At 40.7% G+C, this 243247-nt stretch overlaps 6 protein-coding genes and 4 pseudogenes across 11 annotated transcripts; 7 read left to right on the forward strand and 3 right to left on the reverse strand.

Moving 5' to 3' along the window:
* Positions 1-5990: 5990 nt before the first annotated feature.
* KIF3C (kinesin family member 3C) lies at positions 5991-37501 on the reverse strand. 2 transcript variants are annotated; one of them, XM_016121782.2, is made up of 8 exons: positions 35398-37501; positions 20991-21092; positions 20190-20312; positions 18948-19066; positions 18353-18469; positions 8993-9101; positions 8641-8813; positions 5991-8442 (listed from the first exon to the last, which is right to left on the reverse strand). In XM_016121782.2, the coding sequence occupies exons 1-8, from the start codon at positions 36952-36954 to the stop codon at positions 8349-8351; spliced, it is 2394 nt and encodes a 797-aa protein (XP_015977268.2). In that variant the 5' UTR covers positions 36955-37501; the 3' UTR covers positions 5991-8348. The 2 variants fall into 2 exon arrangements, with proteins under 2 accessions (XP_015977268.2, XP_015977269.2); XM_016121783.2 differs by lacking the exons at positions 5991-8442; positions 8641-8813; positions 8993-9101 and adding an exon at positions 10261-17819 and having other exon boundaries at positions 35398-36980.
* LOC118606175 lies at positions 10178-10296 on the forward strand (annotated as a pseudogene).
* A 34756-nt stretch (positions 37502-72257) lies between the features above and the next one.
* Positions 72258-129005, forward strand: RAB10 (RAB10, member RAS oncogene family). The gene is made up of 6 exons (XM_016121755.2): positions 72258-72911; positions 108306-108366; positions 120323-120461; positions 123103-123192; positions 124114-124215; positions 126472-129005. The coding sequence occupies exons 1-6, from the start codon at positions 72785-72787 to the stop codon at positions 126553-126555; spliced, it is 603 nt and encodes a 200-aa protein (XP_015977241.1). The 5' UTR covers positions 72258-72784; the 3' UTR covers positions 126556-129005.
* A 14556-nt stretch (positions 129006-143561) lies between these two features.
* Positions 143562-143675, forward strand: LOC118606288 (annotated as a pseudogene).
* Positions 143676-146580: 2905 nt separating this feature from the next.
* GAREM2 (GRB2 associated regulator of MAPK1 subtype 2) lies at positions 146581-160674 on the forward strand. 3 transcript variants are annotated; one of them, XM_016121764.2, is made up of 6 exons: positions 146581-146812; positions 149754-149894; positions 154687-154817; positions 155554-156579; positions 157495-157664; positions 158215-160674. In XM_016121764.2, exons 1-6 carry the CDS (start codon positions 146701-146703, stop codon positions 159242-159244), a joined length of 2610 nt encoding a protein of 869 aa, XP_015977250.2. In that variant the 5' UTR covers positions 146581-146700; the 3' UTR covers positions 159245-160674. The 3 variants fall into 3 exon arrangements, with proteins under 3 accessions (XP_015977250.2, XP_036079957.1, XP_015977248.2); XM_036224064.1 differs by lacking the exon at positions 146581-146812 and adding an exon at positions 147197-147313; XM_016121762.2 differs by lacking the exon at positions 146581-146812 and adding an exon at positions 148146-148960.
* A 1091-nt stretch (positions 160675-161765) lies between these two features.
* On the reverse strand, positions 161766-201337 carry HADHA (hydroxyacyl-CoA dehydrogenase trifunctional multienzyme complex subunit alpha). The gene is made up of 20 exons (XM_036224065.1): positions 201192-201337; positions 194727-194768; positions 194563-194633; positions 192642-192775; positions 183963-184101; positions 182835-182954; positions 181511-181613; positions 177675-177797; positions 177092-177210; positions 176284-176340; positions 174815-174924; positions 171357-171491; positions 169334-169505; positions 166915-167001; positions 165226-165366; positions 164731-164799; positions 163965-164160; positions 163138-163252; positions 162478-162623; positions 161766-162390 (listed from the first exon to the last, which is right to left on the reverse strand). The coding sequence occupies exons 1-20, from the start codon at positions 201256-201258 to the stop codon at positions 162248-162250; spliced, it is 2289 nt and encodes a 762-aa protein (XP_036079958.1). The 5' UTR covers positions 201259-201337; the 3' UTR covers positions 161766-162247.
* On the forward strand, positions 193355-194271 carry LOC107505208 (60S ribosomal protein L9-like). The gene has a single exon (XM_036224067.1). The coding sequence runs from the start codon at positions 193551-193553 to the stop codon at positions 194070-194072; it is 522 nt and encodes a 173-aa protein (XP_036079960.1). The 5' UTR covers positions 193355-193550; the 3' UTR covers positions 194073-194271.
* On the forward strand, positions 196911-197032 carry LOC118605685 (annotated as a pseudogene).
* Positions 201338-201523: 186 nt separating the features above from the next.
* HADHB (hydroxyacyl-CoA dehydrogenase trifunctional multienzyme complex subunit beta) lies at positions 201524-228045 on the forward strand. Of its 3 annotated transcripts, none has more exons than XM_016135136.2 (16): positions 201524-201653; positions 207262-207336; positions 207436-207480; positions 209458-209557; positions 213282-213326; positions 214962-215061; positions 218126-218213; positions 219318-219505; positions 219814-219994; positions 220763-220884; positions 223222-223301; positions 223381-223428; positions 223975-224062; positions 224427-224501; positions 224911-225075; positions 227512-228045. In XM_016135136.2, the coding sequence occupies exons 2-16, from the start codon at positions 207270-207272 to the stop codon at positions 227545-227547; spliced, it is 1428 nt and encodes a 475-aa protein (XP_015990622.1). In that variant the 5' UTR covers positions 201524-201653; positions 207262-207269; the 3' UTR covers positions 227548-228045. The 3 variants fall into 3 exon arrangements, with proteins under 3 accessions (XP_015990622.1, XP_036079959.1, XP_015990624.1); XM_016135138.2 differs by lacking the exon at positions 201524-201653 and adding an exon at positions 204849-204936 and having other exon boundaries at positions 227512-227547; XM_036224066.1 differs by lacking the exon at positions 224911-225075.
* LOC118605935 lies at positions 222823-222940 on the reverse strand (annotated as a pseudogene).
* Positions 228046-243247: the final 15202 nt, after the last annotated feature.

Raw genomic sequence — 243247 nt, forward strand, 5'->3', positions numbered from 1 at the left:
AAAAATGCAGTCAACCACATTAAGAGGAAGACTGAATTATTTTTCTTTCTTTCTTTTTTTTTTCGTCTAGAAAATATTATGAAATTGTCATATGCAAGGCATCCAAAAAGTGCACAGTTAGAAAATGCAGAGCAAAAGTTTTAGAGAGGTTTGTCAGGTACTTGAAAAATAAAAATATTATATTATTTTTCTGAATTTCGTAATGTCACGGTATTTGTCAGCTTTTAAATTGTGTAATTTATTGGGATTTATTTTTTCACTCTAAACAAATATTCACTTTCATATCTAATTTTGTTTCTTAATTTGATTCTTTATCTTAATTAGAGTTTTCCTCCCTTTCCCCAAATTGTATAAGGTCCATGTCCTGCAACTTTGGCTCTGCTGTCCCTGACAGAGGCTCATCTAGACTTTGCAGAGGCCATTATGAAGAACCCAGAGAACACAGGGCCCACCTAGTGAACAGGTACAGGGAAGGCCAAGGCATACAATTTTACCATAATAAAACCCCTCTTTATTAGACACAGATTTCCACCTTGAAGGTATGTGTGACAAAGTTCTGGCCAATGGGAATATGCGACTTTCAGGTTTCTGTAAAGGAACAAGGCACATCTCTGCTTCCCCTTTCCTCCCTTTCTACTGCCTAGAATACAGATGTGGCGATGAGTTTCTTGGTCACATGGACAAGGATAATACCCTAGCGATGTTGAAACAACTGGGTGAGAGCGTAGGTCTCTAATCCTGTGGAACAGCTCTGGTCTACTTATACCCAAATTACTATGTGAAAGAGTAATAGAACTTCTATTTCTATTAAGCTCCAATTATTTTGGACCTCCAGTAGACAGTTGATCTTATATCCTAACTGACATTTATAATGCTCTTTACTCTTTGTAAAATTCTGTAGTGTCTCTCACCTTGACTAACTGCTGGTGAGGGGGTGGGGTGGGGAAAGTCGTCACTTTGACCTTTCCTATGCAGAACCTGAGTGAGGTCCAGGGATTTGAATGACTTGCCTGGGGGCATACAGGAGAGGGTCCGTAATGCAGCCAGCTCCTGGTGAGGCCAAGTGGCCGGTAGAAGCCAGATGTGTGTGCTGTGAGCAGCAGCGTGGGCAATGAGACTGCTGGGTTTTTTGCTTTTAGCATTCAGAAACAATTTCTCCCTGACCATTCCATTTGTCAACCCCCAGAGTAGAAACTGTTCACATTCTTTCTTTTCTCATGTTCTTATGCTTTTCTACATTTACCGAAGCACACACAGAGGAATATAAAATAGAGGTGAGTTCCTGCTTCACATGTAGTGCGTCTCCTCCCTCCCTCCTTCCCTCCCTTTCTTCCTCCCTTCCTTAATAATTCACTCAAAAAGCCATTAGGCATGGCTGTGCAGAGCAGGGTCCTGGCAGAGGTCAGTGCCCATGTGAGAAGGGCAACTGAGCAGGGTGGCAGCCCTGTGCGGGTCAAGAAATTGGCCATGTATGAGCAAATGGGGCAAATAAGTAACTACATTAAGATTAATGAGAGCCAGGTTTCTCACATGTCAGAGAAAGGAGTTGTAAATATGAAAACAGGAACAGCGAATAAACCCTGAGATGTGAGTTGGTATTGGAGGAAGTAGTGTGAACTCATAGTTTGACAGGTAAAGGTAAATATGCTTGTAAAGTGTGTGTGTGAAGGAGCAAGTATGTGCATACTCAGGGAGTCTGGGAGTAGCGCCAGCCATAGTGACAGGCACATCATTCTCTACTAAAAGGAATCAGGACTCTTTGGATGAATGTGGAACATCTTTTTGTGTCATAAAGTAAAAATGTGCTCAGAGAATAATGGAAAAACTTCAAAAGGTCACAAAAGCCAGCTTGAAAGCAGAGCCACTAACCAAATCTGGGATAACATGAGCATCAAAACAAATAATAATAGCAGATTATAGCCTGCTGAATAAAATAGAAATCCAGGAGTCCACAGTATTGATATAAACAAACAAAAATAAGAAGAGAAAGCAGTTTCTCCCAAGTTAGTGTCAACTAATAAATGTAGAAAAATAATAAAATTAAAAGCCACCATACATCAACCCTATAGCAACACTTAATTCAAACAGGAAGCATCGGTGAATGTTGAACTTAGTAGGTGAAATTTAGATGAAGGAGATATTTACATAGATTCACAGTACCTCCTTACGAAATGCTTATTAATTACAAAGGGATAAAGAGTAAACGACTTTACAGTGGAGAAGCCTGGCAGACACCACCTTAAATAAATGATCAAAGCTAACATCACTAGTAATAGGGCAAAGCGATGTCATCGTGTTCTACCTGATAGGATACAGTGAGAAGACCACAGCGTCACTTCTGCGCACCACCTGAATTTTAACCATGAGGAGACATCGGACAAACCTGAATCAAGAGACAGCCTACGAATTAACCGGCCTGTAGTATTAGAGAACATTAAGAACTAAGGAATTCTTCCAGGTAGGGGACTAGAGATAGGACAACCAAGTGCAACACATAATCCTGGATTGAATCCCTTCGCTATAAGGGTTATTCTTAGAACAGGTGGCAACACTCAGACAGGGTCTCTCGGAGGTCTTAGTATGATTATTGTAACTGGTCTGTGAGTTTTAAATTATTTAAAAATAAAAATAAACACACAGCAAAACACATAAATAGCATTTCTGACTAGGAAGTCTTTACGCCTTCCAGGCGTACCTCACCTGTTGACTATTCGTGTGACTTTGGGAAATCCCCTTCCTTTTCTGGGTCTTTTCCTTATTGCAAATGGGAGCTTTGGATGGGAACAAATAATCACTTTGGTTTTCCAGCACAAACGAGGTAGTACCCCGCCCCCTCCCTTCACCAAGTTGTGAAGAAGGGACACGTGGTCAAGTACAGAGGCTCCAGAGGCCCTGTGCCCTCAAGTGGCTTTGTGCCCTCTGCCCCTACCATCCTCGAGCGCAGTCTGGGTGTCCACACTGGCAGGTGGCCCCAGTGCTGGTGCTTGTTGAAGGGTAGGCTCACTGTGAGCATGACTCAGAACCACAAGTCTGAGGTTCTCAGACTTCAGTCAGCGTTCATTGGAATTACCGGGAAGAGCTCATTTCAAAAGCAGATTCCTGGCAAATCTCCCCACTACTGGCTTAAAGAGGTCTGTCTGGCAACCATCATGCATCCGGAAGTGGGCAGACAGAGGCTGGAGCAGAAGCACAAATCTCATCAGGAACTTTGGTTCCCTTGTGTCTCCACCAAATCAACCTTTACATGCTGTGCTTGTTGCCTCAGGGTTGCAGTGTGGCTGCTGTTCCTTGAAGAAGCCTGACACACTCTCGTTCACGAAGTCCACATTTGCTTTCCCTCTTCTGGAGTCCTCTTCCTCCAGATATCTGCATGGTCCACTTCCTTATCTCCTTCAGGGGCTTAAAACTGCAACACCCCCTCCTCCTCCTGCCCCTGCCAATAGTAGTACCCGGAACTCCCTATCTCCCTTCTCTGCTCTATTTTTCTAGATTGCACTTATCAACATCTGATATGCAATATGATTTTCTTATTTGATGGCTTTATCCTCACCATAGAACAAAGGTGCTATGAGGACAGGGACTTCCGTCTGTTCTGTTCACTGCTGCATTTCCAGCACTTAAAACAATACTTGGAAGGGCAACAGGTGCTCAATAAATATTTATCCAATGAAATAATGCACTTTCGGAAGGTGCATTTGAGTTCTAGGCAGGAGGAAGAAAGAGGAAGCAGGGAGATGGGTGATGTCTAAATCAGAAAATGAAAAACATTTCCAGAACTCCGTTATATTTCCTTAGCCAAAACTGTCATACGCCACCATTGCTGCAAGGGAGTCTGGGAATATGAGTATTTTTAGTTGGGTGCACTGCCAAAATTATTTTATAAGTAAAGAAGAGGGGAAGAATAGATATTGGAAAGGCAACCTACAGTGTTTACCATATGGATCTATCCTGGACCTAATGAAACAGAACCTCTGAGGGTCGTAATTTTGGCACAGGTGATCTGTGATAAGAAAAATGGCCAGAATAATAGAATGGGTCATCCTGGGTGATGGACACACTGGTAGTGGACATCTGTGTTGTTGATTACCCAGAGCACACTTCACCCTCACTGCTGGCTCCACCATCTTTTTTGAGAAATGTCTTTATTTCCACCCCTGCCCCCATACACATGGTTCCAGCAGAACCCTTGGAGGTCTTATTCGCATATCATGTTCCCACCCACCTGACCCAAACCACTGAGTCGGAATCACATTACCATGAACTTGGCACTGGGACTGATATTCTAAGTCTCTCTGGATGACTGGATCATGTAAACAGAGAGCTGTTGGCAGATGTATCTTCTACGTCATGACCTAGAGCAGCTGAGCATGAACTCCACGCAGAAATAAGGATGGTGGTGTTTAAGTCCCTGGTAGTAGGTCATTCCTGAGGCCTGGTTCTGTTCTTGCCCGTGGAGTCCACTGCACGCTTCTGTGTCCTGATTTTGTTCAGGCCAGTTTAAGCAAATCTTGAGTCATGGCCAAGAGTTCTAACTCACACACACCCCAGCCCTAGGCATCTGGAAACAGAAGGAAGTAACTCTGGAGATCAGGTGCCTCGTCTCAGAGGAAGAAGTGAAACATGTTATTTTTTTTTGTCAGCAGTCAATAAAAGACCCCGGCCAAGGGAGAGTTCCTCTGGCTGTTTTGTGGGGCTCCAGAAAACCACCCTTGTCAGCTACACAAGTGACCCACTATTAATGGAAGGAATGAGTGGTTTTAAAACAGGGTCTCATGATCAAGGGTCTGGAGATTTGGTTTTATTTCCAACCATCCTTCCCTGCTGTCCCTGGTTTCTACTACTTGTAAAACATGTAGGATGCCTATCGGTTTTCCTGAGGGACAGATGGGCCACAGAGGTAGAGTGGCATGGAAGAAAAAAATCTGGGCTTTCGAGTCTGGCAGTCCAGCTTCATTACTAACCTTTAGCCAAAGCACAGGCATGCCTCCTTTCATTGTACTTTGCTTTATTGTGCTTCATAGCGTAGACGTTGTGTTTTTTCACAAATGGAAGGCAAGACCCTCCACCAGCAAAAAGATTACAACTCACTTAATTGCAATACTTGCTTTATTGCAGTGGTCTGGTACTAAATCTGCAGTAGCTCTGAGGTATGCCTATAGCTAATTTCCCCAAATCTCATCTATAAACCAGTGACAACAGAACTCCTACCCTGGAGGATTAAATGAAGTTGTGTGTGTCAAGCGGCTCACACAACACCTGGCAAACCCCTCTAAAGTGGCAGAGCTGCTCCAGCCACGGTACCCTGTGACTCGGGGGAGAGACTGGTGCAGAGGCGGGGAGCCCCTGCAGGATGGTCAGTGCCACGCAACGGGCTCACTGCTGTTTTGTGTACCAGGCTAAGCTCCATGCTCTCCTGGGAGTCGGGGGCTTAGTGTTCTTTAAGCATCTACTTTTCATTTTGTGTGAGGCCTCCATGCTACAGGGAGCTGGAACCTGGAGGGAGGGAAGGATGCCCTGCGAAGAGAGGATAAGGAGAAGCCAGTCTTTATTTTAATTCAGCACCCACTAGGTGCCAGGCACATCTACGCACTTTAGACTCATTACTGGCTTTTAAAAGTCTCTCTTGGCTTATAAATGGAGGTACAGACAGGGAAGAGCTGTCAAGCGATATTGGCAGCTAATCTGAACAGCAGCTATAGGCAGTTCTGAAATCTGCTAATAGCTCAGAATTAACCGGGCGGGGACTGCTACCTAGAACATGAACAGCTGCTGTCATAGCTCTGGCATAGACTTCACATTAGAGCCTGGGACCTTATCAGGCAGACAGGTCCCCTGTTATTAAGCAGCCAAGGTGCTGATAACTGCAGCGGGGCTCCAAACGCTACTGGACCCCTATTAGGAAAACAAGGACAAGAAGGAAGGAAGAAAATGAAAATAAAAAAGGAGTAAAAGTAGGAAGAAACGAAGGGAAGAGAAGGCAGGCAACCAACTCTGTGACGATACTCATTCCTTTATTATCGACTGTGTTCATTTGAACAGGGCTGGGACCTGCAGGCTGCTGGCAGCACTGAGCAGCAGGTGCATTTCAGCTCGACAGAGAGGCCTCATCCTAAGCCAAGGAGACAGAGGGTAATTTTCTTATATATATATTTATATATTACATATGTAATATATGGGCCACTGCATTGTTAGCTGTTGTCCTAAATAAAGACCATAGCAACAGACATGGAAATTTGGTCCTAATCAAGGCCCTTACTTTGTCAACCAAATGTCCGATACATCAAAAGGAAAAGAAGAGAGAGAGAGAGAGAGAGAGAGAGACAGAGAGACTGAGATCTAACCACCCCAGTGGCCCTGTTCCCAGCATATCTTACACTAAGTGTAGAGTGTCCCCTGTGGAGTTAAACACACACACACACAAACACACACACATACACACGTACACAAAACCGCAGGCAGGAGCTCTCCTCCGAGCACGCCTCAGGCCCAGCCCTCGGACCAGGGGGTGAAGGGGGTGAAGTTGGGTAGATTGTGCTATTAAGACTGTGAGGGTCAAGTGCCTAGACAATGCAGAGTCGATGTGTCCAAGGAGTGAGTGGGGAGACACGTGACGCTTCGTCCACAAAGAAGAAAGAGGTCACTGAGAGAGGCTGCTCAGCGCAGGCCTGGAGGTCCCCCTGTGCCCAGGCCGCCTGGGGGATTTCTACACACGACTCCTGCCCCAGTCCCAGCCGGACTTCTGGTGTGAATTCTGAGTCTCAAATAATCTCTTGGGCTCTGATGAAAAATGTTATTTCCTCGACATACAGGAGCAAACGGCAACCGAGTTGCCCAACCGTCTAGTCCAGTAATTACAGCAGAAAGGACAGCATCATTGAGTTAAACCAAACCGTAGCTTGGTCCTTACAGCAGAACTTGAACTGCGTAAGAAGGGTTAATTACCTGATGGAAAGAATAACCAGGTAATAAGCCCTCAACGCCACCTCTCGCGCATCAAATTTCAGGCAGATCAGTCAGTTTTATGCTTTTATCCCAATGACTGTAATCCTTATCTTCTAGGAACTGGAGACTCCCACCATTAGGGAATTTTAAAATACTAAACCACTGGTTTTCTGTCATGATTACCTCTTCACTCCTCCACCACAATATACACTTAAAAAGTCAGTCAGTGAAAATTAATATCTTTTTTTTTTTTTTGGTAGAAATTTACTTATCACTTGAGATACCTGGAGACATCCAGGGATGTCACAAAGGGAAGTAAGGAGTACTTCCCTAGGGACCAATTTGCACAATGCTGAAGAAAGGGTCAGTTTTCAACAAAATAGTGCCCAACAAATGTGATTCAGACATGGGGAACAGGCAAAGCTGGCAGAGTGAGCCCGGGTCTCCATCTCCCGTGCTAAATGGAGGAGGAAGCAACAGATTCTGACACCTCCGTTTAGCCGGGAGAGAACGGCATCACTCCCTTCCACTGTGAACTGGTGTCCAAGCAGCTGCAGGGAAAATGATCAAAGCGGGAAGGAGCGACATCTCAGAAATGGGGAGCTGGCTCCATCGCTTGCTGACCGAAGTTACTTCTCGGAGGGGGACAGAAACAAAGGGCCCTGCTGGAGGGACTTCCCTTGATGACTGTCTACATTGTCTCTGTTTACTGTTCCATTTCCTGCAGGTCCTGAGGAGGCAGCGACTGGCTTATTCACAATTCCCACCTGAGGCTTGGAGAGATGGGCAGGAAGCAGAGACTGGGAAGCCACGAATTCTTGCCAAAGCTGAAGAGCGTGGGCTGTATCGGTGAGGTCTTTTAAGTCCTTGCAAAAGAGCCCAAGAAGCCGAACAAGGTTGTCTGAGGCCCAGAGAGTGCTGGGAGCACTATCAGAAAGTCTCTTATCCTCAGGAGACACCTAGCATTTTTCTAGTCCCAGAAAGTGCTTAGGAGCTGCTCACCATCAAGCAGCGTAGGAGGAAATGGAGATTATGGAGTGAGACAGGTAGAAACAGTCCTCTCTTCTCAGGCACTGGCCACCTTTCCTTCTGGGGACAGCTGACAGGGAGGAGCTTGAGGTCTGACTGGTGGGTCTAAAGTCAGCAGGAAAGGAGGCTACGCAGTGACCATGGCAGGCTCAGGTGAGGGCCTCTCTCTCACACTAACTGAGCTCCATGAATAAATAACATTAATTAAATAAAGGAGGCTAAGAAGAGCAGGCAGAGGCCTGGTCTGCCAGATTCTCACCCCCACACACATACGCACACGCACATGCACACACACGCACACTAAGCGGCAGATGAGATGATCCAGGGCTGGCTGCCCCATCCCAGGAGTCTGTCGGGTGGGCAGGCTGACTGAAGTTTCACTCATGGTCCAACACTGTCGCAGGGCGCAGAGCAGCAGAGGCCAGCGAGGCATGTGTGGTGGAGGGTGGAGGCCGCTGAGGACTCTGGCACCTACAGGGGGTGGGGAGGAAGTGGGTAAAAGGGGAGGTTGGGGAAGTGCAGGAAACAGAAAGGTGAGGATTGGTCGCTGCAGTCTCCTCCCCACAGCCCCAGCCATCACCCTCTCTTCACACCCTCTGGGTGCACCCATGCAGGTCCCCTGCCTCCTGTGCTAAGTCCGCTGCCCACTCTGACCGTGACGGTACTGACCAGGATCTGGACTTTCGGACTTTAGAAGTGGAAGGTCTTTCCAGAAAGCTGTCCAACCGCATGAGCCTCTCCATGTGTAGTGCACGGGGATCTTGTTCTTGGTCATGAGAGAATTCTATCTCGAAGACAGCTGGAGGGGACACATCCAGCTCCAAAAACATTATGTTTTCAGCCTGTGGTAGGAGGATCATGCCAGACATGAGCAGCGGCCCTGATGACTACTATACCTTCTAGGCGCCCAATAACTAGGTGGTGTACCAAGGGCGATGAGGGAGGCAGAGGAAGCAGAGGCTATGAGCATCGCCTCCTTTGGGCTCCCTCCCCCCACCCCTTCTATTTTTCAGCTTCTTACCCTGTACCTGGGGTGGGACCCCATTGCCATGGCAACCCGAGCATACTGGCTGATAGGCCTCTTGTAGCCCACTGCAGACGTTGGCCGCTTCTTCATTTGGCTGTTATTGCTGTAGGGAAGAGGCTATGTTAGAACAGATTTCCTTCAAACACGAAGGGGAAATGATACCATGAGGAATTAAGTATCATTCAGGGAGACAGGACACCCCGCAGACTGCAGGTTCTAGAATTTTCTTCTCTTTGCTCTAATACAACCTTACCACTAAAATTATTATAACACAAGGAGGCATATATTTCTTCACTCTTTTTGCTTCGGTTTTTTTCCACAGTAAAAAAAGTTGACTGAGGGCTGGAATGAAAAAAGGAAATTCAATCTTATTTTAGCTTTCAGATTCATGTACGGATTTCACATACTACACAAAAAACACTTATGGTTTAGTGGTTCTGCTTTTCACTTTCCTTCATAAGAGTTAGCACAACAAAATGACTAAAAACTCAGGATTGCAGTGCAGGGGTCTCAGAAGAACCAAAACAATCTTGGAAAAGAACAAAACTGGAGGACTCACATTTCCTAGTTTCAAAACACATTACAAAGCTATAATACTGTAGGCTGGGTGGTACTAGCATAAAGGTAGATATATAGCTTAGTGGAACAGAATTGAGTCTAGAAATGAACTCTCATATTTACCATAATTGATTTTCTATAAGGGTACCAGGACCATTTAATGGAGAAAGAATAGTCGCTTCAAAAAACGGTACTGGGACAACTGGATATCCACAGGCAAAAAAAAAAAAAAAATGAAGTTGAACCATTACCTTGCACCATGTATAAAAATCAACTCAAAATGGATCATAGACTTAAATGTAAGAGCTCAAACTATAAAATTTTTGAGATAAAAACATAGGAGTAAATATTTATGACCTTATATTATGCAATGGTTTCTTAGATATATCAAAAGCTCAAGCAATCAAAGGGAAAAAATAGATAAATGGGATTTTATCAAAGCTAAAAACTTTTGTGCTTCAAAGGACACCATAAAATGAAAGACAATTTACAAAATGGGGAAAAAAATATTTGCAAATCATATATCTAATAAAGGACTTTTATCCAGAATATATAAATAACTTTTACAAATCAACAACAACAACAACAACAACAAAAACAATTTAAAAAATGGACAAAGGAGTCTACAGCCATACCACCTAGAATGCATCCCATCTTGTCTGATCTCGGAAGCTAAGCGGGGTTGGGTCTGGTTAGTACTTGGATGGGAGACCACCTAGAAATACCAGGTGCTGGAGGCGTTAAAAAATAAAATAAAATAAAATAAAAATAAATAAAAGCGGACAAAGGATGTGAAAAGCCATTTTTCTAAAAAACAGACAAATGGCTGATAAGCACATGAAAAGATACTCAACATCATTAGTCATTAGAGAAATGCAAATCAAAACCTCAATGAGATACCACTTCTCACATCCACTAAAATGACCATAATCAAACAAGACATACAATAACATACGTTGCTGAGAATATAGAGAAACTGGAACCCTCATACACTGTTGGTGAGGATGTAAAACGGTGTAGCTGCTTTAGAAAAATAGTTTGGCAGTTCTTCAAAAAGTTAAACACAGTTACCATATAACCCAGCACATCCGCTGCTAGGTATATACTTAAGAGAGTTGAAAACACATCTCCACACAAAAACTTGTATACAAGCAGCATTAATCATAATACCTAAAATGTGGAAATAACCTAAATGCCCATCAACTGAGCAATGAATAAGCAACACGTGACATACCCATAGAGTGGAATATTATTCGGCTATAAAAAGGGGTCAAGCACCGACACACCCTGCAATACAGATGAACCTTGGAAAGATTTTGCTAAGTGGTAGAAGCCAGAGACAAAAGACCACACCTTGTATGATTCCATTTATATGGAATGTCCATAATAGGCAAATCCATAGAGACAGAAAGTGTGCTGGTGGTGGCCTGGGGCTGGTACATGGGGGAGAACGGGGAGTGGCTGCGAATGGAGATGGGGTTTCTTTTTGAGGTGATGAAAATGTTCTAGAATTAGATGGTGGTAATGATCGTACAACTCTGAATATACTAAAATTCACTGAATTGTACACTTAAATGGTGAATTTTATGATATGTGAGCTATTTCGATAAAGCTGTTATTTAAAAAACAGAACAAAACAAAACAGGCTTGGCTTTGAAAAAGTGTGTATTTTTTGACCCAAATTCCTACTCCTAGGAACTTCTCTAAGGAAATAGTCATAGGTGGGGACAAAAAGGTGCATGTAGGGGTGTTTGCTGCGGTATTATTTAAAATTGCAAGGAATATTGTATAGTCATTAAAATCATTGTGTGGCTCTATGTATTCATGTAAAGATTTCCACAACATATTAAAATAAAAAAGCAAATAAAAAGATGGTATTTTTTTTGTTTTGTTTTAAAAGAAATGTGTGTGTCCTTAGAAAAAAGTCTGGATAGTCAAAAAAATGTTAACAGTTACTGTCTTTGAACTGTGTGATTATGGGTGATTTTTAAAATGATCTTCGTACATTTCTGCAATATTTGAATTATTTCAAACATTCAGAAAAGTATAGAAAATAATATATATCTGTATACCTAGTATTCGGCTTTATTAAATCTTAACATTTTGTTATACTTACTCCAAATCCTATTTTAAGACATAAAATGTAGACCTAGCTTTTAAGACTCACATTTGTTTCCTTCCCCAGAGTTAACCACTCCCTCGAGTTTGGTGCTTATCAATGTTATGTGTGTTTTTATATTTACTTATACGTATATTCATAACCTCTCTATAAATGGTGTTTGTATGCCTATTTCCAAATTTTGAACTGTACAGTATACATAATACAGGTTTTTGTGCTCAACGAACATGTTTTTTAGATTTATCCATGCACCTCTAGATTAGATTATTAAAGTTTAACTATATATTGAGTATTTTAAAGTTTTAATATAGCAACGTATATACATGTATATATGTAATCTGTATATATTCTCCTGTTGATGGATATCTAGGTTGATTCCCCACCCCTGCCATTAGACACAGTGCTGTTGTGAACATTTATATACAGATATCTTCACGTGCATATTCAACAGTTTCTCTGTGGTATATATATATATCCAGGAATGGAATGGTCGTGTTGTAGGGTATGTGCATTTCGACTTTGCTAGATATGGTCAATTGCTTTTCAAAGTGGATATACCTATGAAAGGTTACACGGCCCTGCATCCTAGCCAACTCACGGTATGCCAGACTTTTTACTTTCCGAAATTTGATGAGTGAGATGTATTACTTTTATTATTCAAAACAAACAAACAAACAAAAAATAGGAAAGAAAGCAAGAAAGTCATTTCCATTAAAAAAAATAGTAACACGGGTTTTGGAGTGAGACCCAGGTTTGAATGCTGGCACTGCCCCTGAAAGCTCTGTGACCTTGGGAACTGGCTTCACGTCTGAGAGCCTGAGCTGTCTCAGCCCCGTCCTCTGGAACCACTGAGATGAAACAAGATAGGCACTGAGCACCGTACATGCAAGGCCTCCCCCACATGGCCACTGCCATGATTATTTATTCCCAACGCCACCTGCTAATTTCAAGCAGGGATACAAATGAGCAATGAAAGAAGCCAAAAGGCAGGCAGTTAGAAGGCAGGAGACGAAACAGGCTGAGTAATTCACAGATAGGACGTTCTGTCCTTGAATAGGAGAACAAGCCGTGCAGGAGCCGACAGAACAATGTTTTCCTTCTGCAGCAAAGGGTAATAAAAACATTCTTGTGGTTCATTTTGTCAAGGGTAAAAAAGCATGCTGGACCCCACTTGGGGTCCCTGCTGACTCCTCTTAACAGAAGAAAACACAAAAAGATAAGGCTATAGAAGCCCGCCTCGATGGCTCTGCCGCGGTGGAGCCTGGGAGGCTGTCACATGGAGAGGGCAGCATGAGTGACAGCTCTGAGGGGAGTGAGAAAATCAGTACAATAACAACTTATCATTTATAAGGTGTGCCTACGTATCACCTCTGAACTTTACAACGGCATCCTGAGGTATAGACAGAGCAGACACCACGATGTCTTTTGTGTTCAAGGTCATACAATTAGAAAGAGACTTGGAATTGAATCTCTTCAAATACTTTTTTTATGTTGCTGTACTCTTTCTCAGGAGTACACGTGGAGCGGTCTGGGGCTGAAGGGCGCCTTGAAGGCTGCAGGCTCGGGGGACAGGACAGAGGGACAGGGCTGGGCGAGCAGAGCAGTAGGTCAGCGTAAACTGGCAGCCCGACCCAATAATGATGCCAGGGCTATTCTGGGTGGCATGTGGGAAGAAGGGGCTGGGGGAGGGGAGTCTGTAACTGGGACACCAAACTCACCATCTACTCCCTCTTCTGTCCCAGGCCTACTTTCCATGACTGACCTTTGTGCACTAAGCCAGTTGTGGCACACGTCCTAGGGTGTATACCTGGCTCTGCTGTGCCCACTCCTCCCGACAGAGACCTGTGGCAACAGTCCGCCTGTGCGCAGTAGATCCTAAGAGTTCTCTAGGGACCCGCCCTTCACATGGCAGCTCTCTCAATCCTTTTTTCCTCTTAATATTAAAAAGTCACCTCTTCATTCCATCTCAAGGGTTGACCCCATTCTCATCAGCAGCTCTGTCTTATCACCCCGTTTCCTTTCTTGTTCTGAAAACAGGCATCCAATATCATAGGGTGTGTTCTCCTCCCAGGTCCTTCACAGGCATCTGCCACAGCAAATCTGACTTTTCTCCGTGATCTGGTCCCTCTGTCCCTTGTAGGCCAGCTGTCTCTACCTTGCAGCACTCCCCTGCATGTGCGAATTCTCATCCTTCCCATTTCCCTCCTCACTGCCCCACACTCTGCCTGGGAAGGCTGACATGTCTCCTTGCTTCAGATTCTCTTCACTTCTCACAGGCTTGTGAATAAATCTACGGATGCAACCCAGAGCTGAGAACATTCTTCCTGAGGTAAACTTTGCCTCTGTAACAAAACCAGTTTAACTTTCTATCCTGATTCTATTTAGAGCGAAGAGTGCTCTCTCTTTAAACCTGGAAGTAGCCTAAATATTAAAACGTAAAACACAAACACAAACCAAACCGCCCTGCTATGGCACCTCTAAGGGATAAAGGCAGACTGGTTTCTCTGGCTTCCCCCTGACTGTAATATTGGCTTACTGGGATGACTGCAACTATTTATTGATCATCTCTGTGCCAGCTACTGGCCTGGAGCCTCACATACATTAATTATCTCACTACAACTATGACAATCATGCAGGGTACATTTATTTATTATCCTGCATTTACAGGTGAAGAAACTTGGGTTCAGAGAGGTTAAAAACAAAACCTTCTCAAGGCCACAGGTAAGTGGCAGGGCAGGGACTAGAATTCAGAATGTTATATATGTAAAGTCCAGTCTCTTTCTACTGCACCATGATGCCTTTGAAAAGAATCTAAGGTGGCTGGGGTTGCAAAGGCCAAAGGGCTAGAGTGACAAAGAGAATTTTGTGAACTGTAAACCATGGGCTACAGACAATGCCAAATATTCGATCCTTAGAAGATAATTTAATATAAACACAATAAAAAATAAAAGGTCATACTTGTAAAATAGTGATAGCTAGAGTTATGTTAAGACAAAACTGTGATGGTCAAAGTCACCTCACCTGAAGTTACTGTGTATCAACTAGCGGCCACATAGGGATAGTGGAGAAAAAAGGAAAAGGAATTGACTTCCAAAATAAGCTGATATGGGCGCGGTTCAAGAGTTGCCTGACAATAACCCCTTGTTTAACAGAGAGGCCGGGAGAAGAGTGTGTGGAGTAGATGCTTGTTGCTAGACTAGGAGAAACAACGTTTGTCTGACAAAGGCTTTCTAAAGGAACAGCATGATTTTAGGTAAGTTTTTTTTTTTTTTCCCAACAATGCTTTTATCTTCTCCCTTTGAACAGCCTTTAATGTTTTCATCCCCAGAATACCACAGGCCAAAGTAAAACAAAGTATTCCACACTTGAATTGAGCAAACAGGACCATGTCCTGATTAGTTAAATATGCTTTGGGGAAAAAAAAGAGTTTTTCAGCCTTGATTAAGTCATATTGCAAATGGTGGAACCCAGTGCCAACGGAAGCATCTTCTCTCCCAGGCAGGCATCTTGAGCCACAGCCTCGGGTGCCATGGCTCCCTGAAATGCGGGGGCTTCGTTCAAGGACCTCCCACTCTCAGCTTCTCGCTGTGAAATCAGGCAGTGTGGGTAGATGGTTTCAGAGATCAAGGCTATCCTCCAGCTCTTTGTGGTGAGTCAGAATCACAATGGGGATTCCAATTATGAGATGTGTTTTTAAAAATGGGGGGCGGGATTTTAAAAATTTGTTTCATATAAAAACTTCCTAGATCCATTTTTACTTTCCTTTTGTATTTTTAAAAGAGTTCTGAGATAAATATTATTTATCGCAGTTATCAGACATAGCAAAATGAACAGTGACATTAAAGAAAGAAAAAAATCTATAGCAGTAATTCAGGATCACACGTAGTTGATTACCTGGTACTTATTAATAAGTTTCTTTTAAGTAACTTATTTATTGGAGTTTTTTCTTCGAGGAATCAAAACCTGTTGTTTATAACATTTGTATTTAAATATAGTAGAGAACACTGATATGTCATAATTGCCTTAATACCTTTTACTCTTACCCAGACATAATTTGATATTTTCTATGGAAAACATATACTCTGTATGTAAAATAGCATGGTTAAGTTGTGAATATACTTAGCAATAATTTTGAAAAAACTTTAAATATATTTATATCTTTGTATTTTTAATATAAAATGTTTAGGAAATGCAGTCCTACCGGGGTCCAGCTAGGAGTGCTGCTGACATAGACCTGCAGATGCAGACTGGGGAGCAATCCTGTGCAGAATGACGTCAAAGGGGTACACGTGTCAGGGTGGAGCCTTCCCAAAGAGTTACAGAAAACACTACAGAGTAAGCTAAAGCAAGAAGCTTTCCAGGAATGATCAAAGTTTTCTGGTTTTCCCATGGGCACACAAAACAGCATAAATTCACATTTAAAACTAAATTCACATTTAAAACAGAAGAGAGGGATAAAAGAGACAATGGGCTGGAAAAAGCAATGGTTAGACAGTAAACAAAGCTACCTATCTATATGTTGGAGCGCTTCTGTCTTTTTTATTTTTTAAGTTATTGCTGATATCTATTCTAAAAATTACTTAAAATGTGCTATTTTAAGATAGCTATTTTAATTTCAAAAAATCAGTTAATGGTGTTTCAGTGTATGCAAACCATTTTATTTTTGCAAAAAAGAGCAGTTATTTAAAAGGTCATTTAGCTTAAAAGTCATTTGAGTTATTGAAAAGAAAGTAAACTTAAAAAAAAAAACAGAAATAAAGAATGGAAATGCATAATCATTAAGCAGAAAGCTCAGCTTCAGGCAAAGCACCCACCACCTTTCAAGTCTGGACTGTGTGCTCGAGGCGCTTGAGCCAAAATTGCAGGGACAATGTTTTGAGAAATGAATAAACTCCCCTGAAGTGTGAAACTACAGGAATCAATTCAAGATCCCTTCTGAGTTCCAGATTAAATGAGACTAAAGAGGCGATGACTAATGCAAGGTATCATCTCAGGTGGTGGTGGTGGCAGGGGGGCTGGAGCTACCATAAAGGATATTACTGGGATAACCGGCTAAAATTAAACATTGCCTATATAATAACAATTTGTCAATATAAAATTTCCTGAGTTTGATCATTGTACTGTGGTTATGTAAGAGAATGCCCTCCTTAGGAAATACAGATAAAAGGTCAGGATGTCTGCAACTTAATCTCAGATGGTTGGGGGGTGGGGAATTCATAAAGCAAGAGGTGGAAAAAATACTAATTGGTGTATTTTGGTGACGGGTATGTGGGAATTATTTGTATTATTCCTTTTGTTTAATATATGTACTACCAAAGTGAGCACGCATGGTTATTCTTGAAATTCTCATTTTTAAAAATATGACGTTAAAAAACACATGCCGTCTCAGATACTCTCTCTCATCACATCTCTGTCCAATGTAAAGAAATTCCTCCACCTGCAAACTATTTCAACTGAGGAACTTTTCTAAGCACAAGATGACCCTACAGAGCAGAAACCTGACCAGCATCTCCTTCCAGCAGAGGGCGCTAGAGCAGTGGTCTCCAAGTCTGGCTTCCTTGCTGGAAGCCTTACCTGGAAGCTTTGGGTGAAAAAATTATGTCCTGGGATCCACCCAAAGTCCTTAAAACAGACTCTCTGGAGCTCAACTTACAGATAACACTAGCTGTGGCCAGGGTAGAGAATCTGCATTAGATGCTGTACTACTGTGGGTCTCTACCTAGATTGGAAAGGTAGATTTTAAGTCCAAAGTGACAGCACTGAAAAGTCTTCTACTCATGAACTTATAAACTTGCATAGTGTCATCTTGGGTACGATCAGCTTTTCAGAATGTAGTCAGATGAATCAGGCATCTGACGCTCCAGGGAGAATCTGTAGACTTATACAGCTAGCCTCCTGCCCCAGCTTTGAGGAGAGTCCTGCCCTACCCTGCATTGATATTCTTAGGATAAAGAGAGCAAAGAATCTCCAGGTATGCCCATTGGTATCTGGTCTCCTACACACCACTGTATACAGACTTTCCATTAAGGGACCGTGGTCCAGCTGAGGCAGGCAGTCACTCTGTTGGGTTTGAATATCAGGTCTTGTTCTTCATAGCCACCAGCAGAGGGAGGTGCATACCCAGGCAACGGACGCAAACCGTACCTAAGGGTTAGGATGTGGAAACAGGTGGAAATGCTGACTCAGGGAGCTGAGTGAGCTTATAAAGACTGGATCACACCTCTGTCATTTTCTAATCTGGTTACTTCTCTGTGTTTCTCATTGGACTGCGAGCTCTGATCGTATCTGACTTACCTTCTGTCTGCAATCTCACACAGTGCCCTATACACAGTAAGGCAAACAGTAACTATTGATGTTCTTGGCACCAAATCTTCACCAGACCTGCCAAATGTTAGCACTTGCTGGGACCGCCAGGAGGCTGAAATCCTCTCCCTTCCCTCCGTAGGCCCCACACAGGGTATTTTCTACACTCCAAGCCAATGAGACACTTTGGTTTTGTCACAACACACTTCCTTCATGGAGACCCCTACATTAGGTCCTGAGAAATCCACTCTCCATCTGTATCTGCCCCACCCCTCCCCAATCCATAAAATCCTCTGGCTCCCTGCAGGGCCCTGGCCACCCCCAACCTGGGTGGGCTTGCAAGTCCCTAGGCCCAGACTGGGTGAGAGACTCACACTCCAGCTGGCACGAGTGGCTGGAACTTCCACTGCTCCTCCTCACAGTCCAGGAAAAGCCGGTTCATGATCTTGTTCTTCTCCTCAGGGGGGATGAAGTTCTCAATAATCAGGTACCTGGGAGCAGGAATGATGTAGAGATGGGGGTTTAGGGAGTGAGAAACCACACCAGTATGTGAAGATTGAAGGATCAGAAGCAAGAAGCAAAGAGGCAGAGGGAACAGAGGAATTGGAGAAACCCAAAAGTTGGGGGGCAGGGATCCCTATAGAAATAATAGACCTTAAAATCACTTTCTAATGCAAAGCGCGTAGGCGCAGGGCCGTAGGGGTTCCTTTCGGCCTGCACTCAGCGTGTTCGTTGGCGGGTTCGTCCAAAGCAGGCCGAAGAGGGAAGTAAATAGAGACAGGAGGTGAAGAAACTCCAGAACCTAGGCCTCTCCCTCGTCCCTCAGGCACGTTCTATTCCCAAGACACCTAGTCTCATGGGTGAGCACACAATTAGAACAGGGCCTTCGGGAAGGAGAAGAGCCTGTCGAGGAGAGGCCTGGGGACTGAGGGATGGCTGTGAGGACGAGGAATAGGAAGAGGGGCCTACTTGAGCTTAAGTTCCCGGGTCTGCTCATTCTGTGCCTCCTCCAGGTCTTGCCGCACACGGATGTACTCATCATGCTGGTCCTGGATCTCCGCCTTCACCGCCTGCAGCTTGGCGTAGAGCTGGGAGAGACAGGTGCAGCTCAGAGGTTGCACCATTAGGCCAGGAGGCTCCGGCCACCCAGCTTGGGCCCCGACAGCTGCAGGCTCAGGGTCCACCAGCTCAGCACAGGATGAGGCCAGGGCCTAGTCTGAATCTCGTTTCTGCTGCCCCATCATGAATCAGGACAGGATATTCAAAGGGCTACCCCATCCCTCCAACGCTATAACCTGCTACCTGCTCTCTCTTAGCTGCTGTCAGCATCACGGACTGTTCAAACTGGAAGGCTTCCAGGGGATCTTTTGGTCTAACATATTTTTTTCATAGATGAGGAAACTCAGACATAGATTTGCTCAAGGCCACACAAATAATTGACAGAACCAGAATCTGGACTTAAGTATAGGACTTCTGGTTCAGGGCTTGTGGAGAAGAGGGGACCTAAGCCAGTTTGGAACGTGATCCATCCTACCCCTGCCTCTCCAGGGGCTCTCAAAAGCGGGAGTGTGGAGGGCAGCACCGACTCGGCTCTCCCATCCTAACCCACTGAGAGGTGTATCCCTGGAAACTGCCTTTGTGGCTGAGCCTCTGCCTGGCCTATTCCAGAGCAGCCACAGCAGCAATACTAAGAGCTCTCCAGGATCTTCTCAGAATCCAGGCAGGAACTTGCTGCTTCCTGCCCTTGACCCTCGTCTTATGCACACACCTTTTCCTGTCCATGGACTTTACAGGGTCTTAGTGTCTAGGTATTCTCATCCCTTCAGGTGTCCTCTAGGGCCCTGTGTTTCCTCCCAAGAGCTCCCTCAGGCTCAAGTCTTCTCAGGCCCAGCTACCCAAACAATGACTCACAGGTGATCCCGTAGAGGGGGAAGTTACCCAGGATCATGAAGACAGCAACCCCGAGACTGGAAGCGATGGCATTCCCAGTCCGGCCCAGGGAAAAAGACTCTATTCATCCCCAAGACCAGACCCCAGCCTTTGCTGCTCCTCACCCCATCTGGGTAGCCCAGGCAGTGTAACTGGAGTTCAGCAGTTAAAACAAAGTAGGAGGAGGCCCTAAAGCAAACACCCCTTGGACAGGTGACTGTCTTGGGGCAGAGGCTGCCAGGCCATCACACACCTTGACCCCGTTCCGCTGTGGCACCTCACCTTCTTGAGTTTCTTGGTTTTGACTTCCACCTCTTGCTGCAGGGACGTGTAGGTGCCTCGGAGCTCCATGGTCTCCTCATCTCGGAGCATCATCTCCTGCTGCATTTCCCGCTCGCGGCGTTTCTAGGCCATAGCAGGGCACAGGGGCACAGAGAAGCAGCACGTACTGGGGAGGGCCAAGGGAGCTTGGGGACAGGCTCACTCTGCCTACCCTGGGGCCTGGCTTCACTGTGGCCGCCGATGCCAGGGGGAAGAAGGGAGCGTCCCGCGGCCTACGTCCACTGCTCCCACCCCATCCTCAGTGGAGCCTCTCTGAAGCTTCTTCTCAACTCCGATGGCTATGCCTTTGCCAGGCACTGCCCATGAGGATGGAGAGCCCAGCCCTAATCACTGGCGCATTCCGGAGGCGTCAACCACATAGACAGATGCCTGTCATACTGGATTTCCAGCTGCTTTGCCCTCTCCCCATGTAGTATTAAAGTCGACTGGTAAGACCAATAAATTGTAGTTCTTGATGATTTAGAATATGGTCATTTGGTTGGCAAAGAACATTCACCCTTGTGGAAGGCCCCAGAATTAGTGCTAGGAGCCCTGTGGAGGCTGACCATGGAGAGCCGTCACTCTCTCTCACCTACCAGCTAGCAGGCCCTGTGCTGGCGGGCTAATGGGACCCAGGGAGGCATGTCTTAGGGTCTCGGCACTGTTCCAGGGATCCTGAGGCCACCATGGCTTACTGCCCAGAGCCCCCCAGATAAGACCTCAAGGCCACGTGCTCCTAGGGACCTGAAGCCCCAGCCCTACCTGCTCAGCGATCTCCTGCCTCTTCAGCTCCAACATCTTTTGCTGCTCGTTGGTGTGATCCATGATGTTCCTGCCCCCAATGAGCAGCTTACTCTCCATGGCCTGGGGACACAGAGGAGTTTGGAGACAGGCTTTTCAAAGGGCCACAGAATCCCCAAGTTGAGAGGCTTTGCTTCCCTGGTCTCTGTGATCCTTCCAGGAAGGGACACGAGATGTGCCCCAGATGAATCCTTGTGGCTCTCAACAAGAATGAAGTTTTTTCCTCTAGTTTTTTCCTAGTACAAGGCTCCCATTGTCGGCTGGACCATTGGGTGAGAAAGAGAGGGAATACCCTGGGGAATATATGACCCCTGACCTGTTTGTTTTGAATCCAGAGGGAAGGTGGTTCACCATGCCTGGGATGGGGGTGCAGGTGATGAGCGCCCAGTTGGGATTCAGGAGGGAGAGACAGAAGACAGAGCCACTGGGTAGTCCAGCCTTTAGCCCACTGGCTCCAGACTCAGGAAGAGGGCCTCAACAGGGCAAGAGAAGAGTCTAACCTTAGTCTGATGTGGAATGCAGAAGAAAAGCCAAAAGGAGAGGACTGCAACACAAAGAGGCATTTGGGGCCCCAGAAGCACATGAGCTTTGGAGGTGACTAGAAAAAGACCTGGGTTCTACCTACTAACTGCAAAGCCTTGGCCAAGTTACCCGCTTAAGTTCTCACCTCTATAATATGGGAACCGCCCATGATCTAGGATGGATAGAAAACATTTGCTGAGTACTATCCTCTAGGGACTGAACTAAGTCCTTAACGGACATCATCTCCATCTCTACCCTAAGACTGAGGTACTCCTATTGTCCCCGATTAACAAATGAAGAAACAGAGTAACTAACCTAAGGTCATGCAGCTAGTCAACAAAGAGGTGACATTCAAACCCACCATCTCTAGTCTCACTCGTGAGCCCTGACCTGGTGGCAGCCCCTAGCCCAGGGCTTGGCACGGACATTCTGCAGGTACCTGTTGAATCTAAAGCTTAAATGATAACAGATTAGTATCAGCTGTGTATATTGTCACTCCATAAAATGCATTTTCACTACTGCTAATCAGAAGGTGCTGCACCCCAGGGCGCCCTAGCTGTCCTCTGATTTCATCCCAGGCCTCCTGGAAGGTTGAAATCACCTTGAGCTACCAGAAGAAAGTGGCTGCCTCCCCACTGGAATTTTTCTCAGTGGAACGAGTTGACCTGCTTTGTGGAGTCTCAAAGCAGGGGCTGCTGTCAGGGACAGGGACCCCCTGCCGCCTGCGAGAACCCCACAAAGGGGTCAGAGCAGGACAGGGGTTAAGGGTTGCTTTTGGGAGTTCGGAGGTTGGACCACAGGAAGGTACTAGAGGTCACTGAGCAAAGCCGGGCCAGTCAGAGAAGCGCCACGCAGCTTCAGAGGCCAAGGAGAGCTGCTGTGGGGAAAGGTGTCCTCCAGCGGCTGCCTATCCTCACTGCCACACCGCAGCCACCTCTGCTCTTATACCTCCCCAGGCCTTACACCCAGTTACCGCCTCACCATCCACCCGGCCATTCATCACAGACCTGAACTCATCCTAGACTCTTCCTTCTCACTCAAGGCTGGTACTTGCACCACCCTTTGAGTGAGCAACTCCTTAAATTTTGTGCCCTAGGCACCTCACCTACTTCACCCCAAACTCCCTCCCTCTCGCCCCCTCACAGCAGCCCGGTGTTTCACACACTCCCTATATCTGGCCAGTTGTTAAATACTATCAAGTCTGTCTTCTTGGTATGGCTCACATCATTCCCTCCTTTTCATCCTCATGATGCCTGCTGCCTTCACTGCGATCCTCATCTGGATCGCTGCCACGAGCCTCCCCTTCCATCCATCTCCACGTTACGCCCAGGGGAGACACCGAAAATGCAAGTCCTGCAAACTATTTAATGGGCCTCCACTCCTTGCAGGATAAACCCCAAAGTCTGCTCTACTGTGTTGAGTGCTTTAGGAAGCAGAACCTGCTAAAAGAAAAGCAACACATTTTCAGCAAGAGGAAAGAAGTCATGTCTGACTAATCTCCAAGGTTATTACATTACATGCGGAAGCTGGTGGCCAGGACTTCAGAGGTCAAAATGCTGCTGGCAAGGCTCCACATCAGAGGTTATTCAAAGTTACATGGGGAGTGGGTAGTAAAGAGATGAAGAAAATGGATGTACCTTCTCATAACAGATTAGGAAAAGGAAATAAATAAACAGGCATCCCTCCAGATGGAAAAATGGTCAAATGTTAAATGCTGGGACTAGTCTCTGTTAGAAAGTGTGCACTGGTGAAATACCCAGCTTCACAGATGCTCCTATATCCTTCCAGGTAGTAAAGCACCAGAAAGAATTTCTAGGCCATGTAAGCCAACAAAAAATGGTAGATGATCTTCAATAACAGTTTTACATGTTGGGAAAAAGTACTCCTAGCTCTATTCATTAAATGATAGCTGTGAGCCATCAGTTATAAGCCAAAAAAAAAAAAAAAAAAAAGGGAAGGGAAAGTCAATCTCTATTGTTCCCAGAAGACACTGATGCTTAATATGCTGCCACAGCTAAAAAAGCCAATAGCATCTGGCCAGGCACCTTCACGAAGGCTTTTTGGAAACAAAATAAAAGTCATTGTATCCTTATATAAAACCATGATGCAGCTGAATCTGGAGTACTGTGCACAGTTCCCTCCCTGCATCTCGGGGGACACAAAGGAGAGAGAAGATCCAAAGAAAGGCGGCTAAATCCATCAAAGGGAGGGCTATTCTAAGAAACTTCAAAAAATAGACCTTTTTAGTCTGCAAAGACAAAAGAAGGTTAAGAGGATAGGCCCAAAACTATACAATCGAAACAGGTGCGAAAAGCAAAGATCTAGACTTTTCCAATCAATCCTGGTACATAGAATAAAAAGGCTTATACCTTGAATCTTTAGGACAAATAAAGGGAAGTCCTACTATTTATGGAAAGTTAATAAATTTATGGAATTTGATATCTCAGGAGCATGGAATTAAATATTCATTTATTAAGGGACTCTGGGAACACATTTTTAAGGTTTTATTGTCTTTCTCTCCTTTCAGGAAAAAAAAATTGCACTAACATCAAAATAGTCATAGAAATAAAACAAAATGAGAAAAGACTTCACATTTCCCTCACCTTAGCTAATCAGCTTCTTTTATTTTTCAGTTTTCCATATGCACGCACAATTTCTTCATATTTATAGATATGGTATAAATCTGAGCTTAAGTCCTGCTATTTCCACTTTATCAAATATCTCAAGTATTGTCTATTACTTCCATAATATTTATGGTTATAAGTTTAATAATTGCATACTATTTAGAGTGGATAAATCATAATATATTTAATCGCCACTATAAAACTATTATTGGTTGCTTACAATTTTGTAATAAACACCAACGTGCATATAATTTATTGTTTTAGATGATTTTCTTTGAAGGAAATTTGAGGAGGGGATAAGAGGTTATAAACATTTTGTGCATCTTAGAACATATAGTCAAGTTACCTTTCTAATGGTTGATACCACTTAAACTACTGCTGACAATACATAATAAACCACTTTTATTAGAACGTCATATGCATGAAGTATTACCATTATTTTTTAAAATCTGCTATAATAATAGATATCAAATTGAGCCTCCTCATTTATTTTATATTCTCTCTGCCTTTAAGGTGGTCTCATGGAGGTCTGATCTCCCCTTTCACAGTATACCCTTTTATGCTTGTGTTGGTGATTTGTAAATGAGGGAGACCTCTAATTTAAAATAATTCTTTGTTTATTTACCCTCCACCTTCACCAGCTACCCGCACCTGGTCCCCATGTTCTCATTCAAAATTCTGTCTGACAACATCCAAATGGGTTCAAAAACTGGGTAACCCATTTGGACGTTGTCAGGCAGGAATTGAGCTGCCAAGCAGGGCTGGAATCTGATGCATCATCAGCCAAGACCACCAGGCCCCCAAATCCCAACCCTCTTCCCACCCCCATCCCCATGACATGATTCCCAGGACCGGGTTCTGTGTTGGTTCTTGCTAAATCTGCATTCGTCTTGGGCCTCTTCCATGGACCTGGAACTTTCCTTCAGGATCTCTCCTTCTGGCTAAGCCCTGGGGTTCCACGAAAAGAATTCCTGGATTATGCCTTTCTAACTGTCCATTGTCACCCGCATTCCATTTGCCCATTGCCCCTGTGTTTCTCGGCCTGCCCCGCCGGAATCAAGCACAGATGTGGTCTGAATGACAACTGGCTTTGCCTTATCAGTTACTTGCCAAGTCTTGCACACTTGGCCAACCCGCACTATCAGCCGAGCCTGCCTGACAGAACCTGTATTGTGCTAGAAGAAGGGGTTGGTCCTGGCACGAAATCTGTGGGTGGGCCTCAATCCAGGTGCAAGGTCTCAGCCTCCTTCTTCTCCCAGATCTCGACTCAGGTTGTCCGCTTCACCCCCATACTCTGAAGTATGTCATGTGTGAGCTTCCATTCTTTTCTCAGAAACAAGTTTTTGTTTGTTGCTTTTACTTTTAATTTTCCCCATTTCTCTAGGATACTAGTGTCCGTCTCCTCTTTTTCTTTAGAGATCTTTGTCCTTAACTATCACCCGTGGAGGGAGAAGAGGGACAGAAATGCCTCAGATGCTTACGCCTAATTCAGGCTGGGGGGTACTAAGCAGAGAGGCTGGGAATACAGGTTCCTAGTCCCCAGAGGTTCCCTGGAGCTCTGAACTGCGCAAGTTAATGCTGCCTTTGTGATCTCTCGGAGCAAAGGAATACAGGTGGGTGGAGCCCATAGACAGGACTGGGTTTGGTTCTACTGATCCAATGCAACTAAAAGGCCAGAAGATGCTATGGGGGCAGAACAGACAGGGCTGTGAACTCCAGAATACCACGATCTGACTCTGGGGAGAAGGATGCAAATCACAGGGAACTAAGGTGACCTCAGAGAATCATTAGCACCAACCTCCTTGGCTTTAAAGATGAAGAAACTGAGGCCCAGAGATAGAATCCTCTAAGCCTCGAATCTTTATGTGTATCTGCTCCTATAATGACTATGCATTTTCCAGATAATTTCCTAATTTGGACATGGTCTTGATTCCAGGTATCAGAGGCGGGTCAGCTGTTACAACAATTAACAGCCAAATCACCACAGGGACCATGTCCGTTTGCAGCACAGCTTGGGATATTCAGAGGCTCACTTTTTCCTACTCCAAGAGCAACTGGAATATAAAACCAGAAAGCAAAGAAAGGAGGCCCCAGGACTCATTAAGTGTTGATCTGGAAAGCCAGAATGGAGACAGCCAGGCCCAGCCAGCCACTCCCCTGAGAAGATACTATCAGGTATAATTTTACAAGGACAGAGAAGTCAAACAGGCTCTGCTCTGCCACTGCCAGTGAATCTATGGCATTTTGTAGGAGAAAGGCGTCTCTGATGCAACATGCCATGTGCCTGCATCGAGGATAGGTTCTTTTTACACTAATCGTCCTATTTAATTATCACAAGAACCTTATGAGATAATAAAGACATAAAATAAAATTAAGGCTCAGACAGGTGAAGTGACTTGCTCAAAGTTACGGTGCCAGTAAATGACCAAAGTGATACTTGAACACCAGCCTCTTAATTCTAAGTCCAGTGTCCTTTTCCCTCTTCTCCACTATTCGCCAAGGTTCTGGCAGGAAAGCACCTTGAAAAGAAGCAACATTCGGTATTTGTACCTTTACCAACTCAGGAACCATCAGGAAAGCTCAGAGCACCATTTCTTTCTCCTCCAGCTGAAACAGGCAGAGAGGGCTCTGCTGAGGATGCTTCTGCCTGTGTGAGGCTCTTACAGGGCCTCTGAGATGAGCAGGCTAGAGCTCCTAACCGTGTGCTTGGGGGAGGCTGTCAGTATCGTTACCATCCCTACGAGAAGTTAAAACCTGGAATGCTCATGGGAAACGCCACCTCACATGTTCCAGGGCAGAATGACACAAAGAGTGTTGGGCAAAACAGCCTGAGTCCTGGAACACACTCTGCCACCTTGTTTGCTATGAAATCTAGGGCCTCAGTCCCTAGATGTCAGTTTTCTCATCTGTAATATGGGGTGAGGATGGCGAGTTGAATAATAGATGCAAAAGTACTTGGTAAAAGACAACGTACAATCAAACATCAGCGGTTACTTGCTGTTTCGGTACCTGATTAACATTTACCCACCACTCAACACAAAGAGCAAAAATGAAAACAATTAGTGCAGCAGTCTCTTGGGAAATAGAGCCGCTCCGTCACGGACCTATTTCTCCTTTTGTGGCTCCCGAGTTGTAGATCTCAAGGAGCCAGCAGCAAGGGAAGGAAAAATGAAAGACAATGGCGAAGGGATGAACAGTGCTGTTTTCAGTGATTTTCTGCTTTGAGGAGGCATGCTGGTGGGGGGGGGGGGCGTTGCAAATCAGGAGACTGAGTCTGAGTTTCCTGCCTTAAGTCTCCTTGGATGGCTCAAAAGACACCAGTGATTGGTCTTTCAGATGCTAGGAATTCTCTCCTCAAGAAGAAGGAACAATTAGAGAAACATATGGGCTGAGGAGTGAGGTGCGCTGTACTCTACTCCAGCCTCGTACTGGACAGGCAGGGTGTGGATGCCCAGAGCACTTCAGTCCACCTTGAAGAAAAGCGGCAAGAACAACGTTGACCCATTTACTCCAGTGAGAAAACCATGAGCACCTCAGATCTGATCCTGACCTTTGTCTTTCTCTCCTATTTCCCTCTAGAATACTTAGTTGTAGTATTCTAGAGGGTTTCTCTTCAGCACCAGGGATGCAAATCCAGCCAGACAATAAAATGTTACAATGTCAGAACTAGATGAGACCCAAGGATGGACAAGGCGCAGACTCAGCATTTTACAGAGCCCAGAGGACCTAGGCGGGTCATACTGGGTCATGCAGCCTCTAGTTCCCAGGCAATGCGTGGTCATGCCTCTCCAGCCCTCACTGTCCCTCATTCAGGTCAATCTCAAATCCCGGGCTCCTGACCCACTGCTTCCAAGGTGAATCAGCAAATGGTGCAGAAAGCAAAGAAACATCTATTGATCATTTTTTACAGTCCCTGGGCAGGGACATGACTTGTGCAAGGTCACAGGATTATCATTATAATATTATTATTATCATCATATTATTATTGATCCAGAATTTCCCTCAATTATTTATTACTTGTAAACCAACCTTCCAAATAGGTGTCAACACTTTTCTGTTATAATTTTTCCCCCTCAAAAAATTTAGATTAATTTTTGTTTAATTAACAAAGTAATATATGCTTGCCAAAAAAAAAAAAAAAAGATGAAAGTAAAAAAAAAGGCATAAAATACTTAGAGCTAATCACTATTAGGGAGTTCTCATGATTCCTTCCAGAAACTTAAATAATTTAAAAACAAAGTCAACTATAATAGCTGATGTATGTTCTTGGCTGTAGGTACTCAAAAAAGGTTTGTTGATTATGGGAATGAATGGCGCTCGGCTGAGGTCAGCAGCTGGGGGTTTGCATCACACGGAAGGACAGAGATGAGTTAAGCATCTCAGCAGACAAGAGCTCCCGCTGGGGCCTATTAGCCAGGGATCTGGCATAAACCATTCCTTTCTGAGTTGGTATTACAGCATACAGGTGAAGATCATGAGCTTTGGAGTCAGGCAGACATACGCTTACATTCTGATCCTAACACTTCCCAGGAATTATATGACTGCGGGTTTTTCTTCCTTAATGTACCTCTGTGTCCTCATTTGTCACATGGAGATTAAAACTGTACTATACTTCATGGTGCTAGTGTGAGGACTGAATAAACAATGCACATAACAAATAGAGCAGAGTGCTTGGCATTGAACACACATTAAAGAAATGGTAGCTACCATTATTATTACTACTGTTGTTATTATTACTCTGCTGGCCCACCTCAAGAAAGAAGAGAGCCTGCAGGTCCATTACCTAGTGCTGCAGGAACAGTTCAGCCCGGGGCCTGGTACTCCCGGCTTGGGCACATCTGGGAGGAAAGGAAGACAACTAGAAAGTAACTCTTCAGTCTGACCAGGAGTTAATGACCAGGAATGTCAGAGGATATTAAAAATTCTAGATACACCGAACCACAAGTGCAGGTGCCCCATAAGCTCTGAGCATAGGGGTCTGCCTTGCACAGACCCCACTATGGGAAGAGGAGCCATTTTCTCATCCACTCAGACAGGCCACCTGGTTTAGCAGCTCTCAGGAGTGCCCCAGACTGGCCAGGCGCAGCAGGCTGGTGGGGCACAGGCAGGAGAAGGGTGCCCTTCTCTAGCTAAATTCCAGGCCCTTCCTCAGAGCACAATGAGAACATTATCACAGCCACTTCATCCAATCTTGTGCTCCCTAGGGGTTGAAAATGACGAGGGGCAATATGATAACATACCCCCTCAGACAACATACATCAGGGAAAACCCAACACTGTACCAAAAGGCCTGCTAAGCCTCCACATAACTTGATGTATTAGTCCTGTATACTTCTTGCTGGCCAAATCTTTACAAAATTCCCCCGGGTGCACACAATCCCTTGATTATCTAGGCCCATAAATATCAGAGTGTTTGGCATGGGGCTGGTGTCCTTGGTGAAATCAGACTAGCTTTGGGAAAGTAGACACTCCCTATATTATTGTGGAGTCTCTGGAAACTGAGTGCAGCCCTATTTGGAGACTAATATCAAGATCAGGGCAGTGGAATGAAACAGAGTATTTTAACTCCTCTACAATACGTTCTCTCTCAATTGGAGTTTCTTCTCCCCAGAAACCCTGCTGCGTACCTTTACCCACTTTCTTTCTCCCTCATTCTATGACTCTACTTCTCTTTCCCCTCTATTCTGTTCCCCTCTATTTTATTTTTTCCATTTTCTTCTTTCTTCTCTTCTTCACATTGTCTATCTCTAACTGGCCATAATAGAGAGCTGAAAAATATCTCTGATTATTGGTTGAATTCATACATTAAATTTAAACCCTTTGATGTTAATTTTTAAAAGGATGAAACCTTTTGGGAAAAAAAGATGAAACATTTTATATTTTGCTCTAGAAGATGCTATCTTAACAATTAAGAACCTGTAAGAGGAGGTGATTGTGATGATCATCTGGTTCAATGGCTTTTCTGATACAGGAATCCCTTTAGAGGAATTTCTGACATTTGGTTTCTCCTTAAACACTTCCAGGGATTGGAGCCCATTATACCTCTTGAAACGGCCCAATTCTAAGTAAAAAGTTCTTTTATATTGAGCTTAACCTGCTCCCATAATTCCCACTTCCTGATTCCCAGGACAATCTAGGATACAAAAACAGTACAACCAGGTTAAGGGCAGTGAGGCACATATTAAGATCAAAGGATAAAGGTGGACCAGCTGGCTGTGAAGTTCTGCTGTTGGAGTGGCTCGTTAGGGTAGGAAAACTGAATATTGCAACCAGACTCTGGTAGGCCTTGAATGCCAATCTAAAACATGATGTGTTTTGACATATGTTTTGACATATCAGGTAGGTGGCCAAGTGAAAACATCTATTAGGCAGTTAGAGGTAACAGTAATAGAGTTATAATTTACTGAACTCTTATATGCAAGGAACCGTGCAAAGTGCTTTAACATTGATTATCTCATTTCATGCTCTCCACAGGATGACATAGGTACTATTATTATTCTATTTTGTAAAGAAACTGAGGTCTCAGAACTAGTAAGTAACTAAACCCAGGCCTGCCTGACACTCATGCCTGTGCTCTGAAGACAGCACTCTACAAAATAAGGTTAGCAGAGAGACCAGGAAATGAGATCTTGACTTGGGAGTCACAGACATAGAGGGAGAAAGTGTCAAGAACAGAGGGCTATAGGTCTCGTTTGAGCCCTCTTCTTCTAAAGATGAGCCCCCAATTTTCATTTCTAGTCTTGTGTTTGCTTCTAAATTCTACCGATCATCGCCGGCTGTCCATTGGGTTTCGTCACCTCGAATTCAACATGTCTACAGCAGCTTCTGTCATTTTTCATCACCTTCCCAACAACCAGTTCCCGACCTGATAATTCCTAGTTTTTAAGCATAAAAGAGGATCAAACTTTGTGTCAAACCAACCTGGATTCACCTAGATTTGCCATATGCAAACCACGTGGTCTTGGGCAAGTTATCGATCCTTTAGGGGGGTCTCATTTTCTCATTTCTAAAATGGGAATCAAGACCTTTCTTGGAAGGAGCAGTGGGTATTACATGAGATACTTTGTATATAATACATAGCATAGTACTTGGCACCTACCAAGTGTTAGGTGAATGGAATTATTATCGCTATTACTGCTGTTTCTCAGGTTTAAAACTCCCTCTCTTGCATATCCATTTGTGGTTAATCTTCATGTTGAGAGGTAAGAGGACGAGGGACCCACGAAGGGGATGGTAAAAAGTCGATGCAGTTTGTGCTCCCTGCGGTAACCTCATCCCTATGGCTTGAGGGGCTGCGTGGTCTCTTTTTCACACCCACCGCAGAGAGAGTTGGGCTCTAATCAAGACCCCCCTGCTCTTCTCCCTCCAGACTTACTTGGGGATCAATGAGCAGTGCTGTTTTCTACCTCTTCCATCCCTCAGTTGGAGTTTGCATTTTGTGCCATCTGCAGCCCTTGCCTCTTCTAAATACCCTCCTTCCCTTCTAAGTATCTAGAATCAAAGTTTTAGAAATGACTAGTCCAATCCCTCAAAAAATGAAGTTTACAATTAAAGCAGTCATTTAAAAACGTTTTCTTGCACAATTAAATTTGAGTAAAGTAAGCCTTCTCCCAAGCAATCAGCATGCATTCACCACTTTTCATCACAGAATGTTGCATTGTGCACAAACATTTGAGTTTTCCCTATATAGAGCCGACCTCGGTGTGGGTCAGTCTGGGACTTGACCTGCTCTCCTCCCTCACAGGCCTAGTTCGCTATCTGGCCCCCGAGAGATATACATAGTATGGATCGCTAATGACTGATGATAAACAGGGCACTGATCACAATCACAAACCTCACACATTTATTTGGATACCCTAACATCCCCTGATGCCCAATACGGAAGGAGAGACGAAAGGAGACTCCAAGGAGACAGCCATGGTGTTTGTACACGGTGACAGTGAGGGGAGAACAAAGGGAATGGGGAGCCTAGAGGTGGCAGGCAGGGAAAGCAGGCGAGACAGACTGTTAGATGAGTCGGAAAGTGAATGAGGGCACTGGGTCACATCAGCTACTGCTCAGCTGCCCCGAGGGGCTGGTATGAACTGGAAGAAGGGAGTGGGGGGAGGTGAGAAGCGGAGTTGATGCCATAACTCAGAAAGTAGGAACCAGAGTGAGTTACAGATGGGGAACAAGAGCTCAGCTTATTTGCAGGAGAGACCCAAGCTCTCGCCTTCTGATCTGGTCTTGCTTCTGTTCTCCTCGATCTTTCTTGCCTGGCTCTGCCTGCAGGGCTGCAGGATTCTGGCAAGGCGTTTGGGTTGGCAGGAAAAGGAAGAAGTTAAGCTAATAGCAAAGATGTCCGTCCTGGAGATCGCTGGACCCCCGCTTGGCAGACAGAAGCCACCTGGTGGCTGCTAATGTCCTCCATTTATTTGGTGTTTGCAACATATTTCAAATGCCCTCACACTGATGGTCTCATTCAGTCTTCAGCATCACCCTGTGAAATAGGCAGGCCTGGGATTATCTCTAACATGTTCCTCCCCTCTTTATCCTGAAGATCCCTCAAAAGCTCTCAAACTGTTTCCTCTAAATAGAAACACCCAATAGTGAACCAGGAGTGCTGTAGGGGCCATTGGGAGGTTGGGGTTCTCTGTCTAGGCTCCATACTGGGCTTGTTCCTGCTGTCCGTCCGGGGCTGGGCCTGATGAGAAGTCACAGGATATGGAATCATTCCCCTCTTGGAATTTCCCAGGCACTCCTCCCCCTTTGCTTATTCTTAAAGCCTGGCACACAATAACCATTTCACCCACTCCCTGGAGAGCTATGTCAGACTTCTCATTAGGCGAATGGAAACCTGAGGCCTAGAGAGGCAAAGGCCTTTGCCCTGAGTCACACAGTGAGCGAACACGGAGGACTCTGTGATAACTTAGAAAGAACACATGTCTGGGGCCACAAAAAGCCTGGGTTCCAGTCCTGGCTTCAAAACTTATCAGCCAGGGTCACCAAAATAGTCACTCAACCTCTACAGCCTTGGTTTTCATTAACTGTAAGACAGAAATAATACTCATCTCTTGGAGTTGCTAGGAGGATTCTGAGAGATCAAGATGTCAAAGTGTCATAAAAAAATAAAGTACTCTGATTATCAAGTAGGACTATGGTGTAATAGAAAGAGGCTGGGCCAAATATAGAGTCTGGGATCTCCTTAAATTTCCTATGTGGCCTCGGGCACGTCCCGGCCTCCGTTTTCCAAAGTCCCTGCCAGCTCTAAGATGGAGTTCTGAGGGCTATGCCTTTGGTGCAAGAATTCTGGCATGAGCTGCCCTGATCTCTTGACTGTTCTATTATCTGTGCCTCACATTGCCTTAGATCCAAGAGTCTTACTGAGGGAGCCAGTCAGTCACCAACAGCGGGAGATCCCATTGTTCCCAATGGAAAGAACCCCACTGGAGTCTTTTCTTCATCCCCTCCACCCATTCCTCAGCACTGAAGTATGCTTCTGCACTCTCTAAGCTTCCTTCACCTCCCAGACTTAAGGCGAAAAGGGATGGGGAGCAAGAGGCATACCGGTGGGTGGGAGGGTGCTCTTGGCAGTGAAAGCAATAAGAGACCATGTAAGATTTCCCAGTGGCGAGCACCAGGCTGGCTGGATTCCCTTCCTCTTAGGGAGAGCTGAGTCCTGCCTTTCACATCCTGCTTCTCCTAGGGTGGCCTGAAATGTGCCAGCCCGTCATCCTTCCTTTGAGGAAATGGCTTAGCATAACCCTTGCTGGGCTCAGGGAAGTGAATTAAATATTAAATATGCAAGACCAGGGCCCCTGGTGCAGCAGCACATTCTCATAACACAGACAATGGCATCCAGCTCATCTGTCATCCTTCCAGCGGCTACTGCTCTCCCTCTCCAGGCTGGCCTTCCCTGCTCCCAGCCCACACTTCCGAGAAGGAGTAAGAAATGGTAATATTCTGCTCTCCCCAGGAAGTGATCAGCTCATGATTCTCTGTGTCCTTCCTCCAACCCCCAGTGTTGAAGGCTCTGAGGACCTAAAAATGCCAGGAACATTGAATTACAGCATCTCTAGCACTGAAATTTAGCAAATCTCTGGCTGGTCAGCGGGGGCTTCTGTAGCTTAGTCTCACCTAAGGCCTGGAGGCTCCCATGCAGAGATATCAGCTCAGGAAGGACGCTGAGGCCCTGACATCTCTCAGGGCAATGGGGAATTAGACCTTACTGGGATGAGGCCTGGGTGTGGGGGCCAGTTGGTTTGCGTCTCAGATTAATAAAGGTCAAAGAATTAATAGATTGAAAGAGCCTCAGAAATCACCCAGGCCAACCTTCTATTTTAAAAATAGAGAAATTGAGCCTCAAAGGAAAAAAAGCAACTTATACAAGGTCTATCAATAAAATGTAGGATAGCTAGGCCTAGATTCCAGATCTTCAGTGTAGAGCTCAGGGCTCTTTCTACCCTCTGTGTGATCCCCCAAATCTCCTAATGATACCATGCAATGGGGCCTACCCGACATGGACTGCTTTCACTGGGAGCAGAACCCACTCATGGTCCTGCCTTTTCATCCAAGAACTGAAAGAGCTCAAGGCCCATGGGTTCCTGCTCAGCTTTGCCACTTTGTAGCATAGAACCTTGATCATGTCACTTCTCTGAGTCTTAGTTCCTGACTTGTAAAAGGGAGATTTAAGAACCACTACCCCAGATGGCTACTGTAAGGATCAAATAAGATCATGTACGTGCAGCATTTTGTAAACTATTAAATGTTATCCAAATGTCAGATATTATTAAAATGGTATGAGGTTTGAAGGTGCTGCAGAGGACAGAGGTCACAGGGAAGAGGCTATATGAGAGTGAGAACCCACACCCAAATGAGGCTGAGGCCCTGCCTGCCAGCCTGTGGACCTGACTGCCACTAGGGGCCATCAGCAGAGACTGACATGCAGCAGGTCAGACCAGCCCAAGCTCATTGGCTTGAGAGTCAGCCTGCCTGCTTTGCAGTGTGTGTGTGTGTGTGTGTGTGTGTGTGTGTGTGTGTGTGTGTGTGTGTGTGTCCCCATCCATCCTCCTAGGGGTTCCTGGGGGACTCTGCCTGGGATTCACCTGGCTGCTCCAGGGGAGCATTTGGCAGGAGGGCAGTGTATGATGCTTCAGGCCAGGTCACAGACATGCAAAGAAAAGCCTTCCAGCCCAGATCCCTCTGGGGACCTCTGGACGCCCCTGCTCCCTCGAGGGCCCTTACCTTGTACTTGGCTGCAAGCAGCTCTGTGGCCTGCTGCTCACGCCGCAGGTCTTCTAGCATCTTCTCCTTCTCTTCCAGCAGCTTCTGCTTCTCCTCCAGTAGCTTCTGCTTCTCCTCACTCACCAGGCTGCGGTCATCCTGGATGGCCGCCTTCTCCTCCTCTAGCCGCTCCTTCTGCTCCTGCAGGTAATTCTCCATGTTCTTGTCCAAGGCCGACTCCAGGATGGGCTGGGGCGGACGGTGGTTGTTGTTGTTGTCATCCTCCTCTTCGGCCACCCAGGCCTCGATCACAGGCCCCTCAGGGTACCCGGCCGGGGCTGACACGGCCTTCTTCCTGCGGCTGCTCTTCCTCCGGAGCCGCTTCCCCAGCATCCCCTTCTTCTCCAGCTGGGCCTTCAAGCGGGCAATCTCTTCCTGGAATTCCCGTAGCAGTGTGTCTTTGGGGTCCTCATTCACCCGGGGCTTATTCTTGATGTTCTTGGCCCGGTTGGCAAAGCGCAGGGTAGAGAGGCTCTCGTCGTAGCTGTGAGAAGCTGGCCCCAGAGTGGCCACCATGATGGTCTTGGCATTGCCCCCTAGAGAGTCCTGGAGCAGCCGGGTCAGCTTGGAGTCCCGGTAGGGGATATGGGTGCTCCTGTTGCCCGCCAGAGCAGCGATCACATTGCCCAGGGCAGACAGTGAGAGGTTGATTTTGGAGGCTTCCTTTGGCCTCTCTCCACCACCACTGCCCCCTCCAGTGCCACCACTACCGACTGGCTGTGTGGCTGTCCCTCCAGCTGTGTTGGGGCCCGCCTTGTTTTGCCTTTCACTGCCAGCCAGGTCCACCAAGTTGAGCTTGCCCACACGGATGTGGTCTTGGCCATCAGAGCCACGCTCGCTGCACTCCACAGTAATGACAAAGATGGCATGGGAGCGGGAACTGACTTCATTCATGTGTGTGGTGCCCACCGCCCGGGTCTGGTTCCCCAGGTTCATAACGTGCTCGATCTCCTTGACATTCTTGGTGACAAAGGAGGAGAGGTCCTTGATGTAGACGCCTGTCTCCGGGTTTTCCTTCAGCTCCAGCCTCTTGCCAGGCTCCTTGGAGAGCAGGTCTCGAATCTCCTCCTGGTAGATCTCCAGGTAGGAGGCCCGGACCAGGTACTGCTGGTTCTGGGAGCGCGAGATGTGGGTGAAGATGTGCTCAAAGGCATTGGGGATGACCCCGCGAAGCTCGGGCTCCACCCAGGTCCCCTGCATGGTGTAGGTCTTGCCAGTGCCCGTCTGGCCATAGGCAAACACTGTGCCATTAAAACCCTGAAGCACCGAGTCTACCAGGGGCCTCACGGTTTCATCATACAAGTCTGCCTGCTTGGAGCTGGCATCATACACGGCATCAAAGGTGAAGGTCTTGGGCAGCTCCCCTAGGGCAGCACGGGGGTTCCGCAGAGTCACCTGCCCCAATTTCACGTCCATGGTCAAGATCTGCTCGTGACCAGCAGCCTCCTCCTTTCGGCTAAGGGGGCGGCACCGGGCCACCACCTTCAGGGCCTCGCAGGCCTTGGCTTTACTGGCCATCTTGCTCCTCTGTTCTTCCCGCCCCGTGGCCGGCTCTGCAGCCCGGGCGGTCCTGCGGTCCTTCCTAGGTAGGTATCAGCAGGGCCGGCCCAGCCCCCAGGCGCCACTCTTCAATCCGCATGCAGCCTCCGAGGGTGGGGATGCTGGGAGGTGGCCCCGCCGCTGCTGCAGTCCGGGCCTCCTCCGCTCTCGGGTCCCCGCTGCACCAGCTGGGCAGGGAGAATTAAGCAGAATCCCCGAGCAGCCGCGGGAGCTGCGCCGGCCGAATGGCAGTGCCCAGAGCCCGCCCCATGCTGGGGCAGAGGAGCGCTGCCGTAAACAGCTACGGCAACAATGAGATAAAGGAAGAGGAAAATGGGATGGGGCGGGGGGTGGGCAGCAGGGCTGTCTTTTTCTCCTCTTCTAGGGATCCATGGTGGGGGCTGCAGGTCCCGGGCGGCCAGGGGTCCCGGCCCTCCTGAGAGCAGAGGCTCACCTGGAGTCTTCCCCCGGAGCTGGGGGATCATTCATTGCAGCCAGCGCTGCTGCTGCTGCTTCTGCCTCCGCCTTCCCTGCCGCCACCGGAGAATGAGAGAAAAACAGAAGGGGATGGGGCGGAGCAGCGGCGGCGAGAATGATGTTGCCGCCGCGCTGCGGCCCCAGCTAAGCTGTCCGGCTGGGGTGGGGTAAAGGGCGGGGCCGTGGGGCGGGAGACACGAGCCGGGCGCTGCCGGTGCGTTGGAGACAGGGGTGCATCGCCGACCCACACCCCCGCAGACCCCTCCGTAATGACAGGCTCCGGTGCCGACCCAGGTCCCGCGCCCACCAGGCGGGTGCAGCGCAGCCACCGCCCGCCGTCACCCCACTGGGCCCGAGCATGCTGGGAGTTGTAGTCCTGCCTTTGTTAACCCGGATCTGGCAGGTTGCTGCTGCTTTCGCCAGTCCGGGAGGACCCTCCCTCTCTGGCATGTAACCTCCTCCTCCTTCCCCGCCCCGGAGTGACTGCTGAGGTTGCAGCCTACCTGGTGGGGGAAAGGGAGTCACCCGCCACCACCCAACATTGTTCCCTCCACAGCCATCATCCTCCGTCTCTTCAGTGCTTCTGCCTTTCTGCCTGCAGACTAGTACGTGTAACCCCTCCCCTTCAGGGTATTGCCGGGTACCCTAACTCCTAAATGTTTTTCGACTCTGTCCTCTTTACTCCCTGCCCTGGTTTACGTCTGGCTTCCTCTTTTCTCTCCTGGACGACCTTCCAGCTAATGCTCTCCTTACCCTTACGTCTTCTCAGCACATGCACCCTGGTCCCCACCCCTCTTCCTCCACCAGCCTTCCATGTTGCATAAAAGGCTCTCCATCTTCTGATTCCTGCCTAACTTCCCAGACTCCCCTACGGCTACTCTCCTGTACAGAATCTGTACAGAACCTGTGTTCTAGACATTAATTCCTTCAAAGAGTTATCAAGCACCTGCTAAACCCCAGGCCCCATTCAAGCAGCTGAACCTTCCTGTCTTCAAGGAACTCACATTTTGGGAACCACGTTTTGTTTCCTTAACCAGCTGCGCTGTGCTGCATCTTTGTGCCTTTGCCCAGAGGATCCTGTCACCCTTCTGAACTTGGTGCCCTACCACTTGGGCAGTTCCAGCATCTCATCTGTGAAGCCTTCCCTGACCAATGTCTTTTACATAGCAGAAAGAGACACAGAATTTGCATAAAACAAAATTCGTATTCCAGTTTCAGTTCTGATCTCCAACCAGGTGACTCTAAGCAGTCATTTACCTTGCTCCAGCCCTAGTTTCCTCATCTGTTTAAAAAAAAAAAAATTGGATAAGGGGAGAAAAATAATACCTACATCAGGGAGTGGTTGTGAGGCTCAAATGAAACAATCCATCATGAAGTATATAAGCGAGAAGACTTATTTTTAAGCAAGCCCTTAATAATGCCCATGGCCTTGGATTGCCTGCTAGTTCCTGCTTCTTTGAGCATCCTAGATAGGCCAGATCTGCACTTGGTGTTTCTCTTTGGGGTCTTCATATTTTTTCCTGTAGGATACAAATCAAGTATAATTCCTCAAGTACAAGAGCCAAGCCAGTGTCCTACCCATGTTCCACTCTGCAGAGAAGAGCTGAATCTGGGTCCCAGTTGCCTTTAGCTGCCATATGAGATCCAGATCAAGGAGATGCTATGATCTGAAATCTTGAGGTCCTTTTCATAGAGGCACCAGAAGAATCTGTCCACAAAACATTTCCAATCATGTTATTCTCTGCAGAGCCTAATCATTTCATTCTTCAACTCTACAGAAACTATCTCCTCACCTCTTCCCCATCTTCAAATCCCTAGGGCCTGAATGCCAGCTCAAATGAAAGCTTGAGGCTTAGCTGGTGGCTGGCCCACTTCTGAAGTTTTCTGGCCTTCCTCAGTTCTCTCTTTGATCAAGCTTAACTGCTTGTGATTAACTTGCCTTTTAGACCAATTACTGGGTGGAGTTTTGGCTTTGCAGATTAACCTCTCTTGGCTCTGGCAACCTGACTCTTGACCATTTGGCTCTTGAACTATTTTCTTTTTGTATTTGGCTTTGGTTTTTGGACCACCCTTTCTCTGTTTTGGCTAACTCGCCTGACACTACAGCACTGGGTAAAAGAGATCCTGGCCCTGTTCTCCTGGGAGGATGCTTGCCCAGATCCTCCTATGTGAGAAGGAGACTGGATTCCCATTGCCTGCAAAATTTGTGACTCTGAGTAAATTATTCAACTTCTCTGAAAAGCTAGTTTCTCAGTGGGAAAAGTGAAAATAAGAATGCTGTCACTCGTGAGGATTATGTGAGATACTGTATGTAAAAACTTCCAGGACATAGAAGACATTCAAAAAGCAACAGTTTTCCTTCCTTTTGTCCTTTACATTCAGGTCATTCACATTCTTTGTCTTCTTTTCGGCGTTGTCCTCAGCCATCCTTCCTCCTTTCACCCTCTTCCACGCTGAGGTCTCTCGTCCCTCGGGTTTGCTTAAGGTCCTCCAAAACACATCATAGTTTTTCACGTCTCCATGCTTTTACTCACGCTGCTCCTCAGCCGGACATGTCCTCCTAACTTTGTCCTGTCTACAGAACCTCACCTTCTATTCTATAATTGGATCTTATATGGCTTCTACTCCTACTGCTCAACAGTAGGTAAGAGATTTCCCTTACCAAGGACGTCAGTGAACTCTATGGCCAATTCTAGTGGGCCCCTCTCAATAATCCACTTCCTTCGTTGTCATACTCTCACTACTTATGGTTTGGATGACCCTGCACTTTTCTGGTTTTCCTCCTATAGCTCGTAGGGGTTCTGGTTGCTCAATTTCAGTCTCCTTAACTGGTTGATCTCATTCAATCCCAATCAAACGAATGAATGTTCCAAGACCTTCAAGGCAGGAAAATGGCGAGGCAAAATAAAGATGTAACAGTAAGAAACTTACAGAATTATTACAGTTAATAAAGTATCATCACATATTTCACTCACTTGATCCTCACATCAACCACAGGAAAGAGGGAAATATTAATATCCCTGTTATCGTGAGGACTCTAACCTGCAACCCTTGAGGTCTTTCCCCTATGCCACAGGAAGAGCTTACCATGGAGAGGGCAGAACAGTTGCTTCTCAGTCCTAGTATGAATGACAGTTCCATTGTAGTTTAGACCCATCATCCTTGGCTTGGTAGGAAGAAGCTTCTTTCACTGCTCTTCCTTTGACAATGAAAGTTCTTTTTTCCCATGAAATTCCCATACCAGGCTCTTCTTCCAGTACGGTCCCAGTAACAGCCAGGGTGAGATTATGCCACGAAGACAGAATTAGCTCTTTAGTAATCCTGGGCCTACAAATTTTCAGATACAAGTAATTCAGGATTGGGGTTTATGCTGTAAAACCATGGTCTGCCAGCAGAGGGAGATATGAGTATGTGACAGAATCACGGGATGAGATCCAACTTTCTGGGCTCTCGATCACTTGACACTATCTAATTCAAGAGACTTCCAACTGTGTCCAAGTCTATATTACTAATAGTTCCTCTTTCCTTTCTCTGTAATTTCCTTTCTCTGAAATTTCTGGTGAATAGAATTTGAGTCCACTCCCCCGCCCCTCCCCAAAAAGAATAGAAAAAATTGAAATTTTTAAAAAGTCTGAATATTAAAAAAGCACTGTCCTTAGTAGCTACCCTGTATTAAGCACCTAATTAGGTGGGTTACAGATGCTTTAGTTGACATACTTGGCAATATTGGGACCGGAGTCTAATTTTGCCAACTCCAAAGCCTGTGTTCTTCCCACCACCATATATTGGGCCAAGGGGCTCAGCTCTCAACCCACCCCCTTCCTAAACTAACTCACCCTTCTTTCATCACCCGTTTCAACTCCTGCCTCCTCGGTAGAAATTTCCTTGCCTCCTCCAGCTTCAGGGGTCTCTTCCTGTCTTTATCTCCCGTGACAATTAGTGTCTGCTTTTTTCATGGTGTTATCCATCCATCTATGAAAATATCCTGTCTCTCCAACTGGATTTCTTCTGTCTAGGTTCTGCCTACAACATATACCAATTCTGACTCCCAAACACTGCCTGGTGTCACCACTGCCACCCTAGTCCATGCTATCTTCATCTCTCACCTGGACGCCAAGGTCACACTTTAACAAGAATGCCTGCTTCCGCCTCCCCGCCATCCCTCCTCCACAGAACAGCCAAAGTTGTCTTTCTAAACTGTAAATCACATCATATCACTTCCTGCTCTCAAACATCCATTGGCCTCTTATTACTCTCAGAATTAAACCCCAAATCGCTTAGCAGGGCACATAGGCCTTCCGTGATCGGGTCCCTGGTTCCATCTCCCATTTCATGTCTTCATACTCTCCTCTTGCCTCACTCTGATCCAATAACACTGGCATCCTGGTTCTTCGATCCTGCAAGCACATTCCGGTCATAGGGACTCTGCACTTGCTCTTTCCTCTGCCTGTGGGCTTTTTCTCCCGTGGCTGCACATGGTTTCTCCTCCCTCGCTTCATTCAGTTGTTTTCAAATGTCATCTCAGAGAACCCTTTTTTGACCGTTCTTCCTAAAATAGCTCTTCATAACTCTCTTACTCTTACTATCCTTATTCTGCTGTGTTTATTCATAGCACTTGTCACAATATGACATTCTAGATGTTTCTATATCTGTTTATGAATTATCTTTTCATTAGAATGCATGCACCATGGCAGAATTTTATTCTGTCTTCCAGTGCCTGGAAACATGATCGGTTCCTCATAAGCCCCCAGGAAACATTTGTTTAATGAATAAATGAATGAATGAAGGTATTAATAGCCTTCATGATCATCATTTTGAATGGCTGCTTAACTTAATGTAAATTATTTTTTTATTGTGGAATATTAGGTTGAACCATATGAAATCACCATTTTGTAAGTTAAAAATGGTTGAATATTGGCAATTCACATAGTTTAGTTGAATAAAACACTCAGGAAGTTGCATTACATAAATATACTGCATAAAGAGTTATTATAAAACAACATCCCTGTATTGACCACCCTGGCCAAAAATAGGACATTGACAGCATCCCAGAAGTCCCCCGCAGTCCCCTCTGCAGTCACAATTCCTTCCTTCCTCTCTAAGGCAACCGCTCTCCTGCCTGTTATGATCATCACTCCCCTGCTTTTCTTCGTTCTTGTGCCATCTAAAGAATACAGTTTTGTTTTGCCCATTTTGGGCTTTCCATAAACTCATCCAGTGTATATTATTTTGTACCTGACCGCTTGCTGGTTTATTTGAGAGATTCGTCCATGCTGTCTGTTGTGTGAAATGTTACTATTATGTAATATTTTGTTGTATGACTATACCACCTGTTGTCTGCCCTTGATGGACATTTGGGTTGTTTACAGTTTGGGGGTTTACAAGTTTGCTGCGATGGGCATTCTTGTTCATGTCTCCTATGCACATTGAACACATTTCTGCTGCAGATATACCTAAGGGTGGAATTGCTGGGTCATAGGGAACACATATCTTCAACTTCAGCTAATGATGTCAAACAGTTTTCCAAAGCGGGTGTGACACTTTGCACTGCCAGCAGAGCATGAGTTCCAGGTGCTTCACATCGGGACCAACACTTACTATTGCCATTCTTAGTTTTAGATATTTGGTATCTTGTTGTATTTTTAATTTGGGTTTCTCTGATGATAAAGTGGAGCATATTTTCATATGCTTATTGGCACTTCAATGTCCATCTTTTGAAAATTGCCCCTTCAAGTCCCTTGGGTATCTTTTCATGGAGTTGCCTGCCTTTTTCTTATGGTTTTATAAGAGTTTTTTTGTATTTTGGCTTTGAGCCTTTTGTTGCTTATATTCATTGCAAACATCTCTGTGGTTTGCCATTTCATTCTTTTCATGGTGCCTTTTTATAATCAAGATTCCTTTATTTTAATGCAGATACACTTATCAATCTTTTTCTTTGATTGGCATTTTTTGTGCTTTAAAGGACTCTTCCTCTATCTCAGAGTCCCAAAGATATTCTATATTGTTTTCTAAAAGCTTTGTAATTTTGAATGGATACTTAACTTTGTAATTTATTTCAGTTCCTTCTTCCTTTTGTTGCACATTTAGGGTGTCTCTTTTTTATGTGTTTTAAACTATTATAAATGTCGTGGGAACAACTCCCATTACTCTTCTTAGTCTCATTCAACCCCTCTGGGACTGGGAAAAGGAAATAGAGGGTGAGGTAGGGTGGATAGTAATTGTCAACTTGGCCTACGGATATTCTGGATTTGCTCTTCCTTGAATTCCAGATTGCATCTCACTGCCCGCCTGGCCATCCTTAAGGAATGCTTGCCATCATCACCAACTGAGGAGAGCCTCTTACAGCCCAAAGTCAGGAGACATGGGCTGAGGCCTAACTCTGGCCACCCAGGCATTTGACCTTGACAGGCAGAGCACCTGGATGGATCTTTCTGCCTCATCTGGCTCAAATGGAGATCAAGTCCTGCAACTCCAGACTGCCGGTCTAGTGCCCTTTCCCTGACTCACCACCGCTGATCAGTGGGCAGACCAAGGTCTTGGCTTTTGCATCCTGGAATGTTGCAAGGGTTGTTTCCTGGTGTGATTCATCTACAGCAAGAATGTTTCAGGCTGACATGCAGACCGACTTGGGGAAGGGGATGCCAGTGTCCTCAGCCAGGAAGCTCCCTCAGAGCCTCCTAGTCCCCAGAGATCTCTGCCTTTCTGAGCTCACAGTCTCTCTCATCCCAGAGGGTCTTGTGTCCTGCCTTGAGAGGGCGGGCACTCGCTTTATCCTCTTTCCTGTTATTTTCTCGTAGGGTGCTGTTTCTCCAGTTATGAGCAGCTCCAGGTCAAGGATATGTGTGTATTCCTCTGCCTGACCATAACCCAGTGGCTGGATGTGGATAACACTCAGAAGTTGTGAGAATGAGCCAGCAGATGAGGTCTGTGGAGTGCTTAGGCATTAGCACACTTTGCGATTAGCGTCACACCTGGAGAAAAGATTCTAAAATGGTCCAAACTACACATATCTGGCCTGTTGGCTGACCACTGTCACAGAGGAATAACAAAGAAGCTTGGGCAAACTCCCACAGGCCTGGCAAGTAGATTTTCAAAAACCAAGGCTATCTCACTGACAAAGGCTTAAGTGTCCTCTGAAATAGCTCCACCTAAAGGTCATGCTAACTGATGGGGAAGTTAATCCCCTGAGAAGATCCTGTCTGTACCCTCTGAAGGTTTAGAATCTAAAGAGAACAACAGCTGGTATGTGCTGGGAGCAGAGTGGCTCCAGGAGCTGGGACCAGGTCCCAAGCTGGAGTCAGGAAACCTGAGCTCAGGCCTGGCTCAGCCACAGAGCGCCCCGTGACACAGCCTCCTTGGTGACTTCATCCCCTGAGCCTGTGCCCTTCTATACCCAGCAAGGGGGAGCCCTGCCCAGGCACTGCATAGAGGCAGTGTCAGAACAAATAACATATTATATATAAAAGTACTTTGAAAAGCTTAAGCTGTTATTATGACATGAAAGGTTATTAGAAAGAAAAGGGCTGAGAGATGAAAGGGGCAGGCTTCTGACACTTCCAATATAATTTACTGGGTATAAGGAACAATCCTTTATTTGTTCAGTATTTGATAATTCGGAAGGGATTTCCAAATTTTTTATCTCACCTGAGCTTCACAGTAACTTAGTGAGACATACAGAGTGGGAATTATTCTCCTTTACCACTGATCAAGTGAAGAAAAGGAGGCTTAGACATCACGATTTTCTCATAGTCCTATAGTTACAGACCTAGGACTAAAACCCCCTTTTTGTAGCAGTCTGTGCTCCTTATGATAGGCCCATTATGGTGTTCCCTCTGTTTCAGTTGCTGCAACCTATGAGGCAATTTCCCACAAGACCTATGTGAACACATCCTAGCAGGCCCCAGAATCCCCATGTGACTGGAATGGGTGGGGCAGGTGGGAGAGAAGCATGAAGAGGGGGTGTGGTTATCTCATAAACAATGAGAAGTTATTAAAAGGTTTTCAGCAGAGAAATACTATGATCAGGGCTACACACACACACACACACACACACACACACACACACACACGTGTATATTTTAAATGCTTTCCTTCTCCACTTCTTTTCCTATTCCTTCTTTTCTCCTTCTCCCCTCTTCTTTCTCATCGTTATTCTTTACTTACTTTGTATGATTCCCTGGAAAGAGAAAGAAAGGAAAATCTTGGGAACTTCCATCATAAAAAACCCTTAAGTGTTCAGCTGGCTGGAGCCCTAAATGGATGGCTCTTTGCGCTTATAGGATGCCCAGACACTCCCCTGTCCAGGGGGGCAGTTCTAGGGGCTTCGTGCTCCAGGAACAAGGCCACAGAGCCTTTAAGACCCCTAGCCAGGTCCTTCTCTCTCAACTATACTGTCTGTCATCATTACCAATAGCTGGAGTTACATTTTTGTTATGCCCTCATTTACCCAGGAATCTCCTCTTACCTTTCCATTCCCCTCCATTCTTATTCCCACTGCTCTACTGCAAATTTCCTTACCCTAAACCTCCATCTCAGCACCAGCTTCCTTCCTGCATCTCTGATTGCAGAACCTCTTTTCTATCCCATTCTGCAGACTTCCACATTATTCATTTTCTTTTTTGAAGTTATGCATTACATCATGTATTTATTCAGAAGAATATACAAAACGTATGTGCATAATTTAGAGTGAATTTATGTCGGGTGCTATAACCATCCACCATGTTAAGAAACAGAATGCTGCCGATACCCATTATTTTCCTTAAATGTCTCTTTTAAGTTGTTCAAGAATCTTCGAAGGCTCCCTATTCCTTGTCTAATTTCCCCAGCATGTCTTTAAGCCAGGCCTCATCAGGCTGGCCCCACCATGCTTAATAATCCTCTCCCATTCTACCTTCACTCTAATCATTATACTTGGTCTAAAAGCACAGGATCAGAAACAACCTAACTCTAGTCCTCTCTTTCACTGATTAGCTATCTGAACTTAAATATATTGTTTAGCTTTCTGAATCAGGACTGTTTTAGTAGCAAGTAAAAGGAACCAAATTAAAAATGGCTTAAATCGAGAAGGAAATGTAATGGCTCGCCTCTCTGAAAAATTCTGGGAAAAGTCTAGTTTCAGGCACAGCTGGATCTAAGGACCTAAATAATATCACCAGGAAATGGTCTCTTGGCTCTGCTTTCCTCTGCATTGGCTTTATTCTCTTCCTCAATTGTTCCAGCAAAGGTTCTAGATGTGAGTCTCATTGACCTGCTTGGATCACATGCTCATTCCTGAATCACTGTGGCCAGTGGTGGGTCAGGCCTGGTATGCCTACCCCTGGATTCAAGGGTGGAGCCAGAACCCTGGTTGGTCTGAGAGTAGAGAGAGATGCTTTCCCAAGGAAAACCAGGGTTCTAGTTGCTGAAGATGGGAGAGACAGATGCTGAGCAACCAAAATCAACAGATACTCTCCAGTTCTCACTTCCCTTATGAGTGGGAACCTGCTCTGTCAAATGCTCAAGGCTGTTGGGAAGATAAAAAAAAAATAAACAAATAAAAAAATAAAAAAAGACCACGGTTACGAAGATTCTTTGAAAATTTTAAAAGAAATAGAAATGGGTGTGATTTTGAAAATGATTTGTTTGCTTTTTCTCATACTGTTCACTTGTCCAGAATGCCCTTTGTTTATTCCCAGTTCGTTGATAACTGGACCTTTCTCAGCACCTAGAACCTCTTAGATGTCTGTGGACCCCCCTCAGCACTTCGCAATTAATTAGATACAGTCTTTCATTTTCTTGTTTGTTGTTTGGGAATAGCACAGTATCTTTGACAGTCCATGCATGGGTCATCAACACTTATGGATGAACTAGAAACAATTCTGAGACCCAGTATAGTTCCTCCTCTCCTTTTGAGATGCTTAATGCTCTCGCTGTTGCCCAGCTGGTGTCTGCTCAGGAAGTTCATGCTAAATTTTGGCTTAATATAGAAAGAAAAAAATTGTTATCAGCTGTACTGTTCCTTAGGAGTTACATGTCTTGTTCTCCTCTCTCTTGTTATTTAGTAGCTCCTTGAGGGGAGAACCTCTGTCTCTTGTCCTTTACTCCTTATAAGGTCCAAGCCACAGTGAATACATTTTAAGTGTGCGGTGTATTCTTTTTGGTTAATGTAAAAGTTGTCCTTGCAAAGAAGAAGAAAAATAAGCCAAAAGCTAGGCTAGAAAGGTTTCTACCATAGCTAATACCATAGTTAACTTAGTCGCAGGGCTTTCAAATCTCCAGTTTACATCTGGTCTCGTGATATATACTTAGTTCCAAAGTCCTGGTACAACTAAGGGCACCTTTCCCAGGTTCCTTGTCCTGGCTTTTGTCTCCTCCTTGGGGAGGTGCCATCTTACCACTTATATCTCCAGGGCTACTCCCTCTGTAACCAGAGCCAAAAGAGATTTTTGCTCTGCTATTTCCTGGAACTCTTCCACCAGTACTAGTTTTTACTTTAAAGGATACGTTTTTGTTTTTTTTTTTTTTGTCCAAGTAACTGGAAGGAAGGCAAAACTTGACCGTGAACCTCACCTGCCAGAAGAGACCCTGAGTCTGTCAGGAGAGACTCTGACAAACAGTGGACAAATAGCTCCTGATAGCCCAAAAGGAGGGCCCGACCTCAACCCTTTAATGCCCTGAACAAGCATATAAGACATGCATACAAAATGTAATGAGGGCTTAGAGACAAAGAGTGTCAACCCGAAGAGCCTCTGTCTTTCAGAGGGATACCCTTCACTTAGGCGGACCACGGGGAAGAAACATCGGGGCCCTGGGAATTTTCTTTCACTTTCTTCTGTCTCCAGAAGCCACCCGTCATGACTTGGTAACATAAACTTAGGGTTTAGATAGGTGGGGCACAGCTTCCCGTCTAGGTTTACCCAGTTTTCCCAGGCGGAGGAGTGTGCTGAGGCTGCAGGCAAGAGAGGAAGCCCAAGACAGAGGAAGGACAGGGCGTTGGTTCCTCAACTTGTTGAGACCAAAGTTGTGTAGCAAGAGAAGCTGGAACATGCTCAGCATTTCTCCTTCCTGACTTGGGTTTCACCTCTGCCCCAGTTTAATGGCAGCCTTCTTGGCTCAGAGGGCTGAGGGATCCAAGAGAAGGAAGCTTGTATAATCTTTCATCTAGTAGGGGTGAGGGTGGGGTGGAGTTTTAAAGTAGAAAAAGAAGAAATGAAAGACAATGGTGAAGGGAAAAACAGTGCTAGTTTCAGTGATTCTCTGTCATGGGATAGCGGGTGAGGTCGAAAATGAAGAGACCAAGTCTGAGTTTCCTGCCTTGAGTCTCCTTGGATGGCTCAAAAGACACCAGTGATTGGTCTTTCAGATGCTAGGAATTCTCTCCTCAAGAAGAAGGAACAATTAGAGAGCAGGACACATATGAGGTGAGGAGTGAGGTACACTGTACTCTATTTCAGCCTTGTACTGGACAGGCAGGGTGTGGACGCCCAGAGTGCTCCAGTCTACTTTTCAGAAAAGTGGCAAGAACAACGTCAGCCCATTTACTCCAGTGAGAAAACCGTGAACACTTCAGATCTGATATTGACCTTTGTCTTTCTCTCCTGTTTCCCTCACTTAGTTGTGGTATTCTAGAGGGTTTCTCTTCAGCACCAGGGATGCAAATCCAGCCAGAGAATAAAATGTTACAATAGCAGAACTAGATGAGACCCAAGGATGGACAAAGTGCAGACTCAGCATTTTACAAGGCCCAGAGGACCTAGGCGGGTCATACTGGGTCATGCAGCCTCTAGCTCCCAGGCAGTGGTTGTAGAATCCCTTATCTAGTAGGGGTGGGGGTGGGGTGGAGTTTTAAAGTAAGCCTCTAAGTCTACTGCCATGCCACCCCGAATGAGCCCAAACTCGACTGATCTCAGAAGCTAAGCAGGGTCAGGCCCGGTTAGGACTTGGAAGGAGACCACCTTGGAATACCAGGTGCTGTAGGCATGCATGCATACATGCATGCACAAATGAACAAACAAACAATAAAGTGAGCCTCTATCAAGGGCTGAGTCAGTTATATTGCCCCAACTCTGGTTCTGGCTTCTCTTGTTCCCCTACCCTACCCACCTTGCTCTCTAGTCACACCAAATTACCTATCACCCCTGACTGTGACAGGCATGACTACCGTGTGCAGCTTCATGGGTTGTGCACAGCACAATTCCTAGAGCTGTCATTCCCATAGACAAAAGAGTGAATAGCAATCCCAAGAATCAGGCACAACTGTACCAGGAAGCTCTGAGCCAAGACCTTTTATGACTTTCTTCCTTTCCATATATCACACCCTCTCTATCCTGAACTTGTGTGGCCCAGGAGTTATCAGAACTACAATAGTAAGTATGCTGAATACGAGAACATCCCTTTGATGTGCTGGATAAGTAGAACGGAGGGCCATTGCGTTACTTTCAGCAAGCTCCAAACGAAATCTATGGCCAAGGAGGAGGGAGAATCTCAGGAGTCATTGGATGTAATGAATTCCTGAGTTCCAGCTACAAAGAAGAGCTAAATGTTGCTTTATCGTGATGGACTGCAACATGTGATGTCTTGATTTGAACTAAATAAAACTATTACATCACCACCAACAAAAAAATCTAACATTTATTCTTTGTTTTTATTAAAAACTTCTACAGCACCTGGTACTAATGTCTACAGCACTCAAGTACTAACCAGGCCCGACCCTGCTTAGCTTCTGAGATCAGAGGAGATAGGGCACGTTCAGGGTAGCATGGCTGTAGACAAACCATTTAACATTTTGCTTTCAAATTAACATTTTATCAAATTCTTATTTAAAAAAAATGATGATGAACACAAATGTAACAACTGAATGCTTTTGGAAATGCTCAAAGCCGTTGGGAAGAAACACCTTACATACAAGAGTCTCAAACTGTCACTGTTAGCTCATTCTGCCTGGTAGTTTTATTATGCCTGTGAGGTGTTCTCAAGGCAATATAAGTAAAAACCATCAGAATAGCTAAAAAGAAAAAAACATAAAAGCAAGTGCTGGTGAGACTATAAGGCACCTGGACCTCTGATGCAATGCTAATGGTAATGTAAGTTGGATAACAACTTTGGAAAACTATTTGGTAACATCTAGTAAAACAGAAGAGATGCCTAGTCTGTGACTCAGTCGTTCTACTCCTAGAAATACATACATAAAACACACAAAAAAGTGAACAAACATGATCATAGCAGCACTCTTCATAATATCCCCAAACTGGAAACAACTCACACGTCATCGACAGTAAAAGCACATGAATTATGTGGCATATTTGTAAAATGGAATGTTACGTAGTGATGAAAATGAATTATTGCTTCACATAACATAGATGAATCTGTCAAACATAATGCTAAGTGAAAGCAGCCAGACATAAGAGTATACACTACATTATTTCATTCATATGAAGTTCAAAAATAGGCACTACGGTGTCATAAATTATAATAGCGGTTTCCCTGGGAGGACAGGTGATGACTGGAAAGGAACATGAAGTTTCTGGGGTGCTAGGGATAGTCTATTTATTAATATGGGAAGTGGTTATACATGTGTTTATTTTGTGAAAGTTTACTGACCCATACGCTTAGGATTTATACACTTTTATGCATGTATGCTGTGCTTCAATTAAGAAGATTACTTAAAAGAATGAAAGCAATATCTTCTTTTGGACCAATGAAGTAATAGGATCTAGATTTATCCTCTGCCTTAATCATCTCTTGAACAAAATACATGAAACAATGATTTTAAGACATTGAATAATAGGCAGCTCAGGACAGTGATCCCTGAGGGAAGGGGAACAAAATGAGATGAACCCTACAAGTGTCCCAGTTCACTGTCTGGAGAGAGTTTCCAGGCCATAGCACAGAGAGAGGGTTCTTAGAGATCTACCAAGGAGTCTCTTTGAATTTTTGCCTGAGTACCAACTAGTACATTTCTGTACAGAAACAACTGACATTGGGAAAGAAGCACACTGCAGAGCGGGAGGAGAAGAAACAGTCAGCAGAACTTACGCAAAGCTGGGAAGAGTAGTTGGTGTTCACACCGGCTGGAGTAGAAAGACCTCTCCACACGCTGGGTATAGAGCTCTCAGAAGGAAATTGCCTCAATAGCCTGACCAGTTTAGCCCCATTTCAAGAGTTGTTGTTCTGGACCCACATAACAAAGCTGAAAAGCAAGCCTTGAAAGGATCAAACTGTTTTCAAGTAACTTTAACTGTATCCCTTACTGAAATCTCCAAATATTTAAAAGTATATATATACATATATATATAAATAAAATTCTACTGCCCAACAGCATAACATCCAAATATCTGACTTTCAATGAAAAACTACTTGTCATTCAAAGAAGCAGAATAAAAATCAATCAGTAGGCACAGATCCAGAAATTATATAGTGAATAGCAGATAAGGACATCAATATAGCAATTATAAATATATTCCATATGTTCAAAAAGGCAGAGGAGAACATGAGCATCATGAGAGTGAAATAGAAGATATAAAAAAAGGCTTAAATCAAAATTCTAGAGATGAAAAATACACTGGATGGAATTAGTAGTGTTAGACATTAAATAAGAAGAGATGACTGGCCGAAAACATAGCAATAGAAAAAATCCAAAATAAAAGAGAAGAAAAGACGGACTTAACAATGAACAGAACATCAGTGACCTGATCCATTAAGCAGCTTTACATACATGTAACTGGAATCCTAGGAAGAGGGGACAGGGCGAAGGAGAGGTCAGTAAATATGTGAAGAAATAATGGCTGAAAAATATAAACTGATGAAAACTATAAACTCACAAATCACAGAAGCTCAACTTCAAGCATAAAAATCATAAAGAAAACCATACCAAGGCACCTCATAATCAAGTTGCTGAAAGCAAGGATAAAGAGAAAACGTTAAAAGCAGTCAGAAGAAAAAAACGGATAATGTGCAGAGGAACAAAGATAAGGATGGTAGCAAAAACGTTGTTGGACACAGTGCAAACCAGAAGATGGTGGAGAAACATCTTTGAAGCACTGAAAGAAAAATCTGCTAACCGAGAACAAAAATATATTGCAAAAACGAAGGTGAAATAGACTTTTTCAGAAATACAAAAGTGAAAGCTCATTTTTCGGCATGATAGATTAAGACTCTACCGCATGGCTCCTGCCTGCAGAAAATAAAACCTGCATTTAATACAAAAAGAAGCTACCTGAAGATACTAGAGAAGGAACAGAATCAGACAAACTGTCCACCCCCTCTCTGAATGACTTCACCGATTTATGAATGGAGCAGACACAAAGCAGCAAAGCCAAAGGCAAATTAAACTGAGACTGGTACCCTATAGGTATTGGAGAGTGAACAGGTGCAGCTATTCAAAGAATTTCTCAACTTTGAGACTTTTAGCATCCCATGTTGCTTCCAAGGGCAGACAGGTGTTCACAAGGGAAAATACACAGTTTTTCTGGTCTGGTAAATCAGAAAAAGCAGCTAGGAAATCAGTGAAGACTTAGGGGAGTAGAACCTCAGGAAGAAAAGAACCAGAGAGGAGATCTCCAAACTTTGTCTACCCATATCTCTGACTGAAGCTTAAACAACGCATACGTGGAATAGACTCAAAGCAGCTCAGTCTAAGACAGATGGTATGAACCCAGGATGAGGATGCTGCACGAGCAACAAGGTTTGCTATTCCAGCCTCGCCGAGAACATTACCTGCTAAACCAAAGGATATAATGCTCATTGGTGAAAAATAATTTTATTAGTTGAAGTTCTCCAGAGAAATAGAACTAACTCTGTATGTGGAAGGAAGGGAGAAAGGGAGGGGGAAAGAGAGGGAGAGAGAGAGATTTTAAGGAATTGATGATTCATACAATTGTAGAGCCTTAGTAAGTCTAAAATCTGCAGGGCAGGATGGCAGGCTGGAGACCTAGGAAAGAGTTGCGGTTTGATTCTCAAGGTAGTCTGCTGGCAGAATTTCTTCTTGCTCAGAAGAGGTCAGACTTTGTTTTATTAAGACCTTCAACTTATTGTATGAGGCCCACTCGCTTAATAGAGGGTAATCTGCTTTACTCAAAGTCCACCAATTTAAATGTTAATCCTTTCCAAAAAACATCTTCACAGAAACATCCAGAATAAGGTTTGGGCAAATATCGAGCCATTGTGATCCAGCCAAATTGACCAGCCAAAAGTGACCATTACAATAACAGTATCCAGAATCTCCATAAATTAACATTCATAACATCCATAAAATTAACAATCCTAAATTACCTACAAATGAAGGACTAAGGAAATAATACATATTCTCAAGAGAAAAATCAATTAAGTACAACCCAGAGCTGAATCAGATGTTGGAAATAACAAAGTAGGTATTATAATTAAGTTAAATAAGGTAAAACAAATCTCATTTTCAATGCATGCAAATTTCAGCAAAGAAACTAAAAGTTTCATCAGAGAAACAAAAATAAAAAGGAACTAAATAGCAATCCTGAAAATAGATGACACAATTTCTGAAATAAAGAATATGCTGGATGGACTTGATGGTTGAATGGACATGAGAGAGGAGAAAGCCAGTGGAGTTGGAGAGAGAGCAATCGAAATTATGTAATGCGAACAACTAAAAAAAATTAAACACATTTACCCAAGAGAAAAATGTGTCTTAAAGAAACATATACATGAAGGTTTATAGAAACTTCATTCAAAATAGCCAAAAACCAGAAACAATCCAAAATGTTCATTGATGACTACATAAACAATTTGTGCTATGCTCATCAATGAATACTGCTCAGCAATTAAAAGGAACAGGCTACTGATATATGCACAATATAAATGACTCTTACAAGCATTGTGCTAAGAGAAAGAAGCCAGGCACAAAAGTGTACATAATATATGATTCCATTCATATAAAGGTCTGGAAAAGGCAAAGTGACAGTGATAGAACATATATTAGTAGATGCTAGAGGCCAGAAATTGGAGAGAAAGGACTGACTGCTAAGGACCATGAGGAAACTTTTTGGTATAATAGAAATATTCTATATCATGACTGTGGTGATGGTTGCATTTGTCAAAACTCATTGAATTGTACACTTGAAGTTGGTAAATTTTCTGTGTACATTACACCTTAATAAAGCTGACCAAAATAATGATGATAATAATAATAATAATAATAATAATAAAGTCTCATTTAACACATGTAGATAAACTACTTGCCTCCTCTCTGCCTCCAGCATGCATAAGAGTTTATAATCCCTGAGTAGTAGTTTATGTTTTCAACACTTTTCATAGTTTTTATTTAATGTATTACGCGAGCTGATATTTGGACACATGAGAATTTCCTTTCATGATTTGTCTTCTTGGACCCCAAGATGAAGCAGAAGTTACACAAATTGTTAAGTTGTAAAAAGAGGGATGAGGGAATGTAGGGCAAGGTCAGGGCTGCCACCAGCTTCTGCAAATCAGGAAACATGTCTCCTTCTTCAAGTTAAAACGCTTTCAGTTTGTATATTTTTTTGCACAGCCTATACAGTGGCATGTGCTGGCTCAACTCCTCGGCTTAACTCAAGCAGCCTTCCGGGGTGCTAGCATGGAGCATCCCTGGCTGGGTTCAGGCATACTTACACCCTTGCTCTCTCACACAACCATTGCTACTATGAGTCAGCCATTTCACTCTTCCCCCAGCCTCCTAGGTGAATTTTGTCAAGTTTAGAGTGGGGGGAAGGGCGAGAGTGAGAAGTTGGGCCTCTGAAAGCAGCAAGTGGTAAGAGAAGAGACCTCAAGTAACCACTGTGCATTTGAGACAAGCATGGCTGTGCACTGGCTGTGACTGTGTATAAGAATTTGCTCTCAAGTCTGTGCGTGGCTGTGTATGCAAGTGAGGGTTTACGTAGATGGGTGCTGCTCCAGCCAGGAGGCCAAGAATATCTGCAACTGCTTACCTCCTCTCATTCAAGTTGGTATACGTGTGGCTGTGAATGCTGCCTCCTTCAATGTGGTACCTTCGTGCAGTGCACAATCTTAACCATTATACCTCATGGCCCTGGGTAAGGATCCCTAAAACCTCTCTACTTCCTAAGGAGAAACCCCTACCAGCCATCTGAGAAGAAGCCAGAGGTGGAGGTGTCAAACCTCTTTTCCTCTCACGCCTTCCCAAATGCCAGTTATATTCTGAACGTCTCAAGATCTCCATGCCAACTTTTCTACACAGTACCAGGAAGAGCTGGGGGTGGGGAGGAGGAGCTGGAGGTGGGGGTTAGATGAGCATTCCCTATTGGCTGCCTCCATCTCTTGGTCCCAAGACACATCATACAGCAGGTAGAGCTTTCTCTGTTCCTCATACCTGACCACCCAGAAGCCTCCTTCCCTCTGACATTTTCTCTCCCAGAAGAGCACCAATGTCAGTCTTTCTAGTTTACACTGGTGCGAAATGACAGAGACCTTGGTCTAGAATGGCCCTTTACTAGGACGCTCTCTCTTCAATCTCGCAGATGCTAGGCCTCAAAGAAGGAATTGCATTTCTTACACTTTAATAATCAAAGGCTCATCTTTCCAATACATCTTATTCCTTTTTCTTTTCAGCTAACAAATACATGTTGAGCAACAGCTATCTTCCGTGTACTGGCTACATGCCAGCAATATTTCAGTGAACAAAACAAATATATGCATACATATATTCGTGCCTTTATCTATTACATCAGTTTTTAAAGACAACTTAAGGGCAACTGCCTTTACCAAATGCTCTGTCTTTCCTGCCTTCACTGTCAAGGTAAATCTTGCCCTTTACATTTTAACTCAAATAGTGAAGAGAATGGAAGGTACACACAACCAAATTGTTATTGATGGTGCCATTATGGGTGCTTTAAATACCTTTGTTTCTTTATTTTCTACAGTTCCAACATTTGTTATTTTTGTAAACAAAAACCGATAGAAATTACTTAAAAAAACAAACAAACAAACCAAATCTCAGTTTAAATATCCCTTCCACAGGGATGCTTTCCCGGACTACCCTTTACTCCAGTGTGACTTAGGGGATCCCTCTTCTGTACACACAGCCCCCCAGACTTTTCTCTCTGCTAGCCCATAAGAAATTAGTGTGTGCCTCTTCCTTTGGACTGTGAACTGGAGACAGGGACCATGCCTCATTCATTTCTGAATCCCCAGCCCCACACAAACTGCTTGGTGCCCAGTAAGAGCTCAGAAAGTGTCTGTTGAATGAACACATGAATAAGGTTATCAAGTCATAGCCTAAGAAACAAGACTGAGGTCCTGAGGCTAGATCTATGGTGGTTAAGGGGGACAGTGGATTTTAAGTCTGAAACACATTTGTGCAGGGTCCAGGTCAGATTAAAGGAGAAATTTGATGGCGAATCCTCTGAGACTGGGCTAAAGCTTCTTAAGTCTTCCTGGTGAGGATGAGAGGGTTAGGTTCGTAGAACCTGAGGTATAGCTGAGCCTATAGAGAGGAATTCAGTAACTCTATGTGTGGAGTATCACAGTTTGAAATTATCTATGATTTGTTTGCGTTTTTGTTATGTGTCACCCTTTATTAGTGTGTGCAATCCATGAGGATAGGGATCTTATCTGACTTGTATCACAAGCACTTGGACCAATGCCTGGCACATGGATGATACTCAATAAATATTTGTTGAATTAATGTTGAATGAATAAACTTACTCTAAACCGAACCCATGAGAGAGAGACCAAATGCAGCATTATTCATTCATCCTGTAAAATATAATTGACAACAGGCCTGAACAAACCCGAGTCAGCACATTTTTCACTCTGTGGGAAGGCGTATTGCAGAAGCCACAAGTAGATCTGAGAGTTGCTTGGTAAATACGGAGTTGGACTAAGGGGACTTAGAAGATCTTAAGAGACTGTGTCACTGAGCTGTGGCACCCTGATGAGTCATGCTTTCCCACATGAGAACAGACATCCCTTGCCAAACAGGATCCTGCCTTGCCCAATGCTACCATCTCTTTCCTGTCACTGTAGAAGAAACGCCAACAACCTGTCCTCTCCCGTTCTCCCTTCTCAGTGCTCCTTATTGGTCATAATGATTCAGTTTTTTAGGCCTGACCTCACGATATAATATCCAGGGTTACATGGTGTTCCTTATTGGTTACATTTCTCATTGAGGCTTCCCAATGAGATTTCGGCTACAATTTTATACCTCCCACTAAAGGTAAACAATCCTAGACCCCAGATCAAAACCTTCCACCACCTGAGTTGAAGAGTCACTCATTGCCACCTACCTCAATTTCTCTGCCTTTAGAAGATGAAATAATATACCTTTTCCATGTATTCTGCAGGGTTGTTAAGCCAAAGAAACTTAAACTATGAAGATGAATGGTTCAGAAGTTGTGCTTTGACCCTTATAATTAAAGTTCTTCACTAGATTTGCCACTAATGAGTTACATGACATTAATTCATTTTGTGAGATACTTAGCCCAGTGTCTTGTTCTTAATACGCCATATCAAGAAGGAAATATTTATTAATCATATAGCTCTAGGACCACAAAATGAATTGTGAAATCTCTCTACTTTCCCAAGGAGCATGCCTGAGGAAAAACAGTTGGTTGCTTTTCGGGTAGCTATTATGCTTGCTTTAGACCATGGCTGAACAGTTGGAAAAAAAAGGAAATTTCAGAAGTGTAGTAGGAGGTAGGAAGAGAAGAGACCTGGCAACGTGGCAGTAAGGGAGAAAACTTCTGAAGACAGAACAGGTCTAGCTAGTCAAATGAAGGGATCTAATTAAGTTTTGTTTTGTGATATGTGATGTAATCCTTTTCTCCATCTTCCCATGAAGCCTTCAGTAAAATCTTATTAGTCATAAATGCTCAAAATTAGTCAAAATTAGTCATATTGCATTTGAATGTGTTCATTCTGGCCTTGATGGAGAGGTGAATTATGTGACCCGATGGGCTTTCTCAGCCCCACAGTGATTTATGATTCTGTGTATGGAAGGGATAGAATGTTACCAGGAAATTCTAATGCAGTAGGTTGGGGCGGGGCTTGAGAATCGCCATAAAAAAATTTCCTCAAATGATCATCATGCACACTAACATTTTGACATCATTGTACACATACTCGTCATACTCTATAGCCAAATGTTTGATCACCCACAGAAAAATCACCCTTCTCCCCAATTTCCAGCATGCAGCAGTTCTGACAAAAGCAAGTGGGGTGTGCTCAGAAAATGTAAATTCACATTAACATTCTTCTCAATAAAACATGTTCACAGAAATAATGTATCACTGGGGGAAAGAAGACAACAAATGGTGCCATGTGCGAAAGGATGAAATTGAACCTCTTCCTCACATCACATAAAAAAATTAACTCAAAATGGATTATAGACCTAAATGTAGGGGGAGCTAAAACCATAAAACTCTTAAAAGACAACACAGGAGTAAACCTTCTAGACCTTGAATCAGGCAGGGTTTTTTTGTTTGTTTGTTTTGTTTTGTTTTGTTTTTAGACATGCTGTCAAAACCACAAGTGAGAGAAAAAAGGTCAATTGGATTCATGTCAAAATTTAAAACTTTTGTGCTTCAGCATACACCATCAAGGATGTGAAAAGAAAACCCACAGAATGGGAGAAAATATTTGCAAATCATATATCTGATAAGGTACTTGTATTCAGAATATATAAATAACTCTTACAAATTAAAGACAACCCAATTCAAAACTGGCAAAGGATCTGAATATACATTTCTCTGAAGATATACAAGTGGCAATAGCACATGAAAAGATGCTCAACATTATTAATCATGAGGGAAACGCATATTAAAACCATGAAGATGGCTAAAATAAGGACAGACTATTACATGTGTTGCTGAAGATGTGGAGAAACTAAAAACGTTGTAAGTTGCTAGTAGGAATTTAAAATGTTGCAGCTGCTTTGGAAAATAGTTTGGCAGTTCCTCAAAACGTTAAACATAAAGTTACCATATGGCTCAGCAATTCCATTCTAGGTATGTACCTAAGAGAACTGAAACATATGTTCCCCCCAAAGTTGTACATAAGTGTTCATAGAAGCATGATTTATAATAATCGAAAAGCAGAAACAATCACAAATGTACACAAATGATGAATATATAAACAAAATGTGGTATATCCATAGGATGAAATATTATTTGTCTGTAAAAGGAATGAGTACTGTTCATGCTACAACATGCATAACCTTGAAAACATTATGCTAAGTGAAAGAAGCCAGTCACAAAAGGCTACATATTGTATGATTCCATTTATATAAAATGTCCAGAATAGGCAAATCCATAGAGACTGAAAGTAGAATAGTGATTGCTAGGGGTTAAAAGAATGTAGGGGTTGGGGGTCGGGGAGTGATGGCTAATGGATACAGTTTCTTTTGGGGGCATAAAAATGTTATAAGATGATGGTAATAGTTGCACAATTCTGCAACTATACTAAAAACCACTGGCTTGCATTCTTTAATAAGTGAATTTTATGATATATAAATTATGTCTCAATATGGTTGTCATAAAAATAATGTTGCATATACAATATGATCATACAAAAATTATTATATAAAATAGAACATTTTACATTATGCATTCCCTTGTTCAAGCAACAACACACACACACTGTAACAGTAAGGACTTCTTTTGCAAGTGATAGAAATCCAGCTTAAACTGGTTTAAGAAAAGAATAGATTGTATTGGGTCACATAGCCAAAATTAAAGGGGTTGTTGGCTTTAGGCATAGTTAAATCTAGAGGCTCCAATGATGTAATCCCCAAATCTCTTTCCTTCCATTCCTCAGCTCTGCTTTCCTCTGTGTTGGCATCATTCTCAAGCAAACTCTTCCCAAGTGATGGCATGATGGCCACCAGCGTCTATAGGATTTACAATGTAGCAACTTAGCAAGGAAAGGAAATGCCTTTCCCAATGAAAGTCCAGAAATAGACTCTGACAGTTGCGGCCTGCGTCATGTATGTGGCCGGGGGTGTGTGTGATTGGCCCGGCATTATGGTGGGGGACAAAATATAGTGAGTTATTGTTGATGCTATAAATCTCAAAACTGGATTATTTAAAGTTAGTGACCTTTGTGTGTTTTGGGAAAGAAAGATGGATACTTGGGACCAATATTAATTCACCTAGAACAAATGGATCAAAATTCTTAACTAAAAAAATAGATGGCAAAAGTAGCAACTAAGGATGATGCTTGCAATTTTGCGTTTTGATTTTTGCAAGGCACTAGACAAGTCTTTCATGATATCCTTCTAAACAAGGACTAGCTAATTGAAGCAGATGGAGTCATGGTTCATTGATTAACCATTTCCAAAGAGGACTCACTGATGGGTCATCCTAGCAGATCTTGGTAGGCCACAGAGATCTGCTATTAGTCCTGACCTGGTTGACCTGTTTATTGGCTACTTAGATACAGATACAGAAATCATACTTATTAGATGGGGGGTACAGGGATACAAACAGTTAATATATTAGAGACAAGATTCAAAATAATTTTCCTTTAATTTTTCTTTTGGATAATTTCAAATATTGACAATGTGGACATTATAGTGTAAGAAACCCCATGTACTAATTGATCATCCCACTCAATAATTTTCAACTCATGGCCAATCTTGTTTCTCCTATACCTCCATTAATTTCTGGTTCCTTGTTTTATTTTGAAGCAAATCCCAGACATCCTATTTGTTAAACACAAAACTCTAACACTATTATCACACCTAAAAATAAACTTCAATAATTCCTTAATATCATCAAATATCCACTGTTCAAATATCCAATTATCTCATAAATATAATCTTTTTACCGTTTGTTTAAATTAGGATCCAAACAAAACATACATATTGCAGTTGGTTGATATATCATTAAGTCTCATTTACTCTACAAATCTCCATTCTGCCATTTTTTCCCTTACAATTTATCTCATAAAGTACCAAAATAGTAATCTTGATAACAAAGTGATATTTAGTAAAGATAAATCGATGTAATATTAAAGTTAGATCTTATAAAATCAGCTGTCACAGTACAAATGACATCTGGGAGACACTTGCAGTTTGGGAATAAAGGTCTAGGATTTCTAGTTGGCCACAAACCTAAAAGAGCCAACACTATGACATAGTTGTTAAAGTCCTAATATATACTTAAGCTACATTAACCCTAGGATATAGGCGCACCAGAAGATGTGGTGATCCTTTATAACAGACTAGGTCAAACCATGCCTGGAGTATTGTCCAGATTGTGGCTCAAAAAACTGGTGTGCTTAGACAGAGCCCTGATCTTGGTAAGAGAGCTGTAACACCCTTCCCTTGTCCAGGGAGAAGTGGGGGGAAAAGGGAGGGGGGAGCTAGCTGTTTATTTGGATACAGGAGACCCAAGGCAGTGGGTCCTTAGACAATGCGTAAGCACAGAAGATAGTGGTGGGAGAAGGGGCCCTGGAACGTTCACATTCAGGAGTTTTGAAGCTTAAGAAAGGGGAGAATAAACTAATGAGTTAGTGAGAGACTACATAGAAATAATCAGGTGTGACTGCGTGGTGGTAGCCAAGGGGACAAATTCAGAGTATGTAGAATCATGAAATCAGGACAGTGGTATAATGTGGAATGGACCAGCAGATGATCAGAAAACTGGTCCCTGAGGGAGTAATGATGAGGGAAGTATGAAGGCCCAGAATCAGCATGCATGAGCGGAGGTAGGACTTGGTCTCAGACCAGAAAGCTTTGATATCAGTCCGATTTGAGCAGGAGTCAATCCCAAGGCAAGGTAAAGGAAGCTCATGGGTGTTGTACGCCTACTAAGTGCTATCCATACACTACTTTGTCTGACCTTCACAACAAATCTGTAAGGTAGGTATTTTATTTCTATGTTACAGATGATAAAAACTGAGATTCATAGAAGTTAGATATTGCTCCAAGGTCACACACACACCTAAGGGCAGGACCAGGATTCAGAGCAGGCTGGTAGAGGACTGAGAGACAGAGTTGACATTGGGGAAAAGGCTAACATTAGTGACTTAGCAATGGGATCAATGTCTGTATCCTCCAGTCCCAGTGTCAAGGTCAGCAGGCACCAACACCTGGGTAATATGTCAAGTTCACACTTGATGTGGTTTCATGTCTAGATCAAGAAAAAGGTGAGATAAGAGGACCCATGAGAGTTTCTCCACAGAAATACAGATGAATAATTGAGTCTCCAGATTGCCCCAATTATTGAGCCTAGGGGTAGAATTCTCCTGTACAGGAGAGGGAGAGAGGGAGAGAGTGAGAAAGGAAGAAAGAGAGAGAGGAAGAGAGGGAGAGAGAGAGAGAGAGAGAAAAAAAGAGAAAGTGTGTCTTCATATTCTCTTCTGCTCTTCTCCTAAAGCAAATCCCAGAGTCACCCAGAGAAGGAAGACTTTCCTTGGCAGATGGTAGGAGATGCTGGTGCCCAGCTCATCCTTTCTACCCAGGTACAGATTCCAGAGCCTTGTCTACATCCCTGACAGCTTGGAGGTCTTTCAGCTCCCTTCACAGCTAAAGTTTCAGGCATAAGGTGGCTGCTCAGGATGACAAAGACAGTGCAAGGGTGGGGACCCACCCAGGTGAGAGTAAGGGAACAAGAAGCTATCCACTAAGGAAGATGCTGGCACAGGGCAGGGCTGGACTGGCCCAACTGGTTCAGCCCAGCCAGGAAAGAGCAAGTCAGATCTGGCTGGTGGAGGAAGGGGGAGACGACTAGGGTGGCAGGGAGGGGGTGGGGTGGAGGAGTGGTGCTGACTCAGGGCCTGGCAAGTCAGGTGACAGCACAAGGACAGCTGTTGCCTGGGTGTTTTTAGAAAACTTTGGCTGCCAAAGACTCTCTTATGTGCTGCTTCTGCACCTACTCAGAAGCAGGCAGAGAAAACGAGGGCATCTTCGTAATAGGCTCTAGGCATGGGGAATTAATATCTGGCCATACTCTATTGATCTTTGCCATAATGTACTTAGAAAACAAGAGCAAAAATTGGTCAAGAGTCCTCTGAATTCCCTTTGAATCCTCTGAAAATCACTAATCTTTTCCTCAGGTCTTTTTGGGGTACCTTACCAGGAATCTAGTGTAGAGGTTAAGAGAGCAGGTGTTGAAGTCAGGAGGGCCTGGAACTCAGTCCAGTGTTATCATGTATTATTTGTATGACTTAGATCAACTTTCCCAACTTAAAAGAAAACAAAACATATTTTTAATGATGGAAAACTTCAAATATATACAAAGTAGACATAGTATAATGAGTTTCCATTTACCTAGTATTCAGTTTGAACAATTATCAATTCAGGGCCAATCTTGTTTCATCTATATCCTACTCATCTCCCCTCCCTCCAATCATTTTGAAGGAGATCCATGGCATCGACTAATTCAATCCCTCTTAACCTCCTTAAAATCTTGTTTCCTCATCTGAAAATGGGGATTATAGTAGCCCCTACCTCAAAGTATTAAAGCGAGGTCATGCATATAAAGGGTCAGCACAATGTAGGAACTTAGTAAATGACACTTGTACCATTAGATAAAATATAAAGATAGTAAAAGTCTTTGCTACCCGCCCATCTCTCTGCCTGTGCCCCTTTCCTCCTGGTCACCCTTCCTTCTAGCATCTGAGGAATCTCTCCCCTGTCAGCTCTAGGTCAGGTGTTGACATCGTGACAGGATTAGGATGACCGTCCAGCTGTCCAGGCCTCAGGACAGGCTGGCAGCACAGGATGTCTGAGCCCTAATGAGGGGGCTAGAGGGAGGTAGTGGAGACATGGGAAAGAGGGATTAAAGGTACAGCAGCCTTGGGAGAGAGATTGGCAGATGAGGCCAAGTTTGAGCAGGGGTGCAGTAGGTCCAAGTGGCAAGGGCAGCAGAAGACAGGAAAGAGAAAGTGGACATGGTGGGAGTATCAGGCAAAGTTGGAGTCGCCATAGGAGCTCTACAAGAAACAAGTACGTCAGTCAGGGATCTTGGCTGCAACACAAACCAATTTTGGCAAATAGAAGCAGAAAATAAATTTATCGAAAGGCTATTGGGAAGCTCTCAGAATTACTGGGAAGGGTGGAGAACCAGGCTAAGAAATTGGGAGCAGAAACACATCACAGATGTAGTCTGTTGAAGCCAGACAATGATGCTATCACTGTCCCTGCAAGACACCAAAGAAATCCTGCAGCACAACTGTGGCCGGCACTGAACCTGGGTGGGATACCATCTGGCTTTGGGAATGTTATTAAACATATTATATATTATGCTATATTATATTATATTTGTTATGTTATATGTTATATTATATTATACATAGGTGCCCTAGAAACCAAGTGCTGCTGCTGTACTCTACTGCCTTCTTAGTACATGCTCAGTCCATCCTTCGTTGTATCGTTAACCCCTGTGTCAAGGTTTTGGGCTGGTGCATCAGAATGGTAGAACCCAGCTCATGTCCCCACAGCCTAAATGTGTGTTTGGGTACAATTGGGGCCGGGTCCTGGGGAAGGAAATATAGTGGGAAGAGGGCTCTGCATACTGAAAACTCGTGGTGGAGAGTTTCCTAGTCAAAGGAAGGGGGTTCAATGCTGGGCAGCCAAAGACCTGATAAATGTCCATTACCCAAGGAAATGAGTGTGAATCTGGGTAAGGGGTGGGGGACTGGCACAGGAAGGAGAAAGGCAAAGAAACAGCATCTCCCTTTGGCTATCAAGACACCAGGACCCTGAAGCAGGGCGAAAGGCAGTGGAAACCTGGATGCACGAACTGCATGGGCAAGGGTCTAGCTTCCTCTTTGGGGTGTTTCGGACAATAGAGATGGCTGTACCCAGGTATTATTTTGTAAGTGTCTAACTCAATGGGTATGTAGCATGAGGACTTTTGATATCCTGTGCTTCTACTCTCTCTCCGGCTCCAGGAAAGGGGTGGGGCAGCCTGCAAATAACTGAGCGCTTAGTCCAAAGAGCTGGAATGAGACAGGGCTGGGCAAGGGCTGATAGGTGACAGCTTAGAGCTGAGCAACAAGCTTCATGAACAGACAATTCCTTTAAAGCCTGAGCCAGCTTCCATGATCAAATCAATGTGATCAAGCACATGTCGCAAATTTTAAAATCTGCATAACTATTGTCATGCTAAGTGGCAATTAGGCATAAAAGCAAACAGCCAGAATCTGTATTATTTTATCAAACCAAACCAAATAGTTTTTTTTTTCTCACTTGGCTGTTATTCTGGTATCTATAAGGAGGATCAATATCATTTTTTTCTACTTCCGTGTACTATTTAATCTCCTCACTTCTGCTTAAAAATTTAGATCTGGGAGGCAGAGCACTGAATAAATCATCCTCACTCCTAGTACACTGACCACTGACATTTTAAATCCGTGCAAGGTCCCACTCATTCTATTTTATTTCATATTTTTCCCTTCTTTCCTTCCCATTGGCCTCCTTTCCATAAGTTCCCTTTCTAATGTATTTGACGTACATTATTAAATATGTATAAAACCTCAAAATTGTTGTATGTTTTTAATTTACATGAATGGCATTGTACCATAAATCATTTTGTTTTCTTTGTTTCAATTCTCCATGTTGCTGAATGTGCAGTTTAGTACTAGCTTAATACTATTACACAATATTTTATAGCGAGATGGGGTAGGCAATGGATAGGCCTGCTTTAGGCCCAATTGTACAACAGAGAATTTTCTTACATGGCAGATGGTAGACCTTTGAATGCTGACCCAGCCCCTCCTCAAGTCTAATCCTATAAAAACTTAGTTTCTTTCCTCTAAATGGCATCGATCACCAGAATTTGGGCCTGTTTTTATGAGGAAATAGGAAGACATTGTTCTTTGCTTTATTTGCTAGTTTATTAGCAAACCGAAGTGATAACAACCTTGAAATGGGTCTGAGTTGTCCGTTTAGCCAATTTTCAAACCCAAGCCAATCCTTTGTGATCTGGCTGAGCTCAATATGCATTTACCACATTTTATTTATTCATTCTCCTAATAACAGACATTTAGATTGATTTCAACATCTAGTTGGCACAAACAAAGCCATAATGAACCTATGTGAGAATTTCTCTTGGACCCACCCAAGAGTTAGGTCACAGGCATGCACACTTTAACATTGGCCGACTGCTTTCCAGAATGGCTGGACCAGATTATACTCCCACCACCTGTGCAAGAGAATGCTCATCTCTCCACATCCTCATCAACATTTCGTATTATTCATCTTGCTAATTTTTGCCATTCTTATGGGCAGAAAATACTATTTTATTGTTTTAATTTTAATTTCTTGGATTACAAGTGATTTTGAACATTTCTTTATAATTTTTCTTATACTCACGTGACTTGTCGTTCCTTTCTTGTCTATTTTGAATTTGTAAATGTAAGATGCGATTTTTATCATAATTTATTAAACAGCTTTAGTAACTTAAAGAAGTTACAATGGAAGCTTGGTTTGGAAGGCAGTTTCTTCTCAACCGGGTACCAAACCACCTCAATATTAGGGAGTAATTCAATTGGCCCTTATATCTCTTACCTGCTAGTGTTAGCCTGATTTGGGTATTTCCATAGGGTTCTGTCCTCGACTCTAGCACAGTGTTAAATTATGAATTCCACATTCCAAGAGCAATACAAACAAACCAGAAGGGTAGTGCTGATAGTTATCTGAGAGTTGTCTTATGTGAAGAGTGTTAGTTTAGAACAATTTAGAGGAAAATTTCAATACTATCTTCAAATAGCTGAAGAGCTATCATGTGAATATGGGGGAAAGTTTATTCTGTGTTGCTCCAGAGGACAGAATTAAAGCAAATGGGTGATGTTATAGGGAGAGACTTAGAACCTAAATGGAACAGAAATTAATTTAGCCTTAGATCTCTGTCCAGAAAACTATATCCTCAAGTGTCCAGACCTAGAGAAAGACCTTTCAGACTTAAAAAGACAAGGACAAGAAGAAAAGGGCTTAACCTTATGCCAAGCCAAGAAAAATGAAGTTACATATATAACTTATGAATTAACAGGCTTGTGGCATGATATAGTGGAGTCACAGTGATCTGATCTTGAATCTCTGTTCTACCTCATTTTAGCTGGGTCATCTTAGCCAACCACTAATCATCCTGAACTTCAATTTCCTCACCTGGAAAGTGAGGTTATAAGTAACTACCAAAGCAAGCTATTGGGAAGGTTAAAATGCTTCATGCCAAGAACCTGGCAGTGAGACTAGCAGTTCCATAAACACTGAGTCTCTTCCCCCTGCAAGATATAAACCATCCGAGGAATTACTGTTGTAATTTTGCTGCTTTCTTTTCCCTTGTGATGCAATTCATCACTCTTACTCCTTAATAGTAGTAATCACTATATTTGCATAGTGTTTTATGTTATGTAAAACACATTTACTTCCATTATCTAATTTTTGAAACAATCTCATGGAGTACTATATCTTTTTGACATATGAGGAAAACGTGAGGTTAAATGGATCCTCCAATTGTCACAGAGCTAGTCAGTAGTAGAGCTGGTTTCTGAGTCTATGCTATCTGACTCCAAATTTAGTGTTCATTCCACTATATCACAGTTACTCTATTAGCCCTAACAGTATTTCTTGTTCACAGAAATAAACTCTAAGATGGAGTTTGGTAAGTTCTTCATGTATTTTCTAAAATAAATAAAATACTGCTCCAAAGTACTATCTTTTCATTCATTCCTTTTGAATTTTCAATTATTTTTCAACATTTAAAAAATTTCTCCAAGTTAGTATTGTTTTCCATGAAAAAAATGTAAATCTCTCTGAGTTTTATTTGCTTTTTCCTTCAATAAACATGTTTTGATTTTCTGATGTATTCAAGGCACTGTGCAAAGTGATATATCTATATCTATATCTATATCTATATCTATATCTATATCTATGTCTATATATACTCAACAGTCACATCGCTTGGATTCCAATTTGAGAAAATAATATGTGTATGAGAATTATTTGTAAAATGTAGAAGATGTGTCATAAGAAGTGTCTAAATAAATAAAGAACTACAGGAAGAATATCCATGGCCATTCACCGAAATGTTAACAGTGGTAATCTCTGGAGGTAAAAGTTTTATCTTTTCTTTTTTTAAAATTTACTTTTTAGTTTAAGTATAGTTGGTATACGGTCTTATATTGGTTATATTATTTTCAGGTGTACAATATAGTGATTCAATATTTTTATAACTTATAATGTGATCACCCCACTGATTCTAGGAATCATCTGTCACCATGCAAATTTGTCACAATATTTTCCATATACTTCCATACCCCCTCTCTTTTCATAACCATCTCTTTGGCTAGGGGTAGAAGTTTTAATAATTAAAATTTTTCATTTTGCTTATGGCAGGTTCTGAGTATCTAAAAATAAATATGTATTTCTTGTAAAATAGAAAGGGGAAACAACTGATTTTTAAAAGTGCTGTAGTACTATGGGAATTCAAAGGAGAAACAAGTTCCTTCTGGCAAGGTTGTTGGCAAAGACAGGCTCTGATGAGGACATTTAAGCTGAAGGCTGAAAGGATATAGGTTGCGTGAGTAGAGGATGCATTTCCCATAGAGAGAACTATATTAAACTAAGCATGAAATCAAGAAGATACATAGTAACTATAGGAAATAAGACTAATTCAGCTTGTCTGTAGAATAGTGTGTGGAAGCTGGGATAGCAATATAAAGCTCATTGACTAGGGCCTGGAGCTCCTTAAGTGACAACTGAAGCCAGCACTTCAGAACTGAGGCATTCCCACAGAAGACTAGAACAAACACAGCCAGTAAGCTGGGGAAGGCTCAGGGGCAATCATTCTTTAACAGGAGGTAGCACTAAACAAGATACGCAGGCAGAGCAAATATTGGCAGGCTATCGTGATAAGAAAAGTTGTAGCCTCTGGGCAATCAGAATTTAGCATGTCATGGAAGTCCCTGGGGGGATATTGGGAATGGGAACAGAGCAAATAGACAATATACAAATAGGCAAAATCTCAGAGACTGGATGAGTAGATTTTATAGCAAGGGGATGACATAGCAGTTGGGGCTGCCATTCAAGGGAAGACTCCATTCTTAAGAAGAACAGAGAGAACAAGGGGTGGAGGGATTAAAGAGAAAGAAATCGGGTATAGAGACTGGAAAACATACACAGAAGGAGAGATAAAGATGATCCTGAGTCAATACCTTTTGAGGCAGGGATTTCTTGTAAAGGCAAGTCTTGAGAGTTGAAGCTGAAGACTGGAACGATAAGCTGGCCAGCTGTGTGTTTTCTAGAAAAATACAGAAATAATACCTTAATATTATAAACATAAAAAAGACTTATTTTCTTTCTTGGCTTTGCAAATATTTGGGCTAGATTTTTTATAAAGCAATTTTGAAAAGGCCATAAGCCCTAAGGTGATACTAAATTGGCATTCTCTTTCACTATATAGTTCCCCATTTTATTCATTTTTTCTAGAGTCAGGGTTCTCCCATGCCTGATCACTCCAGCTGCCTTCAGTAGTAGATATAGTTCGATGCTTAGGTCTCACTCCAGCAAAACTTTTAATTAACTTTAGGGAAGGCAAATATCAAGTACTGGCTGAGCCTCCTAGGTCTCTCCTATAAGCAATATGATGTCCTGTGGAGGTTTTCTTCCTTTTTCCCTTGCCTTTATAGTGTTGGCTCTGCCACTAATGGTGTGACCTCTGGCAAGTCCCTAAACTCTCTGAGCCTTAGACTCATCTGTAAATTATGCTCAGGAGTTGAATTATTATTTAACCTATTTCCTGTTTAGAAAAAAAAGTGCAGCTCGCTGCCAGTGTTAATTTAACATCATGGGTAGGAATGCTACGTTTTCTAGGATTTGACATTTTTAGTGATCGAGAATTACTATATTTCGTAAGTGGAAATCCCACTACTAAAACCAGAAAGCTATCAATAAAATGATGTCATTTGTTTCCAAAGACTATCGATATACTAGAGTGATGCAAAAATAATAATAAAAGCGAGATATTTCCTGGGAAAATTTGGGGGTAGGGTTAGGGCTGTAACCTGTGAGTTATCGCAGGGTAAATGCTGTCACAGTGAGTATTCTTGGGGCAAAAGAGAAATGGGTTAAAAGATATGACAGCTTTAAAGTTCTATGATACTGACCCAATAATAAAATTGTTAACAAGTATAATTAATTCTTAAAGTTTCAGAATATGGAGTCTATAGAGAAAAGGTTCTAATTGATAAAACTGTTGGAAACAACCGGGATAAAGAATAAAGCTTTTTTTAAATTTAAAATTTTTAGTTGCTCATTATCCCCAAAATATATGTAGGGGAATTGATTATGCTGCCTATATTTAAAAATCATAACATTTCCAAAATGCTTACAACACTGTGGCTTGAGTTAATACAACGTACTTTGAAAAGAAGAATCAACCTAACACTGAAGATACTTCTGAGATGCTCAATGCTATAACTCTGAATTGATCACAAACCTGTGAAACATTGAGCATAGCTCATTTTGTGATTTCCGTAGCTACTGGTGTTATCTTAATAAGATATCCCCAACTGAAAGAAAGAATGTTTAAGTGACAAAACTTAAAAGAGTGATCACAGAAATAAACTGAAGAGTGAAGTGTATTAAAGACAAGACTCTTCAGTAATGAAGCTTTAAGGGTGGTTGGAAAGGAAGAATGTAAGACAAGTCTCCAAACAGGAGACTGAAATATGATTACCCTAACTGCCTGAAAGCCTGATTTTAATTACATATTAAATACACAAATATTTGAGTGGGGGAGGGGAGTAAAATGTAGTTTTTACTTATTTCTCAGTCCGTTTCTTGCTTTCCAGATGTCTCAGCATTTTCACCTGTTTCAGATTGATCTAGCCCACCAGGTTCAACTACTCTGTCATCCTAGGTGTGCTTTGGAGTGATGAATCAGTCATAATGGTAGGGCAGGAGTATGAATATTTAACCTCCAGAAAAGAAGAGGAAAAGTGAGGTATAAATAAGACTGATGGGGAGAGAGGGAAGGCGAATGAAAAAGTGTAAGGGGATGCAGCGTCAGTTGGCGTTGGCTTCACTATCCTTCAATTTTGGACACTGGTCGTTCGATTTTGGCGGGAAATGGGGGGGAGACCTGCCCCCTTCATACAGTGTTCCTAAAGGACCGCCGAGGCCTGGAGCGTGTTCTCCGCGTAGAGCACAGTACCGCAGCTTCCACTTGGTGGGGAGGTTCTCCCTGCGCCCAGGTGTTCCTTAGACTTCCTCTCCTCGCCCTGGAAGGCAGATTACATCATCCCGACCTGAGCAGCGTGGCCAGTTCCCTGGAACGCCAACTCTTGCTCCTTAAGTGAATCAGGATAGAACGCTACTGTTAAACCCCTGTCATAACTAGTCCACGACAGAGGGCACTCCAGGATGCGTCTCATTTTAGCAAAGAGGCTATCAAATGACTCAGGGAGCTATTTTATTCTCGGGTTTACAAGCTACAGCTACACAGGAACACACGGCCACTCAAGCTCGTCGCTGCGTCAAGGCCAGCTGCACACACACACACACACACGACACACGACACACGACACACAGGGCCCAGAGCATCCTCAATGCAGCCGGGAAGGCGAGACTGGGAGCGAAAAGGAGTGCGAACGGGGCTGCTCCAGCGCGCCGCGTCTGCGCAGTCACTAGGCAGTGCCTCCCTGCGGGGCGTGCTCGCATCGCCGCGCACCCTATCAGGCGGCCACAGGGAGCGCGCCCGCGGCCTCGCCCTCTCTCGTCTCCGTCCGGCCTTAGACTCCGGCTTGGAGACCTAGCGCTCCTGTCCCCGCCCCAGAATGCCCCATCCTCTGGCGCGCGTGCGCAGAGGCGGGCCGCAGGGCGAGAGGGAAGGGCGGGCGTACGTCCTTGCGTGCGTCTCAGGCAGCGCGCACGCCGGCGTGAGAGTGAACGGGGAAAAGGTGGCTCTGGCCCGGGCGGCTCGGCTTCCTGTGGCTATGTAGCTGAGCTCGGCGGCTCAGGGTCCTCCTTTGCTGCCATCGCTGCGACCTAGCGCACAGCTCCTGCTCGGGAGAGAGACTGTCCTCACGCCCGCCGCGCTCCCCCGACAGCAGAGCTTGTTCTCTCGCCCGTAGGAGCGTCCCGGCCGAGCAGCCCTGAGGGGGGAGGGGAGGCCATTTTGTCCCGACCGACTCCCCGGAACCGGGCGGAGCGGCTGGGAGAGGCGGTGGAGCCGCGGTCGCCGCCCTCGGAGGCACCAGACGCCGCCACCATCGGGGCTCCTTTGACGAAGCCGTTCGTAGGTCGCCCGCGCCCTCTCGAACCCTCTTTTTTTCCCACGCTTCCCCGGTCCTCCGGCCTGAGAACGCCCGAGTGAGGAGTTGGCCATAGTGAGAGGGACCGATCCCTTGGGGCCGCCGGCGGCGAGCGCCTGAGCCGCTCCTCCCAATGGCGAAGAAGACGTACGACCTGCTTTTCAAGCTGCTCCTGATCGGAGACTCGGGAGTGGGGAAGACATGCGTCCTTTTTCGTTTTTCGGATGATGCCTTCAATACCACCTTTATTTCCACCATAGGTAAGACCCGTGGGAGGATGGGGTACGAGCTCTAGCTGCACACCGTTTCTTGTACTCCCGACTTCTTGGCTTCCCGTAATATACGCCTTTGTTTCAGTGATTCCGATTCCAGGCGACCGACCCAAGTTGCTGTTTGAGTCGGCATCAGGCTTGCTGGGGCGGGGTCTTCCCATGCTTTCCATCCGGTCTTTTGCTCTCGGGTCTCCCACTCTGCTTAGTGCCTGCTGTTAAAAATATGCAGAATTAACAGTGTTCCAGAATCCCGTTTCTTTAAGCGACTGGACTGGCTTTTTCCATATTTGCGTGGCGTTACTAGATGTGCGATATTTGTGAGGGATTTTAGTGCTTGGGATTGAGGCAGTAGTGAACGTTTGGTAAGGGCCTGAATTTATACTTCAGGACAAAGAGAAGATTCCATATGGTCATAACTTGGAGTCAACTTGAGTGTTTGTGCGAGGAATAATTAAAGCAAATTAGAGGGGGGAAAGTGAGTTGCCCTGCGTTGACTGATCCATTGATGTGTCAAACAATTGGAGGCTCTTCGTGCTTGGGGTGGGACGCTGGCACGTTTGCCTCAACGTCGCTTTCTGAGACATCAACAAAAGCAGTAATCTAAGGGTGGTGATCAGTTTTTCTCCCCTTAAACCCGAAAGGTTGACGTTTTCCCTTCTACTTTATGCTGGAATTTACAGGAAAGTTTGCCATAGGACTTCTAATGTACTTTTACTTCATGTTTCAGAATTACTTAGCGTGGAGGTAAGAGCTAAAGATGACCTTTTTAATCGGTTTCCCGTTTAGGAAAAGAAAAGAGAAGGCTCTAGGAAAGTCCCTTTTGATTCTAGTTAGAAAATTTAGTGGCGTTAACACGAATTGTATAAAATGAATTAACTATATGAAACCTGTTTACCCCCAACACAGTAAATATCTTAAAAGACACATGGTTGCCTCTGTCACTTGAAGGCCAGCACTCAACCTTGAGACAGTGCAGTGAAACCCATTTTTAAGTGTAACTTTTGATATTTAGATGATTTAAAAAAGTAACTGCGAAAAAAAGTTAAAAAGTAACTACAATTTATTTTGAATTCTGAGAATTGTCAAAATTAAGCTGATTTCAAACGATGTGTACCATTAGCGAAATTGTTGAATGAGATTTCTTATGGCAGATATGTATCAGCTACTTAATTTATCCTTATAAAACAAATTGTACTGAAATTTAATTGGGCAAAAGTGATCATTTTAAGTGGATTTTGATTTTACTCCTTTGGGGGGGGGGGAGGATAGAAGGGACGTCATCGTAATCGTAATAATTATTTCCTGAGTATCATACTGTTCTTTTGACCTGTCATAAATTTAGTGAAACTTAGAACTTACCTCTGCCTGTGGGTTAGCACTTCCTATCATTAAGTTTGCTGTTTACTATTATACTTTTAGCTGTAGCTGGGTGGGTCAGGTGGTTAGATAGTAAAGCAAATATTTATTGAGCACCTAATGCTAGGCACTGTTTTTGGCACTGAGGATAAGCAGAGAATATAATGTACCCCTTTAGGAGCGTCTGGTGAGGACGTTAACAATGGAGTGTGGCAAGTGCTACAGTAGGGGTAAACATAAGGCGGAGGGGTGACTAGCCTAAATCGAGGAGTTTGAGTTGGCTTGCGTGGAGATGATATCTAAAATGAAGCATGAAGGACGAATAGGAATTGGACCAAAGGGGTGGGATAAGGCCTTTCTGGGAAAAGGAGCGTAGGATACGCCTGTAGTAAGATCAGGGATTTAATTCACGTGGTCATTTGTAATCTGCCATTGAAAGGGTAAGGCGGAGAGTAGGAAGCAAAGCATTAACTCCATCTACTTCACTCTTTCTGTAATGGACTCACCTAAAACCCAATCCTGTAAGATGATGACATAATCTTTTTGTGTAGTCCTTGGGAAAACATGTGGTGGTTTTGGATTAAACCTGATGGGTTGGAATCCTGGTTCTGCAGGTCACTAGTTGTGGGACTTTGGCAAGTTGCTTAACCTGTCTCCTTCAGTTTTTTCTTTAATAATAGTACCTACCACAGAGAGTAGTTGTGAGGATTTTAGGGGTCAGTGAGGGTAAATTAACTAGCATGGTGCCAAGCACACTGTAGGAGCACAGTGCATATTATCTTTATATAGAATATGTGGCCCTTCTGCTTAAGGGAGGCAGCACAGGTTACTCTGTGGATTGTATGTCCTGCACACAGTGGACAGCCAAAGATTTCAAAGTGCTCTGCTAAACAGTTCCACTTTAGATTCCAAAAAGTTTATATTTTGATATAAAAATGTTTGATGTTTGATTTTTGTTGTGTGTTGAACAGTTTGTAAACTGAGAAATGAATAAATACATAAAATTCCTGAGTATAGCTCCAACACATATATTAGCTTTGTGTGCAGTTTTAGAAGCCCGCTATTGTTTTAAACCAGTGTTGTCTGAAAGAATGTTAGCTACAAAGAATACTTTTTAGTAGCCACATTAAAAAAAAGTAAAATAATTTAATATATTTTTGCTCGTTTAATTCAAAATGTTCTGTTATGTAATCAAGGTTAAAAATCGTTGAGATATTTACATTGTTGTTCTCTAGTGTGTGTTATATTTGGAGCATATTTCAATTTAAGCACATTGCAAGTACTCAATCACGTGCGGCTTTTGGCTACCATATTGAACCGTAAGTGTCTAAATAGTCAAAACTAGCCAGTTAATTGGCTGTTGTGCAGGTGACTAGAAGTACTTCGAATGTATACTACATTTAGAACATTTAAAATTTTATCAGTTGTGTAGAGGTGTTTCTTTTTCTGTTTTGCTTTTTTTAAAAAATCTAAAACATTTTGTAATTATCAGTGATAGTGAAATTTGAGTTATTGTTATCTGATTGTTAAAACTTCCTGAGGTTTGAATAGAAGTAGGTACCTTGCAGGTGATCAAAAGGGCCCAACTGTCAATATAAGGAAAGCCCTCATTATTTCAGGCACAGTCATTTTAGTTACTTATTGATTATTGATTCTTGGAAGAAATAATTTCTGTGGACTTTTATTGCTTATATTGCTCACAGAGACTACTGTATTTAAATTTTTCTGCACATCTATATCGGAAATTATATTTATGGTCATTTATTGCAAACAGCTGCAAAACAAATGACTGGTTTGTCACACTCACTGATCTCAAAGTGAATCAAAGGGCCCTAGAATATAAGCTGCACAGGATCAGACATCTTTGTCTCTTTTCTCTTCTCTTCTCTTCTCTTCTCTTCTCTTCTCTTCTCTTCTCTTCTCTTCTCTTCTCTTCTCTTCTCTTCTCTTCTCTTCTCTTCTCTTCTCTTCTCTTTTTTGTGATAGAAGCTAAGCACCTCGAAGAGTCCCTACATTTTATGGGTGCACGACAATGATTGAAAGCAGACAGACAGGTAGTATAGTCAGGATCTTCTAATATAGAATTGGGGCTAGTTTTATTTTAATATTTTCCTTTCTACCTGCTTTCTGAGCATTATATATGTGATGTAAATTGGGATCAGATTTTACTTAAGAATATCAGCTGTTTGGCTCATAGAGTAATTTTAGGGTAAAACTGATCTTGGAAATTCAAAGATCGAGAAGTATTTGCTAAAGAGAGTTCCTGGTTTTGAATGAGCAGAATTCAGTGGTTGATTTGGCTATAACCTTGTTGTCAGTATGAGCTCAGAAAGCATTACGCTTTAGTGATATTGTAGTTACATGGATTTGTCCCAAAGCAGAAGTTTTTAGTGGGCTGTTTTACCGAATGTGCTACCTTTTGATGGTGTTAATCCTCCTTCCATCCCTAAACTTATTACTTTTTCCAAAGGCAATATTATATATATATATTTTTTGAGAAATAGCCTCTGAGCTCTGTGCAAAAAATTAAATTGGTAAAGGCTTTTTTTTTTTTTTTTTTTTTTGCCTCTAAGAGAAGTGTAATGAATGCATCCTTTTTGTTGTCTTTCTGAGTGTTTTTACCAAGCTTTTGAAGAGTAGGATGGTTCCACTAACCTGCATTTTAAAACTGGTTGATTAAGTCTAGGCCATGTCACCCTGAACGTGCCCGATTCTGTCTGATCTCAGAAGCTAAGCAGGGTCAGGCCTGGTTACTACTTGGATGGGAGACCACTGAGGAATACCAGTACTGTAGGCATTAAAAGTAAATAAAAAATAAAATAAATAAAAACTGGTTGATTAAATTGAACTGAACCCATTTTATATGGAGAGGAAATGAGCAAAACCTTGGTCATATTAAACGTGTTTGAACATTGTGGTGATGCTCAAGTAAGCTAGTGGCTCATGCTGCAGGAATGCCAGAATGCTTAAGGAATTTTTTCCATTCGACCACACATTTCTAGGATTGATTAAAAACTAGACATTTTCCCCAAGAAAATATACAGATGGCCAATAAGCATATGAAAAATGTTCGATATCACTAATCATAAGAGAAATACAAGTCAAAACCACCATGAGATGTCACTTCACACCCATCAGGATGACTGACATCAACATGAACTTTGTCATATAATTATCTGTTCAAGTCCCTGCTTTCAGTTCTTTTTGGTATATATCTAGAAGTGTAATTGCTGGATCATATGGTAATTCTATTTTTAATTTTCTGAGAAACCACCCACAGTGGCTGCATTGTTGTACATATGCACCAAGGTTTCAATATCTTCATATCATCACCAGCACTTGTTATCGCCTGTTCAGCAGCATTATTCACAATAGCCAGAAGGTGGAAACAACCCTGTCCAAGGGTTTAATGGATACACAAAATATAGCATTATTTAGCCTTAAAAAAGAAATGAAAATCTGATGTATGCTACCCACAGTGTTTGGAAACACCGTGCTAAGTGACACAGGCTAGACACAAAAGGACAAATATTGCATGAAGTCATTTATATGAGGTACCTAGAACAGACAAATTCATAAAGTAGAATAGTGGTTACCAGGGCCTGAGACTGGCACATGAGGTGTTACTGCTTAATGGGACAGATCTCATTTTGGGAAGATGAAAAGGTTGTGGAGATGGATAGTGGTGCTGGTTTCATAACGATAGGAACATAATCAGTGCCACTGAATTACACAGTTAAAAATGGTTAAAATGTACAAAAAGACAAATGTATGATTCTACTTACATGAGGTACCTGAGGTCAAAGTCATAGAAACAAAGAATGGTGGAGGGTAAAATGATAGTGACAGGAGGTGGGGTGGGGGTGGGGAGTAAGTTGTTTAATGGGTGTAGAGTTTGAATTTGGTGGGATGAAAAAATTCTGCAGAGCTGTTGCACAACAATGTTAACATACTTAACACTACTCTATACACTTAAAAATGGTGAAGGTGGTAAATTTTATGCTATGAGGTCCTTTTTTACAATATAAAAAATGGTTTAAATGGTAAATTTTGTCATGTATATCTAAAGGGAAACCCAACACCCAAATAAAAACTTTAACACTTAACCCAGCTCTCTAAAAGAGGATTTGAACACAGATTTGATCCCTATTTCACATGATGGGTATGGTTAACCAGAGATCATTGATTGAGTCAAGAGGATCCCTTATAGTACTTTCCCATGCTTTAGTATCACTATTCTGCACTTTTATATTGAAGGCAAGTTTGTCTTTTTGTTATGTATCTACATAGAACTTCTTGGAATGTTAGAATCACGGGGTTTTAATGCTGGAAAAATCCCTACAATGAATTTTAAGAGTCAGGAAACAGACCGGGAAGGGGAAGTAATTTGCAAAATATTATATGGCTAATTAGTGAAAGACTTTTGACTAGAATCCAGATCCAATCCTATTCATAGCTGTGTTTTCCATTCTAAGAATTTCATTGTTTTATTTGGGAAAAAAATGATGGAGTGATTATCCGCATCAATTTCAGTTTGAAAAGCGGAGTTGCAGTATTTTTCGTTGTTTTTATTTTGACAGAAGTAGTGAAATAACAAGTCAGCACCAAATATTAAGATGTTTGTTCAGGTTACCTGTTCTTTGTGTAATGTAGCAGAGCTGAGCTGATAATTTTAGGAATAATTACTTTTTTTCAAGAATTATGGTGTATGATATACAAGATGTGGCAAAGGAAATACTGATATTCCTGTTTGGTTTGTAAAAAGGAAAGTATTATAGGAAAATTAGTGGCAGTCTGCTTCAACTTTTAAAAGTACACGGTTGTCTAGTTAGTGCTGTGGTAGCATCTATGGTGAACAGAGAAGTAGGGACTTGTTGAGAGAGTTAATTTACAATCATTATGTAGCACAAATTAAATTGTGTTATTAGCTAAAGAGCTGCATGAGATAGCTGCTTATGGAGGTAGTTAAGTCAGTCATAAAGGGAAAGTTTAAAGTTGCTACACAAGATGTTGAGGTTAATAGAACATTGTCTGAACCCATTAAACTGATAAAAGTATTTGAATCCATAAAACTGATAATAAGCCTTGTACAAGTCATGGATTTGCTTCCTTCAAATAGAAGAATATGGGGGATTAAGGGAATAATTTGGATTGTAAGAAAATTTGAAAGATGACTAGGATAAAATTTTAGTGAAGGAAACTTGTCTGAAGGGAAATCTGAAATGAGAAAAAATTTTTTTTTGGTGACAGTGCCTTATAATTGGGGTTACAAGCAAAAATGATTACTTGATGTTTATCCTTCTTCCCAGTGGAAAAATAATAGATTTTTAAGGAAAATGGTAACTGGTAATGGAACATTAAGTTTCCAGTATGACCTATAAACAGAGCATCCAAGATTGTAAAACATTAGAAAATGGAAAAAGTATTATTCCAAAAAGTACAACGTATCAAAATCAGAACTGAGGACAATGTTCATTTGTTTTTTTCATATCAATAGCAATGCTTATGCAGACTTTTTTAATTGAAATTTTTATTAAGGCGATTGTAGATTCACATGCAGTTGTAAAAAAAATCATACAGAGGGATCCCTTGTACACTTTGCCTGGTTCCTCTCAATGGTAACATTTTGTGAAACTAATATAGTATCACAACTAGGATATTGATGTCTCTGGCAGTGTACCATTCTTACATTCAGATTTCCCCAGTTTTACTTAAACTCAGTGTGTGTGTGTGTGTGTATATTCAGTTCTCTACAGTTTTATCACAGGTGTATTCATGTACAGTCAAGATGCTGAACAGTTCCCTTATAACTATACCCCTTTCCTTCACTCCCCTCATTCTCCCCTCCAAAAATTTGTCCTCCATTTATAAAATGTGTCATTTTACAAATGTAAATGAAATCATACAGGATGTAATCTTTTGAGATCGGTTTTTACTCAGAGTAATTCCCTGGAGATTCATCCAAGTAGTTATTTTTTATTGTTGAGTAGTGTTCCATGATTTGCATTCACCTCAGTTTAACCATTCCCATGTTTAAGAACATCTGGACTGGTTCCAGTTTTTATAAAGCTGCTATGAATATTTGTGTATAGGTATTTCTGTGATTATAAGTTCATTTCTTTGGGTTCAATGCCCAGCAGTACAATTACTGGGTCATACTGTCATTGCATGTTTAATTTTATAAGAAACTCTCAAACAAACTGTTTCCAGAGTGGCTGTACTCTTTTACATTCCTGCCAGCAGCGTGTGAGTGATTTAATTTCTCTGCAGTCCTCACCAGCATTTGTTGGTATTCCTATTTTGTTTTTTAGCTGTTCTGGTAAATGTGTAGTGATAATCTCATTGTGGTTTTAATTTGCATTTCCCTGATGGCCAGAGGTGTTGAAAAATCTTTTTATGCCTTTATTTGCTATCTGTATATATTCTGGTGAAATGTCTGTCTGTTTGTGTTAGTTGCCCGTTTTTTAATTATATTTTAGTGTTGAGTATTGAGAGTTCTTCATTCACTTCAGATAAGAATTCTTCGTTGGATATGTGGTTTACACATATTTTCTCCCAGTCGATATCTTGTCTTTTTTTCTTCACATGGGCTTTTATGAAGCAAAAGTTTTAAATTTTGATGACGTCTTACTTATTTTTCTTTTTATGTATTATGCTTTTAGTATATAAGAACTCTGTGTAGTCCTGGATTCTGAAGATTTTTTTTTTCCCTAAAAGTTTTATACTTTTTATGTTTGACATCCAAGTCTATGGTCTATTTTGAGTTAATTTTTGTATATGGCAGGCTTTTAAAAAATAATTTGTACTGTGCTTTCTCAACCATTTAAAAAATGTTTATCAGTGATATATACACATACTTGAAATAGAATATTGCTAAAAGATTTATAATAACAAAAAAGCAGTCTCTTGTCATATCCCCTCCCCACCCCCAGTCCTGCTCTTCAGAGGCATCCTATAGCTCTTTGTTCTGTTACATACCTCTGTAGTTTCAAAGGATATGCTTATACAGCCAGCTCTTGTGTCATTAATATTAGATGAGAATTTTAACCTTTTATAATCTCATTCCACTATCCTAACTTTTTATTAAATTAATATCCAGTGGTTACATTAATATAATATACCCATGTAAATATTCTGTCAAGCCAAAATAGTCCAACTGTTTTCCTTTTCTCTGAAGTTAAAAATTCCATGTATTTGATTAACTTTTTTTTTTTTTTTTTTTACCTATTGTCAGATCTTTCTGCATCCTCTGACAAGCTCTCAGAATGATACTCTACACCATCAAACCTGTGTAGAAATCAGAGAGATGTCCCTGCTCCGGCCCCCACCTCCCCAATCTTTTCTCTGATGGATTGGTTATTACCTAGGCCAGTTGCACAGCTACTGCCTTGGGAATTCCCTTGGCCTTTCTCTTGTGTGTGATACTGTTTTTGGTTTACTGTCTTAGAACTTATCCTCTGATAGCTTCTTGCAAAAAGGGTGCATGGCAAAGGAAATTCTTTGAAATGTTCCATGTTTGGCGGTGTCTTAATTCTTCCCTTTCACTCATTTGAAAGCTTTACAGGGCGTAGGATTCTAGGCTGAAACAGTTTTCCCATAGGATTTCGAAAGAATTACTTTATTGTCTTCTAGCTCTTGATGTTACTGGCAAGTTCAATACTGTTCTCATTTCTCTTATCCATTTTTGTGGCACAGTTTGTCTCTGGAAGTTTTTAGATTTTTCAATTTATTTGAATTCCTAGTAACATTTTACAATGATGTACCTTAGTGAGTGGGTCTTTTATTCATTTATTTTTTTATAATTCCGTTATTCTGGATACTTGGTGGGCTTTTTCAGGTCCTTCTTGAAGCTTGTTTTTTACCCCTATAATTTTCTTCCGTATAGTTGCTTTTTTAAATTGAGTATTGGATATCCTGGAATGTTTGTGTAATTTTGTAATTTTCTATTTTCTAGCTTTGTTAATTTGTTGGCCTTTCTAGGATTGACTTTATATTTTCTATTGAAGGTTTCGTTTCAGCCGTCATGTTTTTAAAGTCGCTTTTTCTTGTTTATTACTTAAAATTCGTTTTTTAAAGCATTATCTTCCTGTTTCATGAATACACAGTATCTTTTCTTAGAAGATAGCTTGTTTGACTTTTTTTTCTATTTCGTGTCAAGTTTTTTATGGTGCCCCCACCTCCATTTGTTTATTCTGTATTTTAGAGGACTTCCTCAAATGATTGATGATTTCATGATGTGCATTCATAATTAAGAATAGGTCATTAAAAAGACATTTGCAAGCTCTGTAAGCATGGGCAGGGCTTTTAAATCTCCCTATTTTTAGTCATATCCCCAAACTCCATAGAGCCTCTTTTTCCTGAATTAAAAGTGTGTCTGTTTCAGATTTTCTAGAGAATAAACCTTTAGACTCCTGCTAGGTCGTGAGGCGTGGTACTATCTAGCTACATGAGATGGAATTTAGGTCTCATTATATAAACCTTTCATCAGGCCCTCACTTTCTGCTTGGTACCTGACACCTCCTATTGCTAAACATTTCCAGGGTTCTGAGAGACATGAATTGGCTTCCTCCTCATTGGTATCTTCAGTGGGCCCTGAAGTAACTGAGTTTCTTTATCTACAGCTGTTGTGGTTAGAGTTACAGTGTCTATTCATTCAAGTAAAGGTAGAATTTATTTACATTTTTTGTTTTCTGTATTGTTTTGGGATGACTTGGAGAGAAGGGGTCATTGGAGGTCTTTCTTCATTATCTTAATTGGAATTTGAAGTAACTTTTTTAATTCCACTTTTTAGTTCTTCACATCCAGTAGAATTAGGGATGAATGATATTTTGCAGCTGCTTTTATACATACCCAGTTCATCCTCAAAACATTGATGTGTTTTGATGTTTGGAGTACTCAAACGAATGTGGTAGGGAATCAGAGCAGTCCACTATTATTCAGAACAGTGTCATTTAAAGGAAACAGCTTTAATTTAGGCGGATAATTGGCTACTTTACTTGGGGGAAAAGGAGTATTTTTGCTTTTTGACAAAGTATGACTATAGTCTTAAGTTTCAGTCTTATGCTCTTAAATATATACTATTTTATAGGATACTGAACAGCACATGATTCAGCAAATTCATAATCTGTCAGGATTGCTATGAGTCCCATGTATTACAGCACTTGGCATTGAAGATAAGGTAATCTCACTGGACTGTTTTTACTAGTTTGAAACATAGTAAACATTTGTACTTATGAAGTGGGAGTATAAAGTTTGTCTACCTTTTTATATATTCTTAGTCTTACAAAATATCTTTGCCTTCCTTAAGTTAGATGTTAATGGATAAATGGGAATTTAAAAAAATACAGTAATGTCATTTTACATATTTTTGTGTGTGGGGATATACACACACACACACACATACATACATACATACACACATGCATACACACACACACTCAGCATAAACTGGTAAGAGTGCTATGGAAGGTAAATATATCAAAATAATTGTTCAAACATAAGCTCTTTGCCTAAGTGAATGAGAGTTCTAAAAATGTTTCTTTTGAAAAATTGCAAACATACAGAAAAAAATACTTATTACAATGAATCCCCTTGTATCCTTCCTCTAGATTCACCAGTTGTCAATATTTTGCTGTTTGCTTTTATGTCTCTTAATTTTGTGTATGATGATGCAGTGTCCGATTCAAAATAGATTAAAAATCTGTATTTTAAGGGGATCATAGTTATTTTAAAAAGCAAACTAGGAAATTAAGCTATAAGCCTTTACATTGTTATTTATTTTAAAAAATGAGCTTTTACAATGTGTGAGGCACTGTGATCACCAGGGATGCAGCGATGAGTAGTATAGACTTAGTTATTCTTTTAAGACACCTTATTTTTCTGTTTTATCTTGCACAGTTATGGTTGCTATACCTCAAAAAGGATGTCAAGTTTTAAACGACCATTTAGTAACACTACATTATCTAGAGAGTAGTTTTCCATCAGTCTCTAAATACAGTTTAGACCAAAACAAATCATATATTTACAAGTCCCCTAAATTAAAGCCACATATAATACTTGGTGTTTCCTTAGTGCCATACTGGCTTTTTTTTTTTCCCCATTAAAATTATTCTGGTTTCAAATGTGCAATTCTATAACACATCATTTGTATATTGCATTGTGTGTTCACCACTCAAAGTCAGATCTCCTTTTGTTACCATATGTTTGATCCCTTTACCCTTATCTACCTCCCCACCTTGCCAACTTTGATTTTTTAACCCATTTTTCTTAAGCCCAAAGCTGTTGAGAAACAGCAGACTTTTGCTGTTATCCAGGTAACATGTCCAGCCAGTGGAAAATGATACCAGATAGACATTTAGGGAGGAGACCTGAGAACTAAAATTAAAATTAAAGATTATATTACTATACCATACAGTTACAGGTTTATGAATTGGTGATTATATTATCAGCGATAATAAATTCTTTTGTCTTCAGTAGTCTCTGTTAAAGTAGAAAGTTTAATATATTTTGCAGACAAAAAATGACTTAGTGCCATATGTATAATCAGACTTTAACTTTAGTGAAATAGTTTTCCCACAAGATACTGGGTAAATTTTTTTTTAACCAAAATGACTTCTTACAGTCAAATATTTTTTAAATTGGGTTGCATCAATGGAAAAGTAAAGCCCGAGGATGAATATAGAAACAGAAAATGTGAGCCTGGATAAGGTAAACTTAAGACTTATTCGCCCATTCTCAAATACTATGATTGTTGGAGAGCTATCCTTTGATATTGCGAATGAACCAGTTTTTAGGATAAATAGAAGGATTTTTTCCATACTGAATAATACCTTTAAAGAAGTAATCTCTCTATTTTAAATGATCCAAAAAGGGTCTACACAGATGTGTAAATGTAAGAGCCTTTAATAGTATCTTAATAAAATTGGCTTTTACCTAAACTTTAAGGTGGACTTCCAGGAGGTCAGCCATGCTCTTAATATGCCTCCCTAAAGTATAGTGGGCTCTTCAGATCAGATAGGATTTGGCAATTTGTATTTCTCTATACAATAATAATCTAATAAAAATGTTCAATAGTAATATCTAACATAGGTAACTATAAATTAAGCAACATATGGACTGTTTATTTTGTGAGGCTGGTTGTGACTCATGGTTAATGTGTAATGGAATACAAATAATTTCATTGATAAATTCAAGTGTAAATAATTTTTTTTACTCTATACTTAATAGGACTTTCCCTCTTTAATTTCTCTGAAAAATTTTCCTTATTGAGATGTTTTTATCTGTAGGTGCCACAAATTAACAGAATTTTTCTTTTTAATACAAGTTATTTTAAACTTCTTTAATTTTCAACACGTTTCTCAAGCTGATTTTGATCTTTTTCTAGGTTATGCATTTTTAGCAGACACTGTTTGAGACATTGGCGATGAGACAGTATATGTATATATGAATACTTTTACCCTTTGCCTTAGGTTACAGTCTCTCCGCTTAATGATTTCCAGCTCCAGCAGTGATTTGAGTAACATCTCCATCTTTGACATTCTATCTACCCTTGAAAACTTTAGTCCCATGAAAATATTCCTGCCAAATGGACTATTTCTTCAAATATTTTGCCTTTTTCCTGATCTTCTACTGAATTTTAGTACATTTACTATGTTTAAAATTGTTAAGATGGGTGAGAATTTTTTAGGGAACTGTATTCTCAAGTAGTTTATTTTATCATATTTTAGGTGAATTCATTTCTTGATCGATGAGAATGCGACTGGAAAGAAAGAATTGTAAAAGTTTTAATATTAAAGAAAACATTATAGCTAATTTAATTCAAGAGTAAATCATTTAAAATTTTAAGTTCGTTCTTGACTTTTCTATAAAACACATCTTCCTAAAAGCAGTGGTGTGCCTCTTTGGTATTACATGATCATCTGTTTTGTAGATTTTGAAATGTGCCATAGAATAAATAGTTTTACAGCTCGACTTGTCTTCCTTGCTATTTGTCAGTTACATTTTCTCACACAACTGCCACAGGATGCTTAAGTGGATGATTTGCTTTTAGGCAGAGTTTGGCCTTTTCCAACCATTGTGAAATTTGGACAGTCTATGGTGGGTTGATTTTCTTTAAAGATTATAAAAAATGATCCATTTTTTGAAGTGTATACTGAAGACATTGGTTTCCAAAGTGTGGATCTCTTAACAGCAATACCAGCATTACCAGGAAATGATGGAAATGCAAGTTCTCATACTTCATCTCTGATCTGTTGAATCAGAAACTTTTTGGGTAGGGCTTAGCCATCTGTGTTTTGACAGAACCCTCCAATTGATTTTGATACAAGCTAAAATTTGAGAATCAAGACTGTATATTAAATAAATACATCGCAGAAATAGTTGTGCTTTGCTTTTTTTTCTTACTCCATAATGTATTTTGGAGATCATTCCTCATCAGTGTTAAATAGTTTCTTCATTTTTTAAAACTGCTTCATTGTGTTTCATCAGATGTATCACAATTTAGTCAACCAGTCCCCTGTTTATCGACATTTTTGGATCTGGACTGTCAAGTGTTTAGAAACTATGTGGTGCCAGCTGTGAAGGGCCTTATATACGTACTTGTACTTTATCCTATAGATGGAGTGGTGAATGGAATGTTCAGATCTGTGCCACGTTCGGAATGTTCTGATGCTGCTACTGGCTTGGTGAATTGGTGCCATTAATTTAGGGAATACGAGAGTAGGAGCGGGCATGATAGTAAGTTTCTGAGTTGGGATATGTGCCTGTAGGATATCTAGGCTAATGTGTCCAGTAGACATTTTTATCCCTCTGGGAGGTAAGGACTGGAATCTAGTCTGGAGAAATTAAAGCAGTTGAAGTCATAGTGGTTTCAGTGAGCATAGAGTGAAAAGAGAAGACCTCAAGAAACTAAGGAATACCAGTGTTTAAGTGTAGACAGGATAGGAATCCAGCAAAGAAATTAAGAAATAATGGCCAGAGTGAGGGTGGCGGTGGGGGTATAGTGAAAAGAACGTGGATTAATTAATAGCTGCGTTGCCACTGTTTGACTTCAGGCAGGTTTTAAAATCTGTCTGAACCTTTACACGGAGGCTGATGCCTACCTTGCAGAATTGATTAGGTTAAATGGAATAATGTGACAGCTAGTACAGGGCCAGGACCAGAATAGGCATTCACTCAGATATTTGTTAAAACCAAAATCCTTGGAGTTATCTTTGATGCCTGTCTCGCATCCCTCATCAGCAGATTCTTTTGGCTCTACTTTATGAATCTCCTACTATTTCTACTGCTACCCTTGTGGTCCATGACATCATCGTGTTGCCTAGATTATTACAGAAACTTTGTAAGTGGTTTTTCTGTTTCCTTTCTTCTACAGTTCCTTCTTGACAGGACACCTACAGTAACTCAATTATGATATAGCATTCTTCTGCTCAGGACCTTCCAGTGGCTTTTCATCTCAGGAATAGCAAAGAAGAAGAACAATATTACTTATTCTCCTGATACATATTTGCTCTTGTCTTCTGTTCCTAAGTCACATTACTTTGTCCACTTTTCAGTATTTTAGCTGTCTTACTGTTCTTTGAACTTGGCAAGCATACTCCTACATCAGGGCCTTTGCATTTATTCTCTGTCTTCAGCCACTTTCCTTAGGTAATGGCATGGTTTATTCTGTCACTTCTTCCAAGTGTGCCCAAGTATTTTATCAGTGACATCTTCCCTGTTCACATTACCTGCTTTCTGTACTTCTCCATAGTATTATATCTTTTGATACGCTCTATATTTACTTGTTTTGTTAATTATCTCACACCTTTAGAATGTGATCTGCATGAAGGTAGGGATGTCTGTTTGCTTCTGTGTCTCTGGCACCAGGAACAACGCCTGTAAGTTCTCACGTTATTTGAAAGAACAAAATAGTCATTTGTTTTTGGCATAGCTTTTTTTTTTTTAGTTTGGTAGGAGTATTGTTTTTACCATGACACTCTATTCCACTAGAATTTTGTTTTTACATTATCACTAAAAGAAAAAATTTGTTTTCAATGGTATATATATTTTTAACTGAATTTGCAGGAACATTCACAGTAATATCTATCAGATATTTCACCTTCAACAAAATAAACTTCCAAAGACTTTATTTTGATCCATGAATTAGATGAAAGAAACCGTGTTATAATTAATGGGGAGATCGTTTCTCTGTTTCATACGGTATCAACATGCTATTGATATACTTGCATCAGTTATCTCCTTGTGAAGTTCTGCTAATGAAATCAACAGATTAATTATCCAATTTTTTTTGAGTGCACAGGAAAACTGAATTGAAAAAATGAAAAATTAATTTAGGAGAGCACTCAGTTAATTAAAGTTATGCTTTACGGAATGTTTTGTAAGGGCATTTTTTTGCAGCCATGTGTGTTATTTTCATTTTTAAACACAGCTTTACAGTAACTATGTTTTGAATTAACTGCTGATGCTGCTTCAGATTTGTTTCTTCATATCAGTATTATCAGTTTAAACAAGCTTTCTGAGTGAATGGCCACCTCAAAGGCTTATTGCAAAATACATAGATTACAGATATACACTAAAGTGGTAAAATCACTGTAGCAAAAGCATTTATGTATTTCTGTATACTCTGAAAAGACTGCTCATACACATTTCATGTATACATATAATTTTTTGTGTTCCTGTTTATCCCACTAATTGGTAGCCTGATGGCTTCTTGCATCTTGTGGCTTCAACCTCAAGCATTCTCCTCTCTGCATGTTTTAAGGCCAGAGGAGTTGAAGAGGAGGTGTTTGCCAGATCATACAGAGTCTGGTAGTTAGTTCATGCTAAGGATTCGAATTCATCGAAGGTTTGTGCAAGGATGTGATGTATTTAAATTTTAAAAAGGTGATTGGCCCAGATAATGTGCAGAATGGATTAAAGTTGGAATTTTCTAGTTAAAGACTTAATCCAAAGATGTATTTAAATTATAATATGCATATTGAGTGATTGAATCTTTAAGGAACATGAAAGATTATATATGAAAGGACCTATTAGTGATTGTGACAATAAGCCTCTATTTTTTTCCTGGAAATGGTCTTTTAGTGCCAAATATAATAGAATATTGAGCCAGGGACAGGGTTCTAATCAGTCAGTTTGCTTTTTGAGCTTGAAGAAGTCATTTAACCTCTGAGCCTCTTTCTAATCTGCAAATTGGGCATGTTAGAGAAATGTGTGTTTAACCTAATTGTGTTAATCACTTTAGTTAATGTATGGGCTGCGTGAGTCTTGCTGAGTCATTTTCTCAGATGTGTGGGCAAGGCTTATTATTTTTAATAAAAGTTTTTTTTTTTTTGCAGAGCAGTTAGTATATCAGTTCATGCAGCTGCTTCATTGAGGAGGGAAATATTGCACTATAGCCAGAGAATGGGACTAATAATGTATCTCCCTGCATTTTAGTAGAAGTAGGAAATTGAAAATTTCTGATTTGCTTTATGCCTCTCTATGATGTCTTATATTTAATTTTTTTTTTCATCTGGTGATACATTCTGATTGCCTAATATAGCCTCTTTTCCTTCTAAACAGCACTGAGACGCTTTGGTATTTTTATGCCCCCAAAGCTGGCTTTAATAGAGGTGGTCTTAATTTCTGCGGTAGAACCCTGGTTGAAGCTAGTAGTCCTGCCACCGGATAGGACTACTAATAACTAGAGGCCCCTACCTCTAGTTATCAGTAAAACTACATCTTTGCTGCTGTAGTTGAAAAAAAGTAATCCTGATTGTCTCAGAAGTAATACTGGATTGCAGTGTTCCTGAGAATTTACATACCTATGTTTTTCTGTTAAGTTAAACTTTTTGAGGCATGTCTCAAAGATACTAATGTCTTAAATAGCTAGCAAGGCACTTAGAAAACAAATTTTTCAAATAGTTTTGATGGTAACAGTCTTGGTTTTGGGGCACTGTATGTACTGCTGTATGTCAGTTCTAGATTTATCTGTACTCTGCATTGTCTGTTACCTTGAGCTATAATGGATGTATAGCTGCAAGTATTGTATTAGAACTTGGTTTGAGGGATTGTGCTCCTTGGACTTGAAGTTATGCATCTTTGGCTTTATCGTGGGTGTTGGCTTTCTTGGCTTCAAGTTTCTCTTTTATGAGTTTGGCTTCCTGGCTTTTTTACAGAGTAGAGGACTTGCTTTTGGCTCTTCTGGGAAGTTCAGAAATTGGAGCTTGCTCCAGAGGGATAGGCTGTAGAGCTCAAAAGGAAATGATGAGAAAGACTAGATTAAATAAAATTGCAATTTGAGCAAAACAGTATTAAACCTGGTTTTATCATTTTTTTTTACCTGTTTTAAAACAGTTATTTAAATTTTCACAACCACTTAAATAAAGTGACCATCTTTTTGAACCTTGGGTTTTTTTTTTCTTCTTGAAATTGATATTTGTTTGTTTCATAATATAGTTTAGGAAAAATTTTATAGTACTTCTACTTCCTTAAGAGCCTTGTACAGTGGTGTGAAGAAGGCAAGGTAGGTAACTGTTATTACAGGTGAGGAAGGAAGCTTTGGAATTAGAATCAGTTGGGTTTATTGGCTCCACCTCAATTTTCTCATCTGTTTAAAAGAACTTCTTTAAGATTGTTGCAAGGAGCAGATGAAATACATATTGGAAGTGCCCCACACATTGTATGGCATGTGAGTTCTTAACATATGTTAAGTGTACCTCTGTGGGTCTCAAAATTTTTATCTCCACAGACCCACCTTGGGATCTTTTTTGACCAGAAAGTCAAAACTATTTTCATATTAATTCTTTGATGTTATTTGCCGTATTTTTCACCATGTTGACACTTAAACTGGTGGTACAGATGCAGTGCTGCATAAAATTGCTGACCTCAGGATGAATCAAGACAGTCGCACCGATCAAGACATTACTGTATTCTTCACCACCATGGACTCACAGGAAAAAAAACTTAATCTCATTTAAGAATGTCTTTAATGAAGCAGAAATAAAATTTAATTTTATTAAATCTTGAGCCCACATCTTTTTTCAGTGTGAAAAAAGAAGTAAATGTAAAATATTTCTGCCTCTTTCTGAGACAGTGATGGTTGTCTCAAGGAAAAGCACTTGTGCAATTGTTTGAATTGGCCATCTTTTTCGTGGAACACCGTTTATCTTTGAAAGAACAACTGGCACATAATGAGTATTCAAACTCAAGTATTTGGCAGACACTTACTCAAATGAATGGAATTTGTTGCCATTTATAAATTCATGCTTTCAAATGAAAATTAGGATTTTGGAAAACTTTGGTCTACCCCCATGAGCTTGACAACTTTCCAATACTTAGAGATTCTCCTGATGTTCATGGTGATATGAATGAAAATAATTTTTTTCATATTGTGTAATGAAATGTGTCAACATTTGAAAGGACTATGTAGTTTAGTGAACCAATATTTTCCAGATGACTAATAAATAATGTTAAAAAATTGTGCATGGATAAAAAGACCCACGTAAATGTAGAGTAACTGATGATTTTAATGTAATAGAGTATTGAAAAATTCACTGACGCAGTTTCAGATTCCACATTGCAACTAATCTTTAAGAAAGTATAACTTGTTGAGTTTTATAATGTCAGAAAGAGTAGAATTAGCTGAATAGGCTCTTAAAATGTTCTTCCCTTCCCAACTACCTCTCTATATGCAACTTGACTTTCTTAATATACTTCCTATTCTTCATGTTTCAAATAAAACAGCATATTGCAATAGACTGAATGCAGAAGCAGATATGAAAAACCAGTTGTCTGTTAAGTTGAATATTAAAGTTACAAAACTATAAAATCAATCCACTCTTCTCAGTAAGCTTATTTTTATTTTGGAAAATATAGTTATTTTTTATAAAATATTTTTATAGGCCTATTAATTTAAAATACATTAATGTTTTTAAATTTTCTTAGTTTTAATGTCTAGTATACTAAATATAAATTGACATGGCCCACATAAACAAAAGCTCGTTGGGATTCTCAGTAATTTTAGGAGTATAAAGGAGTCCTCAGAACAAAAAGTTTGAGAACTGGTAGTATACCTCTTTCATCGTTTCTATGGTCCCTACTAACTTAGTTTATAGTCTAGTATGAAAGACTCACACAAATGAAAAGTGAAATGTTAGGATCATATATGAAATAATGGTACTGAAGAAAAGTCATTTAAAGGGAATCCATTCAAAACAGTAAACAAATTTTCTTAGCAAATAATGGAAAACAGGTATGTCGAGGACTTGCCGAGAAGTGAAATTAAAATTTATGAAAACAAGTTTTATCTTGTATTTGACAAAGTTTGGATTATAGTTTTAATTCTTGGTTACTTTATAGCACTGAAAGAACCTTCTGTTGAGTTGGCATACTTTTTCTGACAAAATTGTATAAATAAGATCCTTTAATCTTACTTTTGACTTTTATAGTGTGAACATAAAAAAATCATTTAAAATATATTTAAAATCTTATTCATTTTTAAGGGACTCTTAATCTTAAGAGTAAGATATAATTTTAATTTTAAGCCCCCTTGTGCTGTGTCATCCTTATCAAAATTATTTGTTTCTCTAGTCATTCCTTATTTGTCAGTGGCTTAGCAGTTCTGTCATTTTTCACTGCATCTTTTGCTGGATTTTCAGTCTCTCTTTGTAGTTAAGTTTACCCTGTGTTATTGGAACTATTTGCTAAGAGACATACCAACAGCGTTCAAATTCCACTGCGTTGGAATGAGATGGTGTCGCGCTTTGGCTGGCAGTGTCCTAAGTGCAGCAGTGCAGCTTTAACTTGTTTAAACAGATATTCTGTCGTTTGGTAAATAAGATATAGAGTTGCTTGAAAGGAATTTTGAGTTTTGTTTTGTTTTGTTTTAAGATAAAAGGGAAAACAAAACCTGAGCTGAAAGCTAGAGGTGAGGAGGAAGTAAAGGTTTGTGGAAGTCAATTAAATTAGCAGGAATTTAAAGTGGTTGCGTTTTATTGAATACAGGATAAACTAATGCCATTGCAAAGTATTATTCTGATGTAAAAGTATTGTGACCAAATGACAGGTTGTCATGATATTATGTGGAGAGTAAGCATTATGTATGCATTAATAAATTTGAAACAGTTAATCAACAAATCCTTGATTCTGAAGATTTGGTGGCCTTTAGAGATAGTATAATGAACTCATTTTATGACTATTTAGAAAAACTTTTATTATGTGACAAGTTGTAAATATCCATAGAAGAGAAAGAGAGGTGGAAAGCAAACAAAGGGTTAGGAGGTAACTGAGCAAATTCTGGGAAAATTGAGTAGAGAGTTGCTGACCTGAGAGTCTTGCTGCCGCCTGGGATACATTTTGGGCTGGAACGAGGAGTAAAAGATAAGAGCAGGCCAAAAGGAGGATGGATAGTTTGACTCACTATTGGCAAAACATTAGACTGGCACAAGGCCGAAATTGAGTAACTAGAGTAGTATTCAGAACCAATTTAATAGCTTTATTGAGAGCTTTTTTATCCTAGGCTTTCCACACATGGTCTCATTTAATCCTCATAACATAAAGGAAATGGAAATGATAATTCCTACTGCTGATGGCGGAAACAGAGGTAAACCTAGAGAGGTTAAGATTTCACTCAAATGCAGCAGCTAGTGTGTGACAGAACCGGAGACCGTGTTTTTCTGCATCCTTTTAATTACTGTGTTCCACAGTGCCTTTCTTAATTCTTAAAGTAAATTCACTGTCAGTCAGCACTGTACTTATATTTGCCTGTTGATGTATAGCTTTGTAGGGATCAAGGTAGTTCTTTGAGGCAGGGTTACTTTTGATGCTATGGTGCCGAATAAGGATATAAGGAGATACTGCCTGTTCTGGAGACACCACCTTCTGGAAGACACCTCCAAAGTTTTGAGTAATGAAAGTGACAGCAACAGCAGCAAAATGGTGTTTTATCACAGAATCTACTTGCTTGATCCTTTGGCATGAAAAAGTTTCTCCTTTTTTTTTTTTTTTTTTCAATGCATTCTACAAAGCATATAAAGAGAGTTTGGGCATAGAAGAAATAGAGGAAATTCATTACAGACTCAAGGAATTAACTACACATGCAAATTTAAAATTACCTCTGGAAATATATGACTCCAACAAAATAATCTTATGACTTCTGTGAAATAAAGTAAATCTAATTAATTTCTACTACACTAATTTTGAATTCAAAATAGTTAAAACATAGTGTGATTGTGTTTTACATTTTCATCAGAGCTTTCGATTCCTCACATATCTCATGAGATGCAAATGTAAATTGGTTATATTTTTTCAGTTTCACAAAATTGAATAGGTGGCAAAAGGCAAATACCAAATAAATATTTATAATGCAATTACAAATATAGGTGTTAAAGAAAACTTTAAATTTTCAAAGAAGAAAATTTATTCTGTCAGGGTAAGAAAAGGCAATCACATCTTTTGTGCATAGAGAAACGTGTTAATTCTCTGTTTTTGTGGTGGTGGTTTTTTTGCTTTTATGCTCTTGTCTAGTAACTGGTATTGTGGAATTCATCAGATTTCCCAGCTGTCTTCTCTAACAGTATTACTTCTGAGAACCTTAATGATCTTAGGAATTAGAGGAGTGTCTGTAAAATCAGTGCAAAACAAATAAGACTTTCTTCATCTTGACTTATACCTATAGATTCAGCAGTTCTTGGGCTTTATTATATATTACTACTATGTGATGTCAGCTTCTTTTGTTTACTTAAATGAAATTATTTTTTGTTAGAGTGACTTGTCATTCGTAGTGTAATTTTAATGTAGTATAATACATAGGTACTTCAGAATAGAACAGTTACATTGCTTTTCAGAAGTCTACAAATGGGATACAGGAGCAATATACAATAATCAAATGTATTTCTAAGACTAGCAGTGAAACATCCAAAAATGAAATTAAAACAATAATTCCATTTACTATATCATAAAAAAAAAGACTTGATGTTTAGGAATAAATTTAACAAAAGAAGTGCAGGATTTACATACTGAAAACTTTGTTAAAGAGATTAAAGAAGATTTAAGTAAATGGAAAGCTATCCAGTGTTCATGGATCAAAAAGGAAGATAGAAGTACTACCCAAATTGATCTACAGATTCAGTGCAATTCCTATCAAAATCCGAGCTAGCTTATTTGCAGAAGTTGGTAAGTGGCTTCTAAGATTCATATGGAATTTAAGAGGACCCAGAATAGCCAAAATAATCTTGAAAAAGAAGCCCAAAGTTAGAAGACACACTACCTGATTTCAAAACTTACAGGAAAGCTACATTAATCAAGACAGTGTGATATTAGCATAAAAATAGATACACAGATCAGTAGAACAGACTTGAAAATCCAGAAATAAATCCTTAGAATTCTGGTCAATTGATTTTTGATAATTAAATATCAAGCACTCCAAAATGCTGTTTTTTCTATTTACTCTTCTGTCTCTATCCTCTCAACTTCAATGTATTATTTAATGAATAGGTATTTATTGCTAAGTATGTAGGACTAAGGTGATTTCTGAGGTGATATTTATTAACATACATCTGGCCTGACAGGGCTGGCTTGTACTATAAGAACCAGTAACCTAGGAAAATGCTAGTTTTTAATAGCAGTTAGAGACGAATGAGTAGGTATGTATGTGAAATCCAGTAGTCCCTCCTTATCCATGGTTTTGCTTTCTTCAGTTTTAGTTACCTGTAGTCAGCCTTGATCTGAAAACATTAAATGGAAAATTCAGAAATAAACAGTTCATAAGTTTTAAATCATGCGCCATTTTGAGTAGTATGACAAAATCTCACTATTTCCCATCCTGCCCCATCCTGCCAGGGCATTGAATCATCGTTTTGTTCAGAGATCAGCGCTGCCATTTAGTCACTTAGTAGCCATTGGTAGCCATCTCAGTTAGCAGATAGACTGCTGCTGTATCGCAGTGCTTGTGTTCAAGCAACCCATATTTTACTTAATTTCTCCAAAGTGCAAGAGTGTAGTGATGTTGGCCATTCTGATTTGGCAAAGAAAAGCTTCAAAGGGAAAGTACTCCTTTATTTTTCCTTTAAGTGAAAAAAGGAAAGTTGATTTAATAAGGAAACAAAAAAATCATATGCCGAGGTTTCTAATTTCTATAGTTAGAATGAATGAATCTTCTATCCTTGAAATTGTGAAGAAGGAAAAAGAAATTTGTGTTAGTTTTGCTTTTTGCCCCATAAATTCAAAGAAAGTTACAGCCACAGTGTGTGTGATAAATGCTTAGTTAATATGGAAAAGGCATTAAATTTGTGGGTGGAAGACATGAACAGAAAACATGTTCGAATTGATGGCAGCATGTTGCGCCAGGAAGATTTGAGCCTATACAAAGACTTCAGCAAGGGATCTGCTGAAATGAGTGATTACATTCACATAACTTTTATTATAGTATATTGTTATAATTGTTTATTGTTACTTCCTTACTGTGCTTAATTTATAACTTAAACTTTACCATAGGTATGTACATATAGGGAAAGACATAATATGTATGAGGCTTGATACAATCTGTGGTTTCTGGCATCAACTGGGAATGTTAGAATATGTCCCCAACAGGTAAAGGGGGGAACTATATATATATTTATAATTTAGTATCAATATTGCTGTTGCTGGGGGCTAGAGCTGGAATAGTAAAAAAACAATTTGCTTTTTAATAATTATATAATGAGAGAAAGAAAGTTAGGAAATCGGGTACAAAATCTAGATTACTTCAGCTTTCTTTAGTCTGTAGTATCAAATTACCAGTATACCATCCTGAAGATATGTGAGAGATATTATCTGTCACATGTGGAGAAAGAATAGTAGCTGGATTATTTCCGAACTTTGTACTACATGCTCTTTTGTAAGGAGACACTTACAAAAAAAAAGTTAAAAACTTCTTTGGCCCAAATACTTTAATTCCAGCCTTAGTCAGTTTTTACTGAATAAAAATTGGCCCTAAAACCTTGAAAGGACGATAGTACAGTACACCAGTATGATAAATCACAACACCGTAGACCAGTAGAAGGCAGGGGGACTGGGGCAGAGGCTGTGAACTCCCTAAAATTCTCTACATTTTGTAGGTATACACATTGGTGTAAGGGCATGAGCAAAGGATCCATGATTTTCATGGGGCTCTCAAATTATTTCAAACATATTCCAAAAGAGATTAAGGATTGCTTAATTTTTAGAAGACAGTAAAGCTATTGAGAACTTCTTCTAAACATTACAAAGTAACTGGTACCAGACTGGCCCTCTGGCCATAAACAGCTAGGTAACTGGACAAAACGTATGAAACAACTGGTTTTTAGATATTTAGTGACAGGCAGGGCAGGACTGCAGTCTGTGAGAAAAGGAAAACAGATTGAGCCCTGCGATCTCCCTGGCTTCCAGTCTGAAACTAGATTCCAGTGCAGGATCTAAACAGAGCAAGGTGATCCTTTTGGGCCTAGGAAATAGAAACCAATCTAGGGAGGCTGGAATTTGCAGGGTTAAGTACCACAGAGGATGGACTTATGCAAACATTAGATCTAGAAATCTGCAGAGTTTTTTTGATTTTTATGCTGGATGCTAAGCTGGGTGGGGTTCCATGGGCTGGCCAAAGAACAGCTAGCAGAAAAAGAACAACTACCAGAGAGCTGGTGAAAGTACTGGGACTTAAAATTAGTTGGGAGACATTCTAGTTCTGACCAGCTAGAATGAAGAGACTTCAGTAAATATCGGGGCCATTTGGAAGAGAACTCAGAAATGGCACTCCTTAGGAGTAGGGCTGAAGTAACTAGAGGAAGGCTACTCAAGTTCCACCCTAAAACTGTGATAAAAAACTACTTCAAAAGGATCAAGCTGATTCTCAAATAATTTAGAAAATTAGTTGAAGAGAACTTAACATTTAAAGAATCCATACATTGACAAAATATACAAAATGTTCATCTAATCCAAAATAACCAGACATACGATGAAATAAAAAAATGTTACCCCCTTTACCAGGAAAAAAATCGGTTGTTGGAAACAGATTCAGAAATGATAGAGATTTTGAAAACAAATATATATAAAGGGAAGTGTGAACATGAGAGAAATAAAAGACATAAAAAAGACCCATTGGAACTTCTGGAATTGAAAAAATAGAGTATCTGAAATGGAAAATTAAGTCGATGGGCTGAACAACAGATTAGATACTGCAGAAGAAAGGATTAGTGATAGAGTAATAGAAACTATCCAAAATGAAGCGCAGGAAGGAAAAAGGCAAGGGGAAAAAAGCCTCAGTGATATATGGGACATTATGAAGTAATATAACATACGTGCATTTGAAGCCCAGGACCTGGCGGAGCTGTGGTTGCAGAAGAAATATTTGAAGAAAAACGGTGACTGAAAATTTTCCAAGTGTGATAAAAGTTGTAATGTCATTGACCTAATGAACCTAGATGGGATATACTGAGGCGTCTCCTAATTCAGCTGCTGAAACTAGTTGTGAAATCTTAAGCCAAAGAGAAAAAAGACCACATTACATACACTGCAGAGGGACAAATATAAGAACAGCTTTTGACTTTTCATGAAAAACAATGTAAGCCAGCAAATGAACCTAACTCATACAAATGAATAATCACACTAAGGAGAAAGAAAGGAATAATCAAAATAACTTGGGAAAAGAATATTTTGACTAGATACTCTAAGACTAAAGATAAAAGGGACTGTATGCAAGTATTCTATTTAGCAAACTTTGGCATGGTTAGCAAGTCTGAGACTACCTTAGGTGTGTAGCAGGTCCTCAGATAACATTTCGTTCAATGTCATTTTGTTACAGTGTTGAGAAAAATCTATCTCTGGCCAGAGCCACTGTCTTATATGAAGTTTCCATATTCTCCCCATGTCTGTATGGGTTTTTTCCAGGTACTCTGCTTCCTCCCACATCCCAAAGTTGTACACGTTAGGTGAATTGGCGTGTTTGAATTGTCCCAATCTGGGTGAGCATGGCTGTGTGTTGAATGACCCTGTAATGGAATGGTGTCCTGTCAAAGTTGCGGTTTCCAAGAACATTGATGAAGTTAAGTGAGGACTTAACTGTATACTAGGATTAAATATATAAGTAAATATATTTTAGTTAATGAAAGCCAGGTTTCTAATTGTTGACAAGGCACTATAAGTAAGAAGAGGAAGAAGTATAGAATAAACTCAGTGGTATTGGATTGGAATCAGGTATCATTATGAACTCATGGTTTTATATGTTATAAAAACAGATAAGATAGATAGTTATATAATTGTAAATGTGTGTTTATATGCATGAGTTAGTATACATAAATATATGTTCTCACTCTGTCCTTTGGGAAGGCCTCAAAGCAGTGACATTCTAGTAGCAACAAGCATACGTACTGATCAGATCTTGAACTCTACAGTTCTTCAAAAAAAGGAACCAGGGCTCTTTGAAGAATTGGTCGATTCCATAGGTGGGATGGGAGAAATGCAAGATATCCCTGGAATATCTTTGGTGCCAGAAAACAAAGAACTCAGAAAAGGATGAGACATATCAGAAAGACATAGAAACCAACCTGAAGTCTCTTCTAATGGCCAAGGCTGGAATGAAATAATTATAGTATTGCATTATAACCAATAGAATAAAATATCCATGATTCCATATGGGTAAAAATAAATAATTGGCTACATAAATGACTGGGTAGAAGAGACAAATCATAAAATAAGGATTCTAATAAGTGTAAAGTAGTGACTGAAACAAAATCACCATTGGGCAAATACTACTGTAATAATTGTCACATGCACAGTCTAGTGATGGAAGGTAAAAACAGTGGATGAAGATACCATGAGAAACATTATTTCCATAGTCTTAAAGCATTTTCTTCAAGAAACTTATTCATTACAAAGGGAAAAACAGTAAATTTATAGTGGAGAGTAACTCTGTAAATGCCATCTTAACCAAGTCATCAAAGAATAATATCACCTAATATATTACCTATTCTCCCTGATATAATGAACTAACTGATAAAGGCAAAACATTCCATTTGTGGTGTTCTGTGGTATTCAGACAAACTCAAATTGAAGTATTCTTCAAAAGTATCATGAAAGACAAGACTGAGTCACTGCCACACACTGGAGGAGATTGAGGAGACATGACAACTAAATATAGTATGGGAACCTGGAACAGAAAAAGACATTAGTGGAAAAACTATCGATTAGGTCTGTATTTAAGTTAATTGCATTATACCATGGTTACTCTTGTTTCTGATAAATGGTTATATAAATGACATTAGGAGAAGGTAGATGAAAAGTATACGTGAACTCTGCTATTTTTGCAGCTTTTCTGTCAAGTCATTTCAAAATAATAAAAAGTTTAAATTTATACCTCCCAAAAGGCGAAGGGGAAAAAGAGAAAAAAAAAATACACTGCTAAGTCAGAAGACAATGGAATAACATATTTAAATTCTGAATAGAAAAAACTATTGAGTTAAAATTCAATCTTAACAAAAATATCTCTCAAAAAGGCAAAATTAAAGACATTATCCAGACAGACAAAAGCTGAGAGAATTTCTTGCCAGCAGTTTTGCGCTATTAAAAATGTTAAAGGAAGTTTGTCAGGCTGAAGAAAATCATTCCAGGTAGAAACTCAGATCTACAGAAAGAGAATGACGATAGAAATGGTAAAAATGTGGGGAAATATACTGTTGTTTTGTCTGTTGTGAGCATGTACATAAGAATTTTTATCTAAATAATTGCGAATCAATTCCAGGAACTTATAAAAAGAGTAATACATCATGATCAAGTGGGCTTTATTTCAGGAATCCAGTGTTGATTTTACATTCAAAATCTATTTTAATTAGCTGTCTTAATGGAATAAAGAAGAAAAATCATAATCTTAGTAGATATGGAAAAAGCATTTGACAAAATGCAACCTCATTTTGCGTCATAATACCTCAAGTATAGATGAGAAATAGAACACATTTCCTTAACATACTAATGGTGTATAGTTAACATGTTATTTTAATAGTGACACGTTCAGTTTCTCTTAAAGATCAAGTACAAAACAACATTGTATTAGAAGTACTAGCTAGTACAATAAAGCAGGAGAAGGAAATAAGTTATAGAAGTTCAAAAGGAAGATGATAGGAAAGTGCCTTTTTACAGACTGCCTGATTATATACATGGAATACCCTAAGCAACCTTTCACTTTCTTCCCCAGAAAAGAGCAACTAGAATTAATAAGTGATTGTAGGAGGGTTGCAGGATAGAAGGTCAATATACAATAATAAATTCTATATTTAGCAACAACTGGATAATTGAACTTTTAGTAAAAGTATCATTTATAATAGTATTAAAAAATGAAAATGAAATAAAGATAAGTTTGACAGAACGTGTGCAGGATCTACCTAGGCACTGAAAACTACAAAGTATTACTGAGAGAAGTGAAATAAGACCCAAATCAACAGAAAACTCTACAATGTTCATGGATTAGAAAGGCACATGTCATTAGAACCTCCTACCTGTGTTTCTTGAACACGCCAAACATTTCCGCCTCATACCTTTTGCATTCGCTGTTTCCTGTACCTGGAACACTCCCCAGATACTCATTCACATGGCTTGTTCTGTTCCCAGACCTCCTGAGGTCTTTGGTCAAAGGTCTTTCAGTGAGAGATTCCTTGGTTTTCTCATATAAAATAGCTCTACCTCCCATTCTTTATAGCATTTATCACTACTAACATTAAAATTTTTATTTATTTAGTCTCCCCTCTCTGGAATGGAAATTTCCTCAACTTTGTTTACTGCTTTCAGTGCTAAGTATACAGCAAGTGTGGTTTATTCTGCTGGGACACACATTACAATAATGTGAAATTGCTCATAGAGAATACATATATGGACATATACTAGAAATGTTTGTATTATTCCTGTTACATCATAGAATGTAGTTGGAGAAAGTTGAACTTAGCTTTAGCTTTAATTATGTCAGTTTTTCAATTCCCAGGAACCCTTTTCACACGGTTTAAAAATTTAAAATCAGTGGAGTCATGGCATACAGCGAAAGAAAAAATAATTTAATTGGACTTTTAAAAACTGATGTGCGTCAAAGCAAATTAAGAAAATAAAAAAACATAAAACATAAAAAGACATAACCATAAAAAGAAAGGAGGAAATTTCAGCAAATCATCTATCCGATAAGTGTCTGGTATTCAGAATATATAAAGAACTCTTACTAAACAACAAAAAGATAAAATGATTTAAAAATGGGCAAAAGACTTGAATAAGACACAAATGGCCAACAAGCTCAACATCATTAATCATTAGGGAAACGCAAATCAAAACCACAATGAGGTCCGACTTCACACCCACCCATTAGGATGGCTTAAAATAAAAAAGGAAAACATCAAGTGTTGGTGAGGATGTAGGAAAATCGTGAACTCTCATACATTGCTAGTGGGAGTATAAAATGGTGTATCTACTGTGGAAATAGTTATTATTCAAAAAGTTAACCATAGAATTACCATATAACCCAGCAATTCCATTTTTTGTGTATGCCCTAAAGAATTGAAAACAGGTATTCAAATAAATACATGTACATACATGTTCATAGCAGCACTTTACAAAAGCCAAAAGGTTTGAAAATAGCCCAAATATTTAACAAATAAATGAATAAACACATTATGGTGTATGCGATAGAATGTTATTCAGTCATAAAAAGGAATGAAGTACTACTGATACATGCTACACTGTGGAGGGACCTTGAAAACATGCTAAATGAAAGAAGTCAGGCACAAAAGGTCAAGTGTTGTATGCTTTCATTTATATGAAATGTCCAGAATAGGCAACTCTATAGAGACATTGCAGACTGGTGGTTTCCAGGGAGCTGAGGGAGGAGATAGGGAAAGCAATGGTTGTGGAATTTCCTTTTGAGGTGATAAAACATTTTGGAACTAGATAGAGGTGGTGATTGAACAACATTATGAATGTATTGAATTTTTCACTTGAAAAGGGTAAATTTTATGTGATTTTTAACTCAATAGAAAATAAAAATGGAATTGTAGAACTTAATGTAGATTAAGAGCATGGAGCATGCATGGTCTGAAATCAGGCAGACATGAAATTGAGTCTTGTTTCTGCCACTTATTATTTTGTAATCTTAAATTACCTTAAATTTTCTCTTTTGTGTATATTCGTATTTTCTCAGGTTTTTTTTGTGAGATGGTTTTTGTGAAATGAGATGGTTTATGTGAAATGGTTGGAACATTTAATAATTATCCAGTAAGTATTATTAGTGTTACTGGTTATTTTTTTTCCTGCTGCTATTGGTTTTTGTTTTATTCTTCATTTGTAAAATGGAAATAATAGTATGAGTAGGCTTCTTATGAGGACTTAATGAGTTAATAATCCATGCAAAGAGCTTAAAACAGTGCCAGCAGGCACATGGTAAATTCTCAGTGTTAGTAACTGCTATTCCTAATATATGAAAGGATCTTTAGAGAGAACTTTTTTGCACTCTGCAGTTTTACATCTGCATCCAGATAAACTAATGTTCTTTTGGGGAAAGGCCTTTTCAAAATTTGTACTGTTAATGACTTGATCTCTTAAATTCCAGACTATTTCGAGGATTGTAGTTATGTGGTTCTTTTCTTTTTTGGTATGGTGAGAAGTGATTTTTCATTTGTTAAAAACCACATATGTGATCATTTAGCTATAAGTTGTTAAATTTTGGTTGTATGAAGTTTATTAAGTAGATTGTTTCTGCCTGCATTAATTATTAGGTATTGATGTGTAATCAGAAGTCAAGCTTTGGAAAGTGATGTTTATAGTAGCTAGCAGTGGCAGTTACCCCTTTTGCCACCTGATGGCGCTTCTGCAACATCATTAAAGCAAATGTTTGGCTGATTTTCTCACTTTACTGAGCAACTGAAAATTGATAAATAAGGTAGGTAGACTGCATGCAGTAAATTGAAATACTCATTTGAGCTGGGTCTCAGAAATCTTTAAAAAAATGGAGATTTTCTCTATAGTGTTTTTATATAAGCAAAACCAAATAAAGAATTACTATTTGGATCAAACCCTATGATTGCTCTAGTCATTGGTAATTTAACAAATAATAGTGTTGCAGAAGAATCTGATTATTCTTCCTAGCAGAATCTTAAAGCGTATAGGTTTTCCTGGCTTCTCAACAGCTGAGCTATTGATTTTACTCTAACCTTTAAATTTTATCAAAAGCTTTTTTACTCTATCTTAAGTATAAATTTTTCCATACTTAAGTGTGTGTATGTTCGGAGGTGTGGAAAGTACATGATGAAGTGACAAAGATATTTACCTGGAAAAAGCGTGTGGCTGTAAAAGTTGTGCTTGAATGTGACTGACTATCGGAGGAAGGCTGGAGGGAATGAGTTTGCAGGGGTGGCTTGGGCCATGCAAGAAGTAGGATAGGATCGGTTGAAGTGTTTAGTAGGGAACATATTTGTAAACACGTCTTCTCTATTAACCTAATTTTTATTTCTATTAATGGGTACGAATTTTAGAAGTCACTACTTCAGTGCTTATGACAACCGCAGCAGCTGTGTTGCCCTAGTCACAGCTTTACATTTGCGGCGGGGGGCGGGGAGGGGGCTAGTTTTAGAAATTCTCTTGTTATTAGGAAGGATGAGAATTGAATACTCTTATACCACCAGGCGTTTGTGGTGCCTCTTCACCTTCTCAATAGTTATGTTTTTGTTAAGTGCTAAACCAAGTAGTATACTATAATTTCATTTCCTTTCTTGGACATCTTTTTGTTTTTACTGTAGTTTACAGTTCTTCATTGTTACATTTGCTTAGATTTCAAAGTAATCTTTATATTTAATCCCACACTCTACAACAGAATTGGTAAACGCTCTGAATTCTGCTTTTCATACAAATTCATTAATACCATTTCTGGCCCTCCCCCTCTTAGGAGGCATACCTCTTGGGACTTTCTTATTTAATTTCTGCCCTATTCTTTCCTGTCCTTATTCTCTTCTGAACTGGTTGCTCCTTAGGCCATTTTGAACTGTTCTTCATACTGCCCTTTACCTTACCCTCTTTGCAGTCTTTCTTAGCAGCTAGCTGTCTTATAAAAAATCATAGGAGATAAATATTTTTGAGATCTTTCATGTATGTAAATACCTTTATTTTACTCATTTGATTTCGACTGGATATAGGTTGAAAATACTAGTATTGCTATTGAGAATTTCATTCTTGATTGTTTAATATGGCCTAGTTTGTCTCTGCAAGCTTTTTATAATGTTATCTTTTTTCCTGGTGTCTTGAAGTTTCATCATAATATTACTTGGTATAGATCTTATTTTGTTCATTATGCTAAGCACTTGGTGGTTAGTCTTTCAGTCTAAAATAGATTCCTTTGGTCTTTTAAGTTTTCTTGCATAATTGTTAAATTGACATTTTCTATATGTTATTTTCTCTGTTCATTCTTAAACTTCTGTTGCTTAGATTTCAGACCTCCTGATTTGATCATCTAGCATCATATCTCACATATATTCCCTTCGTCATTTTGTTGTTTTTTTTTCTGTGAGAAATCAAATTTCTCTTACATTCTTTCTGTTGAATATATTATTATTTCCTGTTGAATATATTATTATTATTATTATTGCTTCTGGTCCTCCCCCCCCCCCCCTTTCTTGCTTAATCTATTTTGGTATCATTGGAACCTTTGTCCTTCAATTTTGGCCTCAGGGCTTTACAAAGCTGTTGGAAGCTCTAAGTGGACAAGTGTGGAGCCTGTCAGTTGATTGAATGTCATCCTAAGGGTGAAGTATCTGTGGCTTTTCTCAGGTACTCTTACTTTCTCTAGAAAAAATTATGTCTGTATTCAACAGATGTTTGAATGTTTGCTTATATGTTAGGCAGAGCTCTAGGTTCTGGGAATTTAACTGAATTAAACAGATAAAAATCTCTACCCTTGTGGATCTTCTATTTTGGCAAAGGGAGACAGTAAATAACAGGAACAAGTAATATGTACAATATATTTTAGAAATGTTATACACAAATAAGGAAGAGGGATAAGAGAGTATTAACACGCAATGGACATATGGTTCAGGGACTTTGCAGCCTAGGATAGAGGAGCTAGGGGAAGGGCGATGATGGAGGAGGAGAGTATTCTGGGTTGTGAGAACAGTATATGCAAAGGCCTTAAGGTGGAATCCGCCTGTTCTGTGTGTGAAACAAGGAAATCAGTACAACTAGCCAGATCAGAGTAAGATAGAAAATGATGAGGTCAGGGTGGAAAGAGGAAAGTGGGCAGAATATGTAGGGCCTTATGGACTGTTTTAAGGACTTTCGCTAGTCTTTTGGAAAGAAGATGTATTGGGAGATAGCCAATAAGCATTTGGGTATCTTAAGTTTGGAGTTCAGGGGAAAGGTTTGGGCTATGATATAAATTTGAGAGTTATCAGTGTGTGGAATTGAAAGCCATGAAATTTGGGAAAATCACCAAGGGAATGAGTGCAAATAGAAAAGAGATATTTACTCCAAAGTTTCGGAGAGATGAGGAGAAACCAATAATGAAGATTGTAGAGTGGCCAGTGAGGTAGAAACACCAGGAGAGGTTTTTATACAGAAAAGAATGAAGAACTGCTTCAACTACTGCTAATTAATTTGAGGATAGACGACGTGAGATCTAGAAGGAAACCCAAGGAGTCTAGGATGAGGTTTCTATTCTGAACAATTAGGGTAGCTGGCTTTAAAGCCGCCTATATATTCTTAGTTTTCTGATTGTACCTGGTTTCCATTCCAAAGGCTTTAGAGCTTTCAGACCATGTCCTAATTTCACCTTTCTTCAGAAAAGTTTTCTGAAATAATATTTATTGTCAGGTTTGCCATTAAATTTTAGTTAAATTAAATGCCTAAATTTTAATTAAATTAACTGCCTAAATGGAATAGCGTTCTTGTTCAGATTTGGTCTTGATCACCAGGCCATTTTATGGTGATTTTCTCAGTAATTCATAGAGAAACAAAAGTGTGGACCATCAACGTCAGAAATATCCAGCCATGTAAAGAATTTTTATAAGAGCTTATTTGGGCCACAACTTACGACAGAGGAATATCTCATGCTCCAGAGAAGAATAGTTTTCTAGTTTCTTTTATGCATTTGAGATTAAGAAGGGAATTTAAGGAGGATTGCATGAAGGTGGGAGAAAGCAAGGCAGGGATTGTATTATAGGGTAAAGATTTTTTGCTCTCTTTAAAGTAGTTACACTTTAGAAGGAAGGTGTCTGAAGAGGCATTTCAAAGTTGTGTTAAGCTAGATGCACTGAAACTATGGACAGGGCATCCTTAAGGCAACAATAAGCCTTTTACTAAAAAGTTACATACCTGGAGCATGACTACCTACCATGACCTGCCCGATTAGAAATGTATGATCAGCTCACCCTGTGAGGTTAATTTCCACAGAATACCTTTTTGTCCACAGACATAGTCTGATGTTTTTAAATGCCAGGCAAGTATAGACATACATAGTCTGAGGCAATGCAGGCATAATCTGAGGTTTTATCAGTCCCAAGCAAGTGGCCCTTTTTCTCTTTTGATTGGCCATGGGAAACAAAATGGGGTCAAGTTGAAGATTTGGGTCGATTAACAAGCAGACAGATTCTGAGGGATCTGCTTGATGTATTTTGAAGCTCTGTGTTATTAGATACATAAACATTTAGTATTTTTATGCCTTCTTAATTTATCCCTTTGTCATAACCCTTTTTATCCCTGGTAGTTTTCTTTTGCTCTGTAAGCTAGTGAAGGTTCTATATATTTTTTCCTACTAGGAAACATCTTTTCTTTTGAATTAGGTATTTTTAAATTTAGTTTTTTATTTCCTAATTGTAAGAACTCACTCTTTCAGTGAAGCTACATCTTGTATCTTAATATTACTCAGATTTAAAATTGGATCCATTTGCTCAGAATAGCGTACTTAGTGAATATCCAGAGCCAAACATACACAGATTTTCAAAGTATTTTTATTCCAATTAATTTTAGTATAGCCAAGCTCAGAGCCATAGATAAAATTTATCCTTTTTTTTTTCTATGTTGTAGGAATAGACTTTAAGATCAAAACAGTTGAATTACAAGGAAAGAAGATCAAGCTACAGATATGGTAAGTGATGCTAATTTACTCACTTTGTGTAGTAGAATGCCAAGTGTGAAGGTTTGGCAGTGAAAGCCTGTCTTGTTACCTGTTTAGATTCTATGAGGCTTTCCTTTCTAAAGCCAGCAATCAGAAGACCTCCTTTCAATGAAGTAAAAAAATTGTTGACATATACTTTGGAATCTTTGACTCCTGGCTGAGTGTTTTACCTTTTTCACTTACTGGATGAACTTGGGCAAATCTCATACCCACTGTGAGGAGGCTGTTATATCTTCATATGTAAAATGAAGATAATACCACCTATTTCAAAAGATTGTTGTAAGGATTTTATGAAATAATCTATGTAAATCTTTTAGCACAACATTTTGCTCATAAACAATATAAAAAGTTAATATTTTTTGTTGCTTTGATAGACTTAAGCTAAAATATTTTCTTTAATGTGTTTGTAACTTTTTATAGGCATTTTATTTTTATTAGTTTGTATAGGGTTTGCCCCATAGAAGTACAATAAACGTCATACTTATAGTCACGTATAAATCATAGACTTTATAATAGCAGTATTTTTCAGTGAATATTGTTTTGCATATGTTTTAACCCATTAAATATCCACAGTGAACCTGTTAGATATGTTGCTCCCTTTTTTTTTTTTACGCCTTACTAAGGTATAACAGACACAATAAACTGCATATATTTAAAGTGCACAGTTAGTAAGCTTTGACATATGTGTAAACCTGTGAATTCATCGCCACAGTCAAGATAATGAACCTGGCCATCACCTCAAAAATTTCCTCCATCCTCTTTGTAATCTCTTCTTCCTCCCTATCCCTGGTCCCTAAGCAGCCACTCTTCTGCTTTTTGTCACCATAGACTAGTTTCCATTTTCTGTGCTATATATCAATGCAATCATAGTGTTCTTTTTCTTCTTTTTTTTTTTTGCAGCAGAGGTGTCTGGTTTCTTTTACTCAGTATAATCATTTTGAAAAGTACCAATGACTTTTTGTATATTAATAAGTTCATTACTTTTTATTACTGAGTAGTATTCCATTATTGATATATCACAATTTGTTTATGTACTGTAAGGCTGCTACAAATCTTTGTATAAGCACATGCGTTCTTTTCTCTTGGATTATCCCTATTTTACAGAGGATGAAATGGAAGCATTTTGAAATAATTTAACCAAGGACTTACAGCCTGTACATGGCAGACCTGGGATGCATTACATGCTCAGAATGTAGGGTTGAGAGTAGCATTCTTAATTGCTATACTGCCACCTATAAATAGTGCAATTTGTCATTTGGTTTTGCTGCTCTTTCCAGTTACTGTCTTTTTACTTTCTTCATTGCTAGTCAACAGTTGTGTTAAATTGAATTCATGTTATCTTGGGTTTCACTGTAATAGGACTTGTCATAGAGTAGATATGAGGATGAGTGATAAGTGTAAAAGCACTTAGAGCAGGGTGTGATGCATAATCGATGTTCAATAAGCCATAACTGTTATTATTTGAGGAAGTTAGCAAAGGAGATTGCAAAGCCATAGTTGGAAAAGTTAGAAGGAGAATTAGGGAGAACAAAAGGAGAATTAGGAGTAGTGTCTCAGAATCCAAGAGATGGTTTCAAAAAAAAAGTTAGGACTACCCTTTTACAGGATGCTAATAATTAGAAGAAGTAGGGTATGTTTAACCAGAAGGTCTTCATTACCTGACCATGTAATTAGAAATATAATCTTTATGACATCTTTAAATTTTAATTCAAATTTAAACAAAATTTAGATGTTATAATAAACCATTTCCTAAATTTAACAATTCTCTTTGAAGCACAATCCACTTGAGGATCATTGTTTTTTCTTTACTTTAACTGAGAAATAACTCAGCAAATGAACTGTGTCTCATATTCTGTTTCATCGTAATTAAAGTTAATCTCAAGGGAAGAAAGGATGTTAATTATTCTGAATTTCAACCAGCTCTTCTCTGCCCTTTTATTTTTTTTTTTTAAAGCCCCTTGCCTTATGCCAGCCTTGGCCCTGCATAATGTTTTTTGTTCCAAGCCCCTCCTCAGCTCTTCCACACTGATTATCTCTCTTCTCAACTGCACCCCCTCTACACACTTGAAGCCCTTAATTTTTTAAACTTTTTTTGACAGAGATACATTTTACATTGTGGCTCTGTGACTCAATATACATGTATCTATGAGTATGTATATAACAGAAGCAAAAGTGCACAAAACAATGTTTTTTTTCAGGTATATTTTTCTGTATGTAATATATGAAACCTTTTCCCAGAAATTTGGCCTGTTCTTCCTTCTACACCCTGTCTTCCATAGACTTTCCTTCTGTTTCTTGACCTTGTGGATTTAAACATTTCCTTGCCTCTTATCATGGTAGTCTCTGTAGCTTTTAGAAGTAAACAGTAACAACTAACATTTGTTTATAAAAGGAGAGCCTTCCTGAGAAGACACTCTTTGGAACAGTTAGTTCTCCAGTGTGGCCTTCAAGATGAATCTAGAAAAGATTTCTACTATTTCTATACAACTTGAGTATAGCACAGAAATGGTAACATTTTTAATTTAGAGTTGTTTAATATTTAGGTATTTTTAATAGAACCTCTCTCGGATAAAACACTTCAGAAGGAAAATTTTATTTAGTCTAGATTTTCACATATACAACCGACTTCTTTTCATTTGAAATATCCATTTTTTTCCCACAAGGATTAGTAATGAGCGATTGGTTAAAATTTGTGATTAATAGTTTTTTAAGAGGTTAGCATTATGCCAGCTGATTTTGTTTCTTTGCTTGAGTCTATGTGCCAACATTCCAGGGACCAAAGAAGTCATGTACCTCCAAGTTAAGAGATCTAGGATATGCCACAATAATTCAAGAAGGTTTTTAATATGAAAAACCCATTACTCAACTTAGATACACTGAAATTTAAAACTTTGTCCTCAACTTAAATGCTTTGCTTCTGTTCACTGCTAAAAAGCACAGCGATATCTAGATATATATAAATTTGAGGTGTGTACTTTATTGAACTGGTCTCAAGTAAGTGAAAGCACAGTGATTTTATCTTTCTCTAGTTTAATATATTCAGATTTTTGCTTCAGCATGAAAAAAATTCCTGCTCTGTGATTGAATTTTAGTTTTGGAAACTTCAGTCTGTGCTAAAACTTTGTCATATTTTTCTTCACTGGATTGATCTTCCCTTCTTGTTTTATTTCCAGATGTCTTTTAGTCTATCTGTTGCATAAGGAGGGAGGTGGGTCTTACCCTGGCCAAGGCACATGCATGTAGGTCTAAAATTAGCTTCTTTGGCTGATAGAGAAGTATCTGGTTTTTAAATCCCAGACCTCTAGAAAGTTCCACCATAGTATCTTTTGCTGTCTGTCTTTTCCATAGGATAGTGGAAAATAACCATAGTGAGTTACTTTAAGTCAGCCTTTTCTTTATATTTTTAAGGGTTGGAGGTGGGGTCAGAAATGCTTGCCACTGTCAGCACATAAACACAGTCACCAAAAATTGTTAGTGTCCCATTGTAGAATTAACCATTTACCTCCAGGTAAAGTGCAGATACTTAGGAGTCATCCTTGATTCTGCCCATTCCTTTAACCCCAACATCCAGTTTAGCAAGCCCTGTTGATTCTATCCATATATAATTTATGTAGAATCCATATATAATTTGCCATCTCTAGTCGAAGCCACCAGTACCTCTTCTTTCAGTCGCTGCAATAGTCTCTTAATATCCTAACAGGTCCTTATTTCCCTTTTACCTTCTTCTAGTACTTTTCCATATAACAGCTAGAGTAACTTTCTTCAGTATAAATCTGGCCATGGTTGTCATTACTTCCCCTATTTATAACTGTTTTGACTTTCCATTGCACTTAGGATGAAAATCCAAATTCCAAATCCAGATTCCTTACCACAATTTACCGAGTGGGCCCTTGCCCACCTTTTGACTTCCTTTTATGCTCCCTTGTCTTCTTTCCAGGGATCTCCTTTCAACTCTGTGAAAATGGCAAATTCTTTTCCAATTTAGGACTTTTATATATGCCCTGTAGACCTCCCTCAACCCCCTAATCTCCCACTTCCCTCTGACTGTAGCTAGATGACATTCTGAAGTACCACTCCACTCCAGAGGCTTTCCATTTCAACAGAAATAGATTCTGAAAGCTCCAAGTTCTGGCTGCGGCCCTTTTTGACTTCATCTCTTACTAGCTTTGCTCCAGCCACTATGGCCATTTTTTTCCCCTCCCTTGAGTATGCCAAACATGTCCCCATCTTAGGGCCTTTGTATGTCAACTGTTCCTTCTGCTTGGAATGCTTTTCATCAGCTCTTTGCCCTGCTTGCCCTGCTGCCTTCTCATTCATATCTCAACCCAATTCAGTGTCACTCTCTGAGACCGGCCTTGTGTGATGACTAGCTAAGGCAGTCCAGTCCTCCAGACACTATCACATTTATCCTAGGTTATCTTTGTCATAGTATTTTTTAGTATCTAAACTTACTATATTTTAAAATGTATTTATTATTGTCCCCCACTAGAATATGCTGTCTGAATTGTGGTTATATAACCACCACCCTGTACAGAGCTCGACAAATATAGATGCTCAATAAATATTTGTTGACTGAATGACTTAAATTTTTGTTCATACTTCACTTCTCATCACCTTAAGCATTACCTCTACAGAGAGGACCTCCTTGAACATTCTATCTAGATTACTTCCTCCCTTTCCTTTACCCCATTCTTCATCACACCACCTTCTTTACCTTGTTAGCATTTATCACAATTTGAGATTGTATATTTATTTACTTGCTTTATTCCTGTCCCCGTAGTAGTGTAAGCTCTACAGGGCAGGTATCAACCAGGCTTTTGACTTTTGACCTTTTTTTTTTTTTTTTTGGATGAAGATAAGCATAATTTAAATTCATGGTATTTTGCATGTCTTTGAGGAAATCCATATCTTGTTAAAATAAAACTCGGTGAGAAATTTGACATTGTAATTTATAAACGAAAGACTCTTTATGTTACCAAAAACTCAAAGTTATGAAATTTAGCGTCTCTGACTTGCAGAGCAAGAGCAGATTGATGTTGTCTCTGGCCTGGTATAGTGCTGTCAGTGCCCAGACTAAAAATAACGATCGTAATAGTAGCTAGAATACACAGTTTCTCTGACCCTCCATGTGGGACTAACAATTAAGGAAATCGCTATTTTAGTTCCTAGGAACATATCACTTCTTTTATAATATGTCAGTGGGGAAAAAATAGGACTTCAGAACATTTTCTTAACTATGTGTCTGTTTTATGTAAGGAAAATTCAGTTGTCAGTGGTTTATAATTTAAGAAACCTGATCATTATGCATAGGCTTAGAAGAAAAGATTTAATAAAGGAAAATCGAGTAGTTTTATAAACAGTCTTAAAAACCTATATTGTGGTGACATAAAAAGATATTGTGAACATATACAGTGTTTAATTCCTCTTCAGATATTTAACATCTGCTTTTGTTTATTTTAATCAACTGCTGTCCTTAGACCTGGGTATACGTGTATAATGCACACCTAAAAATAGTTTGGCTGATGAATAAGCTTCTGTGGCTATTTTTAGCCCTGGGCAAAGGGTCACCAGTTAGCCTAGAAGTAGTGAGGCAAGGGCTGTGTTCCGGTTTGAAGTAAATTGTTGATGGCATTAACAGTTGGTAGGGGCTAGTAATGAGGATCCAGCAGGACACAGGAAAAGGATAATTTGAGATCAAGGAGTCAAAGAGCCAGATCACCTTGTGGAGCAGATACAGTCCTGTTGAAAAGTGTAAACATGTGGAATGTATAAATGAAAATAGGATATAGAAAGCTTTAAAAAATGTAGCAGGGAGAGCATATAAAAAGAGGAGAGATTTGGATATAAGAGATTTTGGAAGGTAGAGGAGAACAGATGAAAGTGGTATGCCATAGATCAAAACAGAAACTTTGACCCTAATAGTGATTGGGGGGAGGATTATTATTTCTGTATCATATATATATATATATATATATATATTTTTTTTTTTTTATAACTAACCAGCATTATAATATAAGACCTTTCTAGGTACTGTTGATTTAGATTTAGCTAAATAGTTGCTTTTGCAGTGTGTTCTTTCTGGGTGGAGAATTTAGTCATAGATATGACACCGAAGTGTGTATATAATTTGCTAATTATGTAAGGTGAATGAATGGGGAAGAAGGGAGCATATAATAGCTAGACAGTGCCGGGAGTGGTATTCATAGTGGAGTGCCGTGTTAGATCTTCTCCTTAAATTGTTGTTACTTCTGACAAAAATTGAAATGAAAGTTTTCTATCTCTCCGACACTATAACTCTTAGGCACTACCGGAAGTCCAAGCCCTGTACACCCTTTGTCTTGGATAAGTACATTTCCAGCCTGGATTTTAGGTAGGAAACTTTAACCCTTCTCTGGAGGGCTTGAATTATTAGGTAATTTATACTTTTTACCAGTTCTGAAAAGAAAGAAACTATTTTTACTGGGATGAGACAAATTTTTAATTTTTTCATGATAGAATTTATACCTGTTTAAAGCACTTTTTAACTAAATAGGTAAGATTAATAAAAGAAAACAATTTGGAATTGTGAAATATGGAAGATAGAAATACACAATCTCTAAAGGGCAACTCATTTATTATGCTTAATTTGTAAAATTTACCTATAAACTGCTTAGTGGCCAGTGCAACAAAAGGAGCAAGGAGGGAGGGTTACCCCCAATAATTACATTATTCTTTACAGAAATAATGTAAGGAAAGGGAAAAGACAGATTATGACAAATACAGAATAAGGTTTCATAAAGCTACTTTTTATAATGATTCTTAAGTTGACATGTTAAGAAATGGAGATAAAAATTGTGGTCTAAGAATTTAAATATACAAATAAGTGTGCGCGCGCACGTGGGTGTGTAGTTTCCTACTGTTTTAACTTGATTGAAGTATACAGCCTAGAGGAGTTGTTACCATGTCTTTTAGATGGTTTTTCTTAAATGGTGATTTCTTTTAGCAGTTTTTTCAATAGGTATTGCATTACCTCCTAACTCTGCTTCCGTACACACACGTATTTTCAACACAGTAAACAGAATGAGTCTTTCTAAACCCAGGTTGTTTCTTTTCACAGACACTCCAATAGACTTCCTATCTCACTCAGAGGAAAAGCTGAAGTCCTTGCACAGGCCTGTTAAGATCCTGCACAATCTTCACTTTACCTTGGCCCCCGCCTCCCTCCCCCGATCTTTCTCCATTCCAGCCACATCGACCTCCTTACTGTTTCTCAGCCTCAGGACCTTTGCACTTGCTCTTCTCTCTTCTTGGAACACTGTTCCCCCCAGATATTTTTATGTATGGTTCACTTTATTCTCTTCACTTTCTCACTGAGTCCCTCCCTCATCAGCCCATTCAAAATTTCACTTGTTTGCACCACTACCAACATCAGCCCCTAGTCTCTTTACTTTTTGTCTTCTTGGCACTTTTCACCTGTGAAGATGTGTAATTCCACAAGATGTATAATTTTAGAAGTCATTCGATTGATTGATTGATTGATCACCCTCAATAGAATATAAACTCCATTAATGGAGGAATTTTTGTTCTGTTTACAGTTTTTTTTTTCTCCAGTGCCTAGAATAGTGTTTGGCATATAGTATTTACTCAGTGAATACTTCTAAAATGAAAAATAGGATTTTGTGTTATTTTAAAGGGCAGATCTGCATACTTTAAGATGAGATGAGCAAGTGACAGTGCTGAGATTCTCTTTAAAAAATTGAAAAGTCCAGCCAGGTCTTTAACTTGGCTAAATAAAAAACCATTTTACCCTTATACAGAAATGGGCTGCAGGCAAAGGTAGGGTTTTCTCGTGAAGCACATTTGAGTACAGCTTAAACACAGATAATAACTTGACACAGCTCCAAATATTATAGCATATCTGCAGAAATGGCTTTGACTTAGAACATTTTGAAAACACAATTAAATTTTTAATCACACAATGACATTATTGCATCTTTGCATATTATAGTACAGATTGCTTTGGGGTTAACTATAACAAATAAATTATTGAATTATACTATATCCCTCCTAATTGTGAATGAAAAACAAACAAACAAACAAAGATTCAGGGAGATTAAATACCTTTAAGGTCATTTAGCTCAAAGGATTGGAGCCTGAGGATGAACCTGGATCTGATTCCAAACCCATGTTCTATGCGTGTTCTTATATAATGCCTAGCACACAATAGACAATACATATTTGAATTGATGGATAAATGGATAAATGGCAAATGTATGAATATCTTAATTGCATACCAGGATTGAATGTAAAGAATATCATTGTATTGGTAGTTCTGTTATATTCCTGACTACTTGTATTTCGTAACATAAGAATTATTTTTTAAAAATATATATGTTCTTAAGGATCATGTACCTGAATTGGAATGCCTTGATTCTAAAATTTAATAAAGAAACCTGCAAGGTAATATTCCTAAATACTAACTCATTAGCAAACATTTGAGTGCTTATTTACTCTGTAGATGTTGTGGATTCTGCAGTGGACAGACAGACCTTTGATAGAACTTATATTTTAGAGGGCATAGGAGACCCACTGTAAATAAATAAATTTGTAATAAATGCTATGCAGAGAAGTAAGGAGATGGAATGGAGAGCTACCTGATGACTACTTAAATTGAGTGATCAGCGAGGGCTTCATTGACAGGGTGATGGTTAAAATGTGAAAATGAGGGGGAGCCAATTATATACAGGCTGTGGGAAACTAGTATAGAGACTCTCAAGTGGGAACAAATTTGTGAATTTGAGAACATGTAAAAAATGTTATTGTAGCTGTTAGGAAAGCAAATGCTTCAAAATTTGGGGGAGCTGGAGAAAAGCCAAATCCTATAACACTTTGTGTAAACCTCAGGATAAGGATTTTGGAATTATTTCTGGTTATACTGTATTACCATTGGAAATTTTGTCTTTTAAGCCTAGTCATGTTTTTCATTTATTTATTTTTGTAATGGCTTTTTTGAGACATAATTCTTATTCCATGTAATTGACCCATTTAAAGTGTACAATTAAATAGTTTTTTTGTATATTTATGAGGTATATTCACCATCAACACAATTTTAGAACATTTTTATACTCCCCCCCCAAAAAAATTTTTTTTTTCCTTATTACAGTTGACATGATTATATTAGTTTCAGGTGTATAGCATAGTAATTAGACATTTATATAACTCATGAAGTGATCTCCTCGATCCCTGTATTCTTTAAGCAGCCGCCACTCATCTTGCCCAAACCCCACAGTCGGGGCAACCACTAAGCTGCTTTCTGTCTCTAGATTTTCCTATTCTGGATATTTCATATAAATGGAGTCATACAATGTAGTCATTTGTGTCTGGTTTCTTTTCACTTAATATTATCAAAGTTCACCAAGTTGTAGCATATATTAGTACTTCATTCCTTTTTATGGCTGAATAATATTCCATCGTATCTATACACCACATTTTATTTATCCATTTATGAGTTGGTGGATATTTAGGTGATTTCTGCTTTTTGGCTATTCTGAAAAATGTTATAAACATTCATCTGTAAGTTTTTGTGTGGGTGTATGCATTTCTTTTTGGCTATATTCTTAGGAGTAGAATTGCTGGATCATGTTAGCTGTATATTTAGCATTTCGAGGAACAGCCAGACTATTTTCCAAAGTGGCTGCATCTTTTTACACTCCCACCAACAATGTATGAGGGTTCCAGTTTATCTACAGTCTCACTAATGTGATAGTTTGCTTTTTTATTATAGTCATCCTAGTGCATATGAAGTGGTATCTCATTGTGGTTTTGATTTGCAATTCTCTAATGACTGTTAATGTTGAGCATTCACTCATGGGCTCATTGGCCATTTGTGCATCTTTGGAGAAATGTCAGATCCCTTGCCCATTTTTAATTGGGACATTTGTCCTTAATTGTTGAGTTGTAAGAGTTCTTTATATATTTTGGATACACAGGTTCTGTATCAAATGTGTCATTCGCAGATATTTTCCATTCTGAGGGTTTTCTTTTCACTTTCTTGATAGTGTCCATTGAAGGACAGCTCTAGTTTTGATGGAATCCAATTTATTTTTTTCTTTCATTGCTTGTGCTTTTAGTGACATCAAAGAAACAGTTGCCAAGTCGAAGATCATGAAGATGTTTTAAGAGTTTTATAGGTTTAGCTTACATTTAGGTCTTAGATCTGTCTTGAATTAGTATTTACATATGGTATGAAGTGGATGTCCGGCTTCATTCTTTTGCATGGAGATAACCAGTTGTTTCAGCACCATTTGTTGAAAACCCTGTTCTTTCCCCCATTGAAGCTATTGGAAGTTTTAATTAGAAAAATTACATGGTCAAACATATTTAAAGAAGTTCACTTAGGCTATTATGTAGAGAATGTCAGCTGCTACATCTTCGAATGTTAGAATGTCAACAAAAGATAATAAGGATGAGCAGCCAATGCCATAAAACTAAGAGCAGAAACAAATGGTATCCACAAAGTCATGAGAATATGTTTAAAGAAGAGAAAATGGTCAACTGTGTGAAATCCTGCTGAAAGATTAAAATATATAAAAAGAAAGTAGGTATTGGATTTGACAATCAAGAGGTTATTAGAGACCTTTTTTAAGAAGAACGATCTTGGTAAAGTAGTAGTAATTGCAGTCAGATTAGAATTGGTTGAGGAGTTAATTTGAGGAGACATACTAGAGATAACTCTTTAACAAGGTTTGTTGGGAAGGTTTTTTGTAGGTATAGACTAGCTTGCCCTAAAATTTACATGGAGAGGCTAGAATGGCTAAAACAATTCTTACAGAAGAATAAGTGGGAAGAATCAGTCTATCTGCTTTTAGATCTTTATTTAGCTACAGTAATCAAGACAGTATGGTTTTGGAGGGGAACATAGACACAGGTCATTGGTACAGAATAAAAAACCCTGAAATAGATTAAACCACAGCCTACTCATCTTTGCCAGAGGTGCAAAAGCAATTCAATGAAGAATTACTTTTAACGTGCACACTCAGCACGTGTTAAAAAGAGAACTTTAAGGTATGTAGATTGTACCAGTGTCAGTTTTCTGGTTTTGCTTTTGTACAGTGTTGTAAGATGTTACCATTGAAGAAAGCTGGGTGAGTGGTACTCAGGACTTCTTTGTACTGTTTTTATAACTTCCTGTGAGGCTATAATTATTTTGAAGTAAAAGTTTAAAAAAATTAATTTGCTGGGAAGAACAGAAATGCAGCGTTAGTTGGAGGGATGTGAGGTTGAGAGTAGAGTATTTTGTTTATTTTAATTTAGCTTTTATAGAAAAGATAGGGGACATAAAACATGTATATATGTTGATGAGAATGATCATAAAAGGAAGGAATTGGTGATAGAAATGAGGGAAAAATTACCAGAGCAAAATATGTCTTAAATCATTTTCTTAAAGTCATTAAAAATACTATTTAAATATGTCTATCTTACTATTTATAAATCAGATTATCTTTACAACTTTTTGTAAATTATTGTAAAGGTAAATGTGGTGGTTATATTATGATATACTCCTTTAATTTTCTAAAAATTCCATATGGTTTTGTATTATGAAACTAGATCACTAAAAAAATAAAATTCCAAGTGTTTTTATCATCCTTGTTGGTGTTCATTTTTAAATAACCGTAAGAGTTTTATATGTCACTTTTTAGGGTTTTCTCTTCCAGATTTTTATTCAGTATAGTTAGGTCATTAATTTCCTATGACTAAAAATCTTTACACATCTATTTTGGAATAACCATAATAGTTTACCATTTAATAATTAAGTGAGTCATGATTCTGTTTTGCATTATGGCATATAGTATATTTTAATCTCTGTATGTCTTACTAAACTGTTCTGTTTTGTCCAGAATATAGTAATATCCAAATGCTCAATACAAATTATTGCTCTTTATTTTAGGGATACGGCAGGCCAGGAGCGATTTCACACCATCACAACCTCCTACTACAGAGGAGCAATGGGTATCATGCTAGTATATGACATCACCAACGGTAAAAGTTTTGAAAACATCAGCAAATGGCTTAGAAATATAGATGAGGTAAGACCTAGAAATTGCATAAACCTTTCATAAACAAACATTTGTGTGCTTGGTTGAGAAGAAAAAGTATTGTAATTCAGTAGTCCCCAACCTTTTTGGCACCACAGACTGGTGGTCCTTCGAGAATCTAATGCCCAGTGATCTGAGGTGGGGCTGAGGTGGAGATGCTAACGCTGGGGAGCGGCTGCAAGTACAGATGAAGCTTTGCTTGCTGGCCTGCTGCTCACCTCCTGAAGTCATTATTATTGAGCATTTCTACTTCCAAAAATTTAATGTTTTTTTCCTCTACCTTTTCCTTGAATTTTGGGGCAGGTCTATCTAGAACCTCATCCAAGGCAGTTACTAAATTACCACAAAACTCCATACAGCCATCTTATAAGATGGCCCCAAATAGAAGCTACCAATGTTTTTGCACACCTCTCTAAATGAACTTTCATGGTAGATTTTTATTGAGTGAAAGGATTACATTTCAGCAGTAATTTTTAAACTTACTTTTAAGTTATAGAAATGTCAGATCACTTCTAGACATTTTGAAAGCTACAGAATACGAATTCAGTAAAAACTTAACCAAGAAAATAGTGCCATATCATTGTGTTTGAAGATGTCAATTTTTCTGAGGTAAAATTGTATGTCAAGCATGTCCATTTCTGTGTACAGCATAGGTAGTTTCTTGTTCGGATTATTTTTAATGTTCGATTGCTGACTTTTAGATTTTCAATTTCATTAAGACTAACTCCTTAAATAAGTTTTGGCTGGGTACACAAGACCAAGTCTTAAGCCAGTATTAGAGCCAAGTTAATGATATCATCAATGGTAGAAATCCTAAAGGCTTTAATAACTTTTCCAATGCTACATGAAATCTTCAAGGAGAAATCTGTTAGTATTTAATAAACAGCAATACACAGATTTTAAAACAAAAAAGGCTCCGTTTTGGATTTCCTTAGTCTTTATTTTAAAAGTGGTTTGGCCAAGTAGCATGTGTAATAAGAGCAATTGATGTAGAGACTCTGTGGTGTTGCTCCAGCAACATCCCATTTCCTGATTCTGTGACATCAACAGGATGTCCTAAATCTCATCCTATTCTGACACTAACTACCCAGAGGTTTAAGGACTCGGGTCCCACAATACTGCCCTTCCTTTAAATGCAAGACTTGGGTTTCCCAGGCTACCCACACGTCTGTTTGACTTGGCTACAAATTTGGGGGTTCCCATTACCCACTTGCAGGTTTAATAGTTTGCTAAAATGACTCACAGAACTCAGGAAAGCACTATACTTATAATTTTATTTATGAAAGATAAGACTCAGCTAAATGGAAGGGTTGCATAGGCAAGGTATGGGAGTTGGGGAAATCAGAGCTTCCATTGCCATCCCTAGACATGTCACACTCTTGGCACCTTGATATATTCACAAACCTCATTGTTTCCGTTTTAATTTAGGTTCCATTAAATAGGCATGGTTAATTAAATCATTGGCCTTTCGTGGCTGAACTTAATCTCCAGCCCCCTTCACCTCATGGAGAGGGGGCCTGAAAGTACCAACCCTTGATCACACGTTTGGTTCCTCTGGTGACCATCCTCCATTGTGAAGCTCTGTGGGAGCCTTGCCATGCATTCTTTATTAGGATAAACTTCAGTTAGAAAGGGGCCTGTAATGAATGACAAAAGACAATCCTGTCTCTAAGGAAATTTAGACTACTGTGCTTAGAATGGGGACAAACACCAAATACATGTTTTTTATATCATAATTTTATACACTTAACTTGGTAAGCTAGATGGCATGTTTCTCAGCATTAGAACTAAGATATGTAAAATCTAGCCATTGACAAAGAAAATCCATTTTTCTGACATAAGAGATTAGCTTTCCCTATCTTTGTTGTAGAAATTAAAACTTAAACTAAATGAAAGAAAAATTGATGCAGCAACTTTTTAAAAAGGATTATATGTCATTATCAAGAGGAATTTATCTAGAATGCAGAGGGGGTCCAGCATATAAAAACAATGTAATACACTAGAATAGTAAAAGACAAAAATCATATGACCATATCAGGAGACACAGATGAAAACATTTGACAAAATCCAACACCTTTTCTTGGTAAAAACAGTCAACACACTAGAAATAGGAGAGAACTTCCTTAGCTTAATAAGGACATCTGTGAACATTCTACAGCCAACATCATACCTGCCCCCTACAATCAAGAACATGACAAGGGTGCCTGCTCTGGCCACTGCTGTTCAGTGTGGTACTGGAGATTCTAGCTAGGGCAGTTAGACAAAGGAAAAAAACAATGTTACTGAGATTGCAAAGGGAAGCTCTTATTTATAAATGATGTAATCTTGTATATAGACAATCCTAAGGATTCCACACACGCACCAAAAAATGAACTATTAGAACCAGTAAGCACGTTCAATAAATCTAGAACTAGACAATCTTATATAGTGGGAAAATATCTGACAAGTCTTTGGAATTGTGTTTCTCTAGGTAATCTAAGAATTTGTGTTTTAGCATGAGATAGTTTCAGGGTGATCGTTTTAAAACTTTCAGACTATTGAAATGACACCATAAATTGAGAAAAAGGCATTTTAGGGACTATTAAGCCATAATTCATGGTAGTGTATTAATAAAATTCGTGTTCTGTTTTAGCACGCCAATGAAGATGTGGAAAGAATGTTACTAGGAAACAAGTGTGATATGGATGATAAAAGAGTTGTACCTAAAGGAAAAGGAGAACAGGTAAAAAGCTCTGAGTGAAGCTAATGTGCTGCCCTTTCCTTGTGAAGATGGTATTGCCTTTGGTTGTTTTTACAGTAGTGGTAATCGCGTGCGCTGGGCCGTTCACATTGTTAAGTACTGTTGGAAACAATTTTTTTTGGCCTATCCAACAGATAGGTATAAGAGAACTAAATCTTTAGAGAATTAAATTTTTAACCTTGTTTAAATTACGAAGAGGGGGAAATATAAATCAGTGATTCTCAGTTATCTTAATTTAAAACTTTAAAGAAATGTATTAGTTAATATGATTCCAGGATGTGGTTCCATAGTGTAGCGGTTAGTGTGTCTGCTTTCACACAGAAGGTTCTGGGTTTATGCCCCAGTGGAGCCACAAATGTCTGATCTTGGAAGCTAAGCAGAGTCGGGCCTGGGTAGTACTTGGATGGGAGACCCTAGGAAGACCAGGTGCTGTTGTAGGCATAAATAATAATAATAAATTTAAAAATATATGTATATATGATTCCATAGTTTGACAAGCAGCAGCCCGTGACAGCAGAAATTAGATACTGCTTTAGGTCATTTGGAACTTCTCTTAAGTTTGCGCATACAGCTGGCCTTCCACATCCATGGATACAAAACCCAGGGATATGAAAGGCCCAGTGTGTATTTACTGAAAAAATCCGCATTTAAGTGGGTCTGTGTTGTTCAAGTATCAGCTGTACCTCTTTTAAACGATCTGAGATAAACTCCTGAAGTGAAGGGAGGATTCTTTCATTTTGTTTGTTTGTTTTTGAAAGAACTTAACCAGTCTAATCTTGACCCATTGAAATGATGTTTGTTTTATATAACCTAGTTGAGACTTGCCTTTAGAATAATATTACTATTTCCTGTAAGATGGCAACCTATGTTTAATAATTTTATGATATTTTGTTTATATTTTAGATTGCAAGGGAGCATGGTATTAGATTTTTTGAGACTAGTGCGAAAGCAAATATAAACATCGAAAAGGCCTTTCTCACATTAGCTGAAGATATCCTTCGAAAGGTAAGTTCCTATTTTTACTTACTGCTAAGGTGCCTAATGTCTTAGTTATATGTTTAGTCTTTTCTAAAGTATTGGATTTACATAGAAAAACTGGGTGGCATTGTTTTAAATGGTTTACCCATTACCAATATATCTAATCCTCCAAGGTGAAGAAGGAACTCAGGGAATAGAAAGCCATCTAGAAACAGTGACAACATTATTCCAAACTCACATTCACCCTCTAATCCCCAACTTCCTGCTCTTTATTTTCCAGCTTTCTGCCTGGTCCATTGTGTTGTGGCTCTTCTGTTTACTTTTGGATTTGTTTCTGTTATACATCCTTTGCATTCCCATAGATAAATTTTTAAAATTTAAGATAAAAGGTGAATCTATTATGTAGTTATTGTTACATATATCACTATACATATAGTGATTTTGTAGCACTAACTTTTATGTAGTCATTCTCAGATGTCCAAGTAATGGTCATGAATATATTATACACTGAATAAATAGTCCACCCCCCAAATCTCATTTAGCCAATCATTTCAACCTGAGATGAAAAAAAAAAAAAATCTGAAAATGTCATCTTGGGGAATTCATTTTACCTCCAGGTTAGTTTCTGAGTTTGCAAATCCCCAAACCTGCCAGTACAAGTGACTTGTAGCAAAATTGGGAAATCTCATTTTCATATTTTTCTTCAAATGACTAGATATAATACACAGTTTGGTTATGAGTCCTGAATTCTCTATTCAACCTCTGATATATTTATATGGAAATAAAAATAGAGAAAATCTGACACAAATCCTAAAGGAGAAGCAGATATTATATAGGAGAAAATTTAATTGCTTCTGGTAACCTGTTTTTATGCTTGAAATAGTAATTTTTTCAAAAATCAAGCTGAAAATGTTAAAAATATATATATAAAACAAAGTAGAGGTGGTATATATCAAATAAAAATCTAGTGAAATTTCTGAGAAACCAAGCAACTTAATTTTTTAGAATAAAATGTTATCTGCGATTGAGTGTTCAAACTGGGTAAAACAGCCGTCAGTCATTGCTATTCAAAGTGACTACAGAAGTTGTGCTGTTCCACGTCTGCCACCATCCTGCATATTGAGCCTGAAAATCTATAATATACTAAGTAATAAAAAGCAAATTTAGATATAATACCTGCAGTGTGAGCTTATTTTTAAAAATTATTTGCGATACCAAACCACATGTGTATGTATGACATGTTTGATTATATTTAGCAAATAAAGATTTGGAAGGGTTTATGCCTAACTCTTAAGTAGTGGGCACTGCAAAGGGAGTGACAGTGGTAAGACAGGGTATGGGACAGACTGACTAATTGGTGGAAAGTACATTGTGTTTTAGAGATTGGTGAGTGACAAAGAAAAATTATTCCAGTATTTAACAGAAGTTAACACAAAACTTGTTGAAATATTCTTATCTTTGCGTTCTTTCTCTTTCTGCATTTTTTTGGTCTTCATTGTTTTTTATTTCTTTCTATCTGTATTGTGTCCCTTGATCCCACCGATGTTGGCATTATGTAGTCATTATATGACCTGCGCCCCAGTGAGGTAGATCTTCCTTGTTATCATATTAAAGGTTAAAAAATATGCACCAACAAGTAAAGATCAGTCCAGTGTCTTCCCCATGTAGGTGGTCCAAATATATGGCTACATTTTTTTCCCATACACATACACCATTCAGTGTAGTAATATGAGTTAAAACATCATATGTAAATTTGCTTAACATTAGATGTGAAATACAGTAATGATTTCTGTCTAGCAACTTTTTGTGCAGTGCTTTCTCTTCTGAGTTGATAAAAAGAAAAATTGTACTGAGCTTCAGTCTCAAAAGGCAAGTAACTAAACAGAAAAGGGCTGTTTGACTTTTCTGAAGTTAGACATGACCCCAAATTGGTTGGATGCATATACTTGATAATGCTTTTTAAGTACTAAATACTCAGGAGTCAGGGCTGGGAGATAACAAAACCTCTATGCAGAAGTGTTAGGGCAGAGAAGATTTCAAAGCAGCTTTACAGAGAAATGCCAGGAGGCCTCTAGACATTTCACATCTTGGAGAAAGCAGGCAAAATGAAGATCAAAAACAAAGCTTCCAAATCTTTTCTTTGCACGGGGAAGAAAACCTGTCTCTCGTGACTGATTGCATTTTGTTACATAAATTAACGTTTATAAGAATATTTCTGTTAAATCTTGATTTATCCATAGCAGTGTTTTTTCATGGGTTACTTTCCTTGTGTGTTTGTTCCAGACCCCTGTAAAAGAGCCCAACAGTGAAAATGTAGATATCAGCAGTGGAGGAGGCGTGACAGGCTGGAAGAGCAAATGTTGCTGAGCGGTCTCCTGTTCCATCAGTTGCCATCCACCACCCTGTTTTCTCCTCTTGCTGCAAAATTAACCACTCTGTCCATTTTTAACTCTAAACAGATATTTTTGTTCTTCATCTTAACTATCCAGTTCACCTATTTTATTTGTTCTTTCATCTGTGACTGCTTGCTGACTTTATAATTTTCTTCAAACAAAAAAAAATGTATAGAAAAATCATGTCCGTGACTTCATTTTTAAGTGTACTTGCTCAGCTTACCACTGCATTTCACTTGTATTATAGTCCAGTTCTTCTTATCAACATTAAAACTTATAGCAATCATTTCAATTCTATTCTGCAAATTGTATAAGAATAAAAGTTAGAATTAACAATTTTATTTTGTACAACAGTGGAATTTTCTGTCATGGATAATGTGCTTGAGTCCCTATATTCTATAGACGTGTAATAGCAAAAGAAACAAACAAAAGCCAGGAAAACACTCATTTTCGCCTTGAATATGTAAATGGGGTTAATTTTGTCCTGTGCCTTATGTGGAAAGGAATTTCTTTGGTTTTCCCTTTTTTTTGTTTTGGTGGAAGCATGTGCAGGAGACATATCATCCGAACATAAACCATTAAAATGTTTGTGGTTTGCTTGGCTGTAATTTTCAAAGTAGTTAATTGAGGACAAAGGATAATACAGAAATGATAGCTTTGGTTTGCTGAATCTCATTTTAAGTGGCCTTGATATTTAAAACTATTCCTGCCACAGGTTCCTCTCGGCCACTTTTTCCTTGTGTCTTGCCTTCCTGCATGCTGCTTTATTTGCTTCTTTCTCCCCACCACCCCATGGTATGAGCTATTTAAAAATGAAAGGGGCAAACTAGTAGGTTTGTCAAGTTTAACATAAAGCACTGATTTAACTTGCTAATAAGTAAACTTAAAGGAAATTCTAACTGCCTACTATCCAAATGTCAGTTAATTGTGTCTTCCCCTCAGTTCGTCTCTCCGGAAACTTCACTCCCAGGCCCCTTCATTTGCTGTTTTATTCATATTCTTCTCCTCTCTCTGTTCCCTTTCTGTCTCAACCATTGAGTTTATGAAATGGAAGAGTTAATTGCATGCACTAGTGTTTGGAGGGTGTTGTGGTTTGTCTTTCTAATTAGGTGTATAGCCTATTCACTTTCCTAGAATAAATCTCTTAACCTAAAATTGAGTAAGTAGTCTCCATTTTGGCAACTCCTCTAGCAGTTTGGTAGCCCAGTAAAGGTTGTTTTTAAAAAGGTGGGAAGGAGGAGTGAAATTTATTTACACGTTTGCCAAATATATTGAGATTTGGCCTTCCAGGAACACTTTTTCAGTGTTAAGTTATCTTTACCTTAAGATTTAGAAATACTTTAGTATATTATTAATTTTAAGTCCTCTCTTCACATCCCTTCAGAAAACTTGTATTACCATGGATTTGGGAAAAGGACATCAAAAGGCTTTTCATGTAAAGATAGGATCTCTAGATCTCTAACCCTATCCTTTTTTTCACTTCATTTCTCTTAGTTTTGCTTCATTGCTTATCATTAGGATAGGGTAAGTTAAGTTTGCTACGCTGCTAGCATCCTAAGATGATACCTTTGTTGAAATAATTGTGAATAGCATGATTCATTTCTAGCAGAGGCTGAGTTTAGGACAGCAGCTTCCATTGAAAAGTCTTTCTGTGTCGTGGATAGCATTTTAATGCCCTCTTGGCTCACATAAATAAACAACATAGGGACATATCTGCTATGAACATCCATGAATTTTTCAGATAGTGCCCTAAAAACAGTTTTATATGCCTCACTGGTGGTTCGTTCTTAGGTTTTTCCCTCACTCGACTCTATCATTGTTTACTACTAGTAAAAGCAGCATTGCCAAATAATCCCTAATTTTCCACTAAAAATAATAATGAAATGATGTTAAGCTTCTTGAAAAGTTTTAGGTTAAACCTACTGTTGTTAATTTTAATGTGTTTGTTGCTTTCCTTTATCTGGAATGTGGCAGTAGCATTTTTATTTTTAACCTTTAATCCTTATTCAATTCAGTCAGTGACTTAAGGTTTGAGAGCTAAACACTGGGATTTTTGGGTAACAGACTGACAATTTTGTTGTTTGCATAATTATAATCGGCATTGTACATAGAAAGGATATGGCTACCTTTTGTTAAATCTGCACTTTCTAAATATCAAAAAAAAAAAGGGAAATGGAGTGTAAATCAATTTTTGTATAACCTGTTTGAAACATGAGTTTTATTTGCTTAATATTAGGGCTTTGCCCCTTTTTCTGTAAGTCTCTTGGGATCCTCTGTAGAAGCTGTTCTCATTAAATACCAAACAGTTAAGTCCATTCTCTGGTACTAGCTACAAATTCGGTTTCATATTCTACTTAACAATTTAAATAAACTGAAATATTTCTAGATGGTCTATTTCTGTTCATATAAAAAAAAACAACTTGATTTCCAACTGTGTGGCTTGGTTTTTATTTATGGAATTGAAGATGGAGGATTACTTTGTAAAATAATGCAGAATAGCAAACAACTTTAGAGGGCAGAGATAGAAGGGAAATAATTTTCTCAACCTAGGGATAACTGGGAAAGCAATTTCAGGAACTACCCTTAGATTAGAAACTACATTAAAAAATAATTCTCTCTAGGACACTAAAGCAGAATCACCCTAGTGTCAAAAGAGGTACCACAATTCAAGTTCACTTCCCAGCTAACAATATTGGAGGAGACGAATCTTTTTATCAGTGACTCCTTTCACCTGAAAAACTTAAAATATTTCCTACTTTTTTGTGAACCATAAGAGACAGCTTTTTAATATCTAGTATTGTGGAAAGAAATGTTTAATCATGTATTAAGGCCTTATTAGTCAATAAATGAATATTTGTTGACAAGATTGCCGGACGAATGATATGTAGAGGTTTTCTCATACCGTAGTGTTTACGGGAATCACCTGGAGTGTTAGGTACTGTATTAACAGGAGAGCAAGTGCAGTTGAGCAAGAATAGTTGGGGTGGCTTTTCTGAGATGGGAGGAACCAGAATTGGTTCTTAGATTTGTAATGGCTGGTGGAGGGCAAGGGGAGGATATGAAGGATCCACAAGCAAATCAGAAACAAGTCCAACAGGACGATGCGACATTATGGGGAGACTTGGTAAGTCCTTCAGAGTGGTGAGAGCAGTGTGAGGAAGACGAGTCTAGATGGGTTGAAGAGAGGAAATTAAAGTTACAGAGATGACATAGGAAGTTGTTCATTGAGATTTGAATAGGACCCAACTTAAATAATGGCAGAGGGCAATGCAGGGTTAAAGTTCAAGGGAATATGAAGAAGAAAGAGACTTTCTTACTAAAAAGCCTGGTAGGTGCTCATGGCACTCCTACGTTCTTTGAGTTAAGTCATCATCAACCTGATGTAGTACCTGTTTTACAAAATTTGAAACCTTGCTTTGCTTAAGGTTGCACAGCCAGTTGGTGCTGGAGGTGGATTTTGAAACCAAGGCTGACATCAGTGCCCATTCACTCAGCAGTTTCAGCAGTTTCTTGGGATAAGGTCCTAAGGTTTGGTCATACTGTAATGGGGTAATAACCATGAGCCAGAGCTAACAGGAAGGTGCTAGTGTGTACTCATCTAGTTAACCATTTAGCCTAACTTTTTGGTACCTTCTAATAGAGGAACGCTCCCCCCTTGAAAAGTCAGCTCAATTTCCTACTGTTCTTGCTTTGAACCTTATTAGCCGTCACCACCTTGCCAATTTTGTCTCCTCCTACTTTAATCTTTTGGCTAAAAGTAACCAATAAGGCACTTTTTCAGAACAGTCTTAATTGGCTTTCTGAGGCCAAACTTTGAAGGAGTCTTTTGTTGCTTATTAATGGCTATGTCAACAAGTAATAGTGGTAAAACAAAGTATAGGGAAGGGGAAAGAAGGCAGCAGGGTATAGTTTGTGCCAACTTCCAGGTGGATGTGAGGTAGTTAATGAATGACTAGTACAGTGTGACTTGCTAAAAGATCAAGGGCCATGGGAGAGAGATGAGGGCCCTGAGCTTTTCTGGGATGCTGGATTTAGATCTGAGATTTCCAGCACCATAATAAATGGAGAGGTGTATTCCTGTTGCATCTAGTTAGAGCATAGTGGTAAGGAAAGAAAATCTCTAGCTGTTTTCAGAAATTTGTACCATTAACAGTAGAACTACAAGATAAAAAGGTCTCCAATGCAAGTTCATAAAAATGCATATACTTAAATTCCTCTATCCTTGAATTTTACTAAAAATGCAAGAGTAAATAGTAAACTGGTGACATTTCTACAGGTAGCTTAAATAACAGAGTCTAGGTTTGTAGCTTTATGGTAATTTGACATGCTATAGATAATTTATTGCTTCTTAAAGAAAGAGTTAACATTCCAGTTAGCTTGCGAAATGGCCTCAGTTGGTCTCTTGCCTGGAATTACAGTGTAGTCAGTCCAAGATTAAGCTATCAGGTGAGTGCTTGAAGTGCAGAGTTTTTGTGTTAAGTGTAAAAGGCCCACTTGCTTTAGACACTACGAGTGCATATTGCAGAGCTGAAATTACTTTGAAGATGATAGGACTCCAAGGAGAGGCCATTTCACCTTGTGCCTCTAATGAAGTGCCAGAAGCGTCACGTGTCGATCACAGAAACAACTTCGCTCTGGAAGATTTCGAAGGCAGACGTCACAGTGAAACTGCCTGTGATGGAAGCTGCTGACTGAGCGGCACGTCTCCAGGCTAGCTCACTGGGATGAGAGAGATCGGAAGTAATCTATAGGGTACAGGCAGCTGTTTGGGGCTTTTCTCTGGTGTCCTCCATACTTCGGCACCTGTGAGAACACTGGACCGTAAACTGTTCACTCTTCTCAAATCAACACAGTCTAATCTCTTTTTCCTCCTAACAGGCCTAAGGAATTGTTGGAAGAGAATTGTTTAAAGAATAAGTTCTTAGGGTAGGAATCGCTTTTCTAGTTTAAACTCAAGGTCACTCGTGGGTGGTTACATTAATTTTGTTTTACTTATGTTCTAGTCACCACTGATGACTCTTCCCCGCACTGTCACCTAGTGCCTGTTCAGTGTTCTCACATTAGCTCACATCTTCCCCTTGGCATTTCCACTGCTCTGCTGGGTACTCATGCCTCTCTTCCAGACACTGCATTAACTTCCTAACTAATCACCTAGTGTCATTCTCCAGAATGTTAATCTTCTGAATGCCCCATTCCCTGGCTCAGGTGGTCTCATTGCCTGGAACAAGGATTGGTCATGGTTGCTGTCTGAGCTTCCAGGGAAATAAAGCAGTGAGCTGACCCGATCCAGCCCCCGAGCCGTGGTTAACAGCCTTAACTTTCCACCGAAATGCTTCACAAATCCACTCGACCATTTGTAGGCCTCAAAACAGCCTCAAAAACAGCAAATTCGTCATTTTTGCCACCCCTTTGCTTAATTAACATGCCTCTATCAATTTTGGTTCTTAGCCGCAAACAGTAAAAACCAACGTTGGCTAATTGAAACAGTGGAGGACATTTATTAAAAGAATAGTAAAATTGGCTATTTAGAAGAAGGTGATAGCAGTGGCATGATTTTTCATTTTGCATTAACTCCCTAAAAACAAAGCAAATAGGATAGCAAAACTAGTTGACAAGGTATTCTCACACGCCCTACACACATGCAGGTAAGGACCAAGCCTCGGACAGATAGGAGCTGCATCGTATCAGCATCCTTGCAGAAGAAAGCGAAAGCGATAGGACATCTGATGGATCCGAGAACTCCCAAATAACCAGCAGGCGCCTCCCTGAATGCTGTGCGAGCCGTTCTGAGAGCAGAGGCTGAAACGCAGGGGTTTGCACACTTCAATAGCTCCACGCTCTGTGAACCCTACAACAGCCTGGGTGGGCCCTTTTCACACTGAAAGAAACCAGGGCTTCTTGAAGAAATGGCAGATGATGGAAATGTATAAGGTAAACCAAAAATACCATGTCACATCAGAGAGAAATTATCAAAATCTGAGGATCTGTCACTTGGGAGACTAGAAGAGACCCACCATAGCCAAAGAGAAGACATTTTGAGCCAAAACAAACATGTTTAAATCCTTGGGTGCACAATGACGCCCACCACCACACACACACACACCCTAGTTATTGGTCACTATTGGAAGGGCCCCAGGAAACCTCTCCTACTCCAGTGGTAAATAAAAGAATCAAGAATTTATCTTGACTCCTATTGACGTAAGAACACCCAAACCTGTAGAGAAATTTTATAAAAATTTATTTGAGCCAAACGGGAGATGCATTCTAAGAAAAATGCTTCTTAGAATGAGGGTATGCAGTTTCTTTAATGTATTCGAGATTAAGGAAGGAGGAGGGGAAGGAAGATCAAGTTAAGGTGGGAGAAAGCCAGGCAGGGACTGGATTACAGGATAGTTAACAAGATTATGTGCCATCTTAAAGGCAGTTTCTCTTGAGAGATGGAAAGGAGGCATTTCCAAGATGTGTTATCCTGGATGCAGAGAAATGGACAGGACTTGCTTAAAGCAAAGATAAACCTTTTACTGAAAAAGTCATGGGCCTGGGGCATGACTACCCACCATGACCTGCCCGGTTAGGAATTTAGGATCAGATCACTCTGTGAAGTCACTTTCCCTCAAACCTCTTTTTAGCCCACACTTACCTATACAGACTGTACCACTGGGTAACTAAACAGTGAAGCCATTGTGGCATAACTATTTTGAGCGGAAGGCCTTTGAGTTTCCAAAATCCCTTATCTGCCTAAAAGCACAGCCTCCCAAAAGAATTCAGTTATCTTAAACATCTCCTAGAAAGCAACTCTAATCTCTTCTTGGAGAGATTTGTACCACACCCAAAAACAATGTCACAAAACTCCTATCTCTTATCTGTTCTAAGGGTCCAGTTATCTTTCAAAAAAAGTCATTTGTTTGAAGTGCCCTTAGTTTCCCAACCCTTTCTAAATTAAAAAGTCATTTATTCGCTCAGAACTGCCTTTCTACCCTTCCCCTGTTAAGGTGGGATATAAGCACTAAATTCTAGAATCCACATTCTTCTGTGAACTCCCAGATACATATTTAATGAGAATATGCTTTCTCTTGCTAATCTGGCTTTTGTCAGTTTAATTTGCAAGCCTCCTAGCATGCACCTAAGAGGGTGGAGAGAGTTTTCTCCCCAACAATAGTAAATTGAGGTGATGTTTCTCTATCGAGGAGTATTCCAACAAGGAAAGAAGAAATTATAGAATTTTACTATTTTGCACCTTCCAATGAATTTTATTGGATCTAGGGATGATCAGTAACTACTAACTTTACAAAGAGAGAACTCAACGCAAAAGAGACATCCAGACATTTCTGTATGGTGAGCATATTTCCGACAATGAGGCGAGGCCAAAACATAATCAAACCTCAGATCAAACCTCTGCTCTAGATCCAACTACCAGTTTATAGGAAATCTGAAGACAGAGGAACATGTTAAACTAATCAATTAACTAAATCCAGACTGATAAATTTGTAGGACAAATTTATTTAGTGTTCTCAACAATTAAATATCAATGGGGTGAGAGAGAATGTAAATTAACGAGACTGAAAGAAAAAGGGGAGAAAAGCAGGCAAAATGAAATCCTAATGTGTTTAGGGAAGTACAGAGGTAATATAGTATAAGGAAAATTTGAAAAATGATTACCCTAAAGGTCAGGATAGGGATTTTCTTAGCAGGGAATGAGGAGTTATAATTTTTTTTTTTTTGGCGGGGGGGGGGGGGGTGGGGCGGGCAGGGGGGTGGTACCAAAATCCTATCTTCTGGCATAGATGTTGTTTACAAAGGTGTTCGCCTTATAACAGTCCATTAATCTACACATTTTTGTTTTATGTGGTTTTAAAATTTCATATTATATTTAACCATAACAGGCTGTGTGTGTGTTTAAAACTATATTGGGTAGCTCGCAATCGTTAGAGCCACAGAACCAGTTTTAGTCTGTGCAGCCAAGGCCAATCAATGCTCAAGATCGGACTTAGTAGAATCAGTCGGCTGAGGCCCCACAGTCCCTGCTGCTGAGTATCATGGCCCAAGAAGTGTCACTGCTGCCTCTGGAAACAATATAGCTGCCACCAACATCCTTGCTAGTAAGGCTATGACTGTGTGGCCTCTGCTTCTTTGTTTCTGTAGTTCCTGCTGCAAAGTCTGGTTGGTGAAGCCCAGAGTAGGTCCCCACGTCCCGGATGCCAGGGTAGTGGGGAAAAGAGAGAATCTTGTCCTCAACTTCAGTCATGGGGTTGTGAGCTCTGACTCTAAGGTGGGGGATTCAGGTACTGGGTAGACAAGCTGAGAGGATGACGAATGTCCCCTACGCCCACTGATGCTCAAATTTGACTGCACATAAGAATAACCTGAGAAGTGCTCTTAAAAATACCAGTGCTAAGGTTGCACCACAGCCCAATTAACACAGAATCTTTAGGGTGAGACTGAAACGTTAGTGGCTTTTTGTTTGTTTTTAACTTCCTGTGTGATTCCCGTGTGCGGCCAAGTTCATGAACAAATGCCTGCACCCTTGCCACTCAAAGTGTCGCCTTCTGATAAGCCCTATTAGAATCTCCTGGGACCTTGTTAGAACTATAGAATCTCACTGTGTGTGTGTGCACGTGCACACACACAGCTCAACTGAAGTAGAATCTACATCTAAACTTGTGAAGGGCTGATCTACACTGTTCTTGCAAAGCCAGCCCAATGAGCAAAGATATTCGCCACTCCTGAGCAGAGAAGAGGCCGCCCCCTTCTTTATGCTGAGAAAAGCACTTTTGACCTACATTTCCGTCAGGCGTTTATTGCAGACCTCCTTCCTCGTGGCTGTCTTCTGCTGCTTGACTCACACTACCTACCAGATTGTAAACTCTGGTGGGCAGGGACCTTGTCTTGTCCCCTTCGTGTCTTCACAGCACTCAGCACACTGCTGCCCACAGAGTAGGATCTCAGGACCCGTGGTAAGTGAACCTCTGACTTTTTGTTTGTTTCTTTCTTTCTCCCCAGCACATTCCGCAGGGGCAGCACCGGCCTCCTTGTTCCCACCTCCGCTTTCGTGCACTCACATCTGCATCCCAATTTAAAAGTAACTTCAAATATAACTTTAAGAGAACCTTAAAATTCAAGTCCAAGTCTATTCCTACTGATGGCCTCTACATGCAGGATGAATTGGTTGTCTCCTGAGGATCTTGGTTCCTTTTTCTCTAAAAGGAGGTAGACTAGAAGGCCCTCAGAGCCCCAGTCCAGGGTAAATAGTCTATGATTCTGGGGTTCCCCTCTGTTGGATTAACCAACACTCTTAATATTCTAACTCTTGCAGGTTGGCAGGGGTGGGTATGGAGAAACTCTAAGTATGGAGTCATTGAGCCACCTTGTGGCCATTTCTAGGAAACGCCTCTTTTTTTTCTCAATATGTCACCAGAAACTTCCCAAAAGACCCTAAGTCTTGAGATCCACCACCAAGAATTTATGGCAAACACAGCCACACAAAATAAATTCTCTCTCCCAACCCCCCCTAAAATTGAAGAAAGGAATTTAAAAAGTATAAGACTACAAAGGCAAAAAAGGCAAGAGATACCTGTGAGAATTAAATTTTTTATTTATGCAACTATTGAACTAAGTCTTTCAAAAATGGGAGATAGAAAACAGGGCGAACTGTTGTAGGACAGAAGTTACAGCCTAAATGTTTCAAAGGGAGTGCCAATAAAAAGTGAACAAATTTTCCCTGAATCCTAAGAGTTCCAGGGTTTAGAGGCACCAGGTACCATAAGAAAGTCAGACACATGGCGGCAGGTTAAAAATGGGGATGGGTAGAAAGTCTGCATAAAAATAACGAGATTCCCCAGGTGTTCCTTCCTGCCCCTTGCAGCCAGAAGTTGCTGCTACCTCTCTTACAGATTTATTATCTGCAGAAATGGCATGACAGCGTCCAGACCCAAGGATGCCAGGTACAACATGGCAAGGTGGAAACAAAGTTTAAGATTAAAAACAAGGAGGCCAGTGACCAGCAGCATCTTGAATGATGGCCTCCTCAGATTCTTTCCTTCTATTCTCCCTCCCCCCAAATTTTGGCAGCCAGACATATGTACCCAGGTAGAAGAATAGGAACGTCTTCTCTGAAAAACCTTGCCCGAGAGAAAAGACAAAGACGGTTAGTTGAAGGTTTACCAACTAAAAGGCCAGCTCATTCCAGATTATTCTGTGTTGAAGGTCTCCAGTCATTAAGACAGATGAACATTAAGTTTCCAGTCTACCTGAAACATATGTATGAAATTATCCAAACATTTAGAAAAGTACAGAAGGACTAATAAAAAATGAGCAGATATTTGTATTCACTCAGATATTCAGTTCATATTAACATAAAGGAGAGAAAACAACAAATAAGGAAAAAACAGAAAAATAAAGAAAAAATACAGAAAACCAAATAAAAATCCTAAACTCATTTTAATTAATATTCTTGGATATGCCATGATATTGAGTTCATCATGCAAGAATAGGATGCTACTGAAAAAAAACAAAGAATAAGATGGACTTTACTGAAATAAAAACTGTCAACTAAAGTAAAAAATTCAAGAGGAGAGTTAGAAGATAAAAGTCAAGGAAATCTCCCAGGAAGTAAAACACAAAAGCCAACAACAACAACAACAACAACAAAAAAAAAAAGAAAGAAAGAAAGAGAGAGAGAGAGAGAGATGGAGAAATTGATAAGAAATGTAGAAACCCAATCCAAAGGCCAAAAATTTTGATTAATGGAAGTTTACCCTTACCCACTCCCCCTCCCAAAACAGAGAGGAAAGCAGAAGGAAAGTGATTATTGAAGACAGAATACAAGAAAGCTTTCCAGAACTGAGGGATATTAGTCTCCAGATTGAAAGGGCCTAGCACACACACAAAAACAAACAAAAAAAACAAACAAAAAATGACCTGCATCGAGGGATGCCATCATGGTATTTCAGAACTCCAAAGATAAAAGATTAAAAAAGAAAAAGCACACAGAAAGAAAAACATAGATTACATTCAAAGAATCAAGAACCTGAATGATATAAATTTTCTTCAGATTATAAAGACCTAGAAAACAATGGGGCAATATCTTCAAAATTCTGAGAGAAAAGAATTTTCTATGTAGAATTCTATTCTCATTCAAATTACCTGTCAGATGCAAAGTGATGTACTCAGATATGCAAAGAGGTAAATTCTTTCTTCCCTTGCTCCCCCACTCGGGAATCTATTAGAGGACATACCCCAACAACATAAAAAATATGCCTAGAAAGAAGGAGACCTGAGCCCCAGGAAACCAGCCCTGGAGGGCTGTGCAGCCGGCCTAGGAAGCAACCGGTCTGTAGCGGTGGAACGGGAGGACGTGGTCTGCAGGAAGGCGTGTCAATGCGTGTGTTACACAGCTAATGACACGTGCAAACAGTGAGGAAAGCCTTCGTATCAGCTAGACAGTAGGCTCTCTGAGAGCGGGGATCAAATCCGCCTTGTTTGCCCCTGGATCCCTAGTGCTTAACTGATTGTGGCACATAGTAGTTGCCCAATAAATAATCCTAAACGAGTGAGTGAATGAATGCATGAATAAGAGTCGATCAAGCTTCATATATGTGTTTTAAGCCTGGCAAAAAAAGCAGACAAGCAACCCTTCCCCACTACAGACACCTAGAAATACAGAATAAACATAATTGCAATACATAACCAAATTCTTAAGAAAGCAAGGGCAATCTGAGGGACGAATAGGTCACTTAGAAATCACATTGCGGTGCTTTTATTTACAGACGCAGAGATGCAAAATGGCATGCTTCTGATCCCGTGGCGAAGGGCGCTGCGCTAGGGGCAGCCCAGGTAGTTCTCCTCCCAGGCAAGACTGTTTCCACCTTACTGCCTGCCTTTGCACTCACCTGAGAACTAGCAGAACAAAGTGCAGGCGTTGCGGTGTTATTAAAAACTCTAGGGCTGTGATGAATCCTCACACTGGATGAGATGCAGAAAGCAGAGGTGAAACAGCCCCTCGAGTTTCCTTTTTTCGACTGGCTACAATGATTGAGGAGGAAGTGGTTGCTCCAGGTGAATTTTTAGTGTTGACAAAACTGACTGGATAATTCTGAAAGAAAATATTTTCTAAAGAAGTGGTTTTGAACCCCATTTAGAATAGAAGATACCAAGCGCCTCTCTCTCTCTCTCTCAAAGCATAGTTGACATACAATATTATAGAGGAAATTTCTTTTGAAGGACAACAGTTTTTCACACAAGAGTAGGAGAAACGACAACTTGAAACATGCTGAACTATCTCTAATCCTTACAAAAATAAAAGCGCTCTCCCTTGATTCCAGACTCCACATCCGTCTCCAGCTCCCACCCACTGCTCTGCTCCCTTCCACAGCAAAACTCCCTGAAAGGGCTGCCTGCACTCACCTGCAGCCCTTCTCCTGCCTCCCCTCTTCAACTCATTACAATTAGGGCTTCATCCCTGCCGCCCCATCAGGACAGCTCTTTGCCAAGGCCAGAGTGGTGCTAAACCTGAGATAGTGGTTCACTTAATCGCTCTCTTTCTTGAAACACTTTCTTCGCTTGGCTTCCAGGACACCCGCCTACCTCACTCTTCCTGGCGTCATCTTCCTCTTCTTGGCCTCTAAGTGCTGGAGTGTCTCAGAACTCGGTTGTCAGACCACTTCTCTCCCCTGTATCACTCTCACTCCCCAGGGACCTTCGTCCAAGCCAATGGCTTTGGACACCATGTATGTCCTGATGACTTCCCATAGGTCTAACTGTCCTAAAACAAACTCCCAATTTCTCCACCCAATGGTTCCCATGGCCTTTCCCACCTCAGAAAAATGCTAGCTTCAACCTTCCAGTTGTTCCAACCATCCGTGAAGCTTCTCTCTTATACCCCACATCCAATTCATCAGTAAAGTCCATTGGTTGTACCTTCAGACACACCCCAAATCCACCACATCTCACCACCCCCACAGCTCTACCTTATTCGGCATCTATCATTTCCAGCAAGAAGTAACCGAAGAGCCCTACTACGTCTGCTTCCTCCCTTGCCCACAGGCTCTTGCCCTCGCAGCAGGCAGAATGACTCTGAAAACATTCTGATCATGTCACGGTTCTTTTGAAAATACTTCGAAGGCTTTCTATCTATCTCATTTAGGATAAAAGCTAAAGTCCTCAAAATGTGTCCTATTGCCCCTATTCCCATTCTGACCTCCTCTATTCCCGTTCAGGCCACGCTCTGCCCCCAGGACCTTTGCATTTGCTGTTCCTTCTCTTTGAAATACGTATCCTTCATTTATCAGAACAGCTCACACTATCACTTTCTTCTGGTCTCTGCCCAAATCATCGAGGTCTTCCCTGGCCACTGTGCATAGATTCGGAGCAACGCCACCCCAGCTCTGGATTCCCTGTCCTCGCTTTCCTCCCGCCCCACCATAGTTCTTACCCCCATCTGACATATTAAAATTCACCCGCTTAGTCGTTTATCGCCTGTCTGCCCACTGGGATAGGAGCTCCGTATGGGCAGTGGCTCTGTCTGTCTGATTCACTGCTGTGTCTCCAGCACCTAGAACAGCATCTGGTACATGGAGGACATTCAGTAGATGCTTGTTAAGTAAACAAACCTGACCTCTCTGCCCCCCGCTTCCTACTGGGAAATTCTCCATGAGGAAAGGGGAAAACGACATTCTTTTGGCATTTTCTCACGGTCATGGAAGGATTCCTAGTGTCCCCAAAGATGCTCGCTTGAGCCCTCAAAGGAAAGGGCTGGATGAAATGCAGCGTAATTCCCAGGGGCGGGGAGGAGAACTAAAGTGCAATGATATCTTGAAAGGCTGAGAGAAAAAAGGACTGTTAAACCCGTGGTGGTGGCGGCGGCTGGTCATCAGGACATACATGGTGTCCACAGCCATGTATGTCAAGCAGAAATCTATACCCAGTGAAAACATTGTTCGAGAATAAAGGTAAAATAGACATTCTCAGATAAAAGAAAGAACTCATCTCCAGCAGACTCGCACTCAATAAACGCTAAAGGAACTCCAACGGGCTGGAAACCTGGGTCCTCAGAGCATCAGTGACAGTAAATATGTAGGTAAATATAAAGGTCTGTTTTTTCCTCTTTATTTTATTATAATGTGTATGACTCTTTAAAGGTATAAGAGAAACACTGTCTTGTGGGGTTAATAAAATATATGTACATATGCTACACGTAGTACTATAGTATACTGGAGAGGGGTAAGTGGGTCTACGTGTTACACATTTTCTACATTTACTATGAAGCAGTACATTAACTCTGTAGAAGATGAAAATTTAAGAATGAACAATGTAATCCCTAGAGCAACCATTAAAAAAAAAAAGTAGAAAGGAGTATTTCACCAAAAAGCCAATAGAAAAAAATTAATTAATTTAAAAAGAAAAAAGATCCAAGGATGACATACAGATGGCCAACGGATATATGAAAAGATACTTATTATCACTAGTTACAAGGAAAATGCAAATAAAAACCACAATGAGATCCCACCTAACACCTGTTAGAATGGCCATTATCAACAAGACAAGAAATAACAAGTGATGAGAGGATGTGGAGAAAAGGGAATCTTTGTACACTATTGGTGGGAATGTAAATTGGTGCAGCTACTACGGAAAACAGTATGGGAGTTCCTCAAATTATTAAAAATACAGCCACTACTTCTGGGTCTCTAGCACAAATATTTGAAAACATTTATTTGTAAAGTTATATGTACCTTTATGTTCTTTGCAGCATTATTCATAACAACCAAGACATGGAAACAGCCTAAATCTTCTCTGATGGATGACTGGATAAAGAAGATATGGTAGATATATACAATGGAATACTACTGACCCATAAAAAGATGAAATATTGCCATTTGTGACAACATGAATGGATCTCGAGTGTATCATGCTAAGTGAAATAAGTCAGATGGAAAATGACAAAAATTGTATAATTTTACCCACATGTAGGATATAAAACAGAAAGCAGCAAATGAACAAACAAAACAAACTCAAAGACACAAACAATGGAATGGTGGTTACCAGAAGGGAGAGGGTTACGGGAGGATGAAGAGGGTAAAGGGGTCAAATAGGTGGTGACGTGGTAACGGAAGACCAGACTTGTGACCTGCGGTGGTGAGCACACAACGGAGCATACGGTACGGAGCATACGGAAGCTGTACACCTGAAATTGATATAATGTTATTAACCAATGTTACACCAATAAAGTTAATTTAGAGCAAGAAAAACAAAAAATGTTAAACCTTTACACAAAGTACCAGAGAAGAACCAAAGGAACAAAAAATAAAGATGTACAGAAAACAGCAAAAGAGTAGGTATAGAAAGGAACTTCCTCGGCCTGATAAAGGTCATCTATAAACACCGTACAGCTAATACTACCCAATGGTGAAAGAACAAAGGCCTTTTTTGTAAGGTCAGGAACAAGTTAAGGATGTTCATTGCACTTCTCTCATTCAATGTGGGACCGGAGATTATTGCCAGTGTAGTTAGGCACAAAATAAAAAGCATACAGATTGGAGAGGACCAGATAAAACTGTCTTTATGTGTAGACAGCATGATCATGTACACAGAAAATTCCAAGGAATCTACAAAAAGAGCTATCAAAACTAATAGGTAAATTTAAGGAGGTTGAAGGTCAACTTACAAAAACAAAGCGCATTTCTATACAGAATCAATGAACAACTGGAAAAAATTAAAACTACATAGATTATAGCATCGATAAAATATTTAGTGAAAGATATGCAATACTTATAAATTAAAAAGCATAAAGCATCGCTGAGGGAAATTAAAGACCAAAATAGAGAGACATACCATATTCATGGCTTAGAAGAATCAATATTGTTAGGTCAGTTCACCCCAAATTGATTCATAGATTTAATGTAATCTCAGTAAAAATCTTAGCAGGATTTAAAAAAAAAATTGACATGCCGATTCTAAAATACAGATGAGCAAAATTTTGGTGTGTTTCCTTCAGCATCTTCCCTTATATACAAATAATATACTATTTGGTAAAATTTCTTTTTCACTTAATGTATGGTGAGATTTTTTTCACTTTTTTTTACAGAGCTAAGACTTAAACTCGATTTACTGCTTATAATATCATTTTTAACAGTTGCACAGTATTCCATTCAATGAATGTACTGAAACCATTTTAGTGTTCATCAACATTTAGATCATTTCTGAATTTTAATTACCACAAGCAACATTGTTATCAACATCACAGAATTAAATCTTTAAGAAATTCATGATTATGTACTTAGGATAAATTCTTGATTTGGTCTGGGGTAGGGAGGTCAAAGGTGAAGTATGTTGTGGAAGTCAATGCTGTTCACCAGCATTTCCTGTTCCCCTTCCAGGCACGCGATAAGGTTGAACTGCCCTGCTGGGTAAGAATCATATGGCCACATTCCCATCACCTCCAGATGAATGATGTTCTAGATAACCTCTGCTCTATCAGCCTGGGTGCAGGAATGAAGATGTCTTAGGTCAGATCCCCAGGTGACTTGCATTGAGCATGTCGTGTAAGTGAGAAATAAAAGCCATTGAGATTTTGGTTTTGTTTGTGAGTCCACCATGAATGATACACAGATACTGTGGATGCGTAGTTAATCGTAAATTTGTAACATTGCAGGTCATAGCTTCTCTACTGGAAGCTTTTCAAGCCTGCCCTGTCCATTAGTCTTGCGAAACTAGGTTAACACACCTTTAAAATGCCAGAAGTAATACCCCTCAAAGGCCTACCCACCCTCCAGAGAGCACAAAATCTTGTTAACTATCTTGTAATCCAGTACCCCCACCTGCCCGCCTTGCTTTCTCCCACCTTCCTGTAATCTTTAAATTCCCTCCTTAATTTCAAATGCATAAAAGAAACTGCAAAACTGTCATTTTGCAGATTATTTGAGATCTCGTTTCCCAGCAACTGTCAGTTTGTGCTCAAATAAATTCTTATAAAACTTCTCTATAGGAGTCTACAGCCATGCCACCCTGAACACACCTGATCCCATCTGATCTTGGAAGCTAAGCAGGGCCTGGTTAGAACTTGGATGGGAGACCACCTTGGAATACCAGGTACTGTAGGCATTTAAACAAACAAACAAACAAACAAACACTTCTCTACAGGTTTGGACGTTTCTTACGTTGACATTCTATAAGATGAGATGCATCCACATAGACCGTGTGTATACTATGCATAGACCATGTGGTAATATCTCTGATGCCCTGAGGAGGTAAGCTGGCTGTGCCCCGCTGTGGAGGACCTGCTATGCCCATATAACCTCATCTTGACTCCCTCTTTTCCAGAGCCCGACAGGATTTCACCCCAAAGGGTTTGCTGTGAAATGCCTGCTTGGAGAATTCAAATAGTATTAGAATATTGGAGGTGGGCATGGCCTCAAATACTAAGTCCCATTATCTCTTTTGTAAAACTTGAACTGGCTTCTAATTATCAAATAAGGGCCCCGTCAGTATATAAAACTTTGGAAAATATTTTAAAAGCAGAGAAATAATATCACTTATCCACTTTTAACATTAGAGCATGTTTCCTTTGATAGTTTCTTTTCGTAAATTCATTCATTCATTCATGAAATGTTATACATTTGCCTTAGAAATGCCTAATAACAGTACAGCTGCCCTCAGCTGCCCAGTCGAGATGAGGAGATACAAATAATAATATTCATGACTACTGTTTATTGAAATGTCACCTGGCGCTACCCCTACACTAAGTTCCAGAGCCTCTTCAGGGCTTTAACTTTCAACCAGTTAGGTGGCTTTGCCTGGTGTCTCACACCTGTGTGGTCCCTGACCCAGCGGAAATCCAGAGTTATAGGGGTTTTAGTATGAAATATGAAGGGCGGCCAAAGGAAAGTCAGGCTGGGACACTAGAGCTGGACAGGAGGAAGGGCTACCTGACACATGGTGGCAGCAGAATTGCTGGGACTTGGTGACCAGTACGATATAAGAGTTAAGGAGATTTCCAGGTTGGGGGACCAGGTGAAAGGTGATGTCCTTAGTTGCGACAGAAAAGAAAAGAGGACCAAGTTCAAGTGTGATTGTTAAAATGGAATGCCTCAGTGAGGGTTGAGGGGCATAGATAGAAATTGAGGTCTAGAGCTGAGGTGAGCCAGTGACACTGAGTCTGAGGGACAAATGTGGATGTGGTGTCTACGGCCAGGGCTCAGAGGCATCTTTCAGAGATGGGGTGACCGTACGGCCCAGACCTCATTTGCACCTGCTTTCCTAGAGTCTGATTTATGCCCGTTGTCCCAGTTGGCACCTCCTTCACTCTCAGAAGTGTCTCAGTTTAGTCAACTTACTCAAGAGAGAGCCTGCAGGGCAGGGGGAAAAGAGTGACTCTAATCAGGTCCTTTTTCATGGCTTCTTTCCCCCTCCTCATCCTCCTACCTCAGACCTACTCCCTTCTAGACTCCTACATTTTCATCTTTCTCTATTTTTTTTTTCTTACTTTCTGCTCACTTCTCTGGGGAAGAACCCACCCCACCGCCACAGGCCCAAGTGAGCTTCAGTCCATTACCCCAAGTCACACCTCTGTGGGGATGAAGGAGAAGAAAGTCTGAGGGCTAGCTTCTCAGCCTTCCCCTCCCCCTTCCCCACAGCAGACAGGGTAAGGCAGGTGGTGCTCTGGGCCAGGTGCTCTGGGCCAGGCAGGGGTATGGAGTTAGCACTGGCTGGGAGGGCCTGCCTTCTAATCACAGCTCTGCTTCTTCTCTGCTGTGTGACCTTGCGGCAAAGCTTTTCTGCTCTTGGAATCTCGGTTTCTTTTCCTCTGCAAAAGATGGAGATTGAACAAGTGATCTGAACTGAGAAGCTGTATTCATCTTGTCTGATACCATTTCTCTTGAGATTCAGGTCATATGAGGGGGCGGTGTGGGGGGGGGGGCGTGTCAGTGGCCCGGGAAGAGAGGGGTTTGTGTATACATCTGTATGGGGTTTCCCTAGGGTGAGGACTAGAGTCCATGAAGCTGTTCAAGGAACAACTTCTTGGAGGCCACACGGCCATCGCCAGTTGGCTTGTCCTGCGACAGGCCTCCCTAGCCCACAGACACAAGGACAAAAAGGGAGTGCTCTGGCAGGGTGCAGGGCTCTAACCACCACAGCTGGGAAGGGTTTCCCAGGAGGAACTCCGGGGCTGAAGACAAGAGGAGTTGGCAGGAGGAGGTGAGGAGAGCAGAAAAAGAAGAGCAAATTAAGAGGATGAGAGAAGAGACCGCGGGGGGGGGGGGGGAGGGCTCCACCACGGGGTACGGGCCTACGCCCGTTTCCTGGTTTACAGAACGGAGTAAGCACACACAGCGTGCTGTTGTGTACGCTGTGTGTACGCTGGAGCTCCCTGGCTCGCGGGACTTGTGAAATCGGGGAGCAGACCCTGGGAACTTGGAACGTGCTTTACATGGGGCCTGGATGGGCGGCGCCCAGGGAAGGCAGTAGGATTTGTAGTCAAGCCTGGGTTCAAGTCCCGGCTGCCACTTGGCGTCTCTGAGCCTCAGTTTGCTCCTCACTAAATGGGGTTAATGAGGCGGCCTCGCCGGGCCGTGTGAAGCTGGAGATGCAAAACGTCCCAGAAGCAGCGACCGCTGAATTTCGGGCAGGAGCCTTGCGAAGCGGAGCACGACCTGGCACGGGGTGGGCGGCGACTCCCGGAGGCCACGGCACCGGGGGGTGAAGAGAGGCGACGCTTCTGGCGGGGAAAGGGGGAGCCAGACGCACTGGGCGGGTTAAGGGAGGCTGCTCCCCACGCACTGATCCTACAGACGCGGCTTCGCGTCTCGGTTTTCCCTCCGGGGCCCTCGGTCCCCGGCTGTCACCTGGACGCTGGGGCGAGGGGGCGGGCCGCGAGGCCCTGGAGCAGAGGCGGGACTTGGAGGCGGCCGCGGGAGCGGGCCGGGGGGTGGGGCCGGGGGCGGGGGCGGGGGCGGGGGCCGGCGCCCCGCGGGGAGGCCGGCCACGTGACGCCCGCAGCCGGGCCGGGCCGCCAGGCGGGGAGCGCCGCGGCGGCCCCAGGAGGTGGCGGCGGGCGCGGGAGCCCGGGCGGGCCGCGCGCGACAGGCCGTCGGGGCCCCGGGACGGCGGCCCCGGGGGCGCCCATGCCATGGAGAAGCTGGCGGCCGGGCTGGCCGGACTGCGCTGGAGCATGGGCGCCTTCCCGCTCGACCTCATCGTCAGCCGCTGCCGCCTGCCGACGCTCGCCTGCCTCGGCCCAGGTATCAGCGGTGCTGGCCGGGGCGAGTGGGGGTCCGCTGGGCAATCGGGGACTCTTCGGGCAGGTGCTAGCGAGGCCGTGGGAGCGGCCCCTGCCCTCCCGCTACCCGGCGCGGGCCGCGCGCCGCGCATCACCCCCGGAGACCCGCGGCCCCCCAGCCGAGGGTCCGCCTCCTCCGGGCCCCGCGGACGGGCGCAGGAACGGACGCCCGGACGGGGACTGGGGTCCGGCACGGGACACAATCTTCTGGCCGGGCCGGGACCGGAGCGCGGCCGAGCCACCGCGGCCGCCCCGTCGGTGCGCCCCTCCCCGCCCCCGCAGGCCCTCGCCCGCGCCGCGCCCCCTCCGTCCCTTTGTCTCCAGCCTCTCACCTCGATCCTCCCGCATCCCTGGGGCCTCGGACTCTGTCTTCCCACCGCCGCCGCCCCCAGCCCCGCTCGGCCCCTCTTGGGACCCTTCTCGCGCCCTCTTTTCGAGTTCTGGGAGCACCTCATGTCCCGGGGTGAGTCGGCCACCTCGGGGAGAGGCCCGAATGAGCGAGTCCTCCTGCCGGGTGTGTCCCCCAAGCCCGGCCGTCCCCGACATCTTGCCCCACGTCTCTTTGGGGGCCGGGGACCGGGGCTGCTCTGCTGATGGGACGGTGCACGGGGGCCCGAAAGGGGACGCCTGGAGGCTGCACGGAGCGAGGGGACTGTTTGGGGGCGGATGGGGGGGGGGCGGCTGCTCGGCTGGGGGAGGGGCAGGAGCCGGAGCTGGCAGCCAGGCCGGGGGTTTTGTGTGTGAGAAGAATAGGGGTTTGGCCTGCGTTGGCACACTCGCTTCCCTGAATGCTAATAGGGCCGGCGGCCACAGGCTCCTCTCCTCTCCGCGGGGCCCGGCAGCCCCTCCTCCGACCGGTGGAGGCCAGAAGCCCGCACAGTGAGCATCCGCACCCGGCCGTCGGACAGGGGTGCCCCGCAGCCCAACGTCTTGTTCTCCGCATCATCAGCCTGTAATCCCGAGACTGTCCTTGTCTCCAGCAAGGCTGTAGGGCCTGCGTGTGAATGGGATGTGCTGGCCCTAGGGTCTGCTTGGCTACTTCCCACACATCCTCTTTGGCATCTGGTTCTCCTGGGGCGGGGGGATGTCCTTTCCGAGTTTCTCTGGGCGGTCAGGCCTATTCCGGCTCCCTTGGCCCCTCTGGCACCTCTGTCTTGTTTCCTACTGTGCGCACCTGTTATAATGGTCCGTGTATTGTCTTCCCACTGGGCTGCCTGCTCCTGGAGGGTGGGGTGGGGGGGTCATCCTGCCTAACAAAGATTATGACTGAATGAGTGAATGAGCAAAACGTGTGATGGCCCAACTATCATCAGTCTGTGACAGTGGTGACCATGGCTGTGGTTATGATGAATATGAACATGTGATCAAAACTGTGTCTTGAAGTTGTGAAGGTCTCTGTGCGCCTTAAGCATTAAGAAGGGGCCCCTTAGTGGGGCTGTGGGGCCGAGTTGTGTCATTGGGGTGACAAGACCCTGTTACTGTAGGCCAGGTGGCTGTGCTGGCTCAACTCTTGGTGACCATAACCTATGGCTGTGGATAGGCAGGAGGGCAGGCTGGGGCTTAGAGCTCTAAGAGGAGGTTGCAGAGCAGGGGAGCTTTCTCTCTTCCTCTGCCCGAGGAGGAAGGCTCAGGTAGCCCACCACATACATACACACACACAGTGGATACAAGGCCTCTTCACAGGTCCTGAACACATTCTACTGCCCCCCTTCCGCCCTCCCCCACAAATGTACACACTTCATGGAGCCTCCAGCCATCAAAGTAAACCATTTGTCGTCTGGTTGGATAGCAAAATTTTTTGTGTTTCAACGGGCTTGGGAAGGAGGTGTCCCCCACCCCCACCCTGCCTACCAGCTGCAGCCAGGAGACAACTCCACTGGCCTCCTGGAAGCTGGGCCAGCCCCTCCTGCTCCCCTGGAAACCGTTGCTGGGGTTGGAGCCTCTGAGCCTAGCCCCTCCCGGCACCTTTGCCCCAGTGCAGCTTCCGCGGGACTAGCCCCCCTCCCTGCTTCTAAATCCACCCTCTCCAGCCGGCATTGCTGTGTTCCAAAGACTAGGAAGATGAGGGGCTGGCAGAGGAAGAGCCAAGAAACAGCTACCCCGAGATGGGGTCAGTGAGTATCTGAGACTTTCCCCCCTTCTCCTCTGAGGTGCCTTAAATGCAAAAGACTGCCTGTGGCAGTGGGTGGGAAGGGGCTGCCCACGACAGAGCCACAGAGCCGGAATCAGCACCTCTAAGTCCTGCCATTCTCCTGGCCCAGGCGACTCGGGGTTCTGGGGGCGCCCTCACAGCTGGGACCTATAATACACAGCTCCTTCTCGGCTTTCTCCGTCCTCCCAACAAGACCCTCCTTGCCTGGCGTAGGCATTGAGGCCTGAGAACTCTGGGGCTCAGCTCAAGTGTCTGCTGCTCAGTAATGTCTCTCTCTTCCTCACCCCACCCTGGGCTAATCTGCTGCTTCCTTCTGTGAGTCCGACACCCTCCACTCGGTGCCTCCGACTTGGCCCGTATCCTCTGTTCACATCTCTTCCCTTTTCCCCCTGAGCCTAATGGCTCCTGGAGGGCAGGGACTGGGTTCATCTGCTAGGAGCCCTTGGCCCCGGCACAGGACCCGGGATAGTGGGCAGCCCGGCCAAATGAGGATTGAAGGACAGCGGCTGGGCTGGTTGTCGGGCCCCACGGAAAGCCTGAGCCCTGAGACACAGGCTTTGACTCAGCCCTGAGGACACAGCTGACGGCCCGCTTGTCCCTTGAGCATTGCTGACCTGGACAGGCATCACAGGGAGCTGATCCAGGCAGGGTCTTGGTGAAGAGGTGAGGAGGTCATCTTGCTCATTCTTTCTGCCCCTCCTAATGTGCTCTTTTTCTTTCCTTCCTCTTCTACCCTCCTTTCCCCTCCCAGGGGAGTATGCTGAAGGCGTCAGTGAGCGAGACATCCTGCTCATTCACTCCTGCCGCCAGTGGACAACGGTGACAGCTCACACCCTGGAGGAAGGCCACTATGTCATCGGGCCCAAGATCGACATCCCCCTGCAGTACCCAGGTGTGCCAGCCAGGGACAGATGGTGTAAAGCTGCAGGGGGAGGGGTGGGTCTGTAGGCTGGAGGGTAGGGGCTAGGAAGGGCGCAGGGGAAGCTGTTGGTGACCAGCCTTTCCTTGCAGCCACAGGGATGAGCGAGGACAGGGGCGGCAGGGCGGTGATCAGGGTTAGGGTTCGAGTTAGGGCCCAGTGGTTTTTATACTCTTGTGTGGAGCCCTGGGTTTCTGGTTACAAACCTTTGATTCACATTTTATTTTATAATAGATTTTAAACTAATGATTAAAAAAAATCCACACTCTCGAACTGCTACGAATCAAACTTTAATCCTAACTAGACTTTCCATATTACCAAGAACTGCCTCATTAACCATTGTTCATACAGACCCTTGAAAAGAATACCTCCTGTCAGGATCTGCTCAGTACTGTGCACCCCAAAACCTTCAGAGACAGAGGGATGCTCAGGCTGATAATCTGGCCGCATCTTTCAGATCTAATCCTGTTTTTTCCCCAATTTTTGTGTTAAACTCATTATTTTCATTGACTTTAAAAGTGAATGTCAAAATTTTAGACTTTTAAATAAGATTATGCGAATGAACTTCTGCTCCGATCTGTGTTAATGATGTTGATATCCTATATAAGGTTGTGTTTCAAGAAAGGATTATTCTGCGAAGAAAGGAAAGAATAGCACTTCATTTTACTTATGATGAAACAAAAGGCCTATACCTAAGAAGATAATTGACTTGCCCAGGGTCTCACAGCTAGAAAGGAGCAGAGCAGGGGTCAGAACCGAGGTCCCCTGACCCCTGGGCTTGTGCTGCGCCACACCAGGAATGCAGGATTGTTGTCCACAATGTGGGAGAGATGGGAGTCGGCGGCCCCATCCTAGAGATGTCCCCACGCGACCTCAGGATCCCACAGCATTCCAGCCTCCGGGCTGAGCATTTTCATCATTTCATCCTCTTCCCAACCCCGTGAGGAAGTCTAATCGACTCCATTTAACTCACACGGAAACAGCCCCAAGAGCTTCAGTAGCTTCCCCAGTTCTGCGTTTTAACGGCTACCCTCTCCCCTCCACCCCAGCAAAGGTGGGAAGGCTCGCGGTCCCTTTCTCACGAATACCACTGTCCCCCTCTGGCTCTGCCTGCATCTCTTGAGCCAGCGGGACGGGACGCAGCCCTTTCCATGGCTTCTGCACCTTACAGCAACCCTGTGAGGTTGGCACCCCCGTAGCCCCACACCTCATTTAAAAGCTGAGGAAACTCGTGTCTTTCTGAGCTGGTGTTGGGCTCTGTCCTGGGCCTGGAGCCCTTGAGGGGGCCTGCCCAAGCTACAAACTTCCCAGCCTGATTATCTGCCATTGGTCCAGTGCAAGGTCCCAGGTCTTCTTGGGATAAAAAAAAAGCAAAAATTAGAAAAAGTCCTCATTGACAGAAATGTGACTCTCAGGGACTGTGTCATTTCAGTTTATGTCATTAAAAATATGGGAAACCAAGGCACAGAGCCTTCAAGGGAACTGCGGGGCCAGGGCATTCCTAGTCCTTTCCCCCCATGTTCTTTGGTGCCCCCTGAGTACATGTGTAGAGAGGGGGTCATGGGGTGACAGCTGGCTTCAGGGGTGTCACGGTACCATCCCCACCTTTCCCGTGGGTGACTCTGGCCTGCCCTGGATGCTAGAGGGGAGGCTGAAGCCCCCTAGGAGGAGGACGAGCTGAGTGGGCCTCCCGTTAAGAGGAAGCTGAGTACACAGCTCCTGGCTGGTTCTTCTTAATGAATTAATAATCGTGTGGGCGGGCAAGGTCGGCGGCTGCGGACCTCGGAAAGAGCCTTGAAGAAGGCAGGACGAAAGGAGGGCAGCAGCGCTGGGATTTGGGTCTCTAGGCCATGGCCCACCGCGCAGGCGTCTCTGAGACAGCTCCCAACCTGCCCTGGCCGTAGCCAGGCGGCTTCCCCAGTGCAGGTTGCATGCCCTGCGGAGCTCGGGCGGAGTGCCGGCGCACGGGCCCTGGGGAGCTAAATAGCAGGCTTCTACTTTACAGATGGGAAAACTGAAGCTCAGAGAGATTAAATAATTTGCCCAAGGTCACATGGTTGGTTGGTGGCAGAGCTGGGATTCAACCTGGTCTGTCTGACTCCACATTGTGCATTTAGTCATCATTTTTTGTAGAGCATTTGCTATGGGGTCAAGTACTGGGAAGTAGGGTGATAGGCAAGCCTGCTTCAGGCTAGAAGGGACCTTCAGGCCAGCTCGGATGTTTTCTGGGAAAGAAAGGCAGGGAGGAGGGTCAGACTGGGGGAGACCCCCGGGAGACCTCTGGTCTCAGGTAGGGGGAGGCAGAAGAGGAAGCTCGCCCTCTCCTTTCCCCACCCCCACAGGCAGGGCTGCAGGGGGAGGTAAAGGCTTCCAGCGGCCAGAGCATCACTCCCAGGAGGTCTTCCTTCCTTCCTCCCAGCTGTAATGACCGGTGCCGGGCTCCAGGCTGCCTTGGAGGGGGTGGTGCTGGCTACCATGGTTACATCGATCTTCCCTGCCACATCCTCCTCGGGCTCCAGCCCCGACTTGGCTCCAGCTCTCCCCACAGGGGGCAGTGGGCATTTCTCCCTGGCTGGCTGCTTGTGGTTGGGGGTTTGTACGTGGGTATGAGGGAGGAGACAGGGTGAGGAGTGGGGGCCACTCACTGTTGGATGGTAGTAGACCCGACCTCAGACCACTGCTTCTTGCCGTGCCCCCTCCCCAGTTTATTCCTGCTGCGCTCTAGGGCTATGGCACTTCTCAGGCTTCTTCCCACCAGGGTCTCAGAGTGATTAGGGCTGCACCCAGGGACTCTCCTGCCAGCCTTCTCCTGGGCATTTTCCCTTCTCTTTCTTGGCTCTTATTTCTCTTTCTGCGCCTAGATGTTGATGCTGCAGACTCTGCCCTTGACCCTCTGCTCTTCATACCGTGCATGGGGTTGGGGTGTCTCTATCTGGGTTTCTGGCTGGGTTTGGAGCCTCCAGGAACCCCTGTATACAAAGTGGTATGTTCATGCTAGGAGTACATTGCGGGTATTTTTCTGGGAAGAGGGTCCTCCAAAGGGTTAAGACCCTCTTTTCTTCATCTTCTCCGAGCCATCTTACCTGCCTCGCACCTGCGGCTGCCTCCCATGATCTGGTGACCTTCAGTCTGTGCTTCTGAACAGGCTCCTCAAGCCCCTGCTCCACAGCCTGTTTCTTCCAGGTTTCCAGTTTCGCTTAACACCTCTGCTGGTTTGATTTCTGTACAGGCTGGTGGCCTGAGTCCCTTCCTCCCTACCTGGCCCTTATCAGTTGTCCCGTCTGATGAGTCTCCTTCCATGGGCCTCCTGGCGTTCAGAGCCTTTTATAATCCAGTTTCCGTCTACCTTACCTGTCATCACTCTCAAGTCCTACACTCCAGGCACTCACCATTTGGGGCAAGCAGTGTGCTTTTGTGACTCCATCTTTGCTCATTCTCTTTCTTCCAGGTGGAATGTCTGTTCTATAAGACTCTCTTCATTCTTAAGATACCCTCAGACTGTCAGGCAGCTTTTCCCCAACCTAACTATCCTCTAGCTCTTTTGTCACAAGTCTGTTGTAGCACTTGTCACATCCTGCCATCATCGGGTGCTCACTGTCACACCCACTGTATCTGGAAATCCTCGAGGGCAGACTGTATTTGACCCAGATTTGTACCCGCTGTTGGGCCCAGTTCAGTGTCTGGCATACAATGGGTGTTCCATAAATGTTTGTGGAATGAATAAATCGATGGACTATGACTGAAGAAACCAGCAGGAAGATTACAGAAGCTAGAGTCATCTTGTCTTCTAACCTGTTGTCTCCTTGCCAATACAAGACTCCCTTCCTTCTGAGTGAGGTCTGAGAAGAGTCCATTCTTCCAGACCCAGGACAGTTCACAGCCTGTCCCTGTGCTCATGTAGTGGGCACATACAAGGTGTGTGGCCAGGGAGATGAGACAGTTACACAGAGGTATCAGCTTTATGGATTATCATTCTTTAAAGTTTGCGTCCGCCAGGGGGCATCTGCTGAGCCAGCCAAAATACACATAGACCTGGACTGCAGGTTGGGAAGGCCTCATCTGAGGGAGGTGGTTTTACTGGGCTCAGATCAGAGGTCTCTGGGATAGTGGGGCTGGATGTTGGATCAGGACAGGATCTGAGAACAGAGCTGGGGTGAGAGTGGCTCCTCTCAGGCCTCCAAGGCCTGGGACTGGGCCCCTGGTTTGCCCAATGCATCCGTGTTGATCATCAACCCAAGGTAGATGCACAGGATGGCAGGTCCAGGTAGAGCCCGAGATAATCTGCTCCAACCTTCTCAGAAGAGGACCTAGAGGCCCAGAGAGAGGAAGGCACTTGTATAGGGTCATAGCAAGTCAGAGTGGGGCTGGGACCAAGCTAGGAGCCCGCATCCCCAATGCCACAGGGATGCTTGGTCAGAGGTCAGCTCTGTGTCCAAGTGTTTGGGGGCTAGTTTGCACTTCAGGTTCTCTGGGCAAGCAGGTGCTAGCCTCATCACACAGTCACAGGTCTCCGTGGCGTGCGGTCTGGGATCTAGTTGCTAGGGATCTGTGCTCACTGCCTCATAGGCTTGAGACAGCTGACCAGCTTCTTCCGCCCTATGCTGGTGCAAACCTGCCCTTCTGCCCAGCTGAGTTCCAGTTCCACAGGGGCCGGCTGAGATGAAGGGAACGACAGAAGGGGCCATGAGGTGTCTTGGGATGCAGGCCATGCCCATGCTTCCAGCAGGCAGGCCCACCCTAGCAACCTATATTCCCTCTTGTGCAGGGAAGTTCAAGCTCCTGGAGCAGGCCCGGGATGTGCGGGAGCCAGTGAGGTACTTCAGCAGCGTGGAGGAGGTGGCCAGTGTCTTCCCTGACCGCATCTTTGTGATGGAAGCCATAACCTTCAGTGTCAAGGTCAGTCCTTCTGGCACCAGGCATGGTGTCCCATGCTGTCCTTTCCCTGACCCTGGTTGGAGGGCTGCCCTTAGGGTGTCAGGAGGTAGAAGGTGTTACAGCGTGCCTTCTGGCAGCCCCTTGAGGGCCTTTGGCACGATTGGGTCATGTCGGATCCACTGGGCAGCGGAACTACCTGAAAATGATGGTGAAGCAGGAGGAAGTGTGCGGAAGGCCATGCCCTGACTTGGAGACCTTTCAGGGCAGCCTGACCTAACATCCACTAGTAGGGGTGGTGGTTGTGGGGGTCACAGTGCAATGTACACAGCACCCAACTTGCATACCGATAGCTCTTCGAAACTCCTTTTCTTATCCATCAATTCATTTCTCAGTAGCCTTGTTGAATGAGTGGAGCATTATCACCCAAAGTACAAAGATAAAAGTTACCATTTGTTGAATATTTTCAATGTATGTCACTGAACATACAGTCTATTTAATCCTTACGGCAACTCTTCCAATTAAGTTATTACACGAGGTAACTAAGACCCACGGAGGTAACTCATTTATGGATGCACAGCCATCATGTGGTCTCTGCAGGATGGAACGTGGGTCCCTGACCCCCCAGTCCAGTGATCTTGATCTGGTCTCAGCGCTGGGAAGGCCCCAAGAGGAGGGCTGCCCTCCTGGATCCTGGAGATCCTCACAGGGCTAGCTTTCTGGGGCCCTGGGTAAAGTCTTGCTTTTTCTGGGATCCCAGGTGGTGTCGGGTGAGTTCAGCGAGGACAGCGAGGTGTACAACTTCACGCTGCATGCAGGCGACGAGCTCACTCTCATGGGCCAGGCGGAGATCCTGTGCGCCAAGACCACCAAGGAGCGCTCGCGCTTCACCACCCTGCTGCGCAAGCTGGGCCGGGCAGGGGCGTTGGCCGGGGTGGGTGGCCCAGGGGGCGCTGGGGCCACAGGCGGGAGTGCCAGGCCGGTCAAAGGCAAGATGCCCTGCCTCATCTGCATGAACCACCGCACCAACGAGAGCCTGAGCCTGCCCTTCCAGTGCCAGGGCCGCTTCAGCACACGCAGCCCACTGGAGCTGCAGATGCAGGAGGGCGAGCACACGGTGCGCGCCATCATCGAGCGCGTGAGGCTCCCCGTGAACGTGCTGGTGCCCAGTCGGCCGCCGCGCAACCCCTACGACCTGCACCCGGTGCGGGAGGGCCACTGCTACAAGCTGGTCAGCATCATCTCCAAGACGGTGGTGCTGGGGCTGGCGCTGCGCCGCGAGGGCCCGGCGCCGCTGCACTTCCTGCTGCTCACGGACACCCCGCGCTTCGCGCTGCCGCAGGGCCTGCTGGCGGGGGACCCGCGCGTCGAGCGCCTTGTGCGCGACAGCGCCTCCTACTGCCGCGAGCGCTTCGACCCCGACGAGTACTCCACGGCCGTGCGCGAGGCGCCGGCGGAGCTGGCCGACGAGTGCGCCAGCCCGCGCCGCGCGCGCCTCTGCCTGCCCGCGCCCCCGCGGGCCCCTGCGCCCGCCCGTGTCCCCGGTCCTCCTGGAGACGGCGACCAGGAGTACATGAGCCCCGACTGGGCGGGTGCGCCGGATCCCGGCCCCTCGCCCGCCGAGATCCCCTATGAGGAGCTGTGGGCGCACCAGGCGGCCGAAGGCCTCGCCGAGGGCCGGACCCGACCGCCCCCGGGGCCCGACCTCATCTCCTTCGGGGCCGTGGGGCCGCCCCGCCTGGAGACCGAGGCACTGCCGCCTCCTGTCCCCCCAAAATCTGAGGCGGTGAGTGGACGCGGTGGAGGTGGGGACGATGGTAGGCAGGGTGCTGAGTGTCGCTCTATCCTCTGGGCAGGAGCCAGCCCGGGGGCCTGGTCTGGGCCTGAAAAGCAAGTTCTCCTGGGCCTCCAGTCCTTGGAGTGTGTGACAGAGGGTGGCCCAGGTGTGAGGGAATGGGATCAGAAAGGGGGAAAGGTCGCAAGAACATTTGTGTACCAGGGACCGTGGCATTGGGAGTCGTGGGACAAAGATGCCGGTAGGTCCCCAGCCTCAGAAAACTTGCGGTGGGTCTAGAACGCCATTACCCAGAGGATGTCACAGAAGTCCTTTAAGTTGTCCAGTGAACAGGAGCTTCCATGGTGAAATAAGTTTAGAAAGTGCGTGCAGGACTCCAGCTTTCCACTCACTTTAGAGTTACAGAGCATTTGGTATAGTAAAGGCTCTGAGAAATTTTGCACCAAGGAAAACTGTTTATCTGTTCAATGTAGAATTTCCCAATCGAACTTGTCCAACAGAATATGGGCAACACCTATTAACATCCCATGGAGTCGACTTTGAGTATGTGACATATAAGGAAGGGATCCAGAGGGCAGATACTTTTCCTTCCCTTCCCCTGACCCCATGCCTTTTTCTTTAAGAGAGAATGTCTACTTTTATGATTGTTTTTGATCTACTTCCATATTCTTTTTCTTACATTCATGATGGATGTTGTGGGCTCTCGACATATGAAATGGGCTGGAGAGATGAGGAGGGGTGGGTGGGTGGCCGGCTGGGTGAGGAAGTGGAATGTAGGGCAAGGCAGCCTCTTGGCAAAGTGGGGCAAAGCGCCAGTCCCAGACACTCCCCTTGCTCAGGAAGGGGAAGATAAGGAGTGTCGGCTGCCTGGGGACAGGGGCTGGAGCCATGGCTCTCTGCTTGCAGGTGAAGGAGGAATGCCGGCTGCTTAATGCCCCACCTGTGCCTCCCCGGGGTGGCAATGGCGGTGGCCGGCTCTCGGGCAGCCCCCCGGTGCCCCCACGCTTCCCCAAGCTGCAGCCTGTCCACTCGCCCAGCTCCAGCCTCTCCTACTACTCCTCTGGCCTCCAGGATGGGTGAGCCCCTTCCTTCTCTTGGTTCTGGGTCTCCCTAAGGTGAACTGAGGCAGGGGAGGGCAGAGAGGGAGCCAATGCCAAGAAAGAGGAAGACTTCGGCTGGGGGTTCCAGGGGTATAGGTCCCCGAGCAGGCCTGAGGGGGAGGACTTTGGGGTATGGAGTATGGGGTCCAGGGGCCTGGGCCCAGTCCCTTGCTCTTCACTGTCCTGCTTCAGTTTGTTCCATTCCTAAACGCTGAGGGTTGGATGGGAGCGTTGCTCTGGCTCCCTCCAGACAGCCACAGGATGGAGTATTCCTTGGTTTTAAAATTTTTAAGCAGTTCAATCTTGTTTACTTTTTCCTGGGGTGGGAGATGCCTGAAGAAAGAATAGGGCAATCTCAGAGGGCCTCAGGCCTTGGGGTCTGGGGCAGGGGCCAGTGTTGCTAAGATCAGAGTGGCAGCTTCTGTGACCTGGCGGAGCAGTGGTTTGCAGTGTCATGTGTGTGACCCTGTCGCGTTTCCCTCTTGCTCTGTCTCACCCTTCCATATGTATCTGTCTCTGCCCACAGGGCGGGTTCCCGCAGTGGCAGTGGCTCCCCGTCACCAGATGCCTACTCCCTCTATTGCTACCCATGCACCTGGGGAGACTGCAAAGTGGGCGAGTCCTCCAGCCGCCCACCCCCAGGACCCCTGCCCTCAACCACGCAGCCCAGCCAGGCCTCCCGGGCCCTCGCAGAGCCCCTGAGCAGTCGAGCTGCCTCCCTCTTGGGGGCTGATACCCCTGTCAAGACCTACCACAGCTGCCCACCCATTTTCAAGCCCTCAAACCCCCAGAAACGTTTTGCTCCCTTTGGAGCTCTCAACCCCTTCTCCGGGCCTGCCTACCCCTCAGGCCCTTCGGCTGCCTGTGCTTCTGGGTCCACAAGCACCTCGGGTCCTCTGGCTACCTCCAGCCCTGCTTATTCCCCAGGCCCAGGCTCACCAGGCCAGGCCTATTCAGCTGCTCCCACCTCCTCCTGTCCCACTTCTTCCTCCTCTTCCTCTGAGTGGCAGGAACCAGCCCTAGAGCCCTTTGACCCCTTTGAGCTGGGGCAGGGTGGTTCTCCAGAGCCTGAGCTGCTGCGCTGTCAGGAGCCCAGAGCTGTGGGGGGACCTGGACCTGGACCCCGCCTTTCACCGCTTGGACCCCTGAAGACCTTTGAGCCTGAAAGTTTGGTTCTGCGGCAGGTCCCCACCCCACTGTCACCAGCGGCCCTGCAGGGGCCCGAGGCAGGTGGAGCACGACTCCTTCTCACCCAAGGGCGCCTAGAAGGGCCTCCTGCTAGTCCCCGGGATGGGACCACAGGCTGGGGAGGCCGGGATGCCTCTTCCTGGCAGCCCCCTGCTGACCTGTCTGCACTGTCCCTGGAGGAGGTCTCTCGCAGTCTGCGCTTCATCGGGCTCTCAGAGGATGTGGTGACGTTCTTTGCCCGAGAACGCATCGATGGCAGCATCTTTGTGCAGCTCAGTGAGGACATCCTGGCAGACGACTTCCACCTCACCAAGCTGCAGGTCAAGAAGATCATGCAGTTCATCAAAGGCTGGCGGCCCAAGATCTGACCTTCTCAGCTTGTAGCTCTGCAACTGGAATGCTGGCATAGAGGCCCTGGGGCCAGCTGTGAGTCTGCAGGGGCATAGCACTCCCAGAGGCAGGTTCTGCCTGTGGGGAGGATCTGTGCCAAGACCGAGGCCACTAGGTAGCCACTCAGAGTGAATCCAGGGGAGACATGTTTGTTTGGAAATGGGATCCTCTGGGGTCAGACCCCTGAATGGGGACTAGGAAGAGTATGTGCAGAGATGACTGGTGGCCCCGGTGTGCACCTAGGCCTGGTGAGGCATTTGCTGAGATTCCTATGGTGGGGTCAAAAGCTGGCTTTCATGGTGACCTTTCACCTTCCTGTACCCTGCTCCAGAGCTTCACAGACTCTTGCACTTCTCCTGCTTCTAGGTTCAGGTTAGAGACAAGGGAAGATGGTCTATAATTTAAGCACAAATTCCCCCAAGTGCCCTTTCACCTCTGTGCTCCATGGGCTTTTGGCCTAAGCTGCCCCAGGGTCGGGGTGCTGGTTTTGGGACCTCTGGGATGCCCTTCCCATCCCCCTCTGCTCGCATGAGTTAGGTCCCTGGCCCTGAGAATAGGTGCATCAACTACAAGCCCATGCCTACTACACCTCAGAGGTTGCACCTCTGGGTTCTAGTCCATTGGTTATGTCTTTGGAAGATCACAGCTCTGCTGTTGACCTACTTATCCAGTAGGGAGGCAGATGCTCCCCTGACGTCTAGTGCCCTGGGTTCTCACTACATCTAGCCCTCCAAACTGCTGGGGTGGGTCCAGTCTGCAAAGAATGACTCCTTGGAAGAGCAGGTTAAGTTGGCTGCTCCTTGATTTTTGAGTCGAGTGATTTTTCATCATGCCTGCTTCCACCAGTCTCCTGCCCCTGTCACTCGACTGCCAAACACCTGGTGTCCTTTCCTAGTTTTCTGTCACTGGCATAGGTGGGACGGGTTTGAGGAAGCATGGTGGCTTGGGAAAATCTGCCTTTCCCCTCCTCTTGGAACTCAGTCACCCTGCACTAGCTCACATGCGTCAGGCAGGTCAAGGTGCCCTGGACCTTGAGCATGGCGATCCAGTTTGCACCCAGAGCAGGCTGGCCATCGTGTGTCGCCACACACCCCTCCGAGCTCTTCCCCATCTCACTTTCCCAGGGCTACAATGATCCTCATGCCCGTTAGAGTCAGGCCCCTGAGGTGCCAGCTTTCTCTTCTGCCTTACCTAACCTATTTATTTCCTCCATCTTCGTCTTAAGAGTAGTGAAGCCATGCTGGTGCTCATGCCCCAGGCAGGCTGCCTCTGCTCCGAGGAAAGGGGAGTCAGGAAGTAGAGCACAGAAACTGCTGCTGAGACATTGGGTTTCCAGGCCGATCACTTAATGAATCCTCAAGGACTAGTGAAATAAATGCTAGACCACTGAAGACTAGTGCAAGTGGAATTCTGGGTGTCAACTTTTTTGGGGAGGCCCAGTGGATACACCTGTGGGCAGTAGAGGACTTTGGAATGGTGTGTGCATGCAGACCATTCACATGCTCCCCAGAGACAGCTGGTGGCCCCCATTCCTTCCAAAAGCCCCCCACCAGCTCCTACCCCACAAGAACCTTCCAACTCTCACTGCTATTTCAATGAATTTGCAACCTATCTAGTGCTGAGTGGAAAGACCCGACTTCAGAGTTCCACGCTACCAGCCAGGACCCAAGTTTACTTCCTGCACTGGCCGAATGCCTGCCTCAGATTTGGCTTTCTGATTTGGAAGCCTGTTGATGGCCTTGGTGTAGAGGAACAGTTCTCTACCTCCTGGTCATCTGGAAAACCTAACTCAGACGATTTGGTTTTAAGAGTCTGGCTTCCTAGCAACCAATTCAATATTCAGTGGAGCCAGAGCCTAGCTCCTCACCTGCCAGTCCCAACTACAGAGATGGACCCAGATAATATGTGAAGTACTTGCAACCAGTGCAGAGACAGGAGCAATCGGTACCATCTCAAAGTTGGGAAGGCACAGTGTTGGGGTTTGAATTACGATTCCATGCAAGGTCAGCATGGATTCTCCTGCCAGAACTGGTTAAGACCTCCAGTGTTGTTTACCCAGACTGGGCTCTGCTGCTCCCAGAACACAGGTGTGGGGAGAGTGGAGGTGGTGGTGGGTGAAGGCATTCTTTGTACTGCTCACATGTGCTGCCCCTGATCGCTGTGCCGGTATCTTCCATGCTCTAGGGCAACCAAGATGTGCAAGATATACTGACCGGGAAAATGTTATCTTCTCTGCTTAACTCCAGCCTTCCCACAAACAGCCTTTCCTGAGGAGTACTCGTGAATGAGTCACACAAGAAGAGAACTGTGCAACGAGGAGACACAGTTTAGGGAAAGAATTCTGTTTTATATTCTGGTCCTTCATACCTATTACGCTTCTGCTGCTCTGGTTAGCCAGGGCCACTTCCTCACTACAAGCAGCAGCTCAGTCAAAGCATTCAAATACAGGCAGGTTTAAAAGGCTTCTCTCAAGGTGCTGCCTAGAACTCTCTCAACACATTCTTATTCCCAAAGCACAGGGCTTTATTCCAGTTCATGCCTTGAAAGGGGGATTTAAACCAGAAGGGCAAAGACAGAAATGAAAAGGAACAAGCAGGCAGGGAGGCTGACAAATAAGTTTGGTTTTTGTTATCACGTGTTTGGCCTGCTGCAGAATTGCTCTCACCAGCACTGGCCACCACTGGCCTCCTGGGAGGCAGCAAAGATGGCTCCAGAGATGCTGCCACTGTGGGTCTAAGGGCTTATAAATTCACAAGCACAGTGAGTTCCACCCTTCAACATGGAGTGCAGACACAGCCAGACTTCACCAGGAGGGAGAGATGGCCATAGCTGAAGGCACTTTAATCAAGGCACACACCCAATGTCGGAGTTTGCTCTCCTTCTGGTTACTCTGATAAATCTAGACGCCACACTGCTGGAACACCAGCACTGTTGGCAGCTGGGGTTAGTGTGCGAGTAAGCAGGCAATGAGGGCCTGCTCACTAGTAAAACTTCTTGGTAGGGCTTTTAGCGTGGTCAATTAGTAGCTGGCACGGAGTGAACGGTTTTCCATAGGCAGCCTCGTACTTCATGAGCCGATCCACTATCTTCTGAGCACCATACAGATCCACAAAGCGGAAGGGCCCTGATGGAGAAACAGAAGTTTGTTGAAGGAGACAGCAACACAAGCTCTAGGATAAAGGAAACCACCTCCTCAATTTGCAATACTAACCTCCAAGACAGGGGGGGAAGCCTAGCCCAAAGACAGCTCCAATGTCTCCCTCTGCAGGTGTGGCCAAGATCCCTTCCTGCAGGCACAGGACAGCCTCGTTGACAAATCTTGTCAACAGGCGGTACTGGATGTCTTCATCAGAGGAGCTGCCAACAAGGAGAGACATTCAGCTAGAGGAAGAGGAGAAAGGGAGGCCTGCAGGGGCCAAACAGTACTGAACCTCCAACTCTAGAGATGATGCTGCCAGGTGGCCAGCCTTTCTCTTGGAAAAAGCTGGCACAGGACTATTTGCCCTAATTAACCTGAAACTGAACACCTAGTACAGAGTCTGCAACAGAATAGATAATCTCTCTTCACATCAGCAGCTGTCAATTACAAACAAAAGGCTTGGAGGGTGAAGGGGCCCAGGATCATGGTCTTTCTAGTGGCTCTCTGGGACCTTCAGAGGGAAGGCGGGAGCAGGGATTTTCCCAAGGCTCAGCTGCAGTTCTCCCCTGATGCCTGGCAGAGAATGAGGTGGTGTGCACAAGGGCAAAAGTATAAATCGCTATGTCAGCATCAGCTTGGGTATGGTGACCATAACCAAGGTAGAGGAGGGGCTGAGAAGCTTTGGGCTGATGAGAAACATTTCCATGCCACTAGCTACTCAAACTGACTTACACTTCAGACTTAGGAGACAGCTTCAGACTTGCCAAAATACTATCCATGTCAGAATTCAAATTCTTATTCTTCGTACCCTCCTGGTAGATGTAAAAGCCCTTCCCAGACTTGCGGCCTAAAAGAAATAGGAAAAGGCAGTGTTATAAAGTCTCAGAGCCCAGGCCTGAGAAGTCTCTTCTCTGTTAGTCTGCTGTAAAGCTCTGCCTCTCTTCTGTATTCCTGACTTTGTATATCCAGCTACCCCTAGAAATTTAGTGTTTGTCAGAAGAATTTGCAGAGAAGGAAAAAAGATCTTGTTTCTTGAAAATCTGTGTTTCTGGAAGAAAAGGCCACTTGGGTCAATTTTAATGTCCAGATACACAACACTAGGCACTAGGATGCCCAGGTCCTAGAACTGACCTTGCTGCTACTTAGCCAAGAGAGAGCCACCTTTCTAGTAGGCCTCAACTGTATACTCTATATTTACAGAGGTTTTACTTTCTCCACAGTGGTGGCCAGATAACATGGTAAAACCTAGATGCAAGCTTGCTAGTGCAGTCCTATGAATGTACTAGAGGCCTTGAGTAGGATGAAAATGCCTGTCAAACTGGCATGACGTGCGCCAGGTAGTAGCAGAGCTTCAGAGAGCCAGAATTCTGCCTTTTGTCCATAATCTACAGCCCAGACTAAGAAGTAGTAGTCCTGAACTAATTTCTGAAGTTCTCTATGACAGTGGGCTCTATGTTTTACACTCTTCCACATGGGCCTTCTTTAATTCTTTGGTCTCAAGAAACTGCTCCGAACTTTGTGACTAATGGTGCTAGTTATGTTTCTTTGAGGCCACTCACCCAGGAAGCCCTTGGACACCATCTGGTTCAGCAGTTCTACGTTTCCACCTCCAAACCGCTCCCCAAAAGCTTTGCCTAGGTCTTCTGAGACGTGTCTTGCTACGTCCACGCCAACTTCATCCACCAGTGTGGCAGCACCCACAGGGAAGCCAAAGCTTGTGGTCAGGGAATCCAACTTCTTAGGGTCAACTCCTTCCTGATGGGAAGTGAAGCAGAGACCTCAGGGGAAGGTCACCCTGACCCCCCACAAGGCTCCCCGTGCTAGCTCTCAGAATCAGCCTGTGTGGCACCCACTTCTCTTCTGGGTGCCACTTGGCCGGACCCAGGACTGGGACTGTTTCACTAAGGGAAACATAAGAGGTAGGGAGCCCCAAGGGGAAAGTCTGGGTCTTCCTTAACTTATAGCACATTAAGAAAGTCTAGAGATGAACAAATTATTCATTTCCTTCTTGTTCACAAAGCACCAATCAGGTGCGGACCAAGTGGGCCCGTTTTGGATGGTCCCTGCCTCAAAGGGGACGCAGAAACAGCACAGAAGACCATATCAGGAGGCCTTTGGCCTAATGGAGCAGAGGGGAAGCTAAGGGAGCAGAGCTAAAATTCTTCCCATTTTTGCAGCACGAGCCCATGACTTCCCACCACTGTGCATAAAGGGGAGGCACAAAAGGGCCTTCTTGAAGAAGAGTCAGGAGTCTGTGTATTAGAAGGAAGCCTGTTCCTCATGTTTAAGGAGTGGAAGATGCCTCACGATGAGAGCAATACCAACCTGGAGAACTCTGATGACTTCAGACATCATGGGTGTCAAACACCTTGTGGTATAGAAGCCAGGCCCGTCCTGTCAAGGGAGAAAATGTGAGCTCGCTAGCCCCTCTACTGCAGGTGCTATCTGAGTCTGAAAGCAGTCTCCCTTTCACAGGCATCATTTCAAACTTCAAGGTGATTATCTCAATCAGAATCCTTAAAATAAAATTGCAGGGGGAGGAACAGCAGCGTGGTGTGAATTCAAAAGTACAGCATGTAGCTTCACAGTCACCTGAAAGATCTGGAGTGGCTGGGAGAACCTGCCACGTTCCAGATATGCCCCACTCTGACCCTGACTCAGTGATACAGTTAATACCACTGTCCATACTATAGATAACTCTGGGGAAATCATATCGAAAGTTGGTATATTTGCCTGAGAATAGTTACAAACAACCTTGGAGGTAGAAGGAGTCTTAAGAAAACTTTCCCAAATCTGCCACTCCGTCACACAGCTCCTGACCTTAACCACAATGATGACCTTCCCCTGCCTGAGCCCAACTGCTACAGTGGAAGCAATTGTGTCCTTAGAAGTTTTGTCGGTTGTGATGACCTCCAGTAGCTGCATCTTGTCCACAGGAGAGAAGTAGTGCATGCCAATCACCTGGCAAGGGGAACAAAAAGCCAACAGATTTAATGCTGAGGAGGAAACCTAATAGCATCCTTTTTGTTGTTGTTGCTAGGAAAGCACTGGAGAGAAAGGCCGTTGTACTACAGAAGTACTGCTTGACACAGTCAAGTGGTTTTGTTCCATGGTTCTTCGATCAAAAGTTCAGTACGTTTTGGGAGAGCTTACTGGAATCCTCCTCTTCCATTTGCTTTTACAGCTTTTCATTAAGGGCAATTGATCCTACCAATGACTAGTGCCAAAATCACAGCTAAAGGCCAAATTAAGATTTATCAGGGATGAATGAAGGGTCTCACTTATATTAGTGATGTTGTTGGTTTAGATGAAATGGTCCACTTTCAGGGGGGAGGTGCAGGGGGAGCGGGGTAGGCAGAAAACTGTCAGTCCTGGGCAAACTAGATAGTTGGTTATCTTAACTTGTGCCCCTTTAGCTTTACTTGTATATAAATGACATAAGGCAAGCAGGTAATAACAGCTATCTAAATACGGGCAGGCCAGATTGCAAAGTGTGATGCTTGTTTCACTCCCTGGGAAGAATAAGAGGTTGGCCTCAAAGGAGCAACCACGGACCTTCCTTTGCTGATTATAAACGCTCTGGAGGTGCTCTGAGTGAGGTGACCTGACGAGATTGTCCAACCACCTTTATACTGTTTTTGTATGTTCCCTAAGTGTCGCACCATCAGCCGCCACTTCCCCCTGTGACCTTCTCCTGCCATTACTGAGCCCGCTTTCTCAGGCCCCACATCACTTCTGATCTTGCTAGGAAACAAGATTACGCTGCACGAGCAAGCTGTCAGAATAGGAATAACTAGGCTTTCGTGCTTTTAGTACATGGACTGTGTATTAATTTTTGCAGATCTTTAAAGGTCTTTTGGACTTCCTGCCTACTTTTGGCTGGTTCTGGTTAGATGACGCCAACTAGTATCTTCCTGAGAAGTGAGGTGTTTTATTTCTCCTTGAGTGTTTTCACTTTCACTTTCACTTGATCTTTGGGCAGAAGCCCAAAGATAAATTTCTAGGCATCATTTAAAATTGCTCAAAGTGCTTCCACACGAATCCCTTTTATGTCCTGGGTAGAAGGTCTAAGTGAACCCATAGGTGGACACATCCCATACCTCCTGATCCTCCACCTCCATTTCTGGGTCTGGAGTTGGAACCAAACCCATCCTCGACAGTCACCAGAGTCTGCTATGTAGCTGAAGTGGTATTTTGGAGCATCCCTTATTTTAGGGCCTTTCCATATCTAATTATAATAAAAGTAGGTTTATAGTCTGAACCTGAACACTAACACCCATTAGGGATGCAAATCACCTATAAAAGACTACAAAAGTATTTTTAGTTGTATTTCACTTATTTCTACCTCTCACACTGGTCATGGTACTAGTTTCTCTGTGCCCAGTTTTTGGGACTACATGCCACCCCCAACCACTTCATGATCCACACCAGTCCTTTCACATGTACTAAGCCTTCAAGGGAGCCTGAAGCAGTAAAATATTTTAGGATTTTCCTTTCTTCAGAATGTACCTTCTCAGGTCTTTTGCTGACAGCAGCAATTTCGCTGATTGGAAGAGCAGATGTGTTACTGGCAAAGATACAGTGATCTGGAATCACCTGCAGGGAAAAAGCATTTAATGTCACGTACGCCTGGGAAACGAGGAGGCTCCAAAGCAAAGCTAATGGGAGACACTTGGACCCAACCCACTCTGGTATCCAGAATGCTCATATAGTAGACATCATTCACCAGACATTTACGATTACCTTTCTGTCTCTCCCCCGTCCAGATGGAAAGCCTATTTCCCATCCCCCTGCATCTAGCTAGCCTATGACTTGCTTTTGCCAATGGAATATGGCAGAAGCGACTATGCTAGTTCCAGGCCAAGCCTGACGGCTTCTGCTTTTGTTCTCCTGGAAGGCAGCAACCACACTGTAGAGAAGTTCAGGCTAGAATACTAAGTGAAGACAGGCGACCAGTGAGGGAGGCCATGTGGAAGACCACTGAGGCACCCTGACGAGGCTTTCGGCTGAAAGCCGTCACATGAGTGACCCTGAGTAAAACCACATGCGGTTACAGACCAGCCACCTCTGTGAAGTCCTGCCCAAACTGCAGAACCGTGAACTGTTTTTACATGGCAAAGGAGCACTGTCACATGGCAACAGAGCACTGGGACATGATGAAGGTACTAAAAGGGGATGACCAAGACCATGAGGGGTCTGGAGACCACGATTATAAAGAATGTCAAAGGACTGAGTTTAGTTTCGTTCCGTGGAGAGGAAGAGAAGTTGTAAACTCTTGAAGTATCATGTAAATTTAGCTTTAAAATTTTCTTGTAAAGAAAGCAGAGACTAGTGAGAGGATGAACTTGATACCTTCCCAAAGGCCTTTCACCTAAAATTTTTTAATTTTCTAAATATAGATCTTTTCTTCTCTTTCTGAATAATTCTTTGAGTATCTCCTGCCTTAGATACCCTCACTAGCTTTATTAAAAAAGGCATCATATATGTTATATAAGCAACTACAATACACATAACATTTTGGATTTTACTTTAGTAATACTTTTTCTACCCAAAGCTGGCATCTCTTTTCTTCTTACTATTTGCTAAAAATCAGTGATTCCCAGAGAACCCTCCTCTCTCACCTCTATCTGATCCCTTTCCCTTCGTTCCTTCCCGTTGCTGCCGCATGGTCACATCGAACCCCTCTGCTTGACTTCCCTTTCCCTTCCAGGTTCCACTCCATCTCTTCTCCCTTAACCTTCATGTTTCAGTTGGAACTACTACACTGATTTGTTCATAAATCTGCACTCCTCTTGATCTGGTGGTCCCTCTTCTTTCTCTTTTCCTTGACCACTGGCTTCCGAACCACTAACACTAGCAAACTTTTCTCCATTCTGATACTCCCAAACTCAGGTTTTCCGAAAGCAAATACCATCACCCAGTCGGTTGGTAAATGCTCTTCTCTCCACTCTGGCTGTGTCTGCTTTTGCTGCTCCCCAGAATCTACCTATCACTGGTTCAGCGGGGCCCACAAAACCCTGGGAATGTCATCTATGTCTCTAAGCTGAAATGCCACCTAGCGCAGATGGGACACAAATAAAACCTCACTTTTCTGAATTTTCTCCCTCAGCTGAATCCAGCATTACACTTGGTCTAAAGAATGTGTGTCTCACAGTGGAATCTGTCCCAAACAGAGCAACCTGCCTTTAGTTTCTCAGCCCTCCTTAGAGTCAGTCTTGAGCACAGCAGGGATTGTCCTCACACAGACAGGCACCCTTAGAGTACAGCCCCACTCCTAAGACATCTAGAGTGTTGCCAAGTCAGTGCCATTTCACTTACATCATTTATTAACCCACATGCTTATCCAACTGTAGGCGAGTCTAGGCGCCAGCTCCATCTTATGCCTGGAATTACTGCCATTTCTTCTTTTCTAGGCTCGCTCTTTATATCACCTACTTCAAGAACTTATTTTGTTCATGTCACCCCATCTCAAGAACTGGCTTTGTGGAATATGTGGGATCTAGACCAATACAGCAGTTACACAAAATGAGCATTTGAGTCCTGCCTGGATAAACTGTTTCTCCCCTATTTCCTTTGCTGCCTAGACCTGAAGTTTAGTTATGGCTTATGGCCAAGCCCAAATGGCAAGAGATCGGGCTATACTCCATGATGGCTATACTCCATGAGGTTATTTGTATGTTGGGGTAAACTGAACTCCCATATAAGGATAACAAACCCTGTAGCTTAGGTTAGTTAATAAGCTATTTGATTTTCTTCCTGCAGGACTGAGATTTGACCTTTATGACATATTCGGCGTGCGTGAGCTCACATAAAAACTTATGCATGGAAATGAATAGCCCTGTAAAAAGAACCATGAGTTTTCTACAGTTCCATCTCTGTGTCCTCCACTCACCGCACTAGGATTCAAGTAGTATATGCCCTTACTTACCGCTTCTACTTCCTTTAGTACTCTGTGCTTAAGGTTGAGGTCCTCAAAAACAGCTTCAATCACCATGTCGGCCTTTTCAAAACCCTGGTAATCGAGCTGCCCAGTCAATTTGCTGAAAATGAAGTCCCTTTCAAATGATGTTATAGCTTTCTTCTTCACTTTATCATTCAATCTAGAAAAAACACATTCCTAGTTAGAGGGGAAGAAAAGGAAATTAATGTTCACTGAGTGTCCACGGGCCAGACTGTGTGCTATGTGTTTTTTACCATCTCTGTGAAGTAGTTGTATTACTACTATTTTGAAGGAGTCAAGTTGCTTAAAGAGGCTCAGAAGGACTTGTGGTCTAGCAGCTAGGTGCTAGGGGACCCAAGGGCACTAGGATTCAGAGATAGGTTGACCCACAAGTCCACATTCTTTCTATCTACAAGATGCCTCTAAACACCCAACTCATATAAACTGTATCGCTTATAAACAGTTGAATTTGCCAAGAGGAGGAAATATGAATACTATAATAGAAAAACAAAAGAGCAGCTCTGATAATTCTCTACCTACAATAGGAAACACAGCCAACCTGAGTCCTAGACCACATGGATTTATACTTGCTTCTGTATCATTTTGTTATTCTGTGATTGTAATCTTCTAGGGGACTGAGACCAAGCATTATTTCTCATATTCTTAATCTAATTCCTAGTCAACACCTAGGAGCACGTTGCATTGATTACATAAAATATTAACTCGAGGTTTCTTCTTTCCCAGAGAGAGCTAAAAAGGATTCCTGCTACTCAGACATTTATCTGATTATTTTTTATTGCCAAGGAAAACAGGCTCTCTTAGGTTTTAATCAGACCACATTTTCCAAAGAAATGATCTAGAGTTTTCCTTTGATTGAAGAAAGAAACTAAACTCTAATTTCCATAATCAAAAGAAAAATTAAAGCAACAAGTTAAAGAAATATTCGAGTCTTAAAGGAAAACCGAGACACATGGATCCAAAGAGATCAAAGGAAAGAAGCCTTTCCAGAGTAGCAATTTCTCATTTGGGTGACTCTATGAAATGCTGTTTGGGGACGCTTGCAGGCTAGTCTCAGGGCAATGCTGTTATCTAGCACATGCCATTTATTTTTGGATCAGAACCTTACTCTAACTCCTTGCTATCTTACAATAATCTGCCAAAATAATTAAACCTGCCGGGTCCTGAAAAGCATTATGGTAGCAACATATGAACTTCTCTGAAGAAAAAGGGTAAATATACGCGTAAGCTACATAATCCATTTAAGGAGCAAAAATGCTCACTCAGCTAAAAGTCACATGCAAGAGACTCTTAAGTGCAGCCAGCCTGTCCATTACAGCAGAGCAGAGAACTGAGCTGAGACCAATTCCCAGTATGACCAAGCTGCTGCTCCATTTTCCCCTGCTGCAAAACAGGCAGTATGTGTGTGGCGGAAGGAGGTAGATGGCCAGGAGGGAAAATATTTACCCTTTATTAATTCAGAGGCAAGATGGAGACGGTCTTGTAAAGCCTCAGGCATTGTGGAACCATACATAACTGCTTCTCCACAGCAATGTCAGTCAATAAACACAAAGCTCAGGAGTTCTGATCCAAGCCCTACCTTCAACATGCAGTGACTGTCATTTCCTCACATCCTAACCTCTGTTCTCTCCATGAAGACACAGTCATGCTGTTTCAATGTTTCATAACAATACAAGGATTACATGTAAACTATCCAAATTCACAAACATGAGAATTTCTAGTCTGATATCAAAGCATAAAATAAACGGCATTTAAAAATATCTAATGAATAAAGTTTTCTCTTCAGCACTCAAAGAATACAGATTCCAATGATGTTAAAGGTTTATAATATCTTTAACAAAATGAAGTGAAAGAATTAGTGTTTCTGGAAACAAAAGGGCAATATGGCTTAACTATGGAGTCTCCTGTACTCAGGTTCAGGAAACAGAAACCTGTGGTGGCAAAAAACAAAAACCATTCTAACTCCCGGCAAAGGCAGAGAGAGCTGGCTTACCCTTTGAACACTTGTTGCTGTCCTCGGCCCAGGCCAGCTATTGTAGCATCTTTTAGTATAGTCTTCAGGCCCCTATCCACAGACACTTGAGCAATGCCAGCTCCCATCAACCCTGCGCCAAGAATGGCTAGCTGCCTGAAAGGCAAGGATAAAAGACTTTTAGTAAACAACTCTGGATCATTTCAGTAAAAGTGGGAGACTGCCCAAGTTATCATCCAATAAACCACCTAAAGCAGGCACAACAATATGGTATCTTAAATAATTTTTATATATAAAAACATACTTTTAATAAATGATTCATTTTCAAAGTTAAATGCAAAAACTCATTAGGTCTAAAAGAATTGGTCTACCCAAGAAGATTGAATTATACCGATTTTCAGTCATGCCTGAGATCACTGAAAACAACTCAGTTTTTGCGTAAGTCAACATGAGCATTTTTGTTTTCCAAACAAAAAGCAACTTGCAGTGACATGCCCAAAGACTAACCTCTCTTCCTCCAACTACTTCTTTGTTAGTGATCTTTACCATTGTCCAGTCATCTTTCTGAATGGCTTCTTTGCTTCCAGACCTGACTGCTCTCTCAAACGCCTCCATACGTGCACATTCCTGCCTCTTCCACTTTGGAAATCCTCTTGCCCTTGACAGCACCACCTGGCTGACTCCGCGGCATTCTGGAATGGCCTCACGCACACTGTTTTTGTCTCCTCAATTACATTCTAAGCTTGAGGGCCAGAGATCATATCTGATTACTCTTTTTAGTTTTCCATAGTTCTGTAACAATATGGATATTCCTATAGAAACTACCTAAAATGTTTTTTCGCAAGTTCCTCCAGAACAGAAGGCCAAGTTTACAGCATTAAACACTTAAACTAGAGTTGTAACTCTGGATAAAATTTCATTCCTAACAATTTTGATTCTAATATTCAAAAATCATATTCAAGACTCAAAAAGGAAACCTAATTTCAAGTCCTGGGAGCAACTTTCAAATGTAGTTTTGTAATAATGAAAACATTTGTATGGCTAGTGTTAAGTAATTGGAGGATAATGAGAAAATGGGGTAGAGAAAAATAAATAAGGGCTGAAAAAAGATTGATATGTTTATTGCATCAAAATTAAAAATCAGTTTGATAAATGACTGCATAATATTAAGATAACCATAGCATAGAAGAAATCTGTGATATAGCAGAAAAAGCATTATTACTGGGGAAATATAAAGAATATATATACACATATGTCAATCAAAAAAGATAACCCAATAAAATGGGCGAGGGCTTATATAAAGCAGTTCGCAAAAGATGAAAAGAAACTGCAAATAAAGATGTTCAATTTCCCTAATGATTTAGGAAATGAAAATTAAAATAAGCTATTTTCTCCCCATCTGACTCACAAAAATTTGTAAAATATCAGTGAGATGGTACAAAAAATGGATCCTTTCACGCATGGCTGATGAAGTACACTTTCCTCTACTTTAGAGGGCAAATTCATTAAAACCAAAAATTGCATATTCTAGGACCGACCTCTCATTCTCTAGAGAAATGCATCACGCACAAGATGACATGCTGTGAACAGTTGTACAATGTTTATAATAATGAAAAATTGAAACCAGCAATCAATCCATGAGTAGGAGATGAAAAGGAATGAGGTAACTGCTGTGCACCAATATACACGGTCTCTAAGTCATACCACTGAATAAAAAGAGTTACAGGATCACACACAAAGACCCCTTTTATACTAAGACCAGGAGCGCAAACAGTATCTAGAATTTAATCTTATTTACAATAGATTTTTAAAAATGAGAACAGAAATGCATTCTTTGCATAAAAGTTTATAAAAAAAAGAGAAAATAATAAGGAATTAAAATTATCCATGGTAAGGGTCAAAAGGCCTAGACAGAAGTAGAGGTATTACTGACAAGTGGGAAAGTCGAAAGAGGTACACCCTTTCTTCATGCTCTTTACTAAATTTTCAGTTCAACCTATTCTGCCTTGGGTATCTTATAATTTATTTTCATTTTTAAGATGATGTTATATTTTTCTTCAATTTTTTTCCCCAGTTAAGTCAACTCTTATATCATCATGTTTCTCTATCCATTTTAGTTAGCAGTTTTTGAATTTTGATTCATGGTGATTTTTTTTTTTTTATCTGCAAATACTTGTTTAAGGATATTTAATTCAAGTTTGGAGGTGTTCTGTTATAAATTTTCTTCTTTACTGTGGTTTTCTGGGGGGAGAATTTTAATAAGCTTAAGTATTTTGATTCTTGCTTGCTTTTTTCTTATGTCACTTTTATATGGATGTCATTTGGTACATAGTAACACCTTCTCCAGGTGGTATTATAAATTATCTGCACATAACAATAAGAGTTATATGCAGACAGGAGTATGAAGTGGCTAAGTAGGTTTCTAAATTTAAGAGTGCCCTCTTCTATTGCAAAGTGCAGTCTCTTTAACTGACAGCATTTTTTTGTAGATAGGGTGGGAGTTAGCGTGTCTTAGGATTCTGTGATTTTGCGGGACTCTTAATATTTTTCTCTTTTGCTTCCTTTTTTCCTGTTACAGTAAAGTCTCCCTCTTACATATTGGAAGGTAGCATTGGCTCCCTTCTATTTATGTTGCACATGGGGAACGGGTGGCTTTGTTGTTCCTGTTCATTTGTTTGATTTCTGTAATGCATGTGAAGTAGCCAGTAACGTTCTTCTGCAACACAGAAATCATTTACCTTAGCCACAGAATGCAAGATAATGTATTATGTGGAACAAATGCAATCAGATTGATACTGACCACTACGTATGCTGGAGAAGTAGTTATGACTGCATTTCATATTGTGTTTGGAAACCAGCCCTCCTGACCAGAATCTTATCTTCTCACCCAGATCTCTTACCCATTTTATCTTCTATTTGCATTGAAATCTTATTAAAGGTGAAGGAATAGAGAAGGTAGAAATATTAGCTGCTTTTCTTAAATCCCTGACTGTAAAACAGTATTTAGGAAGCATAGTACTGAAAGGCTTGTAGAAGAGAGCAGATATGAAACAGGCAAGTAGGATCTCCAATGCTTAGGATGTAAGCTAAAAGGAAGACATGCCTTTAGTGATTAGAATGAGGTTTAGCAATCAGAGTGAGTTCCCATAGATAGTATTTCAAGCCACAGAAAGAAACAAGGTCATTAAATAGTGTGCTTTTGGTTTGGGAAAGGGGACCTAAACCAGGCTTTTAACAGACATCGATGGTGAGACAAGAAAGCTTCTATAGGAGCCATTAGAAAGGTCTGGAGAAAACTCAGTGCAAATCAAACTTTGAAAGCGAAAAAGTTCTGGGTAGAAATAAGGATCTAATGTGTTCAGGACAGGAATTCATGGCAAGATTAAAGCTATAAAACTAGTTTTGTAGCTCTTTGAAGACAAGTACAAGTTAGCACATAGTGAAATCCACAAGGGCCTCCCTTAAGTAGTTTAACTTACCTAACCTCCTTCTGTGGAACTCCGAATTTATTCTTCTTGCACAGGACTTGACCATGGTAAAGTCCCACCAAGGCCTTTGATTCTTTGGTCATTGCGAGCTCTCCAAATTTCTGAAATTTAAAGGAACAAGAAAGGGTAGAACTTCACAGTCTTGGTGATGTGGATTCGTTCAGTCTGGTTTCTCTGTGGAGCAGAGGTAATGTGTGCAAGGCCACAGCAACTCAGGGGTCTCACTGATCCCTGAGCTGCAGAAGTCTGTCCCCTACTGATGTGTCTTTTCTTTATTCTTCTCCTCTGTAGCACTTTCTGACTTCTGCTGTGAAAACGGTTTTGAATATAAATGAGCTCTCACTCTCTACATCAGAGGTTGTGGTTACCTTTTTCATGGAACTGGAGTATCAGAGTCAAAAGGACCTTCACAATCATCTCAACCAACCCTCTCATTTTAAAGATTGGGAAAAGGAGGCCCAGAAAAATTTGAGCAAGTGACCTTGCTCAAAAGCCACACTGCTTCAAAGTGGCAGAAATGGAACTTGAACCCAAGCAGTATGATTTCTAACTCCAGTTCTCTTTCCACTGTAGCAGGCTGCCCAAATGGTACCTACCCCTTTAAAAAGTACCTTCACTACAGAGAACAAACAATTCTCAACTGAGTGGTAAGGAGCATGAGATTTAGAGTTTGGGTGTGTCAAAATTGGGTCTGAATCCTGGCTCTGCCATTTCACAGTTGTGAAGCTTTCTTCATATGTAACGTGGGAAAAACAATGCCTATTTTACAGTATTGTAAGGATTATACGAGAACACTAGTAAAATGACTAGGGTCTCGATGTTAGCTAATATTACTATAAATATTACCAGAACTTACTAGTACAATCACATGGTTTCAAATAGCATTTTAAGGAAGAAATCCCTCCAGTAAAGTTATCATGTTCTAATAAAATATGAAACAATGTTTTACAGAATCAATGCTTTACTAATCTTGACGCAGTAGGTTCTATATAATAAACCAGTGATTTTTCAAACTACGGGTAGAGATCCATCAGTGGTCATGAATTTAGTGAGTTGTGATAAGTAGAACAGACAGGAAATACCGAGTACAATGCACACAGTGAGGACAATTATTGATTCATGAAATATGCTTCAATTTTACCATACGTATGTACATGTGACTTGGTTATGATGTAAAAGAATAAAATAGAAGTGAACTGTAATAAGCAATGAGGTACGAGAAATGTTTTCTCTGGAATTTGTCCTGAGCTCTTCAGGTATCTTTTGTCCTGTTATCAGAGAGTAATCATTCTTCGATGATTACTTAAAACTTAAAAATAACCCAAACCACTTAAATCTGACATATTACCAATTCAGAAAGTGAAAGGGGTGAGGCTGGTTCCTGTGTCTCTTTTCTTCTTCTTTAAGTGGTACAAAACATTTCCTTGTATTTGGTGTTCTTGTATGTAATAAAACTTTACCTGAGATTCAGAGAGATAGCCAGCATCTTTCCCTTGCTCAATTCCAGTCTTCACCACCTAAAAAACATATAAGGTACTTGATCATTATTGGCTTGGATTGGTGATGTACAATAATGCTAAGTAAAATGGCTGTGTTGTTAGTCTTTAACGAGTAAAAGTCTAGATGAATAGAGGTAAGGTGATCATGCTTCTTATTTTATGTACTTTCATGTCTTCCATTCAAAATCTCTCTCTTGACTGATTCACTCTCCAATTCTGTGGTCTTTGATTATACACTCTCCTAATATTGGACCTTCCGGATTGAAGAGTGCTATTTTAAAGCTATTTGTAGACAGAACTCTCTTCAATCAACACTGTGATCAATTTAACTGTCTGTGATTTTTTTCAGAACCTCACTATATCATTACATCTTTTTTATAATTATGGCACTGGGAAGGTACTGAGACAGTACTTTAGATACTGATATTGACTTTGACTAAGGATAGAATACAGCCATAGATTTTGTTTCGACTGCTTCTTTATAAATGCCCAATATTTTACTGGGCATTTATACTGATATGACATAGGTTCTTGGCTTATAACTGGTAGTTTTAAACTCATCAACTAATAAGTATGCCTGGCACTGATTATCCCTCAACACATCAATTATAAGTCCTTAGAGCTTGCTCTCTTCTTCCCTTATTTTTGGTACTTTAATAGCAGAATTAAGAACTTTCATAGTGGCATACATGGTCCAGAATGGTAATAAAGAGAGGAAATACACAAAGGGAGGAAATATAAGAACTCTGAGCATGGGGAAAAGACTCACATCAATTATTTTCAGAGGTGCAGGATAAAGACCTTTGGTCTCCTTTTGTACTTTTTCTTCCACCTTTTTGTAAACTTGTTGCCTGACAAATGGAATATTCATGGCGTACGATGTCAATTCTGTAAAGTAAAATCCTTTTAGATACTTATTGGTGCTAAGCTTTCCTCGTTAGTTTGTTCTGTAAATCAACAAAAATGCAGTAGTTCTAGCTATCTGAAAGAACTACTTTCTACTCTGATATACAAAATCTAGATTTCAACCTAAGCACTTCTTTGAATATAGTTTCATTTGTTGATAAATGATAAAGCTGGGTGCTGGATACATGGGTATAGCATTCCAAATACTCTACTCTTGTATTAATGTCTAAAATTTTCCAAAATAAAAAGTTTTTAAGAAAATAGTCTTAACTAACCAATGTAAGGTTCAGAACTTGACCTTAGGGCAGAGTTTTGCACCCTTTAAAGTTGACTTTACACTTCAAGTAAATAGTGCACTTACTTCTTCCTCATTTAAGATTTATAGCAAATAAAATTAAACTCCTTGGCAATAAGCTTTGCCTTTGTTCTTTAATAACAAAACTCACTTTCCACCAATCCCTTGGCTCTCTTTGGAGAGATTTTCTTATCGGCTAATCCTTTGGCAAAAGTAACTGCAACTTCTTCTAGGTATTCAATTGTCCGTTCCTCTGGAAGTTTTAATCCTGGTCCTGTAAAAACGAACGCAACAGACTGGAATACAAATCAGGCTTAGATCAGTCCCAGGTAGGCAAAAACCTAGGCATGCCAAAACTAGGCATGTTCTGGTACCCACTTCTAGTACAGCTTTCCACGTTGGACCTGACTGGTGGATGGCACAGTCATGAACCATGTGCCCACAGATACGGAAACCGCAAATAAGCACCAACTGTACTCTGACTACAACAAATTAAACTGGAAATTAGTAACAGAAAGAGATCTGAAATAGCTCCCAAATATTTGGAAATTAATATTTTAATACTAAAATATTAATATTAAATAACGCACTTCTAAATTACACACAGATCAAAGAAGAAATGACAAGAGAAATCTGAAAATATTTTGACATTCATGGAAGTGAAAACATATTAAAATATTAAAATATGTGGATAAAGCAATGTTAAGAGGGAAATTTATGAATTTGAATGTTTATGTTAAAAAAGAAGAAAGGCCTAAAATCAATTGTCTAAGGTTCTACCTTAAGAAACTAGAAAAAGAATAAATTAAATGCAAAGGCAAGCAGAAAGAATGAAACAGCTGAAATCAATAAAAGAGCAAACAAATAAACAAAACCAGAGAAAATCAATGAAGCTAAAAGCTGGTTCTTAGAAAAAATCGATAAAGTGACTCATCAGGGAAATAAAGAGAGAAGACGCATTATCAATATCAGGCATGAAAGAGGACACATCCTTACAGAATATAAAGATATTAAAAGAATAATAATGAAGTACTATGAATAACTTTATTGCAATATCAAGTTAAATGAAACAGATAAAATCGTTGAAAAACAAACAGCCACAGCTCACTCAAATGGAGAACCTAAGTAGTCCTATATTTATTGAGGAAATTGAATTCATAGGTAAAAACTTTCCCAACGAAGGAAACTCCAAGTCCATATGATTTCACTAGTGAATTCTATTCAGTATTTAAGGAAGAAATAATACCAAGTCTACACAAAATCTTCCAGAAAATAGAAGAGGGAATATTTTCCAACCTATTTTATGAAACCAGCATTATCCTGATACCAATACCAGGCAAAAATATCGCAAGAAAGGAAAATTATCCCTAAGACCATTATTTCTCATGACAAGGCATAAAATTCCTTTACAAAATTTTAGCTGATCCAGCCAACGATACATCATGACCAAGTGGAGTTTATTCCAGGAATGGAGAGTTGGTTCAAATAGTCAAAAAATCAGGGTAATCAACATTACTGATAGACTAAAAAAGAAAAAACCCACATGATCATCTCATTAGATGCGACTGACAAAATTCAACATCTATTCTCAGCAAACTATAAATTAAAGGAACACTATAATCTGATAAAGGGCATATGTGAAAAAGCAACAAATAAAACCATATACCTACAGCATCAGAGTGAAGGCTTTCCCCTAAGATTGGAATAAGCTAACATTATCTGCTTTTATCCACTTCTATACAGTATTGTACTAAAGATCTTAGCTACTGTAGTTAGTCAAGGAAAATAAATAAATGCCAACCAGATGGGAAAGAAAGAAGCCAAAATGCCTTTATTTATGTAGAAATCCTTAGCAATCTACAAAAAAAGCTAGAATAAATTTAGCAAAATCACGGAATGCACGTTCTATGTACGAAAATAAATTTTATTTATAAATATTAGTAATTAATGACAAATTCAAGTAAAAAAATATATTGGTCCAAAGTATGAAATACTTATACATAACAAAATGTGTATAAGATATGTTCAATAAAAAGTAAAAAACAGTGCTAAGAGAAATTAAAGATGACCTCAATAAACAGAGTTATACTATGTTCAGGATGAAAAGACTCAATATTTTAAAGATATCAATTCTCCCCAAACTGATACATTGATTCAATGCAATTCCAATCAAAATCCTAGCAGGTACTTTTGTAGATATGGATGATTACAAAATTTATATGTAAATGCAAAGAAACTAGTACGGGCAAAATAATTTTGAAAGAAGAGAACTAAGTTGAAGAGGGTCACACTACCTGATTTCAAGCGTTACAACAAAAAAACAATCATTAAGACAGGGTGATACTGGTTTAAGTAAAGACATACAGATAACTGGAGATAGGAAATCCAGATAAGCACCCTACATATTTGGTCATCTGATTATTGACCAAGGTATTCAAAAGGGAAAAAGGACTCTTCTCAAGAAATTGTGCCAGGACATTTGGATATTCCTATGCAAAAATGAAAACAAAAACAAATGACTTAATCGTTACCTTACACTATATACAAAAGTTAACTTGAAAAGGATCACAGACCAAAATGTAAAAGCTAAACTACAAAATTTCCAGAAGAAAACAGGAGAAAATCTTTGTGATCTTGTGAGGAAAAGATTTCTTAGCTACAACACCAACAGTGTGATCTATAAAAAAAAAAAGACCTTGGACATCATCAAAATTAAGAATTTCTGCTCTTAGATAATGAAAAGTCAAACCATGGACAGGGAGAAAATATTTGAAAATCACAAATCTCATAAAAGGCTTGTATCCTAATATATAAAGAACTCTGAAACACAGTAATAAGAAAAACAATTCAAACGAAATGGGTAAAACATTTGAACAGGCACTTCACCAGAAGATATAGAGAAGGCAAATAAATACATAAAAGAAACTCAGTATCTTTGGTCATTAGGGGAATTACAAATTAAATCACAATGAGATAGCACTACACTCCTATCAGAATGTCTAAAATTAAAAAGACTGACCGTGAAAACTGGTTGGTAACTAGAACTTTCATATAATGCTGGTAGGAAAGCAAAATGGTATTACCACTTTGGGAAAAGTTTGACAGTTTCTTAAAAGGGAAACAAACATCCACCATATGGTCCAGGCAAACTGCTCTTCGTTCTTCGGTATTTGTCCAACAGAAATGAAACACATGTCTACATAAAGACCTGCAGATGAATGTTCATAGCAGCTTTATTCAAAACAGTCCTAAACTGGAAACAACTCAACTGTCCATTATTGGGTGGATAAACAAATTACAGTATATCTATATAGTGGACTAACACTCAGCAATAGGGAGGAACAAACTGCTGCCATATACAACGACATGGATGAATCTCAGAAGCATTATGCTAAACGAAAGACACAAAAAAACCACATACTAGAAATGTTCTATTGTATGACTGTGGTTGTGTTTACACCGCTATATACATTTGTAAAAATCCAAATTGTATTTTAAAAAGTGACAAATTTATTATTATGTAAATAACATCTTCATAATGCTGATTTTTAAGAAATTAAAGAGGGTGATGAACACACAATCTGGATAGTGATTTCCTTGGGTGAGGGGGAGCAGAGAAATTGTACACAGAAGTAACACATCAGCATATGACAATTATTAATATTCTCAGGTTAGTTATTTCACATGTGTTTATTATATTACTAAAACAGACACCAAAACATGAAGGTGGGTTATCATGGATAATGATACAGGTAATTTATGAACCAAATATAATGACTTGATTTAATTCTGTACACCTGTGTCCAAATTATAAAGTAAAAAAGGAATTGGGGTGATGTTGAAATGATTATTATAATTTTTAGAAAACTTCACTCTTCAGAATGTTGACTCTTAAGAGTTTGAGTTTCACTCTAATCAATATGCAAGATATTAACTCTTTAAGAAAGTAAATAATAAGACCCAACTCTAAGGCATGCTAACACTTACCCAGGGGGTCCACCAATTGGTCAACCAGTCCCATTTTCTTTGCTCTGTCTGCACGAATATTTCTACCAGTCAGCATCATGTCAAAAGCAGAAGGCAAACCCACCTAACAGGCAAGTAAGGATCAAATATCAGAGTAACAATTACAGTCAATGAATCATTCAACTGAGCAAAATAAGTACTAAAGTGAGAAAAGGCAAACCAAAATTTTTTTGCTATCTACTGATCAGTTATATTTTACATACTGATACACATTCAGGTAACTTTTGGGATTAGGAACCTTTGGCTGAAGCAAAAATGTCTTTATAACTCTTCTTTTAACTCAGTATGGAATTCATAAGGTAGAGAAATTATTTCATGTTTCCTAAAATTATGCATTTATGCTATTCAGAGTTTCTTTTCTATCATTTATAAAATATTTAAAATTCCTATACTGGTACTAGTGGAGACTCTAAGAAACCTTATAGTTTTGACAACGTCTTTAGAAAGAATTTTAGGCTTAATAAAAATAGAACTCAGCTAAGGGATTCTTATGTAGGTACTAGAAGAATGGCTCCTAGCAATAATCAAATATCAAGTATAATAAAATAAAAAATTCATCAATATTTTCTACACACATATAGGCTTATTCATTCTTTCAATAAATCCTGTTGACAATTCCTATGAAAGAATGTATACTATTTATTATCAGAAAACTAACACTATAAACCTTCCTATTTTTCTGTGCCCACCTCATATCAACTTTCCTCCACGAGTATTTCTACTGAGCCTTATTTTCACTGAGGAATCTATAGTGCCAGAAGCTGTGAGTTGAGCAGGCCCTCAAGTTTGATATTAAGATTGCTCTGTAGCCTTCAGGTCTGACTCTCATTCCTCTCTCCTTAAGAATTCAAGAGCCTGATGGGCCTCTTCTGGTTCTATAGAATACAACAATGATATCATCTAAATCAAGGAAAGGTCTGCCTTTTACATTTATCATGAAATATGACCTTTGAATCGAAAAACTGATAAGATGGCACCATGCAGAGAAGGAAAAGATTAAACTATAAGCTTCAGAGAGGTAAAACATGTATGTTATTTTCTTTATCCTTTTTCAGGGGCTAACAAAAGACCTTGATCAGTAATTTTGATCAAGGAATTAAAACGATAAAAATTGAATTGAAAAAACAAATACCAGGAATAAAAATGTTACTGATCCTATATACCTATATTTTATTTGGTTTCTACAATGAATACCCATATTATGCCTTTTGCACAAGAGGAAATAGATCTAAAGGGGCATATAGGTACTGAGGTTCTAAGGTTCACAATGAGGTTTTACACTCACCATTTTGGGCAGCCTTTGTGTGCCTCCTGCTCCTGGTAAGATCCCCAGTAAGACTTCAGGGGCACCTAATACTGTTTTTTTATCTTTCGTTGCTATTCTGTATTGGCATGAAATGGCAAGCTTCAAATAAATCAAAGAAAATTAGAATGTTAGCAAATGTAACTTTATAACATCTTAGGATCTGTGAGGGTCTAAAGATTACTTAAAAATCAGGAATGTAACCATTGGATAATCCATATTTCCTTAGGCTGCCATTTAATGCTTTCTACAATTTACCTTTCCAGACTTATTTCACACTTTCCCCCTAATTTATTGACCTTTTTTTAGGTTGCAGATCTCTTAAAAAAAAAAAAGTCTGCTAAAAGCTATGGAAGCTCTCAACAGAAAAATGCACACATGATTATATATGCACCCCAAGTTAAGAAGCTCTATACACTATAGAAACTCTCCTTTTCAATTAAGCAGGCCTCCTTATGATGTACTAATAGGCTCTGCTCATCCCTGTCTTGGCTCACAGCTTGCCTACGTGAAATGCTTTTTTCCCCACTGTTCTGGTTAATCAAATTGTGCCAATTTTTTAGGCCCTGGCACAGGTTTCCTTAATTAATATACATGAAAGAGTATAGCATAGAGCACGGCATGTAATAAATGAGCAATAAATGTTATTTTCTTCTCCTCTTCTTTTTTCCTACATGCTCCTGTCTAGTAAGCATCTCTCCTCTCAAATCTTCTATCATTTACCATCTTTACTACTCACAAAACACTTAAGTACGTGTTATCATATATAATAATATATAATGTTATATATTAAATTATGCTTTGTGTCTCAACTAGACTTAAACAGCTCAAGAGCATGGATCATGCTTCTGAATCTTTGCCCTGCAAACTTGAATCAGGTTTTTTGGACTGAAAGAGACCTAAGAGATCTAGTTCAAAACTTCTCAATTTATAAATGAAAACATCACACTTTGGTTCACATGCTCTGTGCCATGAGAATAAAGACTAAGACCTATTCAGAAGTTTGATAACTAAGAAGAGAACTCTTCTTAGGCAAAATAGTAGCCTACAAGTTTATAGTTGGTGAAGCCCACCAATGAGATAAATAGTGACTTTGGAATAAATCTCTACCTCAAGTCCTCCTCCTAAGCAGGATCCATTGATGGCAGCCACAACAGGCTTTGGGGACTTCTCAAGTTTCTCAAACATTCTCTGTCCTTCCTTTGAGAGCTCAGTTACCTCTTGAGAGGTCTTGCAAGCGGCTATCATGCTGCAGTAAACATGGAAGTGGAGAAAAAAATAAATAAAAGATGAAACTATAGCCTACTTTGTTAAATACCTCAACTACTACATCCTCATCCTATCATAGACCAGTATGTGGTAGTCAATCTTCAAAAACTCAGAAGTTGAAAAATGGTTCTGCCTCAGAAAGCACTAATATCACTGACATCAGCCCTCTATAAAGACTATTAAGTTTCTGGTTCCAGAGACCATGAAACAATACATGTTATATAATTTATTTTTACTTCTATAACACATCATTAGATCACAAAGATCTGTACATGAGAAAATCACCTTCCGGTAAATATTTTCACTATCACATTAAAGATTTTTCCTATGAGGTAGCTTTCAGATTAAACAGAAATCAAGATGGCAGAAGATAAAGCTTTCAATGCAACAGCATGGGTGGACCTAGAGGGTTTTAGGCTAAGTGAAATACATGAGACAGAGAGAGACAAATACTAAATGATCTCACTTATATGCGAAGTCTAAAGAACAAAATAAATGAACAAATAAAATGGAAACAGATTCCTAGATACAGAGAACAAACTGATGGTTGCCAGATGGGAGGGGGGCTGGAGGGCTGGGTGTAAAAGGTGAACAGATTAAGAAGTATAAATTGGTAGTTACAAAATAGTCATGGGGAACAAAGGGAGTATAGTCAATAATATTATAATAATTATGTATAGTGGCAGGTGGATACTAGCCTAAATAGGGAGATCACTTCGTAAGTTATAGAAATGTCTAACCATTATGCTGTACACCTGAAGCTAATATAACATAATATTAAATGTCAACTGTAACTGGGCAAAAAAAAAAAAAAACAAACTTTCAAGGTGTGATCTAAAACCTTAAATAGATGCCCTAATGCTTAAAAAAAGCTCTGTTATAATAACATTATAATCAATGTTCTTTAAATTTAGTTTGCTTCATTTGCTACTTAGTGTCTGCTCACATTTAAGCTGTGAATCTTGTACTTTTGACCAAAGAGAACTAGTCCTCTGTCATTTCATATGCTGGAAATTGCTTATCCAGCCTCATGAAAGCTGCAAGTATTCTCCTATGGATTTAGGTACTGACTGATAGGTATATCAGTGTCTCAACTAGGCTCAAATAACTGAACGAAGATAAAGCACTCGATATAATTTTGTTTTTTTCTAAAAATAAACATTATTCAGAATATTTAAAAATTTCTAGGGATTGGATTAAACATGGCAGTGTGAGAGATGTTCCCAGATCTCTCCCCTTGAAACAACAATAAGCTCAACACCTGAAACTCAACACAACACCCAAACTGCACACTGGCATGTCTTGAGCATGGGATCTGTGCATAAGAACTACCACAGGTCAGAACCCTGGGTGTCAGGCGGTGCACTGGGAGAAACAAAGAAGCCACCTCTTGTAGCCGGAGCTCCCTGTAGGAGGAGGGGGAGGGAAGAAGGAGCGGCGAGTTTCCTGAATAGCCCTGCCTGAGACTGCTGTGAGCTTCACATGGCCGGTGAATGTGCCCAATCATCAGGGGGCAAAAGGCAGAGAAATGGGGATGGCAGAAAAGCGGGGGCGGCAGAGAAACAGCTGATTTTTACTAGCCGCAGTTGCAAAACTGAGGCTGAGTGGCAGCCTCCAACTTCCAACCCAGAGGGCCCCTCCTCCCTTACCCACCGAGACAGAACGCCACAGAACCTCAGGGGAATCTGAGCAAACACTACCAAAACTGTCACTAACACTGACAGGACCTGAGATTGAAGATAGCGAGCACAATTAAACATCTATAAGGAAAAAAAAGACATTATTAATACTTTATATAAAGCACAGATCCAAGAGGCTTAGAACCAAATAGACCTTCTGGAGATAACACACTGCAAGAGTTGAAAAATGAAATAACAAGCTTGGGAGATAGAGTCGATCAAACGGACAAAAGGATCAGTGATACTGAAGACAGAAATCTAGAAGTAAATAAGAAAGGAGAAGAGAGAAACTGAAGAATGAAAAATAATGAAAGAGAAATACAAGAACTAGCTGATAGCATCAGGAGAGGAAACATAAGAATGGGAATTCTCGAAAAAGAAAAGGAGTAGGGATTAGAAGGCATTTTCAGACAAAAGTTGACAAGAATTTCCCAAATCTAAAGAATGAGCTGGAGCTTGGAATTCAAGAAGTCAATAGAACACCCAATTACCTCAACCCAAAAAGGCCTTCACTTAGACACATCATATCAAAATTATCAAAGATCAACGACAAAGATAGAATTCTACGGGCAGCCAGGGAAAAGAAGACAGTAACCTATAAAAGAAAATCCATTAGATTATTGTTGGTCTTTTCAGCACAAACCTTACAAGCCAGAAAAGAGTGGAATCAAATATTCAAACTATTAAATGAAGGAACTACCAGCCAAGAATAATGTTTCCAGTTAAGCTCTCCTTTAGATACAAAGGAGAAATAAAGATCTTTCCAGAGATACAAAAATTAAGGGAATTCTCCACTATGAGGCCTACACTACAGGAAATTCTGAAAGAGGTCAGCTCACAGAAAACAAAATGACAAAAAAAAAAAAATGCACAATTAGGAGTAAGGTGACTAGCAGGCTGATAAAAACAGAAGAGTGCAACTCCTACAAGGAACAGGGCATTATAAGCTTAAAATAAGAAGAGATTTGCCATAGCAAGATAGTAATGAACATTCGGCATACATAGGGACAAATTGAGACAATGACTAAAAAGGGGAGGATTTGAAGATCCAAATTCACAAAGGGAAATGGAGATAAGGCCCGGACTGTATATATACAACTATCCTTTTCATATTTGTAATGGTAACCAGGGGCCAAAGATTTAGAACCAAAGTATACAACATAAAACAAGAAGGACCAGAGGGAAAACCCATGAAAACTAACCAAAATAAAGAAAACAGAAGCACAAGGACAAGGAAGCAATGGAAACACTGAGTTACCAGAAAGCAAAAGATAAAATGGCTATAAGAAGACCTCATATTTTAATAATCGCCCTAAATGTAAATGGACTGAACTCACCAATAAAAGGGCACAGAGTTGCAGACTGGATCAAAAAACAAAACCCAACCATATGCTGCTTACAGGAGACATATCTCAGTTTCAAAGATAAATACAGACTTAAAGTGAGGTGGCTCCATAGTATAGTGGTCAGCATGTCTGCTTTACATGCAGAAGGTCCTGGGTTCATGCCCCAGGTAGAGTCACGGACCATACCCCAGGTGCACCAAGCCCCGGGTGTGCCACACCCCCCGGGTGCACCAGGCTGCTCAAGTGTGCGGGTGGTGCCAGGTCCTAGGTGCATACTGCGAGCAGGAGTAGATGCCCTGCTTTCAAAGATCCAGGTCTTAAGGAGAAATGGCAACACTATAGGTCAGGGGTGGAAGTGGAGGCGGGGGGAGGGAGGGTGGAGATTAAACAGGGGGAAAAAATATATAGACTCAAAGTGAAAGGGTGGAAAATAATATTTCCAGCAAATGGTATTCAGAGAAAAGTGGGAGTAGCAGTACTAATATTGGAGGAAATAGACTTCAAAATCAAAAAGGTAAAGAAAGATACTGAGGGACACTTCATAATAATAAAGGGAATCATGCACCAAGAAGATATAACACTTATTAATATCTATGCTTCCAATCAGGGAGCTCTGAAATATATAAAGCAAAACCTACAGAACTAAAGGGAGAAACAGACCAAAACACTATCACAGTAGGGGACCTAAATACCCCACTGTCAGATATGGACAGATCATCTAAACAGAAGATCAATAAGGAAATAACATCCTTAAATGATACATTAGACCAGCTGGACATAATTCCATCCCAAAACAACTGATTATACATTCTTCTCTAGTGCACATGGAACATTTCGAAGGATTGACCACACACTGGGACATAGAGATAGCCTCAACAACTATAAGAGGGTTGAAATCATACCAACCATATTCTCTGATCATAATGCTTTGAAACTAGAGATCAACTGTAAAAAGAAAGCAGAAAGAACCAGAAATAAATGGAGATTAAATAACATACTACTGAAGAATAACTGAGTGAGAAGAAATAAAAAGGGAGATCAAAAGACTATTAAAAGAAACTGAAGAAAATATAAAGAAATGGAAAGAAATGAACAGTAATGAGAGTACAACATATCAAAACTTTTGGAACATGGCAAAAACAGTCATAAGAGGAAAGTTCATATCATTACAGGCCTAGTTCAAAAACAAGATCTAGCCCAAATAAACAACCTAACACTTTATCATAAAAAATTAGAAAAAGAACAAATGCAGCCTAAAGTCAGCAGAAGAAAATAAATCATCAAAATTAGAGAATACATGAAATTGAAAACAAAAAAATAGAAAAAATAAATGCAATGAAGAGCTGTTTTTTTGAGAAGGTTAATAAAATTGGCAAATCCCTGGCTAGACTCACTAAAGAAAAAAGAGAAAAGACACAAATAAACAAAATCAGGGACGAAAGAGGGGAAATTACGACAGACACCGCAGAAATACAAAGGATCATACAAGAATACCATGAAAAAGTATAGAACACCAAATTCAATAACCTAGAAGAAATGGACCAGTACTTAGAAAAATAAAACCTTCCTAGACTGAATAAAGAACTGGAAAATCTAAATAGACCAATCAGCAGTATGAAAATTGAAACAATCATCAAAAATCTACTAAAAAGTTAAAGTCCAGGACCAGATGGCTTCATCAGTGAATTTCACCAAACATTCAAAGAAGATATAATACCTGCTCTCCTCAAACTCTTCCAAAAAATAGAAGAGGAGGCAATACTTTCCAACTCATTTTGAGGCCAATATTACCTTGATACCAAAACCTGGTAAAGATAACACAAAAAAAGAAAACTACAGACCAATATCTCTCATGAACACAGATGCAAAAATCCTAAATAAGATACTAGCGCTCTCAAGATAGCAACATATTAAAAAGCTTATATACCATAATCAAGTGGGCTTCATCCCAGGGGCAGAGGGGATGGTTCGACATATACAAATCAATCAATGTGATACACCACATAAACAAATTAAAAAATAAGAATCATATGGTCATATCAATAGACTCAGAAAAAGCCTTCAACAAGACACAGCACCCACGTATGATCAAAACGCTTAACAAAATTGGTATAGAAAGAAAGTACCTTAACACAATAAAGTCCTCCGCCAACATTATACTTAATGGTGAAAAACTAAAAACCTTCCCTCTAAGATCAGGAACAAGGCAAGGCTGTCCACTATTGCCACTGTTATTCAACATAATATTGGAGGTCTTAGTGAGTACAATCGGGCAAGAGAAAGATATAAAAGGCATCCAAATAGGAAACAAAGAAGTCCAACTATCACTATTTGCTAATGACATGATTCTCTATATAGAAAACCCTAAAGACTCCACTAGAACACTACTAGAAACGATAAGCAAATACAGTAAAGTCTCTGGATACAAAATCAATATTCAAAAATCCATAGCATTCCTATACTTTAATAATGAAGTGTCAGAAAAAGAAGTGGAAAAAATAATTCCTTTTGCGATTGCAACTAAAGAAATAAAATACCTAGGAATAAATCTAACAAAACATGTTTAGGACTTATATAATGAAAACTATAAGATCCTATTAAAATAAACTGAAGAAGATACGAAGAAATGGAAAGATATTCTGTGTCCTAGGACTGGAAGAATCGACATAGTTAAAATGACCTTATTCTCTAAAGCATTATACAGATTTAATGCAATCCCCATCAAAATTCCATAGGTATTCTTTAAAGTGACAGAACAAAAAAACACGGATTTGTATGAAAGCACAAAAGACCCCAAACTGCCAAAGCCATCCTGAGAAAAAAGAATGAGGCTGGAGGTATCACTCTGCTTGACTTCAAATTATACTATGAAGTGACAGTAATCAAAATGGCATGGTATTGGCAGGAAAAGACACACAAACCAGTGGAACAGAATCGAGAGTCCAGAAATAAACCCATATTTATATGGGCAAATAATTTTCGACAAAAATGCCAAAAATATACAGTGGAGAAAGGAAAGCCTCTTCAGTAAGTGGTGCTGGGAAAACTGGAAAACCACCAGCAAAAGAATGAAACTAGACTGTTGTCTATCACCATACACCAAATTAATTCAAAATGGATTAAGGTCCTCAATATAAGACCTGAAACAATAAAATGCATAGAAGAAAACATAGGAACTAAACTCAAGGACCTTGGGCTTAAAGAGGATTTTATGAATTTGACCTCAAAGGCAAGGGAAGTAAGAGCAAAAATAAATGGATGGGACTACATCAAACTAAAAAGCTTCTGCTCAGCAAAAGAAACCATCAACAAGGTAAAGAGACAACCATCCGAATGGGAAAATATATTTGCAAGCCACACTTCTGATAAGGACCTAATATCCAAAATATACAAAGAACTCATACGAAGACTTGATAACAACAAAAAATCCCCACACAATCCAATCAAAAATGGGCAGAAGACCTGAATAGACACTTCTCCCTAGAGTACCTACAAATAGTCAACAAATATATGAAAAGATGCTCAATATCGCTAGCTATTAGGGAAATACAAATCGAAACCACAATGAGATATCATCTCACACCTGTCAGAATGGCTATAATCAACAGGACGAGTAATAACAAATGTTGGAGAGGATGCGGAGAAATAGGAACCCTCATACACTGCTGGTGGGACTGCAAATTGGTACAGCCGCTATGGAAAACAATATGGAGGTTTTTCAAAAAACTAAGAATTGACCTACTATATGATCCAGCAATCCCTCTACTGGGTATTTACCACAAAGACTTGAAAACCCACATCCGAAAAGGTATTTGCACACCGATGTTCATAGCAGCATTATTCACAGTGGCCAGGACATGGAAACAACCGAAGTGTCCTACGATAGATGATTGGCTAAAGAAGGTGTGGTGCATATACACAATGGAATATTACTCGGCCATAAGAAGAGATGAAATACTGCCATTTTCAACAGCATGGATGGACCTTGAAATAATCATACTAAGTGAAATAAGCCAAACAGAAATGTTTGAAAATCACATGGCATCACACATGTGGGATATAAACCTAAAAGCAACAAATGAACAGGACAAACAAATGAACAGGACAAAAGACACATGGACATGGGCAATGGACTAGTGGTTACCAGAAGGGAGGAAGGAAGGGGGAGGGGAAAATAAAAAAATGCTAAAAAAAAAAAAAAAAGTATATATAGTATGAAAAAATAAACTGACATTTAAAAAAATAATTTCTAATTATATAATAGAAAAGGTATACAATGTGAAAAAAGCTTTAAAATATACAAACACCTTAGGTACAAATTATTAAGTCTATAATATTGGCTATCATTGCCCAAAGGACGAAGAATAAATACTCATATTTTGACAATTAATAAATGTTAAGATTTTAACCCATTAAATTAACACTAAGATATCACTTCTCCTCCTTACATATGCTTTAATGCAGTGGTCACCAACCTTTTTGGCACCAGGGACCGGTGCTCCTATGAGAATCTAATGCCTGATGAGCTGAGGTAGAGCTGAGATGGTGATGCTAGTACTGGGGAGTGGCTGTAAACACAGATGAAGGTTCACTTCCTTGCTGGCTATTCACCTCCTGTGTGGCCTGGTTCCTACCAGGCTACAGACCAGTCTCAGTTGGTCTGTGGCCTGGAGTTTGGGGACTCTTGCTTTAAAGAATTATAAATGAGTTTTATATGTATACATTCTATCATTTTAAAAAAGAAAATTATTAGTTACATTAGTAAAGTTCCCTCTGACAGCCTCTTCAAGTCCTATTAGCCTCTTCATTTATCTTCAACCATTTTCATGTGTGTAGTATATTCTTCCAGACCAACTACATACTGTATTAACGAATAATATAAAGAAGTATTTCATGTATGGTTTAAAAAGCTTTATATAAAAACATTCTGTAACTTGCTCTTTTTTTAACTTTACATTATGTTTTTGAGCTCCAACACTGTTATAATCTAGTAATTCCTTTTAACTGTTTTGCAGTATTTTATGTGAAATTGTGAGCGTTCCACATTTTACTTATCTATTCCCTAATGACTGACATTTAGCTTGTTTTAAATTATTCATTATTTTAAACTACACAGGAATGAACATCTTTGTACATGGGTCCTTAAACACAAAGAGTAGGATTTCTCTAACATGTACCTAGAGGAGGCATCACTGGATTTTATGAATGTATTTTCAGTTTTACTGAATGCTGCCAAATTCCTCTCCAAAGTGGCTGTACCAATTGGCATTCCATTCCTACTAGTAATATATTAACTGTCATTTCCCCAAGTCCTTGCTAACATATTTTTAAACTTTTAAATGGCATCTCATTCTTAGTTCAATTTTATAGTATTTTTTATTCTACTTAATAGGAATTTGAACTGCTTTCAACTTCTTTAAGGAAAGGTTATATTTAGTTTTACATGGCTTATGCAAAAAACTCCTTTTTTTAAAATCAACTTTATTAAAACTTACTTGATATCAGCACCAGCAATAAAGCAGCCTGGCTTTGAGGAGATAAGGACAGCACTTCTGATTTGATCGCTAGCCCAGATTTCATTCATTACTTCTGTGAATTCTGACTGCAGTTCTTTACTCAGTACATTTACCTGCCAAAGGGAAATAACATGTAAATCTAAAGGTTTCAATTTGAAGTATCATAATTGCAAATCACCATCAGATGCTATCTGATTGTAAGAAATATGTTTATCATAAAAGGTATACTGTTAAAAACAAGAAAGAGAGGCAGGGAAAAAATCGAATACCCAGTGCTTTCTATTTAGTCAGTTTTGGCCAACTATAAGCATCCTTCCTTTTGAAAACAGGTCTACTCAAAGGAGGAACTTGGGGTCATATTCCTAAGAGTTTGAATCATATGCAGGCTACAAATAAGTCTATAAACATTTTCTGGCATTGAAAAAAATTGTATGATTTTTAAGGAAAAAGATGAATCAAAATTAGACATATGGTATGATCTTAATTTCATAAATACTGTTTGTTGAAACTGGATTAAATGTTAAAAGTGGTTATCCTTTGGTTTGGAGTATAAATGGTTGTTACTTTTTTCTTTAACATTTTAAAATTTCCTACTATAGGCATGTGTTACTTTAGTAGTTAGGAGAAAAATGTTCAACTTAGAAAATTCTGAAAAAAATATCTTAAGTTTGAATCATTGGTTAGTGGGTCCCTGGGTTTATTCGAGAGGGGGACTATCTCTTATTTTTCTAATTTTATGATAGTTGTTACTTGCTCCTATCTAGGTCCTCCTAGATCTCCACTAACAAGACTTCTGAAACACAAAACCTTTACAACAATTTTAGATAGGGGAAAAGCATGAGCCCCTGCAATAAAGCTCTTCTTGACAAAAGACTGGATTAATATTGCATGTATGGTCTCTTTGCTGCATCTACTGCGAGAATGAAGACCATTCTCAGCAATCAGACTGTCAACATCCCAGAAAATGTGGATATCACTGTGAAGGGAAACTCAGTTATTGAGAAGGGCCCCAGAGGCACCCTGTGGCAGGACTTCAATCATATCAATGTAGAACTCAGTCTCCTTGGAAAGAAAAAGAAGAGGCTCCGGGTTTACAAATGGTGGGGAAACAGAAAGGAACTGGCTACTGTTCGCACTATCTGTAATCATGTACAGAACATGATCAAGGGTTTTATGTTGGGCTTTCATTACAAGATGCGGCCTGTGTATGCTCACTTCCCCATCAATGCCGTTATTCAGGAGAATGGTTCTCTTGTTGAAATTCAAAATTTCTTGGGTGAGAAATACATCCACAGGGTTCAGATGAGGTCAGGTGTTGCTTATTCAGTATCTCAAGCCCAGAAAGATGAGTTAATTCTTGAAGGAAATGACATTGAATTTTTATCCAATTCAGCTGCTTTGATTCAATAAGCCACAACAGTGAAAAACAAGGATATCAGAAAGTTTTTGGATGGTATTTATGTTTCTGAAAAAGGAACAGTTCAGTAGACTGATGAATAAGGTCAAAGTTGTCCAGTTATAGAAACGCCAAGATGTTGGATGAGTCCTCAGACTTAACTATGATATTTTAAAGATGCAATAAAAATTGTGTATTGAAAAAAAAAAAAAAAACTGCATGTTTGCCGAAGTTACCAAAAACAAATGAAGGTCCACTGTGAACAGAACTTGATCTCCAATATGTGAACTGCATCCAGTCAGGTCCCTCATAAAGCCGAACAACCACATTCAAGCTGGCTAACTTATGAATGAAGACTTGTGTTGCGCAGGCAATGAAGAAACCGGATTCAATAACCTCACAAGTAGGTCAGTTTTGCTTCTTATAAACAAAGCTGGTACAAATAAGTCACTAATAAGTGAATGTAGTTACTAAAAATAACCTGTAGCAAGTTAAAGTAGGTACCTTTGAATTTGGTGAGTTAATTCGAATAACTGCCACATCTCCTTTGACTCCATAGTTAATATGGGTTCTGGCTAAAAAGAGAAGGAAAATTTATTTGTAAACATGTTTACTACTAAATAAATGTAAAAAGCAATATAAGCATATTGACAAGAAATTAAACTTACTCAGCGAAGCAGAGGATACTGTAAAGTTGCGGCAAATATAACCTAAAAAAAAAAAGGTATTTCAAAATTAATTATTTTACAAAACAATTCCTGTAGTACCTGTTATATACGACAAAGCTGGAATTTATAACAACAAAAAACAAAATTAAAACAATGTGTTCCAAGCCATTATTGTGACCACTAACATATTTTTTTTTGTTTCGATTATCAGGTCATATGATTAATTGGATACTAAATGTGGCAGTTAGAAGAATGTCCCCTCAAAGATGTCCACGTCCTCAGCAACTGTGAATATGTTACGTTATATGGCAAAGGGGAATTAAGGTTGCAAATGGAATTAAGGTTACTAGTTCACTGTCCTTAATATATGGAGATTTCCTAGGTTATCCAGTTGGGCCCAATGTAATCACGAAGGGAAAGAGAGAGGCAAGAGAACCAGAGAGATGGCAGCCTGAGAAGGACTTGGTCCCATTCTGCTGGCTTTGAAGAAGTCAAGAAATGCAGGCAGGCTCTAGAAGCTAGAAAAGGCAAGAAAATGGAGTTTTCCTTAGAGCATCCAGAATGAACACAGTTCTGCCAACGCCTTTGATTTTAGTCCATTGAGGCTCATTTCTGATATCCACAACTGTAAGAGAATAAATTTGTATTGTTTCAGACACTAAATTTGTAGAGATTTGTTACGGCAGAAATAGGAAATGTATATACTAAGAAGAAGTAATCTACAAAGCAATTCATGACAGTTCAAATGGATTCCGAACATATCTCAACCGTGTTCTTCGATCATATTCTTTTACATTTTTTATAGTGAGATGGAGTTTCCAGTGTTATCAAAAGCAAAATCAAGGGGCACTAGTGACTATCATAAATAAAACTGTCACACTTAGCTATTTTAATTATTTCTAACTGAAATAGACTATACTGCACTCCACCTAGAATACACCTACTCTGGGAATAACAGAGACCAACTATTCTCCTTCCTCCTTCCCAACCACTTCACTACTTGAGGCTCTCCAGCATAATGACCTTTCTGAGCATATGCCATAAGAGAAATCCCAATAGAGGGTCTTTCAATCTGAACTCTGGATAGAAGGTAAGGAACATTGGGAAATTCTAGGCAAAAATTCCAGGTTTGTTCTGGCCATTACCATACCTCCTTTTTAACATTAATAACATCATGCTCTAGATAGTAACCAAGCTGCTCTGGAGACTAGCACAGGGTCAATATCCCTCAACTACAACTTCTAATCTTTTTTTAAAATACCCTCCTCTATCTTCCCTTTATTCATGATTCACCTCAAACTATATCTCCTATGCACCTCTTTAACTCCTTACTTCTCCCTGCACACATCTTCCAAATCTTGTCCAATTATCTTATGAAAAGGTTTTCTTTCTTTGGTTCTAAAAATCCCTTCATACTTGACAACTATAATGGTTGTCACGAAACACATGAAACACTTGTACCAGGAAAAGGCATAAGTTTTAAAGTAATATTAAACATAACAAAGAACTAGCACTTAAATAATATCCAGTGGTTCCTTCATGTATCTCCTCTAATTATACTAGCTTTACCCAAATATTACCTAGTTCTTATTACTAGCATTAAAACTTTTTTATTTCTAATTTTCACCAAAATATACTGTATTTGGGCTACATTAGGGGCTGTACGGTTTTGGAATCCACGAACACAACTTAGGAGAATATGCAGTGCTTGCCTAATCTAGGAGTGCTATTATTTAAATTTTAAAAAAGTTAAAACCACTAGCCACCTTTCAGTGACTAGATTTTGTGACAACCTGTTTTTCTCTGTGCCTACTCTCATTCTCTATATCCCAACTTCAACTGATCCGGGCATGTCAAACTTTGCCTTAGCATGCAATGATAATCAAGTTCAATGAACAAAATCAAACCCTTTTGGTCATTTTATGTCGTGGTGGTATTCAAAATGCAATTTTAAACATCGACTCTATCAAAAGTACTTTCTACGTGATTTAGAAACAGACCTTAGAAATATATCCACTTTTCAAGTTAGGATTGTCTATAATTGACCAGGAGGCAGGACCCTTCTGGAGTGGGGAACTATTACACGTGAAACTATTTGACTAATCCCAGCTGGACTTGGATTCCTATAGCCGTATTGACAAGTGATTCACTCCAGAACTATGTTGGGCATTAGAATCAGCTGGGGTCTATAGCCATGCTATTCTAAACAAGCCCGATCCCATCTTATCTCCTCGGAAGTTAAGCAGGGTTGGGTCTGGTTAGTACTTGGATGGGCGACCACCTAGGAAGACCAGGTGCTGTAGGTGTAAAAAATAAAAAATAAATAAAAATAACGGATTGTAAACTGACAAGGTCCTTGCAATCTGTGAGATCAACCAAGGGTTGCCTTGCCTAAAAAAAAAAAAAAAAAAAAAAGTATCAGCTGGGGAGACTCAAAAATACCCACAAATTCTTGGGTGACAGACAACCTAGAACCACAGAATCAGAATTAAAGGGCGCTGAGTCTCGGAATCTCTATTTTTTAAAAAGATAACTGAAGTGGACAGTAAACAAATGGGCATGTGGGAACCACTGATTTGGAGAACCCACTGATGGTGTAGTGGATTAAAAGAAGACCACTGGTAGTAGCCAAGGCTCCTGCTTCCTCCATCTCTTTATCCTGCAGTTCTTTTAAAATGGAGAAGAGAAGGCACAGAAAACAGCAACTTTATATTGGTTTGAAAGGTAAAGCGACATATTAAAAAAAAACCTGTATAGATAGCACTAGAACCACAGTGGGGTGCTCTCTAGTTCCATCTTCATTTTTTCTTTAAGTAATCCAAGTCAGCAACCTTAAATTAATGCAGAGACAAATGACCTGAAAATCATAAGACTGTTCAACTACCAGGTTTATCATTTACTGGCTGTATAATCATGAACGAGTCTCTTAATGCATTTCAGTGTTATTAAGATAGAAATAAAAGTGATGTAATGATTATAAAAGGTCTTGCACGTCAAAGTGCTACACCAAATTTAGAAGTCAGCCATCTCCTCGATCCCTGCATCTCTACTTCATTAACGATATACTTCTTTGCTTTTCTAGCATTTGAAATCTGTATCATCTGTATCTATATCACTCTTCCTTCTTTATATTTGTATCGTGGCTCTAACCTTTTCCACAAAGCCCTATCTTGAGATTCCATCTACAACCATCTTTCCCTTCTCTGGCAGAATTTTCATTTTTATTATTTACTGTTTTGTTCTCTAATCGCCGCATCTATAGCAGGTATTTCCCCAATATCTCTGTAATCTCTTCCAATATCATCACATTCATTCAACAACAAAAAATTTATTGTGGCCTACCATGAGCCACACACTCTAGGCACTCAAAGTAAATGCAGAAATCCCTATCTTTGTGGAGCTTACATTCTAGGGCAGCAGGCAATGTGGTATCTGGGAAGAATCAGTTCCTATGCAGCAGAGATGAATGAGAGGTGAAACTAATCCTGGCATAAGGAGATTGCCTATAATGTAGAAATTCCAGTGGGAGGGGAGCAAGGAAACAGGCAATTCTAGCTAAAACAGAGTAAAGTGGATTAGACGAAGAATGGACTGGTTGGGAATGTGGGGTAGGAGGGATGGTGTGGAAAGACAAAAAATAAATAATTAAATAAATATGTAAATAGGCATGTTAAAAGATAAGTGCCCAAACAAACAAAAAATAGAGCATGTGAGGGGGGCTTGGGCATGGGTTGCAATTTTAAAGACCAAATACTTGAGAAAACAGGTTAGTGCTCATCGGTTTACAGATAAGCCTTTTTAAATCCTTACTCACTAACCTACCTTTGCTGCACACACATCCACATGCACATACACAAAATCTCCTCTAAATCAACTGAGACAAAAAAACAAAGAAAAATCAGTATGTGTACAAGCACATTTGGAAAACATGCAAAACACAGTCAAACTATCAACAGTCAACAGTCAAGCTGGAGTACAAAGTAGTTGTGCTTTTGGAATTCAGCCTTAGCTACTACCCAATCAGGAGGGCTTCCGTTGGAGCAGCTGGGTGAACTTTACCCTAAATCTACTGTGCTAGCAAAAGAAAGAGAGAAACCTTTTCCCCACTTTTCTAATCATTTTAATAATTATCTCAAAAAGACAAATACAAGACCTAATACTAAACAGTGGAGAGAGCTGGATTATGCTGACGCAAATTTCAAATATGAAAGTGTTACTTTGGTTGTAACAATCAACAGTTTTTCTCAATATTCAAAGGGATAGGATCAAGGAAGGGACAGGATTAAGAAAGTGAAAATAAAATTTAAATACACATCATCCTCTAGAGTATTTGTCTCTAAGTTCCTGTGAAATTATTTTACCAGTTACATAATTAGAAATTTAGATTTAGGGCAGAAGTAGAAATTAAACAAGATATTTTAGTCAAGATGTGATTTTCATTTGACAGCAATATTCAGCATTTAGCACTCATAGAGGAAGAATGGGTTAAAGCTTCAAGAATCACAAATTAATTCCAAGATAATTCAATCATCTGCCAATAAATGTCATAATCTCATTAAATGTTTGGCAATGCCTTGGCACAGACTTTCAAGATGAAAGACCAAACTGTTGAGTCTAAATGGCAATCCAGGTGTGCAGATAAGTTTAAATTCACTTTCTAGACATTTTTAAAATAAGTTTAAATTCACTTTCTGGACACTTTTTCAATATTTATAAATTGCTATTAAAAGGGGCAATAACTATATTTTCTTATATTTTCTTATTGGTGAAAGCATAATGCAATGTATATGTGCACATGTGTATATGTTTCTATACAAAAAATAGAAAATCTAATAACTTCTCATTACATATGTAAAATATAAAAATAACTTTTAAAAATTCTGATATATATAGAATCTGAGTGCTTCCAGGAAGGAAAGTGTAATATCTAACATTTACTGAGCACTTACTCCATGAAAAACTGCTTTACACTTAAAATAACTCCTTTAAAGCCCACAGGTGGAATTATTCTCCATGTTACAAATGAGAACATAGAAATTGCCCAAGGTCATCATATGGTAAAAGGCAGAGCCAGGTTCACAGAAGTCAGACCCCAAATTTAATCATTTTAATTGCTCTGTCATGCTATTTCTCATTTCAAAGTAGAGCCATAGTCCCAATCATTCATTTTACAGTTGAGGAAAAGAAAACCCAGTTAGATTAAGGTATTTGTCCAGGGTCGCATAATGACTACAAACTACGTGGCAGCAAAAGAAAGAGAAACCAGCCACTAATCCATTAGAAGTACCTTAAAACTAATGCAAGTGCAAGTTGAAAAATATACACTTGATTTTCTAAAGCGTTAAATAATAAATGCAGAATACAGGAAACAAAACAGACTACAAGGTAACATGTGAGTGGTAAGAGAATGGGCAGTTCTTTTTTCTTAACCCGTTTCCTCAACCTTTATATTTCAATTTTTATAATTTGGTGCACACATACAGCAGTCCTGTGGAAACTAAAAACAGAGGTTGAAATAAGAAAGGAGAAAAAGATTCAATCATTCGAGATTAACCCCTTATCGTAAAGTGAGACTCCAGCTACCTGTCTGAAATCAGCACAAAATCAGTGGTTCAGGAGGAGGAAGGCATATTATAAATTAAATTTCTAATTAAGTAACCAGTATTAAGTACACTATGTAATAAAGTCAATTTCACCTTATAGATTTGAGATGGGAGGAAAATACTTAATTTTCCACAATCATCTACTGTCTCCCTTTCATTGCCAGTTGAAGAGAAAAAGATAGCTAATGTAAGATAACTGGTATTGTCAGAAACTAGAAATAGTTCTTAACATCTAACATTTCTTAAGATACACGTATTTGTGTATTTTTAAGAACTTGTTCTTAGCAAATTGCAGAACCGCCGCTTGAAATTCAACATACTATACATTCACAGTGGGGTTATTGGAATAGCAAGAGTTGAGCTCCTTATTAAAAAATGTGGTAAACACTGGTTTTGAGGGAGGGGTGCAGACAGTGGGAGTAATTTGCAAGGCTAGTTAATTCCATCCAAGAAGCTTTTAGATAGCTCTTGTTACGGGCAAGTTGCCGTGGAGCCATAAAGATGTGACAGACCGGACTGTCCCAGGCGTAGAACTCCTAATAGGGACAAGTCCAAGGCCATCATTAAAGAAACTAAGACGGGCGTGTGAGCCCAGAAGTGAGAAGGGGAGACCTGCCTGCACAAAGTGCCAGACTGGTGGACAGGACTCAAACTACGGAGCCTGAATTGCTGTAGAAATCGGAATCGTGAGAATGGAAATGACAGTCCCTTCACAAGGACACAGGAAACCGATCGCAGGGCAGTATCCCTCCCCACTCCGATCCAGGGCTGGGGCCCCGGGCGGGGACAGGGAAACGGCAGCGAGTGGAAGACGCGGATCCGAGACCTCCCCAGTCTCCTCAGGAGTTCTGTCCAGGCTCACCTGGGCAGCGCAGCGTCCTGGAGGCAGTGAAGCGGCTGAGGCTACCAATTGCCCGGGAGGCCACCATCTTGTGCAGAAAAGGACGAAAGTGGTAAGCGCTTCAAGTCCTGGCGGCCAAGCAGAAGACTTTTCTTCTAGCAGCCCAGCCCTGGCTAGGCGTCCAACGTACTGCCTGACTAAAACGCCAATACCGAATTGCCGCAGGCCTCTTAGCGTTGCCCTTCCCTTCCGGATAATGGGACGGAAAAAACTCTTTCTCCACTGGAAGGAAGGAGGCCCATGGAGGAGAGGTGCGGAGCCAAGTTTTCCAGTCAGGCGAACAGTGGGGCAGCCGCGAGACTAGAGGAAACCCGCGGGTGCGCGTGAGGGGTCCTTTCCAGGCAGCCTCCGCCCCGTGATCTGCTAAACTCTTGGCACTTGGGTTCCAGCCTTCCAACCGCGGGAGCTCGAGGGGTCGCAAAGGTACGTAACAGTGTAAGTGCGCTCGGCTTTCGTCCTGACCTTTCCTCTCGGCTGGATTCGTACTTCTTTTCCACTTACCAGTGCCCTCGGCTGCCTCCCTTCTTAGGAGAAGTGGTGCTCTAGCAAGCCGAAGGAAGCTCGGATGAGGTCTCCAGTGAGTGCTAAAGCAATTAGTGAAGTAACTTGCACTGATGTGACGTCTGCAGCTCCCAGCGTTGTTGTAAACTGCGTATTTTAATTTATCACCTCAAGTAAACGAACCGTTCCCGTAGTCAGGTCAACGGCTATAAAGATTCTGAACGGGTTTACCCGGATTCCTGCTACCAAGGATGGGAGTGGTTTTGTGATCTTTATTTAGTAGAAGGAGTGTGGGAGGACACATTTCTCTATCCTTTTTGGAGATGCAGTGCTCCAGAGGGCTTTCTAACTAAGAAGGGACCTGGCTATTCATCTGGTCATTCATCCCCTTCAATTTATTGGGAGGAAACTGAAGCCCATAAATCAGAGTGAGTGATTTTACCCATGGCGACAGGTGGTAGAAATAAAGCTAGAGCCCAAGTCTGCTAACTTCTACTCAAGAGCTCTGCATTGCATATCTGTTTTTGTGCTAGAAACATGGGCTCGAGTCCTCGAATAAGTTGATCGATTCCAAAAGCAGGTAATATCGAAGGCCCTCATTCACGCCATCTTATTTAATCTTCACAATCCCAAAGTTATTGTTGTTTGTATTTTCTAGATGAAGTTTGGGAGGTTCAGAGAGTTTATGTAAAATTTCTGGTAGGTAGCAGAGCCAGGATTTGGACGTAAATCTGTCTCACTGCTTACCACGCTGAAAGTTCCACAAGAGAGGAAGCTAGAAGGGGCCTGGGGAAATGGCTGGAAAGTTGAGACTGACGTTTGTATGGAAAGAAGAGAGGTTTCTCTTTAAAGGTCAAGTCCAATAGTTCACTCTCACTTTATGCATTTTAAGCAGAAACTGGATCGATGACCAGTGAGCATTTAATTTTCAAAGAGGATTTTTGTTGACCTTCCAAGGCCCTTCAACATAAGAATTTTGTAGCACATTATTTAGATAAGGGGTGACAAACTTTTTCTGTATAGGACCAGATAGTAAATAGTTTAGGCTTTACCCACATTGATCTCTCCTATATATTCTTTGTTTTGTTTTGCTCTGCAACTCCTTAAAAATGTAACAAATATTGTTAGCCAGAGGCCCTTGGGTTGTAGTTTGGTAATCCCTGATGAAAATCACACTTTTGACTCTTGACTTTTTTGTTCCCTGTCCTCTCAACAAAATGGTAAGCTCCATCAGGGTAAAAATATTTCTTCTTGTGGTTTACATAGAGGGAAACTAAGTGCATTTATGCCACCATCCACAAATACTAATAGCAAACAAATGTATGACCCTTACTATGTGTCAAGTACTGTTCTAAGTGCTTTATATATATTAATTTAGTTATTCCTCACAATACCCCTGTGAGGTAGGTACTGGAATTAGCTACATCTTATAGATTCATTTTTACAGATGAATTATCTATATCTTAATCCTAAAGCAGAAAAGTTAAGTAATTTGCTTAAGGTCATTCAACTAGGGAGGAGCCAGAATGTAGATTTTGACAGTCTGGTTTTAGAGTCTGTGCTCTTAACCATTAATGATATTGTAATCACGAGCTGTTGGAGCCAGTGCATCTTGTAATTTGCTTAAGGTCATTCAACTAGGGAGGAGCCAGAATGTAGATTTTGACAGTCTGGTTTTAGAGTCTGTGCTCTTAACCATTAATGATATTGTAATCACGAGCTGTTGGAGCCAGTGCATCTTGTTTTTATTACTTGCAAAGTACCTGCAACTTCGTGCATCTTTCCATAGAACTCAGGTCTGCCTTACTGTAGAGTTTCCATGCTCCCCAAATTCTTGAGTCAAGATGTCTATTTCCTAAAGTGTAGAGTAAATGACAGTAAGGATCAAGCCTCCCATAGGGTAGCTTGCTTAGTTCCTCTTGCTCTGGAAATCTCTCCCTGTTTTCTATTAATTATTGATGGCATATATGTTCTTTATTTTTTTTTCAGAAACTACAGAAAAGTCCAAATAAAAATATACTTAAAATTCCACCATGCAGAAATAACTACTATTAACATTTTACTGTGTATTTTTCTGAACATTTTTATGCTTTCGAATATTCGTATATATCTATATAAATATTATGTAGATTTAAAAATAAAACTAGAATTATACTGTACATAAAAATAAAATATTCATTATAAAAATATTTAAGAAGACTGAGAATATAAAATGAAAGTTTCTCTTTATGCCTTATATTTATAGACTCTTAGTTTTATGGACTTGCTTTTTTCTCTCTCGTCATATGGAGTCATTATACATACTCTTGCAGCTTGCTTTTTCATTTAATATTGTGGAAATTTTTTCCATGTTAATATATACATATAATTATGTTTCATTTTTCAAACTGCTGCCACAGTATTCCATGATATGTTTGCAATATAATTTATTTAGCCATTTCCTACTGATGTGCATTTAGATTAGTTCCAGTTTTCCACGAATGCAAATAACACTAGAATGAACATTTTGAGTGTTTCTATGGGCTAGGGTTGATGCATGCTACACAACGTCTTGAATATTTCTATGGATTGAAGACCAATAAGAGCAATTATTGGGCTGAGAAAGTCACAATTTAAGTTTAGATAGATAACAAAAAATTGCCTTCCAAAATGGCCTTAGCAATTTACACTTTTGTCAACTGTATATAGAAGTGCCTAAATAGGTCCATTCTTACTAGAATTATGTATTAACCATACTTTTAATTTTTGCCAACCTGATAAGCCCAAAATGATACCTTATCTTAATTAAAATATTTTTTTATTGTTAGTAAGGTTGAACATTAAAAGTTTTGTTTATGTGATATTTTAATTTCTTCTGTGAGTTGCTCATTTGTTCATTTTTCCTTTTGGTCATGTATCAGGAAGGAGCCTTTCAGTTGCAAATAACAAAATTCAACTCAAATTAGCTTATTAAAAGCAATGTATTGATTCACAGAACTGAAGGGAGGATGGGTTTCAGATATGAATCAATCAGGGCTCTAGTTTATTTTTCTGAAATTCTATGCTCTGACCTTTTTGGGGTCAGCACTATCCTTAGGCTAGCTTTTTTCCTGATTGTAGACTGCTGTAGCTCTCCCAAGCTTCAGGGGGAAAGATTTGTGTTCCAGAATTCCAAGCTGAAGACTTGAACAGCAGACTGACTAGAGCGTTCCTGAATCAATCAGTGGTAATGGCAATACCATGCATGGTTGTTTTAGGCCTTGATTACCTGAACCAGCGATCTGAGCACAGTGAATGAGATTACAGTGATTTGTTTCAACTTGAATTGGACTGGATTCGGTCCCATGTAAACCGCATATAGCAACTACATAATGGAGTGAAATGGATATTGGGATAAAAACCACAGATTCCATTATAGAGTGTTTCTCTTTTTCCTATATAGTTTGTAAAAGCTCTTTGTGGAATATGGGTATTAATCCTTTGTCTACTTTATATATTGCAAATATTTTCTCTGAATCTTTTGTTTGCCTTCTAATTTTTTTAGTATCTTTTGCTGGGTAGATGTTGTAAGTGTGTATCTAATCAGATTCGTTATTCTCCATTATGGCCTCAGGGTTGTGTGCCATATGTTGGAAGCCTTTCCCCATCTAAGATTATAAAAAATATTCTCTGATTTCCTCTTCTAGTATTTTTATATTTAAAAAACGTATATTTGGATTAATTCATCTGGTGACTAATTTATTTTTACTTATGGTGTAAGTTATGGACCTAAATTTTTTTCCAGATGGTTAGCCATTTTCCCAATAAATCTATTGAATAATTCATATTTCTCCCACTTATTTGAAGTGTTATTTTTATTATACACCGAATTCTCATACACATGAGTGCGAATCCTTCTGAACTTGCTATGTTCTGTTCTGTTGACTAATTTATTCCTGTGCCGGAATTGCACGCCTAATTTCTGGTGTTTTATAGAAAGGTTCAATATATATTAGAGCAAGGTCCCCCTTTTTCTTTATCAACGTTTTCTTGACTATTTTAATGAATTTTATTTCATAATGAACTTAAGGAAATTTGTATCTCAGGCTCATGAGGCATCATACGCAGCTTCTGACAACAGTGGTTGCCCATCTCGTAGGCCAGTTTGTGTCCCTGGCCAGAGTTCCTTGACTATCCCTAGGCTGGTGAGCCGGGAGCTTAAATTCCTTCATCTCTTTCCAATCTACATATTTGGAAAAATGTGTTTTTTTCCCCCCTCTTTTTCAAAGCCATAAGGCATCCTCTTTTTTTTTTTTTTACCCAAGAGAAGTTTAACAGGGCTTTATTATATTATCTATAGTATTTGTGTGACAAATTACCCCAAAATTTAGCAGCTTAAAACAAAAATGTATTATACAGTTTCTGGGGGTGACATAAGCTGCGTTGTTCTAACTTAGAGTTTCTCACGAGGTTGTAGTTAGAACATTGGCCAGGGCTGTCGTCTTCGGAAAGCTTGCCTGCGCCAGAAGATCTGCTTCCAAGCTCACTCATGTGGCTCTTGGCAGGAGGCAGCAGTTCCTCACTACGTGGGCCTCTTCATGGGGCTGGCTCAGAGGAGATGTGCCAGCTGCCTTCCTCCAGGGTGAGTGACTTGAGAGAGACCAAGATTGAGTGCCTGTTTGTGTATACTCCTATCACACAATGTATATCAAATATAGCAAACCTTTGAGTCTTTGTCCATTTGACAGATCAAATATTGTATCTCTGTGTGGTTTTGCAACATGAGAGAAATTTGCATTTCTCTTATGAATGAGATTGAACACCTTTTCATGCATCTAAGAGCCATTTGTATTTCCATTTTTGTGAACATTTTTTTCTTACTGATTGTAAGAATTCATTTTTAGGAATGTAGGGAAGTGGTTAATACGTTTTAAACATTGTTTGATATATAAGGTTTTAATATTATTTTTAGACAATATCGAGTTTATAAAAAAGTACCAAGTGCAATACATGAACATTTTTTTTCTTATAGCAGTTAAGTCGCTGAAATTATATAGCACTATCCCTGGATACTTTAATGTGTATTCCCTTCAAATGCAAAAATTCCACAAAATCGTAATACAAATTTCAACATCAGAAAATTAACACTGGTGGCTTCATAATCATGCTCAGCAATCTCTCTACTACTGGGTCCTAGAGGAAGAGCATAAACTCGAGCTAGATGGCTTGGCTTCAGATCCCATCTCTGCCTCTTAGTAGCAATGGATCTTTGAGCATTAACTTAATCCCTGTATGCCTCAATTTTCTCATCTCTTGCAGAGGATGTAATAATCATGCCTACTCCTTAGGTCATTGTGAGGATTAGATGAGTTAATACTTAGAATAGTGATTTGCACACTATGAAAGCTGTGTCAGTGTAGTTACAATAGTCTTAGAGGAAGGATGGTTGGTAATAGATTTCATTTTAGAGTGTTTTATAGTAGTCATGGATGAGGTTACCAGAAATCATAGACTACAATATAAACTACAAATTGTTCCAATAACCCAGGTTATGTTTTTGTTTTCTTCTTAGATTTCAGAATGACTTCCATCCTGACTTACACTTTAAAAAACCTTTCCAGTCCATCAAAAAGGGCCCTCAGATTTTGTAAGTTTAATTTTTTTTAGACATTAAATTTGGATTAATAAGCATCTTACACAGACATTGAATTTAATTGCTTTTTGTAAACTTTATTTTGTCTTCTAGCTGTAAGACCTCTAAGCTGTTCCTCCCAGCTACGAACTGCCCCAGGTACAGTAATTTGTAAAATAAATATTTCTAATTTAAATGTTAGATTCCAGAGCTGTGAATTCTGCATGAAAACCAAAACTAATTTGCTAAATTTCTCCCTTTTATGAGCAACATAAATGTCACTGTTGTCTTCAAATTAAAATACCACGAGGCCAATCAATGATGATATTACATGGTGTAGTGTTGAGCTTAAGAGTGTTGACAGGAGGCTGTTTTCTGGGATTTTGAGCCTGGTGGAGTCATGGAGGCCTCATGAGCCTTGCTGCTCAGTTTGTTTACCCATTATTACAAATACTCTTGAGACTTTCATGGAGTCAAAAGTTAACATTTTAAATCTGCAATTAGTATTAGGCTTCTCTATTAGTAAATATTTTCTCGTCCCATTTACAAGTGGACCCATTCCTGAAATAGGGGTGACTGGGGAACTAGTTAATAAAAGAAGTTTGTCGGTCATTATGAAATGAGAGACTAAGGAAATTTGTTGATTTTATATGGTCATTTATACCCTTGGTAAATCCAACAAATTAGACTTCTTCACTTTTGCAGAACCTGATATAGGCATGTATTGTCAGTGGCCAGTGCTAAAAACACCCTCAAAAAGTTTGTATCATTATTCTCTTTGTCAGATCCTGTACTGACTTCTGTCTTCTGATTTTGATTTCGTTATGGTATTTCTACTTGGATAATAACTTAGTAGAAAACACCTTGCCAGGATTCAGAAGAACTCTACTCCGTTTCAGTTCTACCTCTTTCTGGGCAGTGTAGCCTTGAACTGGTCACTTTACTTCCCTGTGCTTTGTCTAAATAATAATTCTAGTTTCGTTAACCTGACTGAGTCTCATTATTTTAGCAGATACCTAACATTTCCTAGCATGTGTTTAAGTTAGTGCTGTTAAAAATATGAACATCAAAACAATATAAACAGTAGAACTAATAATTCAATTTGTTTGAACCTAGTTACCAAAGTTCATTCTCAGCTTTTGGATAGACTAGTAAACTGAAGTCATTTGTAAGCCAGAGTCAAGGAGCAGCAAAAGCCCTGGTTCTTCCTTATGGCATCCTTTCAACTTCAGCTAATTGGCATTTCTCTCTATGCATCTTTGCTTAGATTCCTAAGGGAGAGAATCTGATTGGCATAGCTTACCACTTATAGGTAGACGACACTAGTTACTGTTTGGCTTCTCAGTGCATTGACTTTTGTTGGTCCATTATCCATCCCGCATCTAATCAGCTTTGGCTATAGGCTTAGGGCCATGGCATGTAGGGCATAAAGAGTTTTATTCTCCGTATATCAGTATTTACTTCTCCTCTTCCTCCTCCCCCTCCTCTCCCATTCCTCTTCCCCATTCCTCCCCTTCCCATTCCACCTCTCCCTCCCATTCCTCCTTCCCCACTTCCCTTCCCTCTGCTCTCCTTCCCCCCCCACCACAAGCATTCACGTTTTATTTTTTTAATTAAAAAATTAGAGGAAGGTTACTCTTTTGATGTTAGACAATAACTGGACAAATTAAGTCAAACAAAATCAAGAAACATTCTAGGTTTTTGCAGAATGGCAGTAGTCATCAACCAAATGGCCTTTATTTCTCCATAGAAAGAAGGATATTAAGCTATGTGAAGAGTAAACAACATCAATTATTGTGGCTTCTAATATTGAGGACAGACTTATGTGTCAGATTGGTTTTTTTCAGTGTCATTGTTAAACACTCAATAAAAAGAAATTTTATTAATGGCATAAATATCATCATCATTAGATATAATCTCTGTATTTACCTTAAATATCATTTGGAAACTCGTAAATGCTAGTCAGTTTCTTAGCCTTTTAAAAATATATATATATATTAAAGTGGTTTGATAAATACTAAATGCAACTTGGCGTTGAATGATGTAATTCTTCTCATAATGTCTATCTTTAAAAATGTAAAAAGTCATCTGATTTGTTATATTTTAACTAATAGTTATTTGAACTTTTTCTTAAAGCCGTCCAGACCAAATCAAAGAAAACCTTAGCTAAAGCCAATGTAAGAAATGTTGTGGTGGTGGATGGTGTTCGCATTCCATTTTTGCTGTCAGGCACTTCGTAAGTATGAAATGATCGTGTTATTTCTCCCCCACTCCCAGCTTTATTGAGGTATTATTGACACATAAAAACTGTAGGTTGTACAATGTGATTTTTTTTAAGAAAGATATGCAACGTGATGTTTTAATATACGTATACATTGTGATTACCACAATCAAATTAATTAACACATCCATCATCCCACATAGTTTATTATCCCTTCTTTTAAGACACTTTCAAAAGTGGTCTTTGTAAATGTAACCTAGTAGGTAATATTGTTGCTAGTGGATTAATATATAGATAACATTTTCATAAAACTAATACAGAATATATCAAGCCAGTGGTGAAATAATATGGCAAATTTGTTTTTCATCCTTTCTCATGAACGAACCTAGTGTAATATGAGATTCAGCCAGCCCTCTTTTGAAAACATGTTGTGGGCCCAGATAGCTAGCTTCCAACAGAGATATTCTTTCCTTGTCTAGAGATGAGGTCATTGTTTCTGTGCCTCCTCAAAAGTTTGAACACTGAGGACGTGGGCCTGTGGGCATTCTGAAGGACCTTAATCTACTGCTTTGTCCTCTAAGAAATGATTGGAATTGGAGTTGATGGGTTGGTCCAAACCCCAGCATAAAACAAACCCAAGTATTTGGAACCAGAATGTTCCTAGACCAGCCTGAAAATTCCCCAGAAGCAGTGTTGTTCTCCCTAGACTTTTCTGCTTCTTTTCTGTCCCCAGTGAGGCCTAGTCTGTCCAAAAGCTAATACTGGACTTCAGCAATTAGGATCAAACTAAATGAAACATTAGTTCTATTCTGTTTCAGTTATTTTGATGTTTATATATTAAGCAGTCACTAACTTAAATACATGCTGGGGAATGTTAGGCATCTGCTAAAAATAATGAGACCTGTCTTTATGTACTGATATAGACAGATCTTGAAGATATGTTAAGTGTAAAAAGCAAGCTGCTGAGCAGTGTGTACAATGCTATCATTTGTGGAAGATACACACACTCGTGTTTGTATACATACATATACAGACGTTAAGTGTTCATTTTTAAACAGATGATTTAGTACCTGGAGAGTACTTTCTTATAGAAGTAATGCTACAAGAAAATGATGAAATTGCATTCACCCTCTTTTCTCAATCTAATTACCCATTTAACAGTGTTTCTGTGTGTAATCTCATTCCTGTACTGACACAGTAGCAGTAAGGGTAAGAATCTGAAGCTTTAGCAGCAGGAAAGGGAGCAGATGGGATACTCTTTGTACTCAGCAGTAGCAGGGTAGGAAAAGAAAGTTCCACCAAGGGAAGAAAGTTCTTGGCTAGGAAGATCATTTTTTTGGAAGGGCTGTTTGTATACTATGTAGGTGTTTATTCCAACTGTTTTACTAGCTTTAAAAAATACACTCAACTAAATCATTTATGTAAACTTTGTTTTTTGGTAATTGGTATTTGCATGAAATTTGATATGAGGTATTTAGCACATTAGTGTAGAATTTGTTTCTTTTGTTTATTGTTATGTTTGAGTTTAATTCAGGATCACGATTGAAAAAAAAGACAAAGTTCATGAGCAGCTTTACGATAGAAGAGAAAAACTTTGAGTAATGTAAGAAATGAGAGTGGGGGAAAAAATAAAAAATTTAAAGCAATATTTATGTCAAGAACAAAAGTGACTAAAGATATTGAGAAAAAATTTATAAAGAAGACAAACGGTTTAGTCATATTATTGATGTTATAATTGAGGTGACAAAAAAAAATCATCTGTAATAGAAGATCATTTTCTAGGTGGAAAAGATCCTTTTCTTTTCAATTTAAAGAAACTTCACTTTCAACCCGAGTGATTTTTGGAAAACCGGGTTCTACTTAGAGATGGAGAGCATGTGGGAAACACCCCTAGGAATGGACTCCAGCAATGGGATGTGGAAGTTATCAGTCACCCTGAAAGAGAGAGGTATATATGGTAGAGAGGGGTATATAGGAACATGAGAATAAAGATTATAAATAAAAACATTTTTGGATTTTTATGTCTTAATTTTTAGGAACTTAAAGAATGAATCTTTTTATTCAACCCAGTGATTAAGTCTTAGAATTAAAAATAAATGGAATTTATTTGTGATATTTAAATAGGGTTTATACCTAAATCTTGGTTTTCAGTAAAAGGAACCAGGGCTCCCTAGAATAATGACTAGTTCTGGGCCAGAGAAAATACAAGATAAGCCTAGAGTATCTTATTGTGCCAGAAAGTAAAGAAGTGCTTGAAAAAGAAAAAAAAGATGGATACAGGATGGATGCATGTCAGAAGGACACCAGACCAGCCTGAAATAGCTTCCAATGACCAAAGCTCGAAGAATTTGATTAATAAAATAAATTGCGATAGTATTACCTTATAATCCAAAGGATAAAATAAATATCCTGAGTTCAATCTAATATAAATATTGAATAAATCAATGAGAGGAAATGACACACATTCCTTACAGAATTTCAACTAATAAATATAGAAGGAATGAGAAATAAATAAATCACCCGTTGGAATACCACAGTAATAATTGGTGCAAGCAAGATCTATGAATGAATGCTAAAATTAGTGAGCAATAAATGTTAAGAAAAAAGATATTAGATAGCCTCCGCTTCTTTTCCCCAAAATATTTATTAATTACTGTGATGATTTTAACATATGTCTACAAATTCTTTGTTATTTCTTTCTCTAGGAAATGAAGCTTAATTCTCCTTTCCTTGAGTGAGGGCCTGACTAGTGACTCACTCCTAACAAGTTAAGAAAGAGAAAAATAGTAGAGAAAACTGGCAGAGACTACTTTAGCCAAATGATCAAGTTAACATCACCAGTAACAAGTCATGTTGATATTATGTATGCCCTGATATGAAGCAATGGGAAGAGCACTTTACCTTTCTGATATTCTTTCAACAAATCCATAATCCTAGTAGTCAAGTGTCAAGGTCACGCAAGTCATGGAAAGATCAAGGAACTGTCACAGATCAGAGAAAATGAAGAAGGCAATGACAACAAAATGCATGTATTAGATTCTGGAACAGAACAGTAAAAAGTGTTAGTGGAAAAACTGGTGAGACCCAGATAAAGTTAGTAGCTTAGTGAATGTACTATGCCAATGTTAATTTCTTAGGTTTGACAGGTTCGTGATTACATAAGATTTTGGCATTCGAGGAAGTAGAGTAAAGGGTATACAGGAATTCTGTTCTATATTTCCAGTTCTTTTGTAAATCTCAAATTACTTCAAAAGAAAATTTCTTAATGACCTTCATGTCCTTTTAGGCATTGCAAAATAAAATTTTTTATGTACATTAATACACATTGAAAGAATGAGGAAAGTAAATAAGTCACCATTAGAACTCCATAGTGGTTGGTTGGTGGTTGGTTAGCAGTTGTTGGTGGTATTTTTTCGAAGGAGAACTCAAAAGGTGGGGTTTCGTTGTAGAGAATATTTAGCAAGTGTCATGCTGAACAGTGTGATACTGGGCAAAATTTTGCTTGATTCTTAACCAACTAAGTCTGAGTTAAGGCTTGCCAGACTTTAAAGGATGACAAATCGCAAAAGTTGCAGTATTTCTTCATCTGAAATGATGGACTGACTACCTTAGTAAAGTTAAATGAATTGGTAACCGCATATGTTAGATAATCTCTTTAGGTATTTCAAATAGAATGCAAGAAGTTTTTTAAGGAAAGCTAATAGGCTTTGGGTTTAAATGATCAATTTTCTTTCCCCAGATATAAAGACCTGATGGCACATGATTTGGCTAGAGCAGCACTGTCGTGAGTAAATGCGGTTTCATTAAAGCACTTTTCTCCAGTTTTTACACTTGATATAGCATATTTAGTAAATATCCATATCTGGGATATATTAACTTTTATGTGTTGAGAAAATACTTATTTGGCTTTTAAAAGGTTCATTTATTCTTGATTTTTAGCTATATGTGCTATACAGATTCATGCACCTTGTGGATGTAAGGCATCATCTCATTCATTTTCCATTACTGCTTTGCCTTTGTGTCTTCAGCCAGCCACAAGTCTTTCCTAATTTGAAAAAAACCCTTCAGTTGACCTTTCTGCCCACCTGTTCTATTTCTTCTTTCTGCCAGGCTTTAAGAATGAACGAAAGCAGCACTTGCTTCTCTTTTCTTACTATTCCATCTCTTGTCCTTAATCTCATAATTGTTTCCATTCCTATTGCTCTACAGTAACTACACTTTGGAAACTTATTTTAATAGTAAATACTTGGTGATCACTTAATGCACCAAACTTTTCTCAGTCTCCAGTCTGCTGGAGCCAGCCGGCTGAGATCGAATAGCACCTGAAAGAGGGGGGTGAAGCCTAAGGGGAAAAAGAGAAGACAGAAGAGATCTTTCCGGGATGGCATACAGTCAGAGCTGCAGCCCCGAGTTTATTTAGCATAGCCTATTTATGTGATTATTGAATACCATAATCAATCACTACGTTACCATAGCAAAGCACACCATACATATCTATAACAATGCTTGTCAATTACATATGATCATACATAGCCCTGTTTCCAAGGTTGTAAAACATTCTGTTACCTTAAAAGGTGAGTTTACAAGATTTACCAAGGTAACTCAACTTCTTTCCTAGAACCATTGTTTACGCAAACCCAGTAGCCATTGTTATGGCTTCTAGCTACGTGACTTCTTCAGTGCCTCATAATGGCTTCCTCATATTGCACACAATAAAATAAACAGATTTAAAGTATATAGTTTGATGAGTTTTGACAAATGTGTATACCTGCGTTCCTGTTTTTGCTATGGTCCCATTAGTATTTGAGTACTTTCTTATTTTCAGCACAGAATAGATCAGTGAGGTTCACTTTGTACTTTCCCTGCATTAAACCCGATCTCATTTTTTAAAAAGCTCTAATTTCTTTAATGGAGAATGCCATTTAGAAACCAAGTCTGAGTTCAGAGGGTGCTCATTTCTGCTGGAATGTTATTGCTCCTAGTTTCTATCAGTGGAAAGAACTAGGAAAATATGTATATTACCTAATCATGTATTTATACTGATATTTCAAGTTTAAATGTAACAAACCTGGGATTTTACTTTACCTCTTTCATTTTTATATTTGTCTTTTCTCTTTTCACCGAAAACTTGGTTCCCACTAACATCACTATGTTTACTCATCTGTTTTATTGGATTCCAAATTATTTATTCTTTCTATATAGCTTCTCATTGCCAATTGAACAATATATGTTGACTTTTTAAATCATTCATTTTTTCTTTGATAAGGTGCCACATGCTTGTCAAATTAAGGAAAAGTTGTTACAGTCTGCTTTTAATTTTAGACTCAATCTTTTTAAAGAAGTGCAGTGTTTTAGGTGGTGATCAGTGGCACTACCTTGCTGTATGAAACATTTCTTTGCTTTGAACTTCTGTTCTCAGGGGTTTGTTACATCGGACCAATGTCCCAAAGGAAGTTATTGATTATATTGTCTTTGGCACAGTTATACAGGAGGTGAAAACAAGCAATGTAGCTAGAGAGGTGAGTAAAACGAACTTTATATTGCTTAAAGAGATTGTTAGGAGACCATTTGAATTTCAACTAATAGAATTTAGTCTTCGAAAGCTATTAAATTCCATTAAGTAAAGTTATATTTGACTTATGTGATTTTTATAACTTGAATAATGTTATTTAATATTTAAAAGAATTGTACTGTAAATCAAATGATGTACACTATATTCTACTAGTATATCTTTATACTGTACAAAAATCAAATCAGTTATTTGAGCTGGTGCGAGAAATGTTAATTTGTCTCTTGTTAGGAAAATAGAGCTTGTGGCAGAGTGTGGCTGATGTGACTTTGAGTAACGTTAGAGCCTGGCTTCTAATTAACTTCAAGTTTCAACATTTTGCGAAGAATTTATTCGTAACATGGTTTTTGTTGGACACGGCCTTGCTTATTTGTTCCTATTCACTAAATGACACGTAGAGCAGGTTTTTTTTAAAACTTATTGCATAGGAGTTTACTTTTACCCTAGTTGGCATAACTCCAGGTAGTGTTTATTGGGTAACCAAGATAATAAGAGCCTTTGAAATTTATATGACACATCCTACAAGTATATCATGTTGAATAGTCCAAACACATCTTCTGAGCTTTGTTTGAATTAGAAAGTGATTATTTGCATAAAGTTGGCTCCAAAGCACATTTCAGCGTGCTCAGCATTTTCTTTTTATTTGTCTATGCCTGCTGTATTATTGTGTTCATTATAGTTGAAACGGCAATAACCTTATTACTGTCAGCCAAGAAAAGGGAAATTGAGAAGAACAGAAGTATTTGTTCTGCCCTACATTTTTACCTGTCAGTAAATATAACTGTCAAAGGCCTGGCATTACTGCAGCCCACAAAAATCAACTACGTTGTCAGGGAGTCATGAAAGAATTAAGAAGAAGAAGAGGATTTTTCCCCCTTCTCTGATTTTTACATTATTTTCTAGACGTTCACTTTTTTAAATGTATATCAAGTTATTCATAATACATTTTAAACTTTTATATTCTGGGGGGAAAAAAGTGACTCCTATAAGAGCACTTAAAGAGTAAATATTAAATCTGTTTCAGTTTTCTCTGTGTTACTGTTCTGTCCCTAACAGTAAAGCTATAATGTTTTTCCCTAAATGTTTTTCTGGAAATTTTACATCCATCTGCAAACCTCAGGTATTAATTGACATGAGGTAGATTTCCTCTTGCTGCCCTATACTGACACCAGTTGCGTTGCACACCAGATAATTTTTTCAGCAGCTGCAGGGAAAGATTGAGTTGAGGGGATATGTAACCTAAAAGCTAACATAACTTCCCACTAGAGAATTTTTGAGGACCTGTGGTCTATATTAACAAAATACGAAATCCTAAAAAGCTTCTGGTGCCGAGTTCCCATGAACCTGACTTTACTGAAGCATATTTCCCTGCTATCCAACTTAATTAAGAGGCACCTTTCCCCTTTTCCTTAGTGTACTATCTAGAGCCTGAGCTTGCTCAAAGCTATTCAGACTTTAAATAGAAAAAGCATGTGGACAAGGCTCGTCGGCAACCACTTCTATTTAAGGCTCCATCAGTCCTGAAAATCATTTGGGGCCAAGGGTATAACACATGCTAGAAAGGATTAGCTGACATGACCTAAGTGTCCTTTACACTTGCCCCACTGGGGAGCTTTCCCCTGCTCCCTGAAGACTTGCCTCTCTCTTTTGCATTGGTTTACATGGAGAGGCTGACGTGCAGTTGGCAGGGGGTAGTTTTCAGCAAAGTGGGTTGGATACTTAGCATCAAGCCCACCTAGAAAGACCAGAATAAGGTCATATTACATGTACACTGCTGTAATACATTGATATTTCTATAGATTATGGTAAGTAGTATACAGATAGTGTAAGTATAAAGGAAAAAATCAGTTAAGAAACAGCGAAGCTCTTTAGACTTTCAAAACATATTTACCAAATATAGGAGACCTTGTATTCTGAGGATAATTAAATAGTTTCAGAAAGAGGCCACTAAAAATAAATTTCCTTAATGGAAACCAGAATTTCATAGTAAACAGTGGGGAGTTGAGTGTGTTATTTTTACAGCGAAACCTTAATATTATAAAAATAAGCATTTTATTGTTGCACCTATGCATTAATTCTTTACGTAAATAGTGGAATCAGGCATTTTTAGTTTATTTGCAGCCTAATTTAGTAATATAGTAAAATAATAGATATTCTCATTTCATGTTTAACTTTACGGTGGCATTATAATAGAGGCCATTCTTGCAAGATTAACAGAGCGTCTCAGTTTTTCTCGAGCCCCCCCTCCCCCCGGATTATTCTTTTGAAGCGCCTATCGTGTCATCATCCTGGCCAGTTTTCTCTTCTCCAGTTGTTCATTGGTCAAATCTTTATTTGTCAGTGGCTCAGGCAGTTTTTTAAAGTTTCTTTCATATACTTGAACTCCTACATATTTGGCAAGTTTTCCTGTGAGACTTTATATTGGATCTACAAAGTGCTGTCTAAAGTATCAGACAGTCAGTGGGAGAGACTGACTGGCAGTGAGAGGAGAGACGAGCATTACGTGGGCAGGGACGTGAGTGGGAACTCTGCGAGTGGTCAGTTCTTTAGAAATTATTTTCATGTTTGAGACTTTCGCTACTCAGCTTTTTAACTGCAGGAACACAGATCATGAGGACCCCACTCTATATAGATATATTTCATCATTTCATCAACTATATTTAACAAGTGTACTTTAAGTTTATTTGAAAATTTAAACACATTAAAACCAAATTATATATTGATATCCTTAAAAGCTCTAGTAAAGCATTGCTAAGGTATTAGGTGAGATAGAAGAATGTTGTAGCCTTGTGTACCACACTAGAAACTGGCTACCAAGAATTTTGCAGAGTGCTTGTTAATTAATGGCTAGAGGAAAAATGAATAAGTCATTTCTGTGATGGGCTTGATTTTATTTTAAATATTGCTCTGTAGAATATTAAACTTCAACCCTTTCCTGATTCACCACACAAAGAAGTAGTGCCCAAAGCATCATTCACTTGTAGCATGATCATTTCATTCACTGTTTCCGGAAGGCTTCCCTTGGAGCTGGCTTCTCTGACAAGACTCCTGCTCACACTGTCACCATGGCTTGCATCTCTTCCAATCAAGCCATGACCACAGGTATGTTCTTCTAAAAAGCGGAAGGTACATGGTAATTCTCTTTTGTCTTTTAACAGAAGTAAATGATAAACACAGGTCTCTGAATTTGTGTTTTTTAAAAGATAAGGTAACATTTAAAATTTTTGATTTTTGACAGTAGGTCTCAACTTTTTTCTTACTCCATGCCTGAAGGACACAATGATCATGTAGTTTCTCCATCAGTTATGTGGATGGCTACAGCAGGGATTATTGGAGGAGTGTGTTTCTTGAAGGGTGCTTCTGAATTTGAGGCATGAGTAGTTTATAACCTGCTAAGTTTTAAAGTTAGGTGGTTCTAATATGATATTCTCCCCCAGAGATTGTGGCCTTCCTCCCTCCACCATCACCGTAGTGATAAATCACTGCTTTTAGATGGTACAGCTCTTTCTTCTACTTTCTCCTGGCATCTAGGCATTCTTTATAATTAGTTACAAATTCTCCTAATAAACTAGCAAAATTGGGGGATATTTTGTAGCACCACCCTTATTGTGAAAAGACAGGAAATCTGAAAGGTATAGTAACCATGTATTCTCTTAGTAACATTCTGGCCAGGTCAGGCAGTCTACCCATGGGTGGCAGAGAAGGAAGCCAGAGGCAGTGATTGTGGCAATTCACCACTCTAAATAGCATGTGACTATTTCCAGTTAGAGCAACAAAATACTTAACAATGGCTGTAAAGGGGGACTGGGGCTGCCTTATGTCACAAAAGCCAGAATTTCTTGGGCATGTAGTAGAAATTGAAATTCCCTTTACAGTAAAAATATATGAAAACTAAAGTTCAGAGCATATAAAACATGCTGAAAATTCTGGTTTAGAATATGATTTGAGAGTTGGTTCAGTGGATATTTCCAGAGGTTGATTTCCATATGGCCTGAATGAAACTTGTTTTTCTTTAGTGCATTGAATGTATTTTTAGTCATTTAAAAAATTATCTTAATCCCTTTGAAAAGATAAAAACCTTAATTATAGATGTTGTACAGTGCCTATAACTATCATACAACTATTAAATCAAGAAGCTTAAATTTAATCAGTCGTCTGTTGATTTCTTCAAAAGATATTCATGTATGTATGCCCTATGCCCTATAGCTGTTGGCTTGATTGCTGCTGGCCAGTCTGATGTGGTTGTGGCAGGTGGTGTAGAGTTAATGTCCGACATCCCTATTCGTCATTCAAGGAAAATGAGGAGAATGATGCTTGATCTCAATAAGGCCAAGACTCTGGGTCAGCGACTATCTTTAATTTCTAAGTTCAGATTGGATTTCCTAGCACCTGAGGTAAGATTTGTGAATTCTTACATGAAGACTTGTGTTCCCCAAGCAGCCTACTGCAGAGATTTTAGAGTTAGGTGAAACAGCATAATTTCATTTATGCTCTGAGAGTTAATTATTTGGCCAAGTTGAAAAAAAAAAAGATAGTGGTTAGGAAATTTGAATTCGTAAGCCCTCTTTAGAGATGCCCTGCTTATATATAGCTTCCCTCCTCTTGGTCTTGACGGATCATAGATTTTAACTTTCCCCAATAACCCTCGTGTGACATTACACCTGTTAACAGTGTCCCTGATTCTATACGTCTTCTTTCCCAGCTCATTTCAGTGTCCGAGTTCTCTACCAATGAGACCATGGGCCACTCTGCTGACCGACTGGCTGCTGCCTTTTCTGTGTCTCGACTGGAACAGGATGAGTATGCGCTGCGCTCACACAGCCTGGCCAAGAAGGCACAGGATGAAGGACTCCTTTCTGATATTGTACCCTTCAAAGTACCAGGTAAAACAGTTTACTCCCTTTGTAAAGAGGACTGCTTCCTGATATTCGCTAGGGTGTCTGAACTTCTCCTGAAACTCCAAGAACCCCAGATGACTTTTTGTGAACATGTTGGCCTTGTTTCCAAAATACTCAGCCTTTATTGTTAAACATGGACTCAGGTTTTAATTTATGTTGTAACAATAGGTAAACATTTTAAAGAGAGAAGTTTTTTCTTAATTCATTTATTTTATTTTTCAATTAGAGTTGACATTCAGAATTATTTTATGCCAATTCCAGGTGTACAGCATAATGATTAAACATTTATATAATTTATGAAGTGATTTCCCCAATAAATCTAGTATCCACCTGGCACTGTACACAGTTATTAATATTATTGACTGTATTCTATATGCTGTATTTTACATCCTGTGAAGAGAGTTTTCGTAATAAGAGTCCTTTTACATCTTTCTGATATAGTTTAGTTCTTATGTAGGTGCCTATTTTTTAAATTCTTCATTCATATGATTTCTGTATGGAATAGCCAAATGTGAATGAGTATCTTAAGAAAATAGGGTGTCCTTTTTTTTGTTAAATCAGATTTTTTTCCAGATGTCTTAAGACCTTAGTTTAAAATTTGATAATATCTTGATAACAATAAAAGGCTTCCTTTTTAGGTAATAGGTATGGTTTTCATTTCATTTGTTCTTGTAATTTTTAAAGCATATTTCTCTAGAGATGATATAATGCTTTATAGTTCCTTAGAGTTAAAAAGTTCATATGTTTTTATAGGAAAAGATACAGTTACCAAAGATAATGGCATTCGTCCTTCTTCCCTGGAGCAGATGGCCAAACTGAAACCTGCATTCATCAAGCCCTATGGCACAGTGACAGCTGCAAATTCTTCTTTCCTGGTAACTGATGTGTGCTATATGTGTGTTTACTAGTGATTTTTATATTCGCGTAGTCTTAATAGAAAAGCTAAAGTAGGTCTGTTCGTATTATGAATAGAAGCTTAAGAATATAGTTATTCATTATAAAGATAATGTTAAAAGAGAATCATAATTTTTAAGGCCTTAGAAATCACCTGATCCAGCCATCATTCAGATACAAAAAGCTGTTCTCTTCAGTTACTTAATCAGTCAAAAAACTGATTGTCTATCCTAGGCACTAGAGATAAAAAGAACAGATGATTGTAATATTGGGAGAAAGCGCTGCGATGGCTGTAAGCATAGGCTGTTGGAGAAGATGCATAGATGGGGGGGGGGGTCAGAGAGACTTCTCAGAAGAGGTTAACACTTGAGCAGCAGATCTTGAGGGAAGAGTATAAGCCAATTCAAGAAATGCATAAAAAGCATTCTAGGCAAAGGGAACAGCAAATGCAAAATCAAAGAGGAATGAGAGCAAGGGCCTGTTTGCAGTAAAGCTTGGTTGGAGCATAGGATATGAATTGGGGAGTCATAAAAGATGTAGGAAGTAAGCAGAAAGAGTGATAAGATAACTCTTTTAGCTCTGAGTGTTAGAAAATGTTGTTTTATACTGACCCTGAAATTATTCTCCTGTCAGAGAATAAATATACCCTCGTTTTTATTTTACTTATTTGCAGGTAGCTTCATATTCTTCCTTGTTTTTTTTTTGGCTCCTCCTCAAGTAAATGTCCCTATTAATTCTGCTTCTGCTTGTAAGATGTGATTTCCCCTCTCCTACCACCTTGAGTGTAATCTTCTGGATGTAGTCCATCTAGTCAGTATTTCTTTTACAATATAACTCCCCTACCTGGATGTAAAGTCTAGAAACATAGGCAAATGTTTGTGACATATTTGACCTTGGTAAGCGACTATTTAATACTTGCTCTTGGTTTAGGGGAAGGGTGCCTAGAATAGTTCCAACAGGATGATCCACCACCTCGTTAAGCCTGAGTGGCGAAGGACTGGTTAGATGATTATTTCCAAAAACAGATTGGTTGATAGGGCCATGTGAAATGGGCTACACTCTTGCCAGATGTAAACCACCTTGATTATTTCTGGAGTATGCTAACGGTGCAGATTTATCAAAAGCCAGAAACGCAAATGATCAGAGGCAATACACACAGATATCTGGGTTTTTGGAAAAGTGTTAATGCACCACATTTGTTGCAGTTTTACACGGTGGCGCATTGAACATATTAATGTAACGTCCATAAACCATTTGTAATGTAGAGTCAACTGTTTCCAGACTTTATGGCCACCCTATTGGTGGTGCCTACATAGTCTCTTCAGGGTTACTGAGTTATAAAAAATGATATAATGTGGTAGAAATTGTTTTGATTTTGCAAACTCTACAGAGTACTTTCCTTTTCTTTGGAATTTTGGATTTTTTTTTTTTTCTCAGCTCTTTTGAAGTCATAGTAAAGGGCTCTTTCAGTGGTACCTCTTTGTCCCACAACTTCTCAGTAATTAGCTGGAAAAGAGCACATTGGATGTGTCTAAAGAAGGAAGACTGTGATTCTGATGTTCTCAGTTGCCTACCTGTGTCTCTTCTCCCATCGGTTTACTTGCTATGGAATTTATAAGTAGAAGAAAATCACCCAAAAGCCACCAGCAGGAAGCAGCTAAGAAACAGTCCAGAAAATAAAAAAATAAATTAGTAAATCAGATTGTTTTAAGTCATAAAATTCTTCATGTTCTGTGCCAAAACCAAAACCAAAACCAACCAAACAAAAAAAAAACAACCTTTTCTTTAGATTTATTATGAATTTATATTTCTCATTTTTTTATTATTTATTTATTTATTTTTAGGCAAGGCAACCGTTGGTTGACCTCACAGATTACAAGGATCTTGTCAGCTTACAAAGCCTTATTTTTTATTTTTTATGCTGACAGCACCTGGTCTTCCTAAGTGGTCTCCCATCCAAGTACTAACCAGGCCCAACCCTGCTTGCTTCCAAGATCGGATGTGATTGGGCTTGTTCAGGGTGGCATGGCCGTAGACTGAATTTATATTTCTAAAGTTACCTATTTGTCCATTTGGTAATTATGGTACTTTTTGAACATCCTGCAAAAATCGGTCAAACACTGTATGTAGTGTGTGTGTGTGTGTGTGTTTGAATTGTGACTTAATGATAGAAAAATTGAAAAGGTTTTGCTATGTAGAATCACCATATAAGTGTAATTAGTTGGCAGATTGAGGACCAAGACATAGAAGAAGGTGGCTGTGGAAAGACCTACAACAGGCTCAAGAACTTAACATTATTGTTCTGGTTAACATTTCAGACTGATGGTGCATCTGCAATGCTGATTATGGCAGAGGAAAAAGCTCTGGCCATGGGTTATAAGCCAAAGGCGTATTTGAGGTAAGGCAAATGTTTGATTAAACTGCCTCTGGTTTCTTTATTTTAATACTGGAGCTAACCCCTCTATTTTTTTACCTAGGGATTTTTTGTATGTGTCTCAAGATCCAAAAGATCAGCTTTTACTCGGGTAAGTAGCATATATATCGTTGGATTATAATCAGAAATATTTGGTTATCCACATTTATTACACAGATTTTAAAGCACATTGAGCCCTGAATTTATAATTATTTTAAAAAATAATCACAATCCTTTATGTCGGTATATCAGAATAGCCTTTTGTGAAAGCCTCTTCATTTTAGACTGCCTCTTCGCTCACAAGGCTTTATGCTCACTGGCCTCCATTATGTCCTTCACATGAGCCATGCCATATCCTTTGCTTTGCCCTTTGAAGTCTTTGTCCTTTTAGCTCTTCACTTTATTCGTTTGTCCTACTCTTTCATTGTTTATTTGTTCATTATCTGTTTCCCTGACTCTAGAATATAAACTGCATAAGGGCAGAGGCCATTTCTATTCAGTTCACTATTGTATTCTCAACACTTAATTAACATTTGTACAGTAGAATGAGTGAACGAGTCGAGGACATTCTGATACCTATATAGAATTCATTTTGGGGAATATGAAAGTGCTCTTAGGTTAAAATTTAAAGTGTTAACATATTACTTTTTCTTTTCAGACCAACATACGCTACTCCAAAAGTTTTAGAAAAGGCAGGATTAACAATGAATGATATTGATGTTTTTGAATTTCATGAAGCTTTCTCAGTAAGTCATTTTAAAGACAAATATTAAATAACTATAATCACAAAAAAATGTCCATGTTTGTGGGGGAGAGCAAGGCATAGTTTATAATATGAATGAAACGAAAAGTGGAGCTTTATATTTGAAGTACTGATGCTGCTGGCAGGGCATAACAGGAAAGAATCCAGGGCTACATGTACAATGTTGAAAAACATACTTTTTGAGGCTCTTAGAAACCTTTCAAAAATACTGAATTGTTTCTTTAAAAATTTTTCAGTGAAAACTAATTTAAAGATTTGCTGAGCTTTGGACTTAGATAAACATCCATAAAAGAAAGCCTCGGGAGACATTAATAACAAGGTCCTTATTGAATTATTCTTCCTTCTAGGGTCAGATTTTGGCTAATTTTAAAGCCATGGATTCTGACTGGTTTTCACAAAACTACATGGGTAGAAAAACCAAGGTAAGTTTCTGATTAAAAATATGCTTGGATTTCCAAAAAACACTTTAATACTTGGAGCTTAGTTACCTGCTAGTAAAAATATGAAGGGGAAAGTTTCTCATATGAAGAAGTTTGTGTTTCATTACATATATCTGCTTCTTAGTTGCAAAATAGTTCCTGGAAATTCTTTTAAAAATACAGCAAAATTTTAGGTTTTCTTTTTTTCTTCCCAGTCCAATGTTAGATGAAAAATAAATAGACCCTTGGTTTTTAAAAATTGACCTAGGATTTTTCTTTTGCAATAAAATAATTTGTGATGTGTCTTATTATTTCCCTCCCACTCTATTACCTCCTATTACTAAGGGCCTGGCCTGATTCTTATTTCAAGTAAACTCATCTTTGTATTTGTATCTGTTTTTGTGGGAGCCAGATTGGATCACCTCCTCTGGAGAAGTTTAACAAGTGGGGTGGATCTCTGTCCCTGGGACACCCATTTGGAGCCACTGGTTGCCGGTTGGTCATAACAGCTGCCAACAGACTACAGAAGGAAGGAGGCCAATACGCTTTAGTGGCTGCCTGTGCAGCTGGAGGACAGGTGTGTCACAACAGCTTTGTGGGAGCTTCATAGGAAAGTCATTTTCTTGGAAACAAAACAAGCTCATCCAAGAATGTTTGATTTAGTTTAGTTTGAAATATTCTTAGAGCAATATTTCTGATGATAAGCAACCAGGCAAAAAAGCAGCCTATTTTTGTGGGGGGCAGAGGGTACAATTTTAATTCTGATATTACTTTGGAAGGAAGTTGCTATTTAAATCCAAGTAATTTTTTTCTTAAAATAATATTACCTTTTTTTTGTTTATAAAAGTAGTATTGTACTCATTATGGAAATTATGGACAGTACAAAAGTATATAGAAAAAAATTAGATCAACTTTAATCTCCTCACCAGTAAATCATTATTCACATTTTCATTTATTTTTCTATAATAAAATATTATTCATTCATCTAGTCACCATGAGACTTCTCTATAAATTCTCTCTAAGAGGTAAACTGCCTTTCTTCAGAAATGAACTGTACCTTAATTGGAGAATTAACTTACCTCTCACCGCTGTTTAGCTGGGGGAAATTATATTATTCTACAGATTTTTTTCTTCTTGCTTCACTTGTGGTACAGCAACTTCCTACCTACCACAGCATTTTACTCTGGGAATGAAATCCTAAAAAAAGGCTGGCTGTAATCTTTTTTTTTTTTTAACCCTCATGGAAACAGATTTGATTTTCCCTCAGTTTACAGCAACTTTCTGTTGCTGATCAAGAGAATAATCAAGATATGTAAAAGTATAAATATGTTACAGTTAAAAGCCTTTATTTATGACTTTTCCTCAGAACCTTTGAAGAAACAAGGAGTCATTTATAGTTTAGAACATTTTAGACTTCGTGATCGAAAGCATTTTTTAATCTGTGTAACTTTTTTTATAGAAAACTATGTTCAACTAAGACTGGAGCCCTTCCTCATATTTCTATACCAGGTTTAAACAAAGAAAACAGCTAGTGCCTAGCATTGTGTGTAGTGCATAGTCCACATAGATTAATGTCCTTTGTTTTTGAGTGTTTGTTCCGTAATTTTTCATTGAGCACATAGCGTCTAAGTAACATAATACTAGATGCCTTCGTGGATAAACAAAGAGTAATACCCAGTACCTTTCTTCTAGTGAGCAGAGAGATGATGCATCTTAGACACTAGATTAAACTTGTTTCATAAGGAGCCAAAAATGAGTAATACAAACATGATTAGATAAGAGTAAGAATCCATCATCGTGGATCTAGAGCAGGTTTTCTCACCTTTGGCACTATTAACATTTTGGGTCAGATAATTCTTTGTTGTGGGGATTTGTGTTCTGGGTTGTAGGATGTTTAACCTGGTTTCTGCCTGCTAGATACCAGTAGGAACACCCGTCTTCCCATATATGCACAGCTGGGACAACCAAAAATCTCCAGACATTGCCAAATGTCCTCTGAGGAGTGTGGGAGGCAAAATACCTGTAGTTGAGAATCACTGCTGTAGAGCAATCAAAAAGATTTGGAACATGAAACCAGTGTATTTTAAATAGAGCTAGAGAAGGAGATTTCTGCCTTATTATGGGCCCTTTTAGGATATCTCAAAGTCAAACTTTCCCATTTCTGTTCTTTGTTGTTTTCTTGAACCTGTGTGAAGTATCTAACAGTTTGTTTTGAGATAATAGTTGCTTATTAAATATATATGGGGATTTAATTGAACCTAGAAGCAGGGAGATTAGTTAGGCTTTTAACTGGTTTGATGGCAGTCCAAAAGATAGAATGATCGTGATTATCAGATAGGATTTAGCCTCACAAAATCATAAATTTCTATGGTTGGTTTCAGCTGGGGAGATCACTAGTACAGAGCACTGTGCATAGTGCTGAAGAAGGGATTTCCTGCTTTCTTGCCTTTGCGAGCCCTCAGATCGTCTTTACCTGAGTAGAATAGCGAAGAAGAGCCAGTGGCTTTGGAATCATCTAGACCTGGTTTTAAATTCTGGCCCTGTGACTTAATAGCTTTGTGGATTTGGATGAGTAGCTTAACCTTTCAAAGCCTCATCTAGAAATTTACTGTTACTGGCAGTCACTGTATTATGTTTACTTTTGTACAGCTAAAAAAGCCCCCTGTGGCTTCTCATTTTAGTAGCAAGCACGAAGAATCAGATTCTACTAGACAGACTCTGAGGTATATATGTGTACATGTGTACATGTTTGTACAGAAATGTGTGGGTGTATATATGTTGTATGCTATCTAATTTAACTCACAAAAACACCAAGTAAGCACCATGAGCCCCATTTTATAGAAGAAATTGAGGTTCAGAATGGCTAATAATTTTCCCAAGATCACACAGTGTTTGAATGGCAGAGCCAGGATCAAACTCTAAAGTCTACTTTTTCCATTATTCTCTACTGCCTTTGTGTTGGCTGAATTCATCACCTTTCATTGCTCTAATTGAATTTATTTTTCCTTTACAGGGCCATGCTATGATAGTGGAAGCTTATCCAAAATAGATCAAGAAGAGGTGACCCGGAGTTTCTGTGCAATACTCCTAATTAGCAATGCCATTTCAATGCATTACTAAATGGCATCTATAGTTCCTAGCTCCTCTTAGGAAAACAAAATTTGTGGCATTCTGTTAAATACTTTGAAATAATCATTGCCAGTGGTCTGAGCTTTCTGTTCTATTAGTCGCGGCTTACTGCTTCTTCAGAGATTTCTTAGTCGCCAGAATCTCACACAGTGATACATTTAAATATTCATTTTTGGTCTCTATTTTCATTAAAGACTAAATGAGTGGTTGCAATTTGAGAAAGAGGTTAGTTGAGATTTGGAATCATAATTGTAACATTTGCAAAATTATACTTGGTCCTATTTGTTATAAAATGCAAATCAGTGTGCCTTAATTAACTTAATTATGGAAAGATAATTCAGAATCTAAATGTCACTGAAAACTTATAGTAAATATTTAGATACATTGGTTACCCTTAATAAAGTGGAGAAATATTGGAGAACTGTATGCCTTATTTTTTGATGCAAAAGGTGGTTCTCTTGGCTTGGGGCAAATTTTGCCTTTGAGTCCTCATTTGTAACTTCTAACCATTTTAGTCAACCACGAGGCTGCTAGGAACATAAAAGAAGGTTCTGCTTTAAAATAATACCTTTTTTTCCCCCCACTGCTTGCTTGAAGTAAATTTATTTCACTTTTTTGAGATGCTTCTGTTTGCCAGGATTTAAATGAAATATAAGGAAATTTAAAAATTTCAATTAACATACTAAAATTCCTTTCAGTTTTTTGGCAGCCAAACTGCACTAAATAACATGTAGGCTATAGTGCTTTGAAGAAGCAAAAGTCTAAATAATGGCCATTTATGTGAATATTGCTTATTAGGTTGATGAAAGTTATTGGCTATCAGAATCATTCTCTAGTTCAAGAACAGATTGAGCGAGGAAATAAGTGCTGACCTCTTAAAAGTGCGCTCGAGAGTTTCAGCATCATCTCCCCATGATTTCACTGGTATTTTCAACATAATGTTAGTATTTAATACTGAAAACCATTCTATTTACATACATATCACAAAAATCAACTCTAGATAAGTTAAATATAAAAGGTTAAAAAACTTAAAATTTAGAAAAAAATATCACCGAGACCTTTGGAGAGAAAAAGGGGGGTGGGATTTCTTAAGACATTTAAAGTACTATCAAAAACATGTACAAATTTGCCTATATTGAAGTAAAAATTCTATATGACGGAGTGAAAGACAAGCCACAAATGGGGCAAAGATAAGGCTGTATCTTATAAAGGGCATGTATATATGTTTATATATCTTACAAAGATATATATGATAGAGATATATCACAAAAGATCCTGGATATATACAGAATTTGTATAAATCAATAGGAAGAAAGATAATTCAGTGAAAAATGGCAAAAGATAGGTATTTTTTTTGTTTCGAAAATATGCAAATGGAGAATAAACATGAAAAGTTGCTCATTAGTAATCCAGAAAAAACAAATTAAGATATAATGAGATATTTTATATCTACCGGACTGATAAAAATGAATAAGACTAAAAATACCAACTGTCGGTGATGATGTGGAACAATGGGAACTTTTATACACTGCTGGTAAGAATGCAGATTGATAAAACACTTGGGAAAAGGATAGTATTCTATGTTTGAATATGACGAATGGTCTGTAACCCAGCATTTCCACTCTTAGGTATATTTCCTAAAGAAACATGCCCGTGAGTAGCAGGAGTTATGTGTAAGAGTATTGATAACATTGCTCTTTAATAGCAAAATATTGTAAATGATGATTGAGGAAAGTTTCAAAAACAAGCAAAACTACATTTCTAGGATGCCTACAAATGGGGTAAAAATGTTTTCTGAAACAGTTAAGGGAAGAGAAAAGAGATAAATCTGAAAAGAATTCCTAGTAATGTATGTAGACTCTGCTCCAGAAATTGCAGCATGCCCCTCTACCCTTGAGTGTGGGCTGGATTTAGGAACTTAACTCCAGTGAATAGAGGATGAAAAGGACAAACAGGTCAACCACACAGTGGAGAAACCTGGCAAACACTTAACCCAGTAAGGGAGGTGGCTCCACAGTGTAGTGGTTAGCATGTCTGCTTTACATGCAGAGGGTCCTGGGTTCACACCCCAAGTGGAACCATAGGCCATACCCCAGGTGTGTGCCGTGAGCATGTGGGAGAAGACACCCCACCTTCAGAGATCCAGTTCTTAAGGGGAAACGGCAACATCCATATGTCAGGGGTGAAAGTGTGGGGGAGGAATTAAAGAGGAAGAAAAAAAACCAAAGTGGCCAAGGTTAACACCTAAATGTAATGTATCCTGGGTTGGATTCTAAAATAAAAGGACATTTCATTTGTACATGCAGGTGGACCAAAACTGCCTAGGGGTCATGAGAGGGGTCAGTCCTGGGCTCTCCAGGTCACACGTGTACGTGGTATCAGCTGTGGGGCAGTGCTGAATGGTCAGCACGAAGCATGGTCTCCTGGCTTGTTGAATAAGGAAGCCAAGGATAAGAAGAGAAAAGGGGAGAGTCATTGGGCCAGGAAAAGACCTAGAACCCAGGAGGCCCAGAGATGCCGTTTCAGTCTTTGTAGCACTTCAGAAGCATGTGAAACAGTGGGAAAGAGCCAAGTGGTTTGACAGCATCAAACTGCTGAAAACAGAGCTTGGAATTTGGTGAAGGGCACTCTAGGGGACTCTGACTAGCCTGGGGACTTGAAGCCAGTTTCCTTATTTGTAAAATGGGTCTGTCATCAAATGAACCTCACAGAGTATATTGTGAGAGTTTTAACAAGATTGTGTGGATAAAAGCATTTCACAAAAAGTTATCTACACTCACATAGTTATTGTACTGATAGAATAGGGATTGCTTTATGGGGTAAAAACAGTGTTGGACTTGGACCCGGAACTCCCAGGATAAACTTCAGCCTCTGCTTTGGGTGAGCTGGAGAGTCAGCTGCCTGGAGGAGACTAACTGCTCCCCCTCCCCTGACCCCTGACAACAGGCCCCTTTCCATACCTTTGCTGCCCTCTCTGGGGCTCCAAGAAACCATGTAGCTCAGGTGCAGGGGGGGGGGGGGGGAGCAGCAGCTCAGCTGGAAGCCAGGGGAAGGGGGAAGTAGCAGGGGAGGTGGAGAGCTGGTCTGAAAGCTGAGCCACGTCTGTCACCTGCAGGGGCACCCTTACCACCTGAAGCCCTGGGCCTCAAAGCAGCATATGTACACACCTGAAGACACACACCTGCTGTACCTCCGGGCTCCCCCAACCCCAACCTGTGCCACAGAATCTCTGCCGCTTCCCAAGCCATGCCCCAGGTTGACCTTCCTGGTCCAGCCTCTGCTAAACCCCAGCAAGAAAGGTCCCTGCCCCACCCCCAAAAGATTTCTAGGAGGAAGAAGAGATCTGGAGACGAGGCTCCTGACCCTTTATTAGTCCGTAGCCATGAATTCCAAGGTGAACCTCTCTCCCAGCACGCACCCTTCCCACACCACCCTCTGCCATTTCAACAGTTTGAAGAACGGCATGATCTGTTCTCAGTTGAAATTGAAATCATATTTTCAGCATTCTCCCTTTATAATTTTTCACATCAATGGGCCTCTTAGCCTTTGTTTCCCAGAATGAATAAATGGGAAGGTGAAAAAGGAAGAGGAGAAGAGAAGGAAGGAGAGAAGGAGGAGGAGGAAGAGGAGAGGAAGGCAGAACAGGAAGGAAGGACAGGCTGGCTACCTTCCCACTTATGAGAGATGTTGAAGATGCTGAGGACAGCCTGGCTCTAGCTGGAGGTTAGGTACACATGTGTCCCTGGCTGCAGAAGGACAGCTCTGGGGCTCCCTGTGTGCTGCAGGAACCAGTTCAGGTTGGCGGTCTCATGGCTCAGGGGGGTCAGGTTCAGCATGTTGCCAGGCATCTGCAGCCAGGTGTTCAAGCTTAGGGTCCCAGGGACTGCAGGGAGGCAGGAGACGGGCCTGGAGCAGGAACTTACAGCTCTCCATGCCTGGCTAAGTGCTCAATGCTCCTGGCTTCTGTAGCCCATTCCTCCTCACTACCCTCCCCCGACCCCGTCTGGTAATTTTTGTTTTGTTTTGTCCTTAAATGAGAGTGGCTGCTGCGGTCCAGCCTAGGAGACCCCATCCGTCTTTGGGAACCACCAAGGAAACCTTTTGGTTTAAGACTGCCCCTCCCGCAGTGAGGGAATACTCTCTCTCCTGTCAGTATGTTTCTGGAGCCCTGTTTTTCATTAGTCTCACTATCCAGGTCCCAAGCTTAGGGCCCGTGATCCGCTATGATGGCTGGCATTTTCTCCCAACCAGTGGAACCACTGGGCTTGGGTCAGCTGGCAGAAATGCAGGGGTCAGAGGGGGAACACCAGAAGTTTCTTTCACTTAGTCCCTTTGGTTTCCAAGTCCCCATCCCTTCTCACTAGGTGGCAGCAACTGGCAGTACTCAGTCAGCTTCAGCAGGACCAGAAACAAGACAGCTGCAGGGCTGGTGCTTGTAGGAGGGTTGGCAAGGATGGTGACAGGAGCAGACACTGGTATCCAGAGCAGCAAGCACAACAGGTAAACCCATTGGGAGAGAGGAGAAAGAAATGAGAAGTGGGCAGGCTGGCCGGGAAAGCCAGGTAGACAGGACCAACAAGTGCCTGACGTCTGAGAGCCTCTGGGGCTGGAACAAACCCAAAGTCACAAGTGTCTCAGTCTTACTCACCCATCGGGGCCTGCCTCCTCAGCTGGGGTTCACAGCAGCAGGGGCCAAACTGGGCAAAGGCATTGGGGTGGGAGTGGAGAAGGCTGGGCCCACCACCGTTTGCCCCTGGGGCCCTCTGTTCAGGAGGGGCAGGGAGGTGAGGGAGGAGTTGGGCCCTGCAGACCCTCTGGGAAACAGGGAGAGGCTGGCAGCATCTCAGGCAAGCTGGCTGCAGGGGGCCTGGGAAGCCCATGTTCCCTTCACTCTCAGCTCCCTTCCATGCTATCGGTGGCACTGGGAGGCAGGATTAAGTAGAATTTCCCCGCTACCTGTCGTGAGGCTGAGGCCAGTGAGAGTTCTAGGTGAAGCAGAAGCCAAGGCCCACGGCGGAGTCAAGGTTCTGGAGAGTGCCATTGGCCAGGTCTCATTTGAAAAGTCCAGCTGTACATAGATGGAGACCAGGACTGATTCTGCAGGAGAAGAGGGGACAGCTGGAGAGGAGAGGCAGCGAGGCCATGGGTCAGTCCCCTTGTGCCTCCCACACCTAGCTGGTCACCGCCAGGAACCCAGAGCAGATCCCTCCTACCGTGGCCTGTCTATGCGCAGTGAGGACTCAGGAAGGTAACAACTCATCTAGCTGTGGTGCATTCGGACATTCTGTTTCATGTCACCTCCCAAAAAACCCCCACTTCATAGAATGGCTCTCAAAGACAAATAATTTTCTCAAGGCCTCACAGCAAGAGAACCAGTGTACAGACCGGCCTGACCAGCCCCAGGTCCGCCCTCTCTAACACCGCCCCTCACTGTGGCTTCTGTCCTTTCTTTCCACCTCATGCCCTGCTCGCTCTCCTCCTCCTCTATCCACTCACCACCTGCTCTACTCTCTAGGTCCAGCTGCTGCCCAGATTCCCCTCCAGCCTGACTAGGTCCCTAGAACAGAGCACACACAAGAGAACTCTAAGGGGAGGCTGACCCCAGAGTTTCTCTCAGGGACACCTTCTTCCCCAAGCGGCTCAGGGGCCAGCCTGGCTAGTCTGGCATGACATGGTCTCTTCGAAGTTCCTCTTTTTGCCTGGAATTAAGATGGCACATCAGAAGTGGAAAGCAGGCTCCTGGCAGGAGATGGAGGGATGCAGCCCCAGAGAACGGCCAGGGATGAGTGCAGCAAGGAGGCGCATCCTGGAGAGTCAACATGCTTTGCTTAATTTCTTCCTGAATTTACCTGTCCCTGGGCCTCCAGGTTAATTGAAACGGCTGAGTCTGGAGCTCCAAGGGAAGGGCTGGGCAGAGCTGGCTGTGGCCCAGAGGCTTAGGGACTTTTATTCCCTCCGTAGGAATTGCCAAGGGGGGCGGGGTGGGGGTGGGGCGAACAGAGGAAGCGTCTTCCCTTAGTCTCTAGTTCCTGTAAATTATTCCTCACCAGTTCCTCTTCTCAAAATTTTATGTGTACGTGGACATCTATTTAAAAACAAATATGGACATAGATAAGGATATGGATGGAAACAGAGATAGAGATAGCCACCTGGGAGAAAACACTGTTGAAAAAGTATTGATCGAGACTTTGCTGCCTTTCCTCGGTTTCTTTGTTGCCCTCCACACCAGTGGTGCCCGACTTTGAAAAGGTTTTCTTTTCTTTTCATTTTTAAATTGGAAGTTTGACTTAGGATAAAAGAGCCTTTATCCAAAATGCAGTATGCATCATTGTAGTTCACAGGGACTCAACAGAAAGAAAGCAAGCTGCCCCCACACCCTGGAAAATAAGGCTTAACTTAACTCTCAGAGACCTTCTAACAAACCAGCCTCTTTTTTATACATTACCTCCTCTCCCTCCAGCCCATTCCTCTCCACCTATTGTTTCATCCCATACCTTGCTGCCTCTCATACCCAGAGGACCCTATCATCCCCTCTGCAGACTTTCCCAGGGTCCTCACCCCAGTCTTACTCACAGATTGGGATGCTTGGGCAACTGGTGACCCCACAAAGGGGACAGTCACGGTCAGGAGTAGTGCGGGGGCAGCCAAACAGACTCATAGCTCAAGGAGCAGTTCTTTGAGGGCCCTCCCTCTGCTGCAGGATGCAAATTTACCCAGAGGAGAGCTGGTGATGGGATGGGAGGGAAGGGTGGAAAGCAGCCAGGGCTGAATTTACAGAGGAAGTGCTACAGCCTGTGACTGAGACAAATGGGCATCCAGGTCACTGTGGGGCCACCCGGGGCCCACCTACCCCCATGAGAAAAGTCTTTCCAGATTCCCCCTGGAATCTGGACCAAGGACTCAGTGAGCAGGAGAGGACTTAGGGGTCCTAGGTGACAACTAGCAATGTGTCGATAAGACGGGTTCAGTCACATCTCCAAGGATCTTGAAAGTCTGGATTGTTCTGGAACTCCCAGGAAGCTGGATAGTTGATCACAGAGTCAAGGTTAGAAAAGACAAACATTAGAGCTGATGGCTATCCTCAAATAATTTTCATACGGACTAGAGTCTTAAGTGTAACAAAAAATCTGGAAAAAATACTAGGAGAAATTATAATTTTACAAAATAATTTTGAAGTGCAGAAGGCTTTTCTAAATAAGACACAAAACCCAGAAGCCAGAACGGAAATAAATTAGACTATCTCAAAAGATTTAATTTTGGGACGAAAAGAATGTTAGAGTAAAAAGGCATAAAGGGCTAACCGTTTTTTAATTACAGTTGACATTCAAAATTATGTTAGTTGCTGGTGTGCAACATAGTGATTAGATATTTATGTAATTAATGAAGTGATCTGCCTGATTAGTCTAGGACACATAAACAAAATATACAAAGTTGTTTTTTCCTTGAATGTAGTTCTCAGATTGCTTTCTCTTGAGAGTTTGTGAATTAAAAAAAAATATATTAGAAAAGAAATTTATTAAAGAATGGCCCAAGAAAACGACCCACCCACCATCCATCAGTAGTAGAATGAATAAACAGTAAAATGAATAAACACTGTATATAGTTTTACAATATACTACCATAGTTTAGAAGCCTGCAGAAATTAAAGTGAATGAACTAGATCTGTATGTATTGATACAGATCGATTGCAAAACAATGTTGAATATGAAAAATGTTAGAGATTAGGAGCAATGGAATACTGTTTAAATACAGACACAAGAACAACATAATGCTGAATGTGATTCTGGATATGAATGTAATATAATACAAGTATAAAATAAGAATAAAAATGATAAACAACTTCAAGATAGTGTTAACTCTGGGGACAAAGGGGAAAGGATGGAGAAAAGGTGGAGCTTTAGCTGAAATGTTAAAAAAAAAAAAAAGCTCTGAAGCACGTATGGCAAAAGATTAACATCTTCTTATTCCTTGTAGTGGTTCATAGACATCAAGCATATTACTTTCTATATATTATAGTTAAAGTTGATAATGATGATGATAAAATTGATGATGATGATGATGATGATGATGATGACGATGATGATGATGAATAAAGGGGTGAGGAACATTTCTTGATCTTGACTAGTAAGAGAGCATCGATTCATCCTTAAGTTTTTCTGTTAAAAGATAAAGTGTATAGATGCAATATATAGCATGTCTTTTAAAAACATACAGACGCCTTCTTTTTTCTTTGTCTGAATTATTTTAACATTTAAAGACAAAAAGCAAGCACTGATTTTTATTTCCATTATTTATTTATTTTTTTAAACATGCACACAGCAGTCTAACAGCCAGACAGCACAGAGGAGATAAGCTCCTGCTCTGTCCCCCAAAGTCCCATCCTGTGGTTGTCGCTGCTGTGGCCCCCCACAACCCCCATCCTCTCCCATACATGTAGGAATTCACAGTGGCTGCTTCAACCCCCCAGCTGGGATGCCTTTGCTTTCTTTCATGGTGTATGCATGTCCCTCCTCAAAGATAGTTAACACTATCTCGAAGTTGTTGTTTATCATTCCTGTTCATATTTATAATACCTTTATTACATTATGTTCATATCCAGGGTCATATTCAGTATTATGCTGTGCTTGCATATGTATTTAAATGAACATCTCCCTTCTAAAATAAAAACCAAACAGTTGTTAATGGTCAGGGTACATCTCTCACGCTGGTATCAGTTCCTACCCTATAAGGGGAGAACGAGAGAAAGGGGCGGGGCAGGCGGAGCTGGAGGAATGGTCTGCACTGCTGCCCTCCCGGTATCAGACAGAAGACAGAAGACACGGGTCAGAGAACCAAGGAAGGCGCAGACGAGGTTGGGACCCTCTGTGAGATAACGTAGGGAGAATTCGCCACACCAGGGTTAAATAGATCAATGTGTTAAAAACTAAAATAAAGACAAAAATAATCTAAATAGTCAGCAATTCAAACACTATTGAATTTCAAATTTTCCCCCCACCAAGACCATTAAAATATAGCAGTAACCATCTAGATCTTTTCAGGAAGCGAAAATAGAGCCCCTGGCATTCTTCCTGACAACACTGCAGCTTCCATAATTACTGCATTTGCAGCTTTTTCCTCTTGAAGACACCAGGAAGAACCCTGGGCATAAAGGAAGTGGTCTCAACCCACAAGGCTTCCCTGGACACCCTGTGCTTTTTGGGGGCCACGAAGAGGAAGAGATCAAAGGTGGCTTGACCTTGGACCAAACCCTCTCTAGGAATATCTCTATCAGACTCCACGGTCTGCCCTACAGGGTCTCATGTGGCTCCTGTCAACATCTTCCAGCTCCTCCTGTCTTCTGAGTCATCTTTCAAGAGCAAGTCCTCCCTAGGGCTCTGGCAGTGGTTAGCAGGGGCTGTGGCTGTCAGGGATCCCAGTTGTATAAATGCCTTCTTCTAATGCATACCTGGCCTGTGATTTCTAAAAGAAAAGTCTTATTTCTAGCACGTATAAAATTTAAAGCACTTTGTAGTGTGCCCATATAAAAATGGGATTTTAAAAACTACCTATAGAAAATGCTTTATTCTACTTTATTCTCATTTTGGCTTTTACTTATATTCTTATTTGCAAGCCTTATTCCTTGTGGCAGTATGAGCTGTAGCATCTTAATGCCTTCATACTTTATTTTAAATTGCTCTAGAGAACCTGTTATTTCAATTTCAGCTGATAACATACTTAATGCTTTCAAGGGGGTCTGGTGGCTACCTCAAGGGCTTATTTCTCAAATTATCCCTTTAGCTTTTCCAATTCCTATTTTCATGCTAAACCAGAAAGAGAAATCCAATATGAGTAAATTTGTCAATGCTTACATCAAATCCTTATGACAATTTCTCTACTAGTAAAACACAGGTTATCCTAAATAACCACCCTATGAACGCAATGACTTGTCCCTTCCTACTTTATAAAATGGTAGAACTTTATAGTTTTATACTCTATTGTAGAACTTCATAGTTCTAGTTTTAGCTTTGTACAATTTGCTATAATGTTCTAGCAAACATGCCTTTGAAAGTAATAAATTCGAAACAACTTTACCTAAAACAATTTTTAAAAGTTCATAAACTAATATTCAATTCATGACATTCCTGTCTTTCTCTTAGTTATCAATACATTTTTGGTTGTAAGACGTACATGTGTTATTTTGTGCCTTCTAAACATAATTTGAATAGTCTATTTTGCCTTTTTATTTAGATAAAATTCATTTACCATAAATTTCACCACTTTAAAGGGCATAATTCAATGAGTTTTAGTATATTCACAATGTTGTGTAACCATCACCACTATCTATTTCTGGAACATTTTTATCATCCCAAAAAGAAACTCACACCTGTTAGTAGTTATTCCCAATTTCTCATCTCCAGCCCCTGGCAATCACTAATCTACTTTCCATCTTTATAGATTTGTCTATTCTGGACATTTCATATAAATGGAATAATATACAGTCTTTTGTGTGTAGCTCCTTTCACATAGCATATTGTTTTCCAGATTCTTCCATGCTGTAGTTTGTATCAGGCCTTCATTCCTTTTTATGGATAAATAATATTCCACTGTACAGATGTACCCATTTTCTTCATTCATTAGTTGATGGGCATTTGGGTATTGACATTTTGTGGCTATTATGAATCATGTTACTATAACATTCTTGTGCAAGTTTGGGAATATATACCTCGGAGTAGTATTGCTGGGTCATATGGTAACTCTATGTTTAACTTTTGGGAAACTCAGAATTTTTTCCAAAGGCTGTAACACTTTACAATCTCACCAGCAATGCACAAAGATTCCAATTTCTCCTCATCCTTGCCAACACTGGCTATTTTCTGAAGTTTTCCTCATGTTTTATCCTCCCATTCATTTATCTTTTTAATTACTATGTATTTTATCACACTGATTTACCACAGTTTGGGTTCTTATTTCATTTGGGCATTTTGATTGTCTACATTCTCCCTCTGCAATTATAAATATGGCACCTTATATCTTTGCAACAACATATTTTTCTTCAGATTATATCTTTGAGTATATTCTTCTAAAGTCAATGAATAAATAGAGTTTATAGCACTTATTGCTGCCAGCAACAAAGATTTCTTTATTCTCTCACAGTTCAATTTAATTCAATGAAAACTTACTGAGGGCTTATGGTGTACTAGGTATTATGCTAGGTTCAGGGGAATACAGATGCAGTCCTTATCCTCAAGGCACTTATAGCCTAGTAAGACAGAGAAGAAAATAATTTCATAGCATGTATGGACAAAGAAAAAGGTACACACACAATGCCACAGGAGCACAAAGGAATGACTCCACAAGGGGAGGCTGGAGCAGGTTAGGAACAGATACAAAAAAAAGGCTTCTTAGAAGAAATGAAACTTAAGGTGAATCTTGAAGGCTGATAGTGAGTTAGCTAGGCATGGACAAAGGAATAGAAGGTTTATAAGTGCAGGCTAAGTAATTGAGGATTTATGAGTAATCTTGTACTCCTGGGAGACCGTGTGTGTGTGTGTGTGTGTGTGTGTGTGTGTGTGTGTGTGTGTGTGTTGTGGAAGGAGGGGTCATAGAGAGAAGAATAAGAACAAGAGTAATTAAAGCAATAAAGGAGGAGGAAGTTTCGAGTAAATAACGGTAGGCAGTGTTAGCTGATAAAAAGTCAAATAAGAAGTCTGAAAGTGTCCATTTGATTTAGCAACAAAGTGGAGGAGGCTGGAAGCAGCAATTTTAGTGGAGCTGGTGAGGTTAGAAACCAGACTGGAGAGGGTGGAAAAGTGAGTGGGAGGTTTGGAAGTTAAGAGACAGTTAATATTGACTAAATAAAGCCTTGTACAAGGATTTTTTTTTTTTACTCTTTTAGTTTGTTTTGCCGTTCTTTTTCTGAATACATTAAAACAATTCAAGTGTAAACAATGGTTTCCAAATTTCTTCCTATTGAAACTTACTGTCTTCTCTTTGAGCTATAGCAGCTAATCTGAAGCGGTTGCTTGTTTGTAAAGATGGTTGCAATAACTCCTATCCTTCTGTACAGGCCCCACTGTCAAGCATCCATTAAGAGGTGGAAACTTTTTTCCTTCCCATGAACCTGGGCTGGCCTTGTTATTTGCTTTGTTTGGTAAAGTGAGCCTGGGCTTTGAAAGGTGTTATAGCTTCTACTTATGCCCTCTTGGAATAATAAACACCAGCAGGACCAATAGAACGGCCCAGTTAAGCCGAGCCCAAATTGCCGATCCATAGAATTATAAGCAAGTAAAATGGTCATATTAGGTTACTAAATTTTGCGTGATTTGTTAAGTGGCAATAAATCGCTTTGACATCTGATTAATTTTGAAAGCGTGTTTTCTTGTGGTTTATGCCCACTGATATGACATTTCATTATAAAAGACTAAGTATTATTAGTATATTCAAAGAGCTGTTTCTATACCCCACCATCTAGATTATTCATCAAAATATTCATAAAAATATTAGAGAGTTTTCTTTTGATTCCAACCATTTGGCTCCTGTCTTTACGTCAATTTTCTGTCCAAGACAAAATATCTCACACTTTAACAGTGAATTTTTAAAAAGGAGAGGAAGGGTGAGGGGAGGAAGGGAGAAAGAGAGAACCTACAAAGAGCCAGGGCATTAGATAGTACTGGTCATTCATAGAATGCAGTAATCATGGACTCCTTACCTGGGGTCCATGTTTTAGTCAACTTTGTATCTCCAAGGTCTATCATGGTCTCTGGATTTGGTATACAGCTAATGTTCAGCAAGGATACATGAAATGATAATAAAGTTGCTATTTTTACATTGTTTCATGTTTGTATGCCCTGTTTCGTAGAGGTAGAGAGCTCCTTCTGCTGGGATTTTGGTCAAACAGGCTGTTATAGCCTTGAGTATATCAAGGAAGATCTTGAAGCCTCATGTGGTAGATACGTGCATCGGCAACTATTGTCTCAACCCCATGCTCCACGTTTTTGAGAATTCTACAGGAAAACAGATCTCAACTCCAAAGATTTCAATGTTTCATAAAGACAAAAATGATCCCTACTAAAAAATTGGGTTTCTTGAATATGTTCAAATAGAAATAATAATAATAAAAAGAACAGTAGTTACATTTGGTTATATCTGCAGATGAAGCAAAAGAAATAAGGGGAAAGCATGACACGGTGATGCCACTATGACTGCCGATCTGAATGGTCTGCACTTGGTTTAACCTAGAATTCTGCTTCCATTCTAACGTCATGGGAACGGGGAAGAGGATGTGTATGGAAGAGAAGTAATAATTCTTTCGCTGCTTAGAAAATACAGATGCTAGGTCACTACTAGAACTGCAAGAATGCTGAAAATAAGACTTTTCCCAATGTAAAACTTTGCTTGTGATTAATTAAAAAAAAATTTTTTCCTTTCCTTTAATAGTCATGCACATGAAAAATGGTTATAAAAGAGAAATAATAACTCATCTTCAAAACAAGACTGGTAAATACGTAGAGGGTCTAAATGAATGACTAGACTTGTGTTTTTGTTCTCACCTCATGCCATACTGGGCCGCCATGGGACCCTCTGAAACTTTACATTGCTTCTCTTGGTTTTGAATGACAACTGACATCACTGAGTTGGGGTTCAAAAGTTAAGGGCACAAAAACGTCCAGAAACCCATTGGGAGGCTGGTAGGATGACATGTCACAGAAAAGCAGAGACACCTTCCTCTTCCACTGACATGGGAAGTAGGTAGAAAGCAGCATTAGTTTATGCTGAATCTCAAAATATTGCACAGACCTTTTCTGTGATAAAGAATTTGATTGATGACCTACTCAGAGTCATACCTAGTAGGATTATGTTTGAAAAATGTGAAATACAGCAAAAACCAGGCAGATAAAACCCAACTTGAGAAGGTTTACTCTAGCCAGGAAATTCCATTTCTAAGCAACTTAATGACTTCAGTCAGTTCTTTTCTAGTTTTTTTTTTTTTCCCTCTAGTCTTGATTAAAATGACTTGTTAATTTTCTTTAACATCTTTCTATGGTGCAGTAAAAATATTATTCAACTAAAAGTTTGATGACTTGTGCTCTTATTCCAGTTTTGCCATAAACACACTGGATGACTTTTGGGCAAGATAATGTAATTCTTCCATTGTTCTGTTCTGCACGAGTAGGTCCATAATTCAGGGTTGTTAGAATGAACTAGTGAAATTACTTTAGGAATGAGAGAGTTTATGAACATATTATTATTCAAAAATGAAAACCTAATCAATATCTTTTTACAAGCTTCCTTGAGAAGCCTTGCCCATTTTTATGGCTTTAATGACTTATATTGGAGTTGTTAATTTTTTCCTTAACTAACTTATTTTCTAGATATCTCCACTTAGCTGACACGTCTTCAGACTAAAAGAGCAGATATTTCAAGAATAAAATTTTTATTATAGAAGTGATAATATAGTTTCTAACACAAATATTTTTTATGATTGCCATGAGATGTGGAAGAGATAAACTTCAATGGATAACTTTTGGAGGCAGACAAGGGAAGCAAGGAAATTACAGTCTTATAATTTTCTGAGTACAGGTCTTTTACCTTCATTGAATTTATTCCTAGGTTTTTATTTTTTTGATGCAATTGTAAATGAGGTCATTTTCCTAGTTTCTCTTTCTGATAGTTCATTATTGGTGTATAAAAATGCAACCAATTTCTGAATATTAATTTTGTATCCTGCTACTTTACCAAATTATCAGTTCTAATAGTTCTTTGGTGGAATTTTTAGGGTTCTCTGTATATAACAGCAGTTCCCAACCTTTTTGGCACCAGGGACTGGTACTCCTATGAGAATCTAATGCCTGACAATCTGAGGTGGAGTTGAGGTGGTGATGCTAGCACTGGGGAGTGGCTGCAAATACAGATAAAGCTTTGCTTGCTCACCCATCACTCACCTTCTGCTTTGTGGCCCGGTTCCTAACAGGCCACAGACCAGTACTGGTCAGTTTTTGGCCCAGGGGTTGGTGACGCTGAGATATAGTACCATGTCACCTGTGGTATTTGTTGCATGAATAGATATAAGGAACACAACATCCTTCTTTAAGAAACCCAGAGAGATGGAGAGGCTTCCTTAGGTAGTGGCTTTCTGTACTTAAGATCTCATCTCATGGTAGTTGACAATTTCTGAACTTTGTAATTTCAGGCTTCCCCTGCCATACAAAAGTAGAGCATTCCTGTGAAATCTTTCATAAGCCGAAATGGCCTAAAGAACCAATCACCGTTAATTTATATGGGAAAATTTTGTCACCAGACTCCCCAAATAACCAAATCACATAAAAAACACGTAAAACTTAAAATAACGCTGAAGTATAGTAAAAGCAGTGCCACTCACTGCTCGGGGTGCATGCTGCCTCTGTGACAGCTTACTGCAAACAAATGCTAGGCGCTGTTTTTGTTTTTTTCCCCCTCTGTAAAAGGGACAACCCTTTTTGGATTCTTTCAGTTAGTGAAAACAGGTCCTCACTGGTTCTGCGACTGGTTCTGTGAAAAATATGACAAAATCAATTTTACTATAAGCTAATTGATATAAACAAGTACGTTCCTATGGCATCTAATCAATGTTATAACAAAACAAGATGAATGAAACGATATCA

Source organism: Rousettus aegyptiacus, unplaced genomic scaffold (genome assembly GCF_014176215.1).
Source record: "Rousettus aegyptiacus isolate mRouAeg1 unplaced genomic scaffold, mRouAeg1.p scaffold_m13_p_7, whole genome shotgun sequence".
In the NCBI taxonomy this organism is placed as follows: Eukaryota; Metazoa; Chordata; class Mammalia; order Chiroptera; family Pteropodidae; genus Rousettus; species Rousettus aegyptiacus.

What these genes read in the sequence shown, in the direction of transcription:
- HADHA (XM_036224065.1), bottom strand. Translation starts at nt 201,258, where the DNA reads ATGGTGGCCTCCCGGGCAATTGGTAGCCTCAGCCGCTTCACTGCCTCC. An exon ending in CAGGACGCTGCGCTGCCCAG is followed by an intron (nt 194,769 to 201,191) that starts GTGAGCCTGGAC and finishes TTTTTTTTTTAG; the next exon opens with GTTATATTTGCCGCAACTTT. An exon ending in CACAAAGGCTGCCCAAAATG is followed by an intron (nt 181,614 to 182,834) that starts GTGAGTGTAAAA and finishes CTTGCCTGTTAG; the next exon opens with GTGGGTTTGCCTTCTGCTTT.
- LOC107505208 (XM_036224067.1), top strand. Translation starts at nt 193,551, where the DNA reads ATGTATGGTCTCTTTGCTGCATCTACTGCGAGAATGAAGACCATTCTC.
- GAREM2 (XM_016121762.2), top strand. Translation starts at nt 148,591, where the DNA reads ATGGAGCCTCCAGCCATCAAAGTAAACCATTTGTCGTCTGGTTGGATA. An exon ending in CATCCCCCTGCAGTACCCAG is followed by an intron (nt 149,895 to 154,686) that starts GTGTGCCAGCCA and finishes CCTCTTGTGCAG; the next exon opens with GGAAGTTCAAGCTCCTGGAG. An exon ending in TCCCCCCAAAATCTGAGGCG is followed by an intron (nt 156,580 to 157,494) that starts GTGAGTGGACGC and finishes CTCTGCTTGCAG; the next exon opens with GTGAAGGAGGAATGCCGGCT.
- HADHB (XM_016135136.2), top strand. Translation starts at nt 207,270, where the DNA reads ATGACTTCCATCCTGACTTACACTTTAAAAAACCTTTCCAGTCCATCA. An exon ending in AAAAAGGGCCCTCAGATTTT is followed by an intron (nt 207,337 to 207,435) that starts GTAAGTTTAATT and finishes TTTGTCTTCTAG; the next exon opens with CTGTAAGACCTCTAAGCTGT. An exon ending in AATTTCATGAAGCTTTCTCA is followed by an intron (nt 224,063 to 224,426) that starts GTAAGTCATTTT and finishes TCTTCCTTCTAG; the next exon opens with GGTCAGATTTTGGCTAATTT.
- RAB10 (XM_016121755.2), top strand. Translation starts at nt 72,785, where the DNA reads ATGGCGAAGAAGACGTACGACCTGCTTTTCAAGCTGCTCCTGATCGGA. An exon ending in CACCTTTATTTCCACCATAG is followed by an intron (nt 72,912 to 108,305) that starts GTAAGACCCGTG and finishes TCTATGTTGTAG; the next exon opens with GAATAGACTTTAAGATCAAA. An exon ending in AAGATCAAGCTACAGATATG is followed by an intron (nt 108,367 to 120,322) that starts GTAAGTGATGCT and finishes TCTTTATTTTAG; the next exon opens with GGATACGGCAGGCCAGGAGC.
- KIF3C (XM_016121782.2), bottom strand. Translation starts at nt 36,954, where the DNA reads ATGGCCAGTAAAGCCAAGGCCTGCGAGGCCCTGAAGGTGGTGGCCCGG. An exon ending in GGCAGGAGATCGCTGAGCAG is followed by an intron (nt 20,313 to 20,990) that starts GTAGGGCTGGGG and finishes GCTATGGCCTAG; the next exon opens with AAACGCCGCGAGCGGGAAAT. An exon ending in GGTCCCACCCCAGGTACAGG is followed by an intron (nt 8,814 to 8,992) that starts GTAAGAAGCTGA and finishes CTCCTACCACAG; the next exon opens with GCTGAAAACATAATGTTTTT.